This window comes from Neoarius graeffei, chromosome 2 (assembly GCF_027579695.1).
Source record: "Neoarius graeffei isolate fNeoGra1 chromosome 2, fNeoGra1.pri, whole genome shotgun sequence".
In the NCBI taxonomy this organism is placed as follows: domain Eukaryota; kingdom Metazoa; phylum Chordata; class Actinopteri; order Siluriformes; family Ariidae; genus Neoarius; species Neoarius graeffei.
This window is the reverse complement of record NC_083570.1, coordinates 99,926,357-100,154,794: the sequence shown is the minus strand read 5'-3', so window position 1 is coordinate 100,154,794 and position 228,438 is coordinate 99,926,357. Positions and strand designations below refer to the sequence as shown.

The 228,438-nt window shown below is 42.6% G+C and overlaps 4 protein-coding genes across 4 annotated transcripts; 1 reads left to right on the top strand and 3 right to left on the bottom strand.

Annotated features, from left to right (window-relative positions):
- The first annotated feature begins 4,018 nt into the window (after positions 1-4,018).
- Positions 4,019-136,045, top strand: atp7a (ATPase copper transporting alpha). The gene is made up of 23 exons (XM_060915283.1): positions 4,019-4,139; positions 22,425-22,551; positions 51,279-51,747; positions 57,213-57,938; positions 59,816-60,028; positions 70,005-70,168; positions 70,253-70,414; positions 72,148-72,224; positions 79,153-79,375; positions 87,542-87,775; positions 90,578-90,672; positions 92,650-92,777; positions 92,961-93,115; positions 97,305-97,439; positions 102,794-102,988; positions 103,152-103,334; positions 103,452-103,662; positions 108,632-108,778; positions 108,965-109,107; positions 112,191-112,394; positions 114,208-114,325; positions 114,452-114,554; positions 128,849-136,045. The coding sequence occupies exons 2-23, from the start codon at positions 22,432-22,434 to the stop codon at positions 129,120-129,122; spliced, it is 4,479 nt and encodes a 1,492-aa protein (XP_060771266.1). The 5' UTR covers positions 4,019-4,139; positions 22,425-22,431; the 3' UTR covers positions 129,123-136,045.
- Positions 136,046-153,178: 17,133 nt separating this feature from the next.
- On the bottom strand, positions 153,179-167,165 carry gdf9 (growth differentiation factor 9). Its single transcript, XM_060910829.1, has 2 exons — positions 166,823-167,165; positions 153,179-154,122 (listed from the first exon to the last, which is right to left on the bottom strand). Exons 1-2 carry the CDS (start codon positions 167,160-167,162, stop codon positions 153,179-153,181), a joined length of 1,284 nt encoding a protein of 427 aa, XP_060766812.1. The 5' UTR covers positions 167,163-167,165.
- Positions 167,166-191,846: 24,681 nt separating this feature from the next.
- On the bottom strand, positions 191,847-193,196 carry sowahab (sosondowah ankyrin repeat domain family member Ab). The gene has a single exon (XM_060903983.1). It carries the CDS (start codon positions 193,194-193,196, stop codon positions 191,847-191,849), a length of 1,350 nt encoding a protein of 449 aa, XP_060759966.1.
- A 7,001-nt stretch (positions 193,197-200,197) lies between these two features.
- Positions 200,198-223,404, bottom strand: LOC132882061 (glutathione S-transferase P-like). The gene is made up of 7 exons (XM_060915281.1): positions 223,332-223,404; positions 214,796-214,831; positions 212,059-212,165; positions 211,799-211,886; positions 202,088-202,191; positions 201,185-201,286; positions 200,198-200,541 (listed from the first exon to the last, which is right to left on the bottom strand). Coding segments are annotated over exons 1-7 (627 nt in total). The 5' UTR covers positions 223,333-223,404; the 3' UTR covers positions 200,198-200,352.
- Positions 223,405-228,438: the final 5,034 nt, after the last annotated feature.

Below are 228,438 nucleotides of genomic sequence, written 5' to 3'. Positions count from 1 at the left end.
ATTATGCACGAGACTTCATATTAGCCACAAAGTCAGGAAAATCTGTTCGTAAAATTACGTTATGACCAAATACAATGAAAAGTATTTTTCCAGTCTCACCTGTGAAAGGTAATCCCATGTGATCTCGTTTGGATGGTAAACCTGTTGGTACAGTTAAACGCAGCACATGAATGAGGCATCTTTATTCTCGGCTACTGTCTAGACGCTATACCAGAGACGGTTGAAGAATCTCCACTTTGCCACATCCAATATGGTGGCGAGGATGACGTATGATTCTACGCAGAAGGCGGTGTCTATGTTTATATGTCTATGACTTCCCGGTTGGCGGGATTCTCGCAATGTGATGTGCGCATGATCAAAAGTGGAACGAAGTCTCGCTACCACAAGATCTCATCTCATTATCTGTAGCCGCTTTATCCTGATCTACAGGGTCGCAGGCAAGCTGGAGCCTATGCCAGCTGACTACGGGCGAAAGGCAGGGTACACCCTGGACAAGTCGCCAGGTCATCACAGGGCTGACACATAGACACAGACAACCATTCACATTCACACCTACGGTCAATTTAGAGTCACCAGTTAACCTAACCTGCATGTCTTTGGACTGTGGGGGAAACCGGAGCACCCGGAGGAAACCCATGCAGACACAGGGAGAACATGCAAACTCCACACAGAAAGGCCCTCGCCGGCCACGGGGCTCGAACCCGGACCTTCTTGCTGTGAGGCGACAGCGCTAACCACTACACCACCGTGCCGCGCTACCACAAGATAACGGGCGATTTCATAAGACTCTTTACTGGCTGTCTGTGGTGTACGGTACGTTTGTAAATGTTATGCGCTCTTTTATCATCGTGGGAATTGATTATAACTCTAAATAAATATTGAAGTTTTTTTAAAGAATCCGTATAACTTTATTTATACGCCTGTATACTACGTTTATTGAATCAAATCCGTATAAAATATAGACATTCCGTATAGGTTGACATGTATGGGGTGCAGGGCCGCTGACAGCTGTGGCTGGGCCTGGGACAAAATGCTCTGAATGGGCCCCCCCTTACAAACCCCCCCCGATGGACGGGGGATTTCGGGCAGGGCTGGGGGCAAACATAGTATACTGTGCGTGTGTACTGTCCAGTGTGAAAAGCAGAGAAGAACACACCGCTCGAGAAACGGCGGGATATGATTGCGGGCTAATGTGAATATTCTTAGCTTCAATCAGATATATGAAACGCAATGTTATTAAGCCGTTGTGGTTATGAAATGATTCAATGCCCTGTGCGTTTGATATGGTGTTCAGTGTGACTTGCTCTCCCCTCGTTTGTAACATGAATTGCGTGCCGCGCGTGCCTTGGTTGGGGTTACTTTACGGGGCTGGAAAAAGTTGGCTGTGTCTTACCTGGCTCAGCTGCCCCACTGCCTTTGCTAGTACCTGCTGCATCATCCGAATCTTTTTTAAAATATTTATGCAGTGAGCCCCTGAGTCTCTTGGTTTCTTCCTCTCTTTTTCTCTTTTCTTTTCTGTGCTCCTGACTTGTGCATGTTGGCAAATGGCACGCACGCTGATTGTCGAAGCGCTATGATCGAACGATGTCGTTTTTACCCCCTTAATCAAAGAGTCAGACCAAACCATTTTTGCATTAGGGGTGGTAGGGGGTTCTTGACGCCTTTTTCAAAGACAATAAAGGCAAAAGATCTAGAAATCATTTATTGAATGCAAATATAGCACATTTCTCCCCCAAATCAACACATTTTGAAATGAAATAAAATAATTTAATTGCAACTTCATGAGAGCCCAGTTCTGGGCCCTCCCCATTCCTGGGCCCGGGACAACATATCCGTTTGTCCCCCCCTGTCGGCGGGCCTGATGGGGTGTACAAGTTCCACGTCATAACTAAGTGGGATTTAAAAAAAAAATCGGGTCTATTGGCCCTTTTCCACTACCCTTTTTCAGCTCGCTTCAGCTCACTTCAGCCCGACACGGCTCGCATTTCGACTACCTCAGAGCAGCACGACTCAGCTCGCTTCAGCCCTGCTCAGCACCCAAAACTCGCACGGTTTTGGAGTGGGGCTGAAGCGAGCCAAACCGAGCCGAGTGAGGCTAGGGGCGTGAGGAGACACTCCCCTGTGCACTGATTGGTGAGGAGGAGTGTCCTCACATGCCCACACATGCCCCGCGAGCACGCTGGGATCTGTAAACACCGTAAACCCGGAAGAAGAAGAATTACAAATTACGAGAATTTCTGAAGCCTTATGCGCCTCGCCTCATCTATACGCTCTTGCCAGTATCTGTTGCCGTTGTCGGTGACAACAAGCCACATCACCAAGACCAGCAACACTAACGACTCCATGTCCTCCATGTTTATTGTTTACTATCCGGGTTGTGAGACTAGTCAAGTCAAGTCAAGTTTATTTGTATAGCGCTTTTAACAATAAACATTGTTGCAAAGCAGCTTTACAGAATTTGAATGACTTAAAACATGAGCTAATTTTGTCCCTAATCTATCCCCAATGAGCAAGCCTGTGGTGATGGTGGCAAGGAAAAACTCCCTCAGACGACATGAGGAAGAAACCTCGAGAGGAACCAGACTCAAAAGGGAACCCATCCTCATTTGGGCAACAACAGACAGCATGACTATAACATTAACAGTTTTAACGTGAAGTAAGTTTTGTTGATGTTATAAACTCTTCATTGATGGAAACTTGAGTGCAAAACTGTTCATGACAACTGCAGTCCTAAAGTTAGCAAGTCAACTGTAGTCCTCAGCCATAAAAGCATTACTGTAAGAGTCCAGAGCATCCTCCAGGTGTAACCCTCAACTGTCCTCATGGGGCCGTCCTTCACAGGAGCGATGCGATAAAACTCCGACCAGACACAGGGCACCAGGATGGATCAAGCAGGTCCGAGGGGCAGAAGAGGCCAGCATCTCAATCCCAGGACCAACATGTAACTCAGAAGGACAGATGGGGGGCACAGGTTGTTAGGTATGCCCTAAAAATGACACAAGCATTAAGTCTGTGTGGTAGGCTCGCAGAGACGAGAGTCTTGACATCAGGCATAATACACAACAATGGCATTAAGACTACCGCTTAAAAGATCACTGATGTCACTGTTTGAGCCGCCTAACGACATCACGTGACGTCCACCCACTTTCGTTAACTCCACCCAATGTGTCCACCCACTTCCAGCCAGCGCGGTTGTAGTCGAAATGCAACTCCAACAGCCCCACTCAGCTCGACTCAGCCGCGTTGGTAGTGGAAAAGCAGCATATGGGATTTTCAATAGTATGGCTCTCGGTTGGGGTGGCACGGTGGTGTAGTGGTTAGCGCTGTCGCCTCACAGCAAGAAGGTCCTGGGTTCGAGCCCCGGGGCCGGCGAGGGCCTTTCTGTGCGGAGTTTGCATGTTCTCCCCGTGTCCGCGTGGGTTTCCTCCAGGTGCTCCGGTTTCCCCCACAGTCCAAAGACATGCAGGTTAGGTTAACTGGTGACTCTAAATTGACCGTAGGTGTGAATGTGAATGGTTGTCTGTGTGTATGTGTCAGCCCTGTGATGACCTGGCGACTTGACCAGGGTGTACCCCGCCTTTCGCCCGTAGTCAGCTGGGATAGGCTCCAGCTTGCCTGCGACCCTGTAGAAGGATAAAGCGGCTAGAGATAATGTGATGTGTGGCTCTCGGTTTAGGAACGCTACCACTAGGATCGCTGTGTTTCACTTTCCCTCCCGATAATTTGAATGTACTGTTTCTTTAACTCATTAAATTTTAATGCTATGCGCTGAATGGCGCAGTGTTGATTCTCATGAACGCACTGTAACTTGGAGGCGGGCACCGGGACGGTTAGTTAAAACCCAAATGCCTCTGTGTTCACTATATGAGTGCACTATGTAGGGTAGGTATTCAGGTGGTTTACACACTTATAAGTGCACTAGGTTTTAAACAGAGAGCGATTTGGGATTGAGCCGCAATCTGGTAATACGTGCAGGATGTTGTTGCTCTCGTTTCATTATTCTCCAATGGGTTAGAGAGAGTGAGCGCAGCTGCTGGAGGAGCAGGGCTTTATTTCACTAGTGTTTCCAGCCTGGATGGTTTATTTAGTGCTGTCTGTGTTTGAGTGTTCATCCAGAGGAGTCAAGCCAAGCGTCTAAGGTCTGTTGTTGTTATTGAACACCCTTATTAAAAAGGTAAATTAAAATAAACACTGTTATTGTTTATTGATAGCTGGGCAGTGTTAGCTAACATCAGTCTGGACTTAAACCCATGGAGTTGTTGAAAGCTGCTTAGGGTTAGCATGAATGTGATTGTTATGGACTTGTTTAGCTTGCTAACTAAAGTTAACAATATATTTTATTCCTTGGTTTGAGTTGTATTTTTATAATTCTATTTGTTTGTTTTTTACTGTGTCTCCATTTACACACACACACACACACACACACACACAGTTGTGAATTAGCTGAACTTGTTTACAGACTGTGAGAGACAGAATCTAAAAAAAAAAATCCAGTAAATCACATTGTATGATAGTTTTATATACAACCCCGATTCCAAAAATTCCATATTTTATTCAGAATAGAACATAGATGACATATCACATGTTTAAACTGAGAAAATGTATCATGTAAAGAGAAAAATTACAACCCCGATTCCAAAAAAGTTGGGACAAAGTACAAATTGTAAATAAAAACAATGCAATAATTTACAAATCTCAAACTGATATTGTATTCACAATAGAACATAGACAACATATCAAATGTCGAAAGTGAGACGTTTTGAAATTTCATGCCAAATATTGGCTCATTTGAAATTTCATGACAGCAACACATCTCAAAAAAGTTGGGACAGGGGCAATAAGAGGCTGGAAAAGTTAAAGGTACAAAAAAGGAACAGCTGGAGGACCAAATTGCAACTCATCTCATCTCATTATCTGTAGCCGCTTTATCCTTCTACAGGGTCGCAGGCAAGCTGCAGCCTATCCCAGCTGACTACGGGCGAAAGGCGGGGTACACCCTGGACAAGTCGCCAGGTCATCACAGGGCTGACTCATTAGGTCAATTGGCAATAGGTCATTAACATGACTGGGTATAAAAAGAGCATCTTGGGCTACGTTCACACTGCAGGCTGAAGTGACTCAAATCCGATTTTTTCGCCCATATGTGACCTGTATCCGATCTTTTATTGACAATATGAACGACACAGATCCGATTTTTTCAAATCCGACCCAGGCCGTTTGGATATATGGGCAATTCCATGTAAATGTCAACCTCACCATGCAAAAGTAAAGCAACATGTAATACATCAAAACCACTCCCAGAGATCTCACCTAGGCCTGTATTTTACAGATGTGAATAAGTTGAACCAATTTGTAACCAACCTAATATGTCACTGTCAGTCTTTCTTTCTTATAATGTAAAACCCAAGCTAAAATCAACTTTGATCATCTCATCTCATTCTCATTATCTCTAGCCGCTTTATCCTTCTACAGGGTCGCAGGCAAGCTGGAGCCTATCCCAGCTGACTATGGGCGAAAGGCGGGGTACACCCTGGACAAGTCGCCAGGTCATCACAGGGCTGACACATAGACACAGACAACCATTCACACTCACATTCACACCTACGCTCAATTTAGAGTCACCAGTTAACCTAACCTGCATGTCTTTGGACTGTGGGGGAAACCGGAGCACCCGGAGGAAACCCACGCGGACACGGGGAGAACATGCAAACTCCACACAGAAAGACCCTCGCCGGACCCAGGGCTCGAACCCAGGACCTTCTTGCTGTGAGGCGACAGTGCTAACCACTACACCACCGTGCCGCCCCAACTTTGATCATGTACAATTCTATATTATTGCCACAAGCCACAGAAATGTATGCTAAAATCCACAAAACAGCAAAACAATAGCCATCCTAAATATTATTTAAGAACTTTGATAGTTTTAGCTGATATTTAGAGAGTTTTTCAAAGGGTTATGGTGGTTAAATTGCTGATTTTCTAAACATATGCCATGTCTATTTCAGACGCGTCACATCCATAACGCTGACTTTTCCTTCCGAAACTCTGCATGAAATACAAAATATTTTAAACAAAGATTTTTTAATATTCACCTTGGACCCCTCTATCAAATGGCTATCTCCATTTCGACATTAGGTTTACAATTTCACAGAGTTTGATAAAAATGTACAGTCACCCAAGAAAAGTGATACTTTTTCTGTCACGTCCATAACGCATCTTTTATTGGCATTTTCTGGCATGCCCTAGATGTACTATGGGAATTGTTCTTGTTCTATCACTTCTCCAGTATGGTACAGCCTTAAAATATGCAACACCTGTTTAAATACTGGGAGACAATAAAACATGCACTGGGTCATTTGTTGCCATTTTGAGTTCAAGTGTCACGTCCATAACGCTGGAATTGCTCTTATGTGGTCCTAATTCCGATTCCTATCCGCTCTTTTCATATGCGACTTCAGTCTGAACCGCCAGGTCGCATTCATCCGACTTACACGTCATCAACAAGCCACAAACGTCACTATTCTGCGCTGAAGTAGGCGGCGGGTCTCTCAAAAAAAGTTACAACAACATGGCGCATAATCACGGGTGCAGATAGAGGGTGGGACTCGTCCCACCCAGATTTAAATTCACCTCGTTCGGTCCCCCCCACTTATAGGGAGGAAAAAACATCTATGCTGTCTTTCTTTGCATAAGGCAAACCTCATGGAAAAATCAAAAGACTAATTACCATTCGGTTTATTGAGGTGCACAGCAGTGTATACATAGTTGCAACAACTCACATAAAACAAAGACTGATATTCGGTTGGTTGAGCTGCGCAGACTGCACAGGTTGCGAGCTCGAGCTTGGTTGCTATGGTTACTAACAACAAGTTTGACAGGCATATCGGGGTTGGGGCTGGTTTGCTGGCAGCTTTGTCCCTCCCAGTTCAAAAAACATATCTGCGCCCCTGCGCATGACATCAGTGCGAGGGACGCTTCAGGTTGTGAACGTTCTGAATCTTCTCAATGGAAGGACGCAGAGGTTAGGGAGCTGATTTCCATTTGGGGGGATGCAGCTATTCAAGCTAGATTGGATGGGTCATACCGCAACCGGGCGGTTTTACTTCCGTAAACACTGGCCATGCTCACTGCGTGTGACGTCGTCGTATCCTGCAATGCGCATGCGGAACACTTTTAGGTCGCTTTTCGTTCATACTGAGGATCACATACAAGTCGCATATATTTGTTAATGTGAACGACCTCACAAAAAAATCAGATTTCACAAAAAAATCGGAATTGAGCATTAAGCCTTGCAGTGTGAACGTAGCGTTGGAGTGGCAGCGGCTCTTAGAAGTAAAGATGGGAAGAGGATCACCAATCCCCCTAATTCTGCGCCGACAAATAGTGGAGCAATATCAGAAAGGAGTTCGACAGTGTAAAATTGCAAAGAGTTTGAACATATCATCTACAGTGCATAATATCATCAAAAGATTCAGAGAATCTGGAAGAATCTCTGTGCGTAAGGGTCAAGGCCGGAAAACCATACTGGGTGCCCGTGATCTTCGGGCCCTTAGACGGCACTGCATCACATACAGGCATGCTTCTGTATTGGAAATCACAAAATGGGCTCAGGAATATTTCCAGAGAACATTATCTGTGAACACAATTCACCGCGCCATCCGCCGCTGCCAGCTAAAACTCTATAGTTCAAAGAAGAAGCCGTATCTAAACACGATCCAGAAGCGCAGACGTCTTCTCTGGGCCAAGGCTCATTTAAAATGGACTGTGGCAAAGTGGAAAACTGTTCTGTGGTCAGATGAATCAAAATTTGAAGTTCTTTATGGAAATCAGGGACGCCGTGTCATTCGGACTAAAGAGGAGAAGGACGACCCAAGTTGTTATCAGCGCTCAGTTCAGAAGCCTGCATCTCTGATGGTATGGGGCTGCATTAGTGCGTGTGGCATGGGCAGCTTACACATCTGGAAAGACCCCATCAATGCTGAAAGGTATATCCAGGTTCTAGAGCAACATATGCTCCCATCCAGACGACGTCTCTTTCAGGGAAGACCTTGCATTTTCCAACATGACAATGCCAAACCACATACTGCATCAATTACAGCATCATGGCTGCGTAGAAGAAGGGTCCGGGTACTGAACTGGCCAGCCTGCAGTCCAGATCTTTCACCCATAGAAAACATTTAGCGCATCATAAAACGGAAGATACGACAAAAAAGACCTAAGACAGTTGAGCAACTAGAATCCTACATTAGACAAGAATGGGTTAACATTCCTATCCCTAAACTTGAGCAACTTGTCTCCTCAGTCCCCAGACGTTTACAGACTGTTGTAAAGAGAAAAGGGGATGTCTCACAGTGGGAAACATGGCCTTGTCCCAACTTTTTTGAGATGTGTTGTCATGAAATTTAAAATCACCTAATTTTTCTCTTTAAATGATACATTTTCTCAGTTTAAACATTTGATATGTCATCTATGTTCTATTCTGAATAAAATATGGAATTTTGAAACTTCCACATCATTGCATTCCGTTTTTATTTACAATTTGTACTTTGTCCCAACTTTTTTGGAATCGGGGTTGTAGGTGATTTTAAATTTACCCCGACAGCGTCCTCGTGTAAACGGGCCCTGAGAAATTGATAGAACAAGGAATGCAAACAATAAAATTTCAATGTGAGCAAACAATAAAGATATAATAATGTTAGCAAAATATGAATAATCTTATTTTCATTAATTTCACCTTAAAATGCACCAGAATGCACGAATATGAATTGAAAAATCAAAATTTTACGGGGGAGGGCCCCCGGACCCCCCTCTTTTTGCAAGCACCAGCTGCTTGTGGCAGCTGTGGTTCAGGTACCACACGCATTTGGGCCACCACATTTTTCATTTGGGCCAGTAACTTTTCAATTCCACTGGCCCAATGGGCCACCAGTGGTAAATGCTTAATGTGTAGGCCTGCACATGTAGTCTTTCCTACTCTTTCTCCTAGTGGTCATCTCTTTTGTCAGCATCGGTGTCCTTTGCTTTTCCTTGTAAATACTTTTTTCTTATAGCCATGCTCTGATCTAATCCCCTTTGCAACGTCGACATTAACGTTAGCTGTCTTGTCCTGTGTATTCTCAATGGTATCACTCACACTGCTATTCCCACCATCCATCGGATTCAGGAGTTTTCCTCTTAGCAGGGGAAACTTCTGCCACTGCACTTGTACGTTTTAGCCAGCGGTCCATGTTTGTTTTACAGCAAAAGTCCGAGAGAGGAAGGCTGCACGCGCTGTGTGTGTGTGTGTGTGTGTGTGTGTGTGTGTCTGCTGGCTTTTTTTTTCCTGAGTAGGCTACAGGGGGAGAGGGGGGTCAGTCAGTAAAAGGACGGTTCAATTCAAGTAACCTTGAGAACAGAAGGTAGTCGCGCATTCACATTGATCCATTATTAGATTGACGTTGTCAGGCAATGCAGTAATGTGTGGGAATCTCTCGCATTAGAATCGTTAAAGGTGCAGGAATTAAAAAAATATGCGCGATACCCGCAATCCCACACCCAAATTCAGGCCCTGCAGGATTACTACAGTTGTGGATGGAATAAGGCTATTTACTGTTTGTTTATTGTTTTAATCTCAACTGCATTAAGGCGGCAAGAAATTAAGCCGCAAATGACCTTTTGACGAGACACACCTATTAATTGAAAAGCATTCCAGGTGATCACCTCATGAAGCTGGTTAAGAGAATGTCAATAGAGATCTTGCAGTCACGTGACCGGAAAGTACACAGCCGCCATCTTGTCGGTCAAAAACACAGCTGAATACTGCTGCACTCGTGTACAGAATGGATCAATTTCAACCGACGGACTACACGGCTCATTTTTCTAATGAACAGACAACTAGATATATGTCTAAAATAAATGATCTACAGATTAGTGACCCTTATGGCTTTCCGGACGGAGTTTTCACGACCGTGTCGGTGGATTTTGAACTGCCGGAGGTGGAATACCCGGACGTGTATAATTACCTCATAAACTTTCCCTCGCTGTTCAGTGGTGAAGCACTGCGTGCTTATAAATCTCTGGACAGTTATCTTTACAGAAATTCAGGATTTGTCAGCCGCGGCATCTTGTAAACAAGAAAATAATCCTCATTGGATGGGTAAGTCACTTAAGTATTATCTAGTATAGCACTGACCAGCCGATTATAGAATAAGATAATTCCAAATCGTCTGTCTTGTTTACCATGGATCTGGCGTTGGAGAGGTAGAGGCGGCAGTGGAGGTTTGAGTGGCTGTTTTCTGAGCTTAGTCAACAGGCCGGCTCTGCCTGCAGCCTCGCTTTTGCTTCCGCTCCCGACGCCGCCTCCTTCGCCTGCCAGACCCGATAACAATCCACGGAGACCCCGCTGGTCTCGCTATCTCGTCTGGAATGTTGTGCATGCGATGGAAATCGCTACAAACCGTCATTTTCTGCTGGAAACCAATGTCCAGTAAGTCCATACGGTTGTAGTGGATATTGAAGTCCGGTACAGACGAACAACACGCAAAAATACACACGAAAAACACAAAAAACGTGCACAGGTAGGGAGAGCTTGTAGCCGCAGCCGTTGTAGTAGGGTTTTCCAGAAGAAAAGGTAGAAGCAGAAGTAGAACTAGAAGGCGGAAATATGGCGTTTGACCGACAAGATGGCGTCTGTCACAATCTGGATCGGCTGTGACGTCACATGCAAGTGCTCCATAGTGTACAAAGCGTCATCGAGGTCAACACTGGATATGCTGAAGAATCTAAATTATGAACCATTTTGTTTTTTAACACTTTTTTTTTTCTTTTACCACATACTCTAATTCTGTAAAATATATGGAGTCTTATGTTCCATATCTTTATTTCATCGTTTTTATGTCTTCAGCAGAGATGTCCACAAGCACTGCAGACAAAAATGGGTTGCGCCAGCAACTTGAGTCCAGAAAAGAAAAAAACAAAACCTTTCTTTCGAATGTTCAAGCGATTTTTATATAGCTAGTCTCCGCTGCCCATAATTTGCTGCAAATTTAATTATTCCACCATGAAATTGTCTTCGATTCGGGTCATGACCAGAAGTGACGCCATATTTGTTGATCGATTCTCGTGCTCTGATTGGCTGAGCCGGACCACATGACCATGCCGTAGCATATGTAGTTATGTTACAGAGCCAGGCAGCGTACTACAGAGGGGAGCTGAGAAAGTCAAGCGCGCACACATCTGGAGGGAAATTTCATATATATTTTGCAGGTATTTTACAGTTAGTAATTTATTAGCTGAGGATTCACCAGAAGGCATGTACAGGCTTTCGTCTAAACCGGGGAACAGGGGCGCTGCGCCCTCTTACTGAAATGCCGATTGAACCCCAAGTCACACTTAGGCCATGCACTTATATGCTACTGCACAACATGCAGTCGATCTCAAAACGATCTTTTCTCCGTGAAAACATCCCAGCAACACCACATGGCAATCTGTCTGATCATCAAATACGTTATAATTACTCCAGAAATATTCCAATCATAGTAGATACACCGCCAGACGGTGCAAAAACAATCCGAATTGGCGTTTCCCAGACTGAGGCGCCATGTTGTTTAGTTGTTTACTTGTCGCGGCTGCTCTCGCGAGATTTGACATGGGTTACATACAAGGTCAGCTGACTTGTAGAGCGAGATTTCTCGAGACTGAATGACCTTTCACCCACCGGCATGGGAGTTTTTGACAGAAGTAGTTCGCGAGTTGTTTTTGTTGACACTTGGGCATTTAAAGATGTCATCCCGCGGCACGAAACGGAAGAAAGCCAAAGACTGTCCGGGGCAGAGGAAGATTACTTCTTTTTTTTTCAATGCTGACAGACAATTTGTTACAATTTCCCTCTCAGACAGCCTCAGAATGTCCCATTGGAGCCTCAATTTTTCAAAGGCTTCGCATGGCGGGGGGGACGGACAACTGGCACCATCTCCCGTCGCTTCGCTCCTTTGCCATGGTGAGCGCCCTCATGCTAAATTTTTCTAGAAAAAACCCTGATGTAAATTAAAAAATTTTCTTTGCTGCAAATTCCAGAGCCGCTGCCTATTTTTTATTATTATTTCTCCCCCGTCGGCTACTTCAGATTTTCTGGAGCCAAAACTAATCCGAAGTCCGTCCCACGCCATGTGGCACATAGGGGGGCACCGATCTCCGTAGCCCTCGGCCTCTCGCCTATTACATAGCTAGGGTTACAGTGGGGGGTTGGTCCTCTGGTAACTGCAAGAGATTGACTTCCCACTCACATTTGTATTGCAGCATGCCTTGCCAGACGGCAGTAGGTACCATTTTTATGATGGTCTTTGGTATTACCCGACCGTGAGTCAAACTCGCGATCTCCCGATCAAGAGGCGGACACGCTAACCACTAGGCCACTTGCCGGTAGAGTTTCTGGAGAACCCTGCTTTGTTATTGTTCTACGATGTAGAAGAGAGTCAAAATACAGAAAAACTATGAATGAGTAGGGGTGTACGAACTTTTTTGACTGGTGTTGTCCAGTTTTCTTTTCTGCGTAACTGTGAAAGTCTTCAGATTTAGCAGCATTGTCATAGCTACTATGAATGTTTTCAATGTTTATCAAAATTAAAGTATATAACTGGTAATAGTCATCAATTTTATTTGATTTTATGATATTTATCTGAACAGAAAACATCAACATTTTGCAGAAACTTTTATTATTATCATACTGTTGTCCTCACGTTTAATTTTCATAGTTTCATTAATGCATATAAAGGTGTAGTCCTGTGTATCGCTATACTGGTGGGAGAAACGCCGCTGACATTTAAAAAAAAAAAAAAAAAAAAAGTCAGTTTTATACAATTATTCTTAACGTATTAATTATCACAGTATTTTGATTCTCCCATTTAAGTCTGACAGTTTGATTAACACGCACAGTACTGTAGTCCTGTGTAAATTTCTGTTTGACTGCACTGAGGCCATCCTTAAATAAAATCCGTTTCCTGTCCACCGGGTGAGCAAAAAAATTTTCAGTCGGGAGGGAGGGATTTATTTATTTATTTTTTATATATGGATGGATAAGAAATCGCAATGCTGTTTGCTTTTTCTTTCAGTACTTTTTTATTACAAAAGCAGACACATTTAATAAAATGACAGTTTAATCAACTGAAACTTGTACAAAAACTTTAAGTTAGCATTTTAAATGCTGACTGCAACATTTGCAAAACTTTTACAAAGGTACTTAAAATGTCCGACACACGGACTTTTTGTAGTTCTAAATCGAGCGTTAGGCCGAGTTCGGATGAAATTACACTATTAAAATGATCACTGAATGATTTGTTTTTCTGAATCTTTACTATTTTGTTGTTCGCTAGAATACCATTTTGCGATTTCACACTTAGGTGGGGTTTACATTAGACCGTATCAGCGGATCATCAGATTAACGTTTTTAAAATGATTAGCGTGCACACAGCAACACCAATACACAATTCGCGTGCACACAGCAACGCCAATACACGGATACGCTCGGCTCCGCAGGTATCCTGCGCTCCAAATCACTCCGCCCTGAACAGCGAGTGCCCTCTGGAGGGTGCGCACTCCGGCCCTGCGCAGCTCACAGAGCGCGCGAGTGAAGCGCACGAGCAGTGATTCGGGACTGAGCCGCTGTGTGTGTGATCCCAGCGCATATCACTTACTACTTGCAAGTGGAAGGATAGCAAGCCTAAAGACAATCATAACTACACAATGGGCAGTATTTGCATCAGTATTTTCATACTTTTATACTCTTTAATGAAAGGTGATACAAGGCGGAAGTCCGCGCCGTTTTTCAGCAGTCGCGTCACATGACCAACGCCAGCGAATCAGGAAGGTGGATGTCACAGTGACGTTGTCCAATGACGACGCCAGCTAGAGCTCAGCACAGCGTATCCGCGTATTCTCAATTTTTACACAGCACCGGAGCTGACACGATCTGGATTGAATACGTGGACGCTGGCGGATTCCCGTTTCCCGGCGTTTCCAGGCGGTTTAATGTAAACGGACAGTGCATCCGCGAAGAAAATGAGACAGATACGGTCTAATGTAAACTTGGCCTTAAGCAAATGTTTGAAAACTCCGGATCTGCTTCCTTCATGGTGGCTGCTGTTTTTTTGTGCCGCACGGCGCATGCGCAGAGCTGATTCAGTTCAGAGTGCGCGCGCACTCGGCGGAGGCAGTAGTGTGTCGGAGGGGACAGAAGCAGAGATGACGCTTATTTTGTCTCCGGTAAACCAGTCTTCTCTCGTTCAATTACGTGCTGGCATCAAAAGACACCGTTGGTTGTAAATGAACCCAAACTGAGTGGTTGGAGTGTATTTTCATACACAAATGGAGAAATGTTCGCTGAGTGTGTAATTGTGTAGCCCCACTGCAGACCGTTGTCGTTGTTAATTCATAGCATGCTCAGCTGTGTGAATGTGTCATGCACCGAAAATAAGAGATTTACAAGCCAGGAACGCCTCATGATGCAATACGCAAGAAAAGAAAGAAGATTTACTGCCATTTTACTTTGTATCTGAGTAAAGTGAATAAATAAATGGTCTGTGGAAAATACATTTAATCCTGGGAACTGCGTGCACAGGAGTTTTTGTGCTACTTATTTGTCATGGCTGGCTAGTATGAGCCTTAGTGGAAAGCCCTGGGAATGCGGAAATGTCAAGTTTGATTTTAGATTTACGAACCCGAAAAAATGTCGAAAAACCGGCGTTAAAAAAAAAAAAATTTCAACCACACAAACGGCACTCACCCGGCCGGTGGACCGGAAACAGAACATTTTTTAATAATGGCCTGAGCTACTAGAGTTCTTAAAGGACTGAACACAAGACTTCTATGAGCTGTAAGTCTGGGTATAAAACTTACGACTAGAACACCGTGTGTAGGGATGTAGAAATAGTGAATATTCAGTGAATCTTTTTGCTTGGGTTGGCAGATTGCAAAGCAGACCATGAAAATCCCAAAACTGTAGTATTTCAGTGCCCTTCATTTTCCAAATAATTAGTTACTTTACTCCATTTTATTATGTTAGAAAAAGTGTCAGTTATCAATAGTTTGGACACCAGTTTGTATTAAATAGATCCCAAGTCGTAGCTGTTTACAGGACGTTATCTGATGGCATAGAATTATCAATGGGTGTACCACAGGGCTCTGTCCTGGGACCCCTCTTGTTTAATATGTTTATTATATCCCCACTCCAAAGGAAGGAGGGGGAGTATACTGGTTTACCTCTGTCCATCCGTGTGTCTGTATCCCCGTCCGTCCGGAATACCCTTTTTCTCAGCAACCACAAATCATAGCCACTTCGTACCAAACTTCAGCTTGGGGTCCTATAGCGTGTATACCGTTTTCAGGTCTGTCCCACATCGACTTCCTGTTTACCGACTGAATGTATTTACGAAACACAGTGTGGATTTTGACGCGATTTCGCCATGACAGTTTACCAGGATGCTATTTGAAATCCCTGAGGGGGGAACACTGCGCTTTACTTGTTTCAGGGTTAATTATTTGTTGAAGTCAACATTCATAATAAGTGCCCTTTTCCTTCGATTGCTTGCATTCTGATCTAAGCGAGAGTGGAGGGGATACATAAGTGAGCAGTAGCTCACAGTTGATCTTGTTAATGATCAGGATTGGAATTGCGTTTATTGCATGCAAAAATATAACGTGCATGCAAGTCATGATGGAAGAAGATGGAAGTCATGACATGAATGTGCGAGAAGAGCTCGAGATGATAATCTGGTCGATCTGGTTGATGAAGAACTGCAGCGTGATTGTTTATGCAGATGACGCAGGTATTACTTTTGCTATGCTAAGCATCCGCCCATCCATCGGGTCCACCCTTCACGCGGAGTTAACCAGCCTGAATGCATGGTTCAGTGCAAATGAGCTTCTACTTAATGTAAAGAAAACTAAGTTTATGCTCTGTGAGTCTCGCTAACACTTGGCCATTACTTCTATATCCAGTTCATTCTTTTGTTGAACTTTATCTGAGTTACTGATTGTATCTGTATCTGTAATGAGGTACTTGGATGTCGTATTCGATTCGTCCTTAAGCTGACACGACCACATGGACTGTGTAGCCAAGAAGATTAGTAGCAGGTTAGGATTACTGGCACGGATTTGGAAATATCTTAAAGTCGATGTATATAAACGGCTCTATGGCGTCCTTGTTCAGCCACTGGTCAGGTACTGTAATGCCATCTGGTCAAACGCCCTTCAAACCAGTCTGGTGCGACTTATTAAGCGCCGAAAGAGAGGCACTTGTGTTATCGTACAGAAGAAAATGTGTGATAAACGATGAGGAGAACTGTTTAAACAGCTTGGTTGGAGATGCCTATTGGTGATCATTGGTTCTTCCACAGATGTATGGCTGCATATTGCTGGGTTTCAGTCTCGTGACTTTTCTTAGCGGTTTTACCGGCAGTGAATAGCTGGTGGTCTAAACGGCTGCCGTAGTGCAAACAACCAGCGATAAGTTATCAGAGTACGCTCGTAATCTAGAAGCCACTGCTGGCTTTAGATCTATTCAGAAGATTGCTGTGTGCAATGGAATCGACCCCTACAGTCTGGGAAAGAAGGATTTGTCATACGATCTCGAAAACTACCCTTCAGTCGAGTTCCCCGACATCTCGAACTATCTGGTGTTGCAGACGTCCTTCTACACCGCAAAACGGATGAAAGCGTGGAAGAGTATGGAGGCTTACAACTTTTTTGTATGTGGCTGGGTAAAGGACCTCGCTATCAAGTCACTGCCCAATGAATCCTGTTTTGTTTTTGCCCGTGTAAGTATGTTCTTTTTTTTTTTTTTTTTTTTTTTTTTTTTAAGCTTTTCGTTCACGTCTTTATAACGAAGCGCAAACAAACAGTCGGCTTGATTCTCACTTGTGTTGGCTCTTATCTCTCAGCTAAATCATTCACAAAGATCATCAGAAACCCCTTTAAAGACCTGGATCTTAGTTAAACAGGACGGAGAAGAGATCACGGCGCATTGTAGCTGTACGGCTGGGGAAGAATTTTGTCGCGACCTTCACGCATATGGATTTGTGAGGAGGAAACAAAGAAACAGCTGGGGACTTTAGCGCTTCGTGACTAAAAAAAAGTAGCGTAAAATAACGACACGTAGCAAGAAAAGTCCTTGGAAAACACTAAAGGCCAATTTATGCTGACAACCCAGTCCTCGCAGACGGTGTCGCAGATAGTGTCTGCGTAGCCCCCCCACCTTCGCAGACGCTCTGTGCGCACCTCCCAAAAATTGTGACCACCGCAGAAGCCTCGCAGACAAGAGGGCTCTGATTGGTCCACTCTACATCCGCTGTACACGCACTTCCGCTTCCCTACTTTCCCGGTTTGGTTTGTTTTCACGACCGCCATTTTTAAAAACACGAGCGAAGCTGGAGCAGCACGAAGAGCGGTTGATTGAGGAAGTGCGTACATCTATACGACTCCAGTTCTAGTCATTTATAAAAAAAAAAAGTTCTAGTCATTAGGTAACCGGAGGATAAACACTCCACTAACCACACCCACCAACTACTCCTAGCGACTTCGCGCCCCCTTGCGTTGTGCCGGTGAATAACATCGCGCACAACTATTACTCCCCGCTCAACGATAAATTACAACTGTCTGCGAAAAGCTATCTGCAAAAGCCTTCTCGCACGAGCATGCAGAGGCCTTAAGGCCGTAGCTGAGAGGGAAATACAAACCTTTCACCAAGTGATCACTGCAAACTCGAGCACGCTTCGACTCGGCTCCCTTCGATTTCAGCGAGAGGTTCGAAAGCCACCTTTCTCCACGTCTTTTTGTGAAATCCTGTGTTCGTTCACCCTTTTTTATTAGTTCACGGCGAACCCTGAAGAAACTTTTATCAGTTTCACGGTTTGATCGATTCGAACAACGCAAGCGTAAGTTGTTTTTCATGCGAGCGATGCAGCTTCTCCGTACAAACGCTTTGTCGGCTGAGCTTCGGTAGACCGCCAGCTAAAGTTTTGAATAACTAATGAGGCGGATGTGACGTCACGTGAAGCCCAGAAATAAGTGACTTTTTCCCATCCTATCGCTCAAGTATTGTAAAAAGAAATTCATTATAGTCTCTTCCTCTGGTGTTATATTCGTTTGGGTAAAATTATTGCTGTGTTGTTTAACAGTCTTCACCTTGAGGTTTTACTCTCTCGCCCTGGGCTAAATGCCAGAAGAGAACTTTTTTTTATTTATTTTTTACTCACAAAATACCGTCGATGATGTTTTTAAGAAGATGCCACCACCAAAAGTGTTAGTTTCGGTCATGTGTGTTTTTAAAGCAGCTCTTTTAGTTATTTATTCAGTTTTTAAAATGTTTTATATAATTATGTTTTAATTGCTCATCCAGCTGGCAGGCGATGAACTTATGTCATCATGTGTCGTCTGTTGTCTGTTTGGTATCGTCCACATTTCACGAAAATCGCTTCTTCTTTCTCCAGTTCTTCACCGATTTTTATTCTTTTTGGCAGGAAGGTAGGTCTGCCTGGGGTGCATATTAGGGCTGTAACGATACACCTAACTCACGATTCGATTCGTATCGTGATTTTTGACCCACGATTCGATACACCCACGATTTTTTTTAAATGTATTTTTAAAGTAGTAAATTTGACTTATTAACATTTACTTACTTACATTAACTATTTAATAACAAATAATTCAGACCACTGCAGAGAATGAGTAATATGTATGCAAAAATGAACAAATGTATATCCAAAGACTGTTTTATTTCTCAAAATAATACTGTTGAGCCGGAAGCTCTGTTTTTTTTTAGGTTCTGAAAGTCATTTTTCCAAATCGTGTAAATCCGTTAAGATTTTTTTTTTTGGGGGGGGGTGGCTCTCTCACTGTCTCACTCTCATAGGGCCAATGATTTTCTGTGATCGCGGAAAACAGATGGAAATTACGGAATTTTTATGGTGAAACATTGCTCGCGTGTCAAAATGTAACTGCCGCAGAAGGCTTCCGCCCAAGCAGACATGCCTTCAGTGTTGCCAGATATTGCTAACGTTTTCCACCCCAAAATATGTTCAAAACCAGCCAAAAAGCACCTAAACCCGCCCAATCTGGCAACACTGCATGCCTTTCCGGTCAAGTGATTGTGATTGGCTTGTGGCACACCTAGCCAGCCAATGAGCTGCTTGTTTACAGATTCGCTCCCCGCGTCGCAACCAGAATGGCGACCGCTTAAAAGAAATGAATGCTCTGCCAGTGGCGAGTGTGGACGTTGCGTGACTCGCAGAAGATTGTCGCAGGTCGGCGAGAAAACGACTTACTAATAGATATAAAAAATAAAAGTAATTTAAGTAAGTTTAAAATGTAATTTAAATAAAAAGTAAAGTATTCATAAATTGAAGTTTGGAAGCACCTCTGTTTTTGGGCTGAGGAGAAGTTTGAAAGGGTGTACTGCGATTCTGCCTTCTTGTATCGCGACACGGATCGTGGCTCTGCGTATCGCGATTTCGATACGCATATTGTTTCAGCCCTAGTGCATATAGATAGCTTCTACCCAAATTTGCATAACTGCAATTAATAATGAAGATATGGAATAATTAATCAATCCCTAATGAGCAGTTTCCACACATCACTTCTTGTCCCTCAATTCTACACTGATTTTGATTCTTTCTGGCATAAAGTGCCACATAACTTCTACCCAGATTTACTTAATTACAATTATTAACGAAGTTATGGACTAATTAAGCCTTAATGAGCAGTTCAACAAAAATCGCGTCTTCTCAGTCGATTCCTCGCTGTTTTGGATTCTTTCTGGCAAATATTTGACTACGTTCAGACTGCACCCTGAAATGACCCATATCCGATTTTTTTTTGCCCATATGCGACCTGTATCCGATTTGTTATTGACAATCTGAACGACACAGATCCGATTTTTCCACATGCGACCCAGGCCGCTTGGATATGTGGTCCTAAATCCGATGCATATCCGATATTTTCACATGCGACTGCAGTCTGACCGGACAGGTCGCATTCATGCAACCTACACGTCATCAACAAGAGACAAACGTCACTATTCTGCGTTGGCTAATCCCGCCTCTTTGGTGGAAACTTGAAGAGTGCGCTTTTTTTTGTTTACGTATTACGTAGATGTGCTTATTATGTGTCAATTTGCACATGCGGGACACTTTTGGGTCGTTTTCCGTTCATATTGGAGATCGCATACAAGTCTCATATAATTGGTAATGTGAACGGCCTAACAAAAAAATCGGATTTCACAACAAATCGGATATGGGTCGTTTCAGGTTGCAGTCTGAACGTAGTGTTTGAGCTGGACTGGTTGAGAGTAGAACTGCACAAGGTGGCTCACTTTAGATCTAGAGATGTGACGATTAATCGATCCCTGATCTATCGATCCATTTCAATCCGTGATTCAAAAATCAATTTACTGATGATTCGCTAATAATACCTACTTTCATCCCGACAACCCTAGATGCAGAACAAACTTCGACAAACTGCATAATTTTGATATTAAAAATTTGATTCGGTATCTGGAGCTGAACTTGGGCGCAGCGATGTTTGTGGTTGCTGCAGCAATCTCGCAAGATCACGCGCCGCTTTGTGAAGAAACACGGCGGATGACTCAGAATTACTGAAACCACCAGCTTTTAAAAGCCCAGTTTGGCGGCATTTTTTATCACTGTCTCGGGACAAAAAACAAGTGTTGTGTAAGCTGTGAGTCTAAGTTTCCTCATCATGGCAATACATTATTGCTGTCTCAGTGCTTTATGTACTCTCTGGACAATAAATGTTGCGTCTCAAGAGGTGGAATTCACTTTAACAAGAGTGACTAACTGTTTTAAAACAGGCCTTTCAGTTGCATAATTTGGGCTTTTCTGTGGTGATACAGGGTAATTTGGGCTTTTCTGCATGCGTGAAGTGCTGTTTTCCCAGCGCTCTGTGTTTAAACCTGCTGCTGCTTTTTTAGCTGCAAAGTTCATCTCATCTCCTCTCATTATCTCTAGCTGCCTATCCCAGCTGACTACGGGCGAAAGGCGGGGTACACCCTGGACAAGTCGCCAGGTCATCACAGGGCTGACACATAGACACAGACAACCATTCACACTCACATTCACACCTACGGTCAATTTAGAGTCACCAGTTAACCTAACCTGCATGTCTTTGGACTGTGGGGGAAACCGGAGCACCCGGAGGAAACCCACGCGGACACGGGGAGAACATGCAAACTCCACACAGAAAGGCCCTCGCCGGCCACGGGGCTCGAACCCGGACCTTCTTGCTGTGAGGCGACAGCGCTAACCACTACACCACCATGCTGCCCAGCTGCAAAGTTATGAATAAATAAATAAATAAATCTATGAATGTTTATATTTACCTTTTTATTGCAAAATGTCTACAGCATTAATCTCTCTTGACGTCCATGACAAAAAGAATTAGAATACATATATTATTTCCCAGCTGGGAGGTCCGTATGGTGAAATACCGTGACCGAGGTCTTGAAAGTACTGAGCGAGGCCCTCTGGGCCGAGGTCAGTATTCAAGGCCAAGGTCACGGTATTTCGCCATACGGACCGACCTTAAGCTGGTAAATAATATATTTATTTTTTTCTTTACCAAATTCTAACAGAAAACGAGAGCGCCTGAAAGGGAAAACCGAGCCGCGCCGCCATTTTGAATCCTCATTCACGGCTGTAATGCAAATGGCTTCCTCCTCGGTATACAAGTGCACTTCCATGGCAGGAAAAAAACCTAGATTTTGCTGCCTATGTAGTCCCCTATTTATACAAACTGGAGTCATTCAGGATTCAGCCATGTTTTTGCTCTGCGTTAGCAAATTAGAGGTTTTTAGCTTTCTCCTGAAATGTTTTTTTTTTTTTATTTTGTCATCCTCAGGGTAGTAAAACTCGCTTCCGCTGTGAACACTGTCGTTATCGCTTTCCATGCTGTAAAATTAAAAATAAATGATTGTTCTGTTGCTTCTGTTTTATGACTGCGTAAGTACACTGATTATTGCAAGAAAGACCTGTTATCCATCCATCTGTTGCTCGTTTGTAAAATGTCCACACGGTTGAATTGAACATAGGTGCTGTGTTTAGGTTCGTTCAGGTTTTCCGACTGACTGCTTGGCGAGTTTCCACTTCTCCATTCTCTTATGACGCACCTCTATAAGAATCATGTCATGTACTTGTATTATTACCTGAAACCAGATATTGTTCCTGGTTATATTTTTTCCAGTGTTACTGTCTACAGCAGGGCAGAGCAGTGAAAGAGGAGCACATAAATCAATCCAATAACCATGCGTACCGTGTGTGTTACAACCTGCACCCAATATTTGCTTTGGAAAACCAAGCGACGCTGTTTGTGTTCTCTGGTGTTTTGTTCACTTATTCGTTTCAACTTGAGCTTTAACATGCTTTTTGTGTGTCCAAAAGAGGGAGCATGATGTATACAGGCGTCCTGAGCGCCGTGACCTTGTGTGTGGACGGGATGACGTGCGGCAGCTGTGTCCAGACCATAGAAGAGCAGATTGGAGGACTGCCGGGTGTAATCCACATCGAGGTAATGACAAATCGTTTTCTTCGGAAAATAATAAACTGTAACTATATTATGGCCAGTTGGTAGGAGGTGTGTGTGTATATAGGACTAAGTTTGGTGCAAATAGTGTTCTGTATTTTTTTTTTGTTAAAGGAGAACTGAAGGCAAATAAAAAAAAAAAAAATTTTAAATCAAAATTCTCATTAAATATCGAAATGCATTTTTGATCGCTATTTTGTCGCTGCTATAGCAAGTTATGAGTGTTTTGAAATACGCTCTGTAATATATATCAGTCCATATGTCAAAGCAATGGCCGTAAACAAGATTCGTCGAGACCTGTGCAAGACATCGTAGGACGGAAGTAAAACGTACAGCGCAAATCAAAGCGACCGACATCTGCCAACGTTGTCAAAAGACGTGCGCGCACTCTTTCGAATGCTGACGTAATCAAGCCGGAGATTTTGTTTGCTCTGATCGCAATCAGGAAAGTTTGTAGGCAGTAATCGTCATTTAAACTTGTTTTTGTGCAATACTTCGTTTGGAAAAGAGTTTTCAAAATGGCAGCACTGACACCTGGCTGACACTTCACGTTTCGAAGTCTCGTGAAGATCGCGCGGATAAGCGACGCCTGCCGTGAACCAAACAAACTAAATTCAACACGGCTAAAAACCGAATAGGCCGATAAGTATAATATTTAATTGCAATTAGTTTCCAATACGAGTCACGATATAAGGTTACTAAAACCGAAAACGTAATTGAAGAACACGTTAATTAAGAAATAAAGCAAGTTTAAAAATGACTTCAGTTCTCCTTTAAAGGGAGATTTGCATTTATTAGCATACCCACATGAATAGTAAGAAAATCAGTGTTATTGAAACTTAAGAAAAAAAAAAACACTAGAAGGGCGCTCTGTAGTGTGTATACCTCCGCCAAGCCACGTATCGAGATTTGCATTAAAATCTAATAAATTGTTCCTTGGCCCATGGCTCACCTTTCCTCAGAATTTCATCAAAGGGCCGTTTCACAATCAGGGTTTACTTTTTGGATTGACAGTAGTCCAGAATTCAAACCTCAGATTTTTGTCTTTCTCTGCTGCCAAAAATGACCTTTTGAAATGGGAATGAACTGTGCAGAACTTCAGAGCTACTGGTCATACACTGGGCGTGTTACTTGTGATGAAGATGGCACATAGTCTCATCTCATTATCTCTAGCCGCTTTATCCTGTCCTACAGGGTTGCAGGCAAGCTGGAGCCTATCCCAGCTGACTACGGGCGAAAGGCGGGGTAGACCCTGGACAAGTCGTCAGGTGATCACAGGGCTGACACATAGACACAGACAACCATTCACACTCACATTCACACCTACGCTCAATTTAGGCTACATCCACACGACAACGGCAACGAGATTTAAAAAAAAAAATATCGCGTCCACATGGGCAACGATCAGTAAAATATCAGGTCCATATGGCAACGCAACACTTGCTGAAAACGATGCAATACACATGCCACACCTCTAGGTGCGCTGTAAGACGGTCCCATCGGAGACACCAGAACAATAGAAGTAGTAAGGATGCATGCGCATAAACTATTATGCGCAAGACTTCATATTAGCCACAAAGTCAGGAAAATCTGTTCGTAAAATTACATTATAATGACCAAATACAATGAAAAGTATTTTTCCAGTCTCACCTGTGAAAGGTAATCCCATGTGATCTCGTTTGGACGGCAAACCTGTTGGTACAGTTAAACGCAGCACATGAATGAGGCATCTTTATTCTCCGCTTTGACCTATCCAATATGGCGGCGAGGATGACGTATGATTCTACGCGGAAGGCGGCGTCTTTAATGGTCCGGAATAAATTGAATGCTACACGTTGATGGATTAATTTGTTGTTCTACGCCCTTTTTGAGGAATGTATTGTAGGACTTAAGCCAACGTCTGAAGAGGTGAGATCGCTCTTTTTTTTTTTTTCCCTATTTTTGCTGGCGGGATTGACTCTGCGCAGAGTCTCTCTCTCTCTCTCTCTCTCTCTCTCTCTCTCACTTTGCACCATTACACAATAAATATTCACAGTGAAAATATTTTGTAAGCGCGTTTCATGAACCAAGTTATAGGATTTGTTGACAACTCGCATCGAGTTTGTTACACTTCTACCCGGCGTGAAGCACTGACAGTCATGTGGTTGTGACGTCATCGTAAACAAATCCGTTCTACTCATACAGACGACTTCGCAACGGCGCCGTTGCCAGATCTTTCCACTCTGGAACCCGTTCTCAAAAGATTTCGTTTTGGGGCACCCAAAATGCCGGTGCCGTGTGGACGCCAGGCCGAAACGATAAACAATTTTATCAGATTCACCTGAATCCGTTGCCGTGTGGACAGGGCCTTAGAGTCACCAGTTAATCTAACCTGCATGTCTTTGGACTGTGGGGGAAACCGGAGCACCCGGAGGAAACCCACGCGGACACGGGGAGAACATGCAAACTCCACACAGAAAGGCCCTTGCTGGCCACGGGGCTCGAACCCGGACCTTCTTGCTGTGAGGCAACAGCGCTAACCACTACACCACCGTGCCGCCTGAAGATGGCACATAGCGCGTTTTGAAAACTGAACACCTTTCTTACGCAAGAGTAAGGGATACAAAGTGAAAAACTGTTGAAATGGATGTTTTGTTTTTTAAAGTACAATTTTTCAAGTACTGTGCAGCGATCAGGCCTCACCGTTAACTTCTGACACCTTTTTGGCCTCAATTTTTTGTCCTAAAATTTTGCGGTATTTCGGCAAGTTTTCAAGTACACGGTTCAAGGCAATACTGATCTGTTTTCTAGGGGTATAATGGAGTTATTTCGACAAAAGTACGTTTTTTTTTTTTTTTAAAACCAAAAGATTTATTTCTGTAACAGAAGAACAAGACAAGCACTGAAAACATGAAACTTAAATCAATATCATATATACAGTATGTAAGACTTACAGTTGGGTCCATAAATATTTGGACAGAGACAACATTTTTCTAATTTTGGTTCTGTACATTACCACAATGGATTTTGAACAAAACAATTCAGATGCAGTTGAAGTTCAGACTTTCAGCTTTAATTCAGTGGGTTGAACAAAATGATTGCATAAAAATGTGAGGAACTAAAGCATTTTTTAAACACAATCCCTTCATTTCAGGGGCTCAAAAGTAATTGGACAAATTAAATAATTGTAAATAAAATGTTCATTTCTAATACTTGGTTGAAAACCCTTTGTTGGCAATGACTGCCTGAAGTCTTGAACTCATGGACATCACCAGACGCTGCGTTTCCTCCTTTTTAATGCTCTGCCAGGCCTTTACTGCAGCGGTTTTCAGTTGCTGTTTGTTTGTGGGCCTTTCTGTCTGAAGATTAGTCTTTAACAAGTGAAATGCATGCTCAATTGGGTTGAGATCAGGTGACTGACTTGGCCATTCAAGAATATTCCAGTTCTTTGCTTTAATAAACTCCTGGGTTGCTTTGGCTTTATGTTTTGGGTCATTGTCCATCTGTATTATGAAACGCCGACCAATCAGTTTGGCTGGATTTGAGCACACAGTATGTCTCTGAATACCTCAGAATTCATCCGGCTGCTTCTGTCCTGTGTCACATCATCAATAAACACTAGTGACCCAGTGCCACTGGCAGCCATGCATGCCCAAGCCATCACACTGCCTCCGCCGTGTTTTACAGATGATGTGGTATGCTTTGGATCATGAGCTGTACCACACCTTCGCCATACTTTTTTCTTTCCATCATTCTGGTCGAGGTTGATCTTGGTTTCATCTGTCCAAAGAATGTTCTTCCAGAACTGTGCTGGCTTTTTTAGATATTTTTTAGCAAAGTCCAATCTAGCCTTTTTATTCTTGAGGCTTATGAGTGGCTTGCACCGTGCAGTGAACCCTCTGTATTTACTTTCATGCAGTCTTCTCTTTATGGTGGATTTGGACATTGATACGCCTACTTCCTGGAGAGTGTTGTTCACTTGGTTGGCTGTTGTGAAGGGGTTTCTCTTCACCATGGAAATTATTCTGTGATTATCCACCACTGTTGTCTTCTGTGAGTGTCCAGGTCTTTTTGCATTGTTGAGTTCACCAGTGCTTTCTTTCTTTCTCAGGATGTACCAAACTGTAGATTTTGCCACTCCTAATATTGTAGCAATTTCTCGGACGGGTTTTTTCTGTTTTCGCAGCTTAAGGATGGCTTGTTTCACCTGCATGGAGAGCTCCTTTGACTGCATGTTTTCTTCACAGCAAAATCTTCCAAATGCAAGCACCACACCTCAAATCAACTCCAGGCCTTTTATCTGCTTAATTGAGAATGACATAACGAAGGAATTGCCTGCACCTGCCCATTAAATAGCCTTTGAGTCAACTGTCCAATTACTTTTGGTCCCTTTAAAAACAGGGTGGCACATGTTAAGGAGCTGAAACTCCTTCATCCAGTTTTAATGTGGATACCCTCAAATGAAAGTCTGGACTTTATGTCCATGTCCATTATATAACTATAACTTTGTTTCAGTAAACAGGTAAAAAAAAAACAAAATTTGTGTCAGTGTCCAAATATATATATCTATATGGACCTAACTGTATGTATGATACGAGTGCATAATACGTCTTTTTATATTCCAGATTTCAGTTCCCCTTTAAAGTAAAATTAAATGAAATGACCACAAGGTCAACACCTGAGCCTGTATTTGACTTTTACATGACAAACATACAACCCCGATTCCAAAAAAGTTGGGACAAAGTACAAATTGTAAATAAAAACGGAATGCAATGATGTGGAAGTTTCAAAATTTCATATTTTATTCAGAATAGAACATAGATGACATATCAAATGTTTAAACTGAGAAAATGTATCATTTAAAGAGAAAAATTAGGTGATTTTAAATTTCATGACAACAACACATCTCAAAGTTGGGACAAGGTCATGTTTACCACTGTGAGACATCCCCTTTTCTCTTTACAACAGTCTGTAAATGTCTGGGGACTGAGGAGACAAGTTGCTCAAGTTTAGGGATAGGAATGTTAACCCATTCTTGTCTAATGTAGGATTCTAGTTGCTCAACTGTCTTAGGTCTTTTTTGTCGTATCTTTCGTTTTATGATGCGCCAAATGTTTTCTATGGGTGAAAGATCTGGACTGCAGGCTGGCCAGTTCAGTACCCGGACCCTTCTTCTACGCAGCCATGATGCTGTAATTGATGCAGTATGTGGTTTGGCATTGTCATGTTGGAAAATGCAAGGTCTTCCCTGAAAGAGACGTCGTCTGGATGGGAGCATATGTTGCTCTAGAATCTGGATATACCTTTCAGCATTGATGGTGTCTTTCCAGATGTGTAAGCTGCCCATGCCACACGCACTAATGCAACCCCATACCATCAGAGATGCAGGCTTCTGAACTGAGCGCTGATAACATCTTGGGTCGTCCTTCTCCTCTTTAGTCCGAATGACACGGCGTCCCTGATTTCCATAAAGAACTTCAAATTTTGATTCGTCTGACCACAGAACAGTTTTCCACTTTGCCACAGTCCATTTTAAATGAGCCTTGGCCCAGAGAAGACGTCTGCACTTCTGGATCATGTTTAGATACGGCTTCTTCTTTGAACTATAGCGTTTTAGCGACCGGAAGCCATAGATTGTTTACAGAATCTATGCCGGAAGCGCTTCATTCACTAGAAACATTACGAACATGGAGCAGCGGCAAGCCTTTGACACAGCGGTAGATGCTGTATTGAAAGCATTCAACAGGAAGTTCTCATTGAAAACGGAGCAAAGAGCAGCCCTGGAGGTATTTATCTTCTTCCTGTTACTCAAGCAGTTTCCGTCGCATCACATACGTCAGAGGAAAGAGTGATGTGATTGGTTTAAGCTTCGTCACAGCCTTTTCTGGCTTCGACCAGTAGCAAACTGAGGCATTTCAGGGAGGCGGGTCAACCATGCGCTTTGGGAAACGGTTGGGCTTAATATCTTTGCCAGACCAAATGCTCGCAGAGCTTTGAAGTTGCTTTAGCCAGACTAGTTCAACACGGCAATATGGCCAAACTGTCAGAATGGTATGTTAAACAGAAACAAAAAAGAGACAAGTGATTTGAGAATATATACTACGGAAGTCGCGAGAGGCCCTTCATATAATCTTTTTTTTTTATTCACCTTGTTACCCCGAGATAACGACATTAATTAATTCAGGATCTCGAGAAAACAACACAACTAATTCGAGATCTCAAGAAAACAAAACTGTTATTCCGAGATCTCGAGAAAACAAAACAATTATTTCATGATCTCGAGTAAACAGCTGAGAAATGGTTCATTCAGGTGCGCCAAGAGACTTGTGATATGCTGACTTTGGGGCTATTTCTCATTCTGTATAGACGCAACTTTGGTCATTAGAATGTCTGGAATAATCGATCACCTAATAAGGCAATATTTTGATCAGGGGTTGACACAGGGAGAGATTGCATTAAGTCTTTTAATAAGGGATCATTTCAAAATTAGTCTGCGGCACCTCCGCAGAAGACTGGCCCGGCTTCGTCTCTACTGACGGAGATACAGTGATCCAGCTGAGATCATGAAATAATTGCTTTGTTTTCTCGAGATCTCGAATTAGTTGTGGTGTTTTCTCGAGATCCTGAATTGTCGTTATCTCGGGATAACAAGGTGAATAAAAAAAGATTATATGAAGGGCCTCTCGCGGCTTCCGTAAAATATACACTGAAACAAAACAGCAGTAAAGGAGGAGAGGGGTGACAGCCCGAGGAAAGCCCCCACAGGAGCGCACAGCATTTGCAGCATAGGCTACCCAACTCAGTACAAGAACAAAACACTTAGTGTGTGCAGTAGGCTTCGTGCGCATTGTTCTGCACCTCTCGGAGGAAGGGGTAGGTGCCCTGTAAATCTTTGGAAAAGGTACATTTACTTTTCGGCATAATTGCCGCGGCATTACTGCTGCTAGCTGCTAGACAAAGAACATTCGCGCCAGTTAATGTTTATTTTATTGTTGCATGGCAACCCGTTCTGTTGTCTGGAATAACGTGGCTAAATAAACACCCATGCCACAGGGCCAGGGGGCAGTAACCAGGAAAGTTTGCGATTCCTGTCAATTCATCAAAATAGTAAATGCAGACATTTCTCCGCTAATGATTCCCACGCTGCTCAGTCGCAAACATCGTGAGTGGCGAAAACAGGGACATATCCGTGTCCCGACAGACTTTTGTCGGGACTCGGGACACACAACCCCAAATCGGGACTGTCCCGGTAAAACCGGGACGTCTGGTCCCCCTAGACTGAATGCATTTATGAAACCATATAGGGTGGATTTATAAAATTTTCCTAACATTTTTTTCTTTTCTCAGCAACTACAAATCACAACTACTTGATGTTTTGATACCGAGCTTCAGCTTGGGGTTCTTTACCCTGTATACCGTTTTCAGGTCTGTCACACATCAACTTCCTGTTTACCGACTGAATATATTGATGAAACCCGCTGTGGATTTTGATGCTATTTCAAAATGACAGTTTACCAGGATGCTATTTGAAATCCCTGGGGAGAGACACTGCTCTTTACTTACTCGTTTCAGGGTTAATTATTTGTTGAATACAACATTCGTAATTAGTGTCCTATTCCTTCGCTTGCATTCTGATCAAGACGAGAGCGGGGAAACATAAGTGAGCAGTAGCTCACAGTTGATCTTGTTAACGATCAGGATCGGAGCGCAGTTTATTGCCAAGTACGTTCTCGCATACAAGGAATTTGCTTTGGTGGTTGTTGCTTGAACACTTAAGATAAAAGAAACTAAAAATAGACAAAAGTAGGAATTTTTAAATATCCAATTAAAAAAAAATAGACGTGTTTAGAGGGTGTGCATGGGTTGTTTAGAAGTCCAAGCTGTACAGTCTGTCCCGGAATGTGCAAAAATAGACCACAGGGTGAAGATGGAAGTCATGACATGAATGTGTGAGAAGAGCTCGAGGTGATAATCTGGTCGATCTGGTTGATGAAGAACTGCAGCGTGATTGTTTATGCAGATGACGCAGGTATTACTTTTGCTATGTTAAGCATCCGGCCAATCCATCGGGTCCACCCTTCACGCGGAGTTAACCAGCCTGAATGCATGGTTCAGTGCAAATGATCTTCTACTTAATGTAAAGAAAACTAAGTTTATGCTCTGTGAGTCTCGCTAACACTTGGCCATTACTTCTATATCCAGTTCATTCTTTTGTTGAACTTTATCTGAGTTACTGATTGAATCTGTATCTGTAATGAGGTACTTGGATGTCGTGTTCGATTCGTCCTTAAGCTGACACGACCACATGGACTCTGTAGCCAAGAAGATTAGTAGCAGGTTAGGATTACTGGCACGGATTTGGAAATACAGTGGTGCTTGAAAGTTTGTGAACCCTTCGGAATTTTCTATATTTCTGCATAAATATGACCTAAAACATCAGATTTTCACACAAGTCCTAAAAGTAGATAAAGAGAACCCAGTTAAACAAATGAGACAAAAATATTATACTTGGTCATTTATTTATTGAGGAAAATGATCCAATATTACATATCTGTGAGTGGCAAAAGTATGTGAACCTCTAGGATTAGCAGTTAGTTTGAAGGTGAAATTAGAGTCAGGTGTTTTCAATCAATGGGATGACAATCAGGTGTGAGCAGGCACCCTGTTTTATTTAAAGAACAGGGATCTATCAAAGTCTGATCCTCACAACACATGTTTGTGGAAGTGTATCATGGCACGAACAAAGGAGATTTCTGAGGACCTCAGAAAAAGCGTTGTTGATGCTCATCAGGCTGGAAAAGGTTACAAAACCATCTCTAAAGAGTTTGGACTCCACCAATCCACAGTCAGACAGATTGTGTACAAATGGAGGAAATTCAAGACCATTGTTACCCTCCCCAGGAGTGGGCGACCAACAAAGATCACTCCAAGAGCAAGGCGTGTAATAGTCAGCGAGGTCACGAAGGACCCCAGGGTAACTTCTAAGCAACTGAAGGCCTCTCTCACATCGGCTAATGTTAATGTTCATGAGTCCACCATCAGGAGAACACTGAACAACAATGGTGCGCATGGCAGGGTTGCAAGGAGAAAGACACTGCTCTCCAAAAAGAACATTGCTGCTCATCTGCAGTTTGCTAAAGATCATGTGGACAAGCCAGAAGGCTATTGGAAAAATGTTTTGTGGACGGATGAGACCAAAATAGAACTTTTTGGTTTAAATGAGAAGCGTTATGTTTGGAGAAAGGAAAACCCTGCATTCCAGCATAAGAACCTTATCCCATCTGTGAAACATGGTGGTGGTAGTATCATGGTTTGGGCCTGTTTTGCTGCCTCTGGGCCAGGATGGCTTGCCATCATTGATGGAACAATGAATTCTGAATTATACCAGCAAATTCTAAAGGAAAATGTCAGGACATCTGCCCATGAACTGGATCTCAAGAGAAGGTGGGTCATGCAGCAAGACAACGACCATAAGCACACGAGTCGTTCGACCAAAGAATGGTTAAAGAAGAATAAAGTTAATGTTTTGGAATGGCCAAGTCAAAGTCCTGACCTTAATCCAATGGAAATGTTCTGGAAGGGCCTGAAGCGAGCAGTTCATGTGAGGAAACCCACCAACATCCCAGAGTTGAAGCTGTTCTGTACGGAGGAATGGGCTAAAATTCCTCCCAGCCGGTGTGCAGGACTGATCAACAGTTACCGGAAACGTTTAGTTGCAGTTGTTGCTGCACAAGGGGGTCACACCAGATACTGAAAGCAAAGGTTCACATACTTTTGCCACTCACAGATATGTAATATCAGATCATTTTTATTCAATAAATAAATAACCAAGTATAATATTTTTGTCTCGTTTGTTTAACTGGGTTCTCTTTATCTACTTTTAGGACTTGTGTGAAAATCTGATGATGTTTTAGGTCATATTTATGCAGAAATGTAGAAAATTCTAAAGGGCTCACAAAATTTCAAGCACCACTGTATCTTAAAGTCGATGTGTATAAACGGCTCTATGGCGTCCTTGTTCAGCCACTGGTCAGGTACTGTAATGCCATCTGGTCAAACACCCTTCAAACCAGTCTGGTGTGACTTATTAAGCGCCGAAAGAGAGGCACTTGTGTTATCGTACAGAAGAAAATATGTGATAAACGATGAGGAGAACTGTTTAAACAGCTTGGTTGGAGATGCCTATTGGTGATCATTGGTTCTTCCACAGATGTATGGCTGCATGTATCCCATCCTATCACTTGAGTATTGTAAAGAGAAATTAATCAAGATATACCTTGTTGTTTCTTCCTCTGGTGTTATATTCGTATGGATAAAATTACATCTCAATCTGGTCAAAGGTTATTTGCCCATTCTACGGCTGTGCCGTTTAACAGTCTTCACCCTGAGGTTTTACTCTCTTGCCCTGGGCTAAATGCCAGAAGAGAACTTTTTTTACTCCCAAAATACCTTGGATGATGTTTTTAAGATGTCAGCACCAAAAGTGTTTAGTTTCGGTCACGTTGTGGGTTTTTTTTTCATATATTTTATATAATTTTGCGTTTTAATTATTAGCTCATTCAGCTGGCAGGCGATGAATTTATGCCATCATGTGTTGTCTGTCGTCTGTTAGGCACCCACATTTTATGAAAATCGCTTCTTCTCCCTTAATTCTTCACCGATTTTGATTCTTTCTGGCATGAAGGTAGGGGTACCTAGGGTGCATATTGACCCTTCCCACTCACGTGACCTTCGTAAACGCGACCGCCATTTTGGACATGAAGAAATAACAGTTTATGGCACAGACCCTTTCGGTTCTCGCTCATCTAGCTGCTACAATGACTGCTTAGACTGCAACAATAATACCTAACACACATTTAAGTATCCGTCGTAAAGACGTGAAACTCGTCGAGTGACGAGTGTGTTCATTGATAAGCTAACACAATCTAAAAGTAGACATACCATCACACTGCCCTGGTGCTGTGTACAGTTTACCTTCTATGGTTTGTGCACTCACTATTTGCCATTACTTTCTCCAACCCAGTGTTCGAACTATGCTGATATTTTCGGGGGGGGGTCCCTTTTCTTCCCTTGGGGGGGGGGGGGGGGGGGGGCGCTTGCGCTTGTCTCAGAGCGCGGATCTCCAAACACATGAGAAGCCTATCTTACGCACATATCACGCGGACTCCACACCTCCACACACGCATCGCGTCTGAAGTCATAACTCATCAGGGGAAATCGTGTCCGCATTGGCATGTTCAAAAAACAACCTCGCGTCAACAATGATACCACACGCAAGAAAAAAAAAAACCAGTCAGGCTACTCAACACATCTGATCCACAGCAGCACCAAAGCATTACTGGAAATCATGTCAACAACCAATCTTCCATTTCAACACGCGTCAACAAACAAATGGCACCACAAACATGAACGAATCGGTCAGGCTACCGATTCCAAACCCACAGCAGACGAATAGTTAAATGCATCTTACCTTAAAGCAGAATCGACCACAAAGGAAGTGTGTTGGCACTGTTGGCACACTTCCTTTCTACTAGTTTGTGTCCCCAACCTGGTAGCAGCAGTCGTTGTCATATCGGTTTATTTTATCTTTGATGTAAACACAGCACTTCGGATATGCAAATGCTTCCCGTTACACACGATTGCTATGTCAATAAACATCATTTTGCCAATATTTTAGAGACCATCCATCTTCTCCGTCGGTCAGCATCTGTCGGGATCCGATAAAATGATAAATCTTGCCTTGTGTGTTGATGGTTACTACATCCAGGTGCACAACAATATAATGGCATGATGGAAGTCTTGCTGAAAGTAAAAACTTTCTTTGATGGCTATATTCCTTTCGATGCTTCGCCGTCGTTCCTCGTTGTTGGCTGTGGTAGACTACTGGTAGTTCATGTCCAAAATGGCGGCCGCATTTGTCGTGACGTCACGTGGGATGGGTCAATACCGTAACTTCTACTCTGATTTACTTAATTACAATTATTAATGAAGTTATGGACTAATTAAGCCTTAATGAGCAGTTCAACAAAAATCGCTTCTTCTTGGTCAATTCCTCGCCATTTTGCTTGATATTTGGTAGCAAACTTCAGCTTGGGGTTCTATACCGTGTATATCGTTTTCAGGTCTGTCGCACATCGACTTCCTGTTTACCGACTGGATGTATTTACACAAGATATAATGTGGATTTACAAAATTTTCGTAACATTTTTCTCAGCAGCTACAAATCACAACTGCTTGATATTTGGAACCAAACTTCAGCTTGGGGGTCTTTACCATGTATACCGTTTTCAGGTCTGTCGCACATCAAGTTCCTGTTTACCGACTGAATGTATTTATGAAACACACAGCATGGATTTACAAAATTTTCGTAACACTTTTATAGATAGTTTTCACTGACGTCACGGCATTCCGGGGAACGCCCTCCAGCCGCCATCTTGTGGGGCAAACAAAACGGACCATCGCCATTACCGGCTACGTTATCTCGGACGAATTTATGAAGTTATATAGTCAGTTTTCTAAAATAAAGATAAATGTCAGCAAAATCAAGCAAACGGAAGTATATGGATAATAAGGCCAATTTATGCTGACAACGCAGTCCTCGCAGATGGCGTCGCAGATGGCGTCTGCGTAGCCCCCCCACCTTCGCAGACGCTCTGCGCGCACCTCCCAAAAATTGTGACCACTGCAGAAGCCTCGCAGACAGCGTTGCAGACAAGAGGGCTCTGATTGGTCCACTCTACATCCGCTGTACACGCACTTCCGCTTCCCTACTTTCCCGGTTTGGTTTGTTTTCACGACCGCCATTTTTAAATAACACGAGCGAAGATGGAGCAGCACGAAGAGCGGTTGATCGAGGAAGTGAGGAAGTACGTACATCTATACGACTCCAGTTCTAGTCATTATAAGTAACCGGAGGATAAACACTCCACTAACCACACCCACCAACTACTCCTAGCGATTTCGCGACTTCACGCCCCCTTGCGTTGTGGCGGTGAATAACATTGCGCACGCCTATTACTCCCCGCTCAACGATAAATTACAACCGTCTGCGAAAAGCTATCTGCGAAAGCCTTGTCGCAAGAGCATGCAGAGGCCCTTAGACGACCTCTCACGACAACGGTATGCAGCCAAACTGGCCTTGATTGGGGGAATTGACCCCTACGAACTGGACAAAGATGCATTTTCAAGTGACTATGCAGGGCTGCCAAAGCCTGAAACTGCCAAAGCCTGCTCCAAAGCCTGAAACTGACTTCATCAAACTTTAAAGGCTATCTGATATATACAACTTTATATATAAATTACTAAATAAGCAAATCCGTTACAGTCCATGAAACGGGAAGTATAAGGATGAGAAAAAAAAACAGTTTAAATCGGAAAGCTGCGCACATATGCGCAGTCCTGCACACCGCTCGGGCTGCGCAAATGTGCGCAGCTTTCCGATTTAAACTGTTTTTTTTTTCTCATCCTTATACTTCCTGTTTCATGGACTGCAACGGATTTGCTTATTTAGTAATTTTAATACAGAATTTACTTTGAAATTATAATCAGACACTCTAACGCGCCCCCCCCCCCCAAAAAAAAAATCGGATCTGCGCGATTCAGGCGGCATCCGCCAAAAGGCGCGCTGTTTGCATCCCAAACACAAATTAAATCATACAGAATAGACCTAAAATGTTTTTCAAAAATGACCCTTGCGTGAGTGAAGTGACAAGTTTCAAATAGAAACGTGACAAACGAGTGATATTAAGTGTACATTACAATGTAAACGTACACTCAGCGGTTCCAGTTAGGCATTCTCCAGAGATTGTTTACACGATGTTTTGGTTTCCAAAAACAAACTTAAACACAATTGATTGTTTATTTAAACAACTTACCACTTATAAAATGATCGGAGCAGACTTTGCTGTGTTTTGAAGGCTGATAATCCTTGCGGTTGATTCTCGCAAGCCATAGATTTCTCCTTTGTATGCCAAGTTTGTTTGCTCGCCTTCGTGCTCCCGTACAGTGGGAATTCCATAAAAGCTCCGCTTGACGTCATCATCTGACCTATTACGACAGCCGTGAATACAACAGGTGTGCACCATTGCTAGCTTTAAATAGCCTGCTTGGGTTCTTTTGAAGACTTTGTACTCGTGCGTTACAATGTGTGCTCAGTCACCCGTACGGTAAGCTGGACCCACAAGATGGCCGCCACCAGGGAATCCCCGACTCTGTGACGTCATGTGAAAACTATATGTTTACCGACTGAACGTATTTATGAAACCTATAGCATGGATTTTGATGCTATTTCAAAATGCCAGTTTACCAGGATGCTATTTGAAATCCCTGGGGAGAGACACTGCTCTTCACTTATTTGTTGAATACAACATTCATAGTAAGTGTCCTATTCCTTCACTTGCATTCTGATCTAGGCGAGAGCCGGGGATACGTAAGTGAGCAGTAGCTCGCAGTTGATCTTGTTTAAAATATCATTCCAGCCACTAAGATCTCTATTTTTCATACAAAACGACCTGTTATATTCTAAAATAGTTATTGATTTACATGAATCAGTTTGATTTGAAAAAATAAGTAGGTAAAGCTATGAAAACTCACTTGAAAGTCTCCTGTGAATCATTAACATCAAAACTAACCGACAAGAAACTTTGCTGAATACTTCATCAGAAACAGTGAGAGTGAGAGAACATCACTATAAAAGTTATCTGATTTGATATTCACGAGTAATCCAGTTGGAAACCGATCAGAAGAGAGAGAGTGAGCCTGACTGCTTTCGCATGACTCAAAAAGAAAAGCACCAGCAGTTTCTTGACGGGGCGGCACGGTGGTGTAGTGGTTAGCGCTGTCGCCTCACAGCAAGAAGGTCCGGGTTCGAGCCCTGTGGCCGACGAGGGCCTTTCTGTGCGGAGTTTGCATGTTCTCCCCGTGTCCGCGTGGGTTTCCTCCGGGTGCTCCGGTTTCCCCCACAGTCCAAAGACATGCAGGTTAGGTTAACTGGTGACTCTAAATTGACCGTAGGTGTGAATGTGAGTGTGAATGGTTGTCTGTGTCTATGTGTCAGCCCTGTGATGACCTGGCGACTTGTCCAGGGTGTACCCCGCCTTTCGCCCATAGTCAGCTGGGATAGGCTCCAGCTTGCCTGCAACCCTGTAGAACAGGATAAAGCGGCTAGAGATAATGAGATGAGATGAGTTTCCCGACGTCCCGCGAGCAGAGTGTACTCTGTCGCACCAAATTCAACCTGCCGTTACTCCCAAAGTACTGAACAGATCTTGACGAGAGAAAATTCTTTGGAAAGCAGAGATAAGCTTTTTAATGATGGTATTAACAATATTCAAGCGGTAAGCAGTGACAGATTTGGAAACTTAGATGAGCGTCTGCATGGACAATTTTCACAGCACGGCCGGCAAGCGTCTGATACGCTTACCTTTAGTTCACCCTCCAGATGAAGCCATAAAGAGACCAAGTGAGACGGAGAGAAGCTACGGAAGCCGCGAGAGGCCCTTCATATCTTTTTTTTATTCACCTTGTTATCCCGAGATAACGACATAATTAATTCAGGATGTCGAGAAAACAACACAACTAATTCGAGATCTTGAGAAAACAAAACCGTTATTCCGAATTCGAGATCTCGAGAAAACAGCTGAGATTTCTAGCAGAGCTGTGGGTCAGACAACGAAGACTTAGAAATTGGCGGACATGTAACAGAGCAGAAATGGCTTTTTACGATGCCTTGAGAGAGAGGGGGGCCAGTCTTCTGCGGAGGTGCCGTGGACTAATTTTGAAATGATCCCTTATTAAAAGACTTAATGCAATCTCTCCCTGTGTCAACCCCTGATCAAAATACTGCCTTACTGGGTGATCGATTATTCCAGACATTCTAATGACCTATGTCTGTCTAATGTCTATACAGAATGAGAAATAGCCCCAAAGTCAGCATATCACAAGTCTCTTGGCGCACCTGAATGAACCATTTCTCAGCTGTTTACTCGAGATCATGAAATAACAGTTTTGTTTTCTCGAGATCCTGAATTAATTATGTCGTTATCTCGGGATAACAAGGTCTCATCTCATCTCATTATCTCTAGCCGCTTTATCCTGTTCTACAGGGTCTCAGGCAAGCTGGAGCCTATCCCAGCTGACTACGGGCGAAAGGCGGGGTACACCCTGGACAAGTCGCCAGCTCATCACAGGGCTGACAGACAGACAACCATTCACACTCACACTCACACCTATGGTCAATTTAGAGTCACCAGTTAACCTAACCTGCATGTCTTTGGACTGTGGGGGAAACCGGAGCACCCGGAGGAAACCCACGCGGACACGGGGAGAACATGCAAACTCCACACAGAAAGGCCCTCACCGGCCACGGGGCTCGAACCCGGACCTTCTTGCTGTGAGGCGACAGCGCTAACCACTACACCACCGTGCCGCCCGGGATAACAAGGTGAATAAAAAAAAAGGATTATATGAAGGGCCTCTCGCGGCTTCCGTAAGAAGCAAATAAGTGACGTTTATGAATAAAAATTCTCGTCCTTCAAACCCGAATGTGAAATTTGATGGGGGGGAAAAAAACATGATTAAAAAATAATTTATTCAAATGCGTGTTCTGTCAGTCATGAAAACACCTCATCGATGACAGGTAGTTATTATAAAGCCACAGGTGGTGTTATTTTTGTTCCAGGAATCATTTAATGACTATGATACTCCGTATCGGGGTCTATACGCGCACAAACAGAACACTAAAAACCTTTTTAACAAGATTTCCTAGTGTTTTCCCCCAGGGAATGTCACGTAATTGAGGAAAGCCATTCATCTGTGTGGCTTGGAGACGCAGCCAGATTGTTAGTAATGTGAGCTGCCCTTTTCCTTCAACGCCTTGTTCCCCTAAAGGCTCAAGTCAATGAAACAGATAATGATATTATGTGTGTGTTTTGTGAGAGCTTTGTCCTTTCCAAGGCAGAAACTGGTTGTGTCACTGATCATCAGTAGAGTCACATGTCACATCCTGTTATTGTCCCTGATTGAAGAATGGAGAAGAATGCTTTCTTTGCAGTCCTTTTATTCTTGAGTTCAAGAGGAACCGGGATCGTTTGGTTTGGACTTGATGCACGAGTGCTCAGGAGGATGACTCTTCATTTTGGGGATGTGAGAATGATGGCATCATCTTGCAAATTAAAAATCTCCAGATATGTCGCTAGCACAGAGCAGACTCTGAACGCTGTTCTCGGTTCATGTTACGGTCCTTTTTTACTTAAATAAGTTCTCCAGGCAGTCTTGTTGCTCACGTGTAGCCCTATGGTTGTGGATCAGGTGACGCAGCGAATCACAAGTTCTCACATGTCTGAGGAGATTAGAGTTCAGTGTGTGTAAGCCTACTTATTTATTTGGAAATGATCCAGTGTTCCGTATCAGTGAGTGGCAAAAGTATGTGAACATTTGCTTTCAGTGTTTGGCGTGACCGCTTTGTGCAGTAATAACTAGGGGTGGGTATTGCCAAGGACCTCACGATACGGTACGCATCACGATACTTGAGTCACGATACGATACTGCGATATATTGCGATATTCTACATAGTTCACTGAAAAATGTAAACGCATTATGCATCTTAAAATCCGAGTTGTATGTAGGGCTGGGCGATTTTACGATTACGATGTTATTCACGATATAAAATCTCTACGATTAGAAATTAGACACGTACGATATGCCTACGATAAGCCTACGCCTTCAATAAAATTACTTCATCCGAAGTTTTGACAGACACGCGAATAGCCAATCATAACTAAACAGTACCGCACGTAACCAATCAGTTGGAAGAGAGCCATGTCAAGTTAGGTTGCGTGCACACACAAACACACACACACGTGTAGCAGCAATGCACAGCATGGCTGTGGTGAAGTTTGCAGGAGTGCGGCATTTCTCCAACAAAGCGTGAAACAAAGCGATTATAAAAATGAGCGAGAAGCCGACTGACCGGAGTTCTGAACAGGAAAGTCAGAGCACTGCCCTGGAGGACATCGTTGAAAAGAAGGGCCAGAGATCTTCGGTTGTGTGGAGGTATTTTGGATATTTAAAATCAGACATACAACAAAGTGTTACACAAAACCTTAAACACACTGACGTACAGGATTGCACTTTTTTTCTCCTTGCAGCATAAGGTTTACACGTCAATATGTCTTTTATGTTTATTTGAAAGCTGCTAGAATTTGCACAAATGATTAACAATGGTATATAGTTTTTATTTTTCAGTTTCAGTTTATTCATTTGAACAAAAAGAACAAAAGAATGTGCATCCAGTTTGTTTTGGTTCTGTGAAACTTGAAGGCTTGTGAAGCTATTTTTGTTAATTAGGAAGGAACTACTAATTTGTAATGTTCATATTTTGAGCAGAAAATTAAAGAAAATACAAAAATAGTGATTTGATTTATATCGTGATATATATCGTTATCGAAAATTTTGAAAAAATATATCGTGATATAATTTTTTCTCATATCGCCCAGCCCTAGTTGTATGTACATCAGATGATAGTGATAATTCATGGGACAAACTGAGTCAAAACAATGTAATTCTAATGATCCATGCCATTTTATTGTAACTATACAAGCGCAAGTTACAACATATTTGCAGGAACAACACACTGTCTGGAACACATTGAAAAGTGCAGTGTGCATCTTAGGCTACGTTCACACTGCAGGCTGAAGTGACTCAAATCCGATCTTTTCGCCCATATGTGACCTGTATCCGATCTTTTATTGACAATATGAACGACACAGATCCGATTTTTTTCAAATCCGACCCAGGCCGTTTGGATATGTTCCGATATGTTCCGCTAATTCCGATCCCTATCCGCTCTTTTCATATGCGACTTCAGTCTGAACCGCCAGGTCGCATTCATCCGACTTACACGTCATCAACAAGCCACAAACGTCACTATTCTGCGCTGAAGTAGGCGGCGGGTCTCTCAAAAAAAGTTACAACAACATGGCGCATAATCACGGGCGCAGATAGAGGGGGGGACTCGTCCCACCCAGATTTAAATTCACCTCGTTCGGTCCCCCCCCACTTATAGGGAGGAAAAAACGTCTATGCTGTCTTTCTTTGCATAAGGCAAACCTCACGGAAAAATCAAAAGACTAATTACCATTCGGTTTATTGAGGTGCACAGCAGTGTATACATAGTTGCAACAACTCACATAAAACAAAACAAAGACTGATATTCGGTTGGTTGAGCTGCGCAGACTGCACAGGTTGTGAGCTCGAGCTTGGTTGCTATGGTAACCCACAACAAGTTTGACAGGCATATCGGGGTTGGGGTTGGTTTGCTGGCAGCTTTGTCCCCCCCAGTTTTTTGTCCCTCCCAGTTCAAAAAACGTATCTGCGCCCCTGCGCATGACATCAATGCGAGGGACGCTTCGGGCTGTGAAGGTTCTGAATCTTCTCAATGGAAGGACGCAGAGGTTAGGGAGCTGATTTCCATTTGGGGGGATACAGCTATTCAAGCTAGATTGGATGGGTCATACCGCAACCGGGCGGTTTTACTTCCGTAAACACTGGCCATGCTCACTGCGTGTGACGTCGTCGTATCCTGCAATGCGCATGCGGAACACTTTTAGGTCGCTTTTCGTTCATACTGAGGATCACATACAAGTCGCATATATTTGTTAATGTGAATGACCTCACAAAAAAATCGGATTTCACAAAAAAATCGGAATTGAGCATTAAGCCTTGCAGTGTGAACGTAGCGTTAGTCTCCCTGAGCACAATTATGAAACAAAGTGCAGTGTGGGTCAGTGTCCACACACTGAAACTGAACTGAAACCTCAGTGAATCACGTTTCTTCTGAACTTTGAGTAAATACTCAAAATAAAATGCAGTGTCTCACACACACTAAAATTGAAAATGCAAAATAAAGTGCAGCTTCTTGCCTTTGGTCTTAAATGACAAAATTAAGTTCACAGTTACAGTAAGTCACACATCACTGAAGTAGACGGGAGGACTTTGGCGCTGTCCCGTGTAGTTTGCTTCGGGTCGGGTTTCGGTGGCTCCGGCTGAGCTAATATGTCGGGGTGGTGTCGTGCTAAGTAAGTTCGCAAGTTTGTTGTGTTACCTGAATATCTAATTGGAGCGAAACAGGTTTTGGAGAGTACGTACTCTTTGTCCAGCTCACTGTTTTTTTTTTTCTCCTTTCCTTTGGAATCCAAAGTGCCTCCAAACATCTGCCTTAAAGTTCGGTGGCGTCTCTAGGTTTACATTAACAGCCATGCTTGCTTGTTTTTTTTTTTTTTCCTCACTGCAACCACCGGGAAAAAAAGAGAAGACGAAGAGTGCCTTGCAGTGAGGTAGCGGCACAGCGACACCTTGCGGAGCGGAGGTGCGGAAGTCGTACTGGATTTACAACCCGTCTGAAACATGATTTATTATTTGAAAAAATATCGATATTCAAATTTTCAGTATCGATATTGAATCGGAAGACAAAGTATCGCGATATATCGCTGTATCGATAATTTTGCCCACCCCTAGTAATAATTGCAACTAACTAGCCTGGCAAGCCAGACTAAATGTGAATATTTAGTCTGGCCTCTCTCGTAGACATTTCCGAAGGGTGTGGGAGGAACAACCCGCTGTCTTTCAAACTGTGTCTGTGCGTATAGGCCAACGCTCTGACCAATCAGCGCAACAGTGACTGTGACGTAGTCAGAGCGACAGAAAGCAGTGGGGGAGGCCTTGAAATAAATAATTTTTCAAAATGCGTATTAATAAACAGGTTCTAGATATTAAGAAGTTTGGAGATAATGACCACAAGTTTGGAGTCTGTACCACAAACTTAACATACACTTTTTTTCCAAGTGTTTTTCAAGGGTTTGCTTAAACTGTTTTTGAGAGTTTTTATTTAGTGGTGTTTGGTGAAATAATTTCCCTTAAATTTAAAATAACGGGAAAATAAGAAACAATCACAAAGTAATGTTTCAAAGCTGTTTATTAATTCTTCGTACTGCACAAACTAGCCCCATCCTTTTGGCTACGAGCGGAGCCAGCTGGTAGATCAGACTTTTGCCATAGCCGGTCGGCAAAACAGCGAAAACGTCCTTCTTGAAAAGGAATGAGCGGAGAGCCTCTTCCTGTTCATGTTTCAACGAAAACTCCAAGTCTAATTCTTCTAAAACTGATTCCAAAGCGGAGTCAAACACGCGCTGTTCACTAGCCGTAGCCATCTTCCCTGTTGCGCTTTCTCCAGCGTCGCGCAGCCTTGTAGTCACTCCTGCAAAAGCCCGCCCAAAGAATCCAAACAAAAACCTTGCGTTGTGATTGGCGGGCACGATTTGATGCCCGGGGTGCGTTGTTGATATGGTGCGAGGCTAGACCCACTCGCAGGCAAAAATATTTTTGGCCGCTAGGCGGGTGGGTCTAGTTTACTAGGCTAGCAACTAACCCTTTCTTGTCACTGTTGCAATCCTGCACATTGGCTTGGAGAAATTTCTCTGTACAGAACAGCTTCAACTCTGCAAAGTTGGTGGATTTCCTCACATGAGCAGCTTGCATAACATTTTTCTATTGGATTAAGGTCAGGACTTTGACTTGGCCATTCCAAAACATAAATCATATTCGTCTTTGACCAGTCTTTGGCAGAATGATTTTGTATGCTTCAGGGTCATCATTTTGCTGCATGACCCACTTTCTCTTGACATTCAGTTCACGGATAAATTTTGCCATGACGTGGCGTCCGTCCAGCCATCGTCCACAATTCGGTTAAATCCTGTCTTCTCCGTCAGTTGCTGGGTTTCAGTCTCGTGACTTTTCTTAGCGGTTTTACCGGAAGTGAATAGCTGGTGGTCTAAACGGCTGCCGTAGTGCAAACAACCAGCCTATTGATAAGTTATCAGAGTACGCTCGTAATCTAGAAGGCACTGCTGGGTTTAGATCTATTCAGAAGATTGCTGTGTGCAATGGAATCGACCCCTACAGTCTGGGAAAGAAGGATTTGTCATACGATCTCGAAAACTACCCTTCAGTCGAGTTCCCCGACATCTCGAACTATCTGGTGTTGCAGACGTCCCTCTACACCGCAAAACAGATGAAAGCGTGGAAGAGTATGGAGTCTTACAACTTTTTTTTTTTTTTTTTGTATGTAGCTGGGTAAAGGACCTCGCTATCAAGTCGCTGCCCAAAGAATCCTGTATTGTTTTTGCCTGTGTAAATGTGTTGTTTTTAAACGTTTCGTTCGTGTCTATGACGAAGCACAAACAACAGTTGGCTTGATTCTCACTTGTGTTGGCTCTTATCTCTCAGCTAAATCATTCACAAAGATCATCAGAAACCCCTTTAAAGACCTGGATCTTAGTTAAACAAGACGGAGAAGTGATCATGGCGCATTGTAACTGTACGGCTGGGGAAGAATTTTGTCGCAACCTTCATGCATATGGACTTTGTGAGGAGGAAACAAAAACAGCTGGGGACTTTAGCGCTTCGTGACTAAAAAAAGTAGCGTAAAATAACGACACATGGCAAGAAAAGTACTTGGAAAACACTAAGGCCGTAGCTGAGAGGGAAATACAAACCTTTCACCAAGTGATCACTGCAAACTCGAGCACGCTTCGACTCGGCTCCCTTCGATTTCAGCGAGAGGTTCAAAAGCCACCTTTCTCCACGTCTTTTTGTGAAATCCTGTGTTCGTTCACCCTTTTTTATTAGTTCACGGCGAACCCTGAAGAAACTTTTATCAGTTTCACAGTTTGATCAATTCGAACAACGCAAGCGTGAGGCATTTTTCATGTGAGCGATGCAGCTTCTCTGTATAAACGCTTTGTCGACTGAGCTTCGGTAGACCGCCAGCTAAAGTTTTGAATAACTAATGAGGAGGATGTGACGTCACGTGAAACCCAGCAGTTCTCCACGGATTTTCATTCCGATGTTTTGTTTGAAAGAACTCATCACTCCGGACACAACTTGTTTGTTTTGGGGTTTTATTGGTCAAATTTTTGCTAACGAGTTAGTAATTAGGTCAAATTAATGAATTTTCCAGGCCTCTTACTAGAATTGTATCTCCTCTTTCATTTCTCATCCGATTTCAGTTCTGATTGTTTTGGGTAGCGCTTCCTTTGAGGAACAAAACTTGGTCATGTGTTTGCTGATTTTCTTGTCGTAAACAATTTGTTTACAACTTTTTGTTTATTTTCAGTTAAACCGTATCTCCTCCCTCAGTTCTCAATGGATTTCAGTTCTGATTGTTTTATTTGAAAGAACTCGACCTTCTGCACAAAACTTGGTCATTGTATTGTCAATATTTTTTTGCTGACAAATTAGTAATTTCGTCAACTTAACGATTTTCTTCTGACTAGAATTGGATCTCCTCTCGCATTTTTCATGCGTTTTCAGTGCTGGTGGATGTTTTGGGTCGATCTTCACTCGGGGAACAAAATTGAGTCCTTTGTTAATTTTCCTGTTGTAAACGGTTTGTTCTCGAGGTTGGTCCTCTCTCGCATTCACATTTCAGTTCTGTTTGTTTTGGTCGTCGTGGTCGTTTTGATGGCAGGTCAGATGAGCTACTCCATCCTTGACGTTCTTGTTTGATTAATGATGGCAAGTTGTTCTGGCCCAGATGCAGCAAAACTGGTCCAAACCATGATACTACCACCACCATGTTTACCCTATACTAGAATGTGGCGTTTTCATTTCTCCAAACATAACACTTCTTTCAACCAAAAAGTTCTATTTTGGTCTCAGATCAACAGTTTTTTCCAATAACCTTCTGGCTTGTCCACGTGAACTTCAGCAAACTGTACAAGGTTTTTTTTTTTTTTGAAGAGCAGTCGCTTTCTCCTTGCGACCCTGTTATCCACATCATTGTTGTTCAGCTTTCCTCTGATGGTGGACTCATGAACATTAATGAAAGTGGGAAAGGTCTTTTGTTGCTTAAAATGACCCTGGGTTCCTTTGTGACCTCACGGACTGTTACACACCCTGTTAAACATGACAGGTGGCGCCACCATCTTGACAACTTTCATATACACCAACCTGGAGAACATTCTATATGAGTTTGATCAAAATCTGATCACTCTTGTAGGAGTCGTGATTTTCTTGAAATTGCACATGACCCCTGTGTAGCCTCTTCCATGGTAGGTGGCACCACCTGGTGAACAATTCTTGTTTGTCTTTCGAGTCTTCTGGCTGAGTTTCAGTGAAAGCGCCCCAGCAGTTTATGAAAAGTATCGTTTAATGTGACGAGTCACCCAAAAACTTCAGACGCCCGTAAAATGTTAAATATGACAGGTGGTGCCACCGTCTTGCCAACTTTTATACACACCAACCTGGAGAACATTGCATGCGAGTTTGATCAAAATCTGATCAATCCTGTCGGAGGAGTCATGATTTTCGTGAAATTGCACGTGTAGCCTCATCCATGGTAGGTGGCGCCACCTGGTGAACAATTCTAGTTTGTCTTTTGAGTCTTCTGGCTGAGTTTCAGTGAAAGCGCCCCAGCAGTTTATGAAAAGTATAGTTTAATGTGATGAGTCACCCAAAAATTTCATACGCCCATAAAATCGTAAATATGATGGGTGGCTCCACTATCTTGACAACTTTTATACACACCGACCCGGGGAACATTGCATGCGAGTTTGATCAAAATCTGATCAATTCTGTAGGAGTAGCAGCGATTTTTGTAAATTGTGGGCGGACGACGGACATGGTTTTGTAACATATTCCAGCCTGATGAGCATCAGCAACTCTTTTTCTGAGGTCCTCAGGAATCACTTTTGTTTATGCCATGATACACTTCTACAAACACGTGTTGTGAAGATCACTTTTTTTTTTTTTAAAATAAATAAATCCCTGTTCTTTAAATAAAACAGGACAGACACTCGCACCTGTGGTGGGTTTCCCAAAAGCCTCTTAACACTAAGAGCATCTTAACAAGGAGAGAGTGTTCATTGTGATGCTCGCTCTTAGTCTGGCTAAAGCAACTTCAAAGCTCTGCGAGCATTGGTCTGGCAAAGATATTAAGCCCAACCGTTTCCCAAAGTGTGTGGTTGACCCGCCTCCCTGAAATGCCTCAGTTTGCTACTGGTCGAAGCCAGAAAAGGCTGTGACGAAGCTTAAACCAATCACATCACTCTTTCCTCTGACGTATGTGACGCGACGGAAACTGCTTGAGTAACAGGAAGAAGATAAATACCTCCAGGGCTGCTCTTTGCTCCGTTTTCAATGAGAACTTCCCGTTGAATGCTTTCAATACAGCATCTACCGCTGTGTCAAAGGCTTGCCGCTGCTCCATGTTCGTAATGTTTCTAGTGAATGAAGCGCTTCCGGCATAGATTCTGTAAACAATCTATGGCTTCCGGTCGCAGTTCTGCTACGTCACTGCCTTGAACACGCCTCTACCCAGGGCCGTTGGAGATGCTCAAAGTTGATTGGCTCCCGATTTTTCGGGAGCTTGGAAGAGCTGGAGATAGCTTGCCTTGCCAGACTAAGTTCGCAACAGGCCCTCGTGTTGCGTCACGCTTAGGATGGGCGGGCCCAGGCTAGCTCGCTCTACCATTTGATGATGATCTTTGTGCTACGATGCTTTTGGGAAACCCAACCCCTGATTGTTAACCCATTGATTGAAAACGCAGACTGCAATTTCACCTTACCTGCAAATCCTAGGGGTTTGCATACTTTTGCCACTCATAGATATGTACTATTTTTGTCTTTTTGTTTAAATTGGGTTCTCTTTACTTTTATGAAAACTTGTATTAAGTCATTTATGCAGAAACGTATAGAAAATATTATATTAAAAATCTGTCGACATAAGATAATGCAGTACTTGCATTCATTTAAAAATATATCTAGCTAAAGTAACAGAAATTAATGGAATTTTTTTTAATCACAGGCTAGTTTCATAAATCTTCCAAACTAGCTTAATGGTTATAAGATCTTGTGGACCTGGGACATGGTCGAGTGCCCATTTGTACATGCAGGGTGGAGCTGGAAAGGTGAGGGGTAATACGCTTCACCGATGAAGGGTTTGTGTTCACGAACCCCAAAAGTGATGCACGTCTCTTCCAACTTTCTTAACATGAATGTTTTAAAACCAGTGTCAGAGTCACAGTGCTGTTTCATCTCTTAGAACCTGACACAGTCCTGGTCTTTATTTGTATTTCCATTTGTGTGTTCAAACTCCGCGTATCAAAAGCAGTCGACGTCATAGAACCTGTGCGTGTGTGAATAAAAATGATTTAAGAAATTAAACAAGACCAAGTCATCTCTATTTTCCCCCCCCGCCAATATACCAACTATATACCAAGTTTCAAGATGATATTTGTCATATTTTTCAAGTTCTGCTGCAGGAAACCAACCCTACCTCTTTACACTGACCTCAGCAGCCCATGGCATAAACCCACCGGAACCTTTGGTCCAGCTGAGCTAAAAATTAAAATTTCTCACATTTCTTAGTATCAAAAGGAACATATACATTACTTAATCAACACATATCAACTTTCAAGACCGTACCACTCATAGTTTTCAAGTTCTGCTCCGGAAACAAAACCTACCCCAAGACTAACCTGAGACACCAAGTCTGAAATTGTTCCCATGGAAACATGAAAAATGAAAATTTCTTAGTATGAAAAGGCACATCTGCATCACCTTGTTAACATGTATACCAAGTTTCAAATCTGTGTCATGAATAGTTTTGGATATATGCTCCGGAAACGAACGTTGCTCTTAGAAACGAAGGCAAAATCGATTTTTATGTAAAAGTTTGAAAAATGCTTCCCCCCCCTAAAAAAAAAAAAATCCAAAATGGCAAAAGGCACCAGTTCACATGTTGCTTGATATGTATACAAAGTTTCATGACCATATCTTCAGTAGTTTTAAAGATGTGGCCTGAAAACGAAAACGCGAACGGACGGAACTCGTTTCTATACCCCCCACCGAGCTTTGCTTGGGTAGGGGATAATAAAAGTAGTGAAGTGTGTAGTCGAATATAATGGAGTTGAAGTACATTTTTAAATAATTATCATGTATTCTAGGAAGAGTGAAAGGCATTATACAGGGTTTTTTCTAGAAAAATTTAGTATGAGGGCGCTCACCATGGCGAGGGAGCGAAGCGACGGGGGGGGGGGATGGTGCCGGTTGTCCGTCCCGCCCTCCGCCGTGCGAAGCCTTGGAAAAATTGAGGCTACAATGGGACATTCTGAGGCTGTCTGAGAGGGAAATTGTAACAAATTGTCTGTCAACATTGAAAAAGAAAAGTAATCTTCTGCCCCGGACAGTCTTTGGGTTTCTTCCTCTTCGTGCCGCGGGATGACATCTTTAAATGCCCAAGTGTCAACAAAAACAACTTGTGAACTACTTGTCAAAAGCTCCCGCGCCGGTGGGTGAAAGGTCATTCAGTCTCGAGAAATCTCGCTCTACAAGTCAGCTGACCTTGTTTGTAACCCATGTCAAATCTTGCGAGAGCAGCTGCGACAAGTAAACAACTAAACAACATGGCGGCTCGGTCTGGAAAACGCCAATTCGGATTGTTTTTGCACCGTCTGGCGGTGTATCTACTATGATTGGAATATTTTTGGAGTAATTATAACGTATTTGATGGTCAGACACATTGTCACGTGGTGTTGCTGGGATGTTTTCACGGAGAAAAGATCGTTTTGAGAAAGATTGCATGTTGTGCAGTAGCATATAAATGCATGGCCTAAGTGTGACTTGGGGTTCAATCGGCATTTCGGTAAGGGGGCACACGCCGAGAGTAAGAGGGCACAGCGCCCCTGTTCCCCGCTTTAGACGAAAGCCTGATTATATATTAAAACAACTGCTGTAAGAACAATTCATTGGAAAATGTTACTTATGGGAGTAAATATTTAAGTTATTCCACGAAATCGAGTCATACATGAGCTGATGGCCGATGAGGCACGTAGCACCGAGTCGGCTGTAAGCCATGTACGACCAGATTGAGTGGAATAACTGTTGTATTCTATCCACGTTCACTGGATTTTGAGAAAACGGAGCATTTTTAAAAAATTTTTTTGCAAATTCGATAAATAAAACCTTTTTACAAAAGGTCCAACAAAATAATTTCTGCTTAGAATGTAAACAAACTGGCAAAATGACCGGAGCAATTTGTGAAAAATGCTATAAAAATAAAAAGATATGTTCTTACCATTAAATGTTTTCATTCCGAATTTTGTTGCATTTTGATTTTGTATTTTTCAGGGCTTTGTTTTCAAGTAGTTTTTATTTCGTCCTCGGTTGGTTCAGTAACATGGTCTGCCATTTTCTTCTTCCTCTAATGGGTTTTTTTTTTTTGGCGGTAGGCAAACCAACTTAAAGGTGCATTACTGCCCCCAACTGGGCTGGAGTGTGGAACAGGAGACTGCATTCTTTTAGCTGTTTGTTTCTTTTAAATGTTTGATAACGGTGATCTATCTGACTTGATGCCCTCCACCATTTTGTTCTTCGCTACTGACAGTATATGAGCTGATATCCTCGTAGTAGAGTAGCCAATCAGAGCGTGCGATTGCTCATATCCAGTGAATATGGATAGAATGAAACATTATTACCCACCTCTGAGGGTGACCCATCATGCATTGCTCCTTTTGCACTGAATTTCAACATGGACTGAAACATTTGCACTGAACGCACTTTTCCAACAACGTTCCATCGGCTTCACTGCTCCGTTTTATTTTTCCGTGGGCAGTTAAACCTTTAAAGAGTGCGTGGTTAAGAATGAACCCAGTTCTTGTGCCTCTCTTGTACTACAGGTGTCCTTGGAGCACAAGAATGCCACAGTGATATTCGACCAAGCAAGTCACACTCCAGAATCTTTATCAGATGCCATTGAGGACATGGGCTTTGAGTCGAGGGCAACAAATGCTACTCCAGTCACGGCTGTTCAAACAGAAGTGAGGCAGTTTCCTGTCCGCAGCAGGTGTAGTGCAGAATCTCTCTCTCAACTCCGCCAGCTCAAAGGTGTACTGGAGGTCAAGGAGAACGGCGAAGGCAAGAACTTGACCGTCAGGTTCATCCCAGCTCTTGTGAGCATCGAGAGAATCCAGGAAATGCTGAACACACTGGTGTCACTGTCCAGCTCTGGCAACACTTCCGCAGATCAGGCGAGTTCTGGTAGTGTGGAGTTGCTGAAGATGCGCATCGAGGGCATGACCTGTCTGTCCTGCACCACCACTATCGAGGGCAAGATCGGAAAACTAAAAGGCGTTCAGAAGATTAAAGGTAAGTCGAAAATTCATCACTTGTAGTAGGTCACAATAACTGGACTTGACATTTCTTCGCTTACCCAAGAGACTTCATTAGTGCGTTTTTTTTTTTTTTTTTTTTTTTTTTAAATCACAGATGAACACGTTTTATTCCTTACTTCAAAGTGCCATTCCACCATTGGATGTATTCTTTGGCATAAAATACAATATATTTTATGACAACATGACTAGACAGAGAAATCTTTTAGCTTCAAAATGATATATCAAACATAATTTTTTGACAACGACAAGTATATTAATTTTGCGACCAGTATATTAATTTCCGCGCGGTAGTGAAACGTGATGTCATCGGCAGGTTCCCCTTCTTGTGTACCACGTGTCAGTCTATTTTTAGACCAGGAAACCCCCAAAGTGAGAGTCATTTCTCCTCGTATATGGGGGCCAAAAAAATTGCGAAAAATTGAGTTAATCTTTCAGTTAGCTAGATTTATTGGTATTAGCTAGATTTATTGGTATTATTTTTATCGCGTTCTATCCGCCATTGCTGATAATATGTGCCACGTCACACATCACGTGGTACACAAGAAGGGGAACCTGCCGATGACATCACGCGCAGAAATTAAAAGGGTAGGTGACTTTGGTCGCAAAATTAATATACTTGTCGTTGTCAAAAAATTGTTTGATATATCATTTTGAAGCTAAAATATTTCTCTATCTAGTGATACCATTTATATATGTTGTCAAAATATATTGTATTTTATGCCAAAGAATACATCCAATGGTGGAATGGCACTTGAAGGAGAACTGAAGTCGTTTTTAAACTTGTTTTATTTCTTAATTAACGTGTTATTCAGTTACGTTTTCGGTTTTAGTAACCTTATATGGTGACTAATTTTGGCAACCAATTGCAATTAAATATTATACTTATCGGCCTATTCGGTTTTTAGCCATGTTGAATTGAGTTCGTTTGCTCCACGGAAGGCGTCGCTTATCCGCGCGATCTTCACGAGACTTGTGCGAGACTTTGAAACGTGAAGAAGTGTCAGCCAGGTGTCGGTGCCGCCATTTTGAAAACTGTTTTCCAAACGAAGTATTGCACAAAAACGAGTTTAAATGACGATTACTCCCTACTTTTTTCAAACTTTCCTGATTGCTATCAAAACAAACAAAACTTCCGGCTTGATCACGTCAGCATTCGAAAGAGGGTGCGCGCGTCTTTTGACAACGTTGGCAGATGTCGGTCGCTTTGATTTCCGCTGTACGTTTTACTTCCGTCCTACGATGTCTCACACAGGTCTCAACGAATCTCGTTTACGGCCATCGCTTTGACATATGGACTGATATATTACAGAGCATATTTCAAACACTCATAACTTGCTCTAGCAGTGACAAAATAGCGATCAAAAATGCATTCCGATATTTAATAAAATGAGAAATAGAATTTTGATCATAAAAAATTTGCCTTCAGTTCTCCTTTAACATGACGTGGCATGCAGTAATTGGAAAATAATCCATGACTGTTTGGTGTGATCGAGCTCAGTGTGAAGAATTATCGTTACCGCCCGAATGCTGGTTACTTTCAGGAAGTTCTGAAGTAATTTGTTCCTCTTATACAACAGCAATTTGCCGACAGTTAATTTTTTTATTTATTTGTTTATTACCGAATGCCACATTGTGTAACATTTATAACCGTTAATAGGTCCATTTAATGTTATGGAATATCTGTGAAACAAGTTCCTGTTCAGTTGCTTTATCACAGCTATAAGCAGGTGTTCAAATCAGCAGCTTTTTTTTTCCCCCTTTTTTCCTCTCCTCAGATTTCTTTGAAATTACTGAGACGTACGAATGAATAAAAATAAAATGTACAACCCCGATTCCAAAAAAGTTGGGACAAAGTACAAATTGTAAATAAAAACGGAATGCAATGATGTGGAAGTTTCAAAATTCCATATTTTATTCAGAATAGAACATAGATGACATATCAAATGTTTAAACTGAGAAAATGTATCATTTAAAGAGAAAAATTAGGTGATTTTAAATTTCATGACACCACATCTCAAAAAAGTTGGGACAAGGCCATGTTTACCACTGTGAGACATCCCCTTTTCTCTTTACAACAGTCTGTAAACGTCTGGGGACTGAGGAGACAAGTTGCTCAAGTTTAGGGATAGGAATGTTAACCCATTCTTGTCTAATGTAGGATTCTAGTTGCTCAACTGTCTTGGGTCTTTTTTGTCGTATCTTCCGTTTTATGATGCGCCAAATGTTTTCTATGGGTGAAAGATCTGGACTGCAGGCTGGCCAGTTCAGTACCCGGACCCTTCTTCTACGCAGCCATGATGCCGTAATTGATGCAGTATGTGGTTTGGCATTGTCATGTTGGAAAATGCAAGGTCTTCCCTGAAAGAGACGTCGTCTGGATGGGAGCATATGTTGCTCTAGAACCTGGATATACCTTTCAGCATTGATGGTGTCTTTCCAGATGTGTAAGCTGCCCATGCCACACGCACTAATGCAGCCCCATACCATCAGAGATGCAGGCTTCTGAACTGAGCGCTGATAACATCTTGGGTCGTCCTTCTCCTCTTTAGTCCGAATGACACGGCGTCCCTGATTTCCATAAAGAACTTTAAATTTTGATTCGTCTGACCACAGAACAGTTTTCCACTTTGCCACAGTCCATTTTAAATGAGCCTTGGCCCAGAGAAGACGTCTGCGCTTCTGGATCATGTTTAGATACGGCTTCTTCTTTGAACTATAGAGTTTTAGCTGGCAACGGCGGATGGCACGGTGAATTGTGTTCACAGATAATGTTCTCTGGAAATATTCCTGAGCCCATTTTGTGATTTCCAATACAGAAGCATGCCTGTATGTGATGCAGTGCCGTCTAAGGGCCCGAAGATCACGGGCACCCAGTATGGTTTTCTGGCCTTGACCCTTACGCACAGAGATTCTTCCAGATTCTCTGAATCTTTTGATGATATTATGCACTGTAGATGATGATATGTTCAAACTCTTTGCAATTTTACACTGTCGAACTCCTTTCTGATATTGCTCCACTATTTGTCGGCGCAGAATTAGGGGGATTGGTGATCCTCTTCCCATCTTTACTTCTGAGAGCCGCTGCCACTCCAAGATGCTCTTTTTATACCCAGTCATGTTAATGACCTATTGCCAATTGACCTAATGAGTTGCAATTTGGTCCTCCAGCTGTTCCTTTTTTGTACCTTTAACTTTTCCAGCCTCTTATTGTCCCTGTCCCAACTTTTTTGAGATGTGTTGGTGTCATGAAATTTCAAATGAGCCAATATTTGGCATGAAATTTCAAAATGTCTCACTTTCGACATTTGATATGTTGTCTATGTTCTATTGAGAATACAATATCAGTTTTTGAGATTTGTAAATTATTGCATTCTGTTTTTATTTACAATTTGTATTTTGTCCCAACTTTTTTGGAATCGGAGTTGTAGCTTGTTACGTTACCGAGAAACCAGACAGTCCAACGTCCTCTGTCCTGACGACTTTCCCTGACTGGAAAACTTACTGACTGACTGTTATAAAGTGTTGACTTCCGAGATATTAAACATCTAACAGAAAGCTTCACTATATCTGTAATTATTCTATTCACATTCACTGGATATGAGCAATCGCGTGCCCTGATTGGCTACTCTACTACTAGGATATCAGCTTGTATACCGTGAGTAGAGAAAAACAAAATGGTAGAGCATGTTGCTGAACCAACCAAGGATGAAATAAAAACTCTATTGAAACAAAAACCCCCAAAATTATCAAGTGTTTAAAGGAAACAGCAGTAGCTAAAAGAATATAGTTCGCCTCCCAGCTCCTGCTCCACACTCCAGCCCAGTCGGTGGCGATAATGCACCTTTAAGTTGGTTTGTCAACTGCCAAAAAACCCTCAAGAAGAAAAAGAAAACTGCAAAAAAAAAAAAGCAAAGCAACAAAATATGGAATGAAATTATTTGATGGATTGCTTCTGTCATTTTGCCGGCTTGTTTACATTCTAAGCGGAAACTATTTTGTTGGACGTTTTGTATAGTCTTTTTATTTATCGAATTTGCAAAAATGTATAAAAATGCTCCGTTTCTCAAAATCCAGTGTAATGTGGATAGAATAAAACCGTTATTCCACTCGATCTTGTCGTACATGGCTTATAGCCAACTCGGTGCTACGCGCCTCATTGGTTATCAGCTCATGTACGACTCGATTTCGTGGAATAACTCTTAATTATACGCGTTTCTTTATTAAAAACACAAATTGAATTAATCACTTGATTTAGATTATGGATGTTGTCTGCCAGAAAAGTCCCTGTGAATGAGCTGTTAATATCGGAAACAATTATACAGCGGGGAAAGTAAGTACTTTAGTACCTAAAGTGGCGGAGTTTAAGTATCTCGGGGTCTTGTTCACGAGTGAGGGTAAGGGAGAGCGGGAGTCGGACAGACGGATCGGGGCAGCGTCAGCAGTGATGCGGACGCTAAACCGGTCTGTTGTGGTGAAGAGAGAGCTGAGCCAAAAGGCAAAGCTCTCAATTTACTGGTCCATCTACGTTCCCACCCTCACCTATGGTCACGAGCTATGGGTAGTGACCGATAGTCTGGCTAACGCAACTTCACACTTGCGTCACACTTAGGATGAGCGGGCCCAGGCTAAGTGACCGAAAGAATGAGATCGCGGATACAAGCGGTAGAAATGAGTTTTCTCCGCAGGGTGTCTGGGCTCTGCCTTAGAGACGGGGTGAGAAGCTTGGTCATTCAGGAGAGACTCTGTGTAGAACCGCTGCTCCTCCACATCGCAAGGAGTCAGTTGAGGTGGTTCAGGTACCTTGTTAGGATGCCCCCTGGACGCCTTCCAGGGGAAGTTCTTTGGGCATGCCCCACCGGGAGGAGACTCTGGGGTAGACCCAGGACACGCTGGAGAGATTACGTCTCTCGGCTGGCAGTAATCGTCATTTAAACTCGTTTTTGTGCAATACTTCGTTTGGAAAACAGTTTTCAAAATGGCGGCACTGACACCTGGCTGACACTTCACGTTTCGAAGTCTCGCACAAGTCTCGTGAAGATCGCACGGATAAGCGACGCCTGCCGTGGACCAAACGAACTAAATTCAACACGGCTACAAACCGAACAGGCCGATAAGTATAATATTTAATTGCAATTACTTGCCAATACGAATCACGATATAAGCTTACTAAAACCGAAAACGTAATTGAATAACACGTTAATTAAGAAATAAAGCAAGCTTTAAAAATGACTTCAGTTCTCCTTCAATGTCTGTGATTTTATAAGTGATGAAGTGTCTTCAAGATTACAAGGCACCTTTGCTTAATTCCACACAAGAAATTAATTGCTAAAAATATTGATAGGCATATTGAAAACAACTGCTTTCAAAACTTGAACAAAGCTTAATTTGTTTGCGTGTGTGAGATTTTGTTTTTTTAATTTAATTTTTTTTAATTCTCAGTAAATCTCGAGTCCCAGGAAGCCTCGGTGTCGTACTTGCCTTACCTCATCACCGTAGATGAGATCGTGAAGCAGATCAGTGTAGCAGGCTTCAAGGCTTCGGTGAAGTCCAAGCCTCGTCAGTTACAGCTCTCGTCATTGGATCACCTACTGAATGCTTCACGATCCACACATTGTTCTCCAGACGGTAGCACCAAGGAGGAGGATGCAGACTTCATCACGTCCATCACCACGTTAATAGACGTTACAGGAATGCATTGTAACTCATGTGTGGTGAACATCCAAGACAATATAAGCAAGCTGGCAGGAGTCATCTCAGTCCAGGTCTCCTTGGAGAAAGGACAGGCTGTAATCCAGCACAATCCAAATCTAGTGACAGCGCTAGACCTACAGAGGGCCATCGAAGTGCTACCACCAGGGAAATTTAAGACCCGTTCATCTTTGCGCGAGGCCGCATCACCAGCTTCTGCCTCCGAACAATTCACCGCGACGTCCTCTGGCTTCTTGCAGCCGCTGGATTCTGTAGCTCAAATCCACATCGAGGGAATGACCTGTAACTCGTGTGTAGAGACCATCAAGAGCACCATCTCTCGGAGGAAAGGCGTGAGATCAGCACACGTGTCCTTGGCTAACCATCAGGGTACGTTTGAGTACGATCCACTCGTCACTACGTCAGAAGAACTGCGAGCAGCCATTGAGGATATGGGCTTTGATGCATTTCTGCCTGGTGAGCTGCTTTGCTTATTTTTTTTATTTTGGTTTCTGCAACGGTTATGAATTCTTCTTATTATTTCAGTGCTTGATGGATCAGGACAGGTTTTGTGTAGGATAATTCAGGTCCAGAGGAGTGTTACAGTTGTGCTCATAAGTTTACATACCCTGGCAGAATCTATGATTTTTTTGACCATTTTTCAGAGAATATGAATGATAACACAAAAACATCTTTTCCACTCATGCTTAGTGGTTGGGTGAAACCATTTATTGTCAGACGACTGTGTTTTCTCTTTTTAAATCATAATGACCCTGATCAAAAGTTCACATACCCTGGTGATTTTGGCCTGATAACATGCGAAGAAGTTGACACAAATGGGTTTGAATGGCTACTAAAGGTAACGTCCTCACCTGTGATCTGTTTGCTTGTAATCAGTGTGTGCGCATAAAAGCTGAGTGAGTTTCTGGGATCCAGACAGACTCTCGCATCTTTCATCCAGCCACTGATGTTTCTGGATTCTGAGTCATGGGGAAAGCAAAAGAATTGTCAACGGATCTACCGGAAAAGGTAGCTGAACTGTATAAAACAGGAAAGGGATACAAAAAGATATCCACGGAATTGATGTCAGTCAACAGTGTTCAAACTGTGATTAACAAATGGAAAATCAGGGGCTCTGTTAAAACCAAACCACGGTCAGGTAGACCGACAAAAATTTACGCCAAACAGCACAGAGACAAGCCTCAAAACTTCTGGAACAAGGTAATTTGGAGTGATGAGACCAAAATTGAACTTTTTGGCCACAACCATAAACGTTACATTTGGAGAGGTGTCGACAAGGCCTATGATGGAAGGAACACCATTCCTACTGTAAAGCACGGAGGTGGATCGCTGATGCTTTGGGGATGTGTGAGCTACAAAGGCACAGGAAACTTGGTCAAAGTTGAAGAAAAGATGAATGTAGCACATTATCAGCCAATACTGGAGGCAAATTTGCACTCATCAGCCCGGAGGCTGCGCATGGGACGTACTTGGACGTTCCAACATGACAACGATCCAAAACACAAGGCCAAGTCGACCTGTCATTGGCTACAGCAGAACAAAGTGAAGGTTCTGGAGTGGCCATCTCAGTCTCCTGACCTCAATATCATTGAGCCACTCTGGGAAGATCTCAAGCACGCAGTTCATGCAAGACAGCCCAGGAATTTACAGGAACTGGAGGCTTTTTGCCAAGAAGAATGGGCAGCTTTACCATCTGAGAAAATAAAGAGCCTCATCCACAACTACCACAAAAGACTTCAGGCTGCCATTGATGTTAGAAGGGGCAATACACGGTATTAAGAACTGGGGTATGTAAACTTTTGATCAGGTTTTTTGTTGTCATTATGATTAAAAAATAGAAAACATAGTTGTTTATCAATAAATGGCTTCACCCAACCACTAACCATGAGTGGAGAAAAAAGTTTTTGTGTTATCATTTATATTCTCTGAAAAAAGGCCAAGAAAGCAAAAATTCTGCCAGGGTATGTAAACTTATGAGCACAACTGTATCTGTTCTGAATCGATGCCATGACTTCCTGCCAAATTTGCTTTTATATAGCCACAATTAAGTTTGTTTATTTATTTAGATAACAGATTAGATTTGCTCCACTGCCAAGAAGCAGTGAAGGTTAAGGTCATCTTGACTGCAAGGTCTTTACTTAGTAAGTCTTTCGGTCATAAAAATAGCTCTGCAAGGAATAAAACCTCTTGCTGACTGTGCATATTGTTAATGCAGTGTTGCCCTTTCATACTTTGGTGGATTAGATTGTAATGATGTGCAGTTTTTGGGTCCTGTAAGTTCTTGGCTAAGTAAAGACTTATTTTTTTTTTTTTCTTATGTATTTTGTGAACAGAGACAAATTCACTGGTGCCGACGGAAGTGAAAAGTCCTCCATCTGTACAGAAATCTGCTTCTTCCCCCGCACTCTCTACCAGAAAGGAGAAGGAAGTGGAGATCGATGCTGAGTCAACGAAAAACACACATTCCAAATGTTTCATCCAGATTGGTGGAATGACCTGCGCGTCATGCGTAGCCAACATCGAGAGGAACCTCGAAAACGAGCCCGGTGAGAGCCGCCGAATTTGAAAACGGAATGAGTTTTTTCCCAGAAAACTTGCTGTACATAAACGCTTCTACGATTACTCATGAGGCATTGAAGTATTGAAATAATATTGGCTGGTTTTGAGTGGTAGATCAGATATTCCATTCAGTTAGCATGATATTGAATGAGTCGAAGACGAGTAGCTGAATGGGATATATCACGAAAAAAAAGCCATTATTATTATTATCTCATCTCATCTCATTATCTGTAGCCGCTTTATCCTGTTCTACAGGGTCGCAGGCGAGCTGGAGCCTATCCCAGCTGACTACGGGCGAAAGGCGGGGTACACCCTGGACAAGTCGCCAGGTCATCACAGGGCTGACACATAGACAACCATTCACACTCACATTCACACCTACGGTCAATTTAGAGTCACCAGTTAACCTAACCTGCATGTCTTTGGACTGTGGGGGAAACCGGAGCACCCGGAGGAAACCCACGCGGACACGGGGAGAACATGCAAACTCCGCACAGAAAGGCCCTCGCCGGCCACGGGGCTCGAACCCGGACCTTCTTGCTGTGAGGCGACAGCGCTAACCACTACACCACCGTGCCGCCCCTTATTATTATTATTATTATTATTATTATTATTTATTCATACACATTCGATGTAACAATTATTGATTTTACAAAAAAAATTAAGAACAGGGGGGTAACTGACCAATACCGAATGCTGATTCTGATCGAATGTAATTAAATGTTCTGTCGATCCAATATACTGTACAAAGTCAAAGTTCTGACAATAAAAATGGTACCGGCCCAGAAAGCCTGAACAACCTGACTTGTATACAAGCTATATCCAGGTCGACAGTTCAAGTTCACAGTTATTTTTGGTCGTAGTTAATTGTTCCATTGCAGTTGAAAACAAAAGGGTTTTGCTGAGTGAAGTTCTCTTGTAAAAGTCCCTGTCACTTTTCCTCACCTCCAAGTAGGACTTTGACAGTATTTCCACTATTGCTCTCTTTTTCAGTTTGTCGATGTCCGTTGGTATGTTTTTCTCTTGTAAATATGCGTGAAGAATATCCAGTGAAGTTTTGGTAGCCTTTCGGGTGTTCAGCGCGTCTTTCTCTTTAAGTCTTCCGCTTTTAATGAAGCAAACCTCATGGCCATGGATAGCAGCCTCCTAGTCCATGGTGATCTGAACTGTAGACAGTGATCCATCAGCTTCCAGTTCATGGCAGGGCTGTGCCATGGTGGTTCCCAGGTCGTTCCTGACCATCCAAACTGATTTCCTTTCAGCTGAGTGTGACAGTTTGGGTTTTCTTGAAGCAAAGTGGCTTGGCAAAGTGACTACGCCTCACAATAACTTGCATACAATTGTTTGAACTGATCTTGGAATTTGCAGTTGTTTAGAAATGGCTCCAAGAGACATTCCAGAGTTGCGTACATCTGCAATCCTCTTTCTCAGATCTGCACTGAGCTCTTTGGACTTTCCCATTTTACTGTGTGTTGGTCAGTCCAATGAGTGCTGTAAACAGATCCTTTTATGAAGGCACAGAGAAGCTACCAGCTGTAGTCGATCATGATCACGAACAGGAAGTTAAGAGACCTCGGCCTTGGCAAGATGAGAGACATTTTGGAAGTTTCAGCACTTCTGAGTTAATAATCTAAGTGAGCGTATGTATAATTTTGACCCTGTGTTGATTTCAGAAAACCCAAAGAAAATTAACTTGTGCAACAAATTCTATTTTTTTTTTAAATTAAAGATGTAACTGTACAATCGTTCTGCTCCAGAAAAAGAACAGTTCAAAGGAATTACTGAAAGTCCAAATATTGCCATGACATTCATGTATGTATGACATTCACTGAATGTAAACTTCTGACTACAACTGTATGTTTCTTCTCTTGTATGTGTGAAGAATATATAATGACGTTTTGGTAGCCTTTCGGGTGTTTAGCACGTCTTTTAGTTTCGGTTTTCCATTTATTTAGTGCTTTATCTGAGCACTGAATTAGCCTCGTCTTCTCTCCTGGCCGACAAAGAAATGATTGTGCGTGTGCGCAGCAGGAAAGTTTTGTCATTGGATCTTTGCATGAGCTCTGATCTGACATTGTGTTATCTTGACAACATGCAATATTATAACAATATTGTTTGCTCATTCTCCATTGAGGAGAGTGGCGTAATACACAGAAGATAAGCGATATGATAACAGTATTGCATGCCATCAGTAAACCCACTAGAAGGGAATAGAATACGTTTTTATTCTGTGAAAAAAGTGGCCTGTATGTATAATAATGAACAATATTTCACACAGATACCATTAACTACCCTATTAAAATGAAAATGTCTTCGCTGGACGATGGGGAATTGGAAACTATTTGGACTAGCTGTTATGAATCAAAATCGTACACAAAACCTCCACTAGCTATTAATTAATTTTTTCAGTTTGTTCCAGTAGCATTGAGAGACCGTTTGTTTAAATTAGTTAAGTTTCAGGTGATATAAGCGGCATCGTTTTTGTGGACATCATCTCCGCTCAATTGCTTCAGTGCAATATACAGCGTCTTGCAAAAGTATTTATCCCCCTTGGTGTTTGTCCTGTTTTGTCGCATTACAAGCTGGAATTAAAATGGATTTTGCGGGGTGAGCACCATTTGATTTACACAACATGCCCACCACTTTAAAGGTGAAAATTGTTGTTTTATTGTGACACAAACAATAAGATGAAAAAACAGAAATCTGGAGTGTGCGTAAGTATTCACCCCCTTTCATATGAAACCCCTAAATAAGGGCTGGTCCAACCAGTTCACTTCATAAGTCACGTAATTAGTTGATTAAGATCCACCTGTGTGCAATCAGTGTCACATGATTGGTCACATGATATCTGTATAAATCAACCTGTTCTGGAAGGACCCTGACTTTGCAACACTACGAAGCAAGCAACATGAAAACCAAGGAGCCTCCAAACAGGTCAGAGACAAAGTTGTGGAGAAGTATAGATCAGGGTTGGGTTATTTAAAAAAAAAAAAAAAAATCCCAATCTTTGAATATCCCACAGAGCTCCATTAAATCCATTATAGCAAAATGGAAAGAATATGGCGCCACGACAAACCTGATGAGAGAAGGCCGCCCACCAAAACTCACAGACCGGGCAAGGAGGGCGTTAATCAGAGATGCAATAAAAAGAACACTGAAGGAGCTGGAAAGATCCACAGCAGAGATGGGAGTATCTGGACCACTTTAAGCTGTATATGCCATAGAACGGGCGGGGCTTTATGGAAGAGTGGCCAGAAAAAAAGTCATTGCTTAAAGAAAACAATAAGAAATCACGTTTGGAGTTTGCCCAACAGCATGTGGCAGATTCCCCAAACACTTGGAGGAAGATTCTCTGGTCAGATGAGACTAAAATTGATCTTTTTGGCCATCATGGGAAATGCCATATGTGGCACAAACCCAGCACCCTGAGAACACCATTCCTACAGTGAAGCATGGTGGTGGCAGCATCATGCTGTGGGGATGTTTGTCATCTGCAGGGACAGGAAAGCTGGTCAGGACTGAAGGAAAGATGGACGGCACTAAATACAGGGCAATTCTGAAGGAAAACCTGTTTGAGTCAGCCAGAGGATTGAGACTGGGATGAAGGTTCTTGTTCCAGCAGGGCAATGACCCTAAACATACTGCTAAAGCTACAGTGGAGTGGTTTAAAGGGAAACATTTAAATGTCTTGGAATGGCCTTGTCAAAGCTCAGACCTCAATCCAATTGAGAATCTGTGGCATAACTTGAAGATTGCTGTACACCAACGCAACCCATCGAGTTGGAGCAGTTTAGCCTTGAGGAATGGGCAAAAATCCCAGTGGCTAGATGTGCTCAGCTAATAGAGACAGACTTGCAGCTGTAATTGCAGCAAAAGGTGGCTCTATAAAGTATTGACTTTTTGGGAGAGTGAATACCTATGCACACTCCGGATTTCTGTTTTTTCATCTTCATTATTATTTGTGTCACAATAAAGCAATTTTCACCTTTTAAAGTGGTAGGCATGTGTAAATCAAATGGTGCTAACCCCCCAAAAATATATTTTAATTCCAGCGTGTAGTGCAACAAAAAAATGGACAAACACCGAGGGGGATGAATACTTCTTTTGTAAGACGCTGCAGTGCTGTCTGATCAACACTTTACCAGTGTCAAGACATGAGTAAAATATCGCTCTTGGAACATGTTGATGGCAAAGTAGATGAAATAAAACAGACACTGGTAAAACATGCAAATGAATCCATAACAGGAAATGTGTTTAAAAAAAAAAAAAAACAGACTCGTGAGTAATGTTAAGGACAAAACATTTCTTTCACAGCATGACCACAAGTATTTGAGCGGATTATGGCTGGTGTTGACGTTCAAAAACGATCGCTGAGTCAGATCATAGAAGTTTCTTCCACCTCCCATAACACACAGGCATGATATCTTTCCTTCTAGTGATGGAAGATGGAGGGTAATTCCCAGGAGGTTGTCTATACTTATTTGAGCCTGTATATGCAGCCAGGAACAAAGGCAATGAGTCCAGTGTTGAGACCAAAGCTTGCACTCACCCCATCAAGGATCACAGCATGATTTTGCTAAATGGTCATTTTTGTCACATGACTCTGACAGGGGGGTGGCACGGTGGTGTGGTGTAGTGGTTAGCGCTGTCGCCTCACAGCAAGAAGGTCCGGGTTCGAGCCCCGTGGCCGGCGAGGGCCTTTCTGTGCGGAGTTTGCATGTTCTCCCCGTGTCCGCGTGGGTTTCCTCCGGGTGCTCCGGTTTCCCCCACAGTCCAAAGACATGCAGGTTAGGTTAACTGGTGACTCCAAAGCTAGCCGCACACTATGCCGATTTTCAGCGTACCGAGCCAACTGAAGTCGCGAGTCAGGCGTAAAGGCTAGTTTTCGATGGTACCGACTCATCTCACAGCCGATTCGAAAAACTAATCGGGAGCCAGACTGATCGGCGAGAGTCGCTAGCAATAGCCAATCATATCTTTCGCATATAACACGTGACATCATTAAACACAATTTCTAGCGCGAGAAATACGTGTTGGTAGCACCTAATGCAGGTATATACTGTAATTCCATAGACTGAAGCTTTATCCATAGACACAGTGGGCTGGAAAGCCACTCTGCTCAAGTTGTGTGGCTGAATTCCAAATCGCTTTAACTCCCCTATATAAGTGCACTATTTAAGGTTGGGAATAATAGCTCATGCAGCCTAGATAGTGCGCTACATATTCCACGTTGTGTCATTTGTAATTCAGCCTGTAGCATCTTCAAGTGTTGGCTTTAACAGTAACTATATCCAATAGCCAATCACAAAGCTATTAAGTTGTCACGTGATATTTAGCGGAATGTTTATGATGCTTAGTTCGCATAATCTCGTTTGGTGTCGCTTCAGTCACGACTGCACTCGTCAACAGTCGTGAGTTAGTCGGGGATATGTGCGTGCCCTGTCGGGAGTCGGCTCTGAAATGGGTCGGTTCGGTACCGCATGGATCGGCGTAGTGTGCGGCTAGCTTAAATTGACCGTAGGTGTGAATGTGAGTGTGAATGGTTGTCTGTGTGCAGCCCTGTGATGACCTGGCGACTTGTCCAGGGTGTACCCCGCCTTTCGCCCGTAGTCAGCTGGGATAGGCTCCAGCTTGCCTGCGACCCTGTAGAAGGATAAAGCGGCTACAGATAATGAGATGAGACTCTGACAGTGATGTTGCTTAAGGTCAGAGCCTGTTTAGTAGGGAAAAAAAAAAAAGTCACTGTGCTCTTGGAGAAGTGAGTCACTCTCGAAGAGATGAGTACAGATGAATCATGCAAGAATGAATCTGACCAAGGACAAGACGAGAAGAATAAAAAAGGGCATTTTTCATCTTGCATTTAAATTAAGCATTTAAATGCATCATTTAAACCAAAGTAGTGGTGCAGATCGCAAAAATTAGCAGGCTTTATGATTTACAGTAGCATTTGTTCATTGCTATTTTTGCAGTGTCCAGGGGAGAAATGATCAGTGCTCATAGATTTAAAATTAGGAAGTAGTAAAGTGTACTGTAAGTAGAGACCATGTTGAAAAATCACGTGCAGGAAGGAATATAGACAAACACCAGGGATCGCGTTAACGCAGAAATGCACACAAAAATGCATGTTTGGAATTTTAATGCGTCCCGGGACGCAGGGCTCCAACTTGAAGAATTTTTCCTGATTTGCCTTGGCAAATCTGTTTCGATTATGTTGTTTAACGAACAAAGCAAAAGTGAACAGAATGAAAAGGCCCTTTGCACTGACGTCACCCTTAGGCTCGCAACCGTTGCTGCCCTTGTCCTGGGGGACAAGTGATATTGAATTCATCAGACATCTATAGTTCGAAGAAAACTACACCTAAAAAAGCTTTACTACAGGATTACTTGGATAATCGAAGTCCGAAAGAAGCAAAGGATAGATAGACATGGAAATGAGAGTTTATTAGCGCTTCTGATCCGTACAGAATTCCTCGAAATGATTGGAGTGATGTAGTTTTAAGGCCTAGTGTTACTTATATAGATTGTTGCACTATACTTTCTGACTGCATTGTCTTTGTTTTAATAAAAAAAAAAAAAACCTTATATATTTCTCTGACTGGGCGGCACGGTGGTGTAGTGGTTAGCGCTGTCGCCTCACAGCAAGGAGGTCTGGGTTCGAGCCCCGGGGCCGGCGAGGGCCTTTCTGTGCGGAGTTTGCATGTTCTCCCCGTGTCCGCGTGGGTTTCCTCCGGGTGCTCCGGTTTCCCCCACAGTCCAAAGACATGCAGGTTAGGTTAACTGGTGACTCTAAATTGACCGTAGGTGTGAATGGTTGTCTGTGTCTATGTGTCAGCCCTGTGATGACCTGGCGACTTGTCCAGGGTGTACCCCGCCTTTCGCCCATAGTCAGCTGGGATAGGCTCCAGCTTGCCTGCGACCCTGTAGAAGGATAAAGCGGCTAGAGATAATGAGATGAGATGAGATTTCTCTGACTGTTATCTATAAAATATTTGGGACCCACAAAAAATGCCAGGGACCCCAATTTGGCCAGTTATGTGGGTCCTTGAACCCAGAACGAAAAATACTAGCGCCATCCGTGTAATACATGTAATGAACACTTGGTGTATCATGTAAGCAATTTTGTTGCTGGGTAATTGGACTGAAAATTTACGTCCTTGCATATTTTTGTTGATTTAATGTGGTAATTAGTACACAAAGTTCTTTATCGGCTAGGGGGATGGCTTTGGTAAATAATACTTGTTTTGGATGTAGGCCAGGCCAGATGAGCCGTCGTCCGCCCACAATTTACAAAAATCGCTACTCCTCCGACAGGATTGATCAGATTTTGATCAAACTCGCATGCAATGTTCCCCGGGTCGGTGTGTATAAAAGTTGTCAAGATAGTGGAGCCACCCATCATATTTACGATTTTATGGGCGTCGGAAATTTTTGGGTGACTCGTCACATTAAACTATACTTTTCATAAACTGCTGGGGCGCTTTCACTGAAACTCAGCCATAAGACTCAAAAGACAAACAAAAGTTGTTCACCAGGTAGCGCCATCTACCATGGATGAGGCTACACGTGCAGTTTCACGAAAATCATGACTCCTCCAACAGGATTGATCAGATTTTGATCAAACTCGCATGCAATGTTCTCCAGGTTGGTGTGTATAAAAGTTGTCAAGATAGTGGAGCCACCCATCATATTTACGATTTTATGGGCATCTGAAATTTTTGGGTGACTCGTCACATTAAACTATACTTTTCATCAACTGCTGGGGCGCTTTCACTGAAACTCAGCCAGAAGACTCAAAAGACAAACAAGAATTGTTCACCAGCTGGTGCCACCTACCATGGATGAGGCTACACGGGTCATGTGCAATTTCACGAAAATCACGACTCCGACAGGAGTGATCAGATTTTCATCAAACTCGTATGGAATGTTCTCCAGGTTGGTGTGTATAAAAGTTGTCAAAATGGTGGCGCCACCTGTCATATTTAACATTTTATGGGCATTTGAAAATTTATGTGAACTTGCATACTCCTCCCACAGGATTGATCGGATTTCAAACTCCGCTGTTTTGTCAATTCCAATTCATGTCCAGTTTAAATCCAGTTTTTGTGATATGTCTCACAGTTTTGAGTGATTTTTTTTTTTTTTTTTTGTATTTGTAAAGTGTACTTGCTCATCTTATATCATCTTGGTTATTTTCAAATCATGCACCCAGTTTGTTAAATTTTCAAATTGGTGTTGATTGGAAACCATACTGAATGAACACAAATAGCAGTGTGGTTCATTACGTCAAATAGATTTACAGTGTGATTTAATACAACTCCGATTCCAAAAAAGTTGGGACAAAGTACAAATTGTAAATAAAAACGGAATGCAATGATGTGGGAGTTTCAAAATTCCATATTTTATTCAGAATAGAACATAGATGACATATCAAATGTTTAAACTGAGAAAATGTATCATTTAAAGAGAAAAATTAGGTGATTTTAAATTTCATGACAACAACACATCTCAAAAAAGTTGGGACAAGGCCATGTTTACCACTGAGACATCCCCTTTTCTCTTTACAACAGTCTGTAAACGTCTGGGGACTGAGGAGACAAGTTGCTCAAGTTTAGGGATAGGAATGTTAACCCATTCTTGTCTCATGTAGGATTCTAGTTGCTCAACTGTCTTAGGTCTTTTTTGTCGTATCTTCCGTTTTATGATGCGCCAAATGTTTTCTATGGGTGAAAGATCTGGACTGCAGTCTGGCCAGTTCAGTACCCGGACCCTTCTTCTACGCAGCCATGATGCCGTAATTGATGCAGTATGTGGTTTGGCATTGTCATGTTGGAAAATGCAAGGTCTTCCCTGAAAGAGACGTCGTCTGGATGGGAGCATATGTTGCTCTAGAACCTGGATATACCTTTCAGCATTGATGGTGTCTTTCCAGATGTGTAAGCTGCCCATGCCACACGCACTAATGCAACCCCATACCATCAGAGATGCAGGCTTCTGAACTGAGCGCCGTTAACAACTTGGGTCGTCCTTCTCCTCTTTAGTCCGAATGACACGGCGTCCCTGATTTCCATAAAGAACTTCAAATTTTGATTCGTCTGACCACAGAACAGTTTTCCACTTTGCCACAGTCCATTTTAAATGAGCCTTGGCCCAGAGAAGACGTCTGCGCTTCTGGATCATGTTTAGATACGGCTTCTTCTTTGAACTATAGAGTTTTAGCTGGCGACGGCGGATGGCACGGTGAATTGTGTTCACAGATAATGTTCTCTGGAAATATTCCTGAGCCCATTTTGTGATTTCCAGTACAGAAGCATGCCTTTATGTGATGCAGTGCCGTCTAAGGGCCCGAAGATCACGAGCACCCAGTATGGTTTTCCGGCCTTGACCCTTACGCACAGAGATTCTTGCAGATTCTGTGAATCTTTTGATGATATTATGCACTGTAGATGATGATATGTTCAAACTCTTTGCAATTTTACACTGTGGAACTCCTTTCTGATATTGCTCCACTATTTGTCGGCGCAGAATTAGGGGGATTGGTGATCCTCTTCCCATCTTTACTTCTGAAAGCCGCTGCCACTCCAAGATGCTCTTTTTATACCCAGTCATGTTAATGACCTATTGCCAATTGACCTAATAAGTTGCAATTTGGTCCTCCAGCTGTTCCTTTTTTGTACCTTTAACTTTTCCAGCCTCTTATTGCCCCGTCCCAACTTTTTTGAGATGTGTTGCTGTCATGAAATTTCAAATGAGCCAATATTTGGCACGAAATTTCAAAATGTCTCACTTTCGACATTTGATATGTTGTCTATGTTCTATTGTGAATACAATATCAGTTTTTGAGATTTGTAAATTATTGCATTGTTTTTATTTACAATTTGTACTTTGTCCCAACTTTTTTGGGATCGGGGTTGTATATCCGTAAAAAGCTAGTTTTAACGTTCGTTAATTGTGGTTTCTTTGAAGGTATCTACTCTGTGTTGGTGGCGCTGATGGCTAGTAAAGCGGAAGTGCGCTATAACCCTGGTGTCATCGACCCACTGAAGATAGTGGAGTGCATCAAAGAGCTGGGCTTCACCGCCTCCGTTATCGAGAACTACGACGGCTCCAATGGCACCCTTGAGCTTGTGGTGTGTAAGATGGGCTTGTTATAGGATTTAAGGGGGGAAGAAAATAGAATTGGATCTAACAGCTGTGTGTCTTTGGACCAACAGGTCAGAGGGATGACATGTGCCTCATGCGTTCACAAAATTGAATCGACCCTAACGAAGCAGAAAGGCATCGTCTATGCCTCTGTAGCCTTGGCAACAAACAAAGCTCACGTCAAATATGACCCGGAGGTGACGGGCCCTCGAGACATAATGAGATTGATTGAGGTAAGAATTGAGGTTTCAGTTCTATGAGTTTGGATCAGAGAGATTTGAGAGAGAGAAAGAACTAAAAAAAAAAAAATCATTATCTAGTGTGATTTATAGTAGAGTCCTTTTCTAATAATAAAATGAAGTAGTATATTTTAGCTTACAAACCACTGTCAGGCTCTTACATACAGTGGATATAAAAAGTGTACACACCCCGTTAAAATGATAGGTTTTTCTGATGTAGAAAAAAAAAGACCTCGATAAATAATTTCAAAACTTTTCTCACCTTTAATGTGACCTATAACCTGTACAATTCAATTGAAAAATGAACAAATCTGTTAGGGGGGAAAAGATTAATAAAAAACGTACAATAAGCTGGTTGCATAAGTGTGCACAACCTTAAACTAATACTTTGTTGAAGCACCTTTTGATTTAATTACAGCTTTCAGTCTTTTTGGGTTCACATCCGCCATCAATTAAAATGACTCTGATTAACCCCAAATAAAGTTCAGACATTTACTCAGTTGCATCCTCCAGCAAAAGCCAGGGTTCGCAGAGAGCTTACAAAGCGTCAAAGGGTTGTTGAAGGGTATCAGTCAGGAGAAGGGGACAAAAACATTTCCACGGCATTAGATATACCATGGAGCACAGTGAAGACAGTCATCAAGAAGTGGAGAAAATATGGGACAACAGTGACATTACCGAGAACTGGACGTCACTCCAAAATTGATGAAAAGACAAGATGAAAGCTGGTCAGGGAGGCTGCCGAGAGGCCACAGCAACACTGAAGGAGCTGCAGGAATTTCTGCCAAGTACTGGTTGTGTACTACATGTGACAACAATCTCCCGTATTCTCCATATGTCTGGACTATGAGGTAGGGTCAAAGAAAAACATCCAGGCCCAGCTAAATTTTGCAAAAAAAATACATCAACTCTCCCAAAAGCATGTGGGAAAATGTATTATGGTCTGATGAAACCAAGGTTGAACTTTTTGGCCACAATTCCAAAAGGTATGTTTGGCGCAAAAACAACACTGCGCATCACCAAAAGAACCCCATACTCACGGTGAAGCATGGTGGTGGCAGCATCATGTTTTGGGGTTGTTTTTCTTCAGCTGGAACAGGGGCTTTAGTCAAGGTGGAGGGAATTATGAACAGTTCTAAATACCAGTCAATTTTGGCCCAGAACCTTCAGGTGTCTGCTAGAAAGCTGAAGATGAAGAGGAATTTCATCTTTCAGGACGACAATGACCACAAAAAAGTTTTGGAACGGCCCAGCCAGAGCCCGGACCTAAATCCAATTGAAAATCTGTGGCGTGACCTGAAGAGGGCTGTGCACAAGAGACGTCCTCGCGATCTGACCAATTTGGAGCGCTTTTGCAAGGAAGAGTGAGCAAATATTGCCAAGTCTAGATGTGGCAGGCTGATAGACTCCGACCCAAAAAGACTGAACGCTGTAATTAAATCAAAACGTGCTTCAACAAAGTATTAGTTTAAGGGTGTGCACACTTATGCAACCAGCTTATTGTACGTTTTTTTTTTTTTAATGTTTTTTCCCCTCTAACAGATTTGTTTGTTTTTCAATTGAACTGTACAGGTTATAGGTCACATTAAAGGTGGGAAAAGTTTTGAAATTATTTATTGTGGTCTCGTTTTTTTTTTTTGCATCAGAAAAACATTTTATCGGGGTGTGTACACTTTTTATATCCACTGTATATGTACATTTAAGTTGCTTGTATTTTTGTTTGACAGAATCTGGGTTTTGAAGCCTCTCTGGTGAAGAAAGACCGCCCAGGAAATCATCTGGATCACAGCAGAGAGATACAGCAGTAAGTGCTTTGTTTCAGTGAATCAATGGAATCTGCATAATTTACATTTAATATTTCACGGGAAGGCATTCTTCAAGTAAGTTAATACGCAGACTTGTGTGTTGACTACGCTGTTTATTATGAAGCAGCATTTCCTCATGTGTGCTGTATTACCATGGCTGCAAACTGATTAAGGGGATTCCTTAAAATTATTGCTAACGCTAATGAAGAGGAAAGAACCCTGTGTCCGAAATCGCTCCCTACTCACTATATAGGGCACTGTGTATTGTGAGGACGCCATTTTGTCATGCCGTCCGAAACCTTAGTGAGAATTATCTTATCTCATCTCATTATCTCTAGCCGCTTTATCCTGTTCTACAGGGTCGCAGGCAAGCTGGAGCCTATCCCAGCTGACTACGGGCGAAAGGCGGGGTACACCCTGGACAAGTCGCCAGGTCATCACAGGGCTGACACATAGACACAGACAACCATTCACACTTACATTCACACCTACACTCAATTTAGAGTCACCAGTTAACCTAACCTGCATGTCTTTGGACTGTGGGGGAAACCGGAGCACCCGGAGGAAACCCACGTGGACACGGGGAGAACATGCAAACTCCACACAGAAAGACCCTTGCCGGCCATGGGGCTCGAACCCGGACCTTCTTGCTGTGAGGCGACAGCGCTAACCATTACACCACCATGCCGCCATTGAGGATTATTTACACCCTATATAGTGCACTCAAAGTATCCCACAATGTATCACGAAAAGTAGTGTACAACGATGGTCACTAACCAAAGCAATATATCCCATCATGCATTGTGGTCGCGCTGAAAGAAATCAAATTAATAAGTCTTAAATTCGATTTAATAAAAGGCGGCGGCAAAGAAGAAAGGATTCAGCCTTGATTTAAAAGAACTGAAAGCTGCAGGTACTTTGTATTGATTAATGTGGGAAATACGCTCAGTATAATATGGATTTATCACAAAAATACATGCATGTGTTAATTATTTTGAAAACCCACCAGCTGACTGATCTGGCATGTTTTAATTGTGCGACAGTAATGACGTAAATACCAGCACGACGGACTAGTGTCCGAAAGCGTATTTTTCATTTTACCAATGAGCTCACTAAACAGGGCAGCATGGTGGTGTAGTGGTTAGCGCTGTCGCCTCACAGCAAGAAGGTCCGGGTTCGAGCCCCGTGGCCCGCGAGGGTCTTTCTGTGCGGAGTTTGCATGTTCTCCCCGTGTCCACGTGGGTTTCCTCCGGGTGCTCCGGTTTCCCCCACAGTCCAAAGACATGCAGGTTAGGTTAACTGGTGACTCTAAATTGACCGTAGGTGTGAATGTGAGTGTGAATGGTTGTCTGTGTCTATGTGTCAGCCCTGTGATGACCTGGCGACTTGTCCAGGGTGTACCCCGCCTTTCGCCCATAGTCAGCTGGGATAGGCTCCAGCTTGCCTGCGACCCTGTAGAACAGGATAAAGCGGCTACAGATGATATGAGATGAGCTCACTAAACAGTAATTCCCTATATAGTGAGTAGGGGAGTAGTGAACGAGTGAGCGATTTCGGACAAAGGGAATGAATCACTGACGCATTCAAAGCCATACATCAGAGCGGTCTCGAACTGGGTTAATGGTCATGTGATAATGGGGCGGCACGGTGGTGTCGCCTCACAGCAAGAAGGTTCGAGCTCAGCAGTCGACGAGGCCTTTCTGTGTGGAGTTTGCATGTTCTCCCCGTGTCTGTGTGGGTTTCCTGCGGGTACTCCGGTTTTCCCCTCAAAGACATGCAGGTTGGTGAACACGGGGCAGCCATGGGCTGACGTGCCCTTGAGCAAGGAACATCACCCCCACCTGCTCCCCGGGTGCTGTAGCATAGCTTCCCACTGCTCATGTGTGTGTTCACTGCTTCAGATGGGTTAAATGCAGAGAGGAATTTCACAGCCCTCCTAGAACTGCCACCTTATTGTGGTGGAGGGGTTTGTGTGCTTGAATGATCCTAGGAGCTATGTTGTCGGGGGCATTATGCCCCTGTCAGGGTTTCCCAAGGCAGACAGGTCCTAGGTGACAGGCCAGACCAAGAGCGGTTCACCAAAACCTCTATGGAGAAAAAGCCAAGGACCGTGACGTCGCCCGGTATGACGCAGCCGGGGCCCCACCCTAGAGCCAGGCCCGGGGTTGGGGCTTGTATGCGAGCGCTTGGTGGCTGGGCCTTTGCCCATGGGGCATTGCCAGCAATAAGTCAGACCTGTTCCCAGTGCATGTTGGACTCCGGCAGGGCTGCCCTTTGTCACCGGTTCTGTTCATAATTTTTATGGACAGAATTTCTAGGTGCAGCCAGGGGCCGGAAGGAATCCTGTTTGGGAACCACAGGATTTCATTTCTGCTTTTTGCGGATGATGTTGTCCTGTTGGCTTCTTCAAACCAGGACCTTCAGCATGCACTGGGGCGGTTTGCAGTCGAGTGTGAAGTGGCTGGGATGAGAATCAGCACCTCCAAGTCCGAGGCCATGGTTCTCGACTGGAAAAGGGTGGCTTGCCCTCTCCAGGTTGGTGGAGAAGTCCTGCCTCAAGTGGAGGAGTTTACGTATCTCGGGATCTTGTTCACGAGTGAGGGAAGGATGGAGCGTGAGATCGACAGGCGGATCGGTGCAGCCTCCGCAGTGATGCGGTCGCTTTACCGGTCCATCGTGGTGAAGAAGGAGCTGAGCCAAAAGGCGAAGCTCTCAATTTACCGGTCGATCTATGTTCCGACTCTCACCTATGGTCATGAGCTTTGGGTAATGACAAAGAACAAGATCGCGGATACAAGCGGCCGAAATGAGTTTCCTTCACAGGGTGGCTGGGCACTCCCTTAGAGATAGGGTGAGAAGCACAGTCACTCGGGAGGAGCTCGGAGTAGAGCCGCTGCTCCTCCACATCGAGAGGAATCAGCTGAAGTGGCTCGGGCATCTTTTTCGGATGCCTCCTGGACGCCTCCCTGGGGAGGTGTTCCAGGCAGGTCCCCCCGGGAGGAGGCCCAGGGGAAGACCCAGGACACGCTGGAGGGACTATGTCTCTCGGCTGGCCTGGGAACGCCTCGGTGTTCTTCCCGAGGAGCTGGCCAAGGTGTCTGGGGAAAGGGAAGTTTGGGCTTCCATGCTTAGACTGCTGCCTCCGCGACCCGGTCCCGGATAAAGCGGAAGAAGACGAGACGAGGAATTTCACAAGTGATGAATAAAGTTGTTCTTCAATAATACACCATGTCTACCAAATGTCAAAAGTTTGTACACCCCTCTTCATTCATAGGTTCTTTTGACTTTTTTTGTTCTACAATGTAGAACCATACTGAAGACATCAAAACTATGAAATAATATACACTACCGTTCAAAAGTTTGGGGTCACTTTGAAATGTCCTTATTTTTGAAAGAAAAGCACTGTTCTTTTCATTGAAGATCACTTTAAACTAATCAGAAATGCACTCTATACATTGCTAATGTGGTAAATGACTATTCTAGCTGCAAATGTCTGGTTTTTGGTGCAATATCTCCATAGGTGTATAGAGGCCCATTTCCAGCAACTCTCACTCCAGTGTTCTAATGGTACAATGTGTTTGCTCATTGCCTCAGAAGGCTAATGGATGATTAGAAAACCCTTGTACAATCATGTTAGCACAGCTGAAAACAGTTTAGCTCTTTAGAGAAGCTATAAAACTGACCTTCCTTTGAGCAGATTGAGTTTCTGGAGCATCACATTTGTGGGGTCGATTTAAATGCTCAAAATGGCCAGAAAAATGTCTTGACTATTTTACAACTTATGGTGGTAAATAAAAGTGTGACTTTTCATGGAAAACACAAAATTGTCTGGGTGACCCCAAACCTTTGAATGGTAGTGTATGGCGCATATATGGAATTGTATGGTAAATAGTGTTAAATCAAAATGTTTTCGATGCTTCAAAGTTTCCAGCGTTTACCTTGATGATGCTTTGCGCACACTTGGCATTATCTTAACCAGCTTACTGGGGTCGAAAAAGTCTAAAGTCCTTCCCGTGCCATGCCCTGGTCTTCCCAGGTGGTCTCTTGTCCCATTAAGGCCCATTGGGTGGCGCCGATCTCGATTTCCATAGCCCTCGTTCTCTTGCCTATACAGCTAGGGTTACATTGGGGGGGTTGGTCTCTCTAACCGAGAGTTTGACTTCCCTACTCACATCTGTATTGCAGCATGCCTTGCCAGACAGCAGCAGGTACCATTTTTATGATGGACTTTTTGGTATGACCCGACAGCGAGTAGAACTCACGATCTCCTGGCAGACATGTCGAGAGGCGGACATGCTAACCACTAGGCCAGCTTGCGGTAGCTTCATGAGGCAGTCACCTGGAATGCTTTTAAATTGACAGGTGTGCCTCATCAAAAGTTAATTAGTGGACGAGTTTCTTGCCGCCTTAATGAGTTTATCGAACAGTCAGTAGTAAACAATGCAGTAAATAGTCCTGTTTGACAACTGTAATAAATCCATATTATATCAAGAACCGCTTGACTAAGTAAACAGAAACGACATCGTTACTTTAAGACATGAAGTGTCTTTGAATTAATTATAATACATCGGGCCAAATTACTCAATTCTGATTGGTCAATCAAGGAGGGCTTTTTTCCTTAACTCGGGGCCGTATTTCTGAAATGCTATTGGCTAGTTCGTTGCTTGGTTGCTATTACAAAAATTAGCAAATTTTTGTCAACAAAATGGCTTTTGGAAAAAAGTTCCAATAAAATTTTGTAAACCACTTTCAGAATCCTAATGTCGTGTTGCCGTGTCATGATGAAAGACGCTTTAGAAACTGATTCAAACGTGCAAGATAGTCTCGCGCCCTGATTGGTTCAGAAAACGTGAATGACAAATGTTGTGAACTTGAATGGCTTCTGAAGTATGAATTTGGCCCGATATATTATAAACAAGTAATCGTATGGTTCCTCGTAAAATTAAGGATCAATTTCGCTCGTGGGGCAGCACGGTGGTGTAATGGTTAGCGCTGTCGCCTCACAGCAAGAAGGTCCGGGTTCGAGCCCCGTGGCCGGCGAGGGCCTTTCTGTGTGGAGTTTGCATGTTCTCCCCGTGTCCGCGTGGGTTTCCTCCGGGTGCTCCGGTTTCCCCCACAGTCCAAAGACATGCAGGTTAGGTTAAGTGGTGACTCTAAATTGACCGTAGGTGTGAATGTGAGTGTGAATGGTTGTCTGTGTCTATGTGTCAGCCCTGTGATAACCTGGCGACTTGTCCAGGGTGTACCCCGCCTTTCGCCCGTAGTCAGCTGGGATAGGCTCCAGCTTGCCTGCGACCCTGTAGAAGGATAAAGCGGCTAGAGATAATGAGATGAGATGAGATATTATAAACAAGTAATCGTATGGTTCCTTGTAAAATTAAGGATCAGTTTCACTCGTGGGGGAGCACGGTGGTGTAATGGTTAGCGCTGTCGCCTCACAGCAAGAAGGTCCGGGTTCGAGCCCCATGGCCGGCGAGGGCCTTTCTGTATGGAGTTTGCATGTTCTCCCCGTGTCCGCGTGGGTTTCCTCCGGGTGCTCCGGTTTCCCCCACAGTCCAAAGACATGCAGGTTAGGTTAACTGGTGACTCTAAATTGACCGTAGGTGTGAATGTGAGTGTGAATGGTTGTCTGTGTCCATGTGTCAGCCCTGTGATGACCTGGCGACTTGTCCAGGGTGTACCCCGCCTTTCGCCCTTAGTCAGCTGGGATAGGCTCCAGCTTGCCTGCGACCCTGTAGAACAGGATAAAGCGGCTAGAGATAATGAGATGAGATTAATTTCACTCGTGAAATTAACCCTTAATTTTACTCGGCTCCATATGGTTACCGATACTAATAAAGAAAAAACATTGAATTAGGTGTGTCCAAACTAGGCTTGGTTCGATACCAAACTTTTGGGTTCAGTACTGTACCTGGTGTGGTAGAATCATAACAGTACTAGTTCAGTACCCATGCAATAAATAAACAAGTGATCATTCAAAATGTTAGCGGCCATGTTTGTTTACATATTGTAGAGGCGACGGTTTTCCGCGATCGCGGTAAAGGGACGGAAAACAATGAATCCGGTATTTCAAGCAAAATGTTTAAAAAGTTTATTTGCACAAATTCTCATCTCGTTATCTCTAGCCACTTTATCCTGTTCTACAGGGTCGCAGGCAAGCTGGAGCCTATCCCAGCTGACTACGGGTGAAAGGCGGGGTACACCCTGGACAAGTCACCAGGTCATCACAGGGCTGACACATAGACACAGACAACCATTCACACTCACATTCACACCTACGGTCAATTTAGAGTCACCAGTTAACCTAACCTGCATGTCTTTGGACTGTGGGGGAAACCGGAGCACCCGGAGGAAACCCACGCGGACACGGGGAGAACATGCAAACTCCGCACAGAAAGGCCCTCGCCGGCCACGGGGCTCGAACCCGGACCTTCTTGCTGTGAGGCGACAGCGCTAACCACTACACCACCATGCTGCCGGATTTCTTACTTTCACCATAATTTTTTTATATATATAGCTGTCAAAGGCCTCTGCCTTAAAACTGGTTACTGCTGGATAACTATTTTTTATTCCCATTTATGCAGCATACAAGAGTCAAGGATGGACATACTATCCACTCAGAAATGTATTTAAAAATAAAGGTTCTGCATATCTGCTTTAAACTTTCCGAAATACCGCAGAATTTTAGGGCAAAAGGCAATTCGGGGTGGGGGGGCAAAATTGAGGTCATTAAGTTGTCAGAAGTTCATGTTGAGGCCTGTGCTTTGTGTAAACTGTTGAATTTTAAATCATAACACACTTTGCAAATAACTTTTTTTTTCTTCATTTAAGTAGAATAATAGAAGACCAAAAATATTATTTTTGTCTAAATTAAATGATGAATCATTAACAGTAGCCTACTCTGCCGTATATTGTGTGTTCTTCCAGATGGAGGAGGTCTTTCCTCATCAGCCTGGTGTTTTGTGTTCCTGTTATGGGCATGATGATCTACATGATGGTGGTGGACCACCAGATCGAGGTGACGCACCATCACAACGCCACACCCGAGGACAGACAAATGCATCACTCCAACATGTTCCTGGAGAGACAGCTCCTCCCTGGCCTGTCCGTCATGAACATGCTCTCCTTCCTCTTCTGTCTGCCTGTGCAGGTAACGCATTACAGCTCACGGAGCCTGCTGCGTTAATCCATGTTATGCAATATGAAGGATGTAATAATCCTTGTTAGTATAAGGACAGGCATGATTATAGGAAATCGTGTGCTCTGATTGGTCGAGAAATTCAGGCGATTTCTCGAGAATCACCTCGAGCGACTCGGCAAAATGGCGGCCAATCGATTTGAAATTGTGATAAGAAATACACCAATGTTTCCAGGGTTCCCGCGGGTCCTTAAAAAGTCTTAAATACAAGTTTCGGTTTTCAAGGCCTAAAAACGTCTTAAATTGTTTGGAATGACTGGAATTTTCGAAAGTCAAGTTTATTTGTATAGCGCTTTTAACAATAAACATTGTCGCAAAGCAGCTTTACAGAATTTGAACGACTTAACATGAGCTAATTTTATCCCTAATCTATCCCCAATGAGCAAGCCTGTGGCGACGGTGGCAAGGAAAAACTCCCTCAGACGACATGAGGAAGAAACCTCGAGAGGAACCAGACTCAAAAGGGAACCCATCCTCATTTGGGCAACAACAGACAGCCTAACTATAACATTAACAGTTTTAACATGAAGACAGTTTTGTTGATGTTATAACTCTTCATTGATGGAAACTTGAGTGCAAAACTGTTCATGACAACTGCAGTCCTAGAGTTAGCAAGTCAACTGTAGTCCTCAGCCATAAAAGCATTACTGTAAGCGTCCAGAGCGTCTTCCAGGTATAACCCTCAACTGTCCTCATGGGGCCGTCCTTCACAGGAGCGGTGCGATAAAACTCCGACCAGACACAGGGCACCAGGATGGATCAAGCAGGTCCGAGGGGCAGAAGAGGCCAGCATCTCAATCCCAGGACCGACATGTAACTCAGAAGGACAGATTGGGGGGGAAGAGAGAGAGAAAGAAAACGCAGGTTGTTAGGTATGCCCTAAAAATGACAAGTATTAAATCTGTGTGGTAGGCTCGCAGAGACGAGAGTCTTGACATCAGGCATAACGCACAACAATGGCATGTTAATATGGTTAAAAAAATATCATGACCTGCTCTGGCTGGATGCTTGATTGGGTGATGGGAGCACACTCCTCAGCAATGATGAGATGCAGATGGGACCCTTAGGGCTGGCCAAGACAACTCAGCTGCATTGTGGAGGTATTAAATTTAATATTGGCCTGAACGAGTGAAATGTCTCCATCCGGTTTGGGGTATTTTTTTTAACCGTAATTTTAAAAGTGACCAGCGTAGCTTTTGGGGGCAGCATTGGTTCTGTGCGTTCCGTAGATCAAGAACTAACGCTAGGAGGCTACTGGAGGAAGTGTGGTGCGGTGTGGTGGTTGTGAAGAGTGAGAGATACGCAGGTAGCTTACGTGGGCGCTAGAAAGCGCCCCCAAAATAAGGAGAAGAATCGTTTGCGATAAAAAGCGCTGGATCGCACAAATGTGTTTAAAGACGGTACCGCAGCGCTGGGGACACGGCGGACTGGGAAACTGGCTTTTCACAGACACGAGGCGCGCGCGCGCGTGTTGGAGATCAAGCACTCCGGAGTGAAATGCAGGGGGGTTCGCGCATGCGCACGAGTCAGGTGGAAAATGGGACTTGTAGGACATAATACTACTAATAATAATGATTAGCATCATTTTTTTACATAATTAACATTGTTTATTGTACTAAGTTTAATATGAATATATAAACCTCAATTAAAAAGAACTCCAGAAAATACAATAATTCTAAATATAGTACAATATAAATAATTTGTACAAAAAGTTTGTTTTATTACCTATCATCTACAACAGTGTTTTTAATATAATAATAATATTAACAACCACTAATAATAATTATTAGTAGTAATTATTATTGATTATTAATCATTACTACTTATGAATTAGTGATTTAATAATCCCTAGTACTTATTAATGTTATAAAATTAAGTTATTACAAATTATTACAAATAATTATTAAAAAGTAGTAATTGGTAGAATACAAACAAATACTCATGGATTATAGATAATTTTTTAAAATAGTGAACATTGATATAAAATAACTGTATAATAAACAATAATACTACTAGTAATACTTGTTAATGTTATCAGTACAATTGTTATATCAATGTTCACTATTAAAAACAAATTATTATAATCCATGAATTGTTTGTATCACCACCACTACTACTACTACTAATGATGATAATAATAATAATAACTACTTTTTAATAATAATTTTAACTAATCTTATAACTCAATTTTGTAGCATTTTAATAATCACTACTTATTATCAGTATAATTAAGTAGTAGTTGATAATTACTACTTATTAATTATTAAATGACATTTTGATAATCACTGCTTATTAATTAAGTAGTAATTAAAATGCTATAAAATTGAGTTCATTTTTTAATTATTAAAAAAGTAGTTGTTATTATTAGTAGTAATACAATTAATTATTCATGGATTATAGATAATTATTATTTTTGAATAATGAACATTGATATAACAATTAGGGATGTTAACCGATGACCGTTTGCCCGAATCAACGTCAACCGGTTAATTTTTTTTTGGTTGTCGGTTTAAAAAAAATCAATCGTTTTGAAGCTGCCGATTTTGGAGCGGAGGACTTGGAATTCTGTGTTGTAAACGCTTGGGGCATGCCATGCGGTGTAAGGACAACAGCTGACAAATCAGAAACACCCATTCAGTCATGTCCCGCCCTCCCGCTGCCACTCGGCGAAAGAAAAGTGTAGACAGGCTTTTTAGCTTACAAATTACTATTCTGTTTTTTTTTTTTTTTTTAATTATTATTATTAGAAGGCACATGGAGTTTAGTCCTGCCTTGGCCAGTGCATTCTGAAAGTATGTTTCGGTCTGTAGCCAACAATGCATGTTATTGCAGATCATATCTCTCCACACAAACTAAAGGCGCAAATGCCGACTTTTTCACGGCTGAATCGTGCAGATCCGATTTTTTTGGGGGGCGTTGGAGTGTCTGAATAATTTCATCAGAGTAAATTCTGTATTAAAATTACTAAATAAGCAATAATTCTGTATTAAAATTACTAAATAAGCCGTTACAGTCCATGAAACATAGGAAGTATGAGAAGAAAACAGTAAATCAGAAAGCTGCGCACATTTGCGCAGCTTCCGTGCAAACGTGCGCAGCTTTCTGATTTACTATTTTCTTCTCATACTTCCTATGTTTCATGGACTGTAACGGCATTTGCTTATTTAGTAATTTTAATCCAGAATTTACTCTGATGAAATTATTCAGACACTCCAACGCCCCCCCCCCCCCCCCCCCAAAAAAAAAATCGGATCTGCACGATTCAGCCGTGAAAAAGGCGGCATCCGCCAAAAGGCGCGCCGTTTGCATCCCTGTTTAAACTCATAGGTTAACCGACTTTAACCGGCTAATGAGGCTCGGTGGTCGGTCAATATTTTCTTTAGTTTTCGCCATCCCTGATAACAATTGCACTGATGATAATTAGTTTAGAGTTATTACAACACATTGATTAATATTGATAATGGTTCTGAAAGGTGACAGTTGTTTTTCTGTGTTTAATGTAACGCTCTGATGATCGTATGGCTGCATAAACAGGTTTATGCTGTTACCTGCTATAATGCAGAAGATACTCGAGAACTTCCTCAGCCAGCTGTGTACTGTACGACACTCGGACTGATTTTGCTGTCGGACACAAAATCGCACATCAAAGATAATTTTTGCGGATTGAAATAATGCCGGCTAAGGTTGTTCAGCTGGTTCTACTTGCCGTTTATTGTTTTCGTTTTTGAAGTGATTCATGGTGTTTTCTCCAGTAAACCCCAGTCTTCTCCTTGCTGCTACAGTAGTTCTGCAGCCCAGAACACACGACTTTGCTTCAGCTGTTTGCGTGTCTAACAGTTGCCATTGATGCACCCTGTTGTTCACCAATTGTGTGCATTCTTCTTAAAGTTAGTAAAAAAAAACTATTGCAGAAAACAGTTTTAAGTTGTCGTATTTATCATTTTCTTTACCATGATACAATCTTAATTTTTCCATTTAGAAGTCTTGAAAAGGTTTTAAAAGTCTTTAAATTTGTACTTGAAAAATATGCAGATACCCTGGTTTCTCAGCCAACAAGAAATTGATCTTGAAAATCTTCTATCTCGTACTCTGAAACCATTCCACCAAATCTGTCCTGTGGAAGATTGAAAATATACTTTAATATCCGCAGCGGACACCAGGAAGAGCCTTTCATTTCACTGTGGTGGGTTTCATAACACATTAGACACGGCACACTGTCGATCTCCGTCTGACCTGACCTGACTGACTGACTGACTGCCGGGTTTCATTCCTGCGCATCGTTCAGAATGATGAAGCGGTGTGTGGAATTGAAATGGTGCGATTGTTGCCAGGGTGGTGCAATTGTATCCGGGCGTTGCAATTCTGCAGAGAACAGAATGGACACACACACAATGAAATTAAAAAATAACAGCCAAGAAACCAACATTGTTGAGAACTTGGTATGGTTTCTTTTGAAGTGTACCAAATGATGGGAGAAATGAGTAGCTTGGAAAAGGAAAAGAGAGAATTTTGCACAAAAATTCCAGAGACATTTGGGAAAAAAAGTATTTCAAGAGCACCAAATGTCAAATATTAAAAAAAAAAATCAAATATATTTGAAGTAAACTCTTCCACTTGAGGCAGGACCGGTCCGTCGTGGTGAAGAAGGAGCTGAGCCAAAAGGCGAAGCTCTCAATTTACCGGTCGATCTATGTTCCGACTCTCACCTATGGTCATGAGCTTTGGGTAATGACCGAAAGAACAAGATCGCGGATACAAGCGGCCGAAATGAGTTTCCTTCGCAGGGTGGCTGGGCGCTCCCTTAGAGATAGGGTGAGAAGCACAGTCACTCGGGAGGAGCTCGGAGTAGAGCCGCTGCTCCTCCACATCGAGAGGAACCAGCTGAGGTGGCTCGGGCATCTTTTTCGGACGCCTCCCTGGGGAGGTGTTCCAGGCATGTCCCCCCGGGAGGAGGCCCCGGGGAAGACCCAGGACACGCTGGAGGGACTATGTCTCTCGGCTGGCCTGGGAACGCCTCGGTGTTCTTCCCGAGGAGCTGGCCAAGGTGTCTGGGGAAAGGGAAGTTTGGGCTTCCATGCTTAGACTGCTGCCTCCGCGACCCGGTCCCGGATAAAGCGGAAGAAGACGAGACGAGACATTTGAAGTAACTGTTAAAAATAACACCCATTGCCTTGTTGAAATCTCAAATTGGATTGGTCAGGAGGAATTAAGTTTCAAAAGCAGCAGGTTTGTATCTATGTTAATTTTAATATCATTCCAAAAATAATAACTTCCATAATTTTAAGCCTAAGAATCGAATAAAATAATAACTGCCAAGTGTGCTTGGAAACAGATTTGTTTCTGGCTTACAGGCATGTCCGATACTTAGAACGAGTGCAACACGCAGTTGGGAATAACACGTACTAAAGAAATCAAATTTAAATACGGAGGTGATTTATCGAAAATTACGTGCACTGATTGGTCTCAATCACCTCGAGCGACTTGGCAAAATGGCGGCCCATCGATTAGTCACCGTAAGTGAGGAAGAATGACAAATTATGACAGAAAATGCTATTCGTAAAAGCACCAAAGATGCTGCGAAGTTTGGTCTAAAACTATTCATCGGTAAGGTGGAGTTGTGATTTTATTTTCAAATTTAAATACGGAGCTGATTTTAATCTCCGTATTTAAATTTGAAAATAAATTTAAATACGGAGATTAAATCACCTCCTTATTTATTTATATTTTTATTAATATTATTATTTAAATAATAACCTCGAATTTGTCTCGGTTATTATTTAAATAATTCTGGCTGGCGTTGAGTGGGGTATCAGATATTTTCCATTCAGCTACTCGTCTTCGACTTGTTCAGTATCATGCTGGCTGAATGGAGCATATCTGATGGACCACGAAAAAAAGCCAGCTAAAATTATTATTACTATTATACACACCCATTCAGTCATGTCCCGCCCTCCCGCCCCAGTTGAAAACAGCTGCTACTCGGCGAAAGAAAAGTGTAGACAGGCTTTTTAGCTTACAAATTACTATTCTGTTTTTTTTTTTTTTTTTTTTAATTATTATTAGAAGGCACATGGAGTTTAGTCCTGCCTTGGCCAGTGCATTCTGAAAGTATGTTTCGGTCTGTAGCCAACAATGCATGTTATTGCAGATCATCTCTCTCCACACAAACTAAAGGCGCAGATGCCGACTTTTGGAGGGAAGGGGAGAGAATGAAATGACAGCGGTGTCTGGAGGGGGAGTGACAAACGCAGCTTTGAAGTCTGTGAGCCAAGTCGGTGACGGCTTCAGAGCAACTTCAATACCATGCAGTAATGGCGTGTTGATATTGGTAACGGCGTTATAACGATTGTAGTTAATTAATTAGATTACCCGGCGTTATAACAGCCTTTATTTTAACGCCGTTATTCCCATCACTGAATGTTATGTACTACTTCTAGCACTTGACTTTATTTTCAACGCCATCATGGCCAACTGAAACTGTCTCTAAGCTGGAGCCATTTGTCCTCCGCTCCAATACAAACCCCTTGACATCAGTGCCGCGTTTGACTAAATGTTTCGCGCTGTAGAAAAGGTAATGTGAGTGGAGGGCAGCGACTGGGACTGAATGTGCGGATGCTCGCGGTTAGATTTAGAATAGATTCTAATAATTCCAATTCTAGAATTTTAAACTCGTAGGTTAACCGACTTTAACCGGCTAATGAGGCTCGGTGGTCGGTCAAAATTTTTTTTTAGTTTTCGCCATCCCTAATTTACACCACCCTATATAGTGCACTCAAAGTATCCCGCAATGCATCACGAAAAGTAGTGTACAGCGATGATCACTAACCAAAGCAATATATCCCATCATGCATTGCAGTCGCGCTGAAAGAAATCAGGTTAAAGGTCTGAAATTTGATTTAATAAAAGGCAGCGGCAAAGAAGAAAGTATTCAGCCTTGATTTAAAAGAACTGAAAGCTGCAGGTACTTTGTATTGATTAATGTGGGAAATACGCTCAGTATAATATGGATTTATCGCAAAAATACATGCATGTGTATTTATTATTTTGAAAACCCACCAGCCGGCTGATCTGGCACGTTTTAATTGTGCGACAGTAATGACGTAAATACCAGCGTGATGAACTAGTATCCAGAAGCGTTTTTTCATTTTACCAATGAGCTCACTGTATAGTCCTCTATATAGTAATTCCCTATGTAGGGAGTCGTGAATGAGTGAGTGATTTCGGACACAGGGATTGTCTCTAACATATTGTCACAGTCGCTCGCTTGTGTGGAAGCTTAACATCTCTGATTTGTCTCTCTTCCAGTTTTTTGATGTCCGTTGGTATGTTTTTCTCTTGTAAATATGCGTGAAGAATAATGAAGTTTCGGTTGCCTTTCGGGTGTTCGATGCGTCTTTCTCTTTCCCAGCAAACGCAGAAATTCTTGTGCGCATGCGCAGCAGAAAACGTTCTCATTGTATATTCGCGTCAGCTCCGACGTGTGACGCTACGCCGTGTTGTCTTGACAACCATGCAGTATCGTAAACCATATTCGACGCTCATTCTCCATTGGGTAGAGTGACGTAATACACGTAGGATAAGCGGTATGCTAACAATATTGCATGCTATCAAACCAACTGAATGAAAGCTGCTAGAAGGGAATAGAACACATGTTTTTATTCCATGGAAAAAGTGGCTCATATGTATAATAGTCACCAGTATTTACTTTCCTTTGGGGAATAGTTGTTGGAGTCTTATTGGAGAAATGAGACTGAATGTGCTGATATGAAAAAGAGGCTTGTGCCACATGCACCCTTTAACCATAACAAATGTCTCGATTACAACCCTGTTTCCGAAAAACTTGGAACACTATGTAAATTGTAAATGAAAACCGAACGCACCGTTTTGCATATTATGGAAATCCTGTTATTGCGTTACGCGTAAAACGTGCTAGTGGTGTGGGGGGGGAAGGGCAAGTGCGAAAGCCTCACTCCCTGAGATTTTGCATGATTTTGCAGAGTTCTCTATGGTGTTAACATATGATGAGAAGGATCAGGGTTTATGGATTCAGGGTCAGAGCAATTAATGGGTAAATTAAGCATTTTAAAGACCTTAAAATTTGCTGACTGTTTCTTGCAGTTCATAGGAGGCCGTTACTTCTACACCCACGCGTACAAAGCAGTGAAGCACCGGACTGCCAATATGGACGTGCTGATAGTCCTGGCGACTTCTATAGCCTTCACCTACTCTGTCGTCATTCTGATGGTGGCCATGATGGAGAAGGCAAAGCGCAACCCCATCACCTTCTTTGATACCCCCCCAATGCTGTTTGTGTTCATCTCACTGGGAAGGTGGCTGGAGCAAATAGCCAAGGTACAGCTCCTTAACATGAGCTTGAATAAGTTGTTTTACTTGGATTGTGTTTAATGGGGTTGACGTGCTAAGAGTATATTTTTATTCTGTGTACATTAAAGTGATCTTAGTATACTGATGGAAAAAAGCAACACTCATTCACAGTCGGGATGCAGTTTGAACCTTAGCTGTGTAAATAGCCAACATCAGTCTTTGTGCAGGACTTGATTATTTTGTATCCGCACCATTTGTAGTCACATTTGTTCAACATTTCTGGGAGGTGCTTTTATCCAAATCGAGTTAGGATTGAGCTGAACAGATGAAGGTTCTGGTTTTTGCTCAAGAGTCCCTTGCTAGGATATAATCAAATCATGATATCTTCAGGGAGTTCGTTGTGTCTTAAAGGAGAACTGTAGGGAATTTTTTTTATTATTATTATTATCATCAAAATTATATTTCTCTCGTTTTATTAAATACAGGAAGGCATTTTTGGTGGCTATTTTGTCACTGCTATAGCAAGTTATGAGTGTTTGAAATATGCTATGTAATACAGTGGCGCTTGAAAATTCTAAAGGGTTCACAAACTTTCTATATTTCTGCATAAATATGACCTAAAACATCAGATTTTCACACAAGTCCTAAAAGTAGATAAAGAAAACCCAGTTAAACAAATGAGACAAAAATATTATACTTAGTCATTTATTTATTGAGGAAAATGACCCAATATTCCATATCTGTGAGTGGCAAAAGTATGTGAACCTCTAGGATTAGCAGTTCATTTGAAGGTGAAATTAGAGTCAGGTGTTTTCAATCAGGTGTGAGTGGGCACCCTGTTTTATTTAAAGAACAGGGATCTATCAAAGTCTGATCTTCACAACACATGTTTGTGGAAGTGTATCATGGCACGAACAAAGGAGATTTCTGAGGACCTCAGAAAAAGTTTTGTTGATGGTCATCAGGCTGGAAAAGGTTACAAAACCATCTCTAAAGAGTTTGGACTCCACTAATCCACAGTCAGACAGATTGTGTACAAATGGAGGAAATTCAAGACCGTTGTTACCCTCCCCAGGAGTGGTCGACCAACAAAGATCACTCCAAGAGCAAGGCGTGTAATAGTCGGTGAGGTCACAAAGGATCCCAGGGTAACTTCTAAGCAACTGAAGGCCTCTCTCACATTGGCTAATGTTAGTGTTCATGAGTCCACCATCAGGAGAACACTGAACAACAATGGTGTGCATTGCAGGGTTGCAAGAAGAAAGACACTGCTTTCCATAAAGAACATTGCTGCTTATCTGCAGTTTGCTAAAGATCATGTGGACAAGCCAGAAGACTATTGGGAAAATGTTTTGTGGATGGATGAGACCAAAATAGAACTTTTTGGTTTAAATGAGAAGCGTTATGTTTGGAGAAAGGAAAACACTGCATTCCAGCATAAGAACCTTATCCCATCTGTGAAACATGGTGGTGGTAGGATCATGGTTTGGGCCTGTTTTGCTGCATCTGGGCCAGGACGGCTTGTCATCATTGATGGAACAATGAATTCTGAATTATACCAGCAAATTGTAAAGGAAAATGTCAGGACATCTGTCCATGAACTGAATCTCAAGAGAAGGTGGGTCATGCAGCAAGACAACGACCCTAAGCACACAAGTTGTTCTACCAAAGAATGGTTCAAGAAGAATAAAGTTAATGTTTTGGAATGGCCAAGTCAAAGTCCTGACCTTAATCCAATGGAAATGTTGTGGAAGGACCTGAAGCGAGCAGTTCATGTGAGGAAACCCACCAACATCCCAGAGTTGAAGTTGTTCTGTACGGAGGAATGGGCTAAAATTCCTCCAAGCCGGTGTGCAGGACTGATCAACAGTTACCGGAAACGTTTAGTTGCAGTTATTGCTGCACAAGGGGGTCACACCAGATACTGAAAGCAAAGGTTTACATACTTTTGCCACTCACAAATATGTAATATTGGATCATTTTCCTCAATAAATAAATGACCAAGTATAATATTTTTGTCTCATTTGTTTAACTGGGTTCTCTTTATCTACTTTTAGGACTTGTGTGAAAATCTGATGATGTTTTAGGTCATATTTATGCAGAAATATAGAAAATTCTAAAGGGTTCACAAACTTTCAAGCACCACTGTATAGTCCTCTATGTAGTAATAACCTAGATAGTGAGTAGTGAATGGGTGAGTGATTTCAGACACAGGGTTGGTCATTGTATTGTCAAACTTTTGCTTACAAAATGCAAATTAGGTCGATTTAACACGGTTTTGGACCTTTGTATCTCCTCTCTCATTTCTTATCCGATTTCAGTGCTGATCGATGTTTTGGGTCGTACTTCCCGTGAGGAATAAAAATTTAGTCCTTTGTTGATTTTCCTGTTGTAAAAAATTAGTCGTGGAGGTTGGTCCTCTGTCACACTCACATTTCAGTTCTGTTTGATGTTTTGGTCGTCGTGGTCGTTTTGATGGCAGGCCAGATGAGCTACTCCATCCTTGACGTTCTTGTTTGATTAGTGATGGCAAGTTGTTCTGGCCCAGATGCAGCAAAACAGGTCTAAACCATGATACTACCACCACCATGTTTTTCCAAACAGAACACTTCTCCTTTCAACCAAAAAGTTCTATTTTGGTCTCAAATCAAGAAAATTTTTCCAATAACCTTCTGGCTTGCCCTCATGAACTTTAGCAAACTGTATGAGGTTTTGTACGTCCTTGATGTTCTGGTTATTAGGTATTTTTAGAAGTTAAATTGAACAGCAAATGTGATCTTTTCTTGGGGACTAATTTTTTTTTCTGTCTGTTTTTTTGGTTCATCACAGAGTAAAACATCAGAAGCTCTGTCCAAGCTGATGTCCTTACAGGCGACCGAGGCCACTGTTGTCACTTTAAATGAGGACACGATGGCTGTTCTGAGGTACCGAGTGTTCTTCTAAGTAACTCCGACTCTCCATTTTTGACACATAACCCACAACCGTTTTAAGAGTCCCTTACTTCCTGTGTTTATCCATGATCCTGAAATCATGCTGTCGTGATGTTTAAGATGCTTATTTCCTCTACAACCCCGATTCCAAAAAAGTTGGGACAAAGTACAAATTGTAAATAAAAACGGAATGCAATGATGTGGAAGTTTCAAAATTCCATATTTTATTCAGAATAGAACATAGATGACATATCAAATGTTTAAACTGAGAAAATGTATCATTTAAAGAGAAAAATTAGGTGATTTTAAATTTCATGACAACAACACATCTCAAAAAAGTTGGGACAAGGCCATGTTTCCCACTGTGAGACATCCCCTTTTCTCTTTACAACAGTCTGTAAACGTCTGGGGACTGAGGAGACAAGTTGCTCAAGTTTAGGGATAGGAATGTTAACCCATTCTTGTCTCATGTAGGATTCTAGTTGCTCAACTTTCTTAGGTCTTTTTTGTCGTATCTTCCGTTTTACGATGCGCCAAATGTTTTCTATGGGTGAAAGATCTGGACTGCAGGCTGGCCAGTTCAGTACCCGGACCCTTCTTCGACGCAGCCATGATGCTGTAATTGCAGTATGTGGTTTGACATTGTCATGTTGGAAAATGCAAGGTCTTCCCTGAAAGAGACGTCGTCTGGATGGGAGCATATGCTGCTCTAGAACCTGGATATACCTTTCAGCATTGATGGTGTCTTTCCAGATGTGTAAGCTGCCCATGCCACACGCACTAATGCAACCCCATACCATCAGAGATGCAGGCTTCTGAACTGAGCGCTGATAACAACTCGGGTCGTCCTTCTCCTCTTTAGTCCGAATGACACGGCGTCCCTGATTTCCATAAAGAACTTTAAATTTTGATTCGTCTGACCACAGAACAGTTTTCCACTTTGCCACAGTCCATTTTAAATGAGCCTTGGCCCAGAGAAGACGTCTGCGCTTCTGGATCATGTTTAGATACGGCTTCTTCTTTGAACTATAGAGTTTTAGCTGGCAGCGGCGGATGGCACGGTGAATTGTGTTCACAGATAATGTTCTCTGGAAATATTCCTGAGCCCATTTTGTGATTTCCAATACAGAAGCATGCCTGTATGTGATGCAGTGCCGTCTAAGGGCCGGAAGATCACGGGCACCCAGTATGGTTTTCCGGCCTTGACCCTTACACACAGAGATTCTTCCAGATTCTCTGAATCTTTTGATGATATTATGCACTGTAGATGATGATATGTTCAAACTCTTTGCAATTTTACACTGTCGAACTCCTTTCTGATATTGCTCCACTATTTGTCGGCGCAGAATTAGGAGGATTGGTGATCCTCTTCCCATCTTTACTTCTGAGAGCCGCTGCCACTCCAAGATGCTCTTTTTATACCCAGTCATGTTAATGACCTATTGCCAATTGACCTAATGAGTTGCAGTTTGGTCCTCCAGCTGTTCCTTTTTTGTACCTTTAACTTTTCCAGCCTCTTATTGCCCCTGTCCCAACTTTTTTGAGAGGTGTTGCTGTCATGAAATTTCAAATGAGCCAATATTTGGCATGAAATTTCAAAATGTCTCACTTTCGACATTTGATATGCTGTCTATGTTCTATTGTGAATACAATATCAGTTTTTGAGATTTGCAAATTATTGCATTCCGTTTTTATTTACAATTTGTACTTTGTCCCAACTTTTTTGGAATCGGGGTTGTATTTGAGGCACTACTGTGGTCTTAACTTGTTACATTAAAGGCAAACCTCAGTTAAAATGGAAGGTTTGGGTATGAGATCTTGCTCTTCCTCCTCCTCCTTTTATGTTCTTCATTTATGTGAGTCTGTCACTCGACAAGCCCGAGAAGGCCTACACACTTCTTCAAACCCTGCAACATTTGTAAAAAGGCAACAGATCAAGCTCTCTCCATGTATTCTCGCTTGCTTTCTCAGTGAGGAGCAGGTGGATGTGGAGCTGGTGCAGAGGGGCGATATCGTGAAAGTGGTGCCTGGAGGAAAGTTCCCAGTAGACGGGAGAGTAATTGATGGAAACTCGATGGCAGATGAGTCGCTCATCACAGGTTGGGAATACGTAAAGCGTCCTAATTATACAGCGTACTTGTTAATCTCTTAATCGTTTATTTTTAAGTTATAAAATGCAATATGAAGAAATCTCAGGATCAAACTCAGGTTGATATTTTTGTTTACTGATCCTGGAAGGACAAGAGGGTGGTGGTTGTTGTTAAAACTGTGCTGTGCTGCAGGTGAAGCCATGCCTGTGACAAAAAAGCCAGGAAGCACAGTGATCGCAGGCTCCATCAACCAGAACGGCGCTCTGCTGATTCGAGCCACACACGTGGGCACGGACACTACACTCTCCCAGATCGTCAAACTGGTAGAGGAGGCACAGACCTCAAAGGTGCGTTTATTATTATTGAATGGCTTTGTGCACATTTTTAATGGCAGTTTTTTTACATTTTTTTTTTTTAAATTCATATTTATTAAATGAAAACAATTTTCTTTTTTGTACTAAAGCATGTTAGTGTCTTGCAAAAGTATTCATCCCCCTGGGTGTTTGTCCTGTTTTGTCGCATTACAAGCTGGAATTAAAATGGATTTTTGGAGCGTTAGCACCGTTTGATTTACACAACATGCCGACCACTTTAAAGGTGCAAATTGTTGTTTTATTGTGACGCAAACAATAATTACGATGAAAAAACAGAAATCTGGAGTGTGCGTAGGTATTCACCCCCTTTCGTATGAAACCCCTAAATAAGAGCTGGTCCAACCAATTCACTTCATAAGTCACATAATTAGTTGATTCAAGACCCTGCTGTGTGCAATCAGTGTCACATGATGTCTGTATAAATCAACCTGTTCTGGAAGGACCCTGACTCTGCAACACTACTAAGCAAGCAACATGAAAACCAAGGAGCCTCCAGACAGGTCAGAGCCAAAGTTGTGGAGAAGTATAGATCAGGGTGGGGTTATAAAAAATATCCCAAACTTTGAATATCCCAGGGAGCACCATTAAATCCATTATAGCAAAATGGAAAGAACATGGCACCACTACACACCTGACAAGAGAAGGCCGCCCACCGAAACTCACAGACCGGGCAAGGAGGGCATTAATCAGAGATGCAACAAAGACACCAAAGATGACACTGAAGGAGCTGCAAAGATCCACAGCAGAGATGGGAGGATCTGGACCACTTTAAGCCGTACACCCCACAGAGCGGGCGGGGCTTTATGGAAGAGTGGCCAGAAAAGTCATTGCTTAAGAAAACACGTTTGGAGTTTGCCCAACAGCATGTGGCAGACTCCCCAAACACATGGAAGAAGATTCTCTGGTCAGATGAGACTAAAATTGATCTTGTTGGCCATCATGGGAAATGCCATGTGTGGCGCAAACCCATCACCCCGAGAACACCATTCCTACAGTGAAGCATGGTGGTGGCAGCATCATGCTGTGGGGATGTTTTTCATCTGCAGGGACAGGAAAGCTGGTCAGGACTGAATGAAAGATGGATGGCACTAAATACAGGGCAATTCTGGAGGAAAACCTGTTTGAATCAGCCAGAGGTTTGAGACTGGGACGAAGGTTCACGTTCCAGCAGGACAATGACTCTAAACATACTGCTAAAGCTACACTGGAGTGGTTTAAAGGGAAACATTTAAATGTCTTGGAATGGCCTCGTCAAAGCCCAGACCTCAATCCAATTGAGAATCTGTGGCATAACTTGAAGATTGCTGTACACCAACGCAACCCATCTAACTTGAAGGAGTTGGAGCAGTTTTGCCTTGAGGAATGGGCAACAATCCCAGTGGCTAGATGTGCTAAGCTAATAGAGACTTACCCCCAAGAGACTTGCAGCTGTAATTGCAGCAAAAGGTGGCTCTACAAAGTATTGACTTTGAGGGGGTGAATATCTATGCACACTCCAGATTTCTGTTTTTTCATCTTAATTATTGTTTGTGTCACAATAAACAACAATGTGCACCTTTAAAGCTGTAGGCATGTTGGGTAAATCAAATGGTGCTAACCCCCCCCAAATCCATTTTAATTCCAGCTTGTCATGCGACAAAACAGGACAAACACCAAGGGGGATGAATACTTTGCAAGACACAATGGCACAAATTACCTTGTTCACTGTATAAGTTTTGATTTATTTATTTACTTATTCATTTTTGACAAATTATATATGATCTGCTCTATCATTTTATGCCACTTTGAGCCAAAACAGCTTTGAGTTTTGTAATGGTGTAAAGAAGAAAGTCGCAGCTTTTTGGTAAATGTATTTAGGCTGTCGTCAAACCTCGTTTCATTAATTTTTAAAGCGAATTAGAACATTTATTAAGACACAAAGCCAACATCTGCAGCTAAACACAGCTTTCCGTCAAAAGCAGCAGACGCATCGTACACTATTTCCATAATAAATCACTACTACTTTGATTTGCAGAGTGACATTGGCACTCAGTGTTATTTGATTTTATTTGATCAGATGCTGCTTAACCTCCCCAAACAGTCCACGAATCAAGTTTTTGAGTGTGAATGTGTTTTACACAAATGAGTCACTTGGATTTAAAAACGCAGATTGTGTCAGTGTTATTGCAATAATAATTTAATAGGAAAGGTTTTTTTTCTTCTTCTTTCAGTTTCAGCTGTTCAGATGTATTCCAAGTCTCAAACTGTTTGTGCATTCAGAGTAAATGATACTACGGAAGCCGCGAGAGGCCCTTCATATAATCCTTTTTTTTTTTTTATTCACCTTGTTATCCCGAGATAACGACATGCACTACGTTCAGACTGCAACCTGAAACGACCCATATCCGATTTGTTGTGAAATCCGATTTTTTTTGTTAGGCCGTTCACATTACCAATTTTATGAGACTTGTTTGCGATCTCCAATATGAACGGAAAACGACCCAAAAGTGTCCCGCATGCGCAAATTGACACGTAATAAGCACATCTACCTAATACGTAAACAAAAAAAAAAGCGCACTCTTCAAGCTTAATGATTTTTTTTGTTTGTTTAATTATCTGGTTAGTGTTAAAGTGTGAGGTCTCGTGTGTGTTTTTGTTTCTGAACTGAAATGAAAACGTGTAGCCTGGTAACGAGGGTTGACTCCTAAATGTCTCTCTAATTTCTATATAAGTGCACTACATGTTACTAGGAAGTAATGGATTTTTAAACTCTATATAGTGCACTCGAGCTTCAGTAGGCAGTCGTTTGGGATACGGCCGCTGTATTACCAAACTCTTAATTCAGGCTTAATAATTTGCACATATTTATTTCGTCATATTAATAAACTTTTTCTACATTTTTATAAATATTTATTTAGATTGTTTATAGCCAGCTGAATTCTGCAACTTCTCTCAGCGCTGGCTCAAGGTGCAGAAACACCAGTGCAGTTTGCTATGGAGATGAGGCGAGACCTGGCGATGTGGTTTTTGTGGCGGCGGAACTCACACAATAATCTGATTAATGTGGGCAGCAGACTAACGAGACCGAAGGTGTCAAATTACTGGAAATTTCCAGAACAATCTTATAATCTTGTAATACAGGATGGTTTAAGTTATAAATCAGTTATAGAAACTGTTTTATTTAATCAGGCTAACAGATCAACATCCAGGTCCCTACCAAATCCACCATTAGCCTGATCAATTCTATAAAAGTCTATTTAAATTCTGAAAACTGTACAAATGTTGTTTTCCACCAAAGAGGCGGGATTAGACAACGCAGAATAGTGACGTTTGTCTCTTGTTGATGACGTGTAGGTGGCATGAATGCGAGCTGTCCGGTCAGACTGCAGTCGCATGTGAAAATATCGGATATGCATCGGAATTAGGACCACATATCCAAGCGGCCTGGGTCGCATGTGAAAAAAATCGGATCGGTGTCGTTCAGATTGTCAATAACAAATCGGATCCAGGTCGCATATGGGCAAAAAAATCGGATATGGGTCGTTTCAGGGTGCAGTCTGAACGTAGTCCTTATTAATTCAGGATCTCGAGAAAACAAAACCGTTATTTCGAGATCTCGAGAAAACAAAACAATTATTTCATGATCTCGAGTAAACAGCTGAGAAATGGTTCATTCAGGTGCGCCAAGAGACTTGTGATATGCTGACTTTGGGGCTATTTCTCATTCTGTATAGACGCAACTTTGGTCATTAGAATGTCTGGAATAATCGATCACCTAATAAGGCAATATTTTGATCAGGGGTTGACACAGGGAGAGATTGCATTAAGTCTTTTAATAAGGGATCATTTCAAAATTAGTCTGCAGCACTTCCGCAGAAGACTGGCCCGGCTTCGTCTCAGCTCTGCTAGAAGTCTCAGCTCTAGAGATCACGGAATAATGGTCTTGTTTTCTCGAGATCTCAAATTAGTTGTGTTTTCTCGACATCCTGAATTAATTATGTCGTTATCTCGGGATAACAAGGTGAATAAAAAAAAGATTATATGAAGGGCCTCTCGCGGCTTCCGTAGATACTTATATTTTTGAGAGTAAATAATGCTGATTTTGAAGAGACTAAGTCTGCATGGCTAAACAACAACCCTCATCTTTTTGATTTCTGACCCACTTCTCTCTCTGGGCCCCCAGGCTCCCATTCAGCAGTATGCAGATAAGATCAGCGGCTACTTTGTCCCGTTTATCGTTGGCATCTCTGTGATCACCCTCATTGCCTGGATCGCAACTGGATCATTAGATTTCTCTGTGGTGAAGAAGTACTTCCCAGTAAGTGTTGCTTTGCGTCTCAGTCTGCAAAAATGGACCCTTTTTCCGTGCTTGTATGGTTCTGATTGGCAGAGGTCTTCGTGTTTTTTTTGTTTTTTTTTTAAGATTATCAAAGATGTGCTGTTAGTAAAATATTTGATAGCAGAATTGAACCCTGGTGCATTTTCCTATTAGTGGTTCGTTCGGACAGGTGAGAACATATGGAATCAATTTTGTGCCAAAATGTTCATACAATACTTTTGAAATATCAAACAAAAACGACAAATCAAAATACAAAAAAAAAAGTCCAATTTTTTTAGACTGGCAAACAAATTATTAGTGTAATCGTGCAAAATATCAGTCTATTACTCTTCAGAAACCTTTTATTTTTGTTCCGTGTCTTTCTCATGGCTCTTTTCCACTATCCTTTTTCAGCTCACTTCAGCCCGACACGGCTCGCGTTTCGACTACCTCAGAGCAGCACGACTCAGCTCGCTTCAGCCCTACTCAGCACCCAAAACTCGCACGGTTTTGGAGTGGGGCTGAAGCGAGCCAAATCGAGCTGAGTGAGGCTGGGGGCGTGAGCAGACACTCCCCTGTGCACTGATTGGTGAGGAGGAGTGTCCTCACATGCCCACACGCCCCGCGAGCACGCTGGGATCTGTAAACCCGGAAGAAGAAGAATTACGAATTACGAGAATTTCTGAAGCCTTATGCGCCTCGCCTCATCTATACGCTCTTGCCAGTATCTGTTGGCGTTGTCGGTGACAACAAGCCACAGCACCAAGACCAGCAACACTAACGACTCCATGTTTATTGTTTACTCTCCGGGTTGTGAGACTACCGCTTAAAAGGTCACTGATGTCACTGTTTGCGCCGCCTAACGACATCACATGACGTCCACCCACTTTCGGCTAACTCCACCCAATGTGTCCACCCACTTCCAGCCAGCACGGTTCAGCACAGTTGTAGTCGAAATGCAACTCCAACAGCCCCACTCAGCTCGACTCAGCCCGACTCAGCACGGCACGGCTCAGCCCAACTCAGCCGCGTTGGTAGTGGAAAAGCGGCATCAGTTTTGTTTGACGTAATTTATTTTGGTTGCGATTCCAGCTTTCTCGTTTGCGCTCCCTGACTTTTTGCTTGCAGTTTTGGCACAAACTTCACGTGTGGGCGGGCTGTCCAGGAATGCATTCCCATTGGCTAACTTGTGTTTGACTGACAGCTACGCTCAGGCATTCCCTACTCGGATTCTGGCGGACTGTTTGACGAGTGACCGATCCATTGACGGTAAACAAGGATGGAGTGGACTTCAGTGGCGACTATGATATTGAATTAATTCAACAAAGTGTAAGTGCGGGACAGATGTGTTGTATGTGTTGCAGTAGTGCACATTATGCAGGCGTGTTTAACGTTAGTAAGACAGCTGTTATATTGGGTAGTGGAGCTAAGGCTAACATTTGACTTACCACGAAACACCTGCATAATGTGTACTACTGCAACACACACAACACATTTGTCCCGCACTTACACTTTGTTGAATTAATTCAATATCATAGTCGCCACTGAAGTCCACTCGATCCTTGTTTACCGTCAATGGATCGGTCACTCGTCAAACAGTCCGCCAGAATCCGAGTAGGGAATGGCTGAGCGTAGCTGTCAGTCAAACACAAGTTAGCCAATGGGAATGCATTCCTGGACAGCCCACCCACACGTGAAGTTTGTGCCAAAACTGCAAGCAAAAAGTCAGGGAGCGCAAACGAGAAAGCTGGAATCGCAACCAAAATAAATTACGTCAAACAAAGCTGAGAAAGACACGGAGCAAAAATAAAAGGTTTCTGAAAAGTAATAGACTGATATTTTGCACGATTACACGAATAATTTGTTTGCCAGTCTAAAAAAAATTGACTTTTTTTTTTTGTATTTTGATTTGTCGTTTTTGTTTGATATTTCAAAAGTATTGTATGAACATTTTGGCACAAAATTGATTCCATAAGAACACAGCAATCACACTTGGGACACGGACCATACCTACTGACCCGAAAGAGTCTGAGCGAGGTCACCTCAGTCCAGTTTCAGTTTCGTACTGTGGTTTGATTGCAGTACGAAAGCAATTTGACCCTAAAGGTGCAAACTGGTTCACAGGACAGCATTGCGAAAAGTGTCATGGAGAGTGGATTTTTGTCGCAAACAAGCGTTTCGATTTTTGCTCTGGTTCAGACTTGGCGAATGGTCTAATGGGTATGAAAGTGCCATTTCGTAAATATTATCATTATTATACATGCAGGACACTTTTTAGATGGAATAAAAACGTGTTCTATTCCCTTCTGGCGGGTTTCGTTCATTTGGTTCGATAGCATGCAACATTATCATATCGCTTATCCTACGTGTATTACGTCACTCTACCCAATGGAGAATGACCTTTGAATATGGTTTATGATATTGCATGGTTGTCAAGACAACATGATGTAAAACTAATGCGTTAGCGAGCGACTGTGACAATTTGTAAACGAACATGGCCGCCAGGATTGCTTCATTGAATTTTGAGAGAATTTTGAAAGAGAAAGATGCATTGAACACCCAAAAGGAGTGTGTGTGTTGTGTATAATAATAATATCGGCTGGCGTTTTTCGTGGTCTATCAGATATATTCCATTCAGCTAGCATGATATTGAACATGTCTTTGACTCGTTCAGTGTCATGCGAGCTGAATGGAGTATATCTGATAGACCACTCCATGCCAGCTAATATTATTTAATTATTATACATATAGGACACTTTTTCCATGGAGTAAAAACATGTATTCTATTCCCTTCTAGTGGGTTTATTGATAGCATGCAATACTGTTGTTATATCACTTATCCTCCATGTATTACACCACTCTATCCAATGGAGAATGAGCGTGCAACATTGCACGTTGTCAAGACAACACGACGTCACACGTCAGAGCTCATGTGAAGATCCAATGATAAAACTTTCCATGCGCACAATCATTTCTTTGTCGGCCGGGAGAGAGAGAAGACGAGGCTAATCCAGTGCTACTGCTAGAATTAAGCACTAAATGAATAAACTGAAGATGCGTTGAACATCCGAAAGGCTACCAAAACTTCATTAGATATTCTTCACGCATATTAACGAGAAAAACATACCAACGGACATTGAAAAACTGGAAAAGAGACACGTCGGAGATGTCAAACTTCCGCACTAGCAAGTGACACTGAGAGTTTGTAAACAGGGCCGCAAGGTTTCCTTCGGAAGATTTTGGCTGCCGGGCCTCTCTGTCGTGTGGAGCTGTGGATGTTGATTTTAAAAGTAACTAAGTCAATTACACAGGAGGGGAAAAATAATATTCACCTTGACTGTGCTAGCGTTGGCCTTTGCTAATACTTCACTGGCTGGAAGGTAACTGTACTGCCACGCTAACAGCACCGAATCGCGGGTAAGCAAGCACTGACGTTTGAGAATGCTGATATGAAGTGTGTGTGTGTATGTATTTATAATAATATTGGCTGGCTTTGAGTGGTTTATCAGATATATTCCATTCACCTACTCATCTTCGAATTTTTCAGTATCATGCTAGCTGAATGGAATATATCTGATATACAGTGGTGCTTGAAAGTTTGTGAACTCTTTAGAATTTTCTATATTTCTGCATAAATATGACCAAAAACATCAGATTTTCACACAAGTCCTAAAAGTAAATAAAGAGATCCCAGTTAAACAAATGAGACAAAAATATTATACTTGGTCATTTATTTATTGAGGAAAATGATCCAATATTACATATCTGTGAGTGGCAAAAGTATGTGAACCTTTGCTTTCAGTATCTGCTGTGACCCCCTTGTGCAGCAATAACTGCAACTAAATGTTTCCGGTAACTGTTGATCAGTCCTGCACACCGGCTTGGAGGAATTTTAGCCCATTCCTCCGTACAGAACAGCTTCAACTCTGGGATGTTGGTGGGTTTCCTCACATGAACTGCTCGCTTCAGGTCCTTCCACAACATTTCGATTGGATTAAGGTCAGGACTTTGACTTGGCCATTCCAAAACATTTACTTTATTCTTCTTTAACCATTCTTTGGTACAACGACTTGTGTGCTTAGGGTTGTTGTCTTGCTGCATGACCCACCTTCTCTTGAGATTCAGTTCATGGACAGATGTCCTGACATTTTCCTTTAGAATTCGCTGGTATAATTCAGAATTCATTGTTCCATCAATGATGGCAAGCCGTCCTGGCCCAGATGCAGCAAAACAGGCCCAAACCATGATACTACCACCACCATGTTTCACAGATGGGATAAGGTTCTTATGCTGGAATGCAGTGTTTTCCTTTCTCCAAACATAACGCTTCTCATTTAAACCAAAAAGTTCTATTTTGGTCTCCTCTGTCCACAAAACATTTTTCCAACAGCCTTCTGGCTTGTCCACATGATCTTTAGCAAACTGCAGATGAGCAGCAATGTTCTTTTTGGAGAGCAGTGGCTTTCTCCTTGCAACCCTGCCATGCACACCGTTGTTGTTCAGTGTTCTCCTAATGGTGGACTCATGAACATTAACATTAGCCAATGTGAGAGAGGCCTTCAGTTGCTTAGAAGTTACCCTGGGGTCCTTTGTGACCTCGCCGACTATTACACGCCTTGCTCTTGGAGTGATCTTTGTTGGTCGACCACTCCTGGGGAGGGTAGCAATGGTCTTGAATTTCCTCCATTTGTACACAATCTGTCTGACTGTGGATTGGTGGAGTCCAAACTCTTTAGAGATGGTTTTGTAACCTTTTCCAGCCTGATGAGCATCAACACCGCTTTTTCTGAGGTCCTCAGAAATCTCCTTTGTTTGTGCCATGATACACTTCCACAAACATGTGTTGTGAAGATCAGACTTTGATAGATCCCTGTTCTTTAAATAAAACAGGGTGCCCACTCACACCTGATTGTCATCCCACTGATTGAAAACACCTGACTCTAATTTCACCTTCAAATTAACTGCTAATCCTAGAGGTTCACATACTTTTGGCACTCACAGATATGTAATATTGGATCATTTTCCTCAATAAATAAATGAGCAAGTATAATATTTTTGTCTCATCTGTTTAACTGGGTTCTCTTTATCTACTTTTAGGACTTGTGTGAAAATCTGATGATGTTTTAGGTCATATTTATGCAGAAATATAGAAAATTCCAAACGGTCACAAACTTTCAAGCACCACTGTACCACTCAAAGCCAGCCAATATTATTTATTAAATACTTATGTGGTAGAATATAATGGTAGCATTTTGCATGCTTGTAACAAAGGTGTAAAGTTTGTGTTTAATATGACCTCGCTGAAGGATGGTGGTTTGTTGTGTGTGGTTTTTTTATTATTATTTTTTAAACAGGATTATGATAGGAGTGTGTCTGAAGTAGAGGCGGTCATCCGCTTCGCCTTTCAGGCCTCCATTACTGTGCTTTGCATCGCCTGCCCTTGCTCTCTCGGTCTGGCAACCCCAACAGCAGTGATGGTAGGCACAGGAGTCGGGGCACAGAACGGCATCCTCATCAAAGGCGGGGAACCTCTCGAGACGGCACACAAGGTGGGTCGGGGGGCCGTTTTTAGGAGGGTGTGTTTTGGTCACACTTATTTTATTTTTTTTATGTTAGACTCTTTACCTAAGCAAATATATTGTGACTTTTTTTTTTTTTTTGCTCACCAGTCTAAAGAAAAAAAAAAAAAAAAACTTTGATCTTTTGCCTCAGGTTCAGTGTGTGGTTTTTGATAAAACGGGCACCATTACCTACGGGACCCCCAAAGTGGTGCAGGTGAAGATGGTGGTGGAGGGGAATCGAATGGCTCGCTCTAAACTACTAGCGATTGTGGGCACAGCGGAGAACAACAGCGAGCATCCCCTAGGGGCAGCAATCACACGGTTTTGCAAACAGGTCTGCGCGTTTCCAAAATGAATGAATGCTTCTGTTGAGTCTGGCTGAAGGTCGTGTTTGATGGTGAGGAACGGATTACGCTGTGTGATCTTATTCTGGGCTTATATTCACGTTCAGGAGCTTGGCACAGAGTCCCTGGGTACTTGTACTGATTTCCAAGCAGTACCAGGTTGTGGGATCAGGTGTCAGGTGAGCAACATGGAGAGCCTGCTGAAGAGAGAGGACAGTGACAGTGAGGAGAATGAACGCAACGCCATCCTCGTGCAGATCAGTGACCCCAGAGCCAGCTCCAACGCTCATCCGCTCATCATGGACCCACAGCCACTGAGTGAGTCCTCGAGCCTGGGACCCATTCTGGATTTAAAAACAAAATTAACATGTCTGAGTGGTGACAGCAGTTATCTTTTAATGCTGAACTATTAGTGATTAGTTCATGGCTGTAAATAATAAGCATACTGTACATTTAAAGTGGTTCACATTATTGCTTTTGGCAAGTGACGTGGAAACGAAACAAATGAGATGTTTTGAACTTAAATACTCCTACAGGTCTGAGTTAATCCAGAGAGGGAAGTGAAGAGAAAAATCACTGAAAATGGACGAGAACTTGACCCTTTTCTCAATGAGCTTCCTTCAAGTCAATAAATGTGATTAATTTCAGCAGAGAATCGGTTACAGAAGCTGCTGCATCGTGTTTGAAAAATCTGGAGTCACTGAACTACGGATAGTTATCTTCTTTTCCTCCTCCTCCTTCTCATTGTTCTACTCCTTCTCATCCTGCTTCTTGTTCTCCTTCTTCTCACCTTCTCCTCCTTGTTATCCTTCTCCTTCTTGTCCTCCTCCTTTTCCTTCTTATCATCCTTTTTCTCCTCCTTCTTATCGTCCTCCTTCTCGTCCTTCTCATTAGGATGCAGTGCTGCAGCACAGCAACCTATGGGCTCCCCTAGGGGAGCCCATAGGTTGCAGTGCAAAGCACTGCAACTATTGTTCTTCTACGTATTTCTTTCTTCTTCTCTTCTTCTTCTTCCACTTCTTCTTCCTCTTCTTCTTCTTCTTATTCCTACGCAAATTTCGATTTCGAATAACTCAATAACCGTACGTCGCACACAGACAAACAATACATCAAAACGTGCGGCTCGATCGGACTCGCTATGCTATTACTTTTCTCTACAGAATACGATTTTTTCGCGACATAGTCGCGAAAAAATCGTCCAAAAAAACCCCATTCATTTCTATGGAATTAATTGAAAAAAAAGCACTTTTTCAAACATCCACTGCTCTGGCATGCTTTCACCTAGAGACGTGATTCTAACTCAAAAACGTAGGAAAACCTCTCCTCTGTGGATCTGGCATTCAACTTTTCTGCTAGGTTCTACACTTTCGGATCAGTCCCGGCTCAAACGCCATGTGGGTTCCGGGAGAAAATCCGGCTTTTGAATGGGTGTCTATTGCGTTACACACCAGTGAGGGTCGTTAAGCTTAGAGTGTAGACAGCTTGAAAAAAAAGCTCAAACTTTCTCGCTTAAACTGTGTTTTCAGCCACAAATTTCACTCTACAGACATGATTTTCTCAAAAGTAGTAGTAAAACTTGTCCTGATTCACACAATGTGTCTACCTAAACGATAGGATTTACAGTTTTTGAATGAGAAGCCTCAAAGTGAGGAGAGCACAGGTGAGCGGCCTCATTGACTCCCATTATAAACGGGACAGAAAAGTCTCATTTTTAAATCGCTCTAGTGTCGTCATTTTTAACACGACAGACAAAAAAATACATCATTTTATTCAGGAGACCCTTCTAGCGCTCACTGTGAAAATTTTGTGAATAGCTGCTTCCGTTGTCGAGTTATTTGTCATTGTTCGAGGCCTGGTCCTTCATATAAAACAGCACAAAACTCCAGACCTTGTGTGTCTTAGCTCATTGACACCCATTATAAAAGTGACAGAAAAGTCTCTCATTTTTAACACTACAGACAAAAAATTACATCAGTCTGTTCAGGAGACCCTTCTAGCGCTCACTGTGAAAGAATTTTGTGAATTTCTTTTTTTTGTGAAAAAAAAAAACCCAGCCTCGGTCGGCATGACACTTCACCTTAGCCGCCCACTTTATTAGGAACACTTCTGTTCGTACATACAAACTACAAACACTCTTCTTAGAGTTTAGAGTTTATTTTATTTTTAAAAGGGACAGTCTACAAATTAAACATTATCCTTGTGGTAAGGACAGATGTCTGTCCCAGGTTATAGCAGTACATGCTAATTTCTGCCTGTAGTCAATTTGTTTATACTCTTGAATAGCTCTTCTTCATGACGGCTGCTGTCTCAAGCACACACATAATCATTGCATTGAAACATCATTGCAGGTCACACATTCACGGCCAGCAAACATGCGTGACCGAATTGCTTCGCGCACTGCATCCTCTCACAATTTCCCCCGGGGAATTGTCCGGTCTAGTAGTTCTCCTTCTCGTCCTCCTTCTTCTTCTTCTTCTTCTTCTTCTTCTTCATGTTTAAGTTCTGCTATGGTGTTTTTTAAGTTCTCCGTTTGATCCAGTGAAATATCTTGCTGAACTCTCATCAAGATGGTGGGCCACAAGTATGCCCCTTTTCCACCAAAGCAGTTCCAGGGCTGGTTCGGGGCCAGTGCTTAGTTTGGAACCGGGTTTTCTGTTTCCACTGAACAAAGAACTGGCTCTGGGGCCAGAAAAACCGGTTCCAGGCTAGCACCAACTCTTTGCTGGGCCAGAGGAAAGAACCGCTTACGTCAGCGAGGGGGCGGAGTTGTTAAGACCAACAACAATAACAAGACTGTGAAAGATGGCCATTTTTAAGCGACGAGAAGCAGCAGCTGTACAAACGCAAAGTCATCCTTTATTATTATTATTGCTGTTGCTGCTTCTTCCGTGTTGTTTATGCAAACGTAGCGACGTAATGATGTATACAGCGACGTAATGACGTAGCTTCCCTTAGCACCACGAGCTATGGAAAAGCAAACTGGTTCTCAGCTGGCTCGCAAGTTGAACGAGTTGTGAACCAGCACCAGCCCCGAACCAGCCCTGGAACTGATTTGGTGGAAAAGGGGTAGTAGACAGTTCCTGCTTTATCATTGCTCTGTGTGTGTGATTTTTACATTAATTAGATTCCAGTCATTTAAATACGCTGGGGACAGGACGTCCGTTTCTGCATCCCTTGTTTAAAGTGCTGATGACACGAACATGACTCTATGCAATTTCTTAAATAAACTATGCAACATGGCAAACATGTTAGATTTCTGTTATAATTACGTGAAAAGAAGCTGTTGTTACGCAAATATCCAACTTTTAATTGCACAGCGCAAGAAAACTGGGTCCGTGGCTCGCGGCCATGTTGTGACGTCAGCGGAAGAACACGCTGCGGTTCACTGGCTGTTCTACTCTGGTTCTACTCAATGGAAATGGTGCATGAAAATGCCGGTGAACTCTCTAGTGCTAGCTCTTCCTCTTCTGGGAGTCTAGAATTGTGTTGATCTCTTCCGAATAGAATCTATGATAGCCTGCCCTCTTTACCCTTTGCCTCTCATTACTAGGCGGCAGTTACATGAAAGCCGCAAGCTTTCACAAGCAAATACATGACTGATATCACGCCGACTTTATGATTACATTTATGATTATCATGTAGAATCTATAGCTCTACGTACCTTTATCTTATGTCGTTTCACAACACATGTTCTGACAGGAGGACTGTCTTTGGATCCGGCATAGCTACTAGTAGACCCTCTCCGGAATACTGGCAGTGTTGCCAGATTGGGAGGAATCCCGCCCAGTTGAGCGGTTTCAAGTGCATTTTGGTGGCTTTTGAACATATTTTGGGCTGGAAAACTTCAGCAGTATCTGGCAACACATACTGCTGACGTTTTCCAGCCCAAAATATGTTCAAAACCCACCAAAATGCACTTGAAACCGCTCAACTGGGCGGGAAAGCTCCCAATCTGGCAACACTGTGTAGGCACTGCTGACGGTAGCAACACACGTTTGTGCTGAACTGAACACCCAAGAGATTCTTTTAAGCGGGTAAGGGTGTCAAAACAATCCAAATCGAAGTGTTCAGAGCACAGGACGGATGTTGGTGAGGGCTCCCACTTGTCACGAGTGTGCCTGACTTGCTTCACCCACTTCGCATGCAGCTCGGGATCTCTGGGAAACTTGAATAAACTTGCCCCATCCTTGTAGCTTTTGGAGCAAAAGCCGGCAACACAACGCGAAGGCATAATAACTAATATATAAAATGTATAATAATAATACTAATAATGACAAACTGAACACCTGTCGCATCAACAACAAACTGGTAAGTTAGGAGGAAGGTTCTTTCGCTGACGTCATATAGCTCCTCCTCCTCTTTCGTCTCCTGGGTGCTGCAGCCCCGTCAAATTTGCCCAAATAGCCGCGTTTTTTATCATAACTTGTAAAATAGGCGCCTTCGTGAATTAATATATGGATCATCGGGAATTACTTTTTATGTTATAAAACATCGCCAAAGATGTCAAAAACGTCATCAGCACTTTAAAGGCTTTTAACCACTGTCTCATTTTAGGAACTAACACTACGTTCAGACTGCAACCTGAAACGACCCATATCCGATTTGTTGTGAAATCCGATTTTTTTGTTAGGCCGTTCACATTACCAATTATATGAGACTTGTATGCGATCTCCAATAAGAACGGAAAACGACCCAAAAGTGTCCCGCTTGCGCAAATTGACACGTAATAAGCACATCTACGTAATACGTAAAAAAAAAAAAGCCATTGTTGTTGTTTTCCACCAAAGAGGCGGGATTAGCCAACGCAGAATAGTGACGTTTGTCTCTTGTTGATGACGTGTAGGTCGCATGAATGCGACCTGTCCGGTCAGACTGCAGTCGCATGTGAAAATATCGGATATGCATCGGAATTAGGACCACATATCCAAGCGGCCTGGGTCGCATGTGAAAAAAATCGGATCGGTGTCGTTCAGATTGTCAATAACACATCGGATCCAGGTCGCATATGGGCAAAAAAATCGGATATGGGTCGTTTCAGGGTGCAGTCTGAACGTAGTCTAATTTGCTGCAAGTATAAGCTTTTCTTAAGAATACATGTACAAAAAAGTTGTTGAGCAAACGTGCCTGAGAAGCATTAAGCAATGGAATTCTTACAGATACGATATTTTTATTTAACAAATAATAACTTTTCACAATCGGTACAGTCTCCTTCATACCTGCTACTCATTTTATTTGTTAAAGCTCTTCAGGAGTAAAAACCAGATGTGTTTCTGTTCTGGTGTTTCAGCTTTGGTGCAGTCAGCCTCATACACAGTCCTGATCGGGAACAGGGAGTGGATGAGACGCAACGCCCTCCACATACGGGCCGAAGTGGACGACGCCATGATCGAGCATGAGAGGAGGGGGCGGACTGCTGTACTGGTAGCTGTGGACGGTTAGCAAAAACGCTAGCTAGTATCATGCAGCATCACTCACACTGATGTCATCTATTAATTTTAATAATGCTGCATTACAGTTTCATGAGAGAAGTTTTGTCGGGGTTTTTTTTTTTTATCCTTCCACTGTTGTGCGATAGTTTTCTCCACTCAGACACCACCTGTGCCTGTTTACTTGTACTCAGGTGTGCTGTGTGCCATGGTTGCCATAGCAGACACTGTGAAGCCAGAAGCCGAGTTGGCTGTACACACACTCGCCTCTATGGGCCTGGAGGTGGTTCTGATGACTGGCGACAACAGCAAGACAGCACGAGCCATTGCAGCACAGGTACAATACACTCCTCCTCTCTTTTCAACATGAATTCAGGCCACCCAGTAACTCGGATTTCATTCTTGTATTCAGCCCATTTTTCTGTATGCCTGCTTTGATAAGGAGGTGTGAAACGCTACACAACTGTCCTCTTTATTCCTAAAAGAATGCTCTGTGTAAGAACTAAAAACTGTTTTTGCTGCTTTGGACAGCATTAGACTGGCACAGCGTTATAACTGGGTTCTTGTACAGCGTAAATAACAAGGAATATAGCAATGGAAAAAAAAAAGCTACAGCGTAAGCACTTGCTTGTGATCACTATGCACCTGTCATGACTTTACTGTTGTTCTTATGAACTGCCGTCTTTGAAATCTTGAGGATGGAAGCAACCTGTCGCTCGCTGTATCCCTCTGCCAGTAAAGCCAGACGCAATCCCTTGTTTTTTTCACTCAAAACCTTTCTTTTTAACTCTTTTGGCATGATTAATAGATATTCCAATTAAATTGAAGTTTTTGCCATCCAAACTGGTCCTATTGCAAAAGGATAGTGACGACCACAGCAGCGGTTTTTATACTTTTCCTTGTTAAATGAGATTTGCTTCAGGTGATCACCAAATCACTACCTCATTTACTGCAGGTGCTTAATTGCTGGGTTTCACATGACGTCACATCCGCCTCATTAGTTATTCAAAACTTTAGCTGGCGGTCTACCAAACCTCAGTTGACAAAGCGTTTGTACGGAGAAGCTGCATCGCTCGCATGAAAAATGCCTCACGCTTGCATTGTTTTAGGTTGTTCGACTCGATCAAACCGTGAAACTGATAAAAGTTTCTTCAGGGTTCACCGTGAACTAATAAAAAAGGGTGAACAAACACAGGATTTCACAAAAAAACGTGGAGAAAGGTGGCTTTTGAACCTCTGACTGAAATCGAAGGGAGCCGAGTCGAAGCGTGCTCGAGTTTGAAAGGTTTGTATTTCCCTCTCAGCTACGTCCTTAGTGTTTTTCCAAGTACTTTTCTTGCTACGTGTCATTATTTTACGCTACTTTTTTTAGTCACGAAGCGCTAAAGTCCCCAGCTGTTTCTTTGTTTACTCTTCACAAAGTCCATATGCGTGAAGGTCGCGACAAAATTCTTCCCCAGCCGTACAGTTACAATGCGCCATGATCACTTCTCCGTCTTGTTTAGCTAAGATCCAGGTCTTTAAAGGGGTTTCTGATGATCTTTGTGAATGATTTAGCTGAGAGATAAGAGCAAACACAAGTGAGAATCAAGCCGACTGTTTGTTTGCACTTCATTATAAAGATGTGAACAAAAAAAGCTTAAAAAAAAAACATACCGTATTTTTCGGACTATAAGTCGCACTTTTTTTCATGGTTCGGCTGGCCATGCGACTTATACTCCGGTGCGACGTATATATGTTTGTTTTTTTTTCACCGCGGAATAACTGGAGGTGATGCTGAGTCTGACGACAGCCACGCAGAAGAAGAGGAAACGGCGCTTGATCTGCCGCTGGAGGCAGAGTTGTTCAGAAGCGACACCGAGGATGAGGAATTCAATGGATTTGCTGATTTGGAGTGAAATCATCAGCTTGATAAACTTGATTGACCTGTGTTTTATTATTAATGATAGGCCTATAGTTATTTAAATAAGTTATGTAGTGATTTTAGGCAGTGCTTAATTTGTGAAGTGGGAGGTCCCAGAACGCAGGAGGTGGGTGGGTCCGGCGACTCAAAAAAAAAAAAAAAAAGGCGGGGGATGGTTTACTATAACTTTACGCACATGCGCTTATTGTGTGTGTAAAATAATAATAATAATAATATCAGACATTATGATCTTAGAAAACGCTTTAGTGACAGTTACAGACAGTAATATGTCGTGATATTATATTATAAAATATTAATTTTTATTAGTCTATATATTAAATTATATATTACATTTATCTTCTAAAATAACAGACTGTACTCATCACAACCGGTTTATTTCACCATTGGAGATCAGATCACACAAGACATGAGTTAAATGACTCATTTTAAGGATTTAAGTAGGGGATTTAAAAGCGGTTGTTTTTTTTTTTTTTTTCACTAGACAGTTGTTTTTACTACCGTACCTGTCTTTGGAGATGATATACCTATAGTCTACTTGACTTCTGATTTGATGAATTAAAATTCAACAAAAATGAAGAATGACACTCCTCGATGATGACTACAGCTTTAATAACACAGATGAAAGAGCCATGGGGCGATAATAAGCCCTACCGGTAAAAATATTCTAAACGCAAACTGATTAATGCATCAGTAATAGGCTACTATTATTAGTTATAATAATAATATAGGCTATTAGTAATAACGATAGTGATAGTATTAAAGATAGTAGTAGATATTTAAAATAATCAGACTGGGCTACTTACAGGGCAAAGGGCGCGTTATCACTGCTCAGCTGTTCGTTTATTAAATAAACAATGCAGTCGCGCAGTAACCACGCGCCGCTTATCAGATACAATCACAGATTCTATGGATAGAATAACCCGTCAAAAAAGTGCGACTTATAGTCCGGTGCGACGTATATATGTTTTTTTCGTCTTCATAATGCATTTTTTGGCTGATGCGACTTAAACTCCGGAGCGACGTATAGTCCGGAAAATACGGTACTTAGACGAGCAAAAACAAAACAGGATTCATTGGGCAGTGACTTGATAGCGAGGTCCTTTACCCAGCCACATACAAAAAAGTTGTAAGCCTCCATACTCTTCCACGCTTTCATCTGTTTTGCGGTGTAGAAGGACGTCTGCAACACCAGATAGTTCGAGATGTCGGGGAACTCGACTGAAGGGTAGTTTTCGAGATCGTATGACAAATCCTTCTTTCCCAGACTGTCGGGGTCGATTCCATTGCACACAGAAATCTCCTGAATATATCTAAAGCCAGCAGTGGCTTCTAGATTATGAGCGTACTCTGATAACTTCTCGCTAGTTGTTTGCACTACAGCAGCCGTTTAGACCACCAGCTATTCACTTCTGGTAAAACCGCTAAGAAAAGTCACGAGACTGAAATCCAGCAATATTGTAGATCAATGGATTGGTGTCCTTTGCCCGTGTCTGTAGGTTGGCATCAGAAAGGTGTTTGCCGAGGTCTTGCCCTCTCACAAGGTGGCGATGGTGGAGCAGCTGCAACTGGCAGGGAAGCGTGTGGCCATGGTGGGAGACGGCGTGAACGACTCACCAGCTCTGGCCAAGGCAGACGTGGGCATCGCCATTGGCACAGGCACCGATGTCGCTATTGAAGCAGCAGATGTGGTGCTCATCAGGGTGAGAACTTCCATCCACTGCACTGTAGATGTGATTTTGTCATCTATTTTTTTCCTTCTTTTTATAGCAGTGTTTTCACAATAACTGATTCCCCCCCCTTAAAGGAACAGTCCACCGTACTTCCATAATGAAATATGTTCTTCTCTGAATTGAGACGAGCTGATCCGTACCTCTCCGAGCTTTGCGCGACCTCCCAGTCAGTCAGACGCAGTCAGACGTGCTGTCACTCCTGTTAGCAATGTAGCTAGGCTCAGTATGGCCAATGGTATTTTTTGGGGCTGTAGTTAGATGCGACCAAACTCTTCCGCGTTTTTCCTGTTTACATAGGTTTATATGACCAGTGATATGAAACAAGTTCAGTTACACAAATTGAAACGTGGCGATTTTCTATGCTATGGAAAGTCCGCACTATAATGACAGGCGTACTAACACCTTCTGCGCGCTTCGGCAGCACATTGATACCTTCACTTGGAGTTGTACCATTTTTTTTTTTTTTTTTTTTTAGACAGGGCGGACGGACCAGGGCATTCGCCTGCCTGGCCGTGCCCGACGAGGAGCGCTCTCGGCCGGCTTGGGAGGCAGACGGCAGCCCCTCCTGGAAGTGTGGTTTTACCATGGGCCTCATGCGGAAAAATGACAAAGTCCCAATTTTACCATGGGGCTCGAGTTGTACCATTTTTTTTAGACAGGGTGGACGGACCAGGGCATTCGCCCGCCTGGCCGTGCCCGAAGAGGAGTGAAGGTGTTAGTACGCCTGTCATTATAGTGCGGACTTTCCATAGCATAGAAAATCGCCATGTTTCAATTTGTGTAACTGAACTTGTTTCATGTCACTGGTCATATAAACCTATGTAAACAGGAAAAACGCAGAAGAGTTTGGTCGCATCTAACTACAGCCCCAAAAAATACCATTGGCCATACTGAGCCTAGCTACATTGCTAACAGGAGTGACAGCGCATCTGACTGACTGGGAGGTCGCACAAAGCTCGGAAAGGTATGGATCAGCTCGTCTCAATTCAGAGAAGAACATATTTCATTATGGAAGTACGGTGGACTGTTCCTTTAAAGCTGGACGGCCTTTTGATTTCATAAAATCGGTGAAATTTAGTTCGCTCTGAAATTTGGTCATTGCGATATACGTTTTTCTGTAACACCTCACAAAAATATCAGGCCATTCTGTGGCTGGGAAGTGATTTAATTTGAGGGGATTAAAGCAAATAATGTGCATGAAATCTCTCGCTTCGCGCAGCCAGACAGACAGGAAGTCCGTCACACCGAGGTGCTCACTGAGCACCGATATTTATTTGTTTGGTCCTGCGTTTCCTTTCCTTCGTATATAGCATAACGTCTTTTCTTCTCGCTTTCTTTCCGTTACTGAAGTCAGTCTTTCACGTTTCATTCGCATACTCACATCCTCCATTTTTTTTTTTCTCCTGTTTCAAATTTGTATCCCACAATGCCTTGCGCGAACGGGGAAAGCCCACCACGTCATGCATGATATAGTATCTTGTATTGGGTCATGGTGAAGCAGGAAAAAATAGCAGCGAATTTAGGGCCACATAGCTCTAAATTCATTAATTGTTCTATTAAAAAAAAAACGAATAAAATTGGAAGTCTGTGATTTGAATTCAGGAGCTTTCGGTCCACTAAACAAAAATAATTGGGTGTCGGGAAAATTCTTTTTATGACCTACGCTTGAAAAATCTGAAAGGCGGTCTAGCTTTAATATTAATATTAAACAGACTTTGGAGTATTTTAGTATTCTCCTGCACTTCTCTTAACTCTTTATAATACTTCCTGTCTGTCTTTGCAGAACGATCTCCTGGATGTTGTTGGAAGCATCGACTTGTCAAAGAAGACTGTCAAAAGGATCCGTATTAACTTTGTATTTGCACTAATTTACAATCTTGTAGGAATTCCTATAGCAGCCGGTGAGTATATATATTAAAAAAAGTGTCTCTTGAAGATAAAATCGTCCTTAACAAGTGATAATGGCACCCTATAGAATGGCTCGATTGCAATTTCGGGTATGTTCATAGCTGCTTGTTTGCGTCTAGGTGTGTTCATGCCTATAGGACTGGTTCTGCAGCCGTGGATGGGTTCTGCCGCTATGGCTGCTTCTTCTGTGTCTGTGGTCCTTTCTTCCCTTTTACTCAAATGGTAAGTGTGGTCTGCAAAACATGTTCTAGGGGCCGTGCTCTTTGCTTTTGAGGTTGATTTCTAATATTCTTATACCTAGATCCATCCATTTTTATTAATTATTGTTCTATCCAGGTATAATCCGTTCTATGAAAATGTGCATCAGAAAGCTGGAGTCTCAATAATAACAGCAGCAACAACAGTTTTGTGGGCATCTCTAATTTCTTCTTAATGGCTTGTACCAATTTGTCAGCCTATTTTAGATTCGTTTTTAAAGGACTGATGTTTATCGTGATGAAAACATGGCATTCTAGCGCCACCGAGAGGTAGTCCAGGCAACTGCCATAGGAGTTTTCAACCAGAAAAAAGCAAGATCAAAACTCAAACATGCATGTCTCCCACTCATACAATAACGCTACGTTCACACTGCAAGGCTTAATGCTCAATTCCGATTTTTTTGTGAAATCCGATTTTTTTGTGAGGTCGTTCACATTAACAAATATATGCGACTTGTATGTGATCCTCAGTATGAACGAAAAGCGACCTAAAAGTGTTCCACATGCGCATTGCAGGATACGACGACGTCACACGCAGTGAGCATGGCCAGTGTTTACGGAAGTAAAACCGCCCGGTTGCGGTATGACTCATCCAATCTAGCTTGAATAGCTGCATCCCCCCAAATGGAAATCAGCTCCCTAACCTCTGCGTCCTTCCATTGAGAAGATTCAGAACCTTCACAGCCCGAAGCGTCCCTCGCATTGATGTCATGCGCAGGGGTGCAGATACGGTTTTTGAACTGGGGGGGGACAAAGCTGCCAGCAAACCAACCCCAACCCCGATATGCCTGTCAAACTTGTTGTTAGTAACCATAGCAACCAAGCTCGAGCTCGCAACCTGTGCAGTCTGCGCAGCTCAACCAACCGAATATCAGTCTTTGTTTTGTTTTATGTGAGTTGTTGCAACTATGTATACACTGCTGTGCACCTCAATAAACCGAATGGTAATTAGTCTTTTGATTTTTCCGTGAGGTTTGCCTTATGCAAAGAAAGACAGCATAGACGTTTTTTCCTCCCTATAAGTGGGGGGGACCGAACGAGGTGAATTTAAATCTGGGTGGGACGAGTCCCACCCTCTATCTGCGCCCGTGATTATGCGCCATGTTGTTGTAACTTTTTTGAGAGACCCGCCGCCTACTTCAGCGCAGAATAGTGACGTTTGTGGCTTGTTGATGACGTGTAAGTCGGATGAATGCGACCTGGCGGTTCAGACTGAAGTCGCGTATGAAAAGATCGGATAGGAATCGGAATTAGGACCACATATCCAAACGGCCTGGGTCGGATTTGAAAAAATCGGATCTGTGTCGTTCATATTGTCAATAAAAGATCGGATACAGGTCACATATGGGCGAAAAGATCGGATTTGAGTCACTTCAGCCTGCAGTGTGAACGTAGCCTATGTCCCTGGATCAGGAAACAAAGCGAGCAGAATTATTATTGTTTTGAATGGACCAATGGCTTGTCAGATTTAGGCAAGTATCTTGTACTTAAACTGTTGATGTGAGGGGCAAAAAAGAAGACAGGCAAGGTTCCCTCCCCCCCAAAAGAGGAAACCATATGCAAGATTATTTAAAGGAGAACTGAAGGCAAATTTATTATCAAAATCCTATATCTCATTTTATTAAATATAGGAATGCATTTTTGATCGCTATTTTGTCGATGCTATTGAGGTTTTTCACCCACGTGACCAAGTCATGCGATGTATCGTTAGGCTGCCATTTTGGACGTCACGGCTCGAATCAGTTTGAATGCGAGGAAGGCGACAAACGCAAAACATAAAAGAAAAAGGAGCGAGATGCAGAAAACACCTTCACTATCCAGCGACGTAGGGCATTTACAGGGCGAGCAGAGGGAGAGGTATTTGCAAAAATTGAGGTTAGCAGGCTTAGAGAACGACGTTTACCTGCTTCCACCAGGATTGTTCACTGACGTACGGAAGTACACCAAGCCCTCGTCTTTACCTGACTTCGGCCCACATGATCTGTATACCTATGTCGTTAAAAACCCATCGCCATACACAGGTATTGATCTGAAAGCGTATAAGAGTTTGGATGCCTACAAATATTTTGTGTCAGGCTGGGTAACATGCCTACATCAGCGGGTCGTCCCTGGAGCCGGTGGTCGCCATCTTATTACAGCTAAGGTTTGTTCACATTTTCATTTACTTTCGGTCCTCAGGATAAACAAAATGTTATTAAATGTCATTGAAATAACTTCTTAGTCTGTTGAGACATGGCCCGTTATAAATTTGCTGTTACCAGGCAATGACCAAGAACTGTATTATTAGGGTCGGTGTCTGTGTTGTAGCAGTGTACTAGCAGCTAGCTGTTAGCACTAGCTAATGTCAACAACATAGTAGCTAGTATGTTACTGTAGCAATGTTTACGTTCAGTCATTTGGATGACTGTTAAAACCTTTCAGTCTCAAGTTTTTCCTTTACTGTATTTACTAGTTTACTGTAATTATGATCCGGCAGCTGTTTACACCGGATCCAATGTAAATAGCTGCCGGAGCGCGCTCCGGCTTGCTCCCCCTCAAATTAAGCAGCGCGCTCCGGCTTGCTCCCCCTCAAATTAAGCAGCGCGCTCCGGAACCTCAGCCGGAGCACTCCGGGAGCAAGCCGGAGTGTGCTGCTTAATTTGAGGGGGAGCAAGCCGGAGCGCGCTCCGGCAGCTATTTACACTGCATCCGGTGTAAATAGCTGCCGGATCATAATTACAGTAAACTAGTAAATACAGTAAAAGGAAAAACTTGAGGCTGAAAGGTTTTAACAGTCATCCAAATGACTGAACGTAAACATTGCTACAATAACATACTAGCTACTATGTTGTTGACATTAGCTAGCTTGACCTTCAAAATGGCGGACACCGGGGCGTCACGTGACCCTGTGACGTCAGGTGAAATACCTCAATAGCAAGTTATAAGTGTTTGAAATATGCTCTGTAATATATCAGTCGATATGTCAAAGCAATGGCCGTAAACGAGATTCGTTGAGACCTGTGCGAGATATCGTAGGACGGAAGTAAAACGTACAGCGGAAATCAAAGTGACCAGCATCTGCCAACGGTGTCAAAAGACGCGCGCGCCATCTTTCGAATGCTGACGTAATCAAGCCGGAAGTTTTGTTTGTTTTGATAGCAATCAGGAAAGTTTGAAAAAAGTAGGCAGTAATCATCATTTAAACTCGTTTTTGTGCAATACTTCGTTTGGAAAACAGTTTTCAAAATGGCGGCGCCGACACCTGGATGACACTTCTTCACGTTTCGAAGTCTCGCACAAGTCTCGTGAAGATCGCGCGGATAAGCGACGCCTGCTGTGAACCAAACGAACTAAATTCAACACGGCTAAAAACCGAATAGGCCGATAAGTATCATGTTTAATTGCAATTAGTTGCCAATACAAGTCACGATATAAGGTTACTAAAACCGAAAACGTAAATGAATAACACATTTAATAAATCAAGTTTAAAAATGACTTCAGTTCTCCTTTTAAAGTGTATATAATGCTTCTGAACCTCACTTGTTCCCTTGTACAAAGCAACAGTCATTATGTTGACTGACCATGCGTTTTCGAACCATAGCTGATCCAAAAAGCCATAAATTAATGGAAAATCAATAAGATCAGCCGATTTTAACAGAATCTGCCGAAACTGATCTGGAAGATCCCGAAGGGGTGCGTGACGTCACACGTGTAACAACTAGAGCTGTGCAGTTCCTAAATCTTCTGCCTCGGTTCAGGTGTGTGTTTTGTTTTTTTTTTTTGGAAAAAAAAAACCCTCAGTGCGGTTCCACGTTCGGTTTTTATTTCAGAGCTAAAAAAGCATATAGCAAATTTTGCTCAACAGTATAAAATAAAATTCTAATAAGTGAAAATAAACTGTCTTGCATTAAAGAGATGATAAACCTACAGAAACGGCTAAACTTGCTGTTGAAGTAAGGAACAAAAACAAGCAAACGTGAAGAAAAATTATTCAAAATTCAACTGTCAACATGACTGGTTTAAATCCAGTTCAGCTATGATGCATCATGTCCATATCAGTCATATTCAACAAAATAAAAACATCTCATCTTATTATCTGTAGCCGCTTTATCCTGTTCTACAGGGTTGCAGGCAAGCTGGAGCCTATCCCAGCTGACTACGGGCGAAAGGCGGGGTACACCCTGGACAAGTCGCCAGGTCATCACAGGGCTGACACATAGACACAGACAACCATTCACACTCACATTCACACCTACGGTCAATTTAGAGTCACCAGTTAACCTAACCTGCATGTCTTTGGACTGTGGGGGAAACCGGAGCACCCAGAGGAAACCCACACGGACACGGGGAGAACATGCAAACTCCGCACAGAAAGGCCCTCGCCGGCCACGGGGCTCGAACCCGGACCTTCTTGCTGTGAGGCGACAGCGCTAACCACTACACCACCATGCCGCCCCCAAAATAAAAACATATTAATGTAAAAATAATGTTTCTTGCGTTAAACAGACAAAAAAATGCCAGAACGGCTAAACTTAGACTCGTCACCATGGACACCTGCTTGCCTGAGCGGAGTCGTGTGCGTTTCTGACTAAACTCCTGGCGGTAACCATGAAGATTCCATTGATCTGTTCACGTGGTCTCGAATCTCAATAAGAAGGCAGTTATAGGCAAAGTTTGAGACGCCACTGTAAACTGTCTGCATGTATTTTTTTTTTTTAAATTATTTTTTTCGTTACCAGCTCCTCTCGTTAAAATTATAGTTATCAGGGCAGATGTTTATTTCATATTGTTGCTTGAATGTGTTACAAAAACGTAAAATTGTCAGTAGAGTTATTTCCCATAGATGAGTTAGGTAACAAATTTAACACGATCACACGTGGTATTGTTTACTTTGGCGAGTCGCAACTGATGCTCTTACAGGCAGTTTTTGGTGCAAAAATGATCACCGGCGCTGTAAATCGATCAAACCAATGACCGGCTCAATGTCCAGTATAACACTTAAAACAATTGTTAACTCACCTTTTGTGAGCTCGTTGAAGTTTGAGATGAAGTTAATTTGCATAACTTGGCATCTTGTGTTTGCTTTGAATGTTTTCTTAGGTTTGTAGTATTTCCATATTCGGCACTAATGGCCTTCTGGCATATTGTACAAACTGCATACTTCTGTTCCTGGTCTTCTTTTTTTGAAATATTTCCAGATAGAGCTTCTGTCTTGAGTGTCTTCTTGCGTTTGGTTAGCGTTATCCTTGTCAGACATTTTTAATTTTTGCTACCACATTAGAATACACGAGGACTGAGACTTCCGGTATTGTTGTGCATGCTCGGTTATGATTTTCGGTGGTTAAAAAAGAACCGAACTGACCGCATTTTCGGTTAACCGCACAGCTCTAGTAACAACTCAAATATCAATTTTGTTCCTGTGTGCAGCAGTGGTTCGAGCAGTCTCAATACAGAATCACATTTTGGAGAGAATTCTGACAGAGATTGGGATTCTTATGTCAGATGAAAGAGCAGATGATTATCAAGGATATTCCGGAGTAAACGGTTATCTTTTCCAGCCCCCAAGACAAGAAACTTGCCAGTTCACTCAGTTCATGACAGTCTTCCTCTGTAGCGCGTGCAAGAGAGATGGATGGATGGGGAGATGGATGGATGGGGAGGAGGGGGAGGGATGGGGAGATGGTTGGGGAGATGGAGGGATGGGGAGATGGAGGGAGATGGATGCATGGGGAGATGGAGGGAGGGGGAGATGGATGGATGGATAGAGGGAGATGGATGCATGGGGAGATGGAGGGATGGATGGGGAGATGGAGGGAGATGGATGCATGGGGAGATGGAGGGATGGGGAGATGGAGGGAGGGGGAGATGGATGGGGAGATGGAGGGAGGGAAGGGGAGATGGATGGATGGGGAGATAGAGGGAGATGGATGCATGGGGAGATGGATGGATGGATAGGGAGATGGAGGGAGATGGATGCATGGGGAGATGGATGGGGAGATGGAGGGATGGGGATGGTTGGGGAGATGGAGGGAAATGGATGCATGGGGAGATGGATGGATGGGGAGATGGAGGGAGATGGATGGATGGGGAGATGGATGGATGGTTGGGGAGATGGAGGGAGATGGATGGATGGTTGGGGAGATGGATGGATGGTTGGGGAGATGGAGGGAGGGGGAGATGGAGGGAAGGGGAGATGGATGGATGGATGGGGAGATGGAGGGAGATGGATGCATGGGGAGATGGATGGGGAGATGGAGGGAGATGGATGCATGGGGAGATGGATGGGGAGATGGAGGGAGATGGATGCATGGGGAGATGGAGGGAGATGGATGCATGGGGAGATGGTTGGGGAGATGGAGGGAGATGGATGCATGGGGAGATGGATGGATGGGGAGATGGAGGGAGATGGATGGATGGGGAGATGGATGGATGGGGAGATGGAGGGAGATGGATGGATGGGGAGATGGATGGATGGTTGGGGAGATGGAGGGAGGGGGAGATGGAGGGAAGGGGAGATGGATGGATGGATGGATGGATGGGGAGATGGAGGGAGATGGATGCATGGGGAGATGGATGGGGAGATGGAGGGAGATGGATGCATGGGGAGATGGATGGGGAGATGGAGGGATGGGGATGGTTGGGGAGATGGAGGGAAATGGATGCATGGGGAGATGGATGGATGGGGAGATGGAGGGAGATGGATGGATGGGGAGATGGATGGATGGGGAGATGGAGATGGATGGATGGATGGATGGATGGATGGGGAGATGGATGGATGGTTGGGGAGATGGAGGGAGGGGGAGATGGAGGGAAGGGGGGATGGATGGGGAGATAGAGGGAGATGGATGCATGGGGGGATGGATGGATGGATGGGGAGATGGAGGGAAGGGGAGATGGATGGATGGATGGATGGGGAGAGAGGGAGATGGATGCATGGGGGATGGATGGATGGATGGATGGGGAGATGGAGGGAGATGGATGCATGGGGAGATGGATGGGGAGATGGAGGGATGGGGATGGTTGGGGAGATGGAGGGAAATGGATGCATGGGGAGATGGATGGATGGGGAGATGGAGGGAGATGGATGGGGATGGTTGGGGAGATGGAGGGATGGGGAGATGGAGGGATGGTTGGGGAGATGGAGGGAAATGGATGCATGGGGAGATGGAGGGATGGTTGGGGAGATGGAGGGAAATGGATGCATGGGGAGATGGAGGGATGGTTGGGGAGATGGAGGGAAATGGATGCATGGGGAGATGGAGGGATGGTTGGGGAGATGGAGGGAAATGGATGCATGGGGAGATGGATGGTTGGGGAGATGGAGGGATGGTTGAGGAGATGGAGGGAGGGGGAGATGGAGAGAGATGGATGCATGGGGAGATGGAGGGATGCATGGGGAGATGGATGCATGGGGGGATGGGGAGATGGAGGGATGGGAGATGGAGGGAAGGGGAGATGGATGGATGGATGGATGGATGGATGGATGGATGGATGGATGGGGAGATAGAGGGAGATGGATGCATGGGGAGATGGATGGATGGATGGGGAGATGGAGGGAGATGGATGGTTGGGGAGATGGGGAGATGGAGGGATGGGGAGATGGAGGGATGGGGATGGTTGGGGAGATGGAGGGATGGTTGGGGAGATGGAGGGAGATGGATGCATGGGGAGATGGAGGGATGGTTGGGGAGATGGATGCATGGGGAGATGGAGGGATGGGGAGATGGAGGGATGGGAGATGGAGGGAAGGGGAGATGGATGGATGGATGGGGAGATAGAGGGAGATGGATGCATGGGGAGATGGATGGATGGATGGGGAGATGGAGGGAGATGGATGGTTGGGGATGGTTGGGGAGATGGAGGGATGGGGAAGATGGATGGATGGGTGGGGAGATGGATGGTTGGGGAGATGGATGGGTGGGGATGGTTGGGGAGATGGAGGGATGGGGGGATGGATGGATGGTTGGGGAGATGGATGGGTGGGGAGATGGATTGGTAGATGGATAGGTAAATAGGTGGATGGATGGTTTGGTGGGTGGATGGATGGATGGATGGGTAGATGGGAGGGGTGGATGGATAGGTAGATAGATGGAGGGGTGGATGGAGAGAGAGAGAGATGTGCAGAATGCGGTGGTTACCTTTCATCATATTTTCCTGAACAAAACTAAAAACATTCTTGCAATCTGAGAGCGTTTAGCACGTTTCAGTTCATAATCGATGATTGCGTGTGCACGTTTTTTTCCTGTTAAAGTGCATCAGATGTGATGAGATCGGATGTCACGAGCGTGTAAACGTTGCTCATAATCCTGTGTCTGGTGCACTGTGTCAGTGAGAGAGAGAGAGATAATGGGGAATCCATGAACTGTTCAAATGTCACATCAAATGTCATTAATTAAATAAAAGGGTTTCTTTTTGCGCCAGTAATTCCCATGTGGTCGTTCTGGTGGCGATGAACACTTGATGAATCAGATTTATTATTAATCAGCGACACGAAATCTGCCCGCTTCGTTTGCACAAACCTCACCCGCTGTTGCTTTAGATTAGTGTCATTTCTCAGAAATTCGTGACCCGAATGTCCTGGTGTATATGGATTTGAACTCCAAACACAATGCAGCGCTTTCATATCATTATTTTTGTAAGATTCCTTCAATCTCGGTGAGTAAACAAGCACCGAGTCAGATGAACCGAAATGACCCAGATAACTGGGGTTCAAATTGTTATCAGAGGCAAGGCTGCCTTTTTCTGGGATCCGGACGCCACAATTTATCGCTAGTTTTGTGCTAAAATAACACATAATTATTTGTCCCCCTGCTTTATTAATTCATTTTGGTCGTTACTAATGAGAGATCCTCATTTTAAAGCATTACAATGAGGCATTACATACACTTTAAGCTATTGTGGCTTCTATATGAAGTGCAGGGCTGCTATATAAAGGACAGTATGTCTTTTTGTCTGCCGTAGCATTAGTTTCCCTTTAACAGTGCTATTTGTAAGAACTTGATTTAAAAAAAAAATGTTTTAAACTAATGTGAAAAATGAGAAGAAATAAGTTTTGACGTTGTCAAGTGTTGCGGACGTCAGCGTATGGCATTGCAAAGATATCTACTGAAGTTAGCATGCTAACCAGTAGCCCCAAGACAGGACGGACCGTCAGTCTCATGATGCTACTTTTATATCTCAAGGTTTGATAGTGAGGCACTGTAGCACCCAACAATCCCAAAGGTTGTTGGGAGGTGGTAAGAGCAAATGTTAAAAATAATAGAAACGGAGAGGAATGCCACCATTCACCCTCTTCAGTAGTAATGTCAGCAGCGCTTGCTGTATGGGAAGCGCCTACCCGTTTACATAGTAAATTGCAAATTTTTTTTATCACTGCGTACCAACATAAAAAGTATGCTCAGCCTCACAAGAGTTGGACATTTTATAGGAAAAACCCTGATTTTTCAGAACATGCACTCAGATTTGCACGATACTGATTATTTTCGGCATGGCGATCTTTCTTTTATCTGAATGTTGACGGTGAAGCCACTGGATGCAGCCATGTTGGATTTTGGTCCAAATTCGATGACCCCTTATGATGTTAGAGTCTAACTCGCTTTCTGTTGGTCGACACTGGCAGACCAAAATCGATACCAGAGGTCGGGAACGATCATGACCCCGGCGGGCCTTTTCGCGGTAATTTCGGCCAAACCGGAAGCCGGCCAGAGTCAGCGGAAGTTCTAGTCACGATCAATAGATGTGCATCCTTCTACAGAAAACAATAAAAATATTGGATTCTGGAGGGTAGAGGAAAAAAGAGAACGTTCAGGGAGGTTAATCATATTGTTTTGAAGAAGTCACATTTGATTAGAATCATGTCATACATGGCGCTTTTGAGCTCCACCTTCTGAAAAGTAACGTGTGGAACTGTGCTGCCACCTTTTGCCTTGTTGTGCTGTCACATGCAATAAAGAGCGTTTGAATGGCAGTTCGGCGAGTTGTAGAGAAGAGAATACAGCTAAACACTACAGGTGTAGTGGTTAGCGCTGTCACCTCACAGCAAGAAGGTCCGGGTTTGAGCCCCGTGGCCGGCGAGGGCCTTTCTGTGTGGAGTTTGCATGTTCTCCCCGTGTCCGCGTGGGTTTCCTCCGGGTGCTCCGGTTTCCCCCACAGTCCAAAGACATGCAGGTTAGGTTAACTGGTGACTCTAAATTGACCGTAGGTGTGAATGTGAGTGTGAATGGTTGTCTGTGTCTATGTGTCAGCCCTGTGATGACCTGGCGACTTGTCCAGGGTGTACCCCACCTTTCGCCCGTAGTCAGCTGGGATAGGCTCCAGCTTGCCTGCGACCCTGTAGAACAGGATAAAGCGGCTAGAGATAATGAGATGAGAAATTTCAAAATAAATAACCTTTTGCTCCAGTATTTTTTATTTATTTTTAAACTCTGAGCAATTGATGGATGTTTTGGGCACAAGAATAGCTCCTGAAGGTGCTTTTACTTTACTTTCTCGAGATGGATGTATATTGCTGGAAGCGGCCAAATAAAGCTGACGGGTGGGGGGGAATCAAAATTTCCAAAAATTGAAAATTTCAAACAGCTATAACTTCTGTTCTATTGAACCTTGGGGGGGGGAAATAAAACCATTTTTGAATTCAGAACTGCATACTTTTTTTTTCCTCCCCCCTTTTGGAATGCCACACTTTTTGATCACAACTCTATTTAAAAATGGCCCGTCATCGCTCTCTTCGTAGGACTAGTAGCATTTTGCTACTGTTATTAGATGCTGTAAAAGAGGGAGAATACAAACAAAGTGTGAAAACCAACACTAAGACATGTGACAGATATAAGACACAAAATGACGAAGTCAAAAGGAAGCACAAATACAGTAACATAGATACAAATATTTAAGTTATTCCACAAAATCGAGCCGTACGTGAGCTGATAGCCGACGAGGCGCGTAGTGCTGAGTCTACTATAAGCCGTGTACAATGAGATTGAGTGGAATAACTGTTTGATTCTATCCACCTTCACTGGATTTTGAGAAACGGCGCGTTTTTATTTTTTGCAAATTCGATAAAGAAAAACTTTACGCAAAACGTCCGACAAAATCATTTCCACTTAGACGGACTTCTTAACCTATCGACGGCTGCATGAATTGACTTTAGTGTTGTTTTTTTGTAGAAAGTGCTGTCGAGGTATAGAATAGCTTTAGACATTTATTTAATTCTTCCTTGGACTTTCAGTGATGTAATTTTCAAACAACTTTGAGCTTTTGAACCAGTCTGTAAAAAAAAAAAAATCAATTTTCATGCTTAAAGAAGAATGTAAACAAATCAGTGAAATGACGGTAATGATTTGTGAAAAATGCTATTATTATTATTATTATTATTATTATTATTAAGTGTTGCCAGACAAAACAAACCTCGCCCGGTAGCACTTAGGATGAATATGAAGAAAGATCTCGCCAAAAAAACAATTTTGACCTTTTTGGTGACCTTGATTTTTGATCTTGTGTGTGAACATACACTACCGTTCAAAAGTTTGGGGTCACCCAGGCAATTTTGTGTTTTCCATGAAAAGTCACACTTTTATTTCCCACCATAAGTTGTAAAATGAATAGAAAATATAGTCAAGACATTTTTCTGGCCATTTTGAGCATTTAATCGACCCCACAAATGTGATGCTCCAGAAACTCAATCTGCTCAAAGGAAGGTCAGTTTTATAGCTTCTCTAAAGAGCTCAACTGTTTTCAGCTGTGCTAACATGATTGTACAAGGGTTTTCTAATCATCCATTAGCCTTCTGAGGCAATGAGCAAACACATTGTACCATTAGAACACTGGAGTGAGAGTTGCTGGAAATGGGCCTCTATACACCTATGGAGATATTGCACCAAAAACCAGACATTTGCAGCTAGAATAGTCATTTACCACATTAGCAATGTATAGAGTGGATTTCTGATTAGTTTAAAGTGAGCTTCATTGAAAAGAACAGTGCTTTTCTTTCAAAAATAAGGACATTTCAAAGTGACCCCAAACTTTTGAACGGTAGTGTACTTGGCCAATAAACATGGTTCTGATTCGCTGCTGCTCTCAGCCAATCAGAACACACTGTACTGGTCTCAGCCAATCAGAGCACACCATACTGTGTGATTGTTACATTCTTGCAGCACGATGACATAGTGGCTACCGCCTCTATATGAAGCAGTAGCCACAAAAACCTTGACCAGATGACCCCAAAATGTTGGAGGTTCTGTTTGAGACCAATGCCCATCTGTCCTGAAAGTTTCATGAAGATTGGTCCAGCCGTTTTCCCGTAACATCGTTAACAAAAAAAAAAAAAAAGAAACCCGACTGAAAACGATACCTCAACCCCTGGTGGACTCCGTCCCGGGTAAGATGATAATACTTAAAAAAAAAAAAAAAGTTCTTACTATCAAATACTTTTCATTCTATATTTTGCTTTTTTTTTTTGTATTTTTTGGGGTTTTGTTTTCAAGTCGAGTTTTTATTTCGTCCTCGGTTGGTTCAGCAACACACTCCGCCATTTTGTTTTTCTCTCCTCACGGTATACGAGCTGATAGCCTTGTAGTAGAGTAGCCAGTCAGAGCACGTGATATGACCTAAAATCATCAGATTTTCACACAAGTCCTAAAAGTAGATAAAGAGAACCCAGTTAAACAAATGAGACAAAAATATTATACTTGGTCATTTATTTATTGAGGAAAATGATTCAATATTACATATCTGTGAGTGGCAAAAGTATGTGAACCTCTAGGATTAGCAGTTAATTTGAAGGTGAAATTAGAGTCAGGTGTTTTCAATCAATGGGATGACAATCAGGTGTGAGTGGGCACCCTGTTTTATTTAAAGAATAGGGATCTATCAAAGTCTGATCTTCACAACACATGTTTGTGGAAGTGTATCATGACACGAACAAAGGAGATTTCTGAGGACCTCAGAAAAAGCGTTGTTGATGCTCATCAGGCTGGAAAAGGTTATAAAACCATCTCTAAAGAGTTTGGACTCCACCAATCCACAGTCAGACAGATTGTGTACAAATGGAGGAAATTCAAGACCATTGTTACCCTCCCCAGGAGTGGTCGACCAACAAAGATCACTCCAAAAGCAAGGCGTGTACAGTAATAGTCAGCGAGGTCACAAAGGGCCCCAGGGTAACTTCTAAGCAACTGAAGGCCTCTCTCACATTGGCGAATGTTAATGAGTCCACCATCAAGAGAACATGGAACAACAATGGTGTGCATGGCAGGGTTGCAAGGAGAAAGCCACTGCTCTCCAAAAAGAACACTACTGCTTGTCTGCAGTTTGCTAAAGATCACGTGGACAAGCCAGAAGGCTGTTGGAAAGATGTTTTGTGGATGGATGAGACCAAAATAGAACTTTTTGGTTTAAATGAGAAGCGTTATGTTTGGAGAAAGGAAAATGCTGCATTCCAGCATAAGAACCTTATCCCATCTGTGAAACATGGTGGTGGTAGTATCATGGTTTGGGCCCGTTTTGCTGCATCTGGGCCAGGACGGCTTGCCATCATTGATGGAACAATGAATTCTGAATTATACCAGCAAATTCTTAAGGAAAATGTCAGGACATCTGTCCATGAACTGAATCTCAAGAGAAGGTGGGTCATGCAGCAAGACAACGACCCTCAGCACACAAGTAATTCTACCAAAGAATGGTTAAAGAAGAAATAAAGTTAATATTTTGGAATGGCCAAGTCAAAGTCCTGACCAAAATGTTGTGGAAGGACCTGAAGCGAGCAGTTCATGTGAGGAAACCCACCAACATCCCAGAGCTGAAGCTGTTCTGTACGGAGGAATGGGCTAAAATTCCTCCAAGCCGGTGTGCAGGACTGATCAACAGTTACCGCAAACGTTTAGCTGCAGTTATTGCTGCACAAGGGGGTCACACCAGATACTGAAAGCAAAGGTTCACATACTTTTGCCACTCACAGATATGTAACATTGGATCATTTTCCTCAATAAATAAATGAGCAAGTATAATATTTTTATCTCATTTGTTTAACTGGGTTCTCTTTATCTACTTTTAGGACTTGTGTGAAAATCTGATGATGTTTTAGGTCATATTTATGCAGAAATATAGAAAATTCTAAAGGGTTCACAAACTTTCAAGCACCACTGTATGTGGATAGCAGGGACCGGTGTGTGTGATGAACTAATAACATTCTTGTATCACCGAGCATGTACCATCTGTTAGTACAGCATGCATGAAGTTGTTTTCTATCATGAGTAACGTCTCATCGTCTCACTCCTGTCTTAACAGTTACACTAAACCCAGTGCTGAGAAACTGGAGCAGCAGCTACACGGGCAGCGTAAACTGGGCAGCCTGTCAGACGTCAGCGTTCACATCGGCATGGGCGAACTGCGTCGGCCCTCGCCCAGACTCAGCTTACTCGACCGGATCGTCAACTACAGCCGAGCCTCGATCAACTCCCTGCGCTCAGACAAGCAGTCGCTCAACAGCATGGCCTTGAGCGAGCCGGACAAACACTCGCTGCTCGTAGGCGGAGCTCACTGTGACGAGGACATCGTCTGATGGGGTGTTACCAGGAGCATCCCTAACACACCTCAGTGCCTGTAGAGTGTAAGGGGAACCAAAGCGTGATCTCTCTCTCTCACACACACACACACACACACACCAGATCAGTTCTGCTTAAAGCTGCATCACTCGCTGTGGTAACTTCTCACTGGAAGTTCTTGCACCAGTCTCCATGTCTCTGCAGCACCGTGTGTGTGTGAGAGAGAGAGAGAGCTTAGAGCCAAAATTGTAAGGGAAAAAGTAGGAACTCTGACTGAGATGATCATGTGGCTGGTTTTTGTTTTTTGTTTTGTTTTTTAAACTGACAATCTGCATAACCCAAAGAAATCTGGACACGCCACATTTTATTCCTGCAGCAAGCGTGTCGAGTTTTAAGACGTTAATTAAAATATTTATGTCACTTATTTATACATTTATAATGTAGGAAATGCAACAAAGGAAGTTAGAGATATAATTTTATTTATCCAAATATTTTCCACTGACTCTCTGATCAGTAAATGTACATTAGTTACTTTTACCGTGCTCAGTGTTCACATACTCAACACTCAAACTGCTGCTGTTCAGCCGTTCCTGACTCCGTACAAGTACTGCACTCGAGCTTGTTTTTAATTTTGAAGAATATCGATATGATGAGACAAAACACATTCCAAAGAAGGCGTTTGACCTCTTACCTCTGAAGAAAGAACAAAGAAAAATGAAAAACGTAGAGAAAATTTGTCAGTAAGCATGGAAGGAAAAAAAAAAAAAAACAGTGTAGGCTTCATTATCTGTAGCATCACGTCTTTTATATCATTAAATACAGATGTCACTTATTGGTTCTTGTGTGTAAGGTTTTTCCCACGCATTCTTTTTCAAATATTACCTGAATTGTCAACCCAAAACACTACTTAAAGCTGTCCTGCCTTTCAGATTTTAAGTGTAGGTCATAAAAACAATTTTCCCCGACACCCAATTATTTTTGTTTAGTGGACCGAAAGCTACTGAATTCGAATCATAGACTTCCAATTTTATTATTATTTAAAAAAAAAAAAAAAAAAGCAATTAATGAATTTAGAACCACGTGGCCCTAAATTCTCCATTATTTTTTCCTGCTTCACCATGACGCAATACAAGATACTACATCACGCATGACGTGGTGGGCTTTCCCCGTTCGCGCAAGGCATTGTTGGGATACAAATGTGACGCCTCACCGAATCCAGGGACGCATGTCGGCTGAAACGAATCCGAGATAATCGCAAAAGCAGCATTTTTTTTTCGAAATTTGTGATTTTTGTTTTTTTCCATCATGTGCAAGTTGAGATCTTGAAGAATGCAATCAGTATTTCACATAATAGATTGTTTTGTTGGAAAAGCATACATTTTTTGTTGCAAATTGTCTCGTTTTTGTCAGGACTGTAGCCTGCTGGGGGGTGTGGGTAAATTACCATATGGGCCATTCACGTGATGATTTAAGTCTTTTGGGTTTTTTTTTTCGCGAATCAGCTGTATGATACGAGCTGAGCTCGTGGCTACTTAGCTGCATACAGGTGTGTAATTTCACTATGGAATGAGCAAGCTAAACAGAGCGCAGAGGAGCTGAAACACCGCGAAGCAAACAGACACACGGTATTTACATCGGAGATAACCATTTCTAGCAAAAAAAACCGCAACCTCGTTTTCCAGATTGAATGGAATACTTGAATGATCGGATGATACACGGACCGTTCTAGGACTACATTCCATCGGAGGCATTGGTGTGTGCAAGGCGCCGTTTCTCTTTCTGATGGGGTAAGTTTATTAATCTAAGGCTGTGTGGTTATTTTTGCATGTAACGGAGAGTGTTGTGGTTTGGTTAAGCCTAGGTCACAACCGGACGTACGATTTTTTGGTCGTGTGATTTTTGGCGTTTCCCAAATCGCTGCGGTTTTTTTGTTGTTGTTGTTCATGGAGAAAGACGCACGTTGGCCGTAAGTTTGTCTTGCAACCTGAAAAAAACGTAAGCGCCTGTAGAGTTTGTTTGACATGACAAAGAACCTCTGCGGCCGGTCTGCGGCTCGAAAATCAGCACATCACATGCGCGCTCTCGTGCGTTTCTTGCGTTTTTTGCATGTAGACTGGCCGTAGGAGCACATACGGCCGGTTGTGACCGAGGCTTTACATGAAACTAGCGTTGTTAGTTGTGTTATCATCGTGCTATCTTTCTTTCTTACGGTGTGAGTAATTTTTCAACCACAAAACGTTAAAGTATACTTTAGGACTTATTTTTGTACTTCATAATTGTGCTGGGCATACTTTGCATGGAAGGAAAATTGACGTGGTGATCTTTGTTTACATGAAAGTAGCATCGTGCTAGCTCGTAGGGGGTGGGGCTTTCCTTAATGTCATGCAAATGAGCAGCATTATGTGGCCACCCTGCACCCAGAGTAGCTGAGATGGAAAACTTTGAGGGCGATTTTTCTCCCTTTTCTGTTTTAAGAAGTATACACTTTCAAAAGGCCACACATTCTTCAAATATTGTCAGATCTCCACATGGAAGGCATCATTGGAAAGCTTAGAAACTGTACTTTCTGAATCTGTCAATAACTCAAAATGCCCCCGGGCAGACATGTGTCCCTGGATTCTGTGATCTGCCACAAATTTGAACCAGGAGAGAAAAATGGAGGACGCGAGTGTGCGAATGAAACGTGAAAGACCGACTACAGTAACGGAAAGAAAGCGAGAAGAAAAGACGTTATGTTATATACGAAGGAAGGGAAACACAGGAAATATCAAACTAATAAATATCGGCGGTCAGCGAGCACCTCGGTGTGATCAGCTGTTCGTTTAGCGACAGAATGATGGAACTGTCAGTGCTCGCTCAAAGGTAAACCTGCGCATGCGCACACACACACACGGACTTCCTCTGTCTGCTCGACTGCGCTATCTCTCATGTTATTTGCTTTCATCCCCTCAAATTAAATAACTTCCCAGCCACAGAATTGTTTTTGAGGCATTACAGAAATAAACATATATCGCAATGACCAAATTTCAGCGGGAACTAAATTTCACTGATTTTATGAAATCAAAAGGCCGTCTACTTTTAAGCCTAGTTAAAACAACGGATGGGGAAAGTCGAGAAACTGCCCTGAAAGAACCTGAATTGAAGTCTTAGGATTTAGATTTGACTTCTACCAGAGTCGTACTTTATCATTCGCTGATCACATGAGAAAGCAAGCTGCTTAGGAATCAAAACTTTGTCAGTTTAATTAAAGCTAATTGCTTTAGGGTTCTGCTGTGGATGCATTAAGCAAGCAGTGACAGTCCAGTGGTAAGGCGTGTGTGTGTGGGGAGGTATAACAAAAAAAAAAAATGGAGTAAACAAGACACACCTCTGAAGAAATTGCTTGATCAAGAGAAAGACAGACAGCTGATTTAGCACAGTTCCTAGATTGGGGAAGAGATTTACGTAATTGTGTAAAAAAAAAAATTTATATATATACATGCGCACACTACCGTTCAAAAGTTTGGGGTCCCTTTGAAATGTGCTTATTTTTGAAAGAAAAGCACTGTTCTTTTCAATGAAGATCACTTTAAACTAATCAGAAATCCACTCTATACATTGCTAATGTGGTAAATGACTATTCTAGCTGCAAATGTGTGGTTTTTGGTGCAATATCTCCATAGGTGTATAGAGGCCCATTTCCAGCAACTCTCACTCCAGTGTTCTAATGGTACAATGTGTTTGCTCATTGCCTCAGAAGGCTAATGGATGATTAGAAAACCCTTGTACAATCATGTTAGCACAGCTGAAAACAGTTGAGCTCTTTAGAGAAGCTATAAAACTGACCTTCCTTTGAGCAGATTGAGGCCAAGTTTACATTAGACCGTATCTGTCTCGTTTTCTTCCCGGATGCACTGTCCGTTTACATTAAAACGCCTGGAAACGCCGGGAAACAGGAATCCGTCAGGGTCCACGTATTCAATCCAGATCGTGTCTGGTCCGGTGCTGTGTAAACATTGAGAATACGCGGATACGCTGTGCTGAGCTCTAGCTGGCGTCGTCATTGGACAACGTCACTGTGACATCCACCTTCCTGATTCGCTGGCGTTGGTCATGTGACACGACTGCTGAAAAACGGCGTGGACTTCCGCCTTGTATCACCTTTCATTAAAGAGTATAAAAGTATGAAAATACTGCAAATACTGATGCAAATACTGCCCATTGTGTAGTTATGATTGTCTTTAGGCTTGCCATCTTTCCACTTGCAAGTAGTAAGTGATGTGCGCTGGGATCACACACACAGCGGCTCAGTCCCGAATCACTGCTCGTGTGCTTCACTCGCGCGCTCTGTGAGCTGCGCAGGGCCGGAGTGCGCACCCTCCAGAGGGCACTCGCTGTTCAGGGCGGAGTGATTTGGAGCGCAGGATGCCTGCGGAGCCGAGCGTATCCGTGTATTGGCGTTGCTGTGTGCACGCAAATCGTTTTAAAAACGTTAATCTGATGATCCGCTGATACGGTCTAATGTAAACCCCACCTGAGTTTCTGGAGCATCACATTTGTGGGGTCGATTAAATGCTCAAAATGGCCCGAAAAATGTCTCGACTATATTTTCTATTCGTTTTACAACTTATGGTGGTAAATAAAAGCGTGACTTTTCATGGAAAACACAAAATTGTCTGGGTGACCCCAAACTTTTGAACGGTAGTGTGTATATATATATCTATCAAACACTGATACAGTGCGTTATATAAGATGCTACCCAGTTGTATATGTGCTAATGTTAATTGGTGAGACCATTTTCACAATTTTATTATTAATTATATGAAACGTTCCTATACAGAGAGATGGATAAAAAGTAAATTGTTTTTGAGCTGCTATTCATGTATTGTGTTGAAGGATGCTTCTCGTTTTCAAATTACATATTAACGTGACCGCAAACCACAGTCCTAAAAACCTTAAACTATTGGTCATGGGCTGAGGGAAATGAATGAAATTAACTTGTTTTTTTAATCACACAGTGGAAAAGTTGTAACTTTATCCAGCATCTGTGCCAACATGATGGTCGGTGTTTTGATTGATTTAAAAAAAAAAAGGCAGCTTTATCATTATGTATCATCATCATCAGTATTTGCAGTCTGTCAAATCGATGATGACTGTTCTTTAGTTGGTTTCATTCTAACTTGTGATCTCAAAGCCTTCCAGGAGACTTTGTCATTTGCCTGGAACTGCTGCTGTCTAGCTGTATCGATAGCTTTCCTCTTCATGTTCCTCTTTGAATCTCAGATGTGGTCTTCTCTGATCCCTCTTCCCATTGCACATTCGGAACCGTTTCATAGAGCTGCATGCAAGTCAAGTTTAAAGTGCAACTCGCTTTTGGCAACCAGAAATATGGTCCAGCGGGCAAGGACACGCTGGTGTTTTGTTTGCTGCGAACATAAATAGGTTTATTTATCCCTGCTCTTGGGTGATGCCACCACAGACCTTGAGACAGATTGTGTATTCGGTTCTGCCAGGATGCCCAGTCTTACCCTCCTCACATAGGCAAGCCTCATAGGGTAACCATGAGGTAGGTTTAGTCACGGGTTACTCAACCATGAAGCAGGTTCACCCGATTACGTTACCAATAGCAGGCAAACTCTGACCTGACACACTCATGTCATTATATACAGGGTGTTTCAACAAATTTGATATTATTTGAGATGTAAATATCCCAGAAACTACATAGTCCAGGCATATGAAACCTGAACAAGCTTAAAGGAGAACTGAAGGCAAATTTTTTTTATCATCAAAATTCTATTTATCTCATTTTATTAAATATCGGAATGCATTTTTGATCGCTATTTTGTCACTGCTAGAGCAAGTTATGAGTGTTTGAAATACGCTCTGTAATATATCAGTCCATATGTCAAAGCGACGGCTGTAAACGAGATTCGTTGAGACCTGTGCGAGACATCGTAGGACGGAAGTAAAACGTACAGCGCAAATCAAAGCGACCGACATCTGCCGACATCGCCAAAAGACGCGCGCGCCCTCTTTCAAATGCTGACGTGATCAAGCCGGAAGTTTTGTTTGTTTTGATAGCAATCAGGGAAGTTTGAAAAAAGTAGGCAGTAATCGTCATTTAAACTCGTTTTTGTGCAATACTTCGTTTGGAAAACAGTTTTCAAAATGGCGGCGCCGACACCTGGCTGACGCTTCACGTTTCGAAGTCTCGCACAAGTCTCGTGAAGATCGCGCGGATAAGCGACGCCTGCCGTGGACCAAACGAACTAAATTCAACACGGCTAAAAACCGAATAGGCCGATAAGTCTAATATTTAATTGCGATTAGTTGCCAATACGAGTCACGATATAAGGTTATCGAAAACGTCATTGAATAACACGTTAATTAAGAAATAAAGCAAGTTTTAAAATGACTTCAGTTCTCCTTTAATGTTGAGCAATGTAAGATTTATTCCTCAAAATTTGAACAAGAAATTCAAAGGTGCGTGGATTCCATGACCGATGTCACAAATTTTCAATATTCGCGAACCCGCTCATTCGACCGTCTCTTCCAATACTGGTGGTCGTCCAGATCCTTTTGCCCTGCACACACAGACAGCCTTCCTCTTCGAACTTTTTGTGCCATGTCCAAATCTGCATCGCAGTTGGTGCATTTTTCGAGAATTCTGTCATAAATTCACGCTGCGCAGTCTTGTTCGCGCGTACTCAAACACACAAAACGCCTTTTCTTTTCCAGTGAATGGCATTTCTGTACGTAAAAAGATCTCATCTCATTATCTCTAGCCGCTTTATCCTGTTCTACAGGGTCGCAGGCAAGCTGGAGCCTATCCCAGCTGACTACGGGCGAAAGACGGGGTACACCCTGGACAAGTCACCAGGTCATCACAGGGCTGACACATAGACACAGACAACCATTCACACTCACATTCACACCTACGGTCAATTTAGAGTCACCAGTTAACCTAACCTGCATGTCTTTGGACTGTGGGGGAAACCGGAGCACCCGGAGGAAACCCACGCGGACACGGGGAGAACATGCAAACTCCGCACAGAAAGGCCCTCGCCGGCCACGGGGCTCGAACCCGGACCTTCTTGCTGTGAGGCGACGGCGCTAACCACTGCACCACCGTGCCGCCCACGTAAAAAGATGATAAACATAAATTTTGACCTGTTTCCACACATGCTGTTCAAGTTTGAGGTCAATTGAACGAGAATCGACGAAGTCATTAGATTGTGAAATATCTTTTTTTTTTTTTGGGGGGGGGAAACACCCTGTATATGGGACAATGAAATGAAGTATCAAGCCTTTAAGTGCTCCATGACACTTGGGGGGGGGGGGGGGGGGGAATAATAATAATAAGGCACCTGTATAAGTTGAGACTTGTTTTGTTGTTTATTCACTTGAAACAAGTGAATAACCTCCCTGGGGAGGTGTTCCAGGCATGTCCCCCCGGGGAAGACCCAGGACACGCTGGAGGGACTATGTCTCTCGGCTGGCCTGGGAACGCCTCGGTGTTCTTCCCGAGGAGCTGGGCGAGGTGTCTGGGGAAAGGGAAGTTTGGGCTTCCATGCTTAGACTGCTGCGACCCGGCCCCGGATAAAGCGGAAGAAGACGAGACGAGACAAGTGAATAAACAAAAATGACTGTATATAGTTAAGCACTATTGTTAAGAATTGTATGATTAAGTTTTGGTTTCAGTCCCCAAAGCCCATTTATTTATTAGTGTAAAAAAAAAAAAAAGTCAGAAATTAGAGCTGAATTTTTAGCCTATTTTAGATTTGAGGAGGGGGAAAAAATCTTGGTATCTTTTTGAGAGTCTGTTCCATGCTGTTATAGATTTGTTCATTTCTTACATTGATAATTATTAAAATTAGTTTCAAGTGAGCAACACGCATTAAACCCAGACGTTCAGAATCTACAGCTCCTTCAGAGACAACTGATGATTAATTGTTGAGTTCGGTCATTGTTGGGATGTGTGCCTTTTTCTGAACAACAAACTTGTGAAATGTGTCCAACCCTTAAAGTTCTGTGGTAAGAGAACAGGAAGTTATTACTGTGCCATTTTTTTTTTAATACAAGCACAAGTTTGGAGGATTTTCAAGGCCCCCCCCAGTGGAGCAGAAGAAAAGAAGTGTAGGCCTTGTGTGCAATCAATCAATGCCTTTATTATTCCGTAAAGTTTTCACCGCAGTGAGTTGCTGTATTTATTATTTTCACTTCTTCCTTCCAGGTGTTCTGTAGGTAAAAGTCTGTTTGAGGCTGTGAGTAAATGTGATGTATAGTACACATATGGCATATTTTATGGTTGTTACACAACAATATATCAATAAACTACAGCTTATGAGCTCCATTTTATTTGTAACAAGCGCTTGAACCTGTGTGTTTCTTATTAAATATGGTTGTCATTCAGCAAAAGGAGACCTTTACTGAAAATATGATGAAGTGTTGCCAGGCAAAACAAACCTCACTCACCAGCACTTATTTTATACCTATACAGTGTTTAACAAATTTATTAGACCACCACCTGATTTAAGGTTTATGCCACAGCAACAGTAATGGTGATCACCAAAATAGTTTGTCATGTTTCTGAAATGGTTAATCCACCAGTATGTGCATATTCTTGAATGACATTTTTAATGCTAAAATAAAATTAGTGTTATCTGAATTTTTTTTTAATTTACTGGGTTTTTTTTTAAATAGCGAAGTACAGTGTTATTTTTTTATTAAAATGTCAAATTATAGTTATTTACGTGCATTCCTAAGTAGAAAAATTAGTTTCAATTTTGAAATATTATGCTTGATTAACCTCCTAAGGCCCAAGCTGTTTTTTTTTTTACATGCATTTTTTATTTCTCTTTGCTATTTGGGCTTATTAGAACCTGATTAGAATAAAAACTAAGCATCATCTTTTGATAAGATGTACTTTTAGAGAAAAAGTATGTCCACATATGTGGATTCTTGTTCCGAATTTCCATAAAGTGCTGTCCACGCATGTGACCGCTAAGCCCTAGGAGGTTAATTTCTGACTTGTCAAAGACATCCTGGTTGTCAGCTCACATTTGGGTATAAAAACCGTGAATTCAGTTTGAAATTCCTCACTTCTGTTCAAAATGGCAAAACGCAGAGAACTGACTGAAAAGGAAAGAGTGCGCATTAAAGCACTCCGTGATGCTGGATGGTCTTTGAGACAAATAGGGCAAGACATTAAGTGTTCTCCCAGTGTGGTCAAGTATGCTTTGGATTCCATTGGCGAGACTGGTACCTACAAAATGCGCAAAGGAAGAGGCAGAAAATGAAAGCTGACTGAAGCAGATGTCAGGCACCTCAAGATTTTAAGTACTAGAGACAGAAGGAAGACCTCTGCTGATCTTCAGGCGGAGATGGATAGGTCTAGATCAGAGTCCGAAAAAGTCTCCAGAATGACCATAAGCAGACGACTGCGGGAACAAGGCTTACAGGGAAGAATAGCTGCTAAGAAGCCATTCTTGAGGACGCATTTGCCAGGGAGCATAAACATTGGACTGCAAATGACTGGAAGAAGGTATTCTGGACGGATGAGTCCAAGTTTGAACTCTTTGGTCAGCATCATCGTGTTTGTCCGTAGAAAAGCTGGAGAACATTTTGATGCTAGATGTATTGCACCCACAGTGAAACACGGTGGAGGTTCCGTTATGGTATGGGGTTCAATTTCTGGAAACAGCATGGGCAAATTAGTGAAAATCGATGGCATCATGAACAAGAAGGTCTACCACAACATCTTGGAATCCCTTCTGGACTGAAACTGATTGGTCGTGGGTTCATATACCAAGAAGATAATGACCCTAAGCACACTGCAAAGCTGTGCAGAGACTATTTGACCAAGAAAAGGGAATCTGGAGTACTGGAACTGATGGATTGGCCAAGTCAAAGTCCCGACTTGAATCCTATTGAACAGATTTGGGATTTAGTGGATTCAAAAATAGATCGAACAAAAGTTTCATCCAAAGCAAGTCTCTGGGAACGGTTACAAACTATTTGGAACATGATAGCAAAAGAGACTGTTGAAAAGTACGTAAAAACAATGCCAGCAAGAATGCAAGCCGTTATCAAGGCCAAAGGAGGCCATACAAAATATTAAGTTTTTTTGTTATTATATATAAACAAAAGCCATTTAGTTGTTTATTTTGTTATTTTCCTAATAAATAACCATTAACTTTTTAGTTTTAAACAAATTTTTGAGAGATTTCTAAAATATGTGTTTTCTTGCTTTTATGACAGGTGGTCTAATAATCAAATCAAATCAAGTTTGTTTGTATAGTGCTTTTAACAATAAACATTGTCGCAAAGCAGCTTTACAGAATTTGAACGACTTAAAACATGAGCTAATTTTATCCCTAATCTATCCCCAATGAGCAAGCCTGTGGCAACGGTGGCAAGGAAAAACTCCCTCAGACGACATGAGGAAGAAACCTCGAGAGGAACCAGACTCAAAAGGGAACCCATCCTCATTTGGGCAACAACAGACAGCCTGACTATAATATTAACAGTTTTAACAGGTATAACCCTCAACTGTCCTCATGGGGCCGTCCTTCACAGGAGCGGTGCGATAAAACTCCGACCAGACACAGGGCACCAGGATGGATCAAGCAGGTCCGAGGGGCAGAAGAGGCCAGCATCTCAATCCCAGGACCAACATGTAACTCAGAGGGACAGATTGGGGGGGGGGGGGGGGAGAGAGAAAGAAAACACGTTGTTAGGTATGCCCTAAAAATGACAAGTATTAAATCTGTGTGGTAGGCTCGCAGAGATGAGAGTCTTGACATCAGGCATAACGCACAACAATGGCATGTTAATATGGTAAAATATATCATGACCTGCTCTGGCTGGATGCTTGATTGGGTGATGGGAGCACACTCCTCAGCAATGATGAGATGCAGATGGGACCCTTAGGGCTGGCCAAGACAATTCAGTTACATTTCACCGGGTCTGGGACATGCGACAGCTTAACAAATAATAAATTTGTTAAGCACTGTAAGTTGATAATGGTAATATTTCTCAATCATCAACTGTCAGGTTATAGTCCTATGAAAATCCATGACCTTGAGTTTGACATCTCAAAGTCATTCAAGGTCAAAGGTCATGGTGCCAAATGAAAGCCCATATGGCACTTCCTATAAGTTGATAATGGTAAACATCTGTCTACCATCAACCGTTTTCAAGTTACAGCCCTCTGAAAATCTGTGACCTTGAGTTTGACCTTTCAGGGTCACTCAAGGTCAGAGATCATGGTGCCAAATGAAAGGCCATATGGGAGTTCCTATATGCTCATAATCGTAAACATCTGTCTATCGGCAACCGTTTTTGAGTTATAATGGAAAATGTTATTTTGACTAAAAGGTTGACCTTTCCAATGACCTTCAACTTGACCTGATTACCCCCAAAATTTAATCAGATAATATACGGACGATTGCCCACCTACCCTGAAAATTTGATGTCAAGCAGTGCAACCGTCTAGACGCTAGATCAACAGACAGACACACAAACAAACAAGGTCAAAGGTCATGATGCCAATTGAAAGCCCATATATGACTTCCTATACAGTGGTGCTTGAAAGTTTGTGAACCCTTTAGAATTTTCTATATTTCTGCATAAATATGACCTAAAACATCATCAGATTTTCACACAAGTCCTAAAAGTAGATAAAGAGAACCCAGTTAAACAAATGAGACAACAATATTATACTTGGTCATTTATTTATTGAGGAAAATGATCCAATATTACATATCTGTGAGTGGCAAAAGTATGTGAACCTCTAGGATTAGCAGTTAATTTGAAGGTGAAATTAGAGTCAGGTGTTTTCAATCAATGGGATGACAATCAGGTGTGAGTGGGCACCCTGTTTTATTTAAAGAACAGGGATCTATCAAAGTCTGATCTTCACAACACATGTTTGTGGAAGTGTATCATGGCACGAACAAAGGAGATTTCTGAGGACCTCAGAAAAAGCGTTGTTGATGCTCATCAGGCTGGAAAAGGTTATAAAACCGTCTCTAAAGAGTTTGGACTCCACCAATCCACAGTCAGAGAGATTGTGTACAAGTAGAGGAAATTCAAGACCGTTGTTACCCTCCCCAGGAGTGGTTGACCAACAGAGATCACTCCAAGAGCAAGGCGTGTAATAGTCGGCGAAGTCACAAAGGACCCCAGAGTAACTTCTAAGCAACTGAAGGCCTCTCTCACATCAGCTAATGTTACTGTTCATGAGTCCACCATCAGGAGAACACAGAACAACAATGGTGTGCATGGTAGGGCTGCAAGAAGAAAGCCACTGCTCTCCAAAAACAACATTGCTGTTCGTCTGCAGTTTGCTAAAGATCACATGGACAAGCCAGAAGGCTATTGGAAAAATGTTCTGTGGACGGATGAGACCAAAATAGAACTTTTTGGTTTAAATGAGAAGCGTTATGTTTGGAGAAAGGAAAACACTGCAATCCAGCATAAGAACCTTATCCCATCTGTGAAACATGGTGGTGGTAGTATCATGGTTTGGGCCTGTTTTGATGCATCTGGGCCAGGACGGCTTGCCATCATTGATGGAACAATGAATTCTGAATTATACCAGTGAATTCTAAAGGAAAATGTCAGGACATCTGTCCATGAACTGAATCTCAAGAGAAGGTGGGTCATGCAGCAAGACAACGACCCTAAGCACACAAGTTGTTCTACCAAAGAATGGTTAAAGAAGAATAAAGTTAATGTTTTTGAATGGCCAAGTCAAAGTCCTGACCTTAATCCAATGGAAATGTTGTGGAAGGACCTGAAGCAAGCAGTTCATGTGAGGAAACCCACCAACATCCCAGAATTGAAGCTGTTCTGTATGGAGGAATGGGCTAAAATTCCTCCAAGCCGGTGTGCAGGACTGATCAACAGTTACCGCAAACGTTTAGCTGCAGTTATTGCTGCACAAGGGGGTCACACCAGATACTGAAAGCAAAGGTTCACATATTTTTGTCACTCACAGATATGTAATATTGGATCATTTTCCTCAATAAATAAATGACCAAGTATAATATTTTTGTCTCATTTGTTTAACTGGGTTCTCTTTATCTACTTTTAAGGACTTGTGTGAAAATCTGATGATGTTTTAGGTCATATTTATGCAGAAATATAGAAAATTCTAAAGGGTTCACAAACTTTCAAGCACCACTGTATGTTGATAATGATAAACCTCTCTCTATCTCCAACCATTTATTTATTTATATTCATTCCATAGTATAGAATTATTGCTATATTGGTGCACAAGGTGCTTTAAATCAGGGGTTCTTAACCTTTTCGATTTTAAGACCCACCTATTCATACTTGTAACGAGTCGGGGCCCATTAAAAAAGATCCCCAATTATTTTGGCTCATCTATTCTAGAATCTAATAATCTACCGTAAAGTGTATTAATGGGATGCAGCATCACTCCCTGTTCCAGATGGGAGCCCAGGAATTAAATAAATGCAATAAAACAAACTGTTTAATTGTAGGTATTGTATTTAAAACTGTATGGATGTCCCAGAGCCGACAAAACCATGCATGCAGGGCATTCTCAGTCAAAAGGGATTAATGATCCAAAAGTGGAGTCTGGTCCATTAACACAAGAACTTATTTGTGTTCAGCAAACAAACAAGTTATTAAAACCAAGAAGTGGACCTAGAAACCCCTCAATGGGATTAGGTCCTTACACGCTACGTAACAAAGAAGAATTTTCCTACGAGTTGGAAAATGATCCATCCATTGAGTTCCCCGACATCTCAAACTACCTGGTTCTGCAGACATCGTTCTACACGGACACAGATGAAAACCTGGAAGGTCATAGAGGAGAACAACTTTTTATGTGGCTGGGTTAATGATCTGGGGATCAGGACACTCCAAGATAGACGGCGGTAGACGGATCTAAGTGCAGGAAGTGTGTTTATTAGCAGGCGTGATTATTTACAAAAACAAAACACAAACCAGAGTATTTAAACAGTGTTATAAACATGGCGAGAAACAAACATGACAACGATAATATTTCACAAATTATCTGTGAAAACAGTGTCCATATCTGTGCATGCTGATTGCACGCAAATCAGTATCAGGTGTTTCCTATAATGACTGGGTCCCAAGCGCACGTACAGCGTGCTCCGTGAGCGAGCGCAGCCACTCGAGCTGCACCAGGCTCAAGCACGCAAAGGAGTGACACTTACGTGTTCACCTGTTGTGTGACCACAACTTTTAGCTCACATGTATATCGCCACCAAAATGCCTCACTTTCATCGATAACCCATTGCAAGGAATCGTGAGCCGCAGTGTGACCCGTAGCTTAATGAGACGGATGTGATGTCGGATGCAACCCAACAATTGTACCGTGCTACAAGTAAAGAAAAAACATGCAGCCCACTGGTTAAGAAACACTGCTTTAAACCATACATATTGGATTTTGTCAAAATGACACATTATACACACCTACAGTGGTGCTTGAAAGTTTGTGAACGCTTTAGAATTTTCTATATTTCTGCACAAATATGACCTAAAACATCATCAGATTTTCACACAAGTCCTAAAAGTAGATAAAGAGAACCCAGTTAAACAAATAAGACAAAAATATTATACTTGCTCATTTATTTATTGAGGAAAATGATCCAATATTACATAGCTGTGAGTGGCAAAAGTATGTGAACCTTTGCTTTCAGTATCTGGTGTGACCCCCTTGTGCAGCAATAACTGCAACTAAACATTTCTGGTAACTGTTGATCAGTCCTGCACACCGGCTTGGAGGAATTTTAGCCCATTCCTCCATACAGAACAGCTTCAACTCTGGGATGTTGGTGGGTTTCCTCACATGAACTGCTCGCTTCAGGTCCTTCCACAACATTTCGATTGGATTAAGGTCAGGACTTTGACTTAGCCATTCCAAAACATTAACTTTATTCTTTAACCATTCTTTGGTAGAACGACTTGTGTGCTAGGGTGGCACGGTGGTGTAGTGGTTAGCGCTGTCGCCTCACAGCAAGAAGGTCCGGGTTCGAGCCCCGTGGCCAGTGAGGGCCTTTCTGTGCGGAGTTTGCATGTTCTCCCCGTGTCCATGTGGGTTTCCTCCGGGTGCTCCGGTTTCCCCCACAGTCCAAAGACATGCAGGTTAGGTTAACTGGTGACTCTAAATTGAGCGTAGGTGTGAATGTGAGTGTGAATGGTTGTCTGTGTCTATGTGTCAGCCCTGTGATGACCTGGCGACTTGTCCAGGGTGTACCCCGCCTTTCGCCCGTAGTCAGCTGGGATAGGCTCCAGCTTGCCTGCGACCCTGTAGAACAGGATAAAGCAGCTACAGATAATGAGATGAGATGAGACTTGTGTGCTTAGGGTCGTTGTCTTGCCGCATGACCCACCTTCTCTTGAGATTCAGTTCATGGACAGATGTCCTGACATTTTCCTTTAGAATTTGCTGGTATAATTCAGAATTCATTGTTCCATCAATTATGGCAAGCCGTCCTGGCCCAGATGCAGCAAAACAGGCCCAACCCATGATACTACCACCACCGTGTTTCACAGATGGGATAAGGTTCTTATGCTGGAATGCAGTGTTTTCTTTTCTCCATACATAACGCTTCCCATTTAAACCAAAAAGTTCTATTTTGGTCTCATCCATCCACAAAACATTTTTCCAGTAACCTTCTGGCTTGTCCACGTGATCTTTAGCAAACTGCAGATGAGCAGCAATGTTCTTTTTGGAGAGCAGTGGCTTTCTCCTTGCAACCCTGCCATGCACACTATTGTTGTTCAGTGTTCTCCTGATGGTGGACTCATGAACATTAACATTAGCCAATGTGAGAGAGGCTTTCAGTTGCTTAGAAGTTACCCTGGGGTCCTTTGTGACCTCGCCGACTATTACACGCCTTGCTCTTGGAGTGATCTTTGTTGGTTGACCACTCCTGGGGAGGGTAACAATGGTCTTGAATTTCCTCCATTTGTACACAATCTGTCTGACTGTGGATTGGTGGAGTCCAAACTCTTTAGAGATGGTTTTGTAACCTTTTCCAGCCTGATGAGCATCAACAACGCTTTTTCTGAGGTCCTCAGAAATCTCCTTTGCTCGTGCCATGATACACTTCCACAAACATGTGTCGTGAAGATCAGACTTTGATAGATCCCTGTTCTTTAAATAAAACAGGGTGCCCACTCACACCTGATTGTCATCCCATTGATTGAAAACACCTGACTCTAATTTCACCTTCAAATTAACTGCTAATCCTAGAGGTTCACATACTTTTGCCACTCACAGATATGTAATATTGGATCATTTTCCTCGATAAATAAATGACCAAGTATAATATTTTTGTCTCATTTGTTTAACTGGATTCTCTTTATCTACTTTTAGGACTTGTGTGAAAATCTGATGATGTTTTAGGTCATATTTATGCAGAAATATAGAAAATTCTAAAGGGTTCACAAACTTTCAAGCACCACTGTATTACATAACATATTTCAAACACTCATAACTTGCTATAGCAGTGACAAAATAGCCGTCAAAAAAGTGGGGAGAACCGGAAGTAGCAGGTTTGTGCTGAAAATATCCTAAAGCTAACAGTGGATGGAGGCTTGACGAGTGTTTTTTTTTTCTTTTTTCTCTGCAGAATAAAACATTTATCTTATTCAAGGATTAAATAGGAAAAAATGATTGACTTTGTGAAACTTTGGTGATGATGGCACGGGCACCATCACTATACACTTCATATAGGCTGGCTGGACGTCTGACATTGTATATGTGCAAACGTTTTATACTAGAGTGGTGGCTACAATTGACAGTCCATAATTATCGACACCTTTTCAGATTTACCAATAAAAAGCAATTTTACAAAGTTGAGTTTCAGTTACAACAGTTATTATCGGTTAATTAATCAACTGGAAGACCTGCCTCACCCTTTGATCTTGTCGTCTCATGATGCAGCTCGTTACCGGAGATGGAATTGTTTTAGCACGATCAGCAATTGATCGGACGTTATCATCGCAGGTAAGCATGGTGGAAAGATCATGGACCGGTTTTTACTGATCAAATTCACCGATATTTCATGATCTCATCGAAACCTACTTTGTTTCTTACTCTTTCATTTGACAGTCGCCATTTTGTATCTAAATGTGCATTTGAGAAGTCATGTGAGGTGTCGATAATAGTAATCACTTTCACCGGTGTCCACCATTATCGACACCCTGTGGAATTAAGGGACATTTACAACCGTTATAGATCGATCTTTGTGTAACATTGTTGAAGTCGATGAAGTACTTTAAAAAACTAAAAGTGCTGTGATTGAAATATTTTTTTTTCTGATTCGTAACAGAGTGGAATGTTTATAGAGTATTTGGAATCCGATTGCAATAAATAGAATTAGACTAGAATTAAGTCCTAGCATATAAAAAAATGACATGCTTGAAATATTCAAATTTTTCTATTTCATTCAGATTTTTTTTTGTTTTGCAGTTTGTTGTAAATATCGACCACGTTACAATATCAGTAGACATTTCATATTTTGGTTCAAGGAATGACATGCGACCTTTGACCTGGATTTTCATGCGGTTACAATGTCAATTGCCTGTTGGCATTTATTGGTAAACTACAAAACTAGAAATTAATACAAACAACGGTGAATGATTAACAAAAGGCGATCTACAAAAATACTTATAAAGTGGAACAAAAAGATTTTCTGACACAGGTTAAACATCGGGCGGCACGGTGGTGTAGTGGTTAGCGCTGTCGCCTCACAGCAAGAAGGTCCGGGTTCGAGCCCCGTGGCCGGCGAGGGCCTTTCTGTGTGGAGTTTGCATGTTGTCCGCGTGGGTTTCCTCCGAGTGCTCCGGTTTCCCCCACAGTCCAAAGACATGCAGGTTAGGTTAACTGGTGACTCTAAATTGACCGTAGGTGTGAATGTGAGTGTGAATGGTTGTCTGTGTCTATGTGTCAGCCCTGTGATGACCTGGTGACTTGTCCAGGGTGTACCCCGCCTTTCGCCCGTAGTCAGCTGGGATAGGCTCCAGCTTGCCTGCGCCCCTGTAGAAGGATAAAGCGGCTAGAGATAATGAATGAATGAATGAATGAAAAACTGTTTTAAGTTAATACCACATACCAATTATTATTATTTTACAACCCCGATTCCAAAAAAGTTGGGACAAAGTACAAATTGTAAATAAAAACGGAACGCAATGATGTGGAAGTTTCAAAATTCCATATTTTATTCAGAATAGAACATAGATGACATATCAAATGTTTAAACTGAGAAAATGTATCATTTAAAGAGAAAAATTAGGTGATTTTAAATTTCATGACAACAACACATCTCAAAAAAGTTGGGACAAGGCCATGTTTACCACTGTGAGACATCCCCTTTTCTCTTTACAACAGTCTGTAAACGTCTGGGGACTGAGGAGACAAGTTGCTCAAGTGCTGTCTAAGGGCCCGAAGATCACGGGCACCCAGTATGGTTTTCCGGCCTTGACCCTTACGCACAGAGATTCTTCCAGATTCTCTGAATCTTTTGATGATATTATGCACTGTAGATGATGATATGTTCAAACTCTTTGCAATTTTACACTGTCGAACTCCTTTCTGATATTGCTCCACTATTTGTCGGCGCAGAATTAGGGGGATTGGTGATCCTCTTCCCATCTTTACTTCTGAGAGCCGCTGCCACTTCAAGATGCTCTTTTTATACCCAGTCATGTTAATGACCTATTGCCAATTGACCTAATGAGTTGCAGTTTAGTCCTCCAGCTGTTCCTTTTTTGTACCTTTAACTTTTCCAGCCTCTTATTGCCCCTGTCCCAACTTTTTTGAGATGTGTTGCTGTCATGAAATTTCAAATGAGCCAATATTTGGCATGAAATTTCAAAACGTCTCACTTTCGACATTTGATATGTTGTCCATGTTCTATTGTGAATACAATATCAGTTTTTGATATTTGTAAATTATTGCATTCCGTTTTTATTTACAATTTGTACTTTGTCCCAACTTTTTTGGAATCAGGGTTGTACAGATACAAACAGGAGGTGCACTGTTCATTTGTCAAGTTTACTAGAAAGGCCCAGAGGAATTTGGATGAGGTTTTTTTTTTTTTTCCCCCTGTCATGTGGTAGTCACAGGACAAAAAGACTGTTTTTATTCACAAGAACATTTACATCATCGGTTCTAACTAGCTGCGTGGCATGGTGGTGGAGTGGTTAGCACTGTTGCCTCACAGCAAGAAGGTTCTGGGTTCAAGCCCAGTGGCCCACGGGGGCCCTTCTACGTGGAGTTTGCATGTTCTCCCCGTGTCTGCTTGGCTTTCCTCCGGTTTCCCCCTCAGTCCAAAGGTTAAGTTATTTGGTGGCTCTAAATTGACCATAGGTGTGAATGGTTGTTTGTCTCCATATGTCAGTCCTGTGATGATCTGGTGACTTATCCAGGGTGAACCCCACCTCTTGCCCATAGTCTGCTGGGATAGGCTCCAGCTTGCCCATGACCCTGCACAGAATAAGCGGTTACAGATAACAAGTGGATGGGTTCTAACTAGGCCTTTTCAGCGTATCAGGCTGATATGCAATGTTTCCTTACCGCTACACTAATAAAAAGACTTGTCAATCTTGAAAATGTGGTTTTTATTTAATTTTCTCTTATCCCAATGCGGCAGTGACTGCACACCGCCATACGAATGTTCTACATTCGGCCATACTCCATTCCCCATCCACGTAAGTTCCGCATGGAGATTGTCACTGATCGTGCTAGTCCGGTTTCCTTCCTTCCTTATGCTGCATTTGCGGTAAAGTGCCTCCGTGTTAAGAGGAGCTTACACACCAGGCACCTAATCCATGAGATCTGGATAGTCGTGTTGTAATCAAGTGGTTGAAGCTGAAAATAAAGCTGACACTTGGTCATCAACATCAACTGGTTGTTTGATTCTTATTATTCCATAAATATGTCAGCAATGTAGTTGAATATTAACTATAACAAGTCTTCAATCAAAAACAAATCACAGCAACTTTTAGCAAAAAATATCATTAATATTACCAAAAAAAGTGTGATTTTCAGGGAGGCCTGCAACTGCCAGGAAATACACTAGAATGCATCTCCGAGCATGTAGAACCCATGAGCTTTCGGGGGTCTAAGGCGGCTCTCAAACCCCCGGCCGTTATGCCACTACACTGATATTTTGGTCTAGTTAGAACCCTGCATCATCCTTAGTAACAGCCTGATCAGGATAGCAGGCAAAAGTGGACAAAGTACCCAACTATATTACTTAAGTCAAAGTACAGATCCCACTGGTCAAATGTTACTCTGATACAAGTGAAAGTTGTCCAGTCAAGTTTTTACTTAAGTTAAAGTACTGAAGTACTTGCTTTTAAAAAAATACTTAAGTATTAAAAGTACATTTTCTGTCAATGCATTGTTGTATTATTGCCATAACACTTACAAAACCTAATGCTGCTACCAAGGACAGAAATGTGAATTCACAAAATGAACGCATGCTGTACCATCATGGTGGTTTAACGTTAAGCTAGCTAGTCAGTGAAACGCCACCTGACATGCTAGCAAATTATTTTCAAACTCGAAATCATATTGGGTTGCTAACGTTACTAGAAAAGAAAGATTTTTACATTGTTTATTTGGCAAGATTATGCTAAAACATTTCTGAAAGAACTTCAGATAAGTTAACGTTATTCATGTTAGCGTAAATCCATTTTTACATGCTAACTAATACTGTCCAAATTAACTAGCTATGTGTTAACGTTAGCCATGGATAAGGTGATGGCTTGTTCTGACAAGCAGTCAGCTGCCAAAACACAGGCTGAACTGGTCAAGCCTGTAAACCTCAAATCCATAGTAAGCCATTTTACTAGCCAGACTGCATAGCTATTGCAACGTTATTGCTAGCTTCCGCAGGTTGGACGGCGGGTTTTTGTAGGCCGTAATGTTGTTCATTTTAGGCAAACAAAGCAAACATTTAAAACAAAATGAATCTTTAATCCTTTCAGAAAACTGAAACATGGGTTTTAGGTATGGCCATGGGTGTGTGCGCGTTCCCCAGAAGAACCGCCTCCTTCCATTCTGCCATCAATTGATCGTGTTAAATAATGATGCAGAGAAATCATTGAACTTGATTTTATACAGTCTATGGACGTGACGTGACCTTAGTGATTGATTACTGATGGTCTGTCTCAGTGTCACCTGCGAAAAAACCAATCACGTTTTAGAAAAGAAAAGAAAAAAACATCCACTTTCAAACCTGCTTCATAGTAATGAGTAACGAGGACCTTGATAGAAATGTCTCATCTCATTATCTCTAGCCGCTTTATCCTTCTACAGGGTCGCAGGCAAGCTGGAGCCTATCCCAGCTGACTACGGGCGAAAGGCGGGGTACACCCTGGACAAGTCGCCAGGTCATCACAGGGCTGATACATAGACACAGACAACCATTCACACTCACATTCACACCTACGCTCAATTTAGAGTCACCAGTTAACCTAACCTGCATGTCTTTGGACTGTGGGGGAAACCGGAGCACCCGGAGGAAACCCACGCGGACACGGGGAGAACATGCAAACTCCGCACAGAAAGGCCCTCACCGGCCACGGGGCTCGAACCCAGGACCTTCTTGCTGTGAGGCGACAGCGCTAACCACTACACCACCGTGCTGTCCCACTTAAGTACAGTACTCAAGTAAATGTACTTCATTACTGTCCACCTCTGATAGCAGGGGTTTAAATTAGCCCATGTTTACATTAGACCGTATCAGCGGATCATCAGATTAACGTTTTTAAAACGATTAGTGTGCACACAGCAACACCAATACACGGATACGCTCGGCTCCGCAGGCATCCTGCGCTCCAAATCACTCCGCCCTGAACAGCGAGTGCCCTCTGGAGGGTGCGCACTCCGGCCCTGCGCAGCTCACAGAGCGCGCGAGTGAAGTGAACAAGCTGTGATTCGGGACTGAGCCGCTGTGTGTGTGAGCCCAGCGCATATCACTTACCACTTGCAAGTGGAAGGATGGCAAGCCTAAAGACAATCATAACTACACAAATGGGCAGTATTTGCAGTATTTTCATACTTTTATACTCTTTAATGAAAGGTGATACAAGGCGGAAGTCCGCACCGTTTTTCAGCAGTCGCGTCACATGACCAATGCCAGCGAATCAGGAAGGTGGATGTCACAGTGACGTTGTCCAATGACGACGCCAGCTAGAGCTCAGCACAGCGTATCCGCGTATTCTCAATGTTTACACAGCACCGGACCAGACACGATCTGGATTGAATACGTGGACCCTGGCGGATTCCCGTTTCCCGGCGTTTCAATGTAAACGGACAGTGCATCTGCGAAGAAAATGAGACAGATATGGTCTAATGTAAACTTGGCCTTAGTCTACTACATTACAGGCATTTAGCAGGCACGCTTATCCAGAGTGACATACAACATACCCAGAGCAGCCTGGGGATTAGGTGCCTTAAGGGCACTTCAGCCATTCCTGCTGGTCCAAGGAATCAAACTGGCAACCCTTTGGTCCTGAAGCCACTTCTCCAAGCATTAGGCCATTAAGATATTTCTATTTAGATATCCCTTTGAGAAATAGAACCAACTAAATTTGTTAGAAAATATCAAAGGTTGAAAAATCAAAGAGAATAACTAAATGGAATTAAAAGTAACCCGACATCTCTAGTTGAAAACGTTTATGATCCGGAGTGACGTAGCTGAGGTTGAGGGACTGTCAGAGACAGAATTCACACATCATACTGACAGTCCTGGCATTTATCCCTCACACATTGTTGCAATCTACATACTCTGATTAAAGATTACTTTTAAAAAAAAAAAAGTATTCTATCCACATTCACTGGATATGTGCAATTGTGCGGTCTGATTGGCTACTCTACTACTAGGATATCAGCTCGTATACCATGAGTAGAGAAAAACAAAAACAGCAGTGTGTTGCTGAATCAACTGAGGATGAAAAAAACCTCTACTCAAAAACAACCCCCCCCCCAAAAAAAACCAAACATGGAATAAAAAGTATTTGATGGTAAGAACTTTTGTATTTTTCACAAATTGCTACAGTCATTCCACCAGTTTGTTTACATTCTAAGCAGAAATAATTTTATTGGACATTTTGTATAAAGTTTATTTTTTGCAGATTCAATAAATAAAGTGCTCCCTTTCTCAAAAGCCAATGACCGTGGATAGAATTTAAAAAAAAAAAAAAAAAAAAGTTATTCCACTCACTCATACATGGCTTACAGCCAACGCAGTGCTATGCGCCTCATCGGCTATCAGCTCACGTACGACTCGATTTGTGGAACTTAACGTACGCACCCCAAATATATTTGAACTGACTGCTTTACAAAATCTCTACCAGAACAATACACTAAACACAGTCTCTAGGTTGCTCACTTTTTTTTTTTTTTAATTCCAGTTTATTTCTGAGATATCAAAATGTTTTTCATCGCATATTTCATGTGAAATCAGAGCCAGTCAGACCAAATGTACACAGGCATAAATTACATAAATATAGATACAACATACTCCGCTTTAAACCATAAAGCGGAAAATGATGAAATGCCCCAGAGCATTTATTTCACTCAAGTTTTAGGGCAAATTATTTCTTCATTTCATTTAGTTTCCAGACATCATGAAGAGAGAGGTTGCCCATAAGACAACTGTCTGCAATCCCCTTGGTATTAAAAACATATGTTAAAGTGTTCCAATAAGAAAATAGGACCACGCTTCATAATTTGTCCAGAATTAGATTAACTTTAAAACTTTTGTCATTTGCGTTATACATAAAGAACTGAGACACACCCACCAAAAAATAAATTAAACAATACAACTTCAACCGTTAACAAAACCAAAAACACAAATCCAATCATATGCTCCGTTAGGTTCTTTTATACATTCGAAACAAACCCTTCTCGATAGAAGTGAAAAATAACTATAAACAGGATAAACAATTTCATTCAACAGCATCTTAAACTGTCCAGGTGGATAAAATGGGCACTATAAGCAAAATAGTGAGGTCTTTAGGAATGTCCTGATCAAGTATGGTAAATGCGAATGAAAAATAATACAGAAAGCCGTTAGCGGCATGTACACTTTGTAGCAATCATTTCTTCGTATTCCTTATATGCAATAGAGCCATCATTTTCAATGGTCAAAACACTCAGAGGGTCGTATTCAGAAGGAACGCAAGAAGGTCTGGGCACGGAGGAGTCCAGCTTCTCATAAATAATGTTCTGTACCATTGTGTGCACTGGCGAGCCATAGATATGGCCCACAACACGAGGACAGATGCCTTTGCAGTACCTGGGGTTGTACTTGGATGGCGCTATGATCCAGTGGTCTAGTCTGAGCTGGGAGAAGCTCACTCGGAAGTCATAGAGGTCGCAGTCATCTGTTGGGTGTTCGAATTTGGACAGTGGTCCACTTTCACTGCTTGACTTGAAGAATTGAGTTGTGTCTGAAACACTCCTCCGATCTCTCCATTTCAGCCTGTGGATACCAGATCCATAATACTGGTTCTGTAGACTTTCACCCCAATGGTTTGATTGGATTTCTCCCAGCCTAGTGTGAGAGAAACCTCTCTGGTAGGCCACCTCACTGGTGTCGTTCAGATACAGCAAAAGAGATGGAGCCATGTGCGTGAGCTCCACAAGGCATCTGGAAGCGCGATGTCCTGGTTCATCGTCTAGGCAGGTGAGGTTGATGAGTAGGTGGATGTCATTTTTGTGGCCCTTGATGAGAGGGTGGAGGAAGGGCGTCACATCCACCTCCAGCCACTTGTGGTGGCCGGCTCGGTTGACTCGGAAATGGAAACTGATGGGTGACATTGAGTGCTGGGAGCTGGGAGAGCTGAGGCATACGTGCATGTCTGATGGTGTCTGTTCCTTTATGTTCAGGTAGCAGTGAGAGATGAGAGAGGCTGCATGGTTGTGGTCCAAGGAGTAGAGCAGAACCGATTTGAGCAGCTCTTCCTGGGCTCGTACACGGTTCAGACTGTAAGAAATGCCCTGCATGAAAAATTCTGGAGGAAAGATGAATAAAAGTTTGAATAAAAGTTCTAACAAGAAACGTAACATGTTCAAAACTCCTAATCTGGAAAAGAGTCATCCTAAATTCGGTTTCAAGCTACATAACAGGAAGAAAATCACATTTTTCCCCCCAATCTGAAGATGGTAGGATACAAAAAGTATGATTTATAAAGACTGAATTCAATAAATCTTAAATGGAAGGGAACACCCCCCCCCCCACACACACACACACACACACACACACACCTCACCCTGAAACACAATTATTTTTTAATTAAAATGTTTCACTTTTCTTTCTGAAATATTACCTCTATACCTTTACTTTTTATTGTGGAAAATATCTTTGCTTCAGTGGTTTTTGGTGTGTAGCCTAAAACATATGCTTAAGAAAGTGTATTTTCTTGATGTCTTTACCGTTACCCAAATGGTAGAATCATGCTGTAACTCAGGGCTTTTAAAACAGATGACAGTGTAGCTACATGAGGAAGGACCAGGATGTTGAGCAACCATTTGGGAGGGGAACACTGGTGCATGAATGTTGGAATCCAGGATACTGATCAGGTAAATATTGGGATGGCAGGGAAATTAACCATCTTTGCCATTATGCCCAAATGATAAAGCTAATTACATTACATGGCACTGAGAAGAAAGTCCTATCCAGAGCAACATACACCGAGTGCAAAAGTCAGGTACACGAGGTGCTGAACTTCGACAAGAAAAGTTCTAGTGCCAGCTGAACAAGTGACCGTAATACCTAGTGTAATATTCTGTTGAAATACCAACACTCAGAGCCAAAGAAACAAACCAACCATATAAAAGTACAACTAAATGGAGAACTAAACAGCTAACCCCAGGCTAGACGGTACACAACCTGGGTTGGTCTAGACCAGTGGCGGCTGCTGGTTTTTAAAACAGGGGAAGCCCATTTTACACATTCATCGTAAAACCTGTAGGCCGGATATCAAAGCATAGAAAGGTGTGCCCCATTAGCATAGTGAACTAGACAACCCTACCTAGTGGCAGAAAGTATTTTTGCTTGTACATTTCATGTTATAGTCTGGCTTGCCAGGCTAGTGCCTCATATCCTTAATCAAAAATATCAAACATCCAAAAGTCACTGGCTATTCAACGAAGAGCTTTGAACATCATACCCTGATATGCAACACAGGGTCTTTAACACAACACCCAGCTGTGCAACACATCCTTGAACATCTTCTGCAACACAGTCTGGAAATTCATAACCAGGTAGGCTATGCAACACACAGAACCTTGAGTATTATACCCAGGTATAACCTATAACACAGAGCCCACCATTCTCTTAACATTACTGAACAATATACACACTTCAGATTCATGAACATGAACACTATTTATACACACATTCTGCCCTCCGCTCCTTTTCCAGAAAATGGTCTGTGACCCTGTCATACCAGCTGGTTGTGCTTTCCAGAGACTTCACCAATTTCTGTTAGCAGCTAGCACTGCAGATCCCAATAAGGCTCAAGCTAGCCTACAACCAGATTGAACTACAAATGAAATAAACGAGTGAATTCGCGAATGATCAAACTGATAGAATGGATGAAAGTTAACGGAGCACAACGAGTAATATTTACATTTATTTACAGAGTAATGTACAGAGACATCAATGAGAAGAACCATTTATATGAAAAGAAATTCGGACAGCACTTTGGCACACGACTGCACTTTCTCGACATCCGCTAGGGACTGACTGATCATACTTCCGTGTTCCTCGCCGAAGTACCGCCCTCCTCATGTCTTTCAAACACTACCTCCAATAATCCTTTATCAGCCCGGCTTCTTGTCCCTCCCACTGTCTCGTTTAGTCCCAGAGAAGCCCAGCTTCCCTGGAAGTGACGATTTTGTTGATTTTAACCAATAACAACTAGCCGAAATTGGCTGTTCAGAGCCGTCTCATAGACTGCAACGGATACCCGGCTGCCAGTCAGTGTTGCCAGATACTGCTGACGTTTTCCATCCCAAAATATATTCAAAACCCGCCAAAATGCACTTAAAACCGCCCAATCTGGCAAACACTGCTGCCAGTCCATAGAGCCCATTGAAATAAGAAAGGTTACAGCCTGGCAGCAAAGGTGATTCTCGTAGCAAACTGCAAGTTCGTCAGACATCACTCAAATAAGTTACAGGATAGTTATGAACATAAATACAATCTTGGGCATATATTATGTTATGCAAGTTATTGTTTTAATGAGAATTCAACGTCGTAGACGCCGCAGTTTGGGGAGAGAATTTTAGGGGAAGCTCGGCTTCCCTTGTTGTCTCTGAGAAATCGCCCCGGTCTAGACCGAAACGCAGTTACACAGTGGGCAGGGAAGAAGGGGAGAGGTGCAGCCTGAAGGAGAGAGTCTTCAGATAATGATGCTGCATGTTGACAAAATTTAGTTAACCAAGTAACAAGTTAGGATGGAATAATATATGCATAATTTGTTTCTTTTTTCTGCACTCAGTGACCCAAAAAAATGCCATGAGATGTCTTTACCGTTACTCTATAGGGTAACAGTAAAGACATTATGGGTAAAGGCATCAAATGGGCATTATTTTTTCATAATGATCTCTTGCTTTGTGAATTCATGAAATATGATTTGTCTATTAAATATATTTATTGGGATTGTAACAAATTAGTGTATACATACATTTTAAAGACATCGTGTTACTAGTCACATTTTCTGAGAATGGCCCTTCTGTGGATATTATTGCTAGCACAAGCACAATGGCATTCAACAGGAGGAAAGTCAATGCTCTCAAATGCGAATGAGAGTCAAATTTCACCATTAGCTCCTAAAAATAAGAGCTAGTGTTTCTTTTCTCACTTAATTTTCCAGCCAAGTTCAATATCACTCTTGACAAATCCAATGAAGACAACAAATGTTAGATTCAAGGTTCCAGAATGTAATGCAGTTATAAGACACAGTTACAGCAGAGGCTCAGCTTAGCTAGTTAGTGATCTACATGATGACGAGCGCAATGGAGTTGGTGATGGTATTAGCATGAAAGTTAAAGCTTTGAGCAGAGCGCGCTATACAGACTAAAGCGCTGTTGCGTCACTCTTTCAGCGAAGATTCCATTTAGGTGATGAAATGAGAGCTATATCCCATCTGTGCTTATTATAAGGTAGTCAAATGCCATTGGGGGTAATACAAGTAGTCATTAGCCAAAGTGAACCAGAACGTCAAGGATGTAGTAGCTCATCTGGCCTGCCATCAAAACAACCATGACGACCAAAACATAAAGAACTGAAATGCGACAAAGTATAAAGAGAGGACCAACTTCCACGACAAAGTGCTTACAACAGGAAACAACAAAGGACTACATTTTGTTCCCGGAGGAAAGATCGACCCAAAACATCAAAACTGAGAGGAGTTACCATTCTAATGAGAAGTCCCAAAACTCGTGAAGTTGACATAATTAGCAGTTCGTTAGCAAAAAATTTTACAATACAATGACCAAGTGTTGTGGGTCTAGTTCTTTCAAACAAAGTCAGAACTGAAATCCATTGAGAACTGAGGGAGGAGACACGATTTAACTGAAAAACAGATTGTTTACAACAGGAATAAACAGCCAACCAAGTTTTGTTCCTCAAGGGAAGATCTACCCAAAACAATCAGAAATGGAATCAGATGAGAAATGAGAGAGGAGATACAATTCTAATGAGAGGCTTGGAAAATGTATTAATTTGGCCCGATTACTAACTTGTTAGCAAATAATTTGACAAAACGACCAAGTTTTGCACAGAATGAGGCGTTCTTTCAAACAAAGCAATTGGAACAGAAATCCGTGGAGAACTGACAAAGGAGACAGGATTTAACTGAATTGTGGATAACAGATGCCATGCCATGGCAACAGCTCAGCCTTATGGACAGATGAGCTGAAAGAAGAAGAAAAAAAGCAGCAGGTCAATGAAAAGTTTAATCTAAAAGAAAAAAAGAAGCCAACCCTCACAAAAAAATTGGATGCACTGATAATTACTTTAATTATAATATTAATATACAAGTCCATAAAGGTTTGTATATTTAATGTATTTGAAATAATGCCACCATACTTAATATGCTTACAAGTTAAAAGTTCTCACAGCCCTTAAAGTGCCATTCCACCATTGGATGTATTCTTTGGCATAAAATACAATATATTTTGACAACATATATAAATGGTATCACTAGATAGAAAAATCTTTTAGCTTCAAAATGATATATCAAACAATTTTTTGACAACGACAAATATATTAATTTTGCGACCAAAGTCACCTACCCTTTTAATTTCCGCGCGTGATGTCATCGGCAGGTTCCCCTTCTTGTGTACCACGTGACGTGGCACATATCAGCAATGGCGGATAGAACGCGATAAAAATAATACCAATAAATCTATCTAACTGAAAGATTAACTCAATTTTTCGCAATTTTTTTGGCCCCCATATACGAGGAGAAATGACTCTCTCACTTTGGGGGTTTCCTGGTCTAAAAATTGACCGACACGTGGTACACAAGAAGGGGAACCTGCCGATGACATCACGTTTCACTACCGCACGGAAATTAAAAGGGTAGGTGACTTTGGTCGCAAAATTAATATACTTGTCGTTGTCAAAAAATCGTGTTTGATATATCATTTTGAAGCTAAAAGATTTCTTTGTCTAGTCATTTTGTCATAAAATATATTGTATTTTATGCCAAAGAATACATCCAATGGTGGAATGGCACTTTAAAGTATGTTAGAAAAATCAGTAAAAACATAGCCGATATATTCAACATACATTTAATATTTTCCATAAGCCACTAGACCCCTTGCACTGATGTCACACTTACGTTAGCAACTGTTGCTATCCTTGTCCTGGGGGACAAGTAAACTTTGTTTGCATGCTGAAGACAAGCGATATTGAGGTCAGACGTCTGTCATTCAAAGAAAACTACAGCTAAAAAAGCTCTACTACCAGATTACTTGGATAATCCAAGTCAGAAAGAAGCAGAGGATAGATATACAAGGAAATTAGAGCTTATTAGTGGTTACAATCCATACAAAGTTACTCGAAACGATTGGAGTAATGTAGATTTGTGGCCTAGCATTACCTATATAGATGTTGGAATGTAGCTTCTTACTACATTTTCTGTTTTAAAGAGAAAATGCATCATTTGCGGGAAGAGCAGAGCAGGGAGGATTGAAAATCGAGCAGCTGTGGCTTGTTTACACTTGATACCAATTCTTGTAGCATCCTAGCAACCACCACAAAGACGTACTAAAAGCCCAAAAATTCCTACTTACCCAGGCTTAAACGATACAGGATTTATCTTGTGTCTTGATTCACAGGTCTTTAACCCAGCCACACACAAAAAGTTGTACACCTCCATGCTCTTCCAGGTTTTCATCCGTTTGCCCGTAACACCAGGTAGTTTGAGATGTCGGGGAACTCGGTGGATGGATAATTCTCCAACTCGTAGGAAAAATCCTTTACTAGTGTGTAAGGATCTATCCCATCACAAAGAGCAACTTTCTGAAGGTATATTGACTGTGCATCGGCCTCTAAACCGCAAAAACAGTCGGAGATGGTTTCGCTAGCTCTTTACACGCCGGCAAAAAGTTGTGACTGACTACAACCTATATTCTATTCCAGGTTAACTACTTGCAAGCAACTGAAAAACCTGCAACTCTGGATTGTTTGGGGGGGGATGATCATGGCCACACACTGTATGGCAGGCTTTAGGAGAGAGCTGTTCTCACAGGAGCATCGGTGTTGTGGGATAAAGCTAGGGTGAAACAAAAGGATTCACTCAGTGCGTTTACATGCACATAGAGAAAAGCGAATTTCTGCCATAGCTCGACTGAAATCGAAGTTCTAAATGGCATGGAAACACCTTAGCTCGGCTGAAATTGAACCGAACTTGATTTCTCGTAATCGAGCTACACGACCTAGATTATGCAATTTTTGCCGAGCTACTTAGTGCATGTATATCCTATCGAGCTACGTAGTCGAGCTACTTACTTCAGCACTGCCCCTTCCGGAAGTGACGAGACCACAAGCGGGAAACATGACAGCCTCGGTCGACATGACATTTCACCTTAGCCGCCCACTATTAGGAACACTTGTGTCTGGGCATGTATGCACCAGTGTTGGGAGTAACGTGTTACAAAAGTAATTAATTACTGTAATGCATTACTTTTTGGCATAACGCAGTAATGTAAGGCATTACAGGAGAGAAAAACGGTAATATTTACTCGTTACAGTGCCAGTAACGCACGTTACAATGCATTTTTAACCTGGATTGTTTTGTGGGTTTTCTTCATACAAAGTTCACGGATCGCCGCGAGATCAGCTACTGATAAAAGTCCGTGCAGAACTTTTCACTTCCTTTTACTAACTAGTCACGGACACCGATGCATATATGCATCTAGGGAGGGGTCTGTGTGTGTGTGTGTGTGTGTGTGTGTGTGTGTGTGTGTGTGTGAGAAAAAAAAAAAGTGAGTTCATACACAAAAACAGCCACATAGCAAACTCACTTTTTCTCTGTCACACACACACACTCGTACACTGACAAAAAACAGCCACATAGCAAACACACAGAGAGAGAGAGAGAGAGAGCGCACGCACGTGTGAAAGTGAAAAGAAATTATATATTTCTGTCATGCCTTATTTTGTGTGCGTGTGTGTGTGTGCTCATGCACATGTAGTATGGCCATTGATATGTAGGGCAATAGTTATGTGCAGATTATTTACAAGTAAGTTATGGGTGCAGAATGTACAGGTAGGACAATGAAAAAATGGGTATAAATTATGATTAACAGAGGGTAATACAGCTGGAACTATCTTAATAGATGTCCTATAGAGAAGGGCTACATTCACAGACGTGTATATAACACCAGATGTGCAGTTGTGGAAATACAGAGTGCTACAGAATTGAAGAGGACGGCACTGAACAGGTGCTGGTGCTGGTGTGCATGGCAAGAAGGGAAAGGACGATTTATCCTTGGTATTGTGGGCGGGTAAGAAGCTATTCCTGAACACACTGGTTTTCAGTCTGCAGGCTTCCTGGCGAGAATAAATAATGTAAAAGTAGTGTAATGCCTTACTTTTTAAATGCAGTAATATTGTAATGTAACGCATTACTTAAAAATGACAGCAAAAAGTAATGCATTACAGTTCTTGAGTAACTTGCCCAACACTGGTACGCACCCATTTCCAATTAGTTGGCAAGTTATTAGCATGTTAGCAGGCTAACAGTTAATATGTTCACCATTACAGATCAACTTCAACTTAGTGGCCATTTTATTAGGAACACTTCTGTTCGTACATACAAACTACAAACACTTCTTGTGAACACGGAACTGATAACTTTGTTTATACTCTTGAATAGCTCTTCATGACGACAACCGGAAGTGTACCAACACGATGGGGCGTGTAGCGCCACCTGTGGCTCGGGTGCACAATGTACCTCACAATAGCTCGATTTCCTTGTGTGCATGTAGGATTGGATTTCTCTGGCACCCCTGCTGGGACCCTTAGCTCGATTACCGACAGCAGCTCGATTTGGATGTGCATGTAAACGCACTGACTGTTACAGATTAAAAGGGTGCACTGGGTTCTTCCTCTTGCTGTGTGGAGAGAGAGAATGGGAAGGGAAGGAAAAGGGGGGGGGGAGGAAACCTCCTACTCCCAGAGACATTTCCTTTCTAAAGAAATGCCCAAGTCAGGTTCCTAAACCACAAATCACAAGTTCAAGACAAAGTTCCAGGGAGATGGTAATTTGGAAAAAATAAATTTTCCTAACATGATTATGATTTAGATTCTGTATTGAGAACATCCATAGATTAATAGCTTGGGTTTCACACTCATTAGAAGACAACCATGTAGATTTCTAGCAAAAATACTTACTGATGTAGATTTTAGCCCTCATGGCAGATATCACCACCAATGCAACCATGCTCTTACACCAACTAGAAACCGCCACCCAAGATGGTCTACAAGTCAATGCCTCAAAAACAAAATACATGCGTTTCAACCAACAAGGCTCAATGCAAGCCCTAGCAGGTGAATCCATTGAACACGTAGAATTTTTGTTACCTTGGCAGTGAAATAGAATCCAGTATATATTTAAAAAAAAAAAAAACCCTCAGCATTCATATTGCTAAAGCTTGGACTGCCCTTAACAAAATGAATACTGTGTGGAAATCCAATCTTCCCAACCACTTAAAACGTAGCTTCTTCAGAGCAACTGTTGAATCCGTATTGCTGTATGGTGCCACAACCTGGACTCAACAAAATCTCATCTCATTATCTCTAGCCGCTTTATCCTTCTACAGGGTTGCAGGCAAGCTGGAGCCTATCTCAGCTGACTACGGGCGAAAGGCGGGGTACACCCTGGACAAGTCGCCAGGTCATCACAGGGCCGACACATAGACACAGACAACCATTCACACTCACATTCACACCTACGGTCAATTTAGAGTCACCAGTTAACCTAACCTGCATGTCTTTGGACTGTGGGGGAAACCGGAGCACCCGGAGGAAACCCACGCAGACACGGGGAGAACATGCAAACTCCTCACAGAAAGGCCCTCGCCAGCCCCAGGGCTCGAACCCAGGACCTTCTTGCTGTGAGGCGACAGCGCTAACCACTACACCACCGTGCCGCCCTCAACAAAATCACTTGAGTTAAAGCTCGATGGGGCATACACACATGCTGCGAGCCATATTAAACTTCTCATGGCATGACCACCCCACCAAAGTGCAGCTATATGATTTACCTCCATATCAGATTCCGAGAGCACAGATTGTGATTCGCTGGGCATTGCTTCAGAGCTAAACAAGAACTTGCTAGTAAATTGCTCCTTTGGACCCCCTGACAAGGCCAGCTTCACGTGGGTCGTCCTGCGACAAGATATATTGATCAACTCTGTTCAGACACTGGTTGGCTGGCACCCAATCTCCCAGCAATGATTGATGGTGTTGGACAGGTCAAGTTTATCAGAGTTCACTCAACCAATGATGATGAATCATTTGCTCCATTTGAACGATTAGAACAACCAAAAATGAACCATATTTAAAAGACAAATTAAGCCTTGATTGCAGGAAAGATGATATCTGGTTGTCCCCCAAGAGAAATCACCATGTGATGTGTGACATCACACACAAGGAGTCTCTAAACTAAATAATACACTACGTGGTGTTGCTTTGTTAGCCATTCACCTCTACGGTCACACTTGACATCAAGACTTCACTACAAAAATTTAAAATGATTATTTTCAAAGACAATCATTTTAGCCAGTTAAATGAAACCCTTGTTTATCCCGGCAGTCTAGCTTGGTGCAAACTACCTAGCAAATCTGGTTTACACCTACTTTAATATGGCCCATAAATATCCATTCTATTTAGCCCATATTAACTCTGACATACCTGTATTGTATGCAACCACAACAGCCATTTTTAAGAGGTTCTCAGAGTATACACTAACAAACAGCTTTTACTCTGGCCAAACCTACAACCTTAGACAGCTAGAATCAAACTAGTTTAGTTATCTACTAAAAGAATGGAAACTTCTGTCATGGTAACCCTTCACACATCTAAAAGTTCTTCAGAAGGACCAATTAAAGAACCATTAGGGCAATTCCATGTAAATGTCAACCTCACCATGCAAAAATAAAGCAACATGTAATACATCAAAACCACTCCCAGAGATATCACCTAGGCCTGTATTTTACAGATGTGAATAAGTTGAACCAATTTGTAACCAACCTAATATGTCACTGTCAGTCTTTCTCTCTTATAATGTAAAACCCAAGCTAAAATCAACTTTGATCATGTACAATTCTATATTATTGCCACAAGCCACAGAAATGTATGCTAAAATCCACAAAACAGCAAAACAATAGCCATCCTAAATATTATTTAAGAACTTTGATAGTTTTAGCTGATATTTAGAGAGTTTTTCAAAGGGTTATGGTGGTTAAATTGCTGATTTTCTAAACATATGCCATGTCTATTTCAGAAGCGTCACATCCATAACGGAATTTCGTCACATCCATAACGCTGACTTTTCCTTCCGAAACTCTGCATGAAATACAAAATATTTTAAACAAAGATTTTTTAATATTCACCTTGGACCCCTCTATCAAACGGATATCTCCATTTCGACATTAGGTTTACAATTTCACAGAGTTTGATAAAAATGTACAGTCATCCAAGAAAAGTGATACTTTTTCTGTCACATCCATAACGCATCTTTTATTGGCGTTTTCTGGCATGCCCTAGATGTACTATGGGAATTGTTCTTGCTCTATCACTTCTCCAGTATGGTACAGCCTTAAAATATGCAACACCTGTTTAAATACTGGGAGACAATAAAACATGCACTGGGTCATTTGTTGCCATTTTGAGTTCAAGTGTCACGTCCATAACACTGGAATTGCTCATTACAGTGTTTGATGACAACTAATGACTGCAAATCCAATTTCTATTCATGACCAAAAGAACACCAACGAACTACTGTTGATCAACTACGGTACATTGTTAATCTATCTCAAAAGCATACAAGTAAGAACTATAGCTCAACTTTTTCATGCATGAATTGTAATAATGGTCAATTTGTGGTCCATGGATGGATAGTTCACAGGGAGATGTTTCAAACCTTATGCAAAGCTGGTCTTTCAAATCGTAATAAACAGATTTATTAGGATATTGTTCCGATTTTAACAGTAGGCATTGTCCCATAGTAGCTGTGCAGAAACCTGGATATAAATTTAGATCCCATAGAGGGGATATACTTCCTGAGATGACATAAGGAAGAGAATTTGAGAGGAACCACATCAATCCAGGTCAAGACAGATCCAGGGCTTAACTTTGAAACAATGGGTTGAAGGCAGGAACACAGTATGGACCAGAGTCTTTCAGACCCCAAGGTCCCTCCTCAAACAGTGACCTGTACAGTCAGTGTTCTAGATTCAACAAGCTAATGTCTGCATGTTGATTGATCTAAAGCAAAACAAACACTTGTATAGACAGTACAAATAATCAAAAGGTAAAGCAGGACTACTTTGTTTTACTTCTGATGCTGTGAGCAGCCATGTTGATTTAACATTAAACCACAAACAAGGAAGGAACTTGTAGTTGACAAGACTACCCTAAACCTACAGCATAGAAATTTCATGTTGGGAGGGGGATTGGTGTTTCATTTTCTTTGGCTTTTACTGGTTCCAGAGTTGCTGTTGCAACCTCAGCAGCATTATTTACACCTAGGGGTCATTTAGAGTCCACTACTGGCATGGTTTTGTGAGGAAACCCACAGCTCTAGATCGGACCGAAGGTTCCTGGGGCTGCAAAGCTGTTGCACCTGATACTAGTACCAGTGAACGCTGTGCTGAAAATGAGCTTCCATGACAAATACTATCTGGTCAGAGGTGGTCCACTCCACTGAAAGACATGGGAAAAGTAAGGATGACACACAAGTAATCTTTAAAACAGGAACTGAATACTATGGAGCCCCTAAAGTCCTGAAAGGTGATTTCTTCATCTTGGGTCTACAAGTTACTACCTAGAATTACACTACATTACTGGCATTTAGCAGACAGATGCTCTTATCCAGACTGATGCACAATGTACCCAGCGCAGCCTAGGCAGCAGCCGGGGGTTCCGTGCCTGGCTCAAGACCAAGGAGCAGCCGGGGGTTCCGTGCCTGGCTCAAGACCAAGGAGCAGCCGGGGGTTCCGTGCCTGGCTCAAGACCAAGGAGCAGCCGGGGGTTCCGTGCCTGGCTCAAGACCAAGGAGCAGCCGGGGGTTCCGTGCCTGGCTCAAGACCAAGGAGCAGCCGGGGGTTCCGTGCCTGGCTCAAGACCAAGGAGCAGCCGGGGGTTCCGTGCCTGGCTCAAGACCAAGGAGCAGCCGGGGGTTCCGTGCCTGGCTCAAGACCAAGGAGCAGCCGGGGGTTCCGTGCCTGGCTCAAGACCAAGGAGCAGCCGGGGGTTCCGTGCCTGGCTCAAGACCAAGGAGCAGCCGGGGGTTCCGTGCCTGGCTCAAGACCAAGGAGCAGCCGGGGGTTCCGTGCCTGGCTCAAGACCAAGGAGCAGCCGGGGGTTCCGTGCCTGGCTCAAGACCAAGGAGCAGCCGGGGGTTCCGTGCCTGGCTCAAGACCAAGGAGCAGCCGGGGGTTCCGTGCCTGGCTCAAGACCAAGGAGCAGCCGGGGGTTCCGTGCCTGGCTCAAGACCAAGGAGCAGCCGGGGGTTCCGTGCCTGGCTCAAGACCAAGGAGCAGCCGGGGGTTCCGTGCCTGGCTCAAGACCAAGGAGCAGCCGGGGGTTCCGTGCCTGGCTCAAGACCAAGGAGCAGCCGGGGGTTCCGTGCCTGGCTCAAGACCAAGGAGCAGCCGGGGGTTCCGTGCCTCGCTCAAGACCAAGGAGCAGCCGGGGGTTCCGTGCCTCGCTCAAGGGCACTTCAGCCATTCCAGCTGGTCCAGGGAAATCAAACCAGTAACCTTTTGGTCCCAAATCTGCCTTTAGGCTATGTCTTCCCCTAGTATTCAGAAGTTACTTAAATAACTTGTGCACACAAGTTAACTTGTTGGAAAAACCACCACCATCACCATGTGCACACAAGATGGAAAAATCCCCTTCAAGACTTTGGCTCCACAGAACAGCTCTGTGAGGTGAGGTGGGGTGGGGTGTGGTTGTTGTGTTTGTACCTCCACACTGGTCCAGACACTCCTGCCGTGCTGTGATCAGGCGCACCGTGTTGTAAAGGTGAGACGCCTCGTGGCTCCTCTCATGCTTTGTAGACAGTCTGTAAAGCCTTTTCATGAACCGGACGTATCTGGAATCAGGTCTAGCTCTCGGGAAGTGAATCCCCCACGGCTCGTGCTCGGATAAGGCTTTCAATAACGGGCTTAAAATGTTGCCGTGATGCGCCAAGTGTTCGGCGGACTGCGCTCCAGCACCGGGGTCCGAGAGACCCGACACTTCGGCGCCCATCAGCACGAACACAAGGGCGTTGAGGTAAAAAACCGCGCATCTTTCCTTAACCATGATCAATAAACGCGCCAAACTTTAACGCATTCTTTGCTCTATACTCGGGTGGCGCACACTTCCGCTCGCGCTTTACCTGCCAGGTGTATGTAATCATCTCAGACCGGGTGCGCGTGCATGACGTTTCTTCAGCATCTGGACACGAGAGGGAGTGCGCGCGCGACACCCACACACCCCTCAATTAAACCGCACCTCAGCCCTCATCACGCCATTACCCTCAGCTGCAAGCGCCTTTCACTTTTTAATGTCTGCACCCAGGCCCGCGTTAACCCTTGCCGAGGCCCTGGGCAGACACCCCCCCGAGGCCCCGCCCCCGCCTGTTGTCAACTGCGCTCAGCAAATTCACCCCCTCAGACATGCCTGTCTAACTAGACACAGAAACTAATCAGGGTACAAAGTTTGTGTCACAGGGGTCCAAAATTCAAATTGATTCAAACTGGTTCTTGTACCAGTTTTTAAGTGAAGGACAAGTTAAAGAACAGATTTCAGGTCATTTTTTGACGTGTGTATGGTAGTTTTGTGTAATCTGCTATTAAGCAGGGCCGGGAGAAACAAATGAAGTGATTCTAGGAGAGGACTTTTTACCCTGTCCACACTAGTAGACTGGTACCAAAATCCAGAATTGTGACACCCAAAGGCATTTTTGAGACAAAGTCGGCAAACAGTCTTATTTTGTCAATTTGGGTGTGCCGAATTCAAATCTGCAATATGCCGAGCTCTATCTGACCTCTGTTGACCTCTAGAGGTCATTGAACTTTGGGCCTGTAAACGTCTCAGCTGAACCCAGTTTCCCCAGCTTTCTAAGGCTGCTGGGCCATAGAAGGTTCACGCTGCATGCTGCACGCTGCACGCTACACGTTCACGTGAAGAACCGGACCCTGGGCCATTAAACTTCATGCTTGGATGTTCACGTGTTGCATCTGTTCTACTTTGACCGAGTAACCAACAATACGGACTCTTCGGATGACGACGATTGCCTCATTCTGCTTTTACTGAGACAGAGGAAGAGAAAAAGGAACAGAATTTGGAGCCGAGAACACTTCCTTCTGAGAGAAACCCCGTGGTGAATTTCACCGAACATTCTATAATCTGCTTGACAATCCCGATGAAGAACTATTTTTCAATTATACCATTCAATTATATTTTTTCTGAAGTTTTCCCCTGAAAGCATAGCGTTATCTCCCTAGACCCGTTCTGATTGGCTGGCGCGGCGGTGACCGCATGCATTGACTGGAATTTCCGTCTTCACGCCTAGAAAAAAGTGTGCATGTTCATTTCACGCTTCACGCGTGAAGTGTGCAGCGTGCAACGTGAACGCCGTTCTATGGCCCAGAGCAAGTCATGCTACGTTTGTCCACTTTTCTTTACACGCGTGCAGCATGCAGCGTGCAGCGTGAACCTTCTATGGCCCAGCAGCCTAAGGAATGAAATGTACTAAAATGATTAATGAAGTGAGCAAATGGCCTTGTTTGTTAAATGTTTGGGTGCTGAATTCATTTTTCATTTGTAAAACGACATATGACCTCTGATAACCTCAAGGTCATTAAACTTGGCCTATAGGCCTATGCATTTAACGGCATTTTTAAACTGACTTTACTCCCCCAAAAAGAATATGAACAGACAAAAAACAAATAGAAAGGAACAAATACAACATTAAATGCCAGTCCATGTACATGTGACTTACTTTTCACAATGAGAATGCCGAGGCGATCACCTTACATAACATTGCATTACATTTAGCGGTTATTGTTTATACAAAGCTACTGAAAAAAGGACAGATTCAGCAGCATACAAAATGTGGGGGTATACAGGGTATACAGGTTAATCAGGGTTAGTGTGTATATATGAGAGTTTTTTTCTTTGTTGTTTGTTTTTTGTAAAGGCTTTACCCCGTTTAAAACAAACAGCAAAGAAAAAAACTCTCATATATACTAACCCTGATTAACCTGTATACCCTGTATACCCCCCGTATTGTACCAATACGATACTACTTTCGTACCGCAACACCTGTCCACACTAACAACTATACCGGTACTGTAGCGGTATAACTGTATTGGTACGAAACCCACAAATGTATGGGTTTCGTACCGGTACAGCATCGGTACTGTAGCGCTTCGCTGTAGTGTGGACAGATGAAGCGGTTCTGTATCGATACAAATATAATGCGCAAGTGCAATGAACCATTCCTACGTCTTCCGGGTTATTCATACAATACAATACGCACGCGCTTTCCAGCTGTAAATAAAACGCCAAAATGGCTCAAAACAACCGTGGAGCTACATGGAGCAGAGAAAGGGAGAGGGAGGGAGGGAGGGAGGGAGGGAGGGGAAGAGAAGGGAAGAGGGAGAAAGGGAGGGGAAGAGAAGAGGGAGAAAGGGAGGGGAAGAGAAGAGGGAGAAAGGGAGGGGAAGAAAAGGGAAGGGGGAGAAAGGGAGGGGAAGAGAAGGGAAGAGGGAGAAAGGGAGGGGAAGGGAAGAGGGAGAAAGGGAGGGGAAGGGAAGAGGGAGAAAGGGAGGGGAAGGGAAGAGGGAGAAAGGGAGGGGAAGGGAAGAGGGAGAAAGGGAGGGGAAGGGAAGAGGGAGAAAGGGAGGGGAAGAGAAGGGAAGAGGGAGAAAGGGAGGGGAAGGGAAGAGGGAGAAAGGGAGGGGAAGAGAAGGGAAGAGGGAGAAAGGGAGGGGAAGGGAAGAGGGAGAAAGGGAGGGGAAGGGAAGAGGGAGAAAGGGAGGGGAAGAGAAGGGAAGAGGGAGAAAGTGAGGGGGGAAAGGGAGATTCATTTTCTTTGTTTCTTTCTCAACTGCCTCGCGCGTTTTATACGATTCGACTGAATAAATGACCACCAGAAATACAGACTGTACATTGACAACAAAAAGCACACACACATTGTTTCATCCGCCATATTCTAGGAAGGAAGTTACTCGGTAACCACGGAAACATTTCGCGCACGCACATTTCAACTTCCGTGAAAGAAAACCGCAAACATTTCTCGCTAGTGTGGACAGATGCACTGAACTGTACTGGTATACTTTGTATCGATACAGTTATACCACTTTCGTACCGGTATAAGTGTGAACACAGCGTTTTTGTTTTTTTTTGACAATTCAGAATCCACTACTTCCATAGTGCTTTTAAATATAAGGCTGTAAGCTTTGTGTTAGTTGTCTCTAATATTTATGTCCCAATATCTTGATCACATTTTAGGATGAAAATAATCATTTTAGATATGTTATTTTATATTGAAAAATTAGCTGTCTTGGAGAGGACTTTTTTTGACACAATTGCATACTAATTTGATCAAAATAGTCTGAAAACTTACTGGCATTCAACATTAAAACTTAACTATGTTTCCAGTGATATGGAACCAAATATTTGTTTTATGGTATAAAGAATGATGTAAGTGCATCCCTTTTGGAGCTACCTGTGGTCAAAAAAGCACTTTTTCTAAATGGCACGAGTAATTTTGCTAAATATGACATATATTGCCATACATTCACCAAAAATAACGTTATCACCAAATTTTTTTTTGCATGGTAAATAGAGCTATCACAGGGCTACAATAAACAACCAAGTTTATTTAGTCAAGCCTTTTGATATTGAAGATAATAAGTGTTAAATGTGATTTTTAGCTTGCGTACCCTGATTGTAAAACAACCCTTAAATAATGACAGTGGCACAATTAGAAATACTATTGAACGATAAAACTTTATATCCATCAACACCTATTTAATCGAGAAAAAGCAATGGTGAACTAGGCAATTGCATGGTGAAAAAATCCATCAGACATCACGGTTAACAAGTCTGGTTAACTAAAGTTTAGCCTCAAGAAGCCTTTGAATGAGTGAGTCAATGAACAACATGTCAAGAACATGAGGGTTGTTTTACAATCACGGTACACAAGCTAAAAATCACATTTAACACTTATTATCTTCAATATCAAAAGGCTTGACTAAATAAACTTGGTTGTTTATTGTAGCCCTGTGATAGCTCTATTTACCATGCAAAAAAAATTGGTGATAACGTTATTTTTGGTGAATGTATGGCAATATATGTCATATTTAGCAAAATTAGTCGTGTCATTTAGAAAAAGTGCTTTTTTGGCCACAGGTAGCTCCAAAAGGGATGCACTTAAATCATTCTTTATACCATAAAACACATTTGGTTCCATATCATTGGAAACATAGTTAAGTTTTAATGTTGAATGCCAGTAAGTTTTCAGACTATTTTGATCAAATTAGTATGGAATTGTGTCAAAAAAAATGTCCTCTCCGAGACAGCTAATTTTTCAATATAAAATAACATATCTAAAATGATTATTTTCATCCTAAAATGTGGTCAAGATATTGGGACATAAATATTAGAGACAACTAACACAAAGCTTACAGCCTTATATTTAAAAGCACTATGGAAGTAGTGGATTCTGAATTGTCAAAAAAAAGTCCTCCCCGAGAATCACTTCATTTGTTTCTCCCAGCCCTGCTTAAAGCTACACTTTATCTTCTTTATCTTATAGCAGATTACACAAAACTACCATACACACATGTCAAAAAATTACCTGAAATCTGTTCTTTAACTTGTCCTTCACTTAAAAACTGGTACAAGAACCAGTTTGAATCAATTTGAATTTTGGACCTCTGTGACACAAACTTTGTACCCTGATTGTAAAACAACCCATAACCTCGGCCTACAACAGTTTCTTTAGTATTCAGAACAAGAACATTCATTTGGTATATAACCGTTCATTTTCGTTTTGGAATCCAGGCGACTTTTAACTTGTGAAAGCAAAGAGCAATTACATCACACATTCACACATCACATTATCTCTAGCCGCTTTATCCTGTTCTACAGGGTCGCAGGCAAGCTGGAGCCTATCCCAGCTGACTACGGGCGAAAGGCGGGGTACACCCTGGACAAGTCGCCAGGTCATCACAGGGCTGACACATAGACACAGACAACCATTCACACTCACATTCACACCTACGGTCAATTTAGAGTCACCAGTTAACCTAACCTGCATGTCTTTGGACTGTGGGGGAAACCGGAGCACCCGGAGGAAACCCACGCGGACACGGGGAGAACATGCAAACTCCACACAGAAAGGCCCTCGCCGGCCCCGGGGCTCGAACCCAGGACCTTCTTGCTGTGAGGCGACAGCGCTAACCACTACACCACCGTGCCGCCCCAGAGCAATTACAAAGAAAGAAAAATATCTTGCTTCTCAGAAATAAATCTCAAAATGTTCGGCTATGTGAAACATTTCATCCTTTCACACGCGTAATGTCCCAAACAGCAGTGGCACACAGCTTTGCGCATTCAGTTTGACAGCCATGGGTCAACTTACAAGGGCACTTTCCTACTTTTCTGGAAAGCGAAGTCATTAATTAAATCATTGAACTCAAGCTGGCGTAGCGTGTGAAGACATGGTGGACAGTGATCATATTGACAATTACGGGTGATTTATGCGACGGGACAAGGTGGGCTTCCTTACGGGTGGCGAAATGCATCAAAAATGTTATCAATATGATCAAAACTTCTGAAAATATCGTTTCATATTTTCCGATCTCGCTACCTCCGAGGCCCCCTAGTGGCCGAGGCCCTGGGCAGCTGCCCATGAAGCCCATTAGGATAACGCGTCCTTGTCTGCACCATCATTTTCTTGCATATTGTCTACCAAATTTATCGCATGTGTGATCACGTGAAGAAGAAGAAGAAGAAGGAAAACTAGATAGAACTCGATGGGGATGCCTCTGCCTGGTAGACTACATGCCTTATTAAGTTGTGATTTGGGGATGGACATTTGACCTCACAGTAGTCTTGACCTGTGACCTTTTAACCTCAAAATCTAATCAGTTTATCATTGTCCCCAAATGCACAAATGCTGAAAGTTTGGTGAAATTCCTTTCATTTGCCTTGGAGATATTGTGTTCACAAGTTTTTGGACAGACATTTGACCTCACAGTGACCTTGACCTTAGACTTTTTGATCTCAAAATCTAATCATTTCATCTTTGTCCCAAAGTGCACAAATGGTGAAAGTTTGGTGAAATTCCTTTCATTAGTCTTTGAGATATGGTGTTCACAAAGTTTGGGGATGGACATTTGACCTCACATACCCCTTTTCCACCAAATCAGTTCCAGGGCTGGTTCGGGGCCGGTGCTGGTTCACAACTCGTTCAACTTGCGAGCCAGCTGAGAACCAGTTTGCTTTTCCATAGCTCGGGGTGCTAAGGGGAGCCACGTCATTACGTCGCTGTATACGTCAGTTACGTCGCTGCGTTTGCATAAACCTTGGCGCGAACATCGAAGCAACAACAACATGGAGAAGAAGCAGCAACAACAACAACAATAATAATGGATGACTTCGCATTTGTACAGCTGCTGCTTCTCGTCGCTTAAAAATGGTGACCTTTTGCGGTCTTGCTATTGTTGTTGGTCTTAACAACTCCGCCCCCCCCCCCCGCCCCCCACTGATGTAAGCGGTTCTTTCCTCTGGCCCAGCAGAGAGTTGGTGCTAGCCTGGAACCGGTTTTTCTGGCCCCAGAGCCAGTTCTTTGTCAGTGGAAACAGAAAACCTGGTTCCAAACTAAGCACTGGCCCCGAACCAGCCCTGGAACTGCTTTGGTGGAAAAGGGGCAACAGTAATCTTGACCTGTGACCTTTTAACCTCAAAATCTAATCAGTTTATCTTTGTCCCCAAATGCACAAATGGTGAAAGTTTGGTGAAATTCCTTTCATTTGCCTTGGTGATATTGTGTTCACAAGGTTTTCGGACAGACATTTGACCTCACATGCCCCTTTTCCACCAAAGCAGTTCCAGGGCTGGTTCAGGGCCAGTGCTTAGTTTGGAACCGGGTTTTCTGCTTCCACTGACAAAGGAGTTGTTAAGACCAACAACAATAGCAAGACCGCGAAAGGTCGCCATTTTTAAGCGACGAGAAGCAGCAGCTGTACAAACGCAAAGTCATTCATTATTGTTGTTGTTGTTGTTGCTGCTTCTTCTTCTCCGTGTTGTTGTTGCTTCGATGTTCGCGCCAAAGTTTATGCAAACGCAGCGACGTAACTGACGTATACAGCGACGTAACTGATGTATACAGAGACGTAATGATGTGGATCCCCTTAGCACCCCGAGCTATGGAAAAGCAAACTGGTTCTCAGCTGGCTCGCAAGTTGAATGAGTTGTGAACCAGCACCAGCACTGGCCCCGAACCAGCCCGTGAACTGATTTGGTGGAAAAGGGGTAGTGACCTTGACCTTAGACCTTTTGATCTCAAAATCGAATCATTTCATCTTTGTCCCAAAGTGCACAAATGGTGAAAGGTTGGTGAAATTCCTTTCATTAGTCTTTGAGATATGGTGTTCACAAAGTCTGGGGATGGACATTTGACCTCACAGTAATCTTGACCTGTGACCTTTTAACCTCAAAATCTAATCAGTTCATGTTTGTCCCAAAGCGCACAAATGGTGAAAGTTTGGTGAAATTCCTTTCATTAGCCTTTGAGATATCGCGTTCACAAAGTTTCGGGACGGACAAACGCACGGACAGATGGACAACCCGAAAACATAATGCCTCCTGCACATTAAGGTGGCAGAGGCATAAAAAAGTGTAAAACTGTTCTTTTTTTATTTTTTATTTCATTAGGCTGTGTCATGTCCTCAAATTGCCCCGGTGATCTCAGATGATGCATTAATAAATAAATTCATCACAGGTGATACTAGGATGTCTGCTTTGTGTGGACAAGAACAAAAATGCTGCTTTTTCTAAACATTCAAATTGAAAACGTGGTTTAAGTTTAAGAAGGGGATGTTTGGGGAATAGGGGAGAGGGGGGAGACTTGGGACAGTTTGTATTCCCATAAATGAATGCCAACTAATCAGGTTTTAGATGACATCAGAAGTTAGATGTTGCCTTTGAGAGTAACCGACTTCCTTTGGAGTCATGAACCTGGACACTGCAGTAAGGTTTGTGCGGTTCGATATTTTATCAACCAAAACTTGTATTTCCTACTTTACAACCCACCTCCATTCTATGGTGTAATGTATGCTGGTGAATTTGGGATTTGTTAGGAATTAAAGTGTGTAGCCGAGAGTTACCAGATATAGTATTATTTATAAACTTAAATTCTGGGGAATAAACATTTAAGGATTTTTTTTAAATGTCCAGATAGGGAGAGTTGGGACAGTTCATCATGCTCCAGTTTTTTTTCTTGTGGTTTAGAAATATACAATTGTTTAAAAACTTCTTGTTAAAGGAGAACTGAAGTCATTTTTAAACTTGCTTTATTTCTTAGTTAACGTGTTATTCAATTACGTTTTCAGTTTTAGTAACTGTGGCAGTGGGGGCGTGGTCAAGCGCCGGTCTGTGACAGGAGGGCGGAGTCAGGGAAGGTAAGTGGCAGAATCACTACACCTGAGAGCAATTAACCTGTGTTTGTGTGTCTTCCCAGTGACCGTGCCCTACTTAAGGAGGGAGAGCGAGAGCAGAGGGGCTCTTCCGGAACCAGATGCAGAGTGTGTGTGGCTGTCAGCAAAGTGCATAGTTGTTATACTGAAAAGTGTGGCAATAAAACGCTCTGTCAAACCTGATCTCTGTCCTGCCGTCCTCTGTGCTCCACCCACCAACACTGAACCGCTACAGTGGTGCCGAAACCCGGGATATTGTGGAGTACAGCAGCCGATCAGCCCCATGGAGTCCTCCCCATTTGCCAACCTGGTCCACGCCCTCGCCACGGCCCAGCAAAGCCAGCACCAGGCGCTTGTCACCCTCCGCAAGGAACAAGAACGGCGCTTCGAGGCCCTGGTGCTGGCCCAGCAAGAAGATTGGGAGGCGTTCCGGCACCTCCTCGCGTCAGTGGGGTCCACCAGCGCTCCCACCGCGGGCCCATCCCCCCTCACTGTAACCAAGATGGGTCCGTAGGACGACCCCGAGGCTTTCATCACGCTCTTTGAGCAAGTCGCAGAGGCCTTGGGGTGACCGATGGAGCAGCGCGCGGCGCGCCTCCTCCCTCTGCTAACAGGAGAGGCGCAGCTGGCCGCGCTACAGCTCCCCGCCGACCGCCGGCTGGCCTACGCGGACCTCCGCCGGGGCGTCCTCCAGCGCGTGGGGCACCCCGGAACAGCAGCGCCAGCGTTTCCACGCCTTGCGCTTGGAGGAAGTCGGCCGGCCGTTCGCGTTTGGCCAGCAACTCCGGGACGCCTGCTGGCGGTGGCTGAGGGCCAACAACCGCGACGCCGAGGAGATCGTCGATCAGGTGGTGCTGGAGCAGTTCATCGCGCGCTTGCCAGCAGGAACCGTGGAGTGGGTCCAGTGCCACCGCCCGGCGTCGCTGGATCAGGCCATCGAGCTGGCGGAGGACCATTTGGCGGCTGTTCCCGCGGCAGGACAGCAGACAGCCTCTTCTCTTCTCTCCTCTTCTCTCTCTCTCTCTCTCCCCCTCCTCCTGTGTCCTGTCCTCGCCCCATTCCCCCACCGCGGAGGCGGGGGCCGGCACCACCCCAGCCGGCCCGCCGCACCCGCAGTGCCCTCCCGTTTCTCCCTTCTGTGTCTGTCTCTCCCCCCCCTCAGGTGAGTGAGCCCCAAAACACCGGTGCATAGAGGAAGCCCGGGCCGGTTTGCTGGCGCTGCGGGGAACCGGGACACCTCCAACAGCAGTGCACGGCAAGGGAGGTGGGCACGGTGGTTCGGATCCCCGACGTGCCAGAGGCCGCCCTCGATCGGGCCGGAGCGTATCGCATACCGGTGAGTATTCAAGGGGATACATATCAGGTGTTGGTGGATTCTGGTTGTAATCAGACCTCAATTCACCAAAGCCTGGTTCAAAACGAGGCATTGGGGGGAGCACAGGGGGTGAAGGTGTTGTGTGTGCACGGGGACGTTCACAGCTACCCTTTGGTGTCAGTCCACATTTTTTTCAGAGGGGAAGAAGTTATAGTGAAGGTGGCGGTTAATCCTCGCCTTACCCACTCTTTAATTTTGGGGACTGATTGGCCGGGATTTTGGGATTTAATGATGCACTTAGTAGAGAGTGGGTCCTGCCATTTAGCAGGGGGAGGTCCCGGTGTCGCTTTGGCGGGAGCAGCTGTCGCAGAGCCGTCTACGTCATCCCCGCGTCAGAGTGAGGAGCCCCCGGCTCCTCCTTTCGCTCTCGGGGAATCCCTCGCGGATTTCCCGTTAGAGCAATCGTGAGACGAGACTCTGCGACATGCGTTTGACCAAGTGAGAGTAATCGATGGTCAAACGCTCCAGCCGAACGCCACCCCGTCCTTCCCCTATTTCTCTATTATGAAGGATAGATTATACCGAGTGACGCAGGACACTCAGACGAAAGAGCAAATCACGCAGCTTTTAATTCCAAAGAGCCGCTGGGAATTGGTATTCCAGGCGGCTCACTTTAATCCCATGGCTGGACACCTAGGGCAGGACAAAACACTAGCCCGAATAATGGCCCGATTCTATTGGCCGGGGATTCGCGACGATGTTTGTAGGTGGTGTACGGCGTGCCGCGAATGCCAATTAGTAAATCCAGTGGCCATTCCAAAAGCGCCTTTGCGCCCTCTACCTTTAATCGAGACCCCGTTCGAAAGAATTGGGATGGATCTCGTCGGGCCATTAGATCGGTCAGCACGAGGGTACCGCTTTATATTAGTTCTGGTGGACTATGCAACGCGATACCCGGAAGCAGTGCCTCTGCGCAATATCTCAGCACGCAGTATTGCAGAGGCACTCTTCCGCGTCATCTCCCGAGTCGGAATCCCGAAAGAGATTCTGACTGATCAAGGCACTACATTTATGTCACGGACACTGCGCGAACTGTATGGGTTATTGGGGATTAAGCCGATCCGCACCAGTGTGTATCACCCACAAACGGACGGTTTAGTGGAACGGTTCAATCGCACCCTCAAAAATATCATTAAAAAATTCATAAGTGAGGACGCACGTAATTGGGATAAGTGGCTCGAGCCCTTGTTGTTCTCAGTGCAAGAGGTCCTCCAAGCCTCCACGGGGTTCTCCCTGTTCAAATTATTATATGGGCGTAAGCCACGCGGCATCCTACACGTGCTGCGAGAAAATTGGGAGGAGGGACCTTCACAAAGCAAGAACGAAATTCAATACGTTATGGACCTGCATGCAAAACTCCACACGCTCACCCACCTAACCCAGGAGAATTTGCGGCAGGCCCAGGAACGGCAAGCCCGCCTGTACAACAAGGGTACGCGCCTTAGGGAATTCACACTGGGAGATAAAGTACTCATACTGTTGCCCACATCGAGCTCCAAATTGATCGCCAAGTGGCAAGGGCCCTTTGAGGTCACGCGGCAAGTCGGGGACGTCGACTATGAGGTGAGGCGAACGGACAGGGGTGGGGCGCTACAGATTTACCACCTCAATCTGCTTAAACTCTGGAATGAGGAGGTCCCCGTGGTGTTGGTGTCGGTGGTTCCGGAGAAGGCGGAGCTGGGGCCGGAGGTTCAAAAAGGGGCATTGGCATCACGTACCTCTCCGGTCCCCTGTGGAGACCACCTCTCCCCGACCCAACTCACGGAAGTCGCCCAGTTGCAGACCGAGTTTTCGGATGTGTTCTCGCCCCTGCCCGGTCGCACTAACCTCATAGAGCACCACATAGAGACGCCCCCGGGGGTGGTAGTGCGTAGCCGCCCTTACAGGCTACCCGAACACAAAAAAAAGGTGGTTCGGGAAGAACTTGAGACCATGCTCGAAATGGGCATCGTCGAGGAGTCCCACAGTGACTGGAGCAGCCCGGTGGTCTTGGTACCCAAGGCCGACAGGTCGGTCCGGTTCTGTGTGGACTATAGAAAAGTCAACGCGGTGTCTAAATTTGACGCGTACCCAATGCCTCGTATTGATGAGTTGCTTGATCGACTCGGCACGGCTCGCTTTTATTCGACACTGGATTTGACGACGGGATATTGGCAGATCCCCTTGACTCCACTATCCCGAGAAAAAACGGCCTTTTCCACACCGTTTGGTTTACACCAATTCGTCACACTTCTGTTTGGGCTGTTTGGGGCACCCGGTACGTTTCAGCGGCTGATGGACAGGGTCCTCCGCCCCCACACCACCTATGCGGCCGCCTATCTCGACGACATCATCATATATAGTAATGACTGGCCGAGGCACCTTGAACACCTAAGGGCCGTCCTTAAGTTGCTGAGGCGAGCGGGTCTCACAGCCAACCCGAAGAAGTGTGCGATTGGGCGGGTGGAAGTACGGTATCTGGGCTTCCACTTGGGCAATGGGCAGGTGCGTCCCCAAGTTAACAAGACCGCAGCAATTGCGGCCTGCCCGAGGCCCAAGACCAAAAAGGGGTGAGACAGTTCCTGGGGCTGGCTGGCTATTATCGTAGGTTTATACCTAATTATTCGGACGTCACCAGCCTGCTGACTGATCTCACTAAAAAGGGGGCACCAGATCCGGTCCAGTGGACGGAGCAATGCCAGCGGGCTTTTTCTGAGGTAAAGGCTGCACTGTGTGGGGGGCCACTTTTACACTCCCCTGACTTTTCTCTCCCCTTTATGTTGCAGACCGATGCATCGGACAGAGGGCTGCGGGCGGTTTTGTCCCAGGAGGTGGAGGGGGAGGACCACCCTGTCCTGTACATCAGCAGGAAGCTGTCGGTGTGTGAGGGGCGCTACAGCACCATAGAGAAAGAGTGTCTGGCCATCAAGTGGGCAGTCCTCGCCCTCCGGTACTACCTGCTGGGGCGCCCGTTCACCCTCTGTTCGGACTACGCGCCCCTCCAGTGGCTCCACCGCATGAAGGATGCCAACACGCGGATCACCCGTTGGTATCTGGCACTCCAACCCTTTAATTTCAAGGTGGTCCACAGGCCGGGGGCGCAGACGGTCGTGGCGGACTTTCTCTCCCGTCAAAGGGGGGGGGGGGGGGGGGGGGAGTCGGCTGCAGGCCGCACGGCCGCCCGGCCTGAGTCGGGCAGTGGGGGTATGTGGCAGCGGGGGCGTGGTCAAGCGCCGGTCTGTGACAGGAGGGCGGAGTCAGGGAAGGTAAGTGGCAGAATCACTACACCTGAGAGCAATTAACCTGTGTTTGTGTGTCTTCCCAGTGACCGTGCCCTACTTAAGGAGGGAGAGCGAGAGCAGAGGGGCTCTTCCGGAACCAGACGCAGAGTGTGTGTGGCTGTCAGCAAAGTGCATAGTTGTTATACTGAAAAGTGTGGCAATAAAACGCTCTGTCAAACCTGATCGCTGTCCTGCCGTCCTCTGTGCTCCACCCACCAACACTGAACCGCTACAGTAACCTTATATCGTGACTCGTACTGGCAACTAATTGCAATTAAATATTATACTTATCGGCCTATTCGTTTTTTAGCCGTGTTGAATTTAGTTTGTTTGGTCCACGGCAGGCGTCGCTTATCCGCGCGATCTTCACGAGACTTGTGCGAGACTTCGAAACGTCAAGTGTCAGCCAGGTGTCAGTGCCGCCATTTTGAAAACTGTTTTCCAAACGAAGTATTGCACAAAAACGAGTTTAAATGATGATTACTGCTGACTTTTTTCAAACTTTCCTGATTTGCTATCAAAACAAACAAAATTCCGGCTTGATTATGTCAGCATTCGAAAGAGGGCGCGCGCGTCTTTTGACAACGTTGGCAGATGTTGGTCACTTTGATTTCCGCTGTACGTTTTACTTCCGTCCTACGATGTCTCGCACAGGTCTCAACGAATCTCGTTTACAGCCATTGCTTTGACATATGGACTGATATATTACAGAGCGTATTTCAAACACTCATAACTTGCTATAGCAGCGACAAAATAGTGATCAAAAATGCATTCCTATATTTAATAAAATGAGATAAATAGAATTTTGATAATAAAAAAATTTGCCTTCAGTTCTCCTTTAAAAATGTGGGCATGTCCCTATATGAGGATGAAGCTTATTTCATTCCTTCTTGAGAATGGATCTGTTTTGTCAGTCAGGTTTGGGGTAAACTGACATTTTTCTATTGCTGTACCAACACTGTATGTTCATACAGTTCATATGGTACAAGATTTTATAATAAATAAAAACGAAACATGTAGGATTAAGCTAGGTATTTTATTTTTGTTTCACGTCTTCTCACTATGTCCCATCTCCCAACATAATGTCCCATGTCTCCCCTCACTGGCGCACGTCTCCTTGCAAAAAATAATGACAGTAAAACAGTGTCTTTTCCGTTTCCGGTTGAGAGTACGTCGTGCTCATTCTGGCTGCTGCTTCTCACTAGAAGTTTTGTGTGTGTGTGTGTGTGTGTGTGTGTGTGTGTGTGTGTGTGTGTGTGTGTTTGTGTAGTTTGATGTTTGTTTTTTGTTTGAGTGTTTTTGTCTGCCGGTGGTGGTGTAGCTCTGGACCCAGTTTTGGGCGTCGGTTCCCTCCAGGCCTTGGTTTGCCGTGGGTGATCCCTGTGCTCCTAGCTATGGACTGCAGTGAGCTCGTTGCTCATTTTAACATTGTGGTTGTCCAGCGCTCTGTGCAGCAGTCCTTTAATGCTTAGCGTGATGTTCTGAGCGATGTTGCTCGGTGGCGTCATGGCTGCTGTGTAGGCGGTTTGGGACGTACCAGCGCTCTGTGTAGCGGTGCGTCTCTGCTCGCTTTATGGATCCATGGTGTGGTGTTCCGGGTGATGTTGCCCGGCGGCGGCGTGGCGGCTGTGCTGGTGGTGTGGGACTTGTTTCCGTGCACCTTTTGGTGGGACTGTGGCTGCTACACCATTGGAATTACCTCCTGACCTTTTATTTGGTGGACTTTTTTCTTTCTTTTCCCCCATAATTGTAAAGCGACCTTGGGTTTTGACAAAAGTGCTATATAAATTGAAATAATAATAATGTTGTTATTATTTTAAAAGTGAAGCCTGAAGGCCAGGATATGTGACAAGCTGAGAAACTAACATTGTGGTAAGAGGGTATAGTAAATTCTCTGTCATGCGTAATGAGTGTGACGCAACCTGCAAAGAATTTCAGACAAGCTACAAAAGCTGAAAACTTGTCCCAAGTCTCCCTGCTCTCCCCTACAATTACAGAATTAGAGCATCCAGTTTTTGTAGGGGGATTCAGGGTTATTACCCTGTGAAAAAAAAGAAAAACAATAATTTAGATTTTATGATGAGTTAGAGAGGACAACTTGTAAGCAAAATTTGGTTTGGATCTTCAGTAGTTTACATGCATCCATCCATCATCTATAAACTACTTCCACATACCTATAATGCTTTGCCCCTTGAGGTGCAACCAGGCACTACAGTGGCATGCAAAAGTTTGGGCCCCCTTACTGAAAATGTCTGTTACTGTGAATAGTTAAGTGAGCAGAAGATGAACTGATCACCAAAAGGCATAAAGGTAAAGATGACACATTTCTTTTCAGCGTTTTCTGCAAGATTTGTGTATTATTTTTGTTTTGTACAATTGGAGAGTGAAAAAAGAAAAGGAACACCATGCGAAAGTTTGGGCACCCCAATACATTTGAGTTCTCAGGTAACTTTTACCAAGGTCCCAGACCTTAATTAGCTCATTGAGCTGTGGCTTGTTCAAATTCTTTGTTAGGAAAGGTCAGATGATGCAGATTTCAAAGCTGTATAAATTCTCTGACTCCTCAAACTTGTCCCTAAAATCAACAGCCATGGGCTCCTCTAAGCAACTCCCTCACATTCTGAATAATAAAATAATTGATGCTCACAAAGCAGGAGAAGGCTACAAGAACGTAGCAAAGTGTTTTCAGGTAGCCGTTTCCTCAGATTGTAATGTTATTAAGAAATGGCAGTTCACAGAAACAGTGGAGATCAAGGTGAGGTCTGGAAGATGAAGAAAACTTTCTGAAAGAACTGCTCGTTGGATTGCTAGAAAGGCAAATAAAACCCCCTGTTTGACTGCAAAAGACCTTCAGAAAGATTTAGCAGACCCTGGAGTGGTGGTGCACTGTTCTACTATGCAGTGACACCTGAACAAATATGACCTTCATGGAAGAGTCATCAGAAGAAAACCTTTCCTGCGTCCGAGCCACAAAATTCAGCGTCTGAAGTTTGCAAATGAACATCTAAATAAGCCTGATGCATTTTGGAAACAAGTCCTGTGGACTGATGAAATCAAAATAGAACTTTTTGGCCACAATGTGCAAAGGTATGTTTGGAGAAGAAAGGGTGCCAAATTCCAGGAAAAGACCACCTCTCCAACTCTGAAGCATGGGTGTGGATCGATCATGCTTTGGGGTCGTGTTGCAGCCAGTGGCACAGGGCACATTTCATTGGTCGAGGGAAGCATGGATTCGAATAAATACCAGCAAACTCTGAAAGCAAACATCACACCATCTGTAAAAAAGTTGAAGTTAAAAAGAGGACGGGTCCTACAATAAGACGATGATCCAAAACACACCTCAAAATCTACAATGGAATACCTCAAGAGGCACAAGCTGAAGGTTTTGCCCTGGCCCTCACAGTCCCCTGACCTAAACATCATTGAAAATCTGTGGATAGATCTCAAAAGAGCAGTGCATGCAAGACAGCCCAAGAACCTTGTAGAACTGGAAGCCTTTTGCAAGGACGAATGTGTGAAAATCCCCCAGGTAAGAACTGAAAGATTATTAGCCGGCTACAAAAAGTGTTTACAAGCTGTGATACTTGCCAAAGGGGGTGTTACTAGATACTAATCATGCAGGGTGCCCAAACGTTTGCTTCGGGCCCTTTTCCTTCCTCTAACAGCCTAAAGATTGTTGTAATCTGGTAGCGTATGAGCTCGAGGAAATTCAGAGTGAAGGAAATCAATTTCAACTTAAAAAATAAACCTGACACTTCTGTTGTGTTTACAGTATTTACTTGACTGAGTGAATTCCTTGCTTGTGTTCCAGTGCACAAAGTGTTTTTTGTATTTTCTTACGGCTTTCTCGTCGTAACCAGCACCCAGCAAAAAACATTTCACTGTGGACTCTTCTATCATCAGTGTCGATCTTTCTCAGCTCTTCTGCCAATCTTTTACCTTCTGTAGGTCAGTAATTGTTGGAACATCCGTGTTTACAGACGGAGAAGGCTGCTGACTCTCGGTCACCCGAAGTAGAGATGTTCAAAGCATTCGATACGATATTTACAAGCGCTTTTTTTACCGACTGATTTCTCGACGTCCACAGAAAAGGCTTTGCACATATCTTTAAGGTTTGGTTTTGTTAGTTTTGACCAGAGGTGGACAGTAACGAAGTACATTTACTTGAGTACTGTACTTAAGTACTGTACTTAAGTACACTTTTTGAGTATCTGTCCTTTACTTGAGTATTTATTGATTTTTTTTAAACTTCTGACTTTAACTTCACTACATTTGAAAGACAAATATCATACTTTTCACTCCACTACATTTCTGTCAAGGTCCTCGTTACTATGAAGTAGCTTTGAAAGTGGATGTTTTTTTCTTTTCTTTTTTAAAACGTGATGGTTTTTTCGCAGGTGACACTGAGACAGCCGATCAGTAATCACTAGGGTCACGTCACGTCCATAGACTGGATAAAATCAAGTTCAATGATTTCTCCGCAGCATTATTTGAACACGATCAGTTGATGGCAGAATGGAAGGAGGCGGTTTTTCTGAGGAATGCACGCCCTCATAGCCCATAAACCCATGTTTCAGTTTTCTGAAAGGATTAAAGATTCATTTCGTTTTAAATGTTTGCTTTGTTTGCCTAAAATGAACCACATCACGGCCTACAAAAACCCGCCATCCAACCTGCAGAAGCATATTGAGGGATGTAAGCATTTTATTCCAAGAGAAAGCTTGCAGTGAAGTTGTCTGTGCTTTTAGAGCTAGCGATAACATTGCAATAGCTATGCAGTCTGGTTAGTCAAATGACTTTCTATGGATTTGCCCACCAAGTTGCCGTAGCCTTGTCCACGGCTAACGTTAACACACAGCTAGTTAACTTGGACACTGTTAGTTAGCATGTAAAAATGGAGTTACGCTAACATGAACAACGTTAACTTATCTGAAGTCCTTTCAGAAATATGTTTTAGCATAATGTTGCCAAATAAACAGAATGTAGAAATCTTTCTTTTCTAGTAGCGTTAGCTACCCAATATGATTTTGAGTTTGAAAAGCGTTTGCTAGCATGTCAGGTGGAGTTTCACTGACTAGCTAGCTTAACGTTAAACCACCATGATGCACAGCATGTGTTCATTGTGAATTCACATTTCTGTCTTTGGTAACAGTGTTAGGTTTTGTAAGCGTTGTGGCAATAATACAACAACGCGTTGACAGAAAATATACTTTTAATACTTAACTATTTTTAAAAGCAAGTACTTCAGTACTTAAGTAAAAATTTGACTGTACAACTTTCACTCGTATCAGAGTAAAATTTGACCAGTGGGAACTTTGACTTAAGTAATGAAGTTGGGTACTTTGTCCACCTCTGGTTTTAACACTTCTTTGAAGGTTTTAGGGAGATTTAAATTCGAAAGATTACTGTCAGTGTGCAATGCCATGTTCTAGTTTGTTTATATTTTGGTTCTAGTTTGTTTATATTTTGGTTACCCCCCAAGGTGCAAAGCATTATGGGTAATGCAAAAGTAGTCAGTAGGCTATGCTTATCCATCATGATCACGAGGGAAGCTGGAGCTGATCCCAGCTGTCTTTGGAAGAGAGCTGGAGTGCATTCTGGGCAGGTTGCCAATCTATCACGGGGCCAACACAGAGACAAACAACCATTCACATTCACATCTATGGGCAACTTAGAGTAGCCAATTGACCGACATGTCTTTGGACTGTCCAAAGAAACCAGAGCACCCAGAGGAAACCCACACAGGCTCGATGCGTGAAGTGAAGGAACTTGTTTCCTGTTTATTCATATACAGTGGTGCTTGAAAGTTTGTGAACCCTTTAGAATGTTCTATAATTCTGCATAAATATGACCTAAAACATCATCAGATTTTCACACAAGGCCTAAAAGTAGATAAAGAGAACCCAGTTAAACAAATGAGACAAAAATATTATACTTGGTTATTTCTTTATTGAGGAAAATGATCCAATATTACATATCTGTGAGTGGCAAAAGTATGTGAACCTTTGCTTTCAGTATCTGATGTGACCCCCTTATGCAGCAATAACTGCAACTAAACGTTTCCGGTAACTGTTGACCAGTCCTGCACACCGGCTTGGAGGAATTTTAGCCCATTCCTCCGTACAGAACAGCTTCAACTCTGGGATGTTGGCGGGTTTCCTCACATGAACTGCTCGCTTCAGGTCCTTCCACAACATTTCGATTGGATTAAGGTCAAGACTTTGACTTGGCCATTCCAAAAACATTGACTTTATTCTTCTTTAACCATTCTTTGGTAGAACGACTTGTGTGCTTAGGGTCATTGTCTTGCTGCATGACCCACCTTCTCTTGAGATTCAGTTCATGGGCAGATGTCCTGACATTTTCCTTTAGAATTCGCTGGTATAATTCAGAATTCATTGTTCCATCAATGATGGCAAGCCATCCTAGCCCAGATGCAGCAAAACAGGCCCAAATCATGATACTACCACCACTGTGTTTCACAGATGGGATAAGGTTCTTATGCTGGAATGCAGTGTTTTCCTTTCTCCAAACATAACGCTTCTCATTTAAACCAAAAAGTTCTATTTTGATCTCTTCCGTCCACAAAATATTTTTCCAGTAGCCTTCTGGCTTGTCCACGTGATCTTTAGCAAACTGCAGATGAGCAGCAATGTTCTTTTTGGAGAGCGGTGGCTTTCTCCTTGCAACCCTGCCATGCACACCATTGTTGTTCAGTGTTCTCCTGATGGTGGACTCATGAACATTAACATTGGTTAATGTGAGAGAGGCCTTCAGTTGCTTAGAAGTTACCCTGGGGTCCTTTGTGATCTCGACGACTATTATACGCCTTGCTCCTGGAGTGATCTTTGTTGGTCGACCACTCTGGGGAGGGTAGCAATGTTCTTAAATTTCCTCCATTTGTACATAATCTGTCTGACTGTGGATTGGTGGAGTCCAAACTCTTTAGAGATGGTTTTGTAACCTTTTCCAGCCTGATGAGCATCAACAATGCTTTTTCTGAGGTCCTCGGAAATCTCCTTTGTTCGTGCCATGATACACTTCCAGAAACATGTGTTGTGAAGATCAGACTTTGATAGATCCCTGTTATTTAAATAAAACAGGGTGCCCACTCACACCTGATTGTCATCCCATTGACTGAAAACACCTGACTCTAATTTCACCTTCAAATTAACTGCTAATCCTAGAGGTTCACCTACTTTTGCCACTCACAGATATGTAATATTGGATCATTTTCCTCAATAAATAAATGACCAAGTATAATATTTTTGTCTCATTTGTTTAACTGGGATCTCTTTATCTACTTTTAGGACTTGTGTGAAAATCTGATGATGTGTTAGGTCATGTTTATGCAGAAATATAGAGAATTCTAAAGGGTTCACAAACTTTCAAGCACCACTGTATCTGATGGACCACTCAATGCCAGCCAATATTATTCAAATATGCCACTCATGATGTATTTCATATGAAAAATGTGGGTTTTTTTCAACAGGAGAAGATAAACTTCGTATCTTCAAGCCAACATGTGATTTTCTTTTTATTATATAGACACACTGACAAAAAAAAGTACCCAAATTTATCAAAACAATTCATCGATTTCCTCACAAGTGACATATAGAGATTTATGTCATGGTTTTGAATCGCTATGTCCTGGATGGAACTCGTATGACAAATATGAGTGGTATATTTCCCAGTAAAACACTTGTGTCATTATTTATATTTGTGTGTGTGTGTGTATGTATGTGAATATACACACACACATATACATACACACACACAGTATATATATATATATATATATATATATATATATATATATATATATATATATATATATATATATATATATATGTGTGTACACTGTGTGTGTACACACACACACACACACACACACACACACACATATATATATATATATATATTATACACATATTATATATATATATATATATATATATATATATATATATATATATATATATAATTTTTTTTTGCTACAATAATGTCATAAAAGCAAATTGTATATCGGTTACAATTGTCCTTTTGGTAATTGTACATCACTTACACTCAGCCATAAAATCTGTCATGCTGTAAATAAGATTATAGTGTAAAACCTGAAATGAACTCAACTCATGACATTTGTTTTAAAACTGAGCAAAAGTATAGGATTCTCAAATCATTTAATGAAATACACTGCACAAGGCTGATATGTGTAACACCATTTGTGTGTCTGAGAACAATTAGCTTTGGCTAATGAAGTTAAATAAAAAATAAATAAAATAAAGTTACCCAAGACTTTAAATAAAATCTAGATTATAGCTTATCAACTCAAACTGTCAGTGATTAGCGTCTGACAATTCTATACGCAAATTAGTCACAATCTGGCTTAACACCACAACAAAATATCCCTATCTTTTTAACTAAATTAATAAATATCAATAATTAACAAAATCTATGGCCTAAAAATCTATTCAAGTGCACCATCTTTTACTGGAAAGTTCATTCATGTTTGTTGGAAACTCTGCAGTTTAATAAATAGTCTTTTGCTGCTCTTAGCTAAAAGCAAACTATCACTATCATCCACTCATGTTCAGGAAGTGCTTTATCCTCATGAAGGCGGTGTTGGGTCTGAGGTCTATCCCGGTAACACTGGGCATGAGGTGGGGACGTGCGCTCCAAATCCTCCTACTTGCACATTTTAGAAGAATAAGAAGCCTTTAATTGTCACATGTACACTCAAGGACAGTGAAATTCCTCCTCTATATTTAACCCATCTGAAGCAGTGACACAAAAGTTAGCAATGAGCACACACACATACCCAGAACAGTGGGCAGCTATGCAACAGGACCTGGGGAGCAGTTAGGGGTTCGGTACCTTGCTCAAAGGCACTTCAGCCATGATACAGATGGAGGGGAAAGTGCTATTCATTCACTCAAATCCCCTCACATTTTTCCTGCTGGTCCTGGGACTCAAACCAGCAAACCTTTGGGCCCAAGGCTGCTTCTCTAACCTTCAGGTCATGGTTGAGAGTTTGGAGGAAACTGGAGAACTTTGGGTCTAATGGTTAGAGAAGCAGCTTTGGGATCACAATGCCACCAGTTTGATTCCTTGGACCAGTAGGAATGACTGAAGTGTACTTGATTAAGGCAACTGCTCTGGGAGTGTTGTATGTCGCTCTGGATAAGAGCGTCTGTTAAATGCCTATAATGTATTTTAATGGAGAAGCCCACGCAGACACTAATTGGAGTTTAGGTTTGAACTCTGGGACCCTGCTGCATCACCATGCTACCTAATATCTCTATCAATTAAATTCAAAACAATTCTGACAAAAGTCTATTCAAGTGCATTACCGTAATTCGATTCATTACTATTTTGTAAATTAACAACAGATACAGTGTGAAAGTCTATTCAAGTGCATCAACTCTATTTAAAACATTTGGACTTTATATTGTTCAAATATAAAGTCTTTCAGGTCGGCACAGTGGTGTAGTGGTTAGCGCTGTCACCTCACAGCAAGAAGGTCCGGGTTCGAGCCCCGTGGCCGACGAGGGCCTTTCTGTGCGGAGTTTGCATGTTCTCCCCGTGTCCGCGTGGGTTTCCTCCAGGTGCTCCGGTTTCCTCCACAGTCCAAAGACATGCAGGTTAGGTTAACTGGTGACTCTAAATTGACCGTAGGTGTGAATGTGAGTGTGAATGGTTGTCTGTGTCTATGTGTCAGCCCTGTGATGACCTGGCGACTTGTCCAGGGTGTACCCCGCCTTTCGCCCGTGGTCAGCTGGGATAGGCTCCAGCTTGCCTGCGACCCTGTAGAACAGGATAAAGCGGCTAGAGATAATGAGATGAGATGAGATGAGAATGGTCTATAGCTGTAAAAGGCCTCGGCCTTAAAAGTGGTTAGCGCTGTGACGTCACGCACTCAGGGCTGGCTGGCTCAGCGGGGCAGCTCGAATGCAAACTTTGCGGTCGATTTTAACTCTCAAACATATTTTTTTATTCCCATTTATGCAGCATACAAGAGTCAAGGATGGAGATACTATCCACTCAGAACTTTATTTAAAAATAAAGGTTCTGCGTATCTGCTTTAAACACGCTCGAACTTGGTTAAACATACACATACAGACAGGTGCCTCTATAGGCTTCAGCCAAAGGCTGAGCCAAAAATTCTTTAGGGTGTGTTATTTGGGGAAAATTAATCCACAACTGGATGGTGTCATGCTGTGTTTTCTTTCATGTTTGTATCATGTTGTCCTTCAACAGGGTTTAGCTTCATGGTACTTCATGGCTGCTAAATGCTGTACATGTTAAAGCCACGACCACCCACAAGTGGATTATTTTCCTATAACAGCACATCACGATGTGCCTCACTTTCTTGAAGTTTTATGAATTTAAAAAAAAAATGCTTGTCAGCTTGTTACCAAGAAACTAGAAAGACCAAAGTCGTCACTCTTAATGATTTTTCTGTGATGGAAAACTTACTGACTGTTACATAAACACAGACAATGGAGACTCCTTCCATAAATGTTAAATAAACCTCTCCTTAGCAACGATCATACATCTTTCTTTGGTACATAACATAGTGTTTCTAACAGTTTATATCAGGCTTGTAGTACTCGAGTCCACAACTCGTGCCCTAATTTTAAGGACTCGTGACTTGGACTCAGACTCGTGCATTAACTGCATTTGGACTCGTAAATTGGAGACGAGGGCTCTGATTTTTTTCCTTTATTTTTTGTAACATGCCATAATAATTTGACATAAGATATTTATATCGACATTAATTTTTGTACTAATTTCGTGTAAGAGTGTCACACCTGTGCGCCTTGGCGCGTGCATCAGATAGACTCTCGGGCGCGCTCCGGACAGCGCATGCACCAAGCGGACTCTCACGCATGCGTCATAAACGACTCATACCTGCACAGGATTAAGGCGCAATCAGCGTACCAATATAAAAACTGTGAAAACACACTTAGTTTGCGAAGTATTGAGTTGCGTTCTTGATACATTACCGAGCCTTATTTCCTTGTTTGGTTTCCTGATCCCTGATTTCCTGTTTCTTGTCGTTGATTCTGCCGAGTCTATGGTAGCCTGTTTGTGTCTCGTTCGACCTATTGCCTGTTTTACGATTTTGCCTGCCGTTCTGGATTGTTTACCATCTTCACTTGTATTAATAAACACACCTTCTGCACTAACATCCGTCTCCCAACCATCTCTGACAGAATACTTCACACTCCCTGACAAAGAGAAGCACATTCACCTGTTCATACGTCATGTTCAGGAACAAACTAATGTTAACAGCGCTGAAACAAACAGCCACCGTCAAATGGTGCAGTCCGAGTCTTGTTCTCGGACTCGATTCAGTTCTTTTTAGCGACTCGAACTTGAACACTGGGGACTCAAGACTTGATTCGGACTCGAGGTTTAGTAACTCGATTACAACACTGGTTTATATGAATCTTGGGCTATGCGGAGCATCCACAACACAAATCCCTATGAATAAGAAATAAAAATCGAGCTGGAACTACTTTCAGACCAAATCAGATGCGAGAACTCAACAGTGCAGTGGTTTAAAAGTGAAAAATCATTATGAATTAAATTAAAGATATATACATTAAGTCAAACATCTCTTCAAGTGCATAAACTCTCTAATTTGGGGACGTTATTTGTGTTTGTGGTCGAAGGTGCAGTCGTTCTTGGTTTCTTCCTGTTCGAAGCTTGATCGAGGTCTGGATTTCTTTCTGCGTCTCACACTGGCTTGAAATAGTTTACCGAATGTGTTGAGGTTTTTAAACAAATCTGAAACATGTTGCTCATCTGAGCAGGCGTGTTCTGTGACCTGACACGACACGGCAGGGTCTCCGAGCAGCTCTTTCACTTCAGCCGACAGATCTTTGCGCAAGTACTGATATGCCTTTCTGCCACTGTTATCCCGTATGTTACAGTTAGCACCATATTCGCGCACCAGTAAATGTAAGACTGATTCATGGCTGTGAATGGCAGCGACATGCAGAGCTGTGTAACCATCATGGCTCTTGATGTTCACATCAACTTTTTTGCCAACGTCAAGGATCCGGCGCACCATTTTGCTGTTTCCATGTTTAGCAGCCCAGTGAAGAGCTGTAAAGCCAGATATGAAGTTTCTCTTCTCTGTCAGGTGGACGTCCTGCACCAGGAGGTTGTAGAGTTGATTCCAGCACCCTGTCGCTGACTTTACAAGCCACTCGTGTTCTCGTGGCTCCAGACGGATCGAACATGAGTCCTTGGCACCCAAACTTGCGTTAACAACTTTGCTTCCTCTTTTTGGTGCTGGTGAACTTGACCTCACCGTCTGTCTCCTTTTGATTCTTGGTGATTTGTTGAGATCAGCTTTGTGGTTCAGGTAGGGCAGAGTCTTTCCAGTTTCTATAGTTTTGATTAACTCCTGCTCTGGTGGAATCTCGACACTGTGGTTGAGTTTTATCTTCTCAGAGTGTGAACAAGGCAGTGGTTTTATTGCCACAACAGCAAAAACAGCCCCCAGTTTGCTCTTTCTGGTATTATTAGCTACATTCAGGACAAGAGAGGTCAACGCTTCGTCCTGGCCGGATGGAGTGACTGGAGTAATCGCAGTTGATCCAGTTTGAAGCTGTTGTTTGGAGATGAAATCTTGAGAAGTGTTAATGTAGCAGCGATGTGGATTTGTGCAAAACCAGGAATTGTTATTTAAAACATCTGCACTGGTTATGGAGCAAGACCCACATCTGGATAGTGTTGTGGATGATGGTGGTGATGATGATATGGAGATCATCTCTTGGTATTTCTTCTTCACAACGACATATTTGACGTCATGGACCTGTTTCACGACAGCCACATTGTTGACGAAACTCTTAAACAGATCCCTGTTGCGTTTTCTTTCCTCCAGCTCACTGCAGCTGATGTGCGCCATGAATGCGCTCACGAGCTCCGTGTTCTTCACTTTTCCGCCACGCACCATCAAAAACAACAAAACGCCATCCTGAGTTAGTGCCATGCTTTTATGTTTTTTTTCCCTCCCCTATCCTTTATTCACCCCTGTTATCTTCAGGATGTTTTCAGCACCAACCTGCTCCTTCTGGTTCTCCCCAACTTCAGCTTCTTGGAACAGTTCCCCGACAACATGAGCGTGCACTGAATAGAGCTCTGGGAATGCGCATTCACGACTGACTCACCATCCCTGTGTTTGTTTACTGGTGCAGAATAAACAGCCTTATATAACAGCACCAATTATTATTCATGTTATCAACTTGTTTTTTTTAATCAATGTACTTTGTTAATATGCCTTTTGCAGGTTGACATTTTCTTTCTTTCTTTCTTTCTTTCTTTCTTTCTTTCTTTCTTTGACTACAATGGAAATAAGCATTGTTTTTGTGTGTGTGTGTGTTTATCTATGGCAATGTATTGTTTTTATGTATTTTATATACATGTACTTGTTTTACCAAATAAATCAAGTCAAAATCAACTACAGAAAAGTCATAAGGGTTTTTTTTTTTGTTTGTTTTTTAAAATTGATAATCATTTTCAGTTGTGAAAATAGCAGCCAGTAATCTTAGTGCAAAGTCAGGAACTGTTATAGAGCGACGGCTACAATTATCGACACCTTAACCATCTTTAGGCCGTTACAAAAGTAGAAGAGACTTTCAATATGTAAACTGTGCATGAATAATTACTCAAACTTCCACTGGGAAAAAAAAATGAGTTGATTCCTGGTTACTTAGTGTATCAGATCACATGACACCGTTCCACAATTATCGACACCTTTTGTCCACAGTTATGGACACCGTTCCGGACAGCGTTCCACAATTAGACACCTTTGTCCACAGGTATGGACACCGTTCCACAATTATTGACAACTTTGTCCACAGTTATTAACACCATTCCACAGTTTTCGACACCTTTGTCCATAGTTATCAACACCATTCCACAATTATTGACACCTTTTGTCCACAATTATCGACACCATTTCACAATTAGACACTTTGCCCACAGTTATCAACATCGTTCCACAATTATCGACACCTTTGTCCATAATTATCGACACCGTTTCACAATTATTGACATCCAGATGATTATTTATACAACCCCGATTCCAAAAAGGTTGGGACAAAGTACAAATTGTAAATAAAAACAATGCAATAATTTACAAATCTCAAAAACTGATATTGTATTCACAATAGAACATAGACAACATATCAAATGTCGAAAGTGAGACATTTTGAAATTTCATGCCAAATATTGGCTCATTTGAAATTTCATGACAGCAACACATCTCAAAAAAGTTGGGACGGGGCAATAAGAGGCTGGAAAAGTTAAAGGTACAAAAAAGGAACAGCTGGAGGACCAAATTGCAACTCATTAGGTCAATTGGCAATAGGTCATTAACATGACTGGGTATAAAAAGAGCATCTTGGAGTGGCAGTGGCTCTCAGAAGTAAAGATGGGAAGAGGATCACCAATCCCCCTAATTCTGCACTGACAAATAGTGGAGCAATATCAGAAAGGAGTTCGACAGTGTAAAACTGCAAAGAGTTTGAACATATCATCATCTACAGTGCATAATATCATCAAAAGATTCAGAGAATCTGGAAGAATCTCTGTGCGTAAGGGTCAAGGCTGGAAAACCATACTGGGTGCCTGTGATCTTCGGGCCCTTAGATGGCACTGCATCACATACAGGCATGCTTCTGTATTGGAAATCACAAAATAGGCTCAGGAATATTTCCAGAGAACATTATCTGTGAACACAATTCACCGTGCCACCCGCCGTTGCCAGCTAAAACTCTATAGTTCAAAGAAGAAGCCATATCTAAACACGATCCAGAAGCGCAGACGTCTTCTCTGGGCCAAGGCTCATTTAAAATGGACTGTGGCAAAGTGGAAAACTGTTCTGTGGTCAGACGAATCAAAATTTGAAGTTCTTTTTGGAAATCAGGGACACCGTGTCATTCAGACTAAAGAGGAGAAGGATGACCCAAGTTATCATCAGCGCTCAGTTCAGAAGCCTGCATCTCTGATGGTATGGGGTTGCATTAGTGCGTGTGGCATGGGCAGCTTACACATCTGGAAAGACACCATCAATGCTGAAAGGTATATCCAGGTTCTAGAGCAACATATGCTCCCATCCAGACGACGTCTCTTTCAGGGAAGACCTTGCATTTTCCAACATGACAATGCCAAACCACATACTGCATCAATTACAGCATCATGGCTGCGTAGAAGAAGGGTCCGGGTACTGAACTGGCCAGCCTGCAGTCCAGATCTTTCACCCATAGAAAACATTTGGCACATCATAAAACGGAAGAAACGACAAAAAAGACCTAAGACAGTTGAGCAACTAGAATCCTATATTAGACAAGAATGGGTTAACATTCCTATCCCTAAACTTGAGCAACTTGTCTCCTCAGTCCCCAGACGTTTACAGACTGTTGTAAAGAGAAAAGGGGATGTCTCACAGTGGTAAACATGGCCTTGTCCCAACTTTTTTGAGATGTGTTGTTGTCATGAAATTTAAAATCACCTAATTTTTCTCTTTAAATGATACATTTTCTCAGTTCGGGCGGCACGGCAGTGTAGTGGTTAGCGCTGTCGCCTCACAGCAAGAAGGTCCTGGGTTCGAGCCCTGGGGCCGGCGAGGGCCTTTCTGTGCGGAGTTTGCATGTTCTCCCCGTGTCCGCGTGGGTTTCCTCCGGGTGCTCCGGTTTCCCCCACAGTCCAAAGACATGCAGGTTAGGTTAACTGATGACTCTAAATTGACCGTAGGTGTGAATGTGAGTGTGAATGGTTGTCTGTGTCTATGTGTCAGCCCTGTGATGACCTGGCGACTTGTCCAGGGTGTACCCCGCCTTTCGCCCGTAGTCAGCTGGGATAGGCTCCAGCTTGCCTGCGACCCTGTAGAAGGATAAAGCGGCTACAGATAATGAGATGAGATGAGATGAGACAATGCCAAACCACATACTGCATCAATTACAGCATCATGGCTGCGTAGAAGAAGGGTCCGGGTACTGAACTGGCCAGCCTGCAGTCCAGATCTTTCACCCATAGAAAACATTTGGCACATCATAAAACGGAAGAAACGACAAAAAAGACCTAAGACAGTTGAGCAACTAGAATCCTACATTAGACAAGAATGGGTTAACATTCCTATCCCTAAACTTGAGCAACTTGTCTCCTCAGTCCCCAGACGTTTACAGACTGTTGTAAAGAGAAAAGGGGATGTCTCACAGTGGTAAACATGGCCTTGTCCCAACTTTTTTGAGATGTGTTGTTGTCATGAAATTTAAAATCACCTAATTTTTCTCTTTAAATGATACATTTTCTCAGTTCGGGCGGCACGGTGGTGTAGTGGTTAGCACTGTCGCCTCACAGCAAGAAGGTCCGGGTTCGAGCCCCGTGGCCGGCGAGGGCCTTTCTGTGCAGAGTTTGCATGTTCTCCCCGTGTCCGTGTGGGTTTCCTCCAGGTGCTCCGGTTTCCCCCACAGTCCAAAGACATGCAGGTTAGGTTAACTGGTGACTCTAAATTGACCGTAGGTGTGAATGTGAGTGTGAATGGTTGTCTGTGTCTATGTGCCAGCCCTGTGATGACCTGGCGACTTGTCCAGGGTGTACCCCGCCTTTCGCCCGTAGTCAGCTGGGATAGGCTCCAGCTTGCCTGCAACCCTGTAGAAGGATAAAGCGGCTAGAGATAATGAGATGAGATTTTCTCAGTTTAAACATTTGATATGTCATCTATGTTCTATTCTGAATAAAATATGGAATTTTGAAACTTCCACATCATTGCATTCCGTTTTTATTTACAATTTGTACTTTGTCCCAACTTTTTTGGAATTGGGATTGTATTTGTATTTGGATACACACCTACTAGTTATACTTGGGTATCCTCAGTGTAGGAGTGGGAGGAGTACACCTCTAACTGGATGGTTGATGGCAGTGAGGTGGTATACTGTGAAATAAGTGGGACAAGCAGAAATCTGGGATGATTGAATGTTTAATCATGTCATAAACTGCTGATCCAGCTGAAAAGTTACCATTAGCTTTTCAAAAATGCTGACCGGCTCATCTCAGTGGAGCGGTTTCTGTTGAAGATAAACTTTAAGGGGAAAAAAAAAAGAAACTTGCACTGCAAAAAATAAAAATCTTAGGAAGTTTGTCTATTTTCAAGTCAAAACATCTAGCCACCCTTATTATAAGACATACTGTAATTGCCCAACAAGCAAAACCTCATTTAGCTAGAAAGGCTAGTTTTTAGACAGTCCATCTTGAAAATCTTGTATAAACAAAATGTCTTGGAAAAGTCTTATTTGGAGCACCTTTGAAAATAAAACAAGTTTTTTTTTTTAAAACAAGTAAGTACATTTCGGACATTTGTCAAATGCGGTTCATCTTGTTTCAAGAAAAAAAACAAAGTATGCTTGTTTTGGGAATAAATTAACTTTACTGAAATCTTTGAATCTTTCATTACAATTCAACTCCACCTTACAGATCCTAAGTTTACTGCGACTGTTTACTCAGTCATTCAGATTGAGCTCCTTCTAGATGCTGTACAGACTCTAGACCAGACAAGTGCCTTCAAAAAGGCTATGAGTGAGTGGAGGGAGTTTTAGTGAGGTCTTTTTGGAATGCTGTGAGTTAAGTTCAGTGCTTTTGTTTGTTTTTTGTGCCTGATCTTGTAAACCCCTCGTACACATGAATAGTCAGTGCCCCCAAAATGCACTGTTGCTTTGGCGTTTTGTAAGTCAAAATGCGTAGACTTTTTTTATTATTTTTTTTTTTTGGTGCCTGAGGTCCTGGGGAAGTGGAATCTTAAGAGATGTTTTAATGTTTGAATGTTGAAATGGGGAAAAAAAAAATAAACTTGTTGCAATGCTACACGTGTCGTCAACTTGATTCAAGATAGTCTCTGGTCTCATATCTAGAGTATTTTACTAATTACAGGTCACAAAAGGAGAATCTTTTAAGCTAGCAATGCTTAGTTGTAGAATTTAACAATCCTAATATTAGTATATTTATCTTAAATTCAGTTTTTACTGCTAAGACTTTGTCATGAATTTAAGTGAAATACCCTTAAAATGAAATAAATAAAAATGACTTGAATGGCTAAATGTAAGAAGTACGATCTTGTTATAAGAACTATTTTGATTATTTTGAGTTAATCAGATCTCGCATAAGTTCCCCAATCTTATTTTGGAATTATTTCATCTAAAAACAGGTTAGATTTTTCGTCTTACTTTGAGAAATCTTACCAAGTCAAATTTGACTAGTTCCATTGGCAGATTTTTTTCACCTGATTCAAGCAAATATGCTTTTTTAAAAAAAAATCTTTTATTTCTTATTTTTGAAAGGCCATTTTTTGCAGTGTGGCTGTCAAAAGCTGTTCAATTGATAGAAAAGGATGACTAGGGAACAACTGGTGCGGTCTCGATAGTGCTTGAAGGGTGGAGAGGGGATTGAATGTGAAGAATAATTTACATACCGTCAGTCATCTTTTTATCCCCCGTTGGCCAAAAGGGGGATTATGTCATGGCGATGTCCATCCGTCCCAGGAAGGGTACTCACCTTCTGAAATCACCTCCTCTCTCAATTTTTGGAGGAATTTCACAAAACTTGGCAGGATTCTTTGTGTCAGTGATATGCATATTGCAATTTTGTTTACTTCAGTCGCATTTTACCAGAGTTATGGCCCTTGATTACTAAACTTGTACTTTGACAATTTCATGAGGGTGTATAGCATATAGTTGTCAGTGGGGGATTTTGTGCTCTCAGAGCACTCTTGTTAAATAAGCCAGTGCTTTAATCACAGATCATATTCATAGCTACACTCTATCCTACAGAAAAAAATTCAGTTCATTATTAAGCCGGTTCCAATATACAGTCATTTTTACTTCATTACTGACCAACTTCAGACCATACTGTCCAGTTGTACCCCTCTTCTCACCCAGTGGCAGCTGGGATTAGCCCCAACTCACCCATGAAACACAGTGGGTAAGTGGTATAGAAATTGGATGGAAAGATGAAAGACCTTGCTAGAGAGAGAGAGAGAGAGAAAAAGGACATGGCCTGCATGCAGAAAGAAAGTTAACTACAGTCTTTGTGTTCAGTGCAATTTAGTGGCACATAGAAACAGCTGAAGCTAAACAAGCAGTTGATTTTTGCTGATACTGTATATTTAAAAAAAAAAAAAAAAATTCATAGATGGTTTAAGTTCCAATTTTGCTTATATAGTGATTTTTACAGAAACGTGGGTTACTAGCACATCTGGCACATGAGCTTATGTTGTCCATCATCCACATTTCATAAAAATCACTTCACCGATTTTTATTTGTTTTAGCAGGAAGGTAGGGGTACATATAACTTCTACCCAGATTTGATTTCTCACAAGGTTGGAGTGAGTTATGCCATCATGGACCGTCTCATTTGTCTACAAAGACTAGTGCACACAGTTTATGAAATCATTGAGAAAGCACAATAGGACACTATTTTAAATACAGGTTTACATTACACATGCCTACACTTGACTGGTGCTGTAGGATCTATTTAGAAAATGCCAGAGGAAGTTTATTTGGTTAGGTTAAAGGATGTGGTTTGAGCGTGTACCAAGTATATAATTGTACCTTTAGGGGTACAACAGCTTGTTACTGGAGCAAGACCTTCTAAAGGTACTCATTTATATACGGATTGGGAACATACATGTACATTTTTAACCCTAAAATGGTCCACAGTTACCATGAGGTCTAATGAGCCCTAGGGGGTATATTAGTGTAGACTGTACCTTGGGGTACAGAAATGGACTCCTACTGTACCCATATCAGACAGTGTAGTTTAGTTTGTGCCAGTCAGCATGCTGATCGGTACCAAAATAGAAAATTTAGTTTTGGTAACTAAGTTTTTAGCCCATTTTTAATGTTACGAGGATAATTATACTTTTATTTAAAAAAAATAAATAAAAATTACAAGACGAGGTTAAGTCAACCTAGAATAACAAATGACCACACACACTGCTTACATCTTTACTTTTTTTATTTTCAATAAATGATACACTTTTTACCCAATGTAGCCATATGAAATAAATGGAATCTGTACTAAACATCTAAAGTCAGTCAGGTTTCAAATGTTTGAGTGGCTCCATCTACATTGAACAGCAACACTCAGCTGCATCACTGCTTGCCATTGCCATTGATCGGCAGGTTCTTGTAGGCATCAGAATTGAGGAAAACCTGGATTTTGGGGCGGCTGGTCATCTTCTGCACAAAGCTTTTCAGGGCAGGGAAGGAGTCCAGACAGGTGGGGCAGAGCACCTGGTGGTTCAGCAACACCTCAAATAGACTGTAGTCTGCAAAAGAGATCTGGGAACGGGGGGGGGGGGGGGGGGGGGGGGGGGGGGAAGAGAGAAAAAAAAAAAAAAAAAACTCCAGGGTGAGAACCAAACCCTACACATGCACACGATCCAAATACCTTGTGGAGAGCAAGGGGAGTATTTGGGGGGGGGGGGGGGGGGGGGGGTTTGTACACCCCTACTCATTCATAGGTAGTTCTGTATTCTGAAGATTTTCTATATTGTAGGAAATACTGAAAACATCAAAGTGTAGAACATATGGAACAGTTTAAAAAAAAAAAAAAAGTCATATTTTAGATTGAGCATCTAGCGTTTTACCTTGACCCTTTGCATACAATTAGCATTATCATAACCAGCTTCATGAGGTAGTCACCTGGAATGCTTTTCAATTAACAGGAGTCTCGTTTTAAAAACACACACGTTAGTGGATGAGTTTATTGCCTTCTTTACATGTTCGAGATCAAACCGTAAACAAAAATACAGTAAAATGGACCTATTCTACAACACAACTGTAGTAGTCCATATTATGTCAAGAATCACTTAACTAATGATGTTTCTCTTTACTTAAGACATGAAGTGTCTGAATTACTGTAGAAGGTGTCCAAACTTTTGATTGGTACTGTAGGTTCTACAAGGTATATAAAATGACTTACTGAATCGCCAACGAGGAAACCACTTTTGTTCTTCGCCAAAACAGCCTCAAACTTACAGAGGTGGTTTGGCAGGTCCTTGATGTATGCCTCTTTGCCAGTATCCTGGGGAACACAGACAGACAAGACTATGCAATTGTAGTTCAATGTTTGTGCAGATATCAGTGTAGTCCTGAACAGGGACAGCTGCTGGTGGTGAAGGCTCAAATTGCGGCGGAGCACACACCAAAAAAAAGGTACGGCTCAATGGCACCATTAGGGTTGAGCAAGAATGATCTGGAGCAAACTTCACACACACAGATAGGCAGCTGAATTTGACTTGGGGGGCCCAAATGGAGAACAAAATGTAGTGTGTTTCACTTCCTGTAAGTCATATGACAACTGGATCTACAGTCTGGTCTAGAAAGAGGGGAAAAAAGCCCCAGCCTTGTGTCTTCAAACCACTATGGTTATAGACAGACAGGGTCGGTCATGGTGATAGTCAGTGAACTTCTCTTGAAGCATTTCTGCTTCTATAGAATCAAGTTTAGGGTTATCTTAATTTCCCTGAGGGAACCCCCCCCTCCAAAGGGACCAATAAAGTTATCTAATCTCTAATCTAAATATTTGATGCAGCCTGAAGTCAAATTTTTCTATTAAATGATTCAGTAAAAGGTTTTATTTAAACTTTGTGATCAGTGATCATGGTGCGACAACTCCATACCCTGGAACTTCAGCTGGCTAGCAGTCATACCCAGTTTTACCATTGGGGCGCTGATTGTGTTTGCTGCTGTTAAATAGCTTGCTGGGAGAAGGACAATGCAGACTGTAGAGCTTTAAGAGTCTTACTGATAAGTAAGCTTTGTTTAGTAGTCTCTTGGGCATTAAAAAAATAAAATTAAAAAAACCCACACGAACATCACTTACATATTCCTGGTAGATCATTTTCACGTATTTAAGACGAAGATCTTCAACTCCATCGTTAAACATGTCAATCAGGGAGGCTTCTTGGTCATTCTTCCCGTATGCACCTGCAAGCAGATTGAACTCTCAGGGTGGAGGTTTGAATAGGAAACTCCAGAGCCATTAAAAACTAGAAGGGCACTCTAAAGTGTATACCTCCACCAAGCCACATTCAGATTTACATCAAAATGTAATCAAATTGTTCCTTGGCCTATGGCTCACCTGTCATCAAAATCCATTCACTACTTTGAGTTACACTAGGAATAGAAACACTAAAAACAACCTCCCCCCCCAAAAAAAAAGGAAGTGATCTGCTAATGACAGTCTGCCTGAGGTTTCCATTTTTCTGTATAGAATAGATACTTGAGGACTTAAATAAGCATCAACTGTAACCATAGTATCATACCATCTCCTATAAGACGTGATACAAGGGCCTAACTGACCAAGATGGAATTCTTCCAATAAAAAGTCCAAATCATTTTTTGGTTAATGAAGCCATTTATTATTTCTTGAGTAAATGTTTTGAAGTTTGACCAAATATGTTAAAAAGTGTCTTTAGGCAGGTGATCTGTAGAACAGGATAAAGCAGCTAGAGATGAGAAAAATCATCATTTATAAAAGGGGGGGGGGGGGGGGGTAGGTGGCTCTGGAATTTGCAGCAGTCAGTGCGTTTACATGCACAAAGAAAATCAAATTTCTGCCGTAGCTCGACTGAAATCGAAGTTCTAAATGCCATGGAAACACCTTAGCTTGACTGAAATCGAACCGAACTGGATTTCTCGTAATCGAGCTATGTGACCTAGATTATGCGATTGTAGCCGAGCTACTTAGTGCATGTAAACCCTATCGAGCTACGTAGTCGAGCTACTTACTTCAGCACTGCCCCTTCTGGAAGTGACGAGACCACAAGCGGGAAACACAACAGCCTCGGTCGGCATGACAACAGTAGTAGAAACGTGCACTTCTGGAGCAATGAGGAGATAGAGTTCATGCTCATTCAGCTTAAGGAGTTGAATACAGTGGCACTTGAAAGTTTGTGAACCCTTCAGAATTTTCTATATTTCTGCATAAGTATGACCTAAAACATCATCAGATTTTCACACAAGTCCTAAAAGTAGATAAAGAGAACCCAGTTAAACAAATGAGAAAAATATTATACTTGGTCATTTATTTATTGAGGAAAATGATCCAATATTACATATCTGTGAGTGGCAAAAGTATGTGAACCTCTAGGATTAGCAGTTAATTTGAAGGTGAAATTAGAGTCAGGTGTTTTCAGTCAATGGGATGACAATCAGGTGTGAGTGGGCACCCTGTTTTATTTAAAGAACAGGGATCTATCAAAGTCTGATTTTCACGACATGTTTGTAGAAGTGTATCATGGCACGAACAAAGGAGATTTCTGAGGACCTCAGAAAAAGCATTGTTGATGTTCATCAGGCTAGAAAAGGTTACAAAACCATATCTAAAGAGTTTGGACTCCACCAATCCACAGTCAGACAGATTGTGCACAAATGGAGAAAATTCAAGACCATCGTTACCCTCCCCAGGAGTGGTCGACCAACAAAGATCACTCCAAGAGCAAGGCGTGTAATAGTTGGTGAGGTCACAAAGGACCCCAGGGTAACTTCTAAGCAACTGAAGGCCTCTCTCACATTGGCTAATGTTAATGTTCATGAGTCCACCATCATGAGAACACTGAACAACAATGGTGTGCATGGCAGGGTTGCAAGGAGAAAGACACTGCTCTCCAAAAAGAACACTACTGCTTGTCTGCAGTTTGCTAAAGATCATGTGGACAAGCCAGAAGGCTATTGGAAAGATGTTTTGTGGACAAATGAGACCAAAATAGAACTTTTTGGTTTAAATGAGAAACATTATGTTTGGAGAAAGGAAAACGCTGCATTCCAGCATAAGAACCTTATCCCATCTGTGAAACATGGTGGTGGTAGTATCATGGTTTGGGCCCGTTTTGCTGCATCTGGGCCAGGACGGCTTGCCATCATTGATGGAACAATGAATTCTGAATTATACCAGCAAATTCTAAAGGAAAATGTCAGGATATCTGTCCATGAACTGAATCTCAAGAGAAGGTGGGTCATGCAGCAAGACAATGACCCTTAGCACACACGTCATTCTACCAAAGAATGGTTAAGGAAGAATAAAAAGTTAATATTTTGGAATGGCCACGTGAAAGTCCTGACCAAAATGTTGTGGAAGGACCTGAAGTGAGCAGTTCATGTGAGGAAACCCACCAACATCCCAGAGTTGAAGCTGTTCTGTACGGAGGAATAGGCTAAAATTCCTCCAAACCAGTGTGCAGGACTGATCAACAGTTACCAGAAACATTTAGTTGCAGTTATTGCTGCACAAGGGGGTCACACCAGATACTGAAAGCAAAAGGTTCACATACTTTTGCCACTCACAGATATGTAACATTGGATCATTTTCCTCAATAAATAAATGACCAAGTATAATATTTTTTGTCTCATTTGTTGAACTGGGTTCTCTTTATCTACTTTTAGGACTTGTGTGAAAATCTGATGTTTTAGGTCATATTTATGCAGAAATATAGAAAATTCTAAAGGGTTCACAAACTTTCAAGCACCACTGTATGTATAATATATCTCGATGTTGCTGTCCTCGTCCTTTTTGTGAACATGGAACTGATAACTTTGTTTATACTCTTTAATAGCTCTTCATGACGACAACTGGAAGTGTACCAACACGATGGGGCGTGTAGCGCCACCTGTGGCTCGGGTGCACAATGTACCTCACACAATAGCTCAATTTCCTTGTGTGCATGTAGGATTGGATTTCTCTGGCACCCCTGCTGGGACCCTTAGCTCGATTACCGACAGTAGCTCGATTTGGATGTGCATGTAAACGCACTCAGTGAAGCTGCCATTGGTGTGCTAATGCTCGTTTTTTTTTTTTAAATTTGCATGTCTTCTAGTGCATTCTCAGCTAATACATTTTACAGGGAGATGGTTACTAATGTGTCAGAAATTTCCCTCCAGATGCCTGTGTGCTTGGCGCCCTCATTTACCCTCTGTAGTACGCTGCCTGGATCTGTAACATAACTACATATGCTATGGCATGGTCACATGGCCCAGCTCAGCCAATCGGAGTGCAAGAATTGCTCAAATAGCATTGCTTCTGGTCATGACCTGAATTGACAATTTTATGGTGAAATAATTGGATTTGTAGCAAGTTATGGGCAGCAGAGACCATAAAACACCCCACTTGAACACTGAAAGGAGAGGTCCCCCTGCCAGGAGGAGTGAGTAGCCAGCACAGATTGTCTGCTTAAGTTGAGAAACCCATGGGTCACCAGTGCTTGTAATATGGACCCAGATGTCCACATTTCTAGTTGGACATCTGAACACACTTAAAAGTAGTGTAAATAAGTAGTTTTTACTTCGGGGCAGCACGGTGGTGTAGTGGTTAGCATGGTCGCCGCACAGCAAGAAGGTCCTGGGTTCGAGCCCACCCTTTCTGTGTGGAGTTTGCATGTTCTCTGTCTGTATGTTTCCTCTGGGTTCCCCACACACAGTCCAAAGACATGCAGGTTAGGTTAATTGGTGACTCTAAACTGACTGTAGGTGAGCGTGTGAATGGCTGTTTGTCTCTATGCGTCAGTCCTGTGATGATCTGGAAATTTGTCCACAGTGTACCCCACCTCTTGCCCATAGTCAGTTGGGATAGGCTCCAGCTTGCCTGTGACCCTGCCCAGGATAAACGGCTACAGATAATGGATGGATGGATGGTTTTTACTTAACATAGGGCAGTTTGTTTATTTATACCTTTGGAGAAGCAGTGAGGAGCTTGGCAGATTTGAGAACTTCCGTAATGTTCATGTCTTTGTGAGAAATTATGAAAACGTCAAGTTTCACATTTCTTCACCCACAACTACTTCTTCACACAAGCTGTCCGACAATTTTTTTTTTTAAACCCCTACCACATGATTACTCACTCAGCCACTGCTGATACATGGAACAGCTAGCCACAGAGCACTGGCACACCAACATCCTACCTCCAAGCACATCACTGCTATTTACACAATACAGTTCATCCTCATGTTTCCATTACATCTGTTTGTATGCCTTTCATATCATGACTGCATTTCACACTGCCACATTTTCTTTTAGATTTGTTCATATTGTACTGGGTTTCATGTTGGGCTTGCCCTCATATCCTGCACTTTGTTGTACTGAGCAGAATAGGGGTGGTTTTTCTGGTTTGGTCCTTTGTCTTTAAGGAACTGTTAGACTATCAAGGCGTAAGAATTTCATTGCGCAATTAAATTGCAAATCTTGAAGCCATTCCTATAAGCAGGTTTAAGTTGCATTGTAACTTAAACTGCTCCCAGATATCTTGGTGCAAGCTCAGTCAAAACTGCAATGAACTAAAGGACACTACCAGTCAAAAATATGGACACATTCATAATAATGATTAAGTATCCAGACTTTGAGTACTGTAAAAGTAATGCATCAGTCCACCAGATACTCAGATTATGGATTGAATTCTACCTGCTGCTTTACACTTCCAAGCCTCCGTATACAGGAACTACAAACCAACGTGAAATTGGACCAAGTTACTGTAAATTTGACAAAGTGTGTGCAACCCACAATGGTCCATTTTCCAGGCAGTAACTACAGACAATACAGACCCTTGTGAATCCACCAGGAGACAATCTCAACTGTAGATTGTTGAATTTCCAGATTTGTTGAGCAACAGACCACAAAATGCTGCTCGGAAGGTCAAGAAAAAACACTGAACTCAGGCTTGTATGTAGTACTTGAGTCCAGGACTCTGACTAGTGCCCTAATTTTAAGGACTTGTGACTTGACCTCATGCAGTAACTGCATTCAGACTCAAATTGGAGACAAGGACTCATTTCCTTCTTTTTTTGTAACATGCCACAATTTGGTACAAGATCTTTATATCTACATTAATTTCATGCAAGAGAATGCAGCACACTGTTCATAAGTCATGTTCAGGAATAAAAACTTAAATGTTAAATGGCGCTAAAATGCCTGGAGAGAATGCCCTAGGATTGTCTGCTTTGCTTATACAGACTTCTTGAGCTCTGTGTGTGTGTGTGTGTGGGGGGGGGGGGGGTGGGGGGGTAGCACTGCTGTGTGTTCCATATGTAGAAGAACTATCGAGGAGACAACGGGGACAACCTTGAACTTCAATCGTCATTTGGTAAGACTCCACCCAGAGAAGGAAGGGACATGCTATGTTCATTGCCCCGTTGATAGTGGGGCTTGCTTGCTGAGCGATGAACTAGCTAGTGTTAACCCTCTCATGTTATTTTGCCCTGTTGATAGTGGGTGGGGCTTGCTGGGCAATGAACAAACTTTTTATCTGTAGCCTGTTAACTAAAATGAGGCAGTCAAGCAGTAACGTTAGTCCAACACCATAGCAGAGATGGTTTCACATAAAGGCAGCAACAACCGTCAAATGGGGCGGTTGGAGTCTTATTCTCAACTCAGTTTTCTTTAATGACTTGGACTTGAGGTTTAGGGACAACACTGGGTGAACCATTAGTGCCACCAAGTGAATGTTGCATGAAAACTGCACTTGCATGATCAGTCACTACCAAGCAAAATGTCATTTGCTGATTTTTATGGCAGAAGGAAGACCTACAGTTGTCAGAAGTTTACATACAGTGACATGAAATGTCATGGCAATATCTGGGCTTTCAGTAATTTCTTTGAACTATTCGTTCTCTGTGGCAGAATGATGTACAGCATAATTTAGAAAAACACACACATTTACTTTTCTTTAGGTTTTCTGAAAATCAACGCCGGGTCAAAATTATACAGTGGAGGAAATAATTTTGATCCCTCGCTGATTTTGTAAGTTTGTCCACTGACAAAGAAATGAACATTCTAGAATTTTAATGGTAGGTTTATTTTAACTGAGACAAAACATCAAAAAGAAAATCCAGAAAACAACTACATATAAAAAAAACTGATTTGCATTTCTTTGAGTGAAATACATATTTGAACCCTCTAGCAAACAAGACTTAGTATTTGGTGGCAAAACCCTTGTTGGCAAGCACAGAAGTCAGACGTTTCTTGTAGTTGATGACCAGGTTTGTGTACATGTCAGGAGGAATTTTGGTCCACTCCTCTTTGCAGATCATCTCTAGATCATTAAGGTTTTGAGGCTGTCGCTTCGCAACTTGGAGCTTCAGCTCCCTCCATAGGTTTATGAGATTAAGGTCTGGAGACTGGCTAGGCCACTCCATGACCTTAATGTGCTTCTTCTTGAGCCACTCCTTTGTTGCTTTGGCTGTATGTTTTGGGTCATTGTCGTGCTGGAAGACCCATCCATGACCCATTTTCAGTGTCCTGGCAGAGGGAAGGAGGTTGTCACTCAAGATTTTACGGTACATGGTCGTGTCCATTCTTCTGTTGATGCGGTGAAGTAGTCCTGTGCCCTTAACAGAGAAACACCCCCAAAGCATAGTGTTTCCACCTCCATGCTTGACAGTGGGGATGGTGCTCTTCAGGTCATAATCAGCATTTTTCTTCCTCCAAACACAGAGAGTTGAGTTAATGCCAAAGAGCTCAATTTTGGCCCCATCTGACCACAGCACCTTTTCCCAATCACTCTGAGAATCATTCAGGTGTTCACTGGCAAACTTCAGATGGGCCTGCACATGTGCCTTCTTGAGCAGGGGGACCTTGTGGGCACTGCAGGATTTTAATCCATTACGGCATAACGCGTTACCAATGGTTCTCTTGATGGCTGTGGTCCCAGCTGCATTAAGATCATTCGCAAGCTCCTCCCATGTAGTTCTAGGCTGATCTCTCACCTCTCGTGATCATTGATACCCCACGAGGTGAGATCTTGCATGGGGCCCCAGACCGAGGTCGATTGATGGTCATTTTGTATTTCTTCCATTTTCAAACTGTTGCACCAACAGTTGTCTCCTTCTCACCCAGCTTCTTGCTTATGGTTTTGTAGCCCAGTCCAGCCTTGTGCAGCTTTACAATCTTGTCCCCGACATCCTTAGACAGCTCTTTGGTCTTGCCCATGTTGGAGAGGTTGGAGTCTGAGGACAGGCGTCTTTTATACAGGTGTCAATTTAAGACAGCTGTCTTTAATGCAGGTAATGAGTTGATTAGGAGTGTCTAACTGGTTTGTGGGAGCCAGAACTCTTAATGGTTGGTAGGGGATCAAATACTTATTTCACTCAACGAAATGCAAATCAATGTATATATTTTATATACAGTGATTTTCTTTGATATTCTCACTTAAAATAAGCCTACCCTTAAAATTATAGGCTGTTCATATCTTTGCCAGTGGGCAAACTTACAAAAATCAGCAAGGGATCAAATAATTATTTCCTCCACCATACATACAGGCTCAAACACATACAAGCACACCTAATATTTGGGTAAAAAGTCTCTTCACAAGATTCACCTTGACCAAACACTTTTGTTTACCATGAACAAGCTTCTGCCAGAATTCTGGTTGATCTTTCACGACTCATGGTAAAATTGGTATTCAATTAAAATTGGTTCCCTTTTCTTGCCATGGACTCTACTTAAGCACAGTCCATATATTTTCAATAGGTTGAAGTCAGGACTTGTTTTAAGCTTAATATTAGCCTGCTTCATCCTCCACAACCAGCTCTGACACATTTGGGTTCATTGTCCTGTTGTAACTCCCAAGTCATGTTCAAGTTTCTAATGGTTTATGCTGAAGAATTCTGAGGTAGTCCTCCATTATTCCATCCACTTTGTGCAATGAACCAGTTCCACTGGCAGCAAAACAGCCCCAGAGCATGAGGATCCTACCATCACCACCAACTGGTACAGTGTCCCTCTGTACATGGTGTTCATTGTGGCCAAGCAACTTGATCTTTGACTCATCTGCCCATACAGCTTTCCTCCAGAAGGCTTTTTCCTTTTGTCTGTGTGGTCAGCTTCAAACCTTAGTCAAGCTTGGAGTCAATTTTGGAGCAGGGGGTTATTTCTTGGATAGCAGCCTCCTAGTCCATGGTGATCTGAACTGTAGACAGTGATTTGTCAGCTTCCAGTTCATGGCAGGGCTGTGCCATGGTGGTTCCCAGGTTGTTCCTGACCATCCAAACCAATTTCCTTTCAGCTGAGGGTGACAGTTTGGTGTTTTCTTGAAGCAAAGTGGCTTGGCAAAGTGACGACACCTCACAATAACTTGGATACAGTTGTTTAAACGGATCTTGGAATTTGCAGTTGTTTGTCTCTTGGAGCCATTTCTATTCTGGAGTTGTGTACATCTGCGATCCTCTTCCTCAGATCTGCACTGAGCTCCTTGGACTTTCCCATTTTACTGTGTGCTGGTCAATCCAATGAAGGCTGTAAACAAACCTTTTTTATGAAGGCACAGAGATGCTACCAGCTGTAGTCAATTATGATCACTAACAGGAAGTTAAGAGACCTCAGCAAGAGACATTTTGGAAGTTTCAGCACTTCTGAATTTATAATCTAAGTGAGCATGTACATTTTTGACCCTGTATGTATAACTGACCCTGTGTTGATTTCAGAAAATCCAAAGAAAATTAACTTGTGAACCAAATTATTTATTTTTTTTATTAAAGATGTATGCTGTACAATCATTCTGCCACAGGGGGGGAAAAAAAAAAAAAAAAAAAATTTAAAGCCCAAATATTGCCATGACATTTAGGTCACTGTATGTTTGTCTCGGTCATGGATGTTAAAGGAACAGTCCACTGTACTTCCATAATGAAATATGCTCTTATCTGAATTGAGACGAGCTGCTCCGTACCTCTCCGAGCTTTGCGCGACCTCCCAGTCAGTCAGACGCGCTGTCACTCCTGTTAGCAATGTAGCTAGGCTCAGTATGGCCAATGGTATTTTTTGGGGCTGTAGTTAGATGCGACCAAACTCTTCTGCATTTTTCCTGTTTACATAGGTTTATATGACCAGTGATATGAAACAAGTTCAGTTACACAAATTGAGACGTGGCGATTTTCTATGCTATGGAAAGTCCGCACTATAATGACAGGCGTACTAACACCTTCTGCGCGCTTCAGCAGCACATTGATATCCGAGCTCCATATCAATGCGCTGCCGAAGCATGCAGAAGGTGTTAGTACGCCTGTCATTATAGTGCGGACTTTCCATAGCATAGAAAATCGCCACGTCTCAATTTGTGTAACTGAACTTGTTTCATATCACTGGTCATATAAACCTATGTAAACAGGAAAAACGCGGAAGAGTTTGGTCACATCTAACTACAGCCCCAAAAAATACCATTGGCCATACTGAGCCTAGCTACATTGCTAACAGGAGTGACAGCGCATCTGACTGCGTCTGACTGACTGGGAGGTCGCGCAAAGCTCGGAGAGGTATGGAGCAGCTCGTCTCAATTCAGATAAGAGCATATTTCATTATGGAAGTACAGTGGACTGTTCCTTTAAGTAGTAAATGCATCCTGTAGGGGTGCTATTGAGGTGATCATTTGTTGATAGTTACTGGAGCCACCAGCAAAAAACACTGCACGCTTTTCAACACCATTTCTATACATTCTGTAAACAGAGCACCTGGTACAAAAATCCCATGGTGCAACATGTGATGTTGCTCTAGATACAAGTGTTCCGAGTTAATTAATACACTTTACACACATTTTGAACAGAAGTGACATAATTACCATGTTTGCGGCCCAAATGCCTCAATATGGCATTTGACTGAAACAAAACCAAGTCACCATCCTGGAACTTGGGCAACTGTCCAAAAGCCTGCAAAATATCAAAAACAGGAAGTCATTAAACTATTGGTTTTAATATTAGAGAAAGTGACCTGGTCACAGTTATGACTAGACAATCTTTAGCATAGTTTGGATGATAAACAGCTGAAAAGTAAATTAAAGTGCATGTGTGTAACAGCATTAGTTTTGTAGGAGACACTCACGCAGGTTTTCTTCAGGTCTCCCTTCATCCAGTCCTCAAAGTTAATCACAACTTCGTTCCACTCCTGACCCTGGTCAGACAGCATGATCCGCGTAGCACCGCATCGTCCTGGCACAGCACATAACAGGTTAAAAAGGTATTGCTACAGCAACAGGATTTTCTAATCCTTTACACATGCATGTTTTATTAACCCTTTGATGCATAAGCTAAGTAAACCCAGCTTAAATAAAAACCTCAGCTGAATCACTTTTGACCCAGGTTGTGCATCAAAAGGTTATTTAACCCCCCCCCCCAAAAAAAAGTTAGAATACCATGAAAAAGTTCTTTTTTCATAATTTAATTCAAAGAGGTAAACTTTCATATATTCTATTATTCAGTACATGTAAAGTGAAGTATTTAAAGCCTTTGTTTTAATTTTGATGATTATGGCTTATAGCTCATGAAAATCAGAAATCCAGTATCTCAAATTTAGAATATTCCCCAAGATCAATCAAAAAAAGGATTTACAATACAGAAATGTCCAACTTCTGAAAAGTATATTCATTTATACACTCAATACTTGGTTGGGGCTCCTTTACCATGAATTACTGTATCAATGCAGTGTGGCATGGAGGCGATCAGTCTGTGGCACTGCTGAGGTGTTATTGAAGCCCAGGTTGCTTTGATAGTGGCCTTCAGCGTATCTGTATTTTTGGGTCGGGTGTTTCTCATCTTCCTCTTGACAATACCCCATAGATTCTCGATGGGGTTCAGGTCAGGCAAGTTGGCTGGCCAATCAAGCACTGTAATATCATGGTCAGCAAACCATTTGGTAGTAGTTTTGGCACTGTGGGTAGGTGCAAAGTCCTGCTGGAAAAGGAACTCAGCATCTCCAAAAAGCTCGTCAGTAGATGGAAGCATGAAGTACTCTAAAATCTCCTGGTAGATGGCTGTGTTGACTTTGGACTTGATAAAATACAGTGGACCAACACCAGCAGATGACATGGCACCCCAAATCACAGACTGGAAACTTCACACTGGGCTTCAAACACCTTGGACTCTGTGCCTCTCCACTCTTCCTCCAGACTCTAGAACCGTGATTTCCAAATTGCAGTAAATGCAAAATGTACTTTCATCTGAAAAGAGGACTTTGGACCACTGAGCAACAGTCCATTTCTTTCTCTCCTTAGCCCAGATAAGACACTTCTGACATTGTCTCTGGCTCAGGAATAGCTTGATATTAGGAATGCGAAAGTTGTATCCCCTTTCTTGAAGATGTCTGTTCGCGATGGGTCTTGATACACTGACACCAGCCTCAGTCCACTCCTTGTGAAGCTCTCCCAACTTTTTGAATCAACTTTTCTTGGAAATCCTCTCAAGACTGGCCATCCCTGTTGCTTGCGCACCTTTTCCAGCCACCCTTTTCAGCAATGACCTTTTGTGGCTTACTCTCCTTGTGGAGGGCATCAGTGATCATCTTCTGGACAACAGTCAAGTCAGCAGTCTTCCCCATGATTGTGGTTGTGTGTACTGAGCTAGACCGAGAGATACACTGTTCATACTGTTTTACTCCGACTCAAAATGAAATATTCTAATATTTTGAGATGGTTTTTTTTTTTAATGTTTTTGTACTGTATGCCATCTCATTATCTCTAGCCACTTTATCCTGTTCTACAGGGTCGCAGGCAAGCTGGAGCCTATCCCAGCTGACTATGGGTGAAAGGCAGGGTACACCCTGGACAAGTCGCCAGGTCATCACAGGGCTGACGCCTATAACAGACAACCATTCACACCTACGGTCAATTTAGAGTCACCAGTTAACCTAACCTGCATGTCTTTGGACTGTGGGGGAAACCGGAGCACCCGGAGGAAACCCACACGGACATGGGGAGAACATACAAACTCCACACAGAAAGGCCCTCATTGGTCACGGGGCTCGAACCCAGACCTTCTTGCTGTGAGGCGACAGCGCTAACCACTACACCACCGTGCCGCCCACTGTATGCCATACTGATTAAAATTAAAATAGAAAAAATGCTTGAAACATTTTAGTTTGTGTAATGAGTCTATAATATATAGCATTTTCACTTTCTTAAATAACTGATGGAAAATATTGAACTTTTTCACAATATTCCAATTTTGAGATGCACTAGTTATATATAAAAAACTATATATAATTAAAATTATACACATTTTATATACATTATACACACACTTCAGTGTTTGCTTGAAGCAAACGGATTAATCAATCCTCACTAAACAATTAAATCTTGAACTGATTAAAACTTCAGGTCTACTTTTGTATCTGATCAGTCCAAAATAAATCCACGCCAAGAGTGATTCATGTGGTTCCTATGTAAATAACCTTTGTCCCCAATTTAAGTCACATGCTAGGTTTTGTAGCTCTTTGATTGGTCAACTGTAACAAACACTGGAAGGGAGATCAATAGGCCGCGCCCAATCCGAGACTTCTAAAGCTCCCTTATGTGGTTTATTTGTTTTGGCGCCAAATCAAAGAAGTCTTGCTGAGTTGTTGTTGAAGCTGCTTTTGTATACGAGTATTTACAAAGTTCAAATATTTACTTGGCATTCAGCAAACACATGCAATCATTCAACTACTGGAAACACATCTGCACCCTTCCGCACTGAGGCAACTGACAGTAAGAAAGATGAGATGGTTTGTTCAGAAAGACCTGAGGGGGGGGTCAGGCTTCAGTCACATGACTGTACTTGAGATGAAGTAAAAGACTGTCACGTACCTCTCACAGCAAAGTAGGTGATGGTGTAGGGTGGCACTGTGTTGGGAAGAGAGAGAGAAAAAAAAAAATTTGTACACAATTTCATGTGTGTTCGTTATACAAAGACAAGTCTTCTGCTTCAGGCATGTTCTGCATTAACACTGACAGGATTTGTTCATTCTAGCTTTAAGCTGTTGATTTTACTGCATTCATATGCCTCATCAGATAATGCCCAGGTCAGACGGCAGAAAGACGCATGCTGCGACTAGTCGGGTGGCAAGTGGATGCAGGCGTTTTGCGCCAAATCCTTCGTTGTGGTCAGACGTAACAGTTGAGATTGTGAAGTGTGCCTTTAAGATGTGCTGTGTTCCCTCGAGAGGCAACGGCGGCATCAGCTCACGCTTATGTTTTCTGTTAGTTGAGCTGTGCACCTTGCACAGACACAATGGGCGTCTGTTAATGAGCTGCTTTTCTTTTTGCTCCTCAACTCAAGAGTAACGTTTAGGGAACGTGTGACTTTCATTCTGTTCATGCATAAGATCGAGCTGTTCAACCAGGCATGGTAAGGTTGAAGTGTACACAGCAAATTTTAGTGTTAAATCAACTCCAAGACAGTCAGTCAATTTAACACTACGCTGATGTTTATTTTGTCCCAATCTCTAGGAAGTGTTTAACACTTCCTAAAGTTTAATAAACTTTACTGTCACTTCAACTCTATTTTAACACTTTTGCTTAACACTGGGAAGTTTGCTGTCGCAAGTTAAACTATGAATATTGTGGAAGTCCCAGAGCTCGTGTGAACGTGCATTTTTTCCCCCTCCCTCTCTTTGCCACACACTCCAAGCTGCGATTGGTCACTCAAGCATTGCACAATCACCTGCCTCTACATGCATCAGCCTGCTATTTGCACTGATCAGAAGCAAAGTGCAGCTGAAATGCGAACAGTTCATTACCCACTTGCATCATCTTGCGTCTACTAGAGACCCTCTGTAACACTGCCATTATCTGTGTCGTCTTGCGTCTACCTGCGATTTTATCACGGGTAGACGCAAGTAGTTGAAAACTAGTTGCAGCCTGCTGTCTGACCTGAGCATTAGAGTACAGGCGTTAATTTAAACTAAATAAAAAGGTAAATTACTCATTTAAATAACCTATTAAAAAAAATCCATCCTTAAAAAAAATTGTGTTCATCTTGGTCTTATACAGGTTCCATTTCTAAGGGCCTCTGCATGCTCTTGCGACAAGGCTTTTGCAGATAGCTTTTCGCAGACAGTTGTAATTTATCGTTGAGCGGGGAGTAATAGGCGTGCGCGATGTTATTCACCGCCACAACGCAAGGGGGCGCAAAGTCACGAAATCGCTAGGAGTAGTTGGTGGGTGTGGTTAGTGGAGTGTTTATCCTCCGGTTACTTATAATGACTAGAACTGGAGTCGTATAGATGTACGTACTTCCTCACTTCCTCGATCAACTGCTCTTTGTGCTGTTCCATCTTCGCTCATGTTTTTAAAAATGGCGGTCGTGAAAACAAACCAAACTGGGAAAGTAGGGAAGCGGAAGTGCGTGTACAGCGGATGTAGAGTGGACCAATCAGAGCCCTCTTGTCTGCGGTGGTCACAATTTTTAGGAGGTGCGCGCAGAGCGTCTGTGAAGGAGGGGAGGGGCCTTCGCAGACGCCATCTGCGAGGACTGGGTTGTCAGCATAAATTGGCCTTAACCTCCTAGGGCCTAGCGGTCACATACGTGGACAGCACTTTAGAAATTCAGAACAAGAATCCACATATGTGGACGTACTTTTTGAGAAAAAGTACATCTTAAAGATGCTTAGTTTTTATTCTAATCAGGTTCTAATAAGCCCAAATAGCAAAAAGAAAAAAAAAAAAAAATGTAAAAAAAACCAGCTTGGTCTTAGGAGGTTAAGGCACTTGATTCTTTGTCACTACTTATGAAGTTATGTAAAGGATTATCTCCATTTTTAATTTTATTAAAGAGACAGCAGTCATGCTTCTCCAAAAGCTCCAAGATGTTAAAACTAGTTTATGTAGAACATCTTTTATAACAGGGGTTCTCAACTTTAAGGCCCACCTATTCATACTTGCAACGAATCAGGGCCCCATTTATTAAAAAATAATAATTTTGCCTCCTCTATTCTATTAGAATCTAATCATCTATTGTAAAGTGTATTAATGGGATGAACATCACTCCACTACAGGTGGGAGCCCAGGAATTAAATAAATGCAATAAAAACAAACCGTTTAATTGTAGGCATTGTATTTAAAAAAAAAAAAAATGTATGGATGTCCCAGAGCCGACAAAACCATGCATGCAGGTCATTCAGTCAAAAAGGTTTTAAATGACCCAAAAGTGGAGTCTGGTCCATTAACACAAGAACTTATTGCCATGTTTGTGTTCAGCAAACAAGCAAGTTATTAAAACCAAGAGGGGTTTCTAGACCCACTTCAATGGGATTAGATCCTTACGTCAGGCTTTGAAATTAACTTTTTTCCCCCTATTGTCTCAGAAGTGTCCCAACCTGGTTTTCAGGAAGTATGTATTGCAACAATAAAAACAGTCAGAGTACAGCATTGCCCTTTGCTTTTGTGGGCATGGCCCTGCAAGTCTTGCAATACATTATCTCTGCTTTATAATCAAACTCGACAAAGTCAAAGTCTTTCCTCCACTTTTCCAAGAAGTGCCTTTTCCTCTTTGCTTCATATTTCCCGGAGGCTAGCACTGTGTCCGAAAGTGCCAGGGGGGGGGGACTGACATGAAGCTAAATTGATAAAAAGTTCAATCAATGAATTAATCAATTTCTTTCTGACAAAAGATAAAATACAAGTTTGTAGTAAATAGAAAAAATACAAAAACAAACATGCCATATACACAGTCACTGACAGTCACAAAATAAAAATAAATAAAATAACCTTGGTCATTACAGCCAGGAACAGTTTATTGAAATCAGATTGAAATGTCAAACAAGAATAAGGCCTTATTGTAGGTACTAAATTTATGGAAAATGTATACACTAATGGAATTTCCCTTACTTTAAAAAGTTTAACAAAAAAACTAATTTGGTGCCAATAATATTGAAGTGGAAGAAAAAAAAAAAAAAAAGAGGACTTGGACGACTTCGCTGGCCGCTTGCCTGAAAAGCTGTTGTCCGTGATCGTTCCCGAGTCCCCTTCATCACTTCCATCGGCGCCCCCTCATCTGTAGGCTGGCAATCGGGCTGAACATCAGATGCCACTGAAGTTGTCGGAGCAGTGACTGGGGCTGTTTCGGGCGCTTTACCTCCGTGTGAGGTCTTGGATTTCACTGGCTGCTCGCCCGAATGACCTTCGTCAGTGATTGCCCCCAAGCCCCCCCATCCCTCCTTACGTCGGCACCCCCCTCATCTGTACGATCTGGAGGCCGACAATCAGGCTGAACAACGTTGTCTGGGGTCACTGAAGTTGGAGCAGTGACTGTGGCCGCCCTTGTTGCTCCCGTCAACGCAGGGGCATCCCGCGAGGAAAAAAACCGTGAGAATTGTCCTCTGCGCCATGACCCAACATACTGATATTTCTCATCTCATTATCTCTAGCTGCTTTATCCTGTTCTACAGGGTCACAGGCAAGCTGGAGCCTATCCCAGCTGACTACGGGCAAAAGGCGGGGTACACCCTGGACAAGTTGCCAGGTCATCACAGGGCTGACACAGACACAACCATTCACACTCACATTCACACCTACGGTCAATTTAGAGTCACCAGTTAACCTAACCTGCATGTCTTTGGACTGTGGGGGAAACCGGAGCACCCGGAGGAAACCCACGCGGACACGGGGAGAACATGCAAACTCCGCACAGAAAGGCCCTCGCCAGCCACGGGGCTCAAACCCGGACCTTCTTGCTGTGAGGCAACAGCACTAACCACTACACCACCGTGCCACCTACTGATATTTCTGTTTTTGGCAATTCCATTTGTCATTTCGCAGGAAACTTGGTGAAGATTACCGAAACTCATGAGGTAGCTCGAACTACACCATACATTCCCAAGCTTTGCTGGTTTACCATATTTGCCATTGTCAGCTGATCTCCCGAACATCACCGAGCTCATGATTCTTTACGAAGATTGTCCAGAAAGCGTGATTCAGGATGATTCATGCTAGGGAGTTTTACCGAATGTATTCCGGAAATATCCAAACATTAAATAGTTTGCCATATTTGGTGGATGCCTTAATTGGCTGGAAGCTGTGATTGGTTGAATGTTGTTTACATGGATAGAATGTTGGAGAACTGGCGGGAAAGTGAGTCGCACGCACGCTATAATAGTGCTGAATACAGACCAAAGGTGATGGGCAGGGTCACGAATCAGCGAGTCTCTGGCTCCCACGCACGCTGTAATTGCAGAGCACAGATCAAATTCGGGGGGCTTTTTGGGAGCCGAAAGCTGGGTCGCACGCCTGACAAACGTATGAAGGGCTGACATTCGGATTATTTTTCTACTGTCCCAAAAATGTCCCAAAATGATTTTTTAGTTGTCCCGGCCTAAATTTTAGTGGCCATCGGGACACCGTTAATTTCAAGGCCTGCTTACATGCTAACAAAGAAGGATTTTGCCGGGGGGGGCAGGCTAGCTAAATTTAACATTAGTAGAATAAAATTGATCCTATTGTAGCCAGAACCAAATACAAAAAGACAAAGTTATGCAGACTATTAACTTAATGTGAAGATAATTAACAGATTAAATTTTTTTTTTTTTAAAAGATTGTGTATACATATTTTTAGTCTTTTGTATTTGTAATTATTCGTATCTGGACATGCATAATCCCACAAGCTCTGCTGATCAACTTCTCATGTTTAAATAAAATCATTCATTAATTCATGAGCTGGAAAATTATCCATCCGTTGAGTTCCCCGACATCTCAAACTACCTGGTGCTGCAGACACAAACACAGATGAAAACCTGGAAGAGCATGGAGGAGTGTAACTTTTTATATGTGGCTGGGTTAAAGATCTGGGGATTAGGACACAAGATAAATCCTGTATCATTTTTGCCCAGGTAAGGAGGAGTTTCTGGGCTTTGTATGCGTCTTTACAATGGTTGCTAGGACGCTACAAGTTTCAGTATCCAGTGTAAACAAACCACAGCCGCTTGATTTTCAATCCTCCTCGCTCTTCTCTTCCAGTAGGTATCAAAATCCATAGAATTTACCCACAAATGTATTTATTTATTCAGCCCACTGCATGTGCATGGGGGTTAAATGCAAAGGAAGAATGTGACAATAATAAAGACTTGTTCTTCTTAAATTTACCCACAAATTTATTTATTCCACTTGAAAAGTATACAGCAAGCCAGCTGCCAGATTTGGGACACTACGACATCCTGAACAATTTAGTATTTGGCTTCAAGCAGCCCACTAGTTGGCACTTTGCAGCACAGTGGTTGAGAAACACTGCCTTATAGCATCTTTAAAAAAATAAATAAATAAATAAAAACCTCACCCACTGGATTGGACAACAGTAAGATCTGAACAATAGCAGCGTAAACTGGAAAGCCATACAATATTTTTCAGGCGAACTATCGCATTAAAAATATCTACATCTTGTGTGTCATCTTTGCACAGACTTAAAAAAAAAAACAAAAAAACCCACAAATAGGCACGTGTTAAGGCCAATTTATGCTGACGACCCAGTCCTCACAGATGGTGTCGCAGATGGCGTCTGCGAAGCCCCCCCCTTCGCAGACGCCATCTGCGTGCACCTCCCAAAAATTGTGGCCACCGCAGACAGCGTTGCAGACAAGAGGGCTCTGATTGGTCCACTCTACATCCGCTGTACACGCACTTCCGCTTCCCTACTTTCCTGGTTTGTTTTGTTTTCACGACCGCCATTTTTAAAAACACAAGCGAAGATGGAGCAGCACGATGAGCGGTTGATCGAGGAAGTGAGGAAGCACGTACATCAATACGACTCCAGTTCTAGTCATTATAAAAAAAAAAAAGTTCTAGTCATTATAAGTAACCGGAGGATATACACTCCACTAACTACACCCACCAACTACTCCTAGCGATTTCGCGCCCCCTTGCGTTGTGGCAGTGAATAACATTGCGCACGCCGATTACTCCCCGCTCAACGATAAATTACAACTGTCTGCGAAAAGCTATCTGCGAAAGCCTTGTCGCAAGAGCATGCAGAGGCCTTTAGGCTCCATACGGATTCTCCTTAACATGAACACTAAATTTACAGTTACTCTGAAGATACAACATAGAAAAAAAAAGTCAACAACATTACCTTTCTTGCATAGACCCAATTCCTTACACTTAGTAATATTATAATGCATTGTCTAGTTTGAACTCATCTCATTATCTCTAGCCACTTTATCCTGTTCTACAGGGTCGCAGGCAAGCTGGAGCCTATCCCAGCTGACTACGGGCGAAAGGCGGGGTACACCCTGGGCAAGTCGCCAGGTCATCACAGGGCTGACACAGACAGCCATTCACACTCACATTCACACCTACAGTCAATTTAGAGTCACCAGTTAACCTAACCTGCATGTCTTTGGACTGTGGGGGAAACCGGAGCACCCGGAGGAAACCCACGCGGACACGGGGAGAACATGCAAACTCCGCACAGAAAGGCCCTCGCCGGCCACGGGGCTCGAACCCGGACCTTCTTGCTGTGAGGCGACAGCGCTAACCACTACACCACCGTGCCGCCCCAGTGTAGTAATATAAAAAGTACTTTTGTTCATAAAGTAGGAAAGAGAGAATTAAATTAATGATGTGGTAATTAAAAACAAGATATTTAAAGAATATTTGGAATATTCAATCATAAAATAAATTGATTTCAAAAGATAGAGCAAAGAAAAACTCAGTCAGCATGAAATAACCTGGAAAATGAATGCGGGTCATTTTTGACCCATGTTGTGCATTAGAAGGGGTGTGCATATGTTTTGCATCAAAGGGTTAAGGGTTGTTTTACAATCAGGGTACGCAAGCTAAAAATCACATTTAACACTTATCTTCAATATCAAAAGGCTTGACTAAAACTTGGTTGTTTATTGTAGCCCTGTGATAGCTCTATTTACCAGGCAAAAGAAAAAATTGGTGATAATGTTATTTTTGGTGAATGTATGGCAATATATGTGTCATATTTAGCAAAATTACTCGTGACACTTAGAAAAAGTGCTTTTTTGGCCACAGGTAGCTCCAAAAGGGATGCACTTAAATCATTCTTTATACCATAAAACACATTTGGTTCCATATCATTGGAAACATAGTTAAGTTTTAATGTTGAATGCCAGTAAGTTTTCAGACCATTTTGATCAAATTAGTATGTAATTGTGTCAAAAAAAAAAAGTCCTCTCCGAGACAGCTAATTTTTCAATATAAAATAACATATCTAAAATGATTATTTTCATCCTAAAATGTGGTCAAGATATTGGGACATAAATATTAGAGACAACTAACACAAAGCTCATCTCATTATCTCTAGCCGCTTTATCCTGTTCTACAGGGTCGCAGGTAAGCTGGAGCCTATCCCAGCTGACTACGGGCGAAAGGCGGGGTACACCCTGGACAAGTCGCCAGGTCATCACAGGGCTGACACATAGACACAGACAACCATTCACACTCACATTCACACCTACGGTCAATTTAGAGTCACCAGTTAACCTAACCTGCATGTCTTTGGACTGTGGGGGAAACCGGAGCACCCAGAGGAAACCCACGCGGACACGGGGAGAACATGCAAACTCCACACAGAAAGGCCCTCGCCGGCCCCGGGGCTCGAACCCAGGACCTTCTTGCTGTGAGGCGACAGCGCTAACCACTACACCACCGTGCTGCCCTAACACAAAGCTTACAGCCTTATATTTAAAAGCACTATGGAAGTAGTGGATTCTGAATTGTCAAAAAAAAAAAAAAAAAGTCCTCTCCGAGAATCACTTCATTTGTTTCTCCCAGCCCTGCTTAAAGCTCCACTTAATCTTGTTATAATACAAACTATTACACATGCCTATGTTCATATGTGTATTAATTTCCAAAAGTGCAGATTTGATAGTTTTTTTTTTTTGGATTTTGGACCCCTGTGACAAACTTTGTACCCTGATTGTAAAAGAACCCTTAATAAAAGGAGGAGTCACTTGAGACTGATGCATGGAGTCTCTAAAGCTGGGAGGAACACACCAGGTATATTATCACCATAGTTACAATGTCTCAAAAGGCAGGAAGCAAGTAAGTGCACTATTATGGGATGCATAATGCACCCTTAAACAAAAACAGCCACTGTTGCATAGCAACAGGTAGTCAATTTGTTCTTGTGACTTTTTTTTTTTTAAAGTTGTTTTGTGCAGTAAAAGTTGCACTTCTATTTTGGTAGGTGTGATTTGTGGCCTAACTTTTGCAGAACTTACCAAACTAAAATACAAAAAAAAAAAAAGTATTGAAACTTTACACTTGCTTATAAAAACTTTGCATTCAAGACTTTCACAGAGATTAAACTGATACACAAACTTGGTCTTGCAGAAACTCAGATAAGACAACAAAAACGAAATGAAATGCACTGCACTTTACTTACTCGTTGTGGATAAGTGCTGATTTCCTGCAGTGTCTGAAGCCCTGTGTGTGGAAATGATCTGTAGGGAACGCCTTGAGTTCTCCTTTTATACACGCTGACGCCACACTGTTTTGCTGAGTCATGCTAATCTGGCTTTCTTGCCGGATGATTCGTTTGAAAATAACTCGAAGAACCGGTTTCCTTTGTGAAGTCGTCGGTGCAACCATTCAGAACAGATTCACGTCATTTCAAGAACACTGTGTCCAGACTAAACGATTTGTTAAACGATAACATTTTGTAAAAGCTTCGTTTTCGCCTGGATTCCACTGAACTTGAAGTTTCATACATGAATCGATTCAATAGAATCGTATCATAAGCATGAATCAAATGAATCACACGCTTGCTTTCTGTTCTGTCAATGTTGTCACCTAGGGCTGTGCGATATGGGGGGGAAAAAAAAGAATATCCCGATACATTTTCTCCATTTCACGATATATATCTCGATATATTTAAATCTAAAGGACCCCATGAAATCTAACTTTTACTCTTTACTGTTTTCACTACAATCCCTGCAGATTAAATAACATTCTTGGTTAACTTTACAGGTGGTTTTCAACAACACATTTTAAATTTTCATGTTAGTGATTAATCACAATTGAATTGAAATAAGACTATTTTTATTCAACAAAGATGTGGCAGGGGCGGCACGGTGGTGTAGTGGTTAGCGCTGTCGCCTCACAGCAAGAAGGTCCTGGGTTCGAGCCCCGTGGCCGGCGAGGGCCTTTCTGTGCGGAGTTTGCATGTTCTCCCTGTGTCCGCATGGGTTTCCTCCGGGTGCTCCGGTTTCCCCCACAGTCCAAAGACATGCAGGTTAGGTTAACTGGTGACTCTAAATTGACCGTAGGTGTGAATGTGAGTGTGAATGGTTGTCTGTGTCTATGTGTTAGCCCTGTGATGACCTGGCGACTTGTCCAGGGTGTACCCCACCTTTCGCCCGTAGTCAGCTGGGATAGGCTCCAGCTTGCCTGCGACCCTGTAGAACAGGATAAAGTGGCTAGAGATAATGAGATGAGATGGCATACAGTACAAAAACATAAAAAAAAAATCTCAAAATATTAGAATATTTCATTTCGAGTTTGAGTAAAACAATATGAACACAGTGTATCTCTCGGTCTAGTTCAGTACACACAACCACAATCATGGGGAAGACTGCTGACTTGACTGTTGTCCAGAAGATGATCACTGATGCCCTCCACAAGGAGGGTAAGCCACAAAAGGTCATTGCTGAAAAGGGTGGCTGGAAAAGGTGCACAAGCAACAATGATGGCCGCAGTCTTGAGAGGATTGTCAAGAAAAGTGGATTCAAGAACTTGGGAGAGCTTCACAAGGAGTGGACTGAGGCTGGTGTCAGTGTATCAAGACCCATCACGAACAGACATCTTCAAGAAAGGTGAGACAACTTTCGCATTCCTAATATCAAGCTACTCCTGAGCCAGAGACAATGTCAGAAGTGTCTTATCTGGGCTAAGGAGAGAAAGAAATGGACTGTTGCTCAGTGGTCCAAAGTCCTCTTTTCAGATGAAAGTACATTTTGCATTTACTGTAATTTGGAAATCACAGTTGGAGAGTCTGGAGGAAGAGTGGAGAGGCACAGAATCCAAGGTGTTTGAAGCCCAGTGTGAAGTTTTCACAGTCTGTGATGATTTGGGGTGCCATGTCATCTGCTGGTGTTGGTCCACTGTATTTTATCAAGTCCAAAGTCAACACATCCATCTACCAGGAGATTTTAGAGCACTTCATGCTTCCATCTGCTGACGAGCTTTTTGGAGATGCTGATTTCCTTTTCCAGCAGGACTTGGCACCTACCCACAGTGCCAAAACTACTACCAAATGGTTTGCTGACCATGATATTACTGTGTTTGATTGGCCAGCCAACTTGCCTGACTTGAACCCCCTCAAGAATCTATGGGGTATTGTCAAGAGGAAGATGAGAAACACCCGACCCAAAAATACAGATACGCTGAAGGCCACTATCAAAGCAACCTGGGCTTCAATAACACCTCAGCAGTGCCACAGACTGATCGCCTCCATGCCACACCGCATTGATACAGTAATTCATGGTAAAGGAGCCCCAACCAAGTATTGAGTGTATAAATGAATATACTTTTCAGAAGTTGGACATTTCTGTATTGTAAATCCTTTTTTTGATTGATCTTGGGGAATATTCTAATAATTTGAGATACTGGATTTCTGATTTTCATGAGCTATAAGCCACAATCATCAAAATTAAAACAAAAAAGGCTTTAAATATTTCACTTTACATGTAATGAATATAGAATATATGAAAGTTTACCTTTTTGAATTAAATTATGAAAAAAAGGAACTTTTTCATGGTATTCTAATTTTTTTAGATGCACTAGTATATTTGTTTCTTTGATTCTTAGTGAATGTTTGATTGTCGTTGTTAGAAGTGGAAATTGTAGTTTGAACACCTGTAATGAGTCACGAATCAAGTAGTTCGATGCACTCAAACAGGACCGTTCAATAGAAGAAAGAAAGCACAACTTTATTCATCACACACACTTGTGAAAGTCCTCTCTGCATTTAACCCATCTGAAGCAGTGAACACACACACACACACACACACACACACACACACACACACACACACACACACACACACACACACACACACATACCCAGAGCAGTGGGCAGCTACAGTGCTCAGTGTAAATGAGTACACCCCCTTTAAAAAGTAATATTTTAAACAATATCTCAATGAACACAATGTTGACAAATTTAATATAACATCTGTTTAACTTATAACGTGAAAGTAAGATTAATAATATAACTTAGATTACACATTTTTCAGTTTTACTCAAATTAGGGTGGTGCAAAAATGAGTACACCCCACAACAAAAACTACTACATCTAGTACTTTGTATGGCCTTCATGATTTTTAATGACAGCACCAAGTCTTCTAGGCATGGAATGAACAAGTTGGCGACATTTTGCAACATCAATCTTTTCCCATTCTTCGACAATGACCTCTTTTAGTGACTGGATGCTGGATGGAGAGTGATGCTCAACTTGTCTCTTCAAAATTCCCCAAAGAAAATAGTTTCTTTACACCACAAAGGTGAAGGCTACAAGAAGATCAGCAAAGCTTTACTTATTAGTCAGAATACTGTAGCAAATGTGGTTCAAAAATTGAAGAAAGATGGAACTGCAACCATCTCACAGAGACGTCCAGGTCATCCACGGAAGTTAACACCTCGACAGGAGTGTCTTCTGATGAGAAGGGTTGAAGAAAATCGGCATGCAAGTTCACTGCAGTTATCTAAAGAAGTAGAAAGCCAAACTGGGGTGACTATTTCCCATGACACAATATGGCATACACTGCAGAGGAATGGCATGCATGGATGCCGTCCATGAAAGAAGCCTCTCCTAAAGCCCAGGCACAAAAAAGCCCGCCTAGAGTTTGCCAGGGCCCATGCTGACAAAGATGAAGACTACTGGGACTCTATACTCTGGAGTGATGAGACCCAGATGGATGTTTTTGGAACTGATGGCTTCAAAACTGTATGGTGTCACAAAGGTGAGGAATACAAAGAAAAATGCATGGTGCCTACAGTGAAACATGGTGGTGGCAGTGTCCTTATGTGGGGCTGCATGAGTGCTGCTGGTGTCGGGGAGCTGCATTTCACTGATGGCATCATGAATTCACAGATGTATTGCTCGATACTGAAAGAGAAGATGCTACCATCACTCCATGCCTTTGGTCGTTGTGCACTTTTCCAACATGACAATGATCCTAAACTCACATCTAAGGTCACTGTTGGATTTCTGAAGAAGAACAGGGTGAAAGTGATTCAGTGGCCAAGTATGTCTCCTGATCTGAACCCAATCGAACACCTATGGGGAATTCTGAAGAGACAAGTTGAGCATCACTCTCCATCCAGCATCCAGTCACTAAAAGAGGTCATTGTTGAAGAATGGAAAAAGATTGATGTTGCAAAATGTCGCCAACTTGTTCATTCCATGCCTAGAAGACTTGGTGCTGTCATTAAAAATCATGGAGGCCATACAAAGTACTAGATGCAGTAGTTTTTGTTGTGGGGTGTACTCATTTTTGCACCACCCTAATTTGAGTAAAACTGAAAAATGTGTAATCTAAGTTATATTATTAACCTTACTTTCACGTTATAAGTTAAACAGATGTTATATTAAACTTTATCTTGTCAACATTTTTGAAATTGTTTGTGTTCATTGAGATATTGTTTAAAATGTTACTTTTCAAAGGGGGTGTACTCATTTACGCCGAGCACCGTAGGTGCCTCACTCAAGGGAACCTCAGCCCAAGGCCGTCCCATATTAACCACTGGACTGTGGGGGAAACCAGAGCACCCGGAGGAAACCCATGCAGACACAGGGAGAACATGCAAACTCCACACAGAAAGGCCCCCGCCAACCGCTGGGCTCGAACCCAGAACGTTCTTGCTGTGAGGTGACCGTGCTAACCACTTACACCATCAATAAATGAGTTAAGTTGCTCACAGGAGCCACAGAGGTGGTAGCAGAAAGTTTTGGATGGGGGGGTCCGGGGTCCATGACCCCCTGGGAAATTTTGGAATTTTTAACCCTCTAAAATGCTATTTCCTGCATTTTGAGAGGCAAATTTTGGTGGAGTAAAGCTAAGTTTAATGTCTCTATTAGAGTACATTTCATCCATGTATTTTTTCTATATGAAACAGAACCATTGATACTATAATGTAATTACGTCTACTTAGTATTGTTGAGGCACGGTGGTGGTTAGCACTGTCGCCTCACAACAAGAAGGTCCTGGGTTCAAGCCCAGCAGCTGACGAAGGCCTTTCTGTGTGGAGTTTGCCTGGAGGAAATCCCGTGTCTGCATGGGTTTCCTCCAGGTGCTCCAGTTTCCCCCCACAGTTCAAAGACATGCAGGTTAGGCTAATTAGTGGTGACTCTAAATTGACCGTAGGTGTGAATGTGAATGGTTGTTTGTCTCTATGTGTTGCCCTGTGATGACCTGGCGACTTATCCAGGGTGTACCCTGCCTCTTACCCATAGTCAGCTGGGATAGGCTCCAGCTTGCCTGTGACCCTCC

What these genes read in the sequence shown, in the direction of transcription:
- gdf9 (XM_060910829.1), bottom strand. Translation starts at nt 167,162, where the DNA reads ATGGTTAAGGAAAGATGCGCGGTTTTTTACCTCAACGCCCTTGTGTTC. An exon ending in GTGTCTGGACCAGTGTGGAG is followed by an intron (nt 154,123 to 166,822) that starts GTACAAACACAA and finishes TCTTTCCTCCAG; the next exon opens with AATTTTTCATGCAGGGCATT.
- sowahab (XM_060903983.1), bottom strand. Translation starts at nt 193,196, where the DNA reads ATGGCACTAACTCAGGATGGCGTTTTGTTGTTTTTGATGGTGCGTGGC.
- atp7a (XM_060915283.1), top strand. Translation starts at nt 22,432, where the DNA reads ATGATGTATACAGGCGTCCTGAGCGCCGTGACCTTGTGTGTGGACGGG. An exon ending in GAACCTCGAAAACGAGCCCG is followed by an intron (nt 60,029 to 70,004) that starts GTGAGAGCCGCC and finishes GTTTCTTTGAAG; the next exon opens with GTATCTACTCTGTGTTGGTG. An exon ending in ACATAATGAGATTGATTGAG is followed by an intron (nt 70,415 to 72,147) that starts GTAAGAATTGAG and finishes TTTGTTTGACAG; the next exon opens with AATCTGGGTTTTGAAGCCTC.
- LOC132882061 (XM_060915281.1), bottom strand. An exon ending in GCATTTGGGCCGCAAACATG is followed by an intron (nt 202,192 to 211,798) that starts GTAATTATGTCA and finishes ATCTGCTTGCAG; the next exon opens with GTGCATACGGGAAGAATGAC. An exon ending in AAATGATCTACCAGGAATAT is followed by an intron (nt 201,287 to 202,087) that starts GTAAGTGATGTT and finishes TGTGTTCCCCAG; the next exon opens with GATACTGGCAAAGAGGCATA.